General features: G+C 59.8%; 13 protein-coding genes across 37 annotated transcripts; 9 read left to right on the top strand and 4 right to left on the bottom strand.

Moving 5' to 3' along the window:
• The first annotated feature begins 11,588 nt into the window (after positions 1 to 11,588).
• CCDC166 (coiled-coil domain containing 166) lies at positions 11,589 to 13,032 on the top strand. The gene is made up of 2 exons (XM_055432297.2): positions 11,589 to 12,029; positions 12,121 to 13,032. The coding sequence occupies exons 1-2, from the start codon at positions 11,589 to 11,591 to the stop codon at positions 13,030 to 13,032; spliced, it is 1,353 nt and encodes a 450-aa protein (XP_055288272.2).
• A 9,977-nt stretch (positions 13,033 to 23,009) lies between these two features.
• Positions 23,010 to 33,839, bottom strand: ZNF623 (zinc finger protein 623). The gene is made up of 2 exons (XM_055432280.2): positions 33,545 to 33,839; positions 23,010 to 26,795 (listed from the first exon to the last, which is right to left on the bottom strand). The coding sequence occupies exon 2, from the start codon at positions 26,705 to 26,707 to the stop codon at positions 25,223 to 25,225; it is 1,485 nt and encodes a 494-aa protein (XP_055288255.1). The 5' UTR covers positions 26,708 to 26,795; positions 33,545 to 33,839; the 3' UTR covers positions 23,010 to 25,222.
• A 7,263-nt stretch (positions 33,840 to 41,102) lies between these two features.
• On the top strand, positions 41,103 to 48,710 carry LOC148775302 (zinc finger protein 688-like). Of its 2 annotated transcripts, none has more exons than XM_088844558.1 (4): positions 41,103 to 41,444; positions 41,815 to 41,941; positions 42,334 to 42,447; positions 44,102 to 48,710. In XM_088844558.1, the coding sequence occupies exons 1-4, from the start codon at positions 41,412 to 41,414 to the stop codon at positions 44,839 to 44,841; spliced, it is 1,014 nt and encodes a 337-aa protein (XP_088700684.1). In that variant the 5' UTR covers positions 41,103 to 41,411; the 3' UTR covers positions 44,842 to 48,710. The 2 variants fall into 2 exon arrangements, with proteins under 2 accessions (XP_088700684.1, XP_088700683.1); XM_088844557.1 differs by having other exon boundaries at positions 41,593 to 41,941.
• Positions 48,711 to 48,791: 81 nt separating this feature from the next.
• On the top strand, positions 48,792 to 53,860 carry GFUS (GDP-L-fucose synthase). 4 transcript variants are annotated; one of them, XM_055432304.2, is made up of 12 exons: positions 48,830 to 48,948; positions 49,400 to 49,550; positions 50,006 to 50,162; positions 50,499 to 50,613; positions 51,645 to 51,773; positions 51,852 to 51,925; positions 52,112 to 52,245; positions 52,348 to 52,412; positions 52,715 to 52,781; positions 52,922 to 53,001; positions 53,211 to 53,310; positions 53,534 to 53,860. In XM_055432304.2, exons 3-12 carry the CDS (start codon positions 50,017 to 50,019, stop codon positions 53,587 to 53,589), a joined length of 966 nt encoding a protein of 321 aa, XP_055288279.1. In that variant the 5' UTR covers positions 48,830 to 48,948; positions 49,400 to 49,550; positions 50,006 to 50,016; the 3' UTR covers positions 53,590 to 53,860. The 4 variants fall into 4 exon arrangements, with proteins under 4 accessions (XP_055288282.1, XP_055288278.1, XP_055288283.1 ...); XM_055432303.2 differs by lacking the exon at positions 49,400 to 49,550 and having other exon boundaries at positions 48,793 to 48,948; XM_055432307.2 differs by lacking the exons at positions 49,400 to 49,550; positions 52,715 to 52,781 and having other exon boundaries at positions 48,792 to 48,948.
• A 2,615-nt stretch (positions 53,861 to 56,475) lies between these two features.
• Positions 56,476 to 62,181, top strand: PYCR3 (pyrroline-5-carboxylate reductase 3). Its single transcript, XM_055432317.2, has 6 exons — positions 56,476 to 56,621; positions 59,869 to 59,933; positions 60,321 to 60,500; positions 60,706 to 60,918; positions 61,209 to 61,301; positions 61,464 to 62,181. The coding sequence occupies exons 1-6, from the start codon at positions 56,522 to 56,524 to the stop codon at positions 61,644 to 61,646; spliced, it is 834 nt and encodes a 277-aa protein (XP_055288292.1). The 5' UTR covers positions 56,476 to 56,521; the 3' UTR covers positions 61,647 to 62,181.
• Positions 62,182 to 62,334: 153 nt separating this feature from the next.
• TIGD5 (tigger transposable element derived 5) lies at positions 62,335 to 66,912 on the bottom strand. Its single transcript, XM_055432214.2, has one exon. The coding sequence runs from the start codon at positions 66,802 to 66,804 to the stop codon at positions 64,876 to 64,878; it is 1,929 nt and encodes a 642-aa protein (XP_055288189.2). The 5' UTR covers positions 66,805 to 66,912; the 3' UTR covers positions 62,335 to 64,875.
• Positions 66,913 to 67,126: 214 nt separating this feature from the next.
• EEF1D (eukaryotic translation elongation factor 1 delta) lies at positions 67,127 to 79,779 on the top strand. Its single transcript, XM_088844501.1, has 8 exons — positions 67,127 to 67,316; positions 75,440 to 75,560; positions 75,666 to 75,737; positions 78,608 to 78,707; positions 78,787 to 78,887; positions 79,041 to 79,259; positions 79,380 to 79,574; positions 79,690 to 79,779. The coding sequence occupies exons 2-8, from the start codon at positions 75,444 to 75,446 to the stop codon at positions 79,726 to 79,728; spliced, it is 843 nt and encodes a 280-aa protein (XP_088700627.1). The 5' UTR covers positions 67,127 to 67,316; positions 75,440 to 75,443; the 3' UTR covers positions 79,729 to 79,779.
• Positions 79,780 to 80,796: 1,017 nt separating this feature from the next.
• Positions 80,797 to 84,043, top strand: NAPRT (nicotinate phosphoribosyltransferase). 6 transcript variants are annotated; one of them, XM_055432233.2, is made up of 13 exons: positions 80,814 to 81,143; positions 81,218 to 81,345; positions 81,425 to 81,507; positions 81,710 to 81,840; positions 81,932 to 82,146; positions 82,291 to 82,487; positions 82,570 to 82,710; positions 82,967 to 83,051; positions 83,144 to 83,224; positions 83,307 to 83,409; positions 83,513 to 83,652; positions 83,744 to 83,851; positions 83,933 to 84,043. In XM_055432233.2, the coding sequence occupies exons 1-13, from the start codon at positions 80,918 to 80,920 to the stop codon at positions 83,993 to 83,995; spliced, it is 1,701 nt and encodes a 566-aa protein (XP_055288208.1). In that variant the 5' UTR covers positions 80,814 to 80,917; the 3' UTR covers positions 83,996 to 84,043. The 6 variants fall into 6 exon arrangements, 5 of the variants coding, with proteins under 5 accessions (XP_055288208.1, XP_055288211.1, XP_055288209.1 ...); XM_055432236.2 differs by having other exon boundaries at positions 80,817 to 81,143; positions 81,932 to 82,047; XM_055432234.2 differs by having other exon boundaries at positions 80,818 to 81,143; positions 83,009 to 83,051; positions 83,498 to 83,652.
• A 134-nt stretch (positions 84,044 to 84,177) lies between these two features.
• MROH6 (maestro heat like repeat family member 6) lies at positions 84,178 to 91,449 on the top strand. Of its 6 annotated transcripts, XM_055432201.2 has the most exons (14): positions 84,178 to 85,983; positions 86,128 to 86,280; positions 86,408 to 86,562; positions 87,083 to 87,200; positions 87,395 to 87,579; positions 87,665 to 87,802; positions 87,893 to 88,007; positions 88,116 to 88,259; positions 88,329 to 88,502; positions 88,656 to 88,823; positions 89,032 to 89,151; positions 89,353 to 89,455; positions 89,568 to 89,633; positions 89,791 to 90,291. In XM_055432201.2, the coding sequence occupies exons 1-14, from the start codon at positions 85,735 to 85,737 to the stop codon at positions 90,036 to 90,038; spliced, it is 2,136 nt and encodes a 711-aa protein (XP_055288176.2). In that variant the 5' UTR covers positions 84,178 to 85,734; the 3' UTR covers positions 90,039 to 90,291. The 6 variants fall into 6 exon arrangements, with proteins under 6 accessions (XP_055288176.2, XP_055288174.2, XP_055288173.2 ...); XM_055432199.2 differs by having other exon boundaries at positions 88,116 to 88,502; XM_055432198.2 differs by lacking the exon at positions 89,791 to 90,291 and adding an exon at positions 91,312 to 91,449 and having other exon boundaries at positions 88,116 to 88,502; positions 89,032 to 89,455.
• Positions 91,450 to 94,077: 2,628 nt separating this feature from the next.
• Positions 94,078 to 102,010, bottom strand: GSDMD (gasdermin D). Of its 6 annotated transcripts, XM_088844497.1 has the most exons (12): positions 101,554 to 102,010; positions 100,508 to 100,655; positions 99,909 to 100,028; positions 97,916 to 98,133; positions 97,551 to 97,743; positions 96,810 to 96,978; positions 96,565 to 96,667; positions 96,263 to 96,316; positions 95,719 to 95,814; positions 95,420 to 95,595; positions 94,733 to 94,874; positions 94,078 to 94,640 (listed from the first exon to the last, which is right to left on the bottom strand). In XM_088844497.1, exons 4-12 carry the CDS (start codon positions 98,127 to 98,129, stop codon positions 94,207 to 94,209), a joined length of 1,581 nt encoding a protein of 526 aa, XP_088700623.1. In that variant the 5' UTR covers positions 98,130 to 98,133; positions 99,909 to 100,028; positions 100,508 to 100,655; positions 101,554 to 102,010; the 3' UTR covers positions 94,078 to 94,206. The 6 variants fall into 6 exon arrangements, with proteins under 6 accessions (XP_088700623.1, XP_055288261.1, XP_055288257.1 ...); XM_055432286.2 differs by lacking the exons at positions 99,909 to 100,028; positions 100,508 to 100,655; positions 101,554 to 102,010 and adding an exon at positions 99,136 to 99,286 and having other exon boundaries at positions 94,078 to 94,446; positions 94,567 to 94,640; positions 94,733 to 94,847; XM_055432282.2 differs by lacking the exons at positions 99,909 to 100,028; positions 100,508 to 100,655; positions 101,554 to 102,010 and adding an exon at positions 99,136 to 99,285 and having other exon boundaries at positions 94,078 to 94,446; positions 94,567 to 94,640.
• Positions 102,011 to 107,455: 5,445 nt separating this feature from the next.
• ZC3H3 (zinc finger CCCH-type containing 3) lies at positions 107,456 to 170,282 on the top strand. Of its 2 annotated transcripts, XM_088844555.1 has the most exons (13): positions 107,456 to 107,583; positions 109,271 to 110,606; positions 111,230 to 111,364; positions 111,651 to 111,844; positions 132,476 to 132,629; positions 153,599 to 153,783; positions 157,917 to 157,959; positions 158,034 to 158,195; positions 158,284 to 158,353; positions 160,031 to 160,162; positions 167,669 to 167,853; positions 168,361 to 168,710; positions 170,117 to 170,282. In XM_088844555.1, exons 1-13 carry the CDS (start codon positions 107,496 to 107,498, stop codon positions 170,146 to 170,148), a joined length of 3,066 nt encoding a protein of 1,021 aa, XP_088700681.1. In that variant the 5' UTR covers positions 107,456 to 107,495; the 3' UTR covers positions 170,149 to 170,282. The 2 variants fall into 2 exon arrangements, with proteins under 2 accessions (XP_088700681.1, XP_055288160.2); XM_055432185.2 differs by lacking the exon at positions 111,230 to 111,364.
• An 8,406-nt stretch (positions 170,283 to 178,688) lies between these two features.
• On the top strand, positions 178,689 to 181,338 carry MAFA (MAF bZIP transcription factor A). The gene has a single exon (XM_055432309.2). It carries the CDS (start codon positions 179,054 to 179,056, stop codon positions 180,110 to 180,112), a length of 1,059 nt encoding a protein of 352 aa, XP_055288284.1. The 5' UTR covers positions 178,689 to 179,053; the 3' UTR covers positions 180,113 to 181,338.
• Positions 181,339 to 213,936: 32,598 nt separating this feature from the next.
• On the bottom strand, positions 213,937 to 223,124 carry RHPN1 (rhophilin Rho GTPase binding protein 1). Of its 5 annotated transcripts, none has more exons than XM_055432206.2 (15): positions 222,925 to 223,124; positions 219,963 to 220,078; positions 218,827 to 218,955; positions 218,393 to 218,525; positions 217,826 to 217,903; positions 217,416 to 217,540; positions 217,158 to 217,324; positions 216,764 to 216,957; positions 216,261 to 216,417; positions 216,077 to 216,181; positions 215,655 to 215,849; positions 215,259 to 215,335; positions 214,907 to 215,053; positions 214,661 to 214,819; positions 213,937 to 214,322 (listed from the first exon to the last, which is right to left on the bottom strand). In XM_055432206.2, the coding sequence occupies exons 1-15, from the start codon at positions 223,003 to 223,005 to the stop codon at positions 214,152 to 214,154; spliced, it is 2,034 nt and encodes a 677-aa protein (XP_055288181.2). In that variant the 5' UTR covers positions 223,006 to 223,124; the 3' UTR covers positions 213,937 to 214,151. The 5 variants fall into 5 exon arrangements, with proteins under 5 accessions (XP_055288181.2, XP_055288180.2, XP_055288182.2 ...); XM_055432205.2 differs by having other exon boundaries at positions 213,938 to 214,322; positions 214,661 to 214,822; XM_055432207.2 differs by having other exon boundaries at positions 213,938 to 214,322; positions 214,661 to 214,822; positions 218,450 to 218,525.
• Positions 223,125 to 225,599: the final 2,475 nt, after the last annotated feature.

The following is a 225,599-nucleotide window of genomic DNA, read 5'->3' as shown; positions in this document are numbered from 1 at the left end:
GGAGGGAGAGATGCATTGCAAGTGGTACAAGAACACTTTAGGAGGTGATAGAAATGCTCAAGCCTGGTGATGATTTCAGACGTTTAACACATGTGTCAAAACAGTTGAAACTGTACACTTCAAATATGCGCAGTTTATTATACTTCAGTTGTATCTCAATATAAAGTTGGAGGGGGGAGGGGATAAACATGAGGAAAAGAAACGAAAAAGAGATGAGAGACTTTTATTCTGGCGTGAGGAAGTGACTGGACTGTCCATGCCCTTCATCGACGAAGAGCTAGGAAACTGGGCAACAAGGATGTGAACCAAGTGCCTGCAAACAGCTGGACAGCCAGCGCTGCAGGACTGTGCGCTCAGCAGAGCAGACCAGATGAGGCCTCTTAGTTCTCTTGCTGAGTGCCACATCAGGGCAAAGATGGAGGAATTCCAAGAGTCCAAGCACAGAACAAGAGGGGTGGGGGTGGGGGGGTAAGCTGAACAGTCCAGATTTCATATAGACAGAGGACATCCTTAATGCTGAGCAGCCAGGGAGGACATCAGGACATTCAGGAGAAATCTCAGGCGGGTCATGGCCTCAGTGAAGCGACTGAGCTAGCTCTCAACTAAAGGCTATTCCACACCCATCATGAGTGTGGAAAGCAAGCCTCAAAGGGAACAAGATGACACAGGCTGTTTAGTTTAACACTCTTTAAAGGGAAACAGGAACAAAACGATACTCAGTAGCATAAAATTCACAATATCCAGCACCCAATAAATAGTTATTAGACTTACCCAATTAAAATTATGGACAGGGCCTTCCCTGATGGCTCAGTGGTAAAGAATCTGCTTGCAAATGTGATAGACATGGGTTTGATCCCTGGTCTGGGAAGATCCCACATGCCTTGGAGCAACCAAGTCTGAGTGCTACAACCAGTGAGCCTGAGCTCAGGGAGCCCAGGAACTGCCAACTACTGAAGTGCTCCACAGCAAAAGAAGTAACCTCAGCGAGAAGCCAGTACACTGCAGCTAGAGAGCAGCTTCCGCCCTCTGCAACTAGAGAAAGCCCTCATGCAGCAATGAAGACCCAGCACAGTCAAAGACAGATAAATAAAATGTAAACAAACCAAACCAGAAAACCATGGACAAAGACTTGAATAGACCCATTTCAAAGAAAATGTACCAATGGCCAGCACCACAGGGAAAGACGCTCAACATCATTAACTATCAGGGAAACGCAGTCATGACACGTGGGGTCACACTTGCCCACTAGGATGACTGCAAAATGAAACAAAAGAAGTCTTGGCAAGGATGGAGAAAAATCAGAACTCTCATAAGGTGCTGGTGGGATGTAAAACAGTGCAGCTATTGTGGAAAACTGTTTGGCAATTCCTCAATAAGTTAAAGATAGAATTCCCATATGATCCAGCAGTTCCAGTTCTGGGTATAAGTGTGTGCGTGCATGCTCAGTTGCTCAGTCGTGTCCAATTCTTAGCCTGCCAGGCTCCTCTATCATGGAATTTTCCAGGCAAGAATACTAGAGTGGGTTGCCATTTCCTACTGCAGGGGGTCTTCCTGACCCAGGGATCGAACCCACGTCTCTTGCATCTCCTGCACTGGCAGGCAGATTCTTTACCATTGCACCAGCTGAGAAACCTGAGTATATATTCCAAAATTATTGAAAACAGATATTCAAACAAATACTTGTACATGAGTTTTTGCAGCAGCCTAGTCACAAAAGCCAAAAGGTAGAAACAACCCAAATATCCATCAACTGATGAATGGATAAAGAAAATGATATCTATACAGACAATGGAATATAATTCATCCATAAAAAGGATTTAAGTAATGGTATATGCTACGATGTGGAAACACAGTGCTAAGTGAAATAAGTCAGATACAAAAGGTCACATATTTAATGATTTCCACTTAAAGGAAATACTCAGAATACCTAACTCGATAAACACAGAAGGGCTTCCCTGGTGGCTCAGTTGGTAAAGAATCTGCCTGTAATGCAGGAGATCTGGGTTCGATCCCTGGGTTGGGAAGATCCCCTGGAAAAAGGAATGGCAACCCACTCCAGTATTCTTGCTTGGAGAATTTCATGGACAGAGGAGTCTGTCAGGCTACAGTCCATGGGGTCAGAAAAGAGTTGGACATGACTGAGTATGGATGCACTTTAAAAAAGCTGTTATAAATATGCTCCTAGATATATAGAAAACATGAATATAGTAGGAAAAAAGTGATCAATGAATTCAAAGACACAGCAATAAAAGCTACCCAAACTGAAACCAGAGGGGAAAATATAAGAGTAATGACTTGTGGGATAGTGTCAACCAAAAGGGGCATGCAATAAGTATGTTTGAGAAACTAATGGCTGAAATTTTTGCAAATTGAAAGAAAAAGTGATATGTTCACAGATTCAGGAAATTAAATGAAGCCCAACTAGGAAGAACACAAAGAACTTATAACTAAGTTGCTGAAAAGCAGTGATAAAGAAACAATTTTTAAAATAACCAAAGAAATTTACATGCAGAGGAACAAAAAAAATAAGCATGACTGCAGTTTTTATCAGAAAAAAAATTCAAGCCGGAAGAAAAGGCAAGGACATCATTAATGTACTCAAAGGGGAAAGAAGCCAATCTAGAATTCTGGAACCAATCCCTAAAATTGCAGCGTATAGAAAGCATGGGTTTCCCTGGAGGCTCAAATGGTAAAGAATCTGCCTGCAGTCCAGGAGACTCAGGTTCGATTCCTGGGTCAGGAAGATCCCCTGGAGAAGAAAATGGCAACCCACTCCAGTATTCTTGCCTGGAAAGAATTCTTCCCATGGACAGAGGAGAAGAGCCTGGCGGGCTACAGTCTATTGGGTCACAAAGAGTTGGACACTGATTGAATAACACACATAGAAAGCATATAGAACAGGTTACAAATGAGACACTGGCTGGGGTTAAAGCGGAACTCAGTGTAAAAATTAGAAGAGCAAGTTCAGGGCTGCCAAACAGCCATGATGACTCTTCAGGCCGGAAATGAACTGAATCTGGTGAGAAACGTGGTCTCAGGAAACCACAGGGGCCTTTAGTGGAAAAGCCCCCTGCCAATGGAAATGGCTGACATAAATCACTAAATGATTGGGCATTGATGGGAAATGGATGCAATTAAATATTCTGTTATATTAAAAATGGCTTCATATTATTGATATCTTATAATCAAGAAAATTGATACAGACCATAGAAAATAAAGATGCAATTCAAGAACTAAAAGAGGAACTATAGCATCAGGAGTGAAAGACTGTATTCCTGACAAATCATTCAAGCACTGACCAACAGCTGCGCGTTTATTGTCAACAACCTCCCATCAAGATGCTTGACAACTCAGATGAAATGGAAAATTCACTGAATGAGTGGGAATATTCCCCAGATACAACCAATAATAAAGTGAAAGCTCTATGCCTAAAAGGACAGAGACGAGCAGGAAAAGAAGGACTGACAACCACTTGGACTGGCTGAAAGGGGTGAGGGCTGGACTCACTGCGGAGGGTCTGAGGTGGGGCGCGGGGCAGGAGGCATAGCTCGGCACTCCCCAGTGGTGGGCAACAGCAACAGTAAGTGGCCAGCAGGAGCCTAGTGAACTCACCTACAAGGCAGGACCAGGGGTGGGGCGTGGAGCAGTCCCACACGGCTGCGGAGGGCAGTTGGCACCGCTGGGCCCTGGTCGGCAGGCCAGCCCCTCTTCTCCCTGCCTCCTCCCCAGAACCCGCACCAAAGGCAGTCTCAGCCCTGCCGTTCTCCCACCACGAACATGGTCATTAAGCAGAAGTAGCCCCAAATCAGTGAATTTCAGCAAAAAAGAATTCTGCAGCGTGAACTTCATTACATCCACCTAATTATTCAATCAGGTTTTCAATGGTCATTTGATTCATCCACTTGCTCTTTTTCAATCTGCTATTATGTATTTTCTCTTGGGGCCATTATTTCCACCCAGTCCATTTTCCCCTTGTTTAAATATCCTTGCAGATATAAATTTTGTCAAGAAGTTTTTATTTTCTCATCAAGTGTCAGTTGACAGTTTTACTGCATGCAGTTGTAGCTTCAGGTTTGTTCTGAGTGCATTATTGATTTAGGGTATTTATTATGCATTCAAGAAAAAGTGGACCACGCAATGAACTTTTAGCTGACCCATGGGGAAATCACATGCAGTTTGGAGGGCCTCATCCAGGACACCCACAGTTGTGGGGAGTGAGCACGTGGCAAGTCAAACCCCAGGTTGAGATGATTTGGCCTGAAGTTCCTGCTTCACGGTCACCAGCCTCCTTAACACCCTGAAGACCAGACTCACGGGGAGCCCGCCTCCCGGATGGCAGAGTGTCACAGTCCGTGTGGGCCCTGCCCCCGTGTCCCCATGAGTCACAGTCCATGTGTGGGCCCCGCCCCACCCTGTGTGCCACAGTCCACGAGTGGGCCCCACCCTTCCTGCCCCTCAGTGTCCAAGTCTGAGTAGATATCAGCTGCGACCCATCTACATTACAGTGGAGCCCACCGCCCATCCTGTTCCTGGAGCATCCCTGAGCCTGCAGCAGGAGGACCTGCTGTGCTCCCCAGCACCTGGGGCTCCAACCTGGGCTCTCCTCTCCTGCTCCCAGCGAGGGCTATGGACCCAGGTACCCCAGGTCACCCCAGGCAGTTGCCTGGGCCTCTCCTAGGTGGGCACCTTTGGGTTGTAGATGGACTTGTCTCTAGATCATGTGTCCAGACTCAAACAGGGGACGCCCCTCCTGACTGTCTCTCAGGGGTGTCTCTGAACCAGCCTGTGAAGGTGGGTGCTAGCACTGCCATCGGGGCCTGTGTGGGGCTCTGGACTCTGGGCACCCTTCTGTTTGTCATCCTCTTCCTCACAAACAGAGGTAGGTGAGCACCCATGGCGGGGCACGCAGACCAGCCAGGATCATACCCCAATCCCCAGCCACCCTGGCCCGGCCCTTCAGGGGGGACCAAGGACCAAGCCACAGGCCCTGGGCTCCAACAAGGCCTCTCCCCAAAGCTGTGACCCACTAACCCTGAGCAGGTCAGGGCCCTGGGTCACCACGGCAGCATCGCCCGCCACAGGGCCCTGACCCACCCTAGGACGCTCCATGTGCACACGTGAGCACACGTGCACACCCAGGGCTCCCGCCGGCTCCTGCCCGTGTGGTTCCTGGGAATCAGGTGATGTGCAGCTTTGTCCCTCACAGCGCTGTGTGTCCCTCATGGATCCGTATGTCTGGGGAGGGCACTTCCTTCAGGGGTGGCTGCAGCTGTGGGAGTTGACCCACGTTGTGGCCTGGATCTGGTCCTTCCAGCTGGGGCTGACCATGAGCCTGGTGTGGGTCTGGCACCGGTTCCAGGGTACTTGTCGGTCGGGGGAGGCCGCCTGAGGAAGGGTCCTGAGTGCCCAGCCCAGGGCCAACTCAGGTTGGGGGTAGGGCAGGGCAGCAGGCAGCCCCAAACGGGGATCTAGGGAAGGGGACAGACTTGGGGGCCTGCCCAGGGAGAGAGAACATCCAGGTCCGGGGTCTCCAGGGCTTGACCTCAGCCAGAGGACGCACTGGATAGACAGGCTCTCCTGGACCTCTCTCACGGTCCTGCCCATCCTCCCCTTCACCATGGTGATTGCTGTCAGTGCTGTGCTTCTGATCAAGGGACAAGGTACTGGGGTGGGGCTGGAGCATCCCTCCTGCCAGGCCCCCTTCGTCTGACCTCTGCCAGAGAGGCAGTACACACAGTGGGAAGAGCCCACTAAGGCCCAAGTCACAGACCTAGTGCTTTCAGGAGTCCTTGCACAACTCACTCTGTGCCTCAGTTTTTCCATCTGTGAAATGGGAGCAGGAAGTGCTCACCCGCGGGTCAGACACACAGCCCAAGACCAGTGGTACTCCAGAGAAGGAGCGCTAACCCCAGGTCTCCAGAGCTCAGCAGGGAGGGCTCCAAGGCAGAAGGAACAGCAAGCTGGGGCAGGAAGGTGTGCCCTCTGGTGGCTTGGCCAGGTAGGGGTGAGGCAGGGGCTCAGCAAAGAGAGCGGTATCCTAGGAACAAGCCGGGTGGGTCACTGTGCTGCGGCCGTCAGGGCCCAGGACAGGACTCTGGGAGGGCCCGTCAGGACGGGGGTGGGGGTGGCCTTGGCAGAAGTTGAGCAGACTGCCAGCGCGTCTTCCGTCCAGTGTCTCTCCAGCTTACGGTCCCGGTTAAGAGGTGGGTGACCCCAGACGCTCCCCAACCTGAGTCTTGGCCCCTGGAAGGACAGAGACCCCACATCATCACGAAGGGAGTGGGGAAGACACCAAGGGTGGGGAGATGGATCAGGAGTAACACTCGGCTTTGAATCTGGGCCCTTGGAGGTAAGTCCCGTCTCCAGTGGGCGGCGGGGGATACTGGACACTAGACACCCCATTCTCAGCACAGTGAGGGAAAGCCCCCCGAGGTCTGCAGTGGGGGCGTCTCAGCCCGCCTCCAGGCCCAGCACGCCCCTCTTCCCCAGGAGAAGGGCCGCTCCCGGGGACACCCATCGGCCCCGTGGCCTCCGGCGCCGAGCGAGCCGGAGGAAGCTAAGGAGACAATTCTAACCCTAATTGCCCCGGGGCGGAGGCGAGGTCAGCCCGGGAGGCCTGCTCAGCTGCGAGCGCCGAGGTGGACGCTTCCGGCTGGGAGGCGGCGGACCCGGCGGGTGGGGCGGGGCAGGGAGGGAGCCGAGCCCGGATTGGGCGGGCTTTGCCGGTGATGGCCGCAGGGCCCGGACAGCGGCCGCGGGGGTGGGGGTGGGGCTTCCCTGGGGCTCCGCCTCCGAGGCCCTCGGGATACCGTCATCGGGAATTGCAGCGCCTGGGAGAAGCGAGTTTCCAGGAGCCCAGAGAACCAGCAAGAGGAAACGCTAGCCACCCTTCTTCGGGAAAGAGGCGTTTATGAGCAAGGACAAATCGCCGAGAAACCTGCGAGGCCCGGACGACTTTAAAAACCTCTGCTCATCGGGTGCCTCACTTCGAAACAGAAATTAAAAGGCCAAGTAAACTGTGGAAAAGAGATGGGAATACCAGAGCACCTGACCTGCCTCTTGAGAAACCAATATGCAGGTCAGAAAGCAACAGTTAGAACTGGACATGGAACAACAGACTGGTTCCAAATAGGAAAAGCAGTACGTCAAGGTTGTATATTGTCACCTTGCTTATTTAACTTATATGCAGAGTACATCATGAGGAACGCTGGGCTGGAAGAAGCACAAGCTGGAATCAAGATTGCCGGGAGAACTATCAATAACCTCAGATATGCAGATGACACCACCCTTATGGCAGAAAGTGAAGAGGAACTAAAAAGCCTCTTGAGGAAAGTGAAAGAGGAGAATGAAAAAGTTGGCTTGAAGCTGAACATTCAGAAAACTAAGATCATGGCATCTGGTCCCATTACTTCATGGGAAATAGATGGGGAAACAGTGGAAACAGTGTCAGACTTTATTTTTTGGGGCTCCAAAATCACTGCGGATGCTGACTGCAGCCATGAAATTAAAAGACGCTTACTCTTTGGAAGGAAAGTTATGACCAACCTAGATAGTATATTAAAAAGCAGAGACGTTACTTTGCCAACCAACGTCCATCTAGTCAAGGCTATGGTTTTTCCCGTGGTCATGTATGGATGTGAGAGTTGGACTGTGAAGAAAGCTGATCGCCAAAGAATCGATGCTTTTGAACTGTGGTGTTGGAGAAGACTCTTGAGAGTCCCTTGGACTGCAAGGAGAAACAACCAGTCCATTCTAAAGGAGATCGGTCCTGGGTGTTCATTGGAAGCACTGATGCTGAAGCTGAAACTCCAATACTTTGGCCACCTCATGTGAAGAGTTGACTCACTGGAAAAGACTCTGATGCTGGGAGGGATTGGGGGCAGGAGGAGAAGGGGACGACAGAGGATGAGATGGCTGGATGGCATCACCGACTCTGTGGACATGAGTTTGAGTGAACTCCGGGAGTTGGTGATGGACAGGGAGGCCTGGCGTGCTGTGATTCATGGGGTCACAAAGAGTCGGACACGACTGAGCAACTGAACTGAACTGAAGGTCTACTTAGACACTCCCGCGCAGATGTGTGCAGGGCAGGAGCCCGGGAGGGGGATGGTGCGGCGTAGCCTGGGAGGGCAAGGGGTCCAAGACCGCAGAGGACCGGCCCAGCCCAGTCTTCAGAGCAGGTCCCCACCTCACAGTCTGTTTCAGTTCAGTTCAGTTCAGTCAATCAGTCGTGTCCGACTCTTTGTGGCCCCATGGACTGCAGCACGCCAGGCTTCCTTGTCCATTACCAACTCCCAGAGCTTACTCAAACTCATGTCCATCCAGTTTGTGATGCCATCCAACCATCTCATCCTCTGTTGTCCCCTTCTCCTCCTGCCTTTAATCTTTCCCAGCATCAGGGTCTTTTCCAATGAGTCTGTTCTTCGCATCAGATGGCCAGGGTACTGGAGTTTCAGCTTCAACATCAGTCCTTCCAATGAATTTTCAGGACTGATTTCCTTTAGGATGGACTGGTTGGATCTCCTTGCAGTCCAAGGGACCCGCAAGAGTCTTCTTCAACACCACAATTCAAAAGCACCAATTCTTTGCATTCAGCTTTCTTTATAGTCCAACTCTCACATCCATACATGACTGGAAAAACCATACCTTTGACTATACAGGCCTTTGTTGGCAAAGTGGTATCTCTGCTTTTTAATATGCTGTCTACGTTGGTCATAGCTTTTCTCCCAAGGAGTAAGCGTCTTTTAATTTCATGGCTGCAGTCAGCATCCGCAGTGATTTGGGAGCCCAAAAAAATAAAGTCTGACACTGTTTCCACTCTTTCCCCATCTATTTGCCATGAAGTGATGGGACCAGATGCCAAGATCTTAGTTTTCTGAATGTTGAGTTTTAAGCCAGCTTTTTCACTCTCATCAAGAGGTTTTTTAGTTCTTCCTCACTTTCTGCCATAAGGGTGGTGTCATCTGCATATCTGAGGTTATTGATATTTCTACCACCAATCTTGATTCCAGCTTGTGCTTCATCCAGCCCAGAATTTTGCATGATGCACTCTGCATAGAAGTTAAATAAGCAGGGTGACAGTATACAGCCCTGACGTACTCCTTCCCTTATTTGGAACCAGTCCGTTGTTCCATGTTCAGTTTTAACTGCTGCTTCTTGACCTGCATACAGATTTCTCAGGAGGCAGGTAAGGTGGTCTGGTATTCCCATCTCTTGAAGAATTTCCCACAGTTTGTTGTGATCCACACAGTCAAAGGCTTTGGCTTAGTCAATAAAGCAGAAGTAGATGTTTTTCTGGAACCCTCTTGCTTTTTCGATGATCCAGTGGACGTTGGCAATTTGATCTGTTTCCTCTGCCTTTTCTAAATCCAGCTTGAACATGTGGAAGGTCTCTTTTCACGTACTGTTGAAGTCTGGCTTGGAGAATTTTGAGCATTACTTTGCTAGCATGTGAGATGACTGCAATTGTGTGGTAGTTTGAAAATTATTTGGCATTGCCTTTCTTTGTGATTGGAATGAAAACTGACCTTTTCCAGTCCTGTGGCCACTGCTGAGTTTTCCAAATTTGCTGGCATATTAAGCACAGCACTTTCACAGCATCATCTTTGCGTATTTGAAATAGCTCAACTGGCATTCCATCACCTTCACTAGCTTTGTTCAGAGCGATGCTTCCTAAGGCCCACTTGACTTTACTTCCATCACCAGTCACATCCACAACTGGGTATTGTTTTCTTTTTGGCTCCGTCTCTTCTTTCTGGAGTTATTTCTCCACTCTTCTCCAGTAGCATACCTACCAACCTGGGGAGTTCATCGTTTAGTGTTTTATCATTTTGCCTTTTCATTACTGTTCATGGGGTTCTCAAGGCAAGAATGCTGAAGTGGTTTGCCATTCCCTTCTCCAATGGACCATATTTTGTCAGAACTTTCCACCATGACCTATCCGTCTTGGGTGGCCCTCCACAGCGTGGCTCATAGTTTCATTGAGTTTGACAAGGCTTGGTCCATGTGATCAGCAGTCTGTTTTGCCATCAGTCAAATGGTGACAGTGGCCCCAGGCAGGCCCCTGGGTGATGTGGTGGAGAGCGTTGGTGGCTGCCTCTGGAGGCAGAGAGACCCTGGTCAGGAATGCCAGGCTTAGAAGAGAAGAGTACCAAATGGGCCTGGTGAAGACCCCACTGCAGGGTCATGGCTAATTCTTGCCCTGGTCTACTTAGGCTTTCCCCAGTTTTCTGTAAGAAGCCCAGATCATTTAAGGCCGACACTCAGATGCTGTTTTAGGAGTTTATAAGTCAGTATTTCTTTAAAAATTTTAACGTGAAGATAATGAAAATTCTGCATTTTAAAAGTTTGTCACTTTATTTTAATTTATAAAATACATTTTTATAAGGAGGAAAATGCTTCAAATGTGTTCCTAATTTTAAGAAGCTCTGCCCCACCTTTGGTGCAGGTGTAACTAACTAGAGCAAGTCCAGCCATTGGAGCGAAGCACTGGGCTCTGAAGTCAATCTCCTAAGGCTTGTTGGAGGCAATCCTTCCTACATATGTGGTTTCCTAAGCTGTGCTTGTCACATTACAAGTCATCAGTTCTTGAACCTATGCCTATGGCAGCCTATGTGGACACACCGGGACAGAAACCCAACTATGTGAAAGCAGGGCAGAAATGGGTAGAAATTTAAGTTACTTGTCAAAAGCATCAGACAGGATGGGAGCCCTGTCCAGCCACTCTGGCCGGCTGGGAAGACCAAGCGCAGGTTGGTGGGCTGAACTGAACAGATGCCTCACGGGCCTGCTGAGGAGAGGAAATTCCAGAGAAAAGCGCTCCTGACCAGGGGATGGCATCTGTATGGGGTTGGCCTTCCCGGCAGTCTTAACTCCTAGAGGGCTCCAGAGAGGAGGAAGGAATCACGAAGTGATTCGAGGAAAACTGGGTCTCAGAGTGATGAAAAGTTGTGAGGAAGCGTTCTGTACTGACAAGATATACGGAGATTTCGTGTGTGGCGGGGTGCGGTGGGGGAGGCCAAGAACTTGGTGAAGCCTCTCCCCATACGGCGGCCACTGGCGCAGGGGCTGCAAAGGAGCCGTATGGACGTGGAGAGTGGGGTCTACTCCGGCTGCTGCCGGGTCTGCTAGATTCAGAAGTAAGCCCAGCGTGGTCCTCCGGGGAAAGCCGACGTCCTGCCCGTATGGACTCCGATTTCTGCAGGGCAAGCACACGGGCCATCATGCACCGACTTCGAATGAGGGAGTTGGGGGTAATGGAAAAAGCGGGGCGGTGGCGGGGACTGGGGGGCGCTGCGCAAGCAGCAGCACTGGAGTTGGGGAGGGCGACTAAGTTCTGTTTCCATGGAGACCGTTCCGGCTGACCGACAACACTACTAAAGGTGGACGAACCCCGACTGACAGCCAAGGTGAGGAAGGAGCCCACAAGTAAAGGTTGGCGACAATACCCTGACCCCTGATCGACCCCAAACTCCTGATTCTGCCTCCCACAGCTTCGTGACGCTGAGATGCGTCCAACCTCATCAGAACATTCGGGCTTGGGGTAGGGGCAGGGCTGAGTTAGAGGAGCGGGCTGGGGGCCCCGACCCATGGCGCCCAAGAAGAAGCGCGGGACGGGCGCCGGGCGCCGGCGGGGCGCTGCGGGAGAGGGCGCCGATCCCCCGCTGTCGGAGCGTGCTCAGTACCTGCAGTGCGAGCACAAGCTGCTCTCCGAGGAACTGGACGCCTGTAAGCAGCGCGTCGACCAAGTGCTGCAGGAGAAAGACTTCCTGGACAGCGAGGCGCTGCGCCTGCGCGAGGAGAACCGGCTCTACGCAAGCTATGTGAGCACGCGCGTGCAGCGCTGCGCAAACGCCATCGTTAAGCTGGAAGAGCAGAACCGCGTGAACCTGTCGCAGATCCTCTGGCAGCACGCAGAGCTGGCGTCGATCTACCGCGGGCGTGAGGAAGAGATGCGCGCGCAGCTGCTGGAGATGGAGGCGCGCGCGGCGCAGATGGCGCAGCAGGTGCAGGAGTTGCAGCCCTACAAGGTCAGTACGCGCGCCCGCGGTAGGGCCGGGCGGGGGCCGGGCGAGGTGGGTGAGCGCCGCGGATCGGCGCTGACCAGCGCCCCGGCCGCAGGAGCTGCAGCTGGAGCAGCTGGCCCGGATCCGGGCGCTGGAGCGCGAGCTGCTGCATATGCGTGTGGAGCACACGCAGATGCTCCACCGCGTGAAGCGGCGCTTCCTGGAGGACAAGGCAGCGTTTGAGCGCGAGGCGCGCCAGCGCGTGCAGTCGCTGGCGCGGCGCGCGGAGCGGGAGGCGGCGCGCGCGCTCTTGGAGCACACCCAGGCCATCAGAGTGGAGAATGGTCGCCTGCGGCAGGAGCTGCTGCAGCTGCTCCGCCGGGCCCAGGTGCTGAAGGACACGCGGCGCCAGTTGCTGGAGCAGCGCGAGCAGCTGCGGCGCGAGCATGAGGACACGCGGGACCTGGCGCGCGTGCACGGCTGGCTGCGCCGAGGCCCCGAGGGCCCGCCGCTTTGGGAACCATCGCCGGCTGCTTCTGACTCCGAGTCTTTTCCCTCCAAGACCCCGTCGCGCGCGACCTTCCGGGTCCCATCAGTCCCAGCCTCCCAGAACCGCGCAGATTCTTGGACCCCGTCCCTTCCCTCGAAGGTCTCAGTTTCCAGGGTCCCGTCACTGGTCCCGTCGCATATTGGCTCCAGGGTCCTGTCTCTGGCCCCTTCGAAGGCCAGTTTACGAGTCCCAGCCCACGACCCATCGCACGCGGGCTCCAGGGTCCAGTCCTTGTCCGTGTCGCGCCCAGGCTCCCGAGTCCCATCCCTGACCCCGTCCGGCCTGGGCTCCGGGGTCGCGTCCTTGACACCATCCCGACCGGCCTCTCGATTCTCTTCGCGGTCCTCACTGCGTGCCTCCTCACAAAACACCATCCTCTCTGGGAAGCTCGTCCCTAGGTCGGGCTCTGATCCTCTCCCAGTCGAAGGAGACGGCGACCGTGATGCTGCAGATGAAGCCGCCTCCGGGAGAGCCTGAACCTACCTCGAGGAAGGCTAGTGAGGCCAGAAGGTGGAGGGGAAAGGGGCTGTCCAGGAGGTGGGTTTGGTGAGTGGATTATGAATAAAGGCTTGACTCGCTCCACCACTCTGCGCTCTGGCACCGCCTGCTTCGCTGTCCAGCGTTTCCGGTCAGCGCAGGGGCCACTCATTATGAATTCCAGTTTCTAACCTGCAAGGCTGGTCATTCTCTGCCTTGTGTGTCGGCCGGGACTCCACAGCTGGTTGCACTGGCAGGGGCAGAGGGAAACGACCACGTCACTGTCCTGCCCACAGGGCTGATAGTCTGGTGGCAGACATGGACATCAGGGGCGTGGACAGGTAGTATGCAAGCAGGGAGGGAGTCTCGCAGGCTGGGGAGGTGCTGGTGGAGGGTCTCAGGCCCTCAGGAGCCATTGGAGGGGCTGGGCTTTGTTTCGGCGCCAAAGGGAGCCACGGGAGTTTTTATGTTTAACCTACTGGGTTTTTTGTTTCTTGCCCTGCTGGGTGGCTTTTGGAATCTCAGTTCTCCAACCAGGGATTGAACACTGAACCTGGGCCCCGGCAGCACCGAGTCCTAACCACTAGGGAATTCCGGGGATAATTTTTCATTTTGATTTCGCTGTCAGACCCAGTGCATGGAGGCCGGTTAGTACTGTGTCCATCACGTGTGGTTTGCATTCCTCGAGGCTGTATCAGGGAGGTAAGCGTGGGGGAGACCAGGCCCCACACACCCTCAGCGCCGGCCGAAGGGGTAGGGATTTTATGCCAAGCGCAGAGCGAGGTTTCACAGGGCCGGAACAACTGACAGGCGAGGTGGCCACAGCGAAAGCGGCCAGAGCGCTCCTGGGCGTGGAGACCCCAAGGGGCTCCCGGGTCTCCACAGGTAGACGCGCCACAATGTCTAGCAGACCTGAGCCCTTTGGAGAAAGGAGTTCAGACCACAGCTTTCAAACTGGGCCCCACCCCCGCACCCTGACGCCATTGGAAATTTAGTTAAATATTCTTCTGGTTCTAGGTTGAAAATCCTCAGAGGCGCCTGGCAGCAGCAAACACAAATTCTCTGGGAAAAGTTTGAAATCCAGGACAGTCAAGTTCTCAGAACTGATTTCAATTTTAAAGGGGCTCTGATTCATGGGGTCGCAGAGTCAGACACAACTGAGCCACTGAACTGAACTGAAGTGAACTTAGAGATTTGGAAAAGGAAGTAAAACAAATTGAGTCCGTGGCAACTGATACCAGATACAAAGTTGTTCCCAGAGAGAGACCTGTCAGAAGGTGAGAGTAGCAAAGTGAAGGGTTCTGATTGGCCAAAAATGCAACAATTTCAGCATCAAAAAGGATGTACTGAATACTAACACATCAAAACATAAAATACATGAACTCAAAATGCAATAATCTAGAATTCTAAATGGAGAAGGAAATGGCAACCCACTCCAGTGTTCTTGCCTGGAGAATCCGGGGGGCGGGGGAGCCTGGTGGGCTGCCATCTGTGGGGTCGCACAGAGTTGGACATGACTGAAGTGACTTAGCAGCAGCAGCAGCATTCTAAAAATTGCTAAATTGCGAATTCCCTGATGGTCCAGTGGTTAGGACTCTGTGCTATCACTGCAGGGAACCTGGGTTCAATCCCTGGACTGGGGACTAGGATCCCACAAGCTGTGTGGAGGGGCTGAGTGAATAAATAATAAAATTTGGTAAACAAAGAATCACACATCCAGTCTGCCTTTCCCATATGACCTGAATGTCAGGATGAACAAATTGTTGGTGAAGGAAAATTACATACAGAACTCCACCCAATATAGGTGTAGAAAAAACACTCAATCATGATGGTTGCTAAAGTCTATGGGTGGAATTTGATGAGGATAATAAATGGGTCTAGCTGATCCCTGAATCTATGAGTGACCCCGACTTTACTAAGAGTGAGATACAAAGTGCCTTCTGGTGTGAAACAGTAGCATCTACACCAAGCAACCTATACAGCATTAGAAACAAATTCATATAATCCAGTTTCTAGTTGTAACTACCAGGATACAAACTACAGGGGACAGAGGAATGTGTTAAAAGGCAGAGTAGGGATGCAGTCATCCAAATCCTCTATAGGACAAATGACTCCTTTTTTGCCAAAAATGAATAGCAAAGAATTTTTTAAAAGTATAGAGGGAAAATTGTTAACAAGTAACAGAGACTCAGGTCTTCTCAGGGCTCAGTGGTAAAGAACCTGCTTGCCAATGCAAGAGATGAAGGAGACACAGGTTCGATTCCTGGGTTGAGAAGATCCCCTGAAGAAGGAAATGCAACGCACTCCAGTATTCTTGCCTGGGAAATCCCATGAACAGAGGAGCCTGGCGGGTTACAGTCCATAGCATAGCAAGAGTCGGGCACAACTTTGTAACTAAACAACAGAGACTTAATACACATTTCCATTAAATGGGACTTGTGGGCCTTGCTCAAGCCTTTGCTTTAATTTGTGGTGTTAGATCAATAGAGTGTTTTGGTAACCAGGAAGCTAACAGACAGCAGCATAGTCCACAATCCTCTTCCCGGCACTGATACTTCACTACCCTCCTGCCTGGACACTGCGGGTCCTCAGGACCTCTAGCCTGCTAGTTTCAATGAAGCAGCTCCCTGAGAGACAGCTCTGAGTAGGCACTTGTCCATTTCTTTGCAGTTCTGTCTTTGTTATTTTATGTGTGTTGGAGCGATTATGAGTTGCACACGCGTGTGGAACTACTGGGTATTCCCTGTGCATTGACTGTGTCATCAGTCTGCAGTGTTCACTGCTGCCCACAGCCTGACAGCAATATGGCAGCTCCAGCTTTGGGGGGGTTGTCTTGCACCCCCTTTTCTACCAGTGTCAGTTTTATATTTTAGATGTGTCCCTAGAATCAGTATATATGGTTCTTGTATCTTATTATTTTTAATATTTACTTATTTATCTGTTTCTGACTGCATCAGGCCTTAGTTGTGGTGCATAGGCTCAGTTGCCCCTCGGCATGTGGGATCTCAACTTCCCAACCAGGGATTAAACCCACATCCCTCTCATTCTTGTATTTTTAAAATACAGTCTGACAGTCTCAGTCTTTTAAGTTCAGAGCACATTTTACATTGGTTTACTTGCAGTGTTAATAGAAGTATTCTTTTTTATCAGTTAAGTTTATACTTTCTGTATTTCTCCCTTTGTGTTTCAGCTGAACCCTCCTCCCTCTGATTTCGCTTGCTTCTCTGCTTGTGTGACAGTCACACTCTTCTCATTTAGTGGTCACCTGAGAAGCGTTCAGGAGATCCAACCAGTCCATTCTAAAGGAGATCAATCCTGGGTGTTCATTGGAAGGACTGATGCTAAAGCTGAAACTGCAATACTTTGGCCACCTCATGCGAAGAGTTGACTCACTGGAAAAGACTCTGAGGCTGGGAAAGGTTGGGGGTGGGAGGAGACGGGGACGACAGAGAATGAGATGGCTGGATGGCATCACCGACTCGATGGACATGAGTTTGAGTGAACTCCGGGAGTTGGTGATGGATAGGGAGGCCTGGCGTGCTGTGATTCATGGGGTCGCAGAGAGTAGGACATGACTGAGCGACTGAACTGAGAAGCGTTAATGCTCATTGGAATTCATAATTCATGGAGATATCTTGACTGTCCTCCCAACCCTTGGAATATTTTAGATTTCTGTCACACCTTCCTGACTTAGAACCTGATAATAACAGGATTTTAGTTCTCCCTCCCCAGTGACTCATGCCTGCTCCACATGGAAGGGAAATTTAGGAATGGGGTGGGTGCCAGCATCATTAAGGAAACCACTGGGTGTCCTGTGTCCCCCCTGCCATACAAAAGACTCTGATGTTCCAGAGAGCAAGCCACAGGCTACCACCAAATGGTGGCCAAGACCATCCATTTATGGCTGAAAGCCAATAGCTAACCCAGATACCTGACTGGATGATTGGGGATCAGACCCCATCCTGATGCCTCCCCAGGAGATGGGACCAGGACAGATAGCCCACACTCACAGCACTGCACACATGGATATTCTTGGGTATTTCCCCCAAAATCATATTCTTCCATCAGGGCTTCATTATCCTTCACCAAGTTTTGAGAATAAGCCACAAGCTACCCCAAAACCATGCAGACCTGGTCTGCTCAGATCCAACTTCTGCCCCCAGATCTGTTCAGAATCACCCTCCTCCAGATCCCAAAGTCTCTAGCCACAGTGAGTCCTTGTGTCTTTCCCAGGTGAAGCAGGGAGCCCTGCTTCAGACATCCATTGAGCTACTCCTGATGATGCAGGAGAGGGCAGTTTCCAAGACACCTTTAAAAAAAGGCCAGCAGGAGGAAGAATGAGGTCACACTACAGATCCTACAGACATGAAGAGTAGTGTTACTTCTGCTCTGACCAACTCTGTGCCAACAAGTTCAGCAACTAAGATGAAATGGACAAATTCCCTTATAAACATAATTTTATGAAACCGACAAAAGAAGAAACCTTGTCACGGAAAAAACACCAGACTGAGCTGATTCACTGATGAACTCTGCCAAACCCTCAAGGAAGAATATACCAGTCTTAGAAGCCTGTAGGAGAACAAGGGAAAGCAAACCCTTTCCAGCTTGTGTTATGAAGCCAGCAAAGCCTTGACCTGATAAAGACATCACAAGAAACATCCAAAATACTTTCTCATAAGCAGACACAGAAGTCCTTAACAAAACCTTAGGAAGCCCAGTACAGCCATTTACTAAAAGAACTCTGTATCACGTCCAAGTGGAGTTTATGCCAAGAACACAAGGTTAGTTTTATCTCCAGTCCCTGGAGTGAGGGACTCCAGTGCTGGAAGGGTTCAATAAATTCCAGGTTGGTGAACACATGGTGATTCAGGAGAGTAGAGTGTTTGGAGAGACCATGGAAGTTCTGGGCCATTTCTCCGTACTTTCCCTATGTGTCTTCCATCAGGCTATTCTGATCCTTTTCCTTTGATCATAAACCATGATCCAGTGAGTTAAATGTTTCTCTGAGTTCTGTGAACCACTCTAGCAAACTGATCAAAGCCACAGCCTCTGCTGTGGTAACCTCCAGATCTATAGCCAGTCAGAAGCACAAGTGAAAACCTGGACTTAAGTTTGGCATCTCAAGTGTGGGGAGAGAGGCAGCCTTCTGGGACTGAGCCCTTAACTTGTGGTATCTGACATTATCTCCAGACAGAGTGTGTCACAATTCAGTTAGTCGCTTGGTGGTGTGGGAAAAAAACACACATTCATCATAGGAATATATTTAACAAATCATTTACTCCCAAAACTACAAAACAATGCTAAGCAAACTTTAAGATGGAAACAAATGGAGCGATATCACCTGCTTATGGGTATTATCAACTCTCCCTAAACTGATCTAGAAATTCAACACCACTCCAAGTAAAACCACAGCAGGGTTCTGTTTTTTTTTTTTTTTTTGGTTTGGTTTTGTAGAAATCAACAGGATGATAATAAAATTTACATGGAAAAGCAAACGACCTCAAATAACCCATCTTGAAGAACAAAGCTGGAAGACTTGCACTCGCCTTGATTCTAAGACCAACTACAGTGATTAAGACAGTGTAGCACCGGCACAGACAGAAGTGTATAGATCAGTGAAACAGCAGCGCAGAAACAGACTCACCAGACAGCTGGGTGGGCTTGTTTGTTTTTGGCAGTGCCAGGCAGCTTGCGGGATCTTAGTGCTCTGACCAAGGAATGAACCCGGACCTTCGGCAGTGAAACAGTGGAAGCTTAACCACCTGACTGCCAAGGAATCCCCCAGTTAAGTGTGTTTTATGACAAGGGCATCAGTGTAACTCATACCATACTCCAAAATAATTCAAGATCGATGTTGGACCAAAATGTGAAAGATGAAACTATACTGCTTCTAGAAGAAAAAAAAAACACAACTGAAGAATCTTTTCCTAACCTTCAGAAAGATCCCATGGTTTTACAGGAAAGGCAGGGCCTTTTGTGATGGCTACACTTCAGACCCTTACTCCTTGGAAGGAAAGTTATTACCAACCTTGATAGCATATTAAAAAGCAGAGACAGTACTTTGCCAACCAAGGTCCGTCTAGTCAAGGCTATGGTTTTTCCCGTGGTCACGTATGGATATGAGAGCTGGACTGTGAAGAAAGCTGATAGCCGAGGAATTGATGCTTTTGAACTGTGGTGCTGGAGAAGACTCTTGAGAGTCCCTTGGACTGCAAGGAGATCCAACGAGTCCATTCTAGAGGAGATCAGTCCTGGGTGTTCAATGGAAGGACTGATGCTAAAGCTGAAACTCCAATACTCTGGCCACCTCATGCGAAGAGTTCATTCACTGGAAAAGACTCTGATGCTGGGAGGGATTGGGGGCAGGAGGAGAAGTGGTCGACAGAGAATGAGATGGCTGGATGGCATCACCGACTCGATGGACGTGAGTTTGGGTGAACTCCGGGAGTTGGTGATGGACAGGGAGGCCTGGCATGCTGCGATTCATGGGGTCGCAGAGAGTCGGACACGACTGAGCGACTGAACTGACTGAACTGACACTTCAGAAAGATTCTCCCTGCGGTGAGCCTATCGTACAGCAGCAGGGCAGGACGGCATAAGGGAAGACAGGGAGACGACCACTGGCCACTGAGATGGTCGAGTGGAGGGATGAATGGGGGCCCGGGCGGAGAGGTGGAGGGTGGAAACGGAGAGGGCAAAACTCGAGGCGATTCCTGAGTTAGAGCGCCAGTCATCTCGGCCGTTGGGCTAGGCAAGAGCACGCGGCTCCCACCTGCGAAGGAGTCCTGAGAGAGGGTATTTTTTGGTACTAAGCAGGCAGCGGGGCACAGCAGCTCCCACCGGAGCGGTCCAGGTTGAATTAACAGAAGTGGAGGCTGCCCAAACCACGGACGCAGCCGCCAAGACAGCGCGCAGCCGGAAGCGGAAACAGGCTCGGGCCTGATGAGGGTGAGGACCAGCGCCCGGAGGGGCGTCAGGCCGGCGGCCGCACCTTGACCGGCCGGCGAGTACCCGCAGGTACTGGGAACTCCACAAGCTAGGCCAGACGGGAGCGGCCATGACGCACACGCCCCAGCGGAAGTGCTGCGGGGCGCTTCCGCCCCTCTAGGAGTTTGTCTTGGTGGCGGTGTTGTCCGGGGCCCGCCGGATCCTTCCCACCCTCCAGGGCTGCGGGAATAATGGAAACATGGCACGTCAAAAATAGTGGAATGCAGCTAGAGCGATGTTTAGAGGGATGTTCCTGGATTTAAATATTTACATCAGAAAAGAAGAAAGGTCTAAAATTCCACTTTTTTTTTTTTTTTTTGGATGTTTGTTTTTGGTTGTGCTGAGTCTTCCTTGCTGGGAGAATTTCTATAGTTGAGGAGAGTGGGGGGCTACCCTCTAGCTGTGAGCGGGCTTGTCATTGCCATGGCTTCTCCTGTTGCAAAGCACAGGCTCTAGGATACAGCCAGCTTCAGTAGTTGCGGGCTCCAGAGCCGGACTCAGCTGCCGCATAGCATGTGGGCTCTTCTTAGACCAAGGATTGACTCCATGTCCCCTGCATTGGCAGATTAATTCTCCACCACTGGGCCACCAGAAAAGCCTCCAAAATCCTTCACTTCAGTTTCTCGGTCGTGTCTGACTGCGACCCCATGGACGCCAGTCTTCCCTGTCCATTACCAACTCCCGGAGCTTGCTCAAACTCATGTCCATCAAGTAAGTGATGCCATCCAACCACCTCATCCTTTGTCGTCCCCTTCTCCTGCCTCCATCTTTCCCAGTATCACGGTCTTTTCTAATGGTTAGTTCCTCGCATCGGGTGCCCACCGTATTGGAGCTTCAGCATCAGTCCTTCCAATGAATATTCAGGACTGATTTCCTTTACCATTGACTGGTTGGATCTCTTTGCTGTCCAAGAGTCTTCTCCAACACCACAATTCAGAAGCATCAATTCTTTGTGCTCAGCTTTTTTTATGATCCAACTCTCACATCCATACATGACTACTGGAAAAACCATAGCTTTGACTAGATCAACCTTTGTTGGCAAAGTAATGTCTATTTTTTAATATGCTGTCGGGTTGGTCACAGCTTTTCTTCCAAGGAGCAAGCGTTTTTCAATTTCATGGCTGCAATCACCATCTGCAGTGATTTTTGGAGCCCCCCCCCCAATAAACTGTCACTGTTTCCATTGTTTCCCCATCTATTTGCCATGAAGTGATGGGACCAGATGCCATGATCTTAGTTTCCTGAATGTTGAGTTTTAAGCCAACTTTTTCACTCTCCTCTTTCACTTTCATCAAGAGGCTTTTCAGTTCCTCTTCGCTTTCTACCACAAGGGTGGTGTTATCTGCATATCTGAGGTTATTGATAGTTCTCATGGCAATCTTGATTCCAACTTGTGCTTCATCCAGCCCAGCATTTTGGATGATGTACTCTGCATAGAAGTTAAATAAGCAGGGTGACAAGATACAGCCTGGATGTACTCCTTCCCCAATTTGGAACCAGTCCATTGTTCCATTTCCGGTTCTCACTGCTGCTTCTTGACCTGCATACAGATTTCTCAGGAGGCAGGTCAGGTGGTCTGGTATGCCCATCTCTTGAAGAATTTTCCAGACTTTGTTGTGATCTACACAGTCAAAGGCTTTGGTTTAGACCATAAAGCAGAAGTAAATGTTTTTCTGGAACTCTTGCTTATTCGATGATCCAACAATGATGGCAATTTGATCAGTTTCCTCTGCCTTTTCTAAATCCAGTTTGAATATGTGGAAGATCTCTTTTCACGTACTGTTGAAATCTGGCTTTGAGCATTACTTTGCTAGTGTGTGAGATGAGTGCAGTTGTGCAGTAGTTTGAACATTCTTTGACACTGCCTTTCTTTGGGATTGGAATGAAAACTGACCTTTTCCAGTCCTGTGGCCACTGCTGAGTCTTCCAAATTTGCTGGCATATTCAGCATAGCATTTACACAGCATCATCTTTTAGGATATGAAATAGTTCAGCTGGAATTCCATCACCTCCACTAGCTTTTTTCATAGTGATACTTCCTAAGGCCCACTTGACTTTGCATTCTATGATGTCTGGCTCTAGGTGAGTGATCACACCATCATGGTTATCTGGGTCATTAAGGTCTTTTTTGTATAGTTCTTCTGTGTATTCTTGCCACCTCTTCTGCTTCTGTTAGGTCCATACCAGTTATCCTGTATTGTGTCCATCTTTGCATGAAGCGTTCCCTTGGAATCTAATTTTCCTGAAGAGATCTCTAGTTTCTCCCAGTCTATTGTTTTCCTCTATTTGTTTGCATTGGTCACATAGGAAGACTTATATCGTCTTGCTCTTCTTTGGAACTCTGCATTCAGATGGGTATATCTTTCCTTTTCTCCTTTGCCTTTCACTTCTCTTCCTTTCTGCCTTCTCAACCATTTTGCTTTTTTTTTTTTTTTTTTTGCCAAAATCCTTATATGTAGATAAGACAAACCACCCAATTTTAAAATGGGCAAAAGATGACATTGATTCTCTATATCATCATTCAGTGTGCATGTGCGTGCTGTCGTTAGACTCTTTGCAATCCCATGGACTGTAGCCTGCTTGACTCTTCTGTCCATGGGATTCTCCCAGCAAGAGTAATGGAGTGGGTTCCCATTTCCTCCTCCAGGGATTGAACCCAGGGATGTCTCCAGCGGCTCCTGCCCCAAACGGGCAGATTCACTACTGCTGAGTCACCAGGGGAGTCCCATCATTCAGTAGGCAAGTACAAATTAGAAGCATAAACACACTCATATATGCCACTGGAGTGGATTAGATTTTAGAAGTGTCACCATACTACGTGTTGATAAGGATGTGGACCAGTTGAACCCTGACAGTGGCAGGAAAGGCCATAACCACGATGAAGAACTTTTTGACAATTTCTTATGAAATTAAAACTCATGCATCTTATAATCCAGCAGTTAATTTCCTAGACACTTACCCAAGTGAAATAAAGAGGCAAGTCCAAATACTTTTACACAAATGCTGATAACTGTTTTATTCATAACAGCCAAAACTGGAAACCCAAATTTCTACCAACAGATCAATGAATAATAAATGATGTTAACCTTCACCTATACAATGGAACACTACTCACAAACAGCTCTGGAAACACAGAGCTACTTTGTTTAGTCTTTAAAACATGGCAAAGTTGAAGAAGTCAGACACACAGGATTACATGCCATATGAATCTATTTATGTGAAGTCCTACAACAGGCAGAATGAATACATACTAACAAAGTGTTTACTTGAGCCTGGAGTGGGACCTGGGAAAGGGCAAAAGGGAACATTCTTTGGGTGATAGAAGTGTTATTTTTCTTGATTGTGATGATGGTTACACAGGTATATGGATTTGCTAAAATTCTGTACACTAAAATGGGTGTGTTACTCTATGGCAACTGGACCTCAACCAAAGTTGGTTAAAATGGTCTGGTAATATGTTTCTATACCATTTGAAACATCTGTTATGGGTGAGTCTTCCAAGGATGGAGTACTATATGCTCTTTACCCACTTAAGGCTTCTAGAGTTGCTGGAATTTAAGAACTCAAGATATGCCCTGTACATTCTGATAGCATTTCAAAACTGGTTCATGTTCAGATAAAAGAAATTCAGATGCAATAACTAACAGTTCTGCTAGATAGTTATCCACTGTGTGATATAACTCACCTGCTTTAGATCAGAGAGGAATCTTCCAGGTCTCCTGTTTCTCCAGAGTCGCTCCCAGACAACCCTCTTCTGTAGGTGACAAGTGTGTACTTGTCCAGTGCACTGTCACCTCCTCCATGAAGCCGCCTCACATCTCCACACCAAACTAGCTGCCTCCTGATCTACACCCCTGCACAACTGGAAACATACTTCAACTCCAACACTGAACTCAGCCTGCCATGACCTTTCTGCCTGCCCCATCAGACTATGGACTTCAAGACAGATGATGTCTTATTCACCTTGGTTTCCAAGTATTTAGCACTGGTCCTTTTGATCAATACCTTTTCAAATCAGTGACAAAGTGAGCTGGAGAAGAGGGAGGGGGGAAGAAGGTGGGCTCAATCATGGAATTATTAAGACAGAAGAAAGTCATGAAGTGTATCAGGATTGTGTGCTCTCTGAGTGAATTAGAGATACACAGAACACTAAGCGAAGATGAGTGCCCCCCCGCAGCCCCCCAAGCGAGTGGACAGTCATTCACAGACAAACTCTGAAGGCAAAACATACAAGAGGCCAGTCTCAGTCTCACTCTGGCTACTGCCTGCAAGTGTCAGATGCATTACGAACAGAGACATCAGCAGGGCCCAGAGGAGGTATTTCCAGTAGACCAACAGACTACACTGTCACAAAACAAAAGGGCAATGACAAAAAAAAAATTTTTTTTTAATGTTTTAAATAACAGTGTAGAGAGGATAAAGCAAGAGAAATTCCAGGTACACACAGACTGGGCTGTGCTTTTTATTGCCCTGCTCCAGATACCAGGGACACACAAATCAGTGAGATAGACTCCCGGTCTTTAACAATGAGACAGCACACACAACAATCAGAGCAAGCACAGTAACAAGAGGTGAATGGTCACCGAGGACCGGAAGCAGCAGAGGGGTAGTGGGCTGAGCCCAACACACAGCTTGGGATGGGTCTTGACTCGTGATGGGTCACGTCCAGCAGTTGGTGTTACCTCTGCGACCAGGAGTGAACAGGGGGCAGATGAGGCTCCAGGAAACATTTGATTGCAGGGTGGGGAGTTCGGAATTTCTCCTAAGGACCACAGGGAACCAAGCTGTGGTTTTAGGTAAGAAAGTATCTTTCTCTAGCTTGCCTTTCTGACACATCAAAAATGGCTGAGGAACACTTTCAAAGTTATAAAATTAGATACATAAGTCTGCTTTAAAAGGGATTTAACTCAAGGGTGAATTGTTATTGTGCATTGGAATAGAATCTTCTTCTTCTGAGGCCAAGCTCCTCCCTCCCACACCCACAGCTCTCCCATAACTGGGCCAGCTCCACGTCAGCCGTCCAGTCATGTGGCTCTCCTGTGAGCATGTGCTCCCAACGGAGGACAGCAGGCCCCACTGTGGCCAAGTGAGAGGTGGCAGCTCCGCCCATCCATGGCCCTGGAAAATGCTGACTCCTCCAAAGACTCATGAGTCAGGGCCCCTGCCACTTGTTTCCAGCATCACTAAGTGAGCCAGAGGATAATTAGAAGTCTGTGTGCCCCTGCTGGCCTCCACAGGTCTCCCCCAAGTGTACGGCTGTCTGACTCAAGGGAAGGCCCTCCTGGGGAGCTTCCTGACTGCTTTTAAAGTCTGGGGGTGCAGTGAACTCTTTCCCATACTGGCTATACTCGTAGAGTTTCTCCTCAGTGTGGATCTTCTGGTGCTGAAGGAAATTTGACCTCTGAATGAAGCCTTTCCCACAATAACTGCACACGTAGGGTTTCTCTCCAGTGTGAATAATCTGGTGCAGGAGGAGCTTGGAGCTCTGAATGAAGGCTTTCCCGCAGTCCTTGCACTCAAAGGGCCTGTCCCCAGAGTGGATCTTCTGGTGCTCGGTGAGGTGTGCTTTCTGGAGGAAGGCTTTCCCACACTCCTTGCACTCATACACCCTCTCCCCGGTGTGGATCTTCTGGTGGCGAATAAGGTAGGAACTCAGGAAGAAGGCCTTCCCACACTCGCTGCACTCATACAGCTTCTCCCCACTGTGGATCCGCTGGTGCTGCGTGAAGTTGGACGTCTGGCTAAAGCGCTTCCCACACTCGTTGCAGACGTAGGGCCGCTCCCCAGTGTGGATGCGCTGGTGCTGGATGAGCTTCGAGCTCCGGATGAAGGCCTTGCCACACTCGTTGCACTCGAAGGGCCGTTCCCCGGTGTGGATCCTCTGGTGCTCCATGAGGTCTGAGCGGTGACGGAAGGCCTTGCCACAGTCCTGGCACTCGTACTGCCTCACCTCCGTGTGGACCTGAAAGTGCCGGATGAGGCTGGAGCTCCGGATGAAGGCCTTGCCGCACTCGTTGCACTCGTACGGCCGCTCCCCGGTGTGGATCCTCTGGTGCCGGATGAGCAGTGAGCTCTGGCTGAAGCCCTTCCCACACTCCTTGCACTCAAAGGGCCTCTCGCGGGTGTGGACCCGCTGGTGGCGGATCAGGTCTGAGCTGTGACAGAATGCCTTCCCACACTGAGTGCACTTGAAGGGCCTTTCTCCCATGTGTACTTTCTGATGCTCCATGAGATCAGTGTAGAGAACGAAGTCCTTGCCACACGCGTTACACACGTACAGCCTCTCCCCACCATGAGCGTGTCGATGCTCTGCCAGGTGGGAGCTCTGGCTGAAGCCCTTCCCGCACTCGTCACACCTGTGAGCTTTCTCACCAGCACAAGAAGCCTGATGCCTGGCCAGGCCCGGGTTGAATGGGAAGCTGCCGCAGGCCTCGTGCTGGGGGGCCTCCCCCTCGATCAACTCTCTCTGAAGCAGGAGGAGGTCTGGGCTCAGGAGAGGGCTCCCCTCACACTTACTCCCCGCCTGTGCTGCCTCTGCCGTTTGGATCTTCCAGTGGGTGACTGTCACCTGCTGGAAACCCCCTTCCTGCGAGGTGCAGCTCCGCAGGCTCTGTGCATCCAGGTTTCCTAAAAGCCTCCCGAGTCTGGGATCAGGGCCCCTCCCAGACGTGGGGGCTGTGAGCTCCATCACTGGGAGGGCTTCAGACACTGCCTTCTGCAGATTCCCACGCCCAGAAACCCAGACTCCGAGTCCCCTTCTGGTCACCAGTCAGCATCTGAAATAAAGCAGAGTAAGATCATCTTTCCCCTTCATTATGAGATGGGAATCTGCTGGAGCAGATGGGGTGAACTGTGCACCTGGAGCAGCAGAGAGACATGCCCCCTGCCCACAATCCTGCTCAGCACAGCGCTCGGCTCAGCCCGCTGGCCCCTCCACTGGTGTAGGGGGCTCCACCACCAACACCAGTTTCAGGGGACAGATGGGCTGATGTGCAGGGATGGTCTGGACTCCACTCAAAGTCAAGACATGTTTCCTAAGAAACACAGGAAGACCGCTCCGACCCCCACCTGCCCAGCTGAGACGCTGGATGGGTGAGACTCTCAGGAGCTCTGGCCTGTTAACTCCATTCCCCTGTCCTCTTCTTCCTCCACCACGGGTGCCCTCTAGCCCTCCCCTCGGGGCAAAGCTCAGCCTGCTTCCTGATGGGTGTCTGTTCCTGCCTCCGGAGCTCTCACATTTATAACCACCTGCCCAACAGGCCCTGGGGGCTGCCAGAAGCTCCCACACCTGGCTAACTCTCCTATGAGACCATCTCCTGGCTTCTCCTCTCAAGAGTCCAACAGCACTCCCCACCCCAGGGAGTGATGGCCTTGTGGCTTCTTCCAACGAGCAAACAGAAGCAGTGAGATGAGGACACCCATTTTCTCCCACATTTACCATGCTACCAGCGTTGGCACCCATGCCCCACCCCGCCTCTGTACTGGGTTAAATGTCCTCCCTGGAATCCGAGGTAAATGCGTCCACCTGTGCACCCTGTGCCCGCCCAGCAGCAGAGTCTGTGGTGGGAATGGTCACTGCGGCACCATGCAGTCACCAGAACATCATCAGCAGAAGAGAGGGCCAACTGAGGTGTCCTCTAGCAAAGAGGGCAGCCCTGCACCAGAGCACAGGTGGACCTCCTGGGGTGACCGCGAGCCCAAGAGCTCAGTGTGTGACCCTACTTCCAGAGTTTAGACCCAAACAAAGCTGGCCATTGTGGGAAATTCGAGTCACGGATGGTCTTTAGGAAGATGGTGCTTGCGAGTGCAGAGAGGCCACACTGCACAGGTGTGTCTGCCATGGAAAAGTCTGTGCTTAGGGAACCTCGCACCATTTCTGTGACATGCTTTCAGCTCTGGAATTCTTTCCCCAGCAGAAAATTTCTCCTTCAGCAGGAATTTGCCGAGGGGATGCCCTCTCTACTGCCAGCCCTCCACTGCTACAACCCATTTGCCATCTCACAGGGTGGCAGGTCAGAGACCAGCCTGGCCTGAGTGGGCCCCTGCAAAGGGTTGCACGCAGTGTCAGCCAGGCTCAGGAAAAGATCTGGAAGCTCAGGAAAACTTTGTTTCCACCTCACTCAGGTTGTTGGCAGAACGTGGTTCCCTGTGGTCATGGAATGGCCCCTTGGGAGCACAGGCACCTTCCAGGCAGGAGCAGCTCACACGCCCTCTCCTTCTCTTCCACAACCAGCTGCACAAACCCTGCTTTCCAAGGGTTCCTGATGAGCCCTGCCTTTTGTTAAATGACCGAAAGAGCCCTCCCTCACGTCAGGAGGAGTGCAGAACCCTGCCTGCCACACCCCAGCAGGGGCCTGGCCCATGACAGAGCCCAGAGTGCCCCAGTCTCCATGTGGGGCAACTCTGAAGGATCGTCCAGCCCCAGAGCTCCACCAGCCTCAGTTTCCCCCCGCTGCCCCATTCCACCTTGCTCACAGGTGCTTCCCCAAGTGCTCCCTCCCCAGCTGAGCTCAGTTCCCGGAAGCTCTGCCCAAGATGACCCCATAGGACCACTTCTCTCCCCAAATCTGTACCAGTGGGAAGCAGTCCAACTGCCGTGCAGCCCCACAGAGATGTCCCCAAATCCCCGAGGGCAAGGATGTGCCCCTGCGAACAGAGCCAGGTGGTAGGGAGCCGCTGGGGGCAGGGCTCCCCAGGTTCCTCCCAACAGGCTGCTTTCCTTCTTGAGCGACAGTTCGCATCTAATGCACAGTCTCCCTGGACTCCTCTGCTTGCCTTTCTAACCATACCATTCCCATCACCCAGAGGCCCCCCTCTAAGGGGAACTGTCTCTTATTATAATTCTGCAGTTTTCAATTTCACTTCAATGGAATCTTATGGTTGCTTTGTGTCTGCTTTTTATTTCAACAGGCACCCAATTTTTATAGAGGTAGAATTCATACATAATAAAACCCACCATTTTAAAGCACACAATTCAGTGCTTCTTAGCATATTTCTAAGGTTGTAAAACCTTCCACACTAATTTGAGCATCAAGATCACCACCCCCCGCAGGTGTCTGCTGACACTGAGCACCATGCCAGGGAGGCCGCCTGTGTTGCACGGACCTCAGCGTAGGCAGCCTTCACAGCATGAACACAACACAGTGTCCTTTCCACGATTCTGCCCTCCACACCAAGGGGCTGGCAGCTCAGGGCTGGGCACGGTCCTGTGCTTATCTTCTGGCGGACAGAGGTCCTCGTTCCCGCTGAGCCCTGGGACTCCTTCGTTTCAGTGGCTACAGCTCAGGCCACCCTTGAAGACTCCCGGGAACTGCTGATGCTGTGGACCAGTGACAGCCTGTGCTCGGGGCTCCTCCCCTTCCTGAGTGAACGCATTCATGTGGTCATCTGCTCTTGCTGGGGGAGGAGGCAGCATCTGGGAAGGCCAGAACCTGTCAAGTTTAGACTGTGGCCGTGTGGACAAGCACTGGTGCTGAGAGAAGGCCACAGGCCAGAGATCCTGGCTCCGGCTGGAGGCAGCAACTGAGCATGGCCTAGCACGGGGGCTAGAGGGTCAGCTGGTCAGCTACGGCAGACATGAAGCTGCCCAGTGTCCCTGCTTCGAGTGACAGAAATCCCTCCAGAAATTTCAGTGGACACAGAGTCAGCAGTGAACCACCACATTTCCTGATGTCAGGGGTGACCTGTGACTGATTCCAGCACGCCACCCTCTCACCCAGCCAGTGGGACGTGCACGAGGCCACACCGCAGGCTCCTGGGGGGCAGGGCCCTCCCCCTGCCTCTGAGATGGGATCCCAGAAACCAAGTTTCCTGTTGGGAACACTAGTTTTGAATCTCTATTACAGCAAGAGGAACCCACGCTTAAATAATGCTGTTAGACAACCTGATAATTCAGATGCAACACTCCCTGTGATGATGAAGACACTGAACCAACAGCTGAGTAAGAGTGAGAAGCTGCAAGTCTACACAAGGGGTTTCTCTCCTTGTGAGGTTTGCAACACAGCTTCCTGGAGCAATGGCCCTCTTGGGCACCCTGTGACACAGCATTTCTGACCACTGCCCAGTGACATCCACTGACACTGTTCTTCTGAGTTAAAGGCCCACTAACTTGATTTAAATCTTTCTCCTGCTTACAGAAATTACTTTAGTTATTTTTTCAAGGCATAAGGGTAAACTATGCTAGTTGAGAAACTTTAGGACTAAAAATAAAATTATTCTTAATCCCAGTACTCAGATTACACACTGACGTTTTCCTCTAATGTTTTTTTCTGCACAATGTATTTTGAAATGGGGACCACACTCCTCAGTCTCATATCCTATTTTACTCCACTTTTACACTGTCCATTCTGAGCAATTACAGACATAAGACTCACACTGTCAGAACACTTCAAGTGGTAAACAAAAACAAGGATAATCCCCAGCAATCCCAGAGACCACTGTAAGCTGTTCAGTTTATACACATTCATCCAGACTTCTGCTTGAACAAAAACGACAGTTACTTCCATGCACGCCGTCTGCAGGTGTAAACTTGGGGTCACATACACCTGTCCATCTGTACATCCTCCCCCCACTTCTAACACATCCCCACATCCTTCAAGTTCATTCACACGGGGCCCTGGCACTCTGAGGCCCCACTATGCTTCAGATGCCGGAAGTGCCCCTGGTGTCATGAGGACACCATTCCCTGAAGTACTCAGCCCACCTCCCTTCCCCAGACTGGGGGAAGGAGTTAGCCAAATGAAAGGTCTTGGAGAATAACTAGGCACGTAGCACCCAGCCTCGTCCACTAGGGTGCAGGTCCTGCTGCTCTGGGCCAGGAATGCAGCACTGCCGAGAGGCTGTGGTGATCCAGCACCTCCTGTGGGCAGGCAGGACAGGGTCTAATCGGCACTCGGCCTAGAGGTCCAGCATCACTCCAGCCAAGGCTTAGACTAGTAGCGAGCTGAACTTTGGCTCTTCATGGGCCTCACTGGTGCAGATTTGGGGCAGGAAGAGTGCTATTGGTGAGCATCCCTCAACCCCAGCCAGGCACTGCTGAACTGGCCTGCACAGTCTCAGGCACAGCCCCAAACCATGTGAGGCAGCCACGACCTCGATTATTTACTCCATTTTACAGAGGCTGAGAAATTCAATTACCCAAGGCTGCTAAGCCAGTCAGTGGCAGAGCTTAGGTTCAGAGTCAGGCCTGTCTTCCTCCAGAGTCCATTCTCAAAGATGTTTTCCCCTCCCCAAGTGTGATGTTGCTGTTACAGGGTATTTTGCTTAGAGCAGCTGGGATTGGTATTCTAAAAGTAAGCTTATATTTTAAATCGTTTTATTTTTTTAATCAAAAAAAAAAAAAGGAGAGTATATTCGGGTTTTGTTTTGGAGGTGATATTTCCTGATTTTTTTTTGTTGTTTAAAAGGACTGTTATACCACCCGAAAACAGGCTTGCCTCTATTTATAAGAATATAGCTTTAAAATGTGTGTCTTTTCATGATTTTCATAACTTTAACTTTTCAGGAAGTTTTTAAAATTAAATATACCTTGCTTTGAATAAACATTTATCTGAATATCAAAATCTTTCAGTTTCTCCTTAACGCGTTTTCCCCCTGTGAATTCAAATAAAGTTAAATTGATACTTTTTCATTTAAAGAAACCTGAATGAAATAAGCAAACGAAGTAAAAATATATCAGACTGCTGGTTCCATAATGTCTGGGGCTAACATGGCCCTCCCTTCTGTTAGAACTTGCTGGACAAAATACAACAACATTGTTGATGTTGAGATGGGGCGAGCTTCAGAGCTAGGAGTGAAGCCTATGAGCCACCAGAGTGGCTCTGAGAAGGGAGGGGGCAGTGCCCACTGCAGGGGCAGGAAGCTGTTTGCGCTTGCGCACGCGCACTAGTAAAGGGGTGTTATAAGCCTTGGGCTTGCAAGTGACCAGCGTGGCTGTCTGCCGCTTACAGTCTAAAAAAAGGAAGCAGGTAGGTGTGCAGAGCTCCACCCTTGGGAGCAGCAGGAAAAGGAGAGTAAAAGGGCACCCAAGGAAGACACGGACTACTGTTGCAGGAGAATCTGCACCCCCGCGCGGCCCCACAGCCACCAGTGTCACCAACCTGCACTCCTGCCACCACAGCCAAGGCAGGGACCGAGTGCCCGGCACGTGCTTTTCTCATTTCCTGTGTTCGCCACACAATCATCCGTGAGGTTCGGGGAGGTGACTAGCTTACAGCTGAGCCAGCTGCTAGCTGCGGTCTCCTCCCCCACCACCCCACAGCCATCTGATTTTTGCTCCCAGGGCTCTCGCCAGATGTCAAAGGTCTTCTCCTTTCCTGAGCAGTTCAGTGTCCTTTCACCGGTCATATTCAACAACCCGAGGCAGCACTGGACGTGCCTGACAGCTCCCTGAACTGCTTCAAGGCCCTGCCCTATTCTGGGTCAGCTGATTCTCTGAGCACCCCTTCCATTACCAGCGTGTGAACGCGGTCTCGGCTTTCTCAGCTCCGCCGTGCAAGTCTTACCAACCCTAAGGCCTTTGCAGGAGAAATCCATCGCCATCTCTCCAGGAGACACTGGAGCTAAGAAGTTAGGCTTGTGAAAAGACATAGCAACCTCGCCCCACCCCGCCCCATTTCTCTGGTATCTTCCACATGAGTGATGATGTAGCTATTGCCATTATTAAGATACTGCTATTGTTACATCTAACTTAAGTCCCACCTCCGTGGACAGGACCAAGTCCTGTCATTCACTGGGACTGGAGCTCACGGGAAAGATGTGCTCCAGAGAGGGCACTGCGGCCTGACTAAGAGCATGAGCTCTACAGACAAACTGCCCGAGTTCAAACGGGCCTCCAGCTAACACTCCCGGGAACACAGAGAGGCATGCTACTCAGGCCCTGAGGCTCCCATGACTACGATGCAGACACTGCATGAGGGGTAGGACGTGCCTGACACGTCTTACCACCAGCAGAGACGGCCTCCAGGACTGATATGACTCGAGAAAAGGACAGCGCCGCCCATCATCTGGAGGGGATTCTCTTCTTCACCTCTACCCTGCCAGGGCATTGGTGCCGGCTCTGCACCTCCTCCAGCACAGGCAGGCTCGAGGCGCCGGTCACTCTCCCAGCATCATCTGGAAAGCTCCCTCTGGCTCCAGGGAGAGGCCGGCCGGCTTGGAACAAAACAGCAGCAGTACCCGCACCGTGCCCCTCACCTACACCCGAGCCGGCAGTGGGCTTGAGAGCCGCGATACTGACGCTGAAGCTGGGGGCTCTACGCCTGGGGTGTGTGGCCCCTGGAGCCAGGGAAAGGAACCAAGAGAGTGGAATCGGGCATTTACCCACACGACGTGCCCTGGGGAGAGAAGCTGCGAGACCCGGGCCGGACTGCAGTCCGGCGGAGGCGGCCGTGACGGCTGCTGGGAGCCGGGCTCACTGAGCCCGAGGCTCCGGGACCCCCGTGCGGGGCCGGCCGCGCTCAGCCCGCCCGTCCACCCGACTGGAAGACCCTGCCGACCCACTCGGAGCCCGGAACGCGCCACTCACCCGGCGCCCAGCGGCGAGAGGACGCCGGCGCCCCGCACGCGGACTGCCAGCAGCCCGCCCCGCAGACCTGCCGACAAAGCCTGCACCGGAGCCCGCACGCCGCGGCCGGAAATCGGCCCGAGGGCCCGCCCGGAGAGCTTCCGGTGCCGCTCTAGGCGCTCCGGGGCCGGCCGGCCTCTCGGTGGTGCGCACTTCCGGCCGGGTGCAGGTGGCGGGGACCCGAGTTGAGCGAGGGTTGGGCGAGACTTCACCTCGCGCGTCCCCGCAGCCCTGAGCGCCGCCTGTTCCCCAAGAGTGAATTGGATTCCAGTTAGCTGTAAATGCTGACGTTAAAAACGTCGGCAGGCGGAGCTCCCTGCGCCCACCGCCCCGGGGCCCTAGAGCGTGCGCCCGCCCTCCGCCTTCGGGCTTGATCGGAGGGCCGCTCCTCTGAGAGGCGAAGTCTGTCGTGGTGCAGCCGCCGAGGGCTCTCTCCTGCTTCCCGCAGCGGGCAGCGATTCCCGAGACTTCCCGCGTCTTCCCTTCCCTCTTCAGCCGCGAGGAGTGCCCTCTGACTTAGTCCTTTTACAGTCCAGGGACTGAAGCTGGAGAAGCCAGGTCACTTGAGGTCACAGAGGTAGTGAGTGGCCAAGCCGATCGCCTCTAGGGCCACGCTCCTGCCCCGGCTATGCTGCTGGTCCTGTGGGCGCAAGGGGGGCCGCTGGGGACAGTCGTGGGAAATGCCATCTATCCCACCCCCTACCCCCACTTCCCGGGTGGAACAGCTGGCATCCAATTAACCATCAACTGCAGTTGGGGAACAGCAGCATTCACAAGCACCAGCTCCGTCAGGGGGTTAGATGCCAGGAGCAAACAAGGGAGTCATTACAGCAATAAGCCATGCCAAAGAGGGGCACTGGGCCCTGAGGAACTGCTCCTGACCAGTCCCCCCCAACACACACACAACCCCTCTGCACAACAGGGAAAGCTTCTTGGAGGAGGGGGGTCTTTTATGGAGGCCTGAGTAGATTGTCTCTTAAAACAAGATCTGTATGCTGCAAATTAAAAGATGTTGGTGAAAGAGATCAAAGAAGAGTTAAATAAATAAATATGTTCATGGATTGGAAGACTCAACATAGTAGAAATGTTAATTTTCCATAAATTAATCTAAAGGTCTAATGCAATTCCTATCAAAATTCCAGAAAGATTTTTAGTAGACATAGATAAGCTTACTCTAAAATAGATATGTTCAGGCTATGCCCTAGAATAGCTTAAAACATTCTTGAAGAATAAAATGGGAGGACTACCACCTAATATTAAGATCTATAATACTGCTTCTGTAATCATGGCAGTGTGGCATTGGTGGGGGGACCGACACCTAGGTCTCTGGAGCAGAATAAAGAACTAGGCACAGATCCACACCAATATATCCAGCAGACTTTTAACAAAAGTGCAAAAGCAATTCAATGGAGATTTCAGTTCTTAACAATGTATGAGTGTTGGCTCTGCTACTGCTGCTGCTAAGTCACTTCAGTCGTGTCTGACTCTGTGCGACCCCACAGACGGAAGCCCACCAGGCTGCCCCGTCCCTGGGATTCTCCAGGCAAGAACACTGGAGTGGGTTGCCATTTCCTCTCCAATGTGTGAAAGTGAAAAGCGAAAGTGAAGTCACTCAGTCGTGTCCGACCCTTAGCGACCCCACGGACTGCAGCCTACCAGGCTCCTCCATCCATGGGATTTTCTAGGCAAGAGTACTGGAGGGGCTTGCCATTGCCTTCTCCGAGTGTTGGCTCATCAATTGTTAAATGTAAAACAGTTAACCTTGGAATTTTTTTCGTTAAACTTTTGTCAATAAACAACAGTCCCTCTCAAATACCTGTGAGTGGTGCAAAGTTCAGACAGATTTCATTTTCTCCTTAGGACCAAGATTTGCTCTCTATTTGAGACTCATGCTCTGTTTTGCTTAAATCTTCTGATTCTTCTAGAATCTAACCTAATCTACTTTCTTTAAGGTGCTTAGCATCCCCATCACAAGTCCAAGGGCAGCTACAAGGTCAAATGTGATAAGTTTTCCCAAGATGTTTCATCTTTGGGTAGATCCAGAAAGTCTTGCATATGATCTTTTAATTGTTCCAGAGAATGTCTTTGTGATCACAATTGAGGTCAGGTCTCCCAGTAACATGATACAGAACACAAAAAATGCTTCTAAATTTTTGGCCCAAATTCTGGCTTCTACACACCTTTAACTTCTCTAATCATGTCAGCACCAGTAGTATTTACTTGCCCTTGGTGATTTTTAAAATCAATGCCTAAAATGGTAAGTTTCTTTTTTTTCCAGTCATTAAGTCAAATGAATGTTTCATCTAGACTTACATACATACAAATTCAAGAGAAGTATGAATCAATACTACAAAATGTTCCTCAACTACTATTGCAAGCACTGCACTGGTTCCTGAGCACTCCTGGAGTTACAGATTGGAACAGGAAGAAACTCAAGAAAGATCTGACCCATTAGTTATTTTACCTTTTTTCATATCTGAGTGCCTCCACTGCTTAATTTGCCCTGCAACCCACAGATCTTGTGGTCTACAAAAAATTCTGTTAAAGGGATGAAATGACAACCTGCAGACTGGGAGAAAATATTTGCAAATCACATATCTGACGAAGAATTTGTATCTGGAATATATGAGGAATTCACTAAACAGTAAGAAAATGAAAAATTCAATTAGAACATGGATAAAAGATTTGAACAGAAATGTCATCAAAAAACAATATACAGATAACAAAAATGCACATGAAAAGATATTAAACATCTTTAGTGATAAGGGAAAATGCAAATTAAATTCATAATGGGATATCTATCAGAATGCATCTCTCAGAATGGCTACAATTAAATATAAATAGGGACAACACTAAATTCGGTTGAAGGAGTGCATCACTCCTGCCGTGCTGGTGGAAATATTAAAAAGAAATCTGGAAAATAGGTAGATTCTTGCAAAGTTAAACATAAACTTGTCACATGACTCAGCAATTGCATTTACTGAGTGTATATCCTGCAAAAATAAAAACGTATGTTCACAGTAAGGTCTGCATCTAAATATTTATAGCAACTTTATTCACAGCTGCCAAATGTCCTTCAGTAGTTGAATGAACAAACAAACCCAGGTCCAACCTCATGGGGGGGAGAAAAGTCTGCAACCAAAAGGAACACAATTCTAATGCCACATGGGCAAATTACAGGGCATTATCCTGAATGGTAAAGCCAATCTTAAAACATGATGACACCATAGTGATAGAGACCCAGGGTGATCTCCAAGAGTCACAGTCCTCGGGTGACGTGACTATACAGAAGTGGCACAAAGGCATTTCTCTGTCTCTATGAAGCAATGCTGTGTCCTGAGTGTGGTGGTGGGTACAAGATTCCACAGGTGTGACAATTTAAAAAAATACACCCCTACTCCCAAGATTGCCAGGAGAAATATCAATAACCTCAGATACACAAATGACACCACCCTTATGGCAGAAACCAAAAAAGAACTAAAGAGCCTCTTGATGAAAGTGAAAGAAGAGAGTGAGAAAGTTGGCTTAAAATCCAATGTTCAGAAAACTAAGATCATGGCATCTGGTCCCAACACTTCATGGGAAATAGATGGGGAAACAGTGGAAACAGTGATAGACTTTATTTTGGGGGGCTCCAAAATCACTGCAGATGGTGACTGCAACCATGAAATTAAAAGACACTTACTCCTTGAAAGAAAAGTTATGACCAACCTAGACAGCACATTGAAAAGCAGAGACATTACTTTGCCAACAAACGTCTGTCTAGTCAAGACTATGGTTTTTCCAGTAGTCATGTATGGATGTGAGAGTTGGACTATAAAGCTGGGCGCCAAAGAATTGATGCTTTTGAACCCTGGTGTTGGAGAAGACTCTTGAGAGTCCCTTGGACTGCAAGGAGATCCAACCAGTCCATCCTAAAGGAAATCAGTCCTGAATATTCTTTGGAAGGACTGATGCTGAAGCTGAAACTGCAATACTTTGGCCACTTGATGTGAAGAACTGACTCATTTGAAAAGACCCTGATGCTGGTAAAGATTGAAGGTGGGAGGAGAACGGGACGACAGAGGATGAGATAGTTGGATGGCATCACCGACTCAATGGACATGAGTTTGAGTAAGCTCCCACAGTTGGTGATGCACAGGGAGGCCTGCTATGCTGCAGTCCATGGGGTCGCAAAGAGTGGGACATGACTGAGCGACTGAACTGAACTGAACTCCCAAAATAAAGAGTGCATGCAAGACTGAGGAAATCAGGTAAGGTCTGTACATGAATTAATACCATCATCCATTTCCTGATAATGTAAGATGTTTTACTGGGAAACACTGAGTGAAGAGAACATGGGACTTCTCTGTAGTATTTTGCAACTTCCTGTGAGTTTAAAGTTATTTCAAAATAAAAAGCTGAAGTTAAAAAACCAAAACATAAGTTATAGTTAATGAGTATAAAGTTGTAAAACAAAACTTGATAAATGAAAAATGCCAATATGACGACTATTTTTTAAAATACATTTGAAAAAAATCGTACAGTGAGCCTTTATATACACAGTATTTAGTTTCTACTATTACTGTTTTGCTATATTTCTTTATCATGCGTTTATTCCCTGAATATTCATTGGAAGAACTGATGTTGAAGATGAAGCTCCAACATATTGGCCACCTGATGCTAAGAGTTGAGTCATTGGAAAACACCCTGATGCTGGGAAAGATTGAAGGCAGGAAGAGAAGGGGGTGACAGAGGATGAGATGGTTGGATGGCATCACCAACTCAGTGGACATGAGTTCGAGCAAACTCCGGGAGATTGTGAAGGATAGGAAAGCCTGGCATGCTGCAGTCCATGGGGTCAAGAGTCAGATGTGACTTAGCGACTGAACAGCAACAACAAATTACTGTTTTGCTGTCTTTCTTTATCATGTATTTATTCAGCTGCCTATCTATTCTGTCTACTCGTTCATCTTATTTTTTTGGTGCATTTCAAAGTAAGTTGCAGATATTAGTACAGTCCACTCCCCAACCAGTCCATTCTAAAGGAGATCAATCCTGGGTGTTCATTGGAAGCACTGATGCTGAAGCTGAAACTCCAATACTTTGGCCACCTCATGTGAAGAGTTGACTCACTGGAAAAGACTCTGATGCTGGGAGGGATTGGGGGCAGGAGGAGAAGGGGACGACAGAGAATGAGATGGCTGGATGGCATCACCGACTCGATGGACATGAGTTTGTGTGAACTCTGGGAGTTGGTGATGGACAGGGAGGCCTGGCGTGCTGTGATTCATGGGGTCGCAAAGAGTCGGACACGACTGAGCGACTGAACTGAACTGAACTGAACTCCTAATTCAGCATGCAAATCACCAACTAGACTTTAATATGTTTAGAGACATATTTTAGGTAAAACATAGACAGTGAAATGCACATCTTACATGTACCCTTGTATGAACTTTGACTTTGACATATGCAGACACTTGTGTTACTCAAACCTGTATATAGATAAGGAGTGTCACCATCATCCCAGAAAAATTTCAAGGCTCTGCATAGCCAGTGCCTCCACCCTGCCCCCGGACCCTTAGAGACACAACACCTCTCTCAGTATTTTCTCTGCTCTTGAATTTTAAAGCTGAAATGATGAAATTTAACTTTTTGAAAATACAATTGTCATTAAGTATGCTTATAAAAATAAAATATTTGCAGTTTGAGGTTCAATGTTCATCTAATTGCCATGATAAAAAATCAGTACAGGCATCAGTACATGTCTAGATCGACAAATATACATGGTTGAAAGGAACATGAATCACTTGACAGTGCAAAATGTGCAAACACTGTGAATGCTATGGGGTGTGTGAGGAGCTCTGAAGACACAGCCTGCAGCAGGAAGATGTGACAGTCTGCATTCCTTTCAGTGCTGCGTTTTTTAAGCCTCACCTCTCCCTCTTCCCTTTGCCCCACATCTGGACAAGTGGATGAGAAGGCCTGGGTGCTCTCTCCAAGTCCCAGCCTGCAGGTGGGAATACCCTGGCTTACCCTCTGCTGCTGCTGCTGCTAAGTCACTTCAGTCGTGTCCGACTCTGTGTGACCCCATAGATGGCAGCCCACCAGGCTCCCCCGTCCCTGGGATTCTCCAGGCAAGAATACTGGAGTGGGTTGCCATTTCCTTCTCCAATGTGTGAAAGTGAAAAGCGAAAGTGAAGTAGCTCAGTCATGTCCGACTCCTAGCGACCCCATGGACTTCAGCCTACCAGGCTCCTCCGTCCATGGGATTTTCTAGGCAAGAGTACTGGAGTGGCTTGTCATTGCCTTCTCCAGGCTTACCCTCTAACCACCATCAAACCCCAATCCAGTCTCCCTTGCCTGCTTTTTCAAGCCATTTTCAGCGGGCTGCCTTGCTGCCCCCAGAAAAGCCTCCTCATGTAAGTAGTAAATGTTTTGCTACCTTCTTGGTGTGTGTGTGGCACCATAAGTCCACATCGCAATCAAATCTGGGGTGGGGTCTATCCAGTCCTGCAGCGTGATTGCCATAGAAGAATCAAGAGTAACGATCGTTCTCGCTACTCCCAGCTGCACTTCCTTCAGTTCATTTCAGTTCAGTCGCTCAGTCGTGTCCGACTCTTTGTGACTCCATGAATCACAGCACGCCAGGCCTCCCTGTCCATCACCAAGTCCTGGAGTTCACTCAAACTCATGTCCATTGAGTCGGTGATGCCATCCAGCCATCTCATTCTCTGTCGTCCCCGTCTCCTCCCGCCCCCAATCCTTCCTAGCATCAGACTCTTTTCCAGTGAGTCAACTCCTCGCATGAGGCGGCCAAAGTATTGGAGTTTCAGCTTCAGCATCAGTCCTTCCAATGAACACCAAGGATTGATCTTTAGAATGGACTGGTTGGATCTCCTTGCAGTCCAAGGGACTCTCAAGAGTCTTCTCCAACACCACAGTTCAAAAGCAGCTGGACCAACTGCCTGCGAAGGGTCTAGTCAGTCATCTGTCTCCTCGCGCCGGAGCAGCACCTCTGCTGCTCCAAACATCCTTGTACCTGTAAGCAGGACTTTTCCAACACCGGCTGGTCACAACCACAAACCTTCCTGGTATCTGGACCAGGTGCCTCTTTCTTTTACTTTTTCTTTCTTTTCTTTTCCTCCCTCCCTCCCTTCTTTCCTGACGGTGTTGTGCCAGAGCCAAACCCAGATCCTGGGAGGCACACGTGCGCGTGTGTGACTAGTAGGCCCTCCGGCACAGGCCAGGCAGTGGAGAAGGTGCGGACCGTCCTAGGAACGAGAGGGTGCTAAAGTCTGCCCTCCATAGAGTTTCCAGGAGAGCTTACTCAGGTTGACTCCGAAGTACATTCAGACCCACGGAACCAGAACTTCAGCGGCAATGGCCCGTGATCTCTGCGTTCAGCAAACGTCGCAGGTGTCCCAGGGCCAGCGCAAAGGAGGCGGGGCGTGGGGCGGGGCGGAGGGCCACGGGGGGCGGGGCCTGTGGCGACAAAGCGGGGCGGGGCCGAGCGGGGAGCTTCGGGGAGCCGAGCGGATCTGGAGCTACAGCCTCGCCGCAGGCGGGCGGGACAGGGCGTGAGCCGGCTTCTCCCGTCTGCCCGCGCGACGCCCACCCAGCTACCCTGCTCTATTATGGTTGACCAGCGCGCCCGGTTGCTCACCTTAACGCAGAGCCCCTGCGTCCTCGCGAGGTCCCTGTCCCGGCCGGCCTGCGAGCTGGAGCCGCTGCAGGGCTGGGGCTGGGTCCGGAGCCCCAGGCCCGCCGCCGTCCCCTGTCTTCTCTCCTGTCTGCAGGCCGCCCTGCCGCCGCCGCTGCCCTTGCCGCGGAGGGACGGGGAGCCGGCATGGCGGGCAGCCCCCCGGCCGCGTGGCCCCAGGTGAGCGCGCCTGCCCCCGGGACCTGGGTTCCTTGCCTCCCAGAAGTTCTTTCCTCGGAGCCCGCTTCACTTGGGACCCTGAGTCCCAGGTCCTCTCCAGGACGGGGCCTCACAGGGGCTTCCCTTGCCCCTCCACGTTGTTCCCCAGGGCCTTCCGGAGGCTGCGGAGGGACACTCACCAGGAAAGGCGGTACTGAGCAGGTTGGGGTATGGATGGGTTGCGTTGACGGTTGTCATTAGGTGTTCCCTGGCAAGCAGGGTACCTTGAGATGGAGTCCAGGGGTCCCACATGCCTGCTGGTGAGCCATCTGCCTCCTCCACCTTGAATCCTGATGTGTTGACCCCATGGGCAGAATCAGTGTTGTTTCAGGGCCTCCTGACTTTTGGGGACGTGGCTGTGCACTTCACCCAGGAAGAAGCGGTGCGTCTGGACGCTGCGCAGAGGACCCTGTATAGAGACGTGATGCTGGAGACTTACAGGAACCTGGTCTCTCTGGGTGAGGTGATTCAGCAGCAGCCCTTCCCTCCTCCCCACCCCCAGCCGCCCTCAGAGCTGAGGTGTGATCCCGGAGGGGCCAGACTGACTGTGACTCTGGGACCAGAGGTGGGACATTCTGCTCCCAGGTGACAGGTGGGGTCTCTGGCCCCGTCCCCGGGGCCTTTGCTGCCTGGAGACTAGAGGTGTCCACATCTCTCACAGAGGTGGGCCTCTGTTGAGTCCTCATCCCTGCCCTGCTCCCCACCCACCTCAACCTCCTGGGGAGACTCCATGTTGCAGAGCCTGCATCATGGGGCCAGCTAACCCCCCAGTCCCAAACTGCTTCTGGAGCGGGAAGCCAAGCATGCCCTAGCACTTCAGTTCATCCATTTCCTCTCTCCTCTCGGGCAGGAGTTCCAGGATCCAAACCAGATCTGATCTCCCAACTGGAGCAAGGAAGGGAGCCCTGGGGCTCAGACCTGCTGGGGACCCAGGAAGCAGAGACTGCAGGAGATGCCAGCATGGGTGAGTGAGGGGAGCCACAGGCCTCCAGTTGTTCAGTATTTGCACTCAGCATGCACAGCCAGTGTTGTGAACAGCCGGACAGAAGGACAGTCACACAGTCATTAAGTGCACTTTTGTTGGCTTGTCCCTTGGTGTCCTTACACAGGCACATGGACACCCATCAGTTGAAAACAGGCAGGCAGTTAGCGGTGAAGGGGTAAAGGCAGTGATTGTTGCCCTTCCCCTTCATTGCAGATTGAGGACAGTTTTCTGGGAGTCCAGCACCATGCCAGATGCTTAACAAGTTGTGCCTCACTTTCTCCCCGAACAGCCCCGTGGGATGAGCTATCAGTTAGAACCCTCAGTTACAAGGAACTGAAAACCCAACCAAACCAACCCAGAGCTGGGGGGAGGCTCTTGGCTCAAGTTGTGAAAATTGGGGCTGGTTCTCAGCATCGTGGGTCTCAGGAGGCTCCAAATAGTGCCCTTGGCATAAGTTTGAGATCCAGAACACTTAACATCAGTCAAGCCAGACATCCCGCCTCCCAGAACTGCTGCTGGCCATGGGTAGCAGTGGCCCCTGGTGACCTTGGCACGCTCTGGATGCGTCTCCCCACCTGCCCTTAAATGGGAACTTCTGTTCTCCTCACAGCATCACTTCTGACGCCAAATATAGGGAATTCCTCATACCAGCCAGTTCCTCACCTCTCTGCACACCCGCTGGGCGTCCTGCAGTCCAGCTTTGACACCTCATCCCTGCACTGACGCCTGTGAACATCTGAGCAGCGAGGGCACCATCCCAGAAACCCTTCCTGAGGGCCAGTTCCAGTCCTTTGGGTTTCCTGAGTGTAGAGCCTTAGAGTTTCAGGTATAGATGTGTATTTGGAAGGCAGTAATTTTTGGAAGCTTCCCTGATGGCTCAGAGGTTAAAGCGTCTGCCTCCAATGCGGGAGACCTGGGTTCGATCCCTGGGTCGGGAAGATCCCCTGGAGAAGGAAACGTATTCTTGCCTGGAGAATCCCATAGACGGAGAAGCCTGGTAGGCTACAGTCCACGGGGTCGCATAGAGTCGGACACGACTGAGCGACGGAACGGAATGGAATTCTTGGAAGCAGGCAAGAGAAAGCAGGAAGAGAGAGAGGAGAGAAAAGTCAGTACAGAGCTGCCACTGCCAGTGTGTGGAGCACCACAGCTCCAGGACCATGACCACTGAGAGGCTGCAGGAGGTGTCTGGGATTGTCCATCAGAGCGAGGGAGGGGGACACTTGTCCTTGGTCCCTGCCCCCGGCATGGTACCTGTCTGCAGCCTGGGCTGGAAGTGCAGACCTTGGCTAAAACAGAGACAAGCGTGCCCCGGAGGATGCTGGCAGGCGGAGCTCTCAGAGCTGTCTGCTGCAGCAGGGCTGGAATCCCAGGGAGGCGGGGGCTTGGTGTAAGGTGCTTGCAGCGTCAACTACAGACTTCAACTAGAAAAAGGTGGAGAGAAAAAGTTGGGACATATGAGGGGAAGGTCCATGAAGGAGGTGTGCACATGCACACAGCCAGTGAGCCTGGACTCACCGGTGAGACACCTCGTGGAGAGGGCCAGCAGGAGGTTGATACTTGCAGGCACAGAGTGGGGGCCCAGGTGTACCTTCTCAAACAGGGTAACACGTGGGCCCTTTCTCTGTTTCAGATTCCACCCAGGGGTCTTTGTGTAAACATGTGACTACAAGGGTGAAAATGACTCCAGCTGCGGAGCCTCCAGGAGGAGCATCTGGAAGCTTCTCCGGGGGTGAGCCTCCAAAACCGGTCTGCAAAGAAGCCCCTGGGCAGGAGGGCAGGATCGGGAGCCTGGAGAACTTCCTTATCCAGGAGAGACCATCACATGGAACCTTCTGGGCCATCTCCAAAGGAGAAGGAACCCAGAAAGGCGGTAAATGGGGACCCGACCTTTTCTGTCGCCGCGAGACAAATGCTAAAGGGCAGACAGCCCACACGTGCGAAACGTGCGCCAAGACCTTCCGATACCTCTCACGCCTGGTAAGACACCGGGCCACGCACGGCGGCGAGAAGCCGCACGCCTGCGGGGAGTGCGGCCGCGCGTTCAGCCAGCGCGCGCACCTGGCACAGCACCGCAGCGCGCACACCGGCCAGAAGCCGCACGCCTGCGGGCAGTGTGGCCGCGCCTTCACGCGGCTCTCCACGCTGCACCGCCACCAGCGCGTCCACAGCGGCGAGAAGCCTTTCGGGTGCCAGTGGTGCGGGAAGCCCTTCAGCTACAGCACTCTCCTCGCTCAGCACCAGCGGATCCACACCCAAGAGAGGCCGTTCCAGTGCTCAAAGTGCGGGAAGAGCTTCATCTGGAAGTCCAGCTTTCGGACTCATCAGAAATCGCACCTGTGCAGCCAGGCGGCGTGGATCTCTGTAAGCTAAGTAGCCCCTGGCAGGGGGAGCTTAGGGCTGCCTGCTGCTGCAAGGAGGGCACCGGAAGGATGTCCTCAGCACGTGGCGCTGCGCAGAGCGAGACCAGCAGGAGGGACTGGATTGTTTCTCCACCGGAGATCAACGTGTGCATTTCAGGTCCTTCCCATAACAGGGGGTAGCCCAGGCCTGCCTTCCCCAGCCAGCAGGACCTGGTAGCCTGCTGGATTCAGTGTAGCTGTGAGACGTCTGTGGACAAAGTGATTCTTTGAAAGTTATTATTTTCAGGTGCATCCAGATTTTGTTTCTGAAATTTAAAATGTAGGTCTTCGTTTTATTTGCATCATAGGTGGGTTCTAAATGCCTTTGAAATCCAGATGGGCTTTTGGATTATCAATCTTCCATCACACAGCAGCCCTGAGCACCAGGAGAAGGTCACATAACTCTGGTCATCGTTTGGTCCTGGGTAGTTGTTTTCAGATGCTGATTTGTTGAGCAGGATGTGAGTGTTCCATCTTGGGCAGCTCAGTCCTTGCTGTTGGCCCTGTGGCTTTGCTTGCTCAGCTTCACCTTCCTGTATGCCAACTCTGCTTGAGTCAGGCCATATGAAACATTAAGAGTGTGCATGTCATTTGGACTATTTTTTTTTCCAGCCAGTTCTTCTATAGCGAATATGTTTGCATAGTATGAATGTTTTCTATACAATAATAACATTAAAAATTTAAAACACATGGTGGAAATAGAGAAAACAGATATAAAAGCCAGTGGTCACAAAACACAGGATATCTATAGGAAGGTTAGTTGGCTAGCACTGCCTAAGCATCAGGGGGCGGGCAGGGGAGGCTGTGCCTTTGTGACCATCCACTGAACTCTTGGCATTGCTTTCACTGCTTAAATGCTGAGTGTCACAAGTCTAGTGAAACTAAACATGTTCGGCCATTTTCCTGCAGGCAGATTAAATAATTACAGAAGCAATACATGATCATTTGAGGAACTGTACAGATATATCAACATAAATTAAATATGGGACTTCCCTGACAGTCCAGGGGTTAAGACTCCAGGCTTCCATTGCGGGGGGTATGGGTTTGATCCCTGGTCAGGGAACTAAGATCCCACATTATGTGCAGTGCAGCCAAAATAAAAGAGAGAAAAATATAACTGGAAGTTTTATTTTGACTCAAAGGAATCTGGTAAACTGACAATGAAAGGGGGATTTGGGTGTTGCCCACAGTGCTTCACCCAGATTATCTAGATTCAAAGCCGCAGCAGGAGAAAACCTTCCTGGACTAAAGGAGTGCCTGGTCTTGACACTGAAAGACCTGATTGTGAGCAAAAGAGAAAACAGAGAACATGAAGTTTCATGAAATGACTGGACCACAAACACCCAGGAAAAAGAAGTAGATCACTAACGGGAAAAAATAAGCTTGCCCCAGACTTTAATTAACAAAGACTGCAGCTCGTTCCATATTTATTTCCTTAATGTGTCACCTTATTTTATTTATTTATTTTGACTGTGCCTTGGGGAGTGTAGGATCTTATTTCCCTGAGCCCCCTGTAGTGGAAGTCCAGAGTCTTAACCACTGGGCTGCCAGGGAAGTCCTAGAGTCAAATTTTAAAGCTTATTTCCTTTCTTTTCCCTTTACCTCTTTCTTCCTAAGGTGTGATAGCAATAGTTAAATTCAAATTAAGTTCATTAGATGCAAAAAATATGATGGAGTCTTGTCAGAAATAAAGAAGACATGGCTCAGAAACACTGGATGAAACAGGATGAAATTAATGAAGAGACGCTGGATGATGTTCCTTTGGGGTGGAGGAGGGAGCAGCTTCAGAGCTGTGTAATGTGTAAAATGTTGGAATGGATGGACGGAAACTTTGAAACTGCTTTTTGAGAAAATGTACTGATGTGGATATTGGGTCATCAAGGGGTGGATGTTAATGAACATATCTTGTTTCAGCCCATCCTGAATCCATCCTCCTTTCTTTTTGTAGAATTACCTCCCTTCGGTTTGCAGCACTTCCCAGGATACGCTATAGAAGTCACAGTGGTGCTGTCAGTCTGGGTGCCTTGTTTTTCTTTTTCTTGCCCAGTCGCTCTGGCCAGAACTTCCAGTACAATTTTGAGCAGAAGTGGCAAAAGTGAACATTTTTGTTTAATTTCTTACCTTAAGGGGAAAGCTTTTAATCTTTCATTCATTGAGTGTGACGTTGTTCAGTCATTCAGTCGTGTCCAACACTTTGCAACCCCATGGACTGCAGCACATCAGTCTTCCCTGTCCTTCACCATCTCCCAGGGCCTGCTCAAACTCACGTCCATCAAGTCAGTGATGCCATCCAACCATCTCATCCTCTGTCGTCCCCTTCTCCTGACTTCAGTCTTTCCCAGCATCAGGGTCTTTTCCAATGAGTCGGTTCTTCGCATCAGGAGGCCAAAGTATTGGAATTTCAGCTTCAGCATCAGTTCTTCCAATGAATATTCAGGACTAATTTCCTTTGGGATGTTAAAGGAGTGTGATGTTAGCTGTGAGTTTTTCATAAATGCCCTTGATTAAGTTGAGGAAGTTCTCTTCTGTTCCTGGTTTGTTGAGTGTTCTTATCATGAAAGGGTGTTAGACTTTATCAAATGCTTTATCTGCCTCAGCTTAGATCATTTTTTTTCTTTGTTCTATGAATGTGGTGTATTTTATTCTTTTTTTTAAAAATTGAACCATCCTTTGCATTGCAGAAATAAATCCCACTTAGTCATGTGTATAATCCTTTTACTATGCTGCTGGATTCAGTTTACAGTTGCTTTTATTCCAGCTCTTTACTTCCCTTGGTGAAAAACCCATTCACCATACTTGCAGTGCCCTAGACAGAAACCCAAACTATTTATATAACAAATACATGTATGTGTATTTCGAAGGACTGACTTACATGATTGTGGGGCTGGCAAGTCTGAAGTCTGTAGGACAGACTGGCAGGCTAGAACTCTCGGGCAGGAGCTAATGCTCCAGTCTTGAAGTAGAATGTCTTCTCCTTCAGTGAAACTTCAATTTTGCTCTTAAGGCTTCTCAACTGAATGGATGTGCTCACTCAGTCATGTCCGGCTCTTTGTGACCCCCCGGACTGTAGCCCACCAGGCTCCTCTGTCCATGGGATTTCCTATGCAAGAATACTGGAGTGGGTTGCCATTTCCTAATCTAGGGGATCTTCCTGACTCAGGAATCAAAATTGTGCCTCCTAAATAGGCAGGTGGATTCTTTACCACTGTGCCACCTGGGAAGCCTCCTGAATGAATGAGACCCACATTATCAAGGAAAGGCTAGTTTTCTTAAAGTCACCTGATCTAAGATGCTACTGTCTATGAAGTATCTTCACTGGCAGCACCAAGATTTCTGTGTGAATCACTGGATGCTACAGCCTCGCCAAGTTGACACATAACCAACCATCACACCAGGCCTTGTACCTAACTTCCTCCCTTAGCTTGCCTAGTCAATGACGCAGGAATCATCTTAATTCTTCCAAGTAAAACTTCTGAGTAAACTTAGAAGTTTTCTTCCAGTAAACTTCTGAGTCCTTATTACCTGAACTACAGTAGTGGCCCCCAAGCGATCTCCTGCTATTAATAATCTCGTGAAATGTGTTTGTCTTTTTAATGTATTTATTAAAGTATATTTTATATACTGCCCCCCACCCAGTGTCCCGAATATAGTAACTGTTGCAGTTACTTCTCACTAATGCAGTTTTTACCCTAGGAAAGCACCGAGCAGCTGCAGCTCCTCCGTTTTCAGACTATTCTTTGGCCCTGCCGCTACTCCTCCGTCCAGAGCCTGCGGGCTTTCAGAGATGCGCAGCCTCGCATCCTCTCCCACCGCCCCAACGCCGGCACCGTCGAGGTTAGAGGCTAGCAGTGATCGGCCTAGGGGAGGCGGAGCCGACGGAAACTACATTTCCCAGGCTACTGCGCGGCCCTGGACTTCATGTCCCAGCAGCTCCCGGGGCGGCCCTCGAGGACTCCACTTCCCAGAGTGCCGCGGGAGGGCTCGACCTGGTCCTGCCCCCTCCACCTGGCCCCGGCGCGTGCCTGGGAGCTCAGCCGGCGCCGGAAGCGGCTCTGCGGGCAGGTGGGATAAGGCTCAGGTAAGAAGGCGAGGGGCGCTGAGGGGACCTCGGGAGGGGGGTCGTGGGCATGGCATGGCGAACCGGGGCCTGGACCTTGGTTGCCCCGTGACAGTCAGAAATGCCTGAAGGGTGCAGGGAACTGGGGGCGTGGGAGGGACCACGAAGCACAGAAGGGGGCCCAACTGCACTGTGCGAGTGGGCTCAGAGGTGGAGGGTTTAGGAAGCGCCTGGGGAAACGTGGGAGGGGCCCGGCCGCGGTAGCGTCTACCCCACGGACTGCTGCTACACTGCTCGTGCCATCAGGAGCAGCAGAATGTCCGGGAAGGGACCCCTCTGGTCTGGGCTGCCCGTGGGGCTCTGCATCGGGGAGTTCAAAGTCCTCCGGTAGCTGCCCGAACAGATTTCCAGCCCCCAGGATAGGGTCCTCCGAGGTGGTGGCGCCCTGAGGATTGTCCATTTCTCCACGTAGCCAGAAGCTCTACCTGCCCAGAAGGAACCAAGCTTTCCAAGGCTAGTTGGAGTGGGCTGCTGCTGCTGCTAAGTCACTTCAGTCGTGTCCGACTCTGTGTGACCCCATAGACGGAAGCCCACCAGGCTCCCCCGTCCCTGGGATTCTCCAGGCAAGAACACTGGAGTGGGTTGCCAAGTGGGCACTGGGCTGCAAACACGGGCGCCGCCCCTTCCCGCAGTCAGTAGCATATGGACTTTGACCAGAAAGCCCCAGACCCAAGGTTGGCTGCCTCCCCTGTTGTGCGTCAGAGAGGAGCCAAATGTTCTCTTTCTTGGCCCACTAGGGGTCAGGGTTGGGCCCGCAGGGCAGAGCCTCGTTCTCCGGGCTGAGTGGTAGCCCCAGGCCCCCTGTGCAGCTCTAGGCACAGGGCTCCCTGGGAAACAGGGCTGAGAGGAGTGGATGGCTCAGGCTAGCTGGGTCTGCCTGGTCCCCAGCAGGCAGTCCCCCTGGCCTGGTGACTTCATGCTGTGCCCGACGGCAGTGGCCCTGAGCTGGACGGCTCTGGGGAGGTGGTCTCTGGGCTGGGAGCAGATGGCCTTGGCCTCACACCATTTGACCCTACAGGCATAGCCACCATGGGTGATCCTCGGGGGACCAGGCGGATCCTAGTGACTGGGGGCTCAGGGCTGGTGGGAAGAGCCATCCAGAAGGTGGTAGAAGATGGGGCCAGACTGCCTGGAGAGGACTGGGTGTTTGTCTCCTCCAAGGATGCTGATCTCACGTGAGTCTGCCCATCCCTGGAGCACCCCCACTGGGCCCTCTCCAGACTGAGAGCTCCGGGCTAGCCCTGTCCCTGGTGGGGCCTCACATCCGGGCCCTCCCTGCCAGGTGGCTGGCCTTGCCGGGGTGTGCACAGCTTGCTCCTGGGCAAACTTCCTCCTTTCTCTTCCTGGAAGCCCACACTCTCCTACCAGCCAGGGCCTGGCCTGGCCACGTTCCCTTTTGGCAGCCCCCTCCCGCCTTTGGCCCTGCCTGGCTCCTGCCCCCAGTGCCTTGAGCCAGGGCGCTCATTCCCTCGGGCCTCCAAGCAGCCCCTGATGGCCTGGCTTCCCCACAGGGATGCTGCACAGACCCGAGCGCTGTTTGAACAGGTCCAGCCCACCCACGTCATCCATCTTGCTGCAATGGTGGGGGGCCTGTTCCGGAATATCAAATACAATTTGGACTTCTGGGTAAGGGAGAGCCCCAGTGAGCACTGGGAGCCAGGATCCCGGATTCTGGGGACTTTCTGGCCATCTTCCCAAGCTCTTGTTCTGGCCCCACGAAGCTCCTGAGGGTCAGGGCTTGGCCCAGCAGGTGGGGCAGCCCCGAGGGCCCCCAATGCCCTACACTTGGGCTGTAGGCAGAGGGGCACACAGGTAGGCTGGGGGACATTTGGCCCAATAGGGAAAGCCCAAGAGGTAAATGGGGTTTGAGTGAGTTGAGAGAAGCCAGCATTTGCTGCGTGACTCTGCCCCAACTGCTTCCTGCCTCCTGGGCCTCCAGACGCCCCTGCTCCCAGGAGGTCCAGCTGCATTGAGCCTGGGGTGCACCCTGGGCTGCAGAGGTGTGAGCTGGGCTCTCCCAGGACCCTGCCTCTGCCAGGCTTTGCCCCTGGGAGCTGTCCCTGTCTCTGTCACTGGCCTTAGTGTGGTTCAGCCCTGCTTTGGGCCTGGAACGGTGGAAGATTAGACCGGATTCTGCACGGGGGCCTATCCTCGTCTCAGTGACACCCTTCCCAGGCAGCTGCCTGACTACCACCTCTCCCCTCTCCCCAGACCACCCAAATGCCCTGGCCAGCTCACGTCCTCTGAGAGGGAAATGAGGCCCGAGGAGGGGTGTGGCTGGTCAAGGCTTCACTGCTACTGAGCAGTAGAGCCAGGGGTGAACTCCTGGGGTTGGGGGTGTGGAAGGGCCCCCATGTTCCCTCCCTGCCTCAGGGCCAGATTGGGCCCCCTGGGCTCCTGCACCACCTCAGCAGCCCCTGAGGGTGGGGCTTAGCCCTGAGCTTGGGATGTAGCCCTCTCCTCCAAGGTCCTTCCACAGCCTCAGGGGAGGCAGGCCTAGACCCTCCTGCAGTCCTTGGGGTGGGCCCTGGGAATAGTTGGAACTCAGGCTCAGATGCAGCCTCCAGGGTACGTCCACACTTCAGTCCCTGGAGGAGCAGGTAAGGCCTTAGACCCTGCTTGGAGGGGCCTGAGCCCTGCTTCCCACTCCCCCGCAGAGGAAAAACATACACATCAATGATAATGTGCTACACTCAGCCTTCGAGGTGGGCGTGCTCAAGGTGGTCTCCTGCCTGTCCACCTGCATCTTCCCAGACAAGACTACCTACCCTATCGATGAGACCATGGTGAGGGGAGGGGCCTGGGCAGGGTGGGGCCTGGCCTGGGGGCGGGGCTGAGAAGCAGCGGGTCCTCTGCTCCCCCAGATTCACAACGGGCCACCGCACAGCAGCAATTTTGGCTACTCTTACGCCAAGAGGATGATCGACGTGCAGAACAGGTCCTCCTCCTGCGCCCCCTGGGCAGAGGCCAGTCAGGGCTGGGGAAGGGGGCCCGGGGGCCCCGCGGTGGGTGGGCCCAGGGTGTGGCCCGGCAGGGATCCCAGACTTCGACTGGGGTGGGACTCGGGGTGGGACGGGCCAGTGGCCCCAGGGTAAGGTCCAGAGGGGACACTGTGCCGCCGCAGGGCCTACTTCCAGCAGCACGGCTGCACCTTCACCGCTGTCATCCCCACAAACGTCTTCGGGCCCCACGACAACTTCAGTATCGAAGACGGCCACGTGCTGCCTGGCCTCATCCACAAGGTGCACCTGGCCAAGAGTGAGTACCTGCCGCCCACGGGGGCCCCTGGGGCGCATCCCGGGGAGGGGGGACGGCTGATGCTGCCACAGCCCCTCTGACACCCGCCCTACCGACCCACAGGCAGTGGCTCAGCCTTGACGGTGTGGGGCACGGGGAGGCCCCGAAGGCAGTTCATCTACTCACTGGTTGGTGCCGCAGGAGGGCACGGCTGTCCTTCAGAACGTCTCCTGGGGCCGCGTGCTGGCTGTGCACAGGCGGGAGGGAGCCTGGGAAGGGGTGGGGGTCCAGGCTAACCCCCGTCCTCGCTGGGGCCCTATAGGTTCCTGTCCCTGAGAGAGTCGCTGGGGTAGCTCTGAGCTCATCTGGAGGAGGGACTTGGGGCACAGGTGGCTGGCCACTGCCCAAAGGGAGGGACCCGGGCTGGAGAGGGGACGCGCGCCTGTGGGCTGTCACTGGTGGCCTCTGACCCCGGATGTCTGACTGGCAGGACCTGGCCCGGCTCTTTATCTGGGCCCTGCGGGAGTACGATGAGGTGGAGCCCATCATCCTGTCAGGTGGGCGCCCAGCAGCCCCACCCCCACCCCCACCAGCGGGTGGGACTCTGTCTGTCCCTGGAGCCGCCGAGCAGGGAGGGGACTTCTGGGGGCCAGGCAGCGGGGGCCTGACCCAGCCGTTGGCCCCTGGCTCCCCACAGTGGGCGAGGAGGACGAGGTGTCTGTCCAGGAGGCAGCTGAGGCCGTGGTGGAGGCCATGGACTTCCACGGGGAGGTCACTGTATCCTTTGATCAGAGGCTGGGGTGCCCCGGGCCTCCCTGCAGGAGACTGTGCCCTGATGCCCCCATGGCACTCACCCTGGTGGCCGGGGGGTGGGGCACTGCTGCTCTGCCCTGTAGGTTACTCCTGGGAAAGCTGGGCCAAGCTCAAGGGCAGGCGGGGGGGCGGCGGGGCTTCCGCTCGTGCTGAGGCCTTGACCAGGTGCCCAGTTTGATACAACCAAGTCAGATGGGCAGTTTAAGAAGACGGCCAGTAATGCCAAGCTGCGGGCCTACCTGCCTGACTTCCGGTTCACGCCCTTCAAGCAGGGTGAGCCTCCCACCCTGTTCCTCAGAGCCTTCTGGCTTCTCCCGGGGACCACCACTGCCCCTGCCCAGGTCTCAGCTTCCCCACTGCCAGTTGAGGGGGACGCTCCAGGGGTTTGGCCTCCGTGCCCTTACCGCAGAGGCAGGACTCCCTGGGTCCCCATCCTCCCCATCCTCCTTCTGGCGAGGTCAGGACCGCCCTGGCCCTCACCTGCCCGCCTCTGCAGCCGTGAAGGAGACCTGTGCCTGGTTCACCGACAACTATGAGCAGGCCCGGAAGTGAAGCCTTCGGCCAAAGCCTGTCCGCCTCCTCCCCAGGGCCTGGCCAGCCACACCCAGCAGCAGCCACTCTCAGAACCTGCTAGGAGCTGCGGGCACCGCCTGCCCTCGTGATGGTGGCCTCTGCTCCACTCCGTCTGCCGAGGCAGGCCTCAGTGACTGTCTGGTGGGGCCTCCGTCCACATCAGGGAAGCCAAGCCCAGCACCCTGCTCCCCAACTCCATCCCTGAGTGTCCGCTTCCAATCCCTGGGAGCCAATAAAGAGCATTTTCACAGGCCTGTGTGCCAGCCACCCCCGTCCCCACCCCAGCACTGCCTCCTGAGCCTGGCCAGCCCCCAAGAGCTGCTGGGCCATGGTGACCAACTGTCCCTGTGGCAGAAGGGTGGCAGTGGGCAGAGACACAGAGAAGTGGTGAGTGGGCAGGTGGCAGAAGAGGGTGGGCTGTCAGCTGGTGGGGACAAAGGGCAGGGCACCTGCAGTGGTCCCAGTGCAGCGGCCAGAGCCAGCCTCTCCCCACACGGCCACATGCAGGCCTGGGTAACTGCACTTGCCAGGGCTCCCCCGCTTCCTCCAAGGACTTCGGGAAAAGAGGCCATGTCTGGGTTTGGATAGGCCAGGCGGGCACAGAGGGATCTGAGGAGAGTGTCGGTCTGCTGGTTCAGGCTCCCCTGGGGCCCCAGCAGAGAGGAGCCTGACCTGGTCCTTCATCTCCCTAGCCCTCATGTGGCAGCTTGGGTGGACAGTGACAGGTGTCACGCAGGAGTGGGCCTGGTAGGCAGGGAGGTGAGTGGCACCTTCCTTAACAGGAAGAACTAGACAGGTTGATCCACTGGCGCCCTGGCCGTTTAGGCAGTGCTGCGGGTGCCCAGCCTCCAGGCCTGAGGGAACTGCCTCCCTCAGGACCCAGGCGCCTTCCCTGGCTCTGGGATGCTCCTCTTCTCAGGTCCCCTCTTCATGAGTGTGGACCAGTGACTGGTGTGCCCACACGGTCATGACATCTTGCGTTTATCTGGGCAGTGTCAGCTGTCCCCCCTTGCGCTCGGCACACAGTCCCGACCTCTGCGCCCTGTCCAGCTGACCACACACTGCGTCTGTCACCACCCCATTACCCTCCCCAATAGTATCAGTGCCTCCCTGGCTCCTCCGTCTCTGTCCAGACGGCTATTCCTCTCTGAGGCCCACCCCACCGGCCTGCTTCTCCAGAAACTCCTCCCCTCCCCCACCCCCAGGGCTCGGAGCTCCAGGACCAGGTCTGCCTTCATGGTGTATCCCCCGGGCGCCAACCAGTTGTGAATGAAGGGTCTGCTGGTTAAGGGAGATGGGCAGGGGTGGCACCTGAGATGGAGCTTGGATCAGCCCAGTGAGAAAGGGGGCAGGAGCAGAAAGGCCCAGACGTGCCTGGGAGGACACTAATAGTGGTTGCCCGTCCTGAGCTGTCCCTTGCAGGATGTGTGTATCATAGAGGGGCAGGTCTGCAGGGTAGGGCTTTGGCTGTCCATTCTGCTGCTGTGAGGCCTTCATTCCCAGTCCCAGAGCAGGGGCTTCTCACTGAATGGACAGTGTTGAGTGAATGAGGGACTGTCATTGTTGAAGAACTTTCTAGTTGCTAAGTCGTGTCTCACTCTTTTTGTGACCCCATGGAGCCCACAAGGCTCCTCTTTCCATGGATTTCGCAGGCAAGAATACTGGAGTGCATTGCCATTTCCTCCTCCAGGGTATCTTGCCAATCCTGGGATTGAATCTGCACCTCCTGTGTTGCAAGAAGATTCTTTCCATTGAGCCACCTGGGAAGCCCATTGAAGAATTTAGAACGTGCTAAAGCAGAGTTTAAAGAAAATAACAAAGTTTTTAAAATGCAGTCTTAAAAACTGCAGTCTTGGCTTATTTTTCCTAGGTCAGTCAAAACTTACAAGCACGCCCCACACCCACCCTCCCCCTCAGCCTCTAAGGTGCTTCCTGTCCCTAGCACACACACTCTTGCTTAGGACCAACTAGAGAGGCCAGGTCTCTCCTGGGGACCTACACCTCAGGAAGGTCACCCCTGCCTCCCTACGTAGCTCCCCGAAACACTCTCAGAAACCAAAACCCAGGCTGGCCTGAGGAGCTTCTTTTAACAGCAGAGCCGCAGACCGCTGCTCCCACGTTTCACTGGCTGCGTCAATCTTATGCTGTCACTCGGACCCACTACAACTTGGGGGAAAGCTGACCACAAGCCCGGACCAGGCAGCCCTGTCCTCCACACCCGACTGCTCACAGGCTCCAAACAGAACCAGCGCGCGCTGTTCCCACCCAGAAACCGGCTCGAGGCCGGCAGAGTCCCACTCGCTAGCTCCTGATCTGTGCTAGTGATAAGGGGGAGTCCGGATTCTGGCTGCCAGGATTTTCATCAGAATCTGCTCAGCCGCCCCTTCCTGGAAGCTCAGCTGGCCGGTGTCCATCAGTGCTTTCCCGTTGGCCCCGCGAGGGACCCCATCCCACAGCAGCCTCCACCCTTTCCGACCCTTCGCTTGTAAATGGACCCTCTCAAGTTGTTCCTTGCGAAATTCACACGCCAGTGGAGCACCCAGGTACGCAGCCTGCCTGTGTACCCGGCGCCCCTCGCGGCGCCCCGCCCCGCCCCTCGCGGCGCCCCGCCCCGCCCCTCGCGGCGCCCCGCCCCGCCCCTCGAGGCGCCCCGCCCCGCCCCTCGAGGCGCCCCGCCCCGCCCCTCGAGGCGCCCCGCCCCGCCCCTCGAGGCGCCCCGCCCCGCCCCTCGAGGCGCCCCGCCCCGCCCCTCGAGGCGCCCCGCCCCGCCCCTCGAGGCGCCCCGCCCCCCGCACGGAACCGGCAGAGGGCGGAGCGTGAGGTCTCCGCAGCCAGTGGACGAGCGCAGGTGAGGCCTGCGCAGCCCATTGGCGCAGCTGAGGGCGGGGGTGGGGCGCGGCGCGGCGGCGTGATGATGGCGGCGGCGGTGGAGGAGTCCGGCGGGAGACGAGTGGGCTTCGTGGGCGCGGGCCGTATGGCGGAGGCCATCGCGCAGGGCCTCATCCAAGCAGGTGGGGCGCCACAGGCGTAGGGCGCGTGGGGACCCCGGGCTCGGGACCAGCGGGCGTCCGAGACCGGCCAGAGGTGGGAGGGGCGGGCTTACCTGTCCCGTGCCCACCTGCCCCGGGGATCCCAGAGCAGCGTGGCGCCCTAGGCACAGGGGCCCCAGGGTGGAGCTCGCCGGCGGGCGTGGGCCAGGACGGCTCGCGGACTCTGCCTCTCCAGACTCTTTCCTCTGGGAGCGCGGCTGGAGGGGATGTGGTGGAGAGGCTCAGAGCCAGCGGTTCGCACGGTAACCGCGAGGCGGTCGGAATTGGGATGCGCTGTGAGTGCGTCAGTTCAGTCGCGTCCGACTCTTTGCGACCCCATGGACCGCAGCACGCCAGGCTTCCCTGTTCATCACCAACTCCCGGAGCTTGCTCAAACTCATGTCCATCGAGTCGGTGATGCCATCCAACCATCTCACCCTCTGTCATTCCCTTCAGTCCCACCTTCAATCTTTCCCAGCGTCAGGGTCTTTTCCAATGAGTCAGTTCTTCGCATCAGGTGGCCAAAATATTGGAGTTTCAGCTTCAGCATCAGTCCTTCCAATGAATATTCTGATTTCCTTTAGGGTGGACTGGTTTGATCTCCTTGCAGTTCAGGGGACTCTCAAGAGTCTTCTCCAACACCACAGTTCGAAAGCATCAATTTTTGGGCGCTCAGCCATCTTTGTAGTCCAACTCTCACATCCATACATGACTACTGGAAAGACCGTAGCTTTGACTAGATCGACCTTTGTTGGCAAAATAATGTCTCTGCTTTTTATTATGCTGTCTAGGTTGGTCATAGCTTTTCTTTTAAGGAGCAAGTGTCTTTTTAATTTTATGGCTGGTCACATCTGCAGTGATTTTGGAGCCCAAGAAAATAAAGTCTGTCACTGTTCCATTGTTTCCCCATCTATTTGCCATGATGTGATGGGACCAGATGCCATGATCTTAGTTTTCTGAATGTTGAGTTTTAAGCCAACTTTTTCACTCTCCTCTTTCACTTTCATCAAGAGGCTTTTTAGTTCTTCTTTGCTTTTTGCCCTGAAGGTGGTGTCATCTGCATATCGGAGGTTATTAATATTCCTACCAGCAATCTTGATTCCAGCTTGTGCTTTATGCAGCCTGGCATTTCGCATGATGTACTCTACATATAAGTTAAATAAGCAGGGTGACAGTATACAGCCTTGACGTACTCCTTTCCCGATTTGGAACCTGTCTGTTGTTCCATGTCCAGTTCTAACTGTTGCTTCTTCACCTGCATACAGATTTCTCAGGAGGCAGGTCAGGTGCTCTGGTATTCCACTGTGAGTGCATAAAATAACATATATGCCGAGTTTGGAAGATTCAGCACACAAACAAAAAGTAATGTATCTTAGTAATTTTTAATATTGATTACCTGTTGGAAGGATAACATTTTGGCTACCTTAGGTTAAATAAAATGTATTATAATTAAACTTGTTTTTTCCTGATTGTTTAATATGACTACTAGAAGTTGTAAAGTGACATGTATGAGTTGAGCGATATTTCTCTTGGACAGTCCTAGCTTAGAGTGAGATCTCGTGCCTCGGTTGAGTTGCCTGACCGCTTTGAGCCTATGACTCTTCTCTTGATTTGTTTGCCAGCAGCACTCCTAGTATCCGGCACTGCACATTTGGAGCCAGATCATCCTCCATCCTTCACATTGTAGGGTGTTTAGCTCCCTTCCGTGGCTTCTCCCCACAACAGATCAGTAACATCCCCAGTTGTGAGAGCCAAAAATGTCTCCAAACCCTGCCAGTGTTGGGGGCAGGCAAAATCATTGGTTGAGAAGATCATGGCATCCAGTCCCATCAGTTCATGGCAAAAAATGGGGAAACAATGGAAACAGTGACAGACTTCATTTTTTGGGCTCCAAAATCATGGCAGATGGTGACTGCAGCCATGAAATTAAAAGACGCCTGCTCCTTGGAAGAAAAGCTATGACCAAGCTGACAGCATATTAAAAAGCAGACATTACTTTGCCAACTAAGGTTGATCTAGTCAAAGCTATGGTTTTTCCAGTAGTCATGTATGGATGTGAGAGTTGGACTATAAAGAAAGTTGAGCACTGAAGAATGGATCCTTTTGAACTGTGATGTTGGAGAAGACTCTTGAGAGTCCCTTGGACTGCAAGGTGATCCAGCTAGTCATTCCTAAAGGAAATCAATCCTGAGTATTCATTGGAAGAACTGATGCTGAAGCTGAAACTCCAATAATTTGGCCACCTGATGCGAAGAACTTCCTTGGAAAAGACCCTGATGCTGGGAAAGATTGAAGGCAGGAGGAGATGGGGATGACAGAAGATGAAATGGTTGGATGGCATCACCGACTTGATAGACATGAATTTGAGCAAGCTCTGGGAGTTGGTGATCGACAGGGAAGCCTGGCGTGCTGCAGTCCTTGGGGTTGCAGAGTCGGACATGGCTGAGCGACTGAACTGAACTACCGCAGGAATGGTGGTGCTGTCCTGATCGTGTTCCACAGTATTTAGGATCTTTGTGTGGTGATTATGGACTAGCTTTGTGCCTTTAGCTGTATGTCAAGGTCTAGAGAGATGAAAATCATCAGGAAGCAGTTTATCTCAAGTCTCAGGTGTTTACTTGTAAAACTTGGAGTGTTACCTGCTACCCCCATCTCCACAGAGTTCGTGTTGACATGTGCAGGCAGCACACGGTGGCTGCCACCATCTGTCCAGGTTGTGGGGTGCATTTCTGCCTTCTTGTTAGACCTTGTAGAAATCTGACCTGTAGAGGATTCTACCAAACAAGCATTCTCTGCTTGGATGTCCCAGCACAGACACACCCATAGACACACCCTCTTCCCAGGGTTCACCCTCACCCCGCACCCTCCTTTCCTGGGCCTCCTTACCCACCATGCCCCCTCCCCAGTCTTCCCATTCCCAGAGGCAGCAGTCCCTGGGATCCGTGTCCTCACAAGGCAAGGCAAACTGCTGGTCCCTGTGTCCAGCATGGCGTCTGGACTTGGCAGCAGCAGCAGGTGGGCGGTGACGACCGCCAGGTAGAATCAAGTGTAGCTGGTGGTCTGGTCTGGTTTGGGCCAAGTGGAGCTGCCCTGCTGAGCTCCTGGCTTCCTGGAGAGGCTCAGGATGGCCCAGGTATGGCTGAGCCTCAGACTTGCAGACCCGGCAGGCTCTCTTCACCGCCCCGCCTTCCTCACTGACACCCCTGCTCTTCTTTGCCTTTCCCTCCAGGAAAAGTGGAAGCTGAGCAGGTGCTGGCCAGTGCGCCCTCCGACAGGAACCTCTGCCGTTTCCAGGTGAGCTGGGCAGCTCCCAGGTGGCTCTTGGCTCCTGTCCCTCAGACGCTCCTTGGGGCCAGGGAAGTGCTGCTTACTTGGCTAAAGTTTTGAGATGGCCTGGGCTGGGGAAGGGGAGGTCAAAGGCCAGAAGGAACGTCAAGGTTGTGGAGGGCCAGGGTGGGGTAAAGGGGTGTGCGTGCTGGGTGGGCAGGAGCGTCATGGGCACTCACGGGCTCAGAGGGCTTGAGGCCATGCTGCCATCAGGGCCCACCTGAGGTCGGGTCCTGAGCAGGGACAGGTGGTCTGGCCATTGGGAGTAGAGCCGTCTGTGGTGGGGGCCGGCAGGGGGCGCTGCGGTCTGGAGGATGCCTACTGACAGGCCTGGCCCCGGCGTCCCTGCTGCAGGCCATGGGCTGCCAGACCACCCACTCCAACCTGGAGGTGCTGCACAGCTGCTCCCTCGTCTTCTTCGCCACGAAGCCCCACATCCTGCCAGCCGTGCTGGTGGAGGTGGCTCCTGCCATCACTACTGAGCACATCTTGGTGTCCGTGGCTGCCGGGGTGTCCCTGAGCACCCTGGAGGAGGTGAGCGGCCCTTGAGGGTGCAGTGGGGCCGAGATGCTGATCCCAGGCTGGGCTCTGCTGACCAGACTTGACTTCCCACCCCAGCCATCCCAGACCGGCTGCAGCCGGGGCCCGGCCCTTTTGGAAGCCAGCATGGGTGGGTTGGAGAGCAGAGTCTTTCCACTGGCCGGCACAGGCCTCACTGACCACAGCCTCTCTCTGGCAGCTGCTGCCCCCGACGGCTCGGGTGCTCAGGGTCTCACCCAACCTGCCCTGCATCGTCCAGGAGGGTACCATGGTGATGGCGCGGGGCCGCCACGCTGGGAGCTACGAGGCCCGGCTCCTGCAGTCCCTGCTGGAGGCCTGCGGGCAGTGCGAGGAGGTGCCCGAGGCCCAGGTGGACATCCACACTGGCCTCAGCGGTAGCGGCGTAGCCTTTGTGAGTGTGGTGGGGAGCCCTCCGTCTGCAAAGTGGGGCCTTCCCAAGCCCCCGCAACAGCTCCTGCCCCCAGGGATCCGTGCTTGGTCCTCAGCTGCCCGTGTGCCCACCCCACGTCAGTGCCTTCCTAGGTCTTTGAGGCCGGCCCCTTGGCAGACCTCTGGGCTCTGGGCTTGGCTCTGGTGGCTGGCGCCCTGGGCCTTGTTCTGAAGGTTCCCAGCCTTCTGCAGGCTGGGTGCCAAGTCCCAGGGAGGGCTAGCTTTGACTCCCGCCCATTCCCACCGCTACAGGTGTGCGCCTTCTCCGAGGCCTTGGCCGAAGGTGCCGTCAAAATGGGCATGCCCAGTGGCCTGGCCCACCGCATTGCTGCCCAGACCCTGCTGGTGAGACCCTGCTGCACGGCCCAGGGAGTGTGTGGAAGGGGAGGGTCAGCACAGGGAGGCGGCCAGCTGGCCTGAGCTGAGACGAGGTGCTGGGGGGCTGAGCTGCAGGCCTGCTGCCAGCACCGCCAACCCCCCCACCTTAACCCCAATGCCTCTCCCCAGGGGACGGCCAAGGTGCTTCTGCAGAAGGGGCAGCACCCGGCTCAGCTGCGGACTGACGTGTGCACACCAGGCGGCACCACCATCTATGGGCTCCATGTGCTGGAGCAGGGCGGGCTGCGGGCCACGGCCATGAGCGCTGTGGAGGCGGCCACCTGCCGGGCCAGGGAGCTCAGCAGGAAGTAGGTGCGGGCCACGCCCCTCCCCCATGGTGGCTCCGTTCCCCTGTGTCCTGCAAGCCCTGCAGGGAGGAGGGGCCCTGGCCCGCAGGGAACACGGAAGGGTGTAGCCCCTCCCTGGATCCTAAGCTCCTGACAAGGACAGGGAAAGCTGGCCCTGATGACCCTTCCCTGGGTCAGGAGCCCCAGAGGGTCCTGTGGCCTGGCCTCTGACTTCAGGATTTGGTTCTCAACATGTTTATGAAGGGACCAACAGGCCAGGAAAGCCAGAAACGTGGGGTGTTTGTTGGGGGACCGCCCAACCCCACGCAAGCCTAAGCGCTGGAGCCCCTTCCTGCCAGCTGCAGGGCATCTGTGAACAGGGCTGACGCACCACTCTGCCACCTGGCCTCGAGCCCCTCCCTGAGTTCCAGCCATCAGTGTCCCGTTGGCCCTCAGCCAGACACTGCTTGTCTGACCCCTTCTACTAGTTAGAAGGGTCAGCCACAGTCCATTTCTTTTTTTTTTAACCTTTAAAATGGAAATAAAGATGCCGTCCTGTAGCACAGAGTGATCAGTGTTTCACTAGAGGTGGATATACCAAATCCCGGTGCCTGGAGGCCCATCAGCAAGGCCCTGGGCTCAGACTTGAGCAGGTGGTGCAGACAGGGCTCCCCCTCCATCTCCCATCACCCCCCTCAGCAATGCGTCTGCCAACAAAGTCCCTGGGCCCAGGCTGGAGCCCTGCCCTGAGGCGGCCAGTCTGCATGAAGCGTCTGTGGGCCCACTGCTGTTCCTTCCTGCTCCTCAGATGGTGTTCTGGAGCCACGCGCTGGATGCAGTTACAAAAATAAGACCGGGACAGAGCTTGTGTGAAGTGGGCATGTTCAGCCTTTATTATAAAGTGAGGCTGGCTGTGAAAGGGCCCCTTGACAGAGCAAGCACCCCGCAGCCCACTCCAGCCCCGCTGCCCCTGAGATTCTGACCGGCTCTCGGGCCCACAGGCTTAGGGCCAACGCCACACTGGCAAAGCCCCTTCCTCACTGCAGGCTCCAGGGCTCCATCCGAGGTTCAGCTGTCACCTGTGGGCTTGTTACCTGGTGTGCAGCCCCTCAGGCAAGGCTGACCTCACATGGGTGGGTTCACTTTCCTGACACCCCTGGTGGGCTGGTATCAGCAGAAACCACGGGTGGCGCTTTCTGCCCGCCACCGAGCCTGCCAGGCCAGCCCTGAAGTCCTGCCTGGGGGCTGCTGGCTTGGAATTCGTGACTCTCACAGGGGTTCAGCAGATGATGGTGAACAGGAGCAGAGAGCCTGGCAGCTGAGATGCCTCAGGCCCAGCAGTAACCACAGCAAGGCACTTCGGCCGTTCTCCCCACGGTTCAGAGCTGAGCCCTGGGAGCTGGGCCTGCACTCTAGGGAGGAGAACTTCAGAGGCCCTCATATGAAGTGTCCCCAGCCCCACCCTCAACAGGGCCCTGGCTCTTCAAGGCTCAGACTAGCCTGCACTGTGCCTCGTTCCCGCACTGCCACCTGGGGCCAGGCGCTGGCCAGAGCTGCCTTCTGGGGTAGGGGACGAGGCAGGAGGCTCGGTCCTGACACCCAGTTCTCAACATCAACTGCTGCCCCCCTGCCCAGACCCCGGGGTCAGAGGATCAAAGGTGAGACCAGGAACCTGGCGAGGGGTGGCACCGAGGACACCATGAGACCACCCTGGCCTGGCGCCCACCCAGGCTCTGAGTCTGCCCCCTTGCAGGGCCCTGCAGGACAGAGGCCCGGCAGGCAGGCCATGGTGAACAGGCGCTCTCACCTGGGCCTCTGACAGTGTGACATGCAAGACATCCTGAGGCCAGAGGCGCGGGCTGGATGCAGGCCTGCCGCAGCTGCTAGCAAAATGAGGGCAGCAGGTGAGATGGAGACTTTAGCCAGGGCTGGCAGCCACGCCTCCCTTCTCGCCTGGAATCCTCCAAACCATCCATCAGCTTTCAGGTCTGACACATACACATACATGTGTGGGTGTTTTGACTAGAGGTGGTTCCAAGGAAGAGCTGACATCCTTGCTCCGGGGGCACCCCCGTGGCCCTGCCACCATGCATGGCCCTTCCCTCCCACAAATACATCACCTGGGTATGGCCTCCACAGCCCAGGACCACCAGGAGTCGGGGGCAGGTGAACAGGAGCGCAGAGCACCGAGGCAGACAGCAGCGCCTCAAATCCAGCCCTCCCCAGGGCTCTGGGTGTCTCTGCCGGGCAGCCCCTGGGAGACCTCGGTGTCTCAGTCTCAGGCCCCCAGCAGGGTCCTGAATCTAGAGCTGAGTGGAGCAGCAGAACAGTGTGGCAGCTGGAGGATCACATGGGGCCCTCGCCACCTCCTTTCAAGCGTGCCACCCGGAAGCCTAATTCACAGCCTGTGGGAAGCGGCTCCTCAGTTACGCCCTGCAGTGCTGGGAGCGGGGCAGTCTCGGAGGGGAGCTAAGGCACTGAGGGTTGTCCTATGGCTGGCGGTGCTGCAGGGCTGCTCCAAGAAGACGGCACGGCTCCGGGCCCTGAGGCTGGTGGGGTGCGGGGCAGGGGCCGAGGTCTAGTGCTTGTCAACCCCACGGAATACGAGAGCTGTTTAGAATAGCATTTCCTTAAGGAAGATAAAAAACACAAGTGGACAGAAACCTACATCCCTGGCTGCACCCAGAACCTCAAAGCCCCGTCCTTCTTTCCCAGGCTCCTGAGCATCTGCCCTGGGTGCCTGAAGAGTACCTGGAAAAAACAGAGTTAATACGCCAAACCAAAGACGAGTGGTGTGCTTCTCGCTGGGACAACCACAGGGCTGTGGTCCATGCGGAATGGACACTGGGCCCTTGTCCAGGGCAAGTGCTGGGCCACGGGGTCTGGGGGGACAGGAACGTGGCTGGGAGCAGCCCCATGGGGGCCAGAGAGAGAACACAGCTACCTACTCTCTGCTAAGTGCTGTGGTGTGTGCCAGGTCTGGGTGGGACGGCGCCTGGCCGAGCCATGTGTGGGCCTGCCCTGGGAGGAGGGGCGGCCGTGTCCTCTCTTCCAGCTACCCCCCACACCAGACAGGGTGTCATGAGGGGCAGCCCTTCACCAACAGGGCTCCCTCGGAGCAGGCCGGGATCCCTGTCAACCTCTGAGCCTTGGAGGTGGGCCACCCCATGGAAGGCGAGGCAAGACGGTATCTCTGTCCCCCACTCCACGTGCCTCAGGAGGAAGGCCACTGGGGGCTGCTGGGGCGGGCTTGGTCACAGGCCGTCGTTGGGAACCGTGGGCGAAGGCCCGATGCCCCCCAGCCTCCGGGCCATGTTGATGAGTGAGCGCAGCTGCACCAGCTTCAGCGGCCCCACCTCCCGGGGGTCCTGGGTCTCCAGCCACCGCAGTGCCGTCTCCAGACCCCGAATGGCCTCTCCAGCGGTGGGGACCGCCTCCTCCTCCTCTGCTCCTCCTGCCACCGCTGAGGGTAGGCTGGCGGGGAGCAGGGGGCCCCCGGGGACCAGCATGGGAGGCCGGCTGGGGCCCCAGTCCTCTCTGCCACCGTCTGGCAGCCCTCCATCATCGTCCAAGTGCAGCCACTCGGCCACCTCCTCAGGAGCCAGGCGTTTGTAGGCGAGTGTTGCCAGGTGCGTGAGGTCGCTGAGCACCCTGCTGTGCTCCGCAGCCTCCTCGGCCTGGCCAGCAGGCTGCCCGGCGTGCTCTTCCACTGGTGGCCGGGGCTCGAAGGCGGCCCGCAAGCCCAGCAGCCAGCAGCGCTCAATGCTGCCCGCCTGCACCAGGTCCCAGGAGAGGCCGGCCAGGTAGAGCATGTCCTTGAGCATGAAGCTGCGCATGAAGTCCAGCGGGGACCCCCCGGCGCAGGACACAGCCAGCCGCAGCAGCTCCCGCTTGTACAGTTGCTTAAATGCGGCCACCACTCCCTGCTCCAGGGGGGCAGGTATGTGCGCACGGCCGCTGCTCCTGCACAGGAACAGCACCCGCACGGCCCCATCGGGGGTCTGAAGCTCCTCCGGGGGACCGATGGGCTCGGGCCGGCACCTCCTGCGGGTCTCCTCGCTCTCCTCCAGGGCGGGCATCCTGGCCCCAGAGGTGGGGCAGGGCGGGTGGGCCACCAGCAGCACGGCCTTCTGCTGCAGGCAGCTGCGACGCAGGTAGCGCCTGACACCCGGGACGAACTCCTCGAAGAACCAGCCGCGCAGCAGCGGGCGGCTGAGCCAGGCGTCGGGGCTGTAGCGGTAGGAGGCGGGGAACTTGTCCTGGTTGTGGTGGCGCAGGCTTGGTGGGTCTGGCAGCTGCCCGATGACCAGCGGCTTCAGCTTGTGGCTGCCAGTCAGGTTAGCGGCCAGCAGGACCGTCACCCGGTCACCCCGCCAGCGGCGGCCGCAGCCCCCCGCACCGACGGGCGCGGCCTGCTCCGGGAGCAGCTTCCAGTAAAGGCCCGTGACGTTGGCGTTGTAGATCTGCTCGTCGCCGTAGCCGCCCTCGGCGGGGGCCGGGGTACCCGCGGAGCGGTCGGGCAGGGGCCTGGCGCGGGTGGGCTGCGCGGGCTCCTGCTTGACGGGGGGGCCAGGAGCGGGGCCGGCGGCCGCGGGCTCGGCCTCGCCGTAGATGCGCTGGCTGGAGATGCCGTGGCGCTTCTGCCAGCGCCAGAACCATCCGTGGCTGGCCTTGAAGGTGCATTCGGGCCCGTAGATCTGGCGCGCGAAGGCCTCGGCCTGCGCCTGGATAAGCGGCCCCGAGAGCGGTACGCCGTGCTGGCGCAGCGCCAGGAACCACGAGTAGACGGCGCGGTCGATCTCCTCCTCGTTGGCCAGCCGCATCTTCTTGCGCTGCGTGCCCACCTCGCCGCCCAGCTGCTCCAGGAACCAGCGCAACTTGGGCTCGTCCTTGAGCCAGCCGCGCAGCGTGCCGCCGGGCACGCCGAAGTCGCGGCACACGCTGGCCTGCCGCTCGCCGCCCTTGACGCGCTCGATGGCCTGCAGCTTATCCTTGATGGAGTAGGCCTTGCGGAAGGCCATCTTCACGGCGACGCGGGGCCGCGGCCCGGGAGCGGGGGGCGGCGGCCGCGCGGCGGGGGCCGGCGCGGGCGCGGGGGGCCGCGGCGGTTGCATGGGGCGTCCGGGCGGGGGTCGGCGACCGCGGCGAGGGGCCGGGACGGCTGGGGGTCCCGCAGAGTACATGGCTGCTGCGGCGACCGCGACAGCAGCGGGGGCGTGGGAGCCGGAGCCATACGCCCGCCCGGCGGGCCGCGCTGGGCGGGCGCCGGGGGTGGGGCCGGCCGGGCCCTCCCTTTTGTCTCGCCCGCGGGGCGCGCGCAGGCGCGCTGGGCCCCCGTCCCCGCCCCGCGCCGCGCGTCACTGGCCCCCGCACGCCGAGTCCACCAGAGCTGCGGCGGAGGGGGCCGGGCGGGCGTGGCCGGCGCCGTGCCCAGTGGTTTGCTCCAGCTCCTCCCGGAAAGGGCGAGCTCCGCTGGGGTCTCCCATTGGCTTCCGCCCTCGCTCCCGCGGGGAGCGTCGCGCGGAGGGCCCGGGCCGCGCGGCAGGGCGTGCGCGCGGGCCGCGTCCCCCGCGCTCCGGAGTGTGGTAGAGCCCGCCGCTTCACTTCCCGTGCGCTGACCGCGTGGCCCTCCCTTTCCTCTGCCGTCGCGCGCCGCCGACCCCTCCTCGTTGGTCGCCGCGTCCTTGGCTGGCGTGTGAGTACCGCGGCTCGCGCCGCCAGGTCCCCGGGCCCAGGGGAGGGGCGGCCCGCGCTGCGCAGGCGGGGCCGGGCCGCAGTGCCGCGGAGTCCGCGGCGCGGGGCCTGCTGCGGGCTAGTGGCCGCGCGGAGGGGCGGGGCGCGCGGGCCACGTGCCCGCCGGACCTCTGCGGCTGCCCAGGCGGGAGGGCGGCGGCGGGGATGCCGGGGCCGCTCTGACCCCGCCTCGGTGGGTGACATGGATGTTTGCCCAGCCGTGGTCCGGACCTGTAGCTTCCCGTTTGTCCGCGTTTGTTGAGCAGCTGACTACTGCACGCTGGCTCTGGGCCTGGGGGGCCAGGCGCGGGCCCAGGCTCTGTCAAGCTGCCTCAGAACCTGGACACTTCACGGACGCGGGGAAGAGGAAAGACGTGATTGCTGGGTGACTGAAACACCCTGTTCCCTGAGAGTGGTGGAGGAACTGGGTTTGAATAAGGTGGTCCGGGCAGTGGGCAGTGTCGCTGAAACGAAGAAGGGAGAGGCTTGTGCTGGAGCCAAGTAGGATGGGGACCCGTTTGAGGCGTCCTCAGGTTTGCAGAGCAAAGTGCCGCCTAGAGCAAGAAAGCCGTTTGTGTGGGTGGTCCTTGTTGGTCAGGAGGGCACGTTGACCCTGGCGAGTGAAGGAGTGGGCGGGGCCTGGAGCCGGGGAGGCCCCGGGTCTTCTTTTAGAAGCAGCTCTGACACTCCTAGCTCCTCTGAGAAGCCTCAGCCGGTAAGTGGGCTGAGTTCACGGTGACTGCATCCTTCCCCAGACCACTCTCCCTAGCTCCAGACGCAGGTGTCCGCCGAGAAGTGGGGGCATACAGACTCCGAGGAGCAGGTGCCATGGGCCAGCTCTGTGGAGCCGTCAGTCGTGGGCCAGCGCTGGGGGTGCCGTCCAGCTCCTCACCTTGCAGTGCGGCCGCTGTGGGCTTCACGGGAGCCTGGGTGGGCGGCACGGCCCCCTGGCAGAGCCCCTTGCAGGGTCTGGTCTCTGTCCTGCGGAGCTGGGTGAGGCCGCAGGGCTCAGCACAGCTCATCTCCAGTGTTTGTGCCCTGGTGTCAGGTTTCCAGGGGCTGCAGGCAAGAAGTGTGCTCTGGCCCTGTGCCCATGGTTTTCAGATGACATGTGTGATTTCAAGGTGGACAGCAGTGTGACATTTGTGTGAAGGACTGCTGTCAAAGTGAGAGGTGGAGTCCCAGGCCCTCACCTGCTGGCCCGGAGTGAGTTTCCTCCACTCCAGCTCCCCAGCTGTGTGAGGGGTCACCGGTGCCAGGTGCACGCTGCTGGAGCCGCCCCGGTGCAGGGGCGCAGGACCCAGCGGCCAGGATGGATTGACGGGGCACCAGAGATGGGGCAGAAATAGTAACATGGCCATGGCATTGCAGTGTGGACAGGGCGCTGGCCAGCATGAGGTGCCGTGGGCTGCCACAGCGTGGCGCCTGAGTCTTGGGGTGCAGGCGCCCCCCTTCCTGCCAGCGAGGCAGGTTGGCATTTCTGAGTGGGGCTGGATTGTCCAGGAGTCGGGGGACATCTGAGGAGGGACTTGGGGCTGTGGCAGTCACTCCTAGGGAAGGGCAGGGGGCATCATGGCCCTGCAGGTGCCCCGGGGCATAGCTGCCCTCACCTGCCCTCCTGGACCCTGTACGCATGGGGTCCTCTGTCTGGCAGCTCTTGGTCAGGCCATGCCGGCCAAGGGCCATGTCTTTACACACCTCACCCTGATTCCTACTTCCTGCGGAAGGTGGGCAAAGTGCTTTGACCCCTGGGTGGATGACCTGGGAGCTCTGGGAGCCCCAGGGCTGTGTGAGCCCTGGGTTACCTGGAACCCTCCTTTCACCCAGGGACTTGTGGGCCCCCCACCGTGATGTCCTTACCATCCGGACACTGCAGCCAGAGTGTTCTGGGCGGGTCCGCTGCCAGGTCCCTCTGGCACTGCAGGAACGCCTTCCCAGCTGGGCGGAGCCCCAGCCTGACCCTGCTTTGGAGACGGTCCACTGAGCAGAGCCAGGACACTCGCTCCCTGGGCCTGGGCCAGAGGGCAGAAGTGAGCTGCTTCATTGCCTTCACCCCAGGGCCTGGCAGCCCTTGCAGCCCCTCTCATGCAAGAGGTCTCGACCTGCCTCAGTGGCCAGCAGCCTGCCCCTGGCCCTGCAGGCGAGCCAGCGGTCCGGCTGTCCTGAGATACCCTGGCGCCCCGCGGTCCAGTGTCCCTGTCCCAACACCGGCTTCACCAGCTGGCCCACATCATATGGTTGGCCTTGCTGGGGCGTCCTACGCGGTCCTCCTCCTCCCAGAGCCTTGCTGCACAGCCCCTGAGGTTCCTGGTGTACCCCATGTGCCACTGACCTGACACTGGCACTTTCGTGCTGGCTGCAGCGTGGCATAAACTGGGGGGAATGGCAGGGGTCTGGGGGGCAGGGCTGGCCGGGTCCTTGGTTCCTGGACTGCTGCCTCTTGCCAGCTCAGCGCCGGGTGCCCCGTCTGTCCTCTGTCCCCAAGAGGCCTGTGGGGACAGTGGCACCCTGCCCACCTGGGCTTTTGCCCCTGCCCCAACAGTGGTCCCGAAGGAGAGGCTCTGTCCCCCACTGGGCCTGGGTGCCCATGTGGGGTCCTTGTTGCCTTGCGCTTGATCCAGAGGCCTGGACCCTGTGGAGTGGGGAATCCCCACCCCACTCCCTGTGGACAGTGGGGTGCTGGAGGTGCCGGCTCAAGCCCAGGTGGGTTCAGGGCAGAGCCCAGCTGGGGCCTCGGTGCTGCGCGGGCTCCGGCCCCAGGAACCCCAGGACCGGCCCATTTTGAGTGATGATGGAGTGGCGCTGCTCTGAGCGTAGACTTGGCCACCCCCTGAGATTTGGGCAGGTTGGAGGCGGGAGGAGAAGGGGACGACAGAGGATGAGATGGCTGGATGGCATCACCAACTCAATGGACATGGATTTGGGTAGACTCTGGGAGTTGGTGATGGACAGGGAGGCCTGGTGCGTTGCGGTCCATGAGGTCGCAAGGAGTCAGACACGACTGAGCGACTGAACTGAACTGAACGGGGATTTGGGGGTGAGCTCTGGCTGTCTTTCTCCTCCACCAAACTTGCCTCCATGCCACCTCACCAAGCAGCTTCAGCAAAGGCCCCCAGCCTGCTCGGGCCACCCTGTCAGACCACCTCTAACCTTGCTGCTTTCTCTTCATGCTGTCCTAGGAGACCAAAGGGAAAGTAAGTACCCTCCTGCCCCAGACTCCTGGGCACCACAGCCCAGCCCCTGTGACTGCTGCATCCTGACACCTCCGGGGCGCCTGACCTCATCTGGAGTGGAGGCTGGGCCTGGGGGGTAGCCTTTGCTTTGTCCCAGGCTGAGCCAAGCCCCAGCCCCGGCAGTGGGGGGGTACCCCTGAGCAGGGATCAGCCTGCGTTCCTCCACCTGTGGGAGGGCAGGGCGCCATCACCACCCTGGCCAGCCCCGCTCTCAGGCACGTTCAGAAATGGCCCCCTTGCTTGGAGCAGTGACTCAGACGGCTCCGAGCGGAGCCTGGCCTGGTGTGAGGAGCCACATGTCTAGGCCGCTAGGTTCAGGCAGAGCGCTTCAGCCTGTGTGAGGGTCTGTGGGGGGCGGGCAGAGGGCAGACAGGCCCAGCCTGCTAGGCCCACAGCCCCTGGGGACAGTGGGTGATGTCACAATGCCCCACACCCTGGGCACCCAGCCCTGCCCTCCAGCACTGCCTCTGCCATCAGCCTGGCCTCGGTAAGTGCTGCTGCCGCCCAGAGGGAGGCTCGAGGGGGCGGCCAGGGACCCCTCTAAGCCTGGGGCCCCTGCCCTTCAGAGTACAGGGGTCTCCTTGAAGTCCTGGGCAGGTCGGGACTTAGCCTGTGCGTTGCAGGGTAATTGGAATTGGGTTTTGGTTGAGGGGGTGGTGTTAGGAAAGGGTTGTAGACCCAGGAGCAGCAGGGAGGGTGTGCCATCAGAGCGACAGTCTGCCTCCCTCTGGGGCCTTATCCTGGGTGAGGGCTCCACAGACCTCACGGTGGCGGCAGGGGACATGGGACGCCCTGGGGGGGACATGGGATGCCCTGGGGGGGCTGCCCAGCCCCTGGGCCAATTGGCTTGGTGCCTCTGCTTCCAGCACAGGGTTCAGAGTAGGATCTGAGGGGCATGGAGACCTTGACCAGTCCAGCCCCACTCTAGAACTGGCCGGTCTGGTGTGGGCTTGGGGCCCCTGGTGCATCCCAAGAGCAGGCTGGCTTCCTGGGCAGGGCTGCTTCTGGCGGTGGGGAGGTGCTTTAGCATTCTGGGCTGCCTGGGAGGGATCCAGTCTTTGTGGAACCTGTTGCCCCAGAGCGTAACGGGGGACCCCACGCCAGCAGCAGGATCGGGCTGCAGCAGAAGCTTGTGTGGGGGCCATGGTGGGAGGTGCAGAGCCCCGTATCCACCTCCCAGTGTTCTGGTGATGGAGCCCATTAACCAAAAGGTTTTGAAGTGCAGGGACAGGACTCAGGTTCCCGTGCAGCCCCTCGAGGTATACCCATGGTGGGGGCTGATTGTTTCCTGCTCTGGAGACAGGGTGACCAGGTTTTGCCTCGGCCATTGGGTACCTTCTCTTTTAGGTAGTGATTCCCTGCTGTGTCCCCAGATTTAGCCTCCACGGGGGTGAGCTCTCACCCTCTGCTCCTGGCTGCCCCTTGTCCCCGACCCTCCAGTTCCCCCTTGGAACAGGCCCTGCTCAGGATGGCAGTGTGGCCTTGTGGGTGGGGGACTCAGGTCAGGTGGGGTGTGCCATGAGGGGCCATCCTCCGAGAGCACCAAGTCATTTCCCTAGAACAGAATCCCTGGTGCCTCAGGGGTGTTGGTCAGGCCTAGTGAAAGCACAGGACGTCCAGTTAAAATTTCAGATGAACAGCAACTCACTTTTCAGTGGGAGTCTCAACTGTTTCATGGGACAGATTTATTCTCAAGATCATTTGCTGTCGATGTCAAAGTCAGATTAGCTGAGTGTGTCCTGTGTTTTACCTGGTGGCCATTCTTGGCGTTCACAGGAAAGGTTTCCATAATCAAAGAGGTTTGGAAAGTGTTCTCTGGACCTCTTGGAGAGAGCCTGAGTACTTGTTGGATGAGACAAGTTTTGCAGTTAGGACGACACACACGCACACGTGCACCCCTGCCTACGGCCCTGCACACGCATGTTGACTGCCTTCCGAGCTCCTTGTGCATGCTGCCCCAGGGCACCCGATTCGGGAGGCCGAGCGGGGAGGGCCGAGCGGGAGGGGCCGTGTTGCAACTGCCCTCTTGTGCTTGCTTTTTAACGCTGCACGCAAGATGAGGAGCGGGAAGGCCTCCTGCGCCCTGGAGACCGTCTGGGAGGACAAGCAGAATTATGGGGAAGCCGAGCGGAGGTTCTACGAGCACGAGGCCGCGAGAACCGCCGCCCAGCAGCTCCTGGCCGATACGCTGGCCGTGAACGGGCCAGATCAGGAGGATGAGGCGGATAGCGGCGGCAGTATTGAGCCCGGGAAGAACCTCGATGGGAAGAAGCCGCTGCAGAAAAAGAGGAAGCGCTCCCCAAAGGGTTGGCTCGGCCAGGTGGACCTGGCCCTTGTGGGCCTCTCGGCTGACCACGTCTGGCTGGACAAGCCGCTTTTTGACCAGGCAGAGAGCTCGTACCGCCAGAGGCTGGCCGACACAGCCGCCCAGGCAGCCCAGCATCCCACCCTGGGGCCTGGGGGCCCCTGCACCCACGGGAGCCAGGTGGCCTGCCACCACGTGACCTGGGGCATCTGGGTCAACAAGTCGTCCTTCGACCAGGCTGAGCGGGCATTTGTGGAGTGGTCTCAGGCCCTGCTGCTGGCTACAGAGGGGAGTGGTGCACAGGGGGCTCCTGACACGGGCCAGCAGGTGGCCGCCCTCGACCTGCGCCTTGTCCGCCAGCCTGGTTCACCGGCCAATGGCCAGCCACCGCTGGGCAGCCTGCAGGCACTGGTGTGGGAGGTGTGGCTGGAGAAACCACGCTACGACGCAGCCGAGAGGGGCTTCTACGAGGCCCTGTTTGACGGCCATCCCCCCGGGAAGGTGCGCCTGCAGGAGCGAGCCGGCCAGGCAGAGGGTGCCCGGCGGGGCCGCAGAGACCGGCGGGGCCGCAATGCTGTGGGAAGCAAGCGGCTCGGGCCGCGGCGGGCCGACGGGGAGGCCCCCTGTGCCCTGCCCTATTGGTACTTCCTGCACAAGGATGCCGAGGCCCCTTGGCTCAGCAAGCCCACCTACGACAGCGCGGAGTGCCGTCACCACGCGGCTGAGGCCCTGCGCATGGCCTGGCGCCTCGAAGCTGCGTCCCTGGCTCACCGACCCGGTGCCCGGCCAGGCCCATCCGTGTCCAGCCTGAGATCCAAGTAGGAGAAGCGTGCTGGCAGGGTGCTTGGGCTTTCCAGGCCAGCGTGTACCCCTCCCTACTCGCACCCTGGCAGGGCTCCTCCTGAGACTGCTGGCCTGGCCAATCAGGCTACCCAAGCAGCTCTCCAGAGATAGGGCTCTGCCCTGGGCACTGGGCCGCCTCTGGGCTCCGCCTGGAGGGCACTGCATCCTGGTCACCCCCAAAGGGTCGGGGTGAGCCCAAATGTGGTCTGCGCGGGGTTTCCCCTCTGGCTGGGCAGCTTGCAGAATCCCCCCTGACAGTCACGGGTGGGTGTGATGGCGGGTCCTGGTCTCTGAGCCCCACTGGGCCCGGCCCCCCACCCCTTCTGCCGTCTCCTCGCCTCCCTCATCTGAAGCCGCCTGAGATGAGGTGGGCGTCTCCGGTGCTCCACCTGAGTCTGAAAGACACCCATTGGACAAGGCCAGCTTGCCTCCTGCCTGTGGATCCAGAGGTCTGGCCCCAGAGTGATTTTGTGCAGTGCCAGCTGATCTCTGGGGGCCAGGGCCTGGCCGAGGAAGGGGTCTGCTAGCCTGCGGGGCTTAGGCAGGTGGGCAGGGACCACCAGGTGTACCACAGGCATCCTGGAGGCGTAGCAGTAGGGAGAGGGCCTGGGGTGCAGAGAGGGCCAGCGGGTGTGTGGAGAGAGCTCCCTGGACCCCAGACTCTGGCAGGAGTCTCTCTGCCCCTCAGAGGGCATGGACATGCTGGTTTGATAGGGTCTTGGCCTTGGTGTGGGGTCTGTTGTGGTCAGACGTTCCCCAGAAAGCCAAAGGCGAGGTGTGGGACTAAAACAGTCTTCACGGTGCCTCTCGGGGGAGGGTTAGGGGGTCTCAGAGTCCCGCCCCTCCCGTCACTGAGGTCTGGTGGTGGCCAGGGATCTGCAGCAAAGAGTGTTGGCGAGATCGGGTCCTGTTCTGTTGTACTGGCTGAGGGATGGGCAGCCCTGAGCAGCAGACTTTGCTTGTGGAGTCTGAGCTGTGGCCTAGGTCTGGCGGCTCCCCTCCCCTGCCAAGTGGTGGAGAAGCTGCTGGCTGCAACCTTGAACACAGCTGGATCTGGCTCACAGGCCCACCTGGAGCAGCCAGACTCACACTTAGCAGTCTTGGGGTGTTAGTGTTTTCTCTCTCGGTTTCCCACTGTAGCAGTTAAATGCATTACTTATTAGTTGAAAGATAAAAACCTTGTTACATGTTACTGACACTTACGTGAGGAACAGTTTTTCTTTAACAAATATTCAGTGAAGTGGGGTGGCCTTATTTTGTATTTTTGCAAATCTTGTGTCGGCTTAATAGGAGACAACTGGATTCCTAAACCTGCTGTGCATTCAGTGTGTGGGTGTGTATTGTCTGACCAATCCAGCCTTGAACAGATACCTGGTGGGGAAAGGGAGGACCTCGGTGACCCCCAGAGATCCCTGGCTGTGCTTTGAGAGTCGCTGGTCTTGGGGACTGGCTTGGAGACCACCAGCCTTAGCCCTGAAAAGAGTCCATACAGCAGACTTGGGGTTAGGGGGGGTCCCAGGCTCATTGTGGCCCACGCTGAGAACCTTGGTGCCCTGTTCTGGGACCTGGAGCCCTTGCCGCCCAGGACTGGACAGCTTGCCCCACTCCCTTGGGGTCCGGGCCGTCGGAAGGGCATGCGTGCGTAGGAAGGGGCGCGGGCAGCCTCTTCTGCCAGCGAGTCTTAGTCTCTCTTCTCTTCAACAGAAAAATGGCCACAAACTTCCTCGTGCATGAGAAGATCTGGTTTGACAAGTTCAAATATGATGATGCAGAAAGGAAGTTCTACGAGCAGATGAACGGGCCCGTGCCTGGCTCCTCACGCCAGGTAGGGGCTGCTGCACTTGGGCCTTGGGGTAGCTGAGGTTTGCTTATTTGTAGAAAAAAATTTTAATTGAAAAAAACAGACAGATTCTCTCTGCACCGTCTGCAGGAGAATGGTGCCAGTGTGATCCTCCGTGACATCGCGAGAGCCAGAGAAAACATCCAGAAGTCTCTGGCTGGAGTGAGTACTGCCCTCACGCCAGGCGGCCTGTCTGGTATTTCCCACAGCATGGCCTTCGGGGCATCTTGGGGTGAGGCGTGCAGGGCTGCCCACTGCACCACCGGAGAGGGTGCCCTCCCTCCCACAGCCTCCCCCAGCTGGTGGTCACCCGGCACTGCCCGTCTTGTAGCAGCTGCTCCTACTGTCCCAGGCCTGTGGCTGCCTGCGTGCTGGCGCCTGCCCTGCTTCCTCCTCCCCGTCAGCTGTGGCTGTCTGCGGAGGGGTGGGTCATGGTATCGTCATGGTCGTTCAGGCACTCAGTTGTGTCCAGCTCTTTGCGACCCTGTGGACTGCAGCACGCCAGGCCTCCCTGTCCTTCACCATCTCCCGGAGCTTGCTCGAGCTCATGTCCATTGAGTCGGTGATGCTATCCAACCATCTCATCCTCTGTCGTCCCCTTCTCCTCCCACCTTCAATTTTTCCCAGCGTGAAGCTTTCACAGGGTGTGAAGCTACCATCTTGATTGGAGGCCCAGAGAGGGGCCTGCAGCCCAGCGTGGCGTCCTGCCCACCTGAGGTCAGGAGGGGAGCATGGCCCCGTCCAGCTCTGTCCCTGGCCTAGCTGGGGCACGTCCCTCAGGGATGGCAACCCTGCTCCTCGCCCACCCAGGGCTGCAGGGTAGTGTCCAGCCTCGGCCTCAGTTTCCACAGAGCTGTGCTGCTCCTGGAGAGTCCAGGAGAGAACCCACCTTCCTGCTTTTTCCAACTTTGAGAAGCTGCCCCCTTGCCTTGGCCTGTGGTTTCCAGCCAGCGGTGTCGGGACTCTGACACCCATTTCCATCTCGTTTCTTTCTCTCTCCTGCCTCTCCCTGATGGGGCCCTTTGTGACAACACTGGGCCAACCGGGATAATCTAGGGTAGCCTGCCCATCCAGCTCCTCATATCCTCTGCCCTGGGGTCACTTCTCCACAGGGTCAGGGGACTTCGAACTGACTCTGTAATGACAAAACATCACACACCAAGTGACCAAAACAACACAGACTTGTTTTGACGACCTGGAGGGTCAGAGTCGGAGCGGAAGGTGTGGATGGGGTGGGTTCCTTCTGAGGCTCTCAGGAGAGGCCTCGGTGTGTTGGTGGCTGTCTTCTTCCTGTGTCTTTGCATCTTCTTTCTGTGAACAAATCTCTGCTGCAAGGACACCAGTCACTGGGTTGGGACCCCTCTCATGACCCCGTTGCAGCTAATCACCCCTGTGAGGACCCCACTGTTGACAGTGTCCCCCACCCTGAGTCCCTGTGGCGGGGCCTCCAGCCACCCAGAAAGGGTGCCGGCCCAGCACTGGGCTTGGGTTGGGGCAGACAGGCTCAGCACACACCGGGGCTCCAGAGGTTCCTGAGGGCTGCTGGTGCCAGCCAGGCTGCAGGCAGGGATGCAAACTTCCGGGCACAGAACCTCGGGTGGCACTGCCTGCGCCCCGCTGTCATGGGACGGCCGCCTCGCTGAGCCCGCGGCTTCCTCCTCGGTCGGGGAGAGGCTGGGCCCGGGGCCTGGAAGCCATGGGGTGACCTGCTACCTGGTCTACGCTGAGCGGTGGTGTCCTTGTGGCCCTGGGGACTCTGCAGTGTTGTCTCCAGGGCTGTGTCGGGAGGTTCCCGGGGCAGGCACAGCAGGGCAGAGGTTTGAGGCTGCAGCTGCCTCGAGGCTCCGGGACCTGTTTGATCTGCTTTGTGGGTGCGGATCCTCCAGGAGGGAGGGCCTGGCCTGGTCATGGGGGAGCCTGAGACTGGTGGAGCCCTGGAGGGGGTGGGCTTCTGAGCAGCAGGTGGTTTTGGATCGCGTCCCCAAGCCAGGGGGCCCATGGACCCTCCTCATGGGAATGGCAGCGCGAGCCAGAGGTGGATACGTGGCGAGAGTGGTCAGCCATGGGGGTGGTGGCCAGCCACTGACCAGAGGGGGAAGGTGGGGGTGGTTGGGGTGGATTCCTGGGCTGACGGGAGGGGGCGTCCGGGGGCTGGTCGCTGCCCCTTCCGGTCACCACGCGTCACTGACTGGCTCTGCTGGGTGCTCCGTGTGGTAAGAGTGAGGGCCCGTGTGACACGGCATCAGCCCAGCACCGTCCGCTGGTCCTGGGACAGGGAGCCATTGTCTGTCAGCCTCTGGAGACCTTCACCTCGGTAGCGGTCTGGGGTTCTGAATGGTGCTTGGCGGGTGGGTCCAAGACCCCAGGTCTCTCTCATGACTGGATGCTGGAGGCGGGCAGCAGCCATCTGAAAAGGGCCAGGCGCCTGTCCTGGGAGCCATTCCATTGGGGTACAGGGTGCACGTGACCGCATGCCGGCTCCTGGCGTGTAGCTTGGCCTCGAGCCAAGGCGCCTTGTGGGTAAGCTCCCTGGGCAGTGCCGCGTGGGACAGACGACAGGGGCTCCCCTTCAGGGAGGAGCAGGCTGGCAGCTGGGCTGGGTCGCTGTGTCACCGGAGCTTTCCAAGGTGGGCAGCCGTGTGGCCCAGGGAGACAGGGCCGGGCTGCTGCTCCTGCACCGTGTGCTCATCCTCCTGCCCCTAGTGGGCTCTCCCCTGCTGTCCCCAGCTCAAGGCTGTGCTGCCCGGTCCGCCTGATCTGGGTCTGGTCACCCCTGGAACTGTGAGTCTTTGGCCTTGTCCCCCCACCCCCACAGGCAGCAGCAGCTGAGGCTCTGCACTGCCTCTGTCAGGGCTGCCCAAGCCCCTGGCTTCCTGGGCTGAGTTCCCGCTTGGCTGTGGTGTTGCCTCAGCCTGGCGCTCGCAGGGCTTCCCCCCAGGCTGAGCTTGGGTCTCTGTTTCAGCACGACTCTGAACGGGGGACCCCGAGGGGCAGGCGAGGCTCTGATCCCCGCCTCTCCTCCTGCCTTGCAGAGCGCAGGCCCCGGGGCCTCCAGTGGGCCCAGTGGAGACCACAGTGAGCTGGTCACCCGGATTGCCAGCCTGGAAGTGGAGAATCAGAGCCTGCGAGGGGGTGAGCCCTGGGCTGATGGGGGTGGGGAGGGTTCCACCCTGGGCCCTACTGTCCGACCAGCATCCCTGTACCCCTACAGTGGTGCAGGATCTGCAGCAGGCTGTCTCCAAGCTGGAGGCGCGGCTGAGTGCCCTAGAGAAGAGCTCACCTGCGCACCGGGCCACCGCTCCACAGACCCAGGTGAGGGCCCACCCCGACCAGGGATCCCCCCGGCCTGGCACTGAGGAGCTGGGGGTCCTCTGCGGGCCGGCCCAGGCAGCAGTGAGGGGCAGGGGCCTGGGGTCCTGCCTGCATGGGTCTCAGCCTCCGCACCTGCTCCCCCCTCCATGGCAGCACGTGTCTCCCATGCGCCAAGTGGAGCCGCCCAGCAGGAAGGCGGCCACTGCCACAGAGGACGACGAGGATGACGACATCGACCTGTTCGGTAGCGATGAGGAGGAGGACAAGGAGGCTGCCCGGCTGCGGGAGGAGAGGCTGCGGCAGTATGCAGAGAAGAAGGCCAAGAAGCCTGCCCTGGTGGCCAAGTCCTCCATCCTCCTGGATGTGAAGCCTGTGAGTGGCTCACCTCCGATCCTCCCCTCCCCTCCACTCCCCGTGCCTGGGGTCCTGGAGGGGTCAGCGAGGGGCAGAGCAGGTGTAAACTCGGCCTGTGCCCCTTCCCTCTTGCCTCAGTGGGACGACGAGACGGACATGGCCCAGCTGGAGGCCTGCGTGCGCTCTGTCCAGCTGGACGGGTTGGTCTGGGGGAGCTCCAAGCTGGTGCCCGTGGGCTACGGCATCCGCAAGCTGCAGATCCAGTGTGTGGTGGAGGACGACAAGGTGGGGACAGACCAGCTGGAAGAGGAGATCACCAAGTTCGAGGAGCACGTGAGTGAGGGGGGCGTGCTCGGGGGTGCAGGGGTGTCCCCTGTGAACCCCTGGCCAGGTGCGTGGGACTTTGGGAAACAAGGCCCCGTGTGACCACCAGCCTCCCTCCCTACAGGTGCAGAGTGTCGACATTGCCGCTTTCAACAAGATCTGAGCCCTGGCCTGAGCCTTTGCAGCCTTGCAGACAATAAAGACTGAGATTCCAGCCCTCTGGCTCCTGTCTGTCCTGGTCTGGGCCCTGTGGGTGGCACATTCAGAGAGCACCCTGTCCTGGCCTGTGTCCCAGGGTGTGGCCGTGTGGGCCCACCCCTCTGCCTGCCCCTCCCATCCCTTTCTCACTTAGCTCTCAGTTGCAAGTACCATGCCCAGGTCAAGCCCTAACAGCATGCATTGTCTCCTCCACTGGGGCGGGGGGGGGGGGGCACCTGGTCCCCCACCATCTCTACTCTGCCTCCTTTTTTTGAGTTATCCCCATGGGTACGAAAGTGCCAGCCTGGAACCATGCAGGAAAGAGGTCCCAGTGGCTGTCCTGGTCCTGTTCTTGTGACTATAGTCAGTCACCTGTGGGAAAGCCTGCATGCATCTGTCCATGTCTAGGAAGGAGGTGGGGTTTTTTTCCCCCACCTTAGCCCTGCCTCTCTCCCTCCCACCACCCTACCTGCCACACACATACCCATTGGAGAGAGACCTGGGCCCCTGAGAGACCCCAGGACATACTACCCCATGGAGCTGTGCCCCTGGCCCACCTGTGCCCCCCTCACCCTCTGGTCTGGGCAAGACTGGGTCACTAGTGGTTCCTCCCTGGATCTGGTGTGACTGGTGAGGAAGAGTGAGTTTTGGGGGCCTGCAAGGCTTAAGAGTGCAGGACCGGAGAGCCTTCTGTGCCAGCTGGTGGCGGACAAGCAGTCCCCTTACTTGGGTTGGCACCACGTTCCTCCCAGGACAGTGTGGGCTTGCCACGGTGGGGCGGTGTCGCCGAGCTGCCCTGCCCACGCCCGCAGTGGCTCTGGGCGGGAGGGGATGTGGAGTTCGCATTGCCCTCTTTTACCGTCCATACGCTGCACGGAGCCGCAGGCGGCAGGGGACAAGACAGACCCTGCCCCACGGGGCAGACCAGGGGGAGCAGACGCCCCAGCTCGAGCCGGGTCCAGCTGCGGAAACGGCTCCCCGGCGTCTGGAGGCCGGCGGCCCGCCCCGTGGGTCCTGGTTGCCAGGAATGGCGGTCGCGCCCGGGTGTCCCAACCTCCGGGTGTCCCAACCTCCCAGCTCCAACCCGCTGGCTGGGCGGGCCCTGGCGAGCTCAGACGTCAAGCGGGCAGGCGGGGCGGCCAGAGTCCGGGGCGATGGCGGCGGAGCAGGACCCCGAGGGGCGCGCGGCGGCACGGCCGCTGCTCACCGACCTGTATCAGGCCACCATGGCGCTGGGCTACTGGCGCGCCGGCCGCGCGCAGGACCAGGCCGAGTTCGAGCTCTTCTTCCGCCAGTGCCCGTTCGGCGGAGCCTTCGCCTTGGCCGCGGGGCTGCGCGACTGCGTGCGTTTCCTGCGTGCCTTCCGCCTGCGGGACGCAGGTAGGCCCCGGCTAGGCGAGCCCCCGCCCGCGCGCCCCCGAGCCCCCGCCCGCCACGGCCTCTGTCGCCCCCAGACGTGCAGTTCCTGGCTTCGGCGCTGCCCCCAGACACAGACCCCGCGTTCTTTGAGCACCTTCGTGCCCTCGACTGCTCTGGTGTGACTGTGCGGGCCCTGCCCGAGGGCTCCCTCGCCTTCCCCGGCGTGAGTGCGGGGGGCAGGACGCGGTGGCGGGGGGCGGCGAGCGGGGCAGGGAGGCACCGAGTGACAGCCCGCCCCGCAGGTGCCGCTACTGCAGGTGTCCGGGCCGCTCCTGGTGGTGCAGCTGCTGGAGACGCCGCTCCTCTGCCTGGTCAGCTACGCCAGGTGGGGCCCGGGGTGGCGCCCGGGGTGGGAAGGCCGGGTCCTGCGAGTGGGAGGGGCCTTCCCGGCCGGCCTGTGGGGCGTGGCCCCGTGCGGGCGGGGTGGGGTGGAGCGCGGGCCCGCTCCCGCTGCGCAGTCTCAAGACAGGCCGCGCCGAGTAGCTTCTTGGACGTCACTCCGGTCCCCTACTCCCCTGCTCCCACAGCCTCATCGCCACAAATGCCGCGCGCCTTCGCCTGATCGCAGGGCCCGACAAGCGACTGCTGGAGATGGGGCTTCGGCGTGCTCAGGGCCCCGACGGGGGTCTTACTGCTTCTACCTACAGCTACCTGGGCGGTGAGGGCCAGGAGACGGAAAGGAAGAGGCGTCTAGCCCCGAGACCTCCCCCTTTCAATGTCTGAAGTCCCCAAACTTTACCCTGATCCAGGCTTCGATGCCAGCAGCAACGTGCTTGCAGGACAGCTGCGGGGCGTGCCGGTGGCCGGGACCCTGGCGCACTCCTTTGTCACTTCCTTTTCAGGCAGCGAGGTGCCGCCTGACCCGGTCAGTACCCTTGTCCCCCTTGCTGCATTCCAGAGGGCAGACCCCCAGGGCGATCCCTTCCCCCGAAGGAGGAGCCGCCAGTCCCTGCTCAGCCCTCAGGCAGGTACCAGGCCTGGCCCATCCAAGCCACCCTGGGCCGATGTCTCAGTGTGGCGCTGGCAGATGGGTTCTCAGACTGTCTACTGGTGCGAGCCAGCCCCCCCACCACGCTCTGGGTCTTCCGTCCTTCACCCCTCTCCATAGATGTTGGCTCCGGCGGCTGGTCAGGGCTCCCAGGTGAATCTGGCTGCCAGCGTGGAGACGTGGCTGGAGCGTGTATGTGGCCACCTGGGGCTGGGTGTGCAAGAGCCGCACCGCGGGGAGCGGGCAGCCTTTGTGGCCTACGCCTTGGCCTTTCCCCGGGCCTTCCAGGGCCTGCTGGACACCTATAGTGTGCGGAGGTGAGGCCCGGCCATCCCCCGGTGTGGTCTCAGCAGAGAAGCTGCAGATCCCCCATGCTGACCCTCCTGTCCCCGTCCCCAGGAGTGGGCTCCCCAACTTCCTGGCTGTAGCCCTGGCCCTGCAGGAACTGGGCTACCAGGCAGTGGGCGTGAGGCTGGACAGTGGCGACCTGCTTCAGCAGGCTCGGGAGATCCGCGGGGTCTTCCGGACAGCTGCAGCCCAGTGAGTCCCTGGGAGGGGTTTTGTCTGCTGAGAGACCCCCTCCAGCTCAGGGGTTTTGGGAGGGGAAACGGGAGAGAGGCTCTCTGATGCTACCTGAGTCGCGATGCTGCAGCGGGTGAGGAGGCTGTGCTGAGCTCACTCAGGGGCCTGTAGGCACACGAAGGCTTGAGCCAGACCAGCAGGTGGTAGAGGGCAGCTGGACGGGTCGGGGTGGGCCACGGGAGTCGGGAGCATCCGAGGGGCTGCCCTGCCACAGGTTCGGGGTGCCCTGGCTGCAATCGGTCCCCATCACTGTCAGCAACAACATTGACGAGGAGGAGTTGGCCCGGCTGGCCCAGAAGGTGGGCGGGGCAGGAGCAGGCCAGAGGGTGGCGTGGGGGCCCTGGGCCTGCATGTGCTGGCTAAGCTCAGTGCCCACCCACTCACCTTCCAGGGCAGTGAGGTAAACGTCATTGGCATCGGCACTAGTGTGGTCACCTGCCCTCGCCAGCCTTCCCTGGGCTGTGTCTACAAGGTGGGGCGCAGTGCAAGTGGGCTGGGAGTGGAGGAGGGGTCTGGGAAGAAGATCCAGCTAGCCCAGCACCATGTCCCTGCAGCTGGTGTCCGTGGGAGGCCAGCCGCGGATGAAACTGACCGAGGACCCCGAGAAGCAAACATTGCCTGGGAGCAAGGCTGCCTTCCGGCTCCTGGGCTCTGATGGTGAGGCCCCTCCACCCTCCTCGGTTCAGTTCCGAGCCCCAGGCCCCTCACGTTATTCTTGGCGCCCCTCACGTGCACACACACACAGGGTCTCTGCTGTTAGATGTGCTGCAGTTGGCAGAGGAGCCACCTCCCCGGGCGGGCCAGGAGCTGAGAGTTTGGCCTCGAGGGGCCCGGGAGTCCCGTACTGTGAGGCCGGCCCACGTGGAGCCGCTGCTGCGACTCTGTGTCCAGCAGGGACAGGTGACCACCCCTACCTACCCCCCGAGTCTGCATCTTCAACCCAGACCAAGCTCTGACATCTGACCTTGAGCCCCTTCCTGCCTCCCAACAGCTGTGTAAGCCGCTGCCGTCTCTGGCTGAATCCAGAGCTTTCGCCCAGCAGTCCCTGCACCGTCTGAGCCCCGCCCACAGGCGGCTGGAGCAGCCGGCACTGTACCAGGTGCGCGCAGGGCCAGGTCCTCAGCCCGGCCTGTGCTCTCTGCCCCCATGGCTCCATCACCCCCGCGTCTCCCTGCTGCAGGTCGCGCTGTCTGAGAAGCTCCAGGCCCTGGTGGACAGACTGAGTGCCAGAGGAGCCCTCTGACAACCTGTGCTGGGAGCCGCCTGAAATTAACATGAGTCATTCACTGTCCCCACTTGTCATGTGTCATTTCTTCATCAAGCCTGCCACTCGCTGGACCCTCAGGGCTTCCTGGGGTGGACTGGAGTCAGGAATTAGTGAGAGGGTTTATGCTCCCAGGGGAGACCCCATGCTGGCCAGGGTTCGGGAGGCAGCCCTGTGCTGAGGGCTGAGGTCAGCTAAGGCTTGTGGGAGGATGTCCAAAGCTTGAGGAGCTGGACTCTAGGGGCAGATTGGGGGCAGGGCAGGGCTGTAGGGAAAGAGGGGCGGTCTTTGTGCCCAGCTAAGAGCTGGGGGAGTGTCTGGGAGACCTCTCCATGAGGCTGCAGGCGGGAGCCACAGGGTGGGGTTGAAGTGCCAGCTGGAGGGGCTCTGGGATTCCCCCTGGGAAGGCTCGCTGGGATACCTCCACCTCCCCAAGAGGAGGCTCCGCCCATCCGGCTCCCTCTTGGTTCCGGTGTGTCACAGTGTGGACCAGGCCTTGGTTGTGGGGACCCAGCTGCTGCCCCCGAAGTGCCAGGAAAGGCGTGGAGCGGTGGGGCCTGCCTGACTAGAGTCAGGGAGGAAGTTAGGGAGCAGGGGCCCGCCCTGGGCAGCCGGCCAGATCCTGGCTGCCCCACCTCTGTGCAGCAGGCTTGTCAGGTCTCCACCCGCTTCCGCTCCAAGAGAGAGGGTCGAGGCTCTGCGCGACATGGGGGCCAAGGCCTTGGCCTCTTGTCCAGGCGGTGGGCAGCTTGAGGAGCTGGCAAGGGTGTGGGGGAATGCTAACTGTCCAGGGGACGGCCCGGGGCTCTCCCGCCTGCCCAGGTATTTGGCAGTTCCAGCTCTTCTGGCTCCCCCAGCCCGGGCTGGGCAGTGGCCACTGTATTGCTGGGTGAGGTGACAGTGGGGATTTGGAGCAGAGGCTTGGTCAGGCCTCCTGGAGAGAGGGGGGCTTGGAGAGAGATACGCACACCCCTGCCAGCACGCACACAACACAACACACCCAGGCCCAAGGCCCCCTCAGGCCACCACTTCTGAGCTTTGCATTCTGGTGCCGAGACCCAGACCCTCCCCAGTGACCCATCCAGTGGTGTCAGTCACCTGCGAGGGCACCAGAGGCACCGGGCAGCTCCTCTTCCTCTGGCCCACCCCTAGGGCTGCTCTGAGTTCAGAGGGGGCAGCAGCTCTCAGAACGTCCCCTTCCCGGAGGTCCGGTCGGGTGGGAACATGGAGGGGACAGCCCAGCCCTGGCCCCAGGCCCAGAGTGGACTCGACTGCCTTTCAGGGCTGAGTCAGGCATGGTCTCGGCTCAGGGCTGGGCCAGACCCTCAGAGCTGTGCACACTTGCCGGGATTCCCTGCCCAGTGGGGTTGGAGGTCAAGTCAAGGGCTCTCCTCCCTGCCACCACCCCCTTGTACCCCCTACCCCGCCCAGCAGATCCTCTGTCCCCCAGGAACCTTGCTTGGCCCTTTCCTAGGGCCCGGTGGGCAGAACCGGACCCCAGACACTCAGGCGAGGGCCCTCCCAAAGCCCCTGGAGGGTACCACACCTGAAGACAACTCTGTATCTCCACCTCCACCCCCCCACACACACACACACACATGCGCCACCACCCCTGTCCCTGGTCCCGCCTGCCTGGGGCCTGCTTCTAGGTCAGGCCTGGGCATGACTTCCTGGAAGGACCAGCAACAGGTACTACAAGCTCGGCGTGTGCCACAGCCATGGCTGGGGGCATATGGGGCCCGGCCCGCGGGGCCTCCGTGGGGGCCCTGACCCTGACAGCCCTGGCCGAAGGGATCCGGGCCAGCCGGGGGCAGCCCTCGGGACCCCCTGACCCAGGCCCTCAGCCCCAGCCTAAGCCTGAACCTGCAGCAGCGGAGCCCGGGCGGGCAGTCACCGACCCCACCGCCGGCAGTGAGCCCCTCTCCCTGCCTGCTCCCCAGGAGCCAGCCCCCGAGGGGCCCCAGCAGGTAAGCAGGAGGGCTGCCTGGAGGGCAGGGGAGGTAACGAGGGAGGGGGCTGGGAGGGGGCTGGGAGAGCAGAAAGGCTCTGTGGAGGGAGGAAGAGCGTGAGAGAAGCAAGGGGGCTCCACATGCCTCCCCTCCAACCCCCAGATTCCTCGGAGCTCCTGGGAGGAAGGGGCCCTCGCAGACCTGGCTGTGTACACCGCCGCCTGCCTGGAAGAGGCTGGCTTTGTGGGAACCCAGGCGACAGCGTTCACCCTGTCCTCAGCCCTGGAGGCACGGGGGCACAGGCTGGAGGACCAGGTGCGCCCCCAGCCCCTCCCACGGGCACCTCCCCAACCCTCCAAGACTGGGGGGCAGTGAACTGTGCCCACTTGGTGGGGGCAGGGCTCACAGAGACCTGACTGCCACCCGCCGCCCCTCATGCCAGGTGCATGAGCTCGTGCGGGGGCTGCTGGCACAGGTGCCCCACCTGGCAGAGGGGCGGCCCCGGCGGGCGGCCCTGCGGGTGCTGAGTGCGCTGGCCCTGGAGCACTCCCGGGATGTGGTGTCCGCACTGCTGCGCTGCTCACCAGCCCCGGACCGGTAACCTGTCCCGCCCCACCAGGCCCGTCGGGCCCCAAGCGGCTTCCTTCCCCCTTCCGGCTTGGTCGTGGAGTCTGGCCCAGGGCGGGCGGAGGAGGGAGCCGTCCCCCTCCCCTCCTCCCTCTCGCCCTCCCGCCGCCCCTCCCACCTCGGGTCCTCTGCTGGTTCCTGGCTGTGGCCTGGCCTTCTCTCTCCCTGTCTGGGGGTGCCCGCCTGAGCAAGCCAGGTGGCTTCTGCACCCCCAACGCCCCTGGCTCAAGTTAGTCTGCCCCCAGGGGATGTTATCTTTGGTTTTATTCCCCACAGTGACTGTTCATGATGCCAGGTTTGTTGCTGGCCCCTCGGAGTCCTGTGTGGTTTGCACAGATGCCAGTCATCTTGTTCCTCAGGGATTGCCAGGGTGGGGTGGGGGGCAGTTAACCCTCCCTCCTCCTGCTTGAGTCCTAGTGGCTGCCTCCCCGACATGGGGGCTCACCTCACCCCAGCCCCAGACCCTGCCTCACACGCCCCGTGCCCCCAGGGCGGCCGCTGAGCTCTGGCGCAGCCTGAGCCGGAACCAGCGTGTGAACGGACAGGTGCTGGTGCAGTTGCTGTGGGCGCTAAAGGGCTCAGCCGGATCCCAGCTGGAGGCCCTGGCGGTAGGTGGCTCTGTCCAGCTTGCCAGGGGGACACCCCAGCCCTGGCCTAAGAGGCCAGAAGAGTCTGCTTACAGGGGTTCGGGGGCAGCAGGCGCCCACCCTAGTCACACCCGTCCATAGCGTCCTTTGAGCGTGGAGGCCTGTCCTCTCCCTGTCGGCCGCGTCTGAGCCTGAATGAGCCCCTGGTCCCGCAGGCCACTCGCGCCCTTGGGGAGATGCTGGCTGTGTCCGGCTGCGTGGGTGCCGCCCGAGGCTTCTACCCGCACCTTCTCCTAGTCCTGGTCACTCAGCTCCACGAGCTGGCCCGGGACACACACACCCCTGACACAGCCAAGGTTTGGGCCACATCTCACCGAGGGCCCCCGCACAGTCATGCCAGGTGAGGGGGTGCACACCCGGGCGTGGGGTCTGGCCCAGCGCCCGCCTGGCCCTCACTGCCCACTCGCTGCTGGCCCCGCCTCCAGCTGCACCGTGGAGGCCTTGAAGGCCCTGCTCACCGGGGACGGAGGCCGCATGGTGGTCACGTGCATGGAGCAGGCTGGAGGCTGGAGGAGACTGGTGGGAGCCCGCACCCACCTGGAGGGTGTCCTGCTGCTGGCCAGGTGCGGGGCGGGGGTGTGGGAGAAGCAGGGGCATGGGGGTGGTCAGGGGGTGGCTTCTTGACGGAGAGCTTCCGTTTGGCCCCGTTCCAGCGCCCTGGTGGCCCACGCCGACCACCACCTGCGAGGCCTCTTTGCTGACTTGCTGCCGCGGCTGCGCAGCACAAACAATGCACAGCGCCTGACGGCCATGGCCTTCTTCACCGGGGTGAGCCCACTTCCACGACAGGTGGGGAGGGGTGGCAGTGCGCTTGGCCCCTAAGCGGCCCTGGCCTGAGCGGAAAGCCAGCGCGCTGACCCTGTGTCCCCCGCCCAGCTGTTGCAGAGCCGGCCCACCGCGCGGCTCCTGCGGGAGGAGGTGATCCTGGAGCGGCTCCGCGCCTGGCAGGGCGACCCTGAGCCCACCGTGCGCTGGCTGGGCCTGCTGGGCCTTGGCCACCTGGCACTGAACCGCGGGAAGGTGAGGGAGGGGCGGGCCGGGCTCGGCCGGGCCAGGCGAGGGGCCTCCCACGAGTCCCTGTCCCCGCAGGTGCGCCACGCGACCATGCTGCTGCCCGCGCTCCTGGGCGCGCTGGGCGAGAGTGACCCGCGGCTCGTGGACGCCGCGCTGGGGGCACTGCGGAGGGTCCTGCTGCGGCCGCGGGCACCGGTGCGGCTCCTGAGCACGGAGCTGCGGCCTCGCCTCCCACCGCTCCTGGACGACGTGAGCCTCGCCCGCCCCCTCCGCTGTCTTTCCCACGGCCCTGCCCCCCGGTTTGCCCACCAGGCCCCGCTGGGGCCCCCAGGGCACTCCCGCAGACTGCAGCCCTCCGGACGCCCTCTCCCTGCCGGCTCCTGATCGCGCCCTCCTGTACAGGCCCGGGACTCGGTCCGCGCCTCCGCAGTCGGGCTGCTTGGGACGCTGGTGAGGCGCGGCCGGGGCGGGCTCCGAGTGGGGCTCCGCCGCCCCCTGCGGAAGCTGGTGCTGCAGAGTCTCGTTCCGCTGCTGTTGCGCCTGCACGACCCCAGCCGGGACACCGCTGAGGTCAGCCCCCGACACTATCCTGACCACCCCACCCTTCCCCACCACAGTCGCCTCTCCAGAGAGCGCAGGTCAGGGACTTCTCCGAAGACCGCAGGAGGCTTGGACAAGCAGGACTCCTCCGTCCCTCACCCTGGCCACCTCCTGCCTCCCAGGTCCTTTCTTGCCACTTTCCTTTCAGATCTCTAACCTCGCTCCCTACCCATTCCAGAGCTCAGAATGGACCCTGGCCCGCTGTGACCAGGCCCTGCACTGGGGCCTGCTGGAGGAGATGGTCACGGTGGCCCACTACGACAGCCCTGAGGCCCTAAGCCGCATCTGCCACCGCCTGGTCAGTTGGGGGGATGGTGTGAATGACGGGGTGCAGTCAGCTGCCCGGTTGGTCCAGTATACACCAGGGCCACTCCCCCCAACACTGAGACTCCTCACCCTTCCAGTCAAGGTGGTGGCACGTCGAGACCTGGCCTCACCTCTGAGGCCTCCACTCCACGCAGAGCTGGCCCTCCTGCCCCACGAACCCTTCTGTCCTCAGGTCCAGTGGTACCCGAGTCACGTGCCCAGCTTCCTGAGCCAGACCCAGGGCTACCTGCAGAGCCCTCAGGGCCCCCTGCGCCGGGCGGCCGCCCTGCTCACAGGTGAGGCAGGCCTGGCGTCACACTGCTCCCTGCACCCAGGGCTCTGGGCACTGGGCCAGCCCCTCGCTGCTGCGGGCACGGGGCCAGCACTCAGGGCTTCGCTTTGGTCCAGGCTTCCTGGTCCATCACTCCAGCCTCAGCCATGTCAACCAGGACCTGCTGGACTCTCTGTTCCAGGGTGAGAGCCCAACTCCTCCCCGTGGGGTTCTGCAGGGTTCCAGAGAGGCGGTGGCTGCCAGGGCAAAGTAAATGGGAGTGGATGGGTGTGGGACTGGGATGGATAGGGGACAGCCCGAGAGCCCCCCTCCGCCGCATGAACCGCCCTGTCCCCGCAGACTTGGGTAGGCTGCGGAGCGACCCTGAGCCCGCTGTGGCGGCGGCAGCACGCGTGTCCAGCCAGCAGGTGGCGCTGCTGGCCCGCGCGCAGCCCCAGCCCTGCGGCTGGAGCCTCCCAAGCCTCCGGCACCTCCCCCGCCCCGGCCGGCCCCGCCCCCGGCCGGCCCGGCCGCCGCCCGTGTACGCCGACAGCCCGTTCCAGCACCGCAGCCTCCCCAGCCGCTGGGGCTGCTCAGGTCCAGGCTGAGCTGACCGGCTGGCCCTCCAGTGGGGGCCACGGTGCTGACTCGGGCTCCCTGCTCTGTGGCCTGTCTTGACCGGAGGGCGGGGGGCAGATTTGCAGAAGAGGTCCGCCTTGAGGGGCACCCTGGGCGTGGTGCTGGGCACCAGTCCCCGTCCCCGACCCCGGTGGGGCTCTGCACGGTCTGCTGCACACAAAGACCCCCCACCCCGACAGCCCTGACTAGATGGACCACGAGTTTCTGACGCAGCACCTTAACCCTCAGCTTCTCGCCTCTTCCACTTCTCCGTCCGTCTGTCCCCAGTAGGCCTGTGCCTCTCCCAACCCCCTGGCATGTGCCCTGCCTGGATGGTGCCTGGCCTTCTGGGCCTAGGCCAGGTAGGGACACGGAAGTAGGTGCCACGCTGGGAGCCATCCCCGTGAAAGGCAGCCTCTGTCTGGCCCTCCCATTCTCCCGTCACCACCCTTGATGTGCTCCACTCCTTGCCGGCCACGTGCCGGCCGGGAGGTTCTGAGGTTTCCGGCCACACCCTCCCTGCTCACGAAGCATCCATCTTTCCGCCTGTCCACACCCACTGCCCAGCAGCCTGGCCCTGTTCCTGCCCCTCCTGTCTAGCTCACCGGCTCAGACCCCTGGGGTCTTCTCTGGAGGCTGCCCCCGACCTCCCACTGGACACCACAGGTCTGAGATGATACCTGCAGGCTCAGGTGTGGGGTGCCAGCATCTGCCCCTCACCAGGCTGAGCTGTCGCACCCGCATCCCAGCCCTTGCTCAGGGCCGAGTGAGGGAAGAGGTCCCTCAGGACTGCTCCGAAGCAGTGACCCAGGCTCTCCAGATCCAGGACAAGTGGCTTCTGCCATCTGCAATGCCCACCTTGAGGTGTCCTCTTACCCTTTCAGGGCCCCCAAAGCTGCCTCCTCAGAGAAGGAGGCCTCCACTCACACAGCCTCTTGGAGGCTGGGGTACTGCCCATCCCAATGGAAAGCATTTAAAATAAAGACACAGCCGGACATCCCTGGTGGTCCAACAGTTAAACCTCTGCACTCCCAATGCAGGGAGCACAGGTTCGATCACTGGTTAGGGGAACTAAGATCCCACATGCTGCATGGTGCAGCCAAAATAAAAACACAGATCCTAGGGGTTCGGTGTCTGTCTGGGCCAAGGCTGCGCTCTGATGAGTTGCGCCTGGTCCAAGATTGCGTTTGGGCTAAGATTACAGGGAAGGCAGCATGTGGCTGCCAACAAAAGTCTGTCTAATCAAGGCCATGTTTTCTCCAGTGGTCATGTATGGATGTGAGAGTTGGACTGTGAAGAAACTGAGCACCAAAGAATTGATGCTTTTGAACTCTGGTGTTGGAGAAGACTCTTGAGAGTCCCTTGGGTTGCAAGGAAGTCCAACCAGTCCATCCTAAAGGAAATCAGTCCTGAATATTCATTGGAAGAATTGATGTTGAAGCTGAAACTAATACTTTGGCCACTTGATGCAAAAAGACCCTGATGCTGGGAAAGATTGAAGGTGGGAGGAGAGGGGGATGACAGAGGATGAGATGGTTGGATGGCATCGCCGACTCAATGGACACGAGTTTGAGTAAACTCCAGGAGTTGGTGATGAACAGGGAGGCCTGGCGTGCTGCAGTCCACGGAGTTGCAAAGTGTCAGACAGGACTGAGGGACTGAACTGAACTGAGCGTGTGCCTGGGGGTTGAACCAGCCCCGGGCAGAGTCAGGCGGGCTTTGCCCTGACTGAGAAGCTGTGCTACCCACACAGGCCCTGAGCAGAGTCAGAGCTCAGTAGGGAGGGGCCAGGTTCTCCTCGTTCGTCACTCTGAGGGCAGGGGAGGCCCCGGCCAAGGGAACTTGTCTGTGAGAAGCCAGGGGCATGGTTTGGTGTATTAGTTCACGATTCTTCAAGGGGAATGCCAAAATTAGATTAAACTACGAGAAACATCTGGGGACGCACTGGGGAGGCCAGGAGGCCATCAGAGCCCGGGAGGCAGAAGGAAGGGAGGCTGGTGAGAATGTCCTCGGGTGGTCTCCAGCCCTACCCCTTCAGGGAGGCGCCAGGTCCCAGCCCTGCGGCCCCTCCACTGCTGCTGGCAGGGTGGAGGGAGGAACCCCCCAGCCGCCTGATGGTCGGGTCCCTCAGGGGCTTGCAGCCTGGAGCCAGAAGCTGGGGGAGCATCTGAGGCCCGCTGCCCCCACCAGGCACGAGCCTGTCCAACCACAGGGCATGACTGCACAGGTGAGGGGCAAAGCCCCCAGCGAGGCCCGCTGGGAAGTGGGGCCCAGCCTCATGGGGGGCTCGGCAGGCAGCGCCTCACTTCTTCCATGCCTCCCCACGGGGCCTGGGCCTCTCTGGCCTGGGAGCCCACTCCCTTCCACTCCACAGGCCATCTGGAGTGAACCTGCCCCCCACATGAGGGCGCCCCTTGCCCTGTAGCCGGGGCCCTGTCAGACACCCTGCTTGCCGCTTTGTCCTGGGAGAGGGACGCTTCTCAGGGATTTCTCTGCTGCGGTCCCCAGGGAGGCTCCAGTTGGGGCGGCGACACCGTAGCCCTGCTCCCGGGTGAGCCCCGCTCCTGGGTGAGCGCTGTGGGTCAGTGGGCGTCAAGGTGACCAGGCCCAGCAAACCTGCCCATGGAGCGCTCACCTCCCCCCAGAGTCTAGGGTCGGGGTGAGCTGCTTTGCACAGAGGCCCCCCCCGCTACGCCTTGATCTTGATGCTTAGATGCTCTCAAATGAGCTGTCACTGGAGACCTCCAGGCACTGGCGACCCTGGAGCCTGAGGGCCAACAGTGAGACCCTCCAAAGGGCACCTGGGTGGGGCTCAGCAGACCCAGTTCACCACCTGATCTTGCAGGGAGAGTCTCGGGGCCCCAGAAGCAGCGCTGGTGGCCCCGCTCACTTGCTGCTTTCTAAGATCCGCGCTGCTCCTGTCCTGTTTGCCTTGGTCATGCCTTTCAGTGCCCTAGCACAGTTCCCAAAGGAGAAGCTTGGGCTCCGGGGAACACAAACAGGCCTGGGAGGTGTCCAACTTCTCCCTTGCCCTGGGTGAGGGGACAATTGCTAGGCATTTCTGTGCTGGGATCTGGGATGTTTAGGGAGCACTCTGTTTTAATATTAATTTTACTGTCAACCTCGATCCTGAGTTTTCTCAGGGGTTAATGTCCCAACCACAGCTGAACCGACCACCTCTTCTTTTTATTTTTACGTTTTTTGGCCACGTTGCTTGTGGGATCTTTGTTCCCCAACCAGGAATCGATCTGGGGCCCCAGCGGTGGAAGTGCCAAGTCCTTAACCACCGGACCACCAGGGATTCTCCATTCCTTCTGTTTAGCCAATCCTGGGGCTGCAGGGCAGCGGTGAGCCGGACAGCAAGGGAACATGGCTTCCCTTGCCTTCCACCAAGTGGAGGACCGCAGACCGGCTCCCGTAGGGAGAGGCAAGTTTCTCCTGGCTGTGACAGCTCCAGGCTGTGAGAGCAACTGCCTGGCTGAGTCTGTCACCACCTCTCTGTGCCTGGTGAGGCCCAGGGACCACGGCTCAAGGCCGGGAGGTCTCCTCTCCTCTCGACACACTCTTACCTTTGAGTGAATGAATTTGGATGAGACACACCCCAAAGGCCAGTTTCTCTGGTTTGGGTCATTTCCCCCAGGTCCCCATGCAGCCCCAGGAGTGCAGGGCTGTCTGTCTGTTAGTGCCCTGTTCTTGCCCCGCTGCAGCTCTGCAGAGGGAGGGCGGCCCACTGCCTGCATCAGAACATCAGAATGCTCTCAGGCTCCCTGAGGTGGACAGAGAACAGTCCCGGGGGTTGGCATCACCCTGCCCTGTTCTTTCCAGGCCAGCCTGCTGTGGGGGGGCAGGGGCAGGTAGGAGCCTGGCCACGTGGCCGGTCGCTCTGGAGTGGCCGGGTCCAGCACAGGGTAGGCCCCCGGTGCCTGCTCCTGGCCCCCAGGTCCCTCCCTGTCCTGTGCGGGCACATCCCACTGGGCCCCTGGCCCCTGATAGAGGGCTCCTCCAAAGCTCAGTGCGTCATTTTCCCTGTATGTGTCATTTGTCACATTTATTGGCTGTCCCCACCCCCCAGGTCTTGTGGAGAGCGGCCCACATGGCTGGGTGTGGCTCCTGGCAGCCAGTGGACACGAGCTGTGCCCGTGGCGGGCGGGCCACAGACTAGCAGAGCTGGCTCAGCCGGAGCAGCAGCGCCAGGCAGGTGTAAAGCGCGCACACGCAGCCGCGGGCCCCTGGCTCCCAGCACACCTGGGGGGCGCCCACCTGGGGCTCCAAGCCACATGCCTCCAGTAGCGCCCAGGCGGGCGCCTCTGAGCCCCAGCTGTCGCCCAAGCGCTCAGGCGGCAGGGACACAGCCTGGTGCTCCTGCCACGGGCTGCTCTGCTCCACAAGGCTCTCCACCTGGCAGACAGGGTGGGAGCGGTCAGAGGGCCCAGCATCGGGCACCCACCCACGCCACCCCATCGCAGGGCACTGGGCCCCACACTGGCCCGCCCTTCCCCTACACCCAGGCCTTCTCACCAGCCGAAAGGTCCCCGACAGGGCCCCTGTCTCCAGCACCTCAGCTAGCAGCACGTGCTGGGCTTCACTCAGCGCTGCGGAGAGGCCTCGGGTGAGAGGGCTTCCAGGGGCCAGCCAGAGGGGCTCGCGTCCCTGCCTCTTCCCTGCCCCGCCCCGAGCATCTTACCTGCTAGCGCTTGCAGCAGGTAGAAGACGGGGCCTGCGAGCTCTGCTTCCAGCCGTCCAGAGGGCAACACCAGAGACTCGAGAATGGCGCCGACCAGGCCGTCCTGAGGCTCCACCTGCCTGCCACACAGGCCCTGCTCCAGCTGGAGGCACCCCAGGGGAGTGGGGGTGAGCAGGGTGGGTAGGCACCTGCTCCAGCTGGGGGCGCCCTGGGGAGCGGGGGTGAACAGGGCGGGACTGGCCCTGCCCCAGCTGGGGGGACCCGGGGGAGTGGGGGTGAGCAGGGCAGGACAGGTCCTGCTCCAGGTGGGGCGCCCGGGGGAGCGGGGGTGAGCAGGGCGGGACTGGCCCTGCCCCAGCTGGGGGCGCCCGGGGGAGTGGGGGTGAGCAGGGCGGGACAGGCCCTGCCCCAGCTCGGGGCACCTAGGGGAGTGGGGCTGAGCAGGGCGGGACAGGCCCTGCCCCAGCTGGGGGCGCCTAGGGGAGCGGGGGTGAGCAGGGTGGGCAGGCACCTGTTCCAGCTGGGGGCGCCCGGGGGAGTGGGGTTGAGCAGGGCGGGCTGGCACCTGCTCCAGCTGGGGGTGCCCGGGGGAGTGGGGGTGAGCAGGGCGGGCAGGCACCTGCTCCAGTGCCCCACCCAGCTCTCGGGCTACCACACCCCCTAACACCCGCAGCCCAGCTCACTCACCGACTCCTCCAGGGCTTGCAGAGCTGGCTCATCCCGTAACACCTGCCCCAGGCCACCCAGCAGCCGCCCACACAGCCCCTTGGACAAGCCCTGCAGGCCCACGGCCCAGGCCTCTGCCTCTGCCTGCAGGCCCTGGAAGTCGTCAGTGGTCGCCAGCTGGTGCTCCGTGGACCCATCTGTGGGGACAGGTCTGCAATTGCCCAGGTGCCCACGTGGCCCCAGGGAGCCCTGGTAAGGGAGGGAAGATGCTGGGGGCAAAAGGGGAGCAGGGGCCCCAGGGTGGCCCAGAAGGTACTGACCCGACCGGAACTGGAAATAGTCAGAGAGGGCCTTTATGGAGGCAAAGCTGAAGCACGAACGTGGATGGCCGTCTGCACTGCTGGAGGGCCTGCGGCCTGGGCAAGGCAGGGCTGGTCAGTGCTCGGGGCTGCGGCCCCAGCCAGAGAGGGCTGAGGCCTCCCCTGGGCCCTCACAGCTTGTCATCCCAGTCCTGGCAGCCTGGGGCAAGGAGCAAGGTCCAACCTGCCTGGTGCCATCCTGTCGCCATATTACCTGTGTGTGTGCGCGTTTGCACGAGCGCGTGCATGTGTTGCTCATGTGTCTGTGCGTGAGTGTGCGTGTGTGCGCGTGTATTGCATGTGTGTGCACACTTGTACACACAGTGTGCATGTTGCACGTGTGTATATGTGTGAGTGTGCATGTGTGTTTGCATGGGGGTGTGTGTGCGTTTGCACTAGTGTGCATGTGCGCGTGCACATGTGTGTGTGTGTGTGTGTCTCCCAGATGTGTTGTGCTGGGCTCTCCTTATCAGCCTGTCCCACTTCCCAGGTGCATGGGCCTTACCTGCCTGCAGTGACGGGAAGGTCCTTTGCTTCTTGTCTGGGAAGAGGAGGACGTCTGGAAGCCGGGAGGGGCAGAGATGGGGGAGGCAGGTTGGCAGAACACCTGGCCTCTCCCTGCTCCCTGTGCAGCCCCGCTTTGTGCCCTGACCTCCCACCTGCCTGAACAAGGGGCCCTCGGCCACCCCGGCCCAGAGTCATGTCACCATATGTCCCCAGCACTCCCAGGCAGCCAGTGATTCTTCCAGGCCTCCCTGCCTCTGTGATGGAGCCTGGGCCCCAGAAGTCACCCAGACCCCGGCTCACCCCAGTCAGAGCCAATAACCAGCTGGGCCGCCCGAAATGCGAGGGTGCTGCCCGAGGGGATGGTGACCATCTTCTTCCGGCTCAGGTGGCCCTCGCCTTTGCCCTGAGGGACGGATGTGGGCTCAGGACTGGGCTCTGGGTGGTGAGGCCAGGGGCAGTCAGGTGCTGGTGGCAGGGGTCTGCGTGGGGACACTGCCCTGCTGCCCCCCCCCGCTGTGCCCACTTGCAGGGCCCTTGCCGCTCACCTGCAAGCAGAGGGCTCCCGGAAGTGCGAACTGGCCGGAGCCCTCCTGCCTCTGCGTCCGGGTGACCTCCACCTCCTTCTGTGTCCGCACTGCCTCGGTCACTACAAACACATCGTCCCCCCGGCTCCGCAGCTGCTGCAGGGCTTTGGGTTCAGGCTGCCGCAGGCGCCTGTGGTGAGTGGACCAGTGGGAAGCTTGCAGGGTGAGCCTTGCCCTCCCCTCCCCCTGCCCCGGGATGCCCTTCCCTTCCCCGGACCTCAGTGTCTGCGGCCATGGATGGGGTGATGTGGATGCCCCGGCACGGGACCCCTTTTGCCCCATTCCCTGGGTGCTCCAGTGCCTATGGGCAGATGGGGGGCAGGAAGAAGGGACAGGGATGCCTGCGGGCCTCTGGAGGGGCCCACCCTGCGGCTGGCTGCTGACCTGTCTGCTGTCTCCCTCCACTCCCTGGGGTTCAGATCTCATGTCTGTGTGCTGAGCTAATGGTCCTCACCAGGGTCCCTGTGTGTGTTCCACCCCAGCCTCTTTGCAGCAGGGCTCAGTCTGACTCCTGGCCCCCCGACCTGCAGGACGCAGGCCCCCAGGACCTCGGCAGCCTCCTTCCCAGCCGCTGGTCCCCGCACGGCCCCTGACTCTGGGATGTCCCTCGCCCTGCACAGACACCCTGTGACTGATGTGGCCCCGAGGGCCTGACCAGGGTCAGCTGCTCAGGGTCAGGGGGTCTGCAGTCCTAGGGCTCACCTCTCGCGGTGCATGGCTTCCCAGGTGTTGGGGGCCACTCTCAGAGTGCACAGGTCCATCAAGGTGCTGGAGCTGCTGGACACCGCGGCCCCACCTGAGAGCCTGCCCTGTCCTGGGGCTGCCAGCTTCACGCTGCCCTGCAGCTGCCCATCCATCGCATCGTGGAGCTGGAAGGTGCCACCACACTCCAGGGCTGGAGCGAGAGTGCAGCTGAGGCCCCGCCTGCCAGCCGCTGCCTGTCCCACCTGGTGGAGGGGCCTCTGGAAAGCGCCTGCCCTCTGGAGACAGAGCCCAGGGGCCCGAGCTGGAGCCGGCTGGCCCACCCCCTGCCCACCCACAACTCGGACTCAGTGCTGGTTGGGTACCTGGCTCCGGTGCGTCAGGCTCCAGGATGTCCCTGATGGACAAGTTGACACACATGTAGCGCGGTCTCCAGAACCGTGAGCTCAAGGGTTTCCTGCTCAAAAGGCTGTAGGGCTGGAAGCTGGCGGAGCTCCACAGGCTGTCCACGGGGGTGAGCTCCTTGTGGTCCAGCTCCCGCACCACGCTCCTGACCACCTTCTCAAAGGCTGATGCCATGCTCCTGAGGAGGTCAGCTGGTCAGGCCTTCCACCCTCAGGGGTGGAAGAGGGCAGGGGAGGGGAAGATCGGAGAGGTAGCCGGTCGGGTGTCTCCTAGGTAGTCCTGCCTGGCCAGGCCTGGGATGCTTGCCTCCAAGTGCACCCTGTCACCCACTGTCCATCTCTGCAAGGGGCTCCGAGCTCCTCCAGGTTGGATGTCACTCGCAGCCCTCCGTGGGACTCGGGCTAGCCATGCACACCATCTGTCCTGTGACCAGAGTGCCCACAGGAAGCCCAAGAAAGCCCTGGGACTCAGCGCTTGTTGGGGAGGGGGCAGCCCTGGCCACCCACCAAGCCCTCCATCACTTTGCTACTTCAACAAGGCTTCAGGCTGCTCATGAAAAGCAGCCACTGAGGAAGGGCAGGGCAAGGCTAGGGCTCTGTTTGCCTTAGTAGCTGCCTTCCTGGCCAAGGTGTTCAGAGAGCAGGAATGAAGCAGAAGCCATTGCCTCCTGGGCAGTTGGTACGAAGGCCCAGGCAAGGCCCAGCCCAAGCATCCCCAGCCCCTAGGCCTGTCCTCTAGGGCTTCCTCAGTGCCCAGAGCTCCATGAGTAACTCGTCTGTCTTCAGGGGTCAGGAGCCATTGTGGGCCTGACTCAGGACCCAGGATGTCTGGGCTGCAGGAAGCCTCTAAGCCTTGGCGCTGGCCTGAGATCCCAGAGTGGGCCCAGGGGCACTTGGAGGTGCCTGCCTGGAACTAAGCCCAAATCAGTCAGACTTCTGAGGGAGCCCCCTTCCCTGAGGCCTGGGGTTTCCTCAGCTGATCTGGGATGCGGGGAGTCCTTGGGGGCTTGAGGAAGCCCAAGGAAGGTGACAGGACCTGGTCTCCACCCGGAGGCCCTGGCCTTCCCCACCCCCCAACCCCCAACCCACCTCCCAGGAGAAGCAAGGGCCCCACCCAGGAGCCAGGGCAGGCAGCCCCCTGTGGGGCGCAGGGGCCCAGGGAATGGGCGGGGGCAGCTCACCAGTGACCGTGACTGTCGCCTGTGCCCACAAAGCTGAAGCCAGGCTGCCCTGCAGGCCAGGATTGGAAGCCTCTGCCCTGGAGTTACCCAGCGCACACACAGCCTGAAGGTTCCCAGACCCAAAAGTGAAACCTCCGCGAGGCAGCTGGCGGCGCTGAGAGGAGCCGGAAATGCCCCTGGTGAGCCCGCCCCGCGGCCTGGCTAGGAGTGGGGGTGCAGGGGGCGGGGGTGGGGGGCGACTCTTGCCCCACCCCCCACAGCCTTCAAACGCACGGAGCTTCTTTGATCCTTCTCTCCTAAAACCCCGGGCCAGGACAAAGGGTCCGAAAAAACATTTCTTCAGGGAAAGTGTACAAATGGCCAGTGAACTCAGAAGAGGCTCAGGTCATTAGCATCAGGGAAATGCAAATCAAAGCAAGGTTAGGGGCTGCCTCACACCCACAGGTTAACTGTAATATAAAAGGGGGAGTAACAAGTGTGGGAGCAGAGCTGGAGGAGTCGGGCAGCACACAGCGCTGGGCTTGCAAAAGCGTGCAGGCGCCCGGGGAAAAGAGCCTGGCAGTTCCTCAAAAAGCTAAACAGAGAACTACCATAGGCTCGTCCATTCCATGGCTAGGTGTGCCTTCAAGAGAAGTGAAAACACGTTCATGCAGAAACCTGCACTTGAATGCTCTCACAACGTTATTCTTGACAGCCAAAATGCATTGCAAATGTCCACCCATGGAAAACGCCCACCCATGGAAGCACGAACAAACAAAACGTGGTCAACACACACAGTGGAGCGGTCGGTGTTCAGCCGCGCAGAGGACGTTCTGACACACGGCACAGCGTCGATGGACCTCACAGCGTTATGCCAGGAAGAAATCAGGCACGCAGGACAACAGTCTCAGGATCTGGGTGTATGAAATGAGAACAGGCAGATCTGCAGCGACAGAAAGCAGAGTTCTAGCTGCCAGGGGCGGGGGGTGTGACACTGTCTTTGGGGTGACGGGAATGCTCTCAGATCAGCTGTGCTGGTGTTGCCCGAGTCTGGATATGCTAAACCCCCAGAGTTTTACACTTTTAACGGGTGAACTGTATGGTTTGTGAATTATATCTCACATACCACAGCAACATTCAAAGCTGTTACTGTGAAAACCTGAAGCCAAGTGACGACATCCAGGCCCAGCACAGGCTCTCGATGTCCTTCCTTCCTGGGCTGTGTGTGGACCGTGTCTGGGGCAAGGCGCCCAGGAGCCCCACACCCCGCTTCTCCACTGCTCCACCGCCACATCCTGCCTCTAGGTCTCCTGACCCTCTGGAGCTCACGCCAGGGCCCCTGCCAGCTGGCTGGCCCGAGACTCAGACCACAGGCTCCACCGTGCACACTCACTTGCAGGGTGGCTGCGTGTCAGCACCCGGCACCGCGTGCTCCTGCAGATGAGGGTTCTGAAGTGGACTGGACAAGGGGCCCGCCAGGTAGACCTGCTGGCATCAGCCCCGATGCCAGTGCAGGGGTTGTGTGTTTTGGAACGTTGCAGCTGCAAATAAGTGGAAATGCTGATTCAAACAGAAAGGAAGCAATCTTGTGAAAGCAGAAGTTTGGAGCCACTGTGAACAGGCAGGCACCATCCATTGGAGGGGGTGGGGTGGGGAGCAGGGTGGCTTCAGTGCCTAATTGGGGTCTCTGAGGCCATTTCTCTCTCCACATCAGGGGACTAGAGTGCAGGCCAGCGAAGTCTGCTGGCTGAGGGCCTCTGGGGCAGTGGGTCCCCACCCAGCTCAGTGTGGGGCTCCCACATCCGACCCAGTTGCTGGAGCCCATTTGCCAATACAAGCAGGGCATCCTGCTGGTGGTGGCAGGATGCTCCAGGAGGCTGAGTGCGTGTCTGTGTTCCCGTGTGTAAGTAATGTAAGCATGGACGCACGTGTCCACAAGTATGGGTGTACGCGCGTGATGCAGGTCTGAGCACGAATGCGTGTGTGTTTGTACGGCTGTTTTGCATGTTTTGTGCTTGTACCTGGGTCTGTGTGTGTGCTCCTATGTGCAGTCCTGTATTCTGCATGGTGTGTGCTGGGCCCACCGGGCATTCTCCTGCTTCTCCCTGTTCCCACAGCAAAGCTTCTGGAAAGCTGTGCAGCCTCCTAGTGGCCCCTAACTTCCACCTCTCCAGCTGGTCGGGTTCCAGGCCAAGGGTGGGGGTAGTTTATTTTTCTAGAAGGCCATGGTAATGGGTGGGTGGTGTCACGGTGGCCATGGTAACGGGTGTGTGTGTGTGTCACGGTGGCCATGGTAACGGGGTGTGTGTGTCATGGTGGCCATGGTAACAGGGGTGTTGTGCTACACCGTGCCCCCCGCCTCAGGCAGTGACCTGGGGCTGAATGAACCATGGAAGGGTGTTGTTGCTGCATGTTCACGGGGAATCTTAGTTCCCTGACCTGATTAGGGACCATGGAACCAGTGCCCCTGCAGTGGAAGTGAGGAATCTTAACTGCTGGAGGGCCAGGGAAGTCCAGGGTTCAGTTCTTTAGCGACAGCCTACACAAGAGGCACTGGGCTGGTGAGTGATGGTGTCACTAGGCTCCGGAGGTCAGAGGTCAGCCTGAAAGGGCAGAAAGTGAATCCACTGGAGAAGAAGGAAGGTGGGAGGGGTTGGTCCTGTACCCTCCTCCCCCATCTCGGGCCTAGGGAGCCCCAGGAAGTCTGGAGCAGCATCAGGTGATATGGGGGTGCAGAGGCCTCCCTGGGCAAGCTCTGGGGTCCAGAGCCAGGGAGGACACCGTGCCTGATGGAGTACTGTGACCAGGGCCGGGAGGGGCTCTGGGCTGTATGCAGGGAGGCTGTGGCACCTCCGAGAGAGCTGGAAGGAAGCAGCTCACTGCAGCCGCAGGCCCCTGCCACTCAGGGTGGGGCGGGCACCCGGCCAGACCCTGCAGGGAGCTGGGCAGTGGGGGCCGGTCTCTGTCCTGGAAATGCCCAGCCCCTGGGAGGCACAGAGCAGGTCCTAAGATGGGGAGATAACCAGGACCGGCCGTCGGGAGGCATTGGCTGGGGCCCCCTCAGAGGAGATGGGGGGCGGGCTGAGGGAGGGTGGTATCCGGGCGGCGACAGCAGAGGCCGAACGGAGAGAGACAGGGAGACAGGCGGGTGACGGCGTGGGGTGAGGGGAGGGGCAGTGGTCCCGAGGAACCCACCCTTGGTCCCGCCCCACCGGGCCCACCCAGCCCCGGACCGTCCGGCTTCAGGGCGCGCCGGGTCAGGGTTGCGGGGCCTCAGCGCGGGACCGGTAGGGGCGTGGGGGGCGGCAGGCAGCGGCTCCACCCTGGGCCCTCCACCCTGTGACACGGGGCTTCCCGGGGCGCCGCGATGTCGGCCGCTGCCCCGCGCCTCCGGCTCTGGAACCCGCGCGGGCAGGCGGCGGCCCAGAGCGCCCTGTGCGCCTGCAAGCCGCTCAGCCCGGCGGGAACGAGCGCGGCGCAGCGGGGCCGAGGGGCTGCGGAGCGCACCTAAGTCCAGGGGTCCTTTCCTCCGGGTTGAGTCCCCGCGGGGCCTCCTCCCGCTCGCCGCCCCCGCCCCCCTTGCTGGCCTGGGCCCTCGGCGGTGGCTCGGACTGTCCAGCAGGCCTGCGGTCCACGCTCAGCCGATCGCTGTGCGACGGGGCGGCCTCGGGCCCAGGGGAGCTCCGGAGTCCGGAGGGGCGGAGGCCGCAGGAAGGCCAGGCAGAATCGGGAAAGGGTGCGGCGGGGTCAGCGGAGGCTCACAGCCGGTCTCCGGGCCGAGGTGGGTGACGCGCGGTTCCCGTCGCCCTGCCCGGCTCCGGCACTGCCCTCCCGGCCATAATGCCTGCCTGGCTCCCTGGATTTTCTGCCGGGAGGGGCTGGGGAAGCGGCACAGAGGCCCGCCCACCCCAAGTGACCCTGCAGGGGAAGGTGCTCTACTGCTCTGAGCCTCACTTCACTTTGCCCTAGCAGTCGTCGTCTCTGACCGCCGGCCTCCAGGCATCGCTTGGCTGGGACGGGGTGTCTTTTCCACCTGGCAGGGTCCCTGTCCGGGCTTGCCCAGGACTAGGGCATGTGGCACACTGTGGTGATGTCCAACCAACCATCCACCGTCTGTGGCCCGAGAGCCTCGTGGAAATGCTGCCATCTAGGAAACAAAAACCAGTCAACTTTTCTTCCCAAAGGATCTGGTTCTGAGGGTCATGCTTTGCAGCGAGGGTGTGGAGGGTGGAGTGGGGGTTAGTGGCTGGGATGGGGGGACCCAAAGAGACCTCAATGGTTAATCTCTTCTACAGTTACTTCCCGATCCTCCCCACTGGGACAGAAGGCAAGGGGACATCCATGGGATAGTGGTCCCAGCCAGTCAACACCTGTTCCTATGAGGGCCTGTGGTTAGTCCCTCAGTTGTGTCCGACACTGTGATTCCATGGACTGTAACCTGCCAGACTCCTCTGCCCATGGTTCTCCAGGCAAGGATACTGAAGTGGGTTGCCATTTCCTTCTCCAGGGGATCTTCCTGACCCAGAGACTGAACCCAGGTCTCCTGCATTGCAGGTGGATTCTTTACCACCTGAGTCGCCAGAGAAGCCTTATAATGGGCTATAAACACACTCAGTATTTTTGTCCCATGTAAGGAGCTCAGCACTTAATTTTTAAACTTTTTAAGTATAGTTGATTTACAATGTTATGTTAGTTTCTGGTGTACAGCAAAGTGATTCCTATATATATACATTTCATATTATTTTCCATTATGGTTTATTATAAGAAATTGAATACAGTTTCTTATTGAATATAAGAAATTGAATATACAAAATAATCTATACTAGTTTGTATCTGCTAATCTCAAACTCCTAATTTATCCCTCCTCCAGCACCTGATATTTTTGTTCAGAAGGCCTTGTGTTTCCTTATTTCCTTTGGGAGGACTCCGAAAACTGAAATTCCTCAAGAGGTGTTCAGAGTCTTGGCACATATTTTAAACTGCCCTTCAGAAAGGCTATGCGAACATCCTAAGAAACTGAACGGTGAAGCCTCTTCCCTTTCACCCCCAGACACTGAGAGCAGATTATTTTTTCAAGACTATTTAAATCTTTGCCAGCTTGATGGGCATCAAGTGTTTTAAGTGTAACTGTCAAGATCAGTTTTAGCCAGATAATTGTGACAGCATTTACATCCTAGTTTCACAACTCCAGGAGACAAATCCACAAACCTCACCTCCTCTTGGCAAGGGGCTGCGTTCTCCCCTCTGCCACTCTTGGACTGAAGTCCAGGGGCAGAGAGCATGTTGCGCACAGTAGACAATAGGATCAATGCCAGACCAATGAATCCATCACTTTGTACTAATACATCACCCCAAAACTTAGTGAGGTAAACATCCACTGGTTTGGTTAAAATTATGTGAAAGTTGCTGTTGTGTCTGAGTCTTTGCCACCCCATGGACTATATACAGTCCATGGAATTCTCTAGGCCAGAATACTGGAGTAGGTAGCCTTTCCCTTCTCCAAGGGATCTTCCCAACCCAGGGGTCGAACCCAGGTCTCCTGCATTGCAGGCAGATTCCTTTCACCAGCTGAGCTACCAGGGAAGCCCAAAATTATGAGGTGCCCTAAATTATGACATTTAGGCTTATCTCTGCTCCACATGGCATCACCTGGGTTTATCAAGTTTGTGGCTAGCTAGTAACTGATGGCAGACAGCAGGCTGTCATGTGAGTCAGTGGTATTAAGTGGGCACGTGCTGCCCGTCCTCCTGCAGGCCAGTCCTGGCACATTCAGGAGGTGATGGCTGCAGGATTCTCAAAAGCCAAGACAGCACAAGCCCAAAGAAGTGCTTTTCACAATCCCTGGTGGGAAATTCCATTTCATTCTCTGGGAACTCCCATACCCTGCTCTCAGTTTTGCCAAGGCCTAAGGGTCTCACACAGTGTTCAGCATGACCCATGGCTTACCCTGTCTCACAGCCTGAGTGCAGGGGCCATTCTTTTGCCTGGTACTCCCAGCCTGGAGGGTGCTCACTGCTGCGTGTTAAGTAGAGTAACACTAACACCTTGGGTGCGGGCTCAGGCGCTGACCTAGGAGGCAGGCTGGGGGCTGCATCCTCACCTGCAGGAGACACAGTGCATGTGACCCCTTGCATCACTGTTAGCATGTTTTACCTCTACCTACATTACAAACCCACCACACGTTTTTATTATTTTTGCTGTAACTATCTTTTGGATAAAATAAAAAAATTTTTAAAAAGTTATTAATACTGTTTCCTGTTCTTTCTACATAAAGATCTGCTTCCACATTGTATCATTCCCCTTCAGTTAGAATTTCCTTTAACGTTTCCTATCGTTCAGGTCTGCTGCAGACACACTGTGTCCGCTTTTTATTATTATGGTAAAATGTATACTAACAGCAGCAGCAATTGATGCTTTTGAATTGTGGTGTTGAAGACTCTTCAGAGTTCCTTGCACTGCAAGCTTATCAAATCAGTCAACCCTAAAGGAAATCAACCTTGAATATTCACTGAAAGGACTTATGCTGAAGCTGTAATACTTTAGCCACCTGATGGCGGCGAAGAGTTGACTCACTGGAAAAGATTCTGATGCTGGGAAAGATTGAAGGCAGGAGGAGAAGGGGATGACAGATGAGATGGTTGGATGACATCACCAACTCAACAGACATGAATTTGAGCACACTCTGGGAGATACTGCAGGATGGGAAGCCTGGCATGCTGCAACCCATGGGGTCCTAGTTTCGACACAACTTAGTGATTGAACAACAAAATAGATACGGTATATAAGTTGTCATGCAATTATTTTTAAAATTTATTTTTATTTATTTGGCTGCGCCAGGTCTTGGTTGTAGCATGTGGGATCTTTAGTTGTGGCACACAGGATCTAGTTCCCTGATCGGAGACTGCAGCCGGGCACTGTGTGTCGGAAGCTTGGAGTCTCAGGCACTGGCCCATCAGGGGAGTCTTCATATACTCATTTTGAAGTGTCCAATTTGGTAGATTAAGTAGATTCATAACGTTGCGCAACCATCACCCCTATATGTTTCCAAAACTTTCTCATCACTGCAGACATAAACTCTCTAGTCAAAAAGCATTAATTTCCTGTCTCTCCTCCCCTCAACCCTCCCTAACCTCTGATGCACTTTGTTTCTACAAATGTGCCTATTCAAGATGTCATGCAAGTGAGATCTTGCCATATTTGTCCTTCTGTGGCTGGCTTTTTTCATTTAATGTTTTTGAGATTCATGTACGCTGTATCACGGACCAGTCCTACATTCCTTTCATGACTAAACCCTATTCCATCGTACAGATACACACAGCTTATCCATTCACCCTCATGGGCACTTGGGCTATTTCTACATTTTGTTATGGCAAATAGTGCTTCGGGAGATCAGTCCTGGGTGTTCACTGGAAGGACTGATGCTAAAGCTGAAACTCCAATACTGTGGTCACCTCATGCGAAGAGCTGACTCACTGGAAAAGCCTCTGATGCTGGGAGGGATTAGGGGCACGAGGAGGAGGGGACGACAGAGAATGAGATGGCTGGATGGCATCTCCGGCTCTGTGAACATGAGTTTGAGTGAACTCCGGGAGTTGGTGATGGACAGGGAGGCCTGGCGTGCTGTGATTCATGGGGTCGCAAAGAGTCGGACACGACTGAGCGACTGAACTGAACTGAACGTTGGCGCACGAGTATGTTCGAGTTCCTGTTCTTCTTCAGGGTATATACCCCGAAGTATTTGACTGCTGGGTCAAAGCGTCTATTTTTAACTTTCTGAGGAAACATTAGTTTTCCATGTCATTTTACACCCCCCAGCTGTATACAGGGATGTACACACCTGTTTTCATATTTGTTTCTACCGGAACGGCACAGTCTTTCCCGCTTTCAGAGGTTTAACGCGTCCCTGTAGTGCCTCTCCGATCCCGGACGTCCCTTCCCCTGTCCCGGGCCGCCCAGCAACAGAGCCGCACGGGTCCTCGCTGCGCCGGCTCACTCCCGCAGAGCCCCCAGAGCCTAGCTCGAAGCGGAAGGACCTGCGCCGTGGATAGCGTGGAGTCCCCGGCTCTGCCCCTCACCCCGGGCCCACAGGCAACGAACGCTCTCGGCGAAGAACCCGGGCAGAACTCCTCAGGGCGCGGACCCCCGCCGCAGCGTCCCTTCCGCAGGAGCCGAGAGGGGACTTCCCGGCGCTCCATAGTGACGTAACCTCCGCCCCCAGCATTGCGCGTACGTGACCCCGCCCCTCCAGGCGCAGCCAGGGCGTGGGCGCACGTCTCCCGAGGCCCCACTTCCGGCCGGCCGTCGCCCGGGACGGGCCGCAGTGCGCAGTCGCGGTGCCTCCCAGCGCTCCGCCCCGCCCGCGGTAAAACGGTCGCCCGGCGATGACGTCGCGGGGGCCTGGCCGGGCGTCGCGGACTCCGGAGATGGAGGAAAAGGAGCAATTACGGCGGCAGATCCGCCTCCTACAGGGTGGGTCGCGCTGGGCCCGGGTCGCGCGTCCCCTTCCTCTCCCTCGCTTCACAGCGGGCCCCTGCCCGTCTCCCCGAAGGGGGCCGCTCCCGCCCGCGGGCCGGAGGCCGGGTCCGGTCTGTGGGGAGGTGGGTGGGGTCGGGCCGGGTCCTGGGGACCAGGAGGGGGCGTTCCCGGCCGGCCCAGCTCAGGCCCGCTCGGGTTTCCGCGGCGGGTGCGGGCGTTACCGGCTCTGCGGCCGCTGGCGGCGGGGCTGCCGGTTAGTAACCGGCGGGAAGCGACCCTCCCCGCCGCCGCGGGCATGCGCGGCCTCGGCGCCCCCGGCGCGCTCCCTCGCTCGGGGCTAGGGGTGTGTATTTCTTCCCCGGACGCCCGGTTCTGACGCCTTTGTTCCTCCTTACAGCCACATTCTCCTTGATATTCCTGGCCCAGAATCCCCGGCCTTCAGGTTTTTCCAGACTTTTCCATTTTTAGACCTAAGACGGCATGTTATTATTGTTCAGTCGTTAAGTTTTGTCTGACCCTTTTGCGACCTCAGTGACCAGAGCCCGGGGCTGCCCCATACATACCTCATGCGGTGAAGAACCCGCCTGCGGTGCAGGAGGCACAGGAGACGCTGGTTCGATCCCTGGGTGGGGAAGATCCCCTGGAGGAGGGCATGGCAACCCACTCCTGTATTCTTGCCTGGAGAAACCCATGGACAGAGGAGCCTGGCGGGCTGTGGTCAATGAGTCGGACACTACTGAAGCGACTGTGCACATGTGGACTGTAGTCTGCCAGGGCTTTGAGGGAAATGGGCTGCCGTTTCCTTCTCCAGGGGATCTTCCCAACCCAGGAATTGAATCTCTCTCTCTTGTGTCTCTTGCATTGGCAGATGGATTCTTTACCAGTGAGTTATGAGAGATGGCTTGCTGTATTTTTTTAAAAGCCACTTCCTGGCCCTGCATCATACCTTCCCTGAGGTGTCACCAGCTCTGGATGTGACTCTCTTTGGGCCTGGGGGTGGGACATATGGTGGGGGAGTGCTGTAACTAGAGGGCTTGTTGGCTGAGTTGTGACAGCTTGGGTGGTTCCAGCTGAGGCCTGTGTCTGCCTACACAGCTGTGCTATCCAGGGGCTTCTTTGGAAAGGCACCTGGTGGTCCCCTGCACTGGAACTCCAAATGTTAGGCCTCTTCTCTTGTGGGAGAATGATGTGACATTCTTGTCACATGTGGAGTACCCAGGGTGTCAGTTATCTTATTCTCGCTGTTGTGTGTACCAGGCAGGGAGGTCATGAAGATGCAGCCCTGCCCCCTTTGTATTTGTGGGCAAGCCAGAGGACTTCCATGTCTCTCTTGAGGTGCTGCAGCATGGACCTTGCTGGTCTCTTCTTGCTGGGTGACACTTCACCTCAGAGGATTGTGAACCCAGCATAACATCCCTGGTGAATAGGGAATATTATGCCACAGGGGTGCATTTTAAGGATAAGCAGCCAGAATAAGATTGAAGTAGAACTCATGGGAAAGATTGGCCTAGGGGATTTAGGCTGACTGTCAGTGGTTCTCAGGCCTTGGGGCTGCCCCTCCTGTACTGGGACTGGTCCAGTGGGGTCTACAGGGTGTCTAGTCAGCTGATGCCCCTCCAGGGGATTCTCCCTGATTTTCCTCACCCTCTGGTTGACAGAGTCTATGCTTCTGCCTCCTCAGGTCTGATTGATGACTACAAAAGCCTCCATGGCAGTGCCTCTGCCCCGGGTACCTCCGCCACCCTGGGCACCTCCACCACTTCCCAGTGGCAGCCGCCCACTTACAACAGCAGCAGGACCTTCAGTGCTCGCTACCCTCGTCCAAGCCGGAGGGGCTTCTCTCCGAACCATGGGCCTGCGTGGCGCAAGAAATACTCCCTCGTGAATCGGCCTGTGGGCTCCTCAGACCCACCCGGTGATGGTGCTGCGCAGCCGCCACTCAGGACCGGGGGTAGCCAGGGTCCTGAACCGCAGCAGTACGTCCTGGAGAGGCAGGTGCAGCTCAGTGCGGACCAGAACATGGTCGTCAAGATCAAACCACCGTCCAAGCCAGGCTCTGCCAGCACTGCGGGGGTCCTGCGGACCTCCTTGGAAGAATACGAGGACCCCCCCTGGAATGACCACAAGCCTCAGAAAGGTGAGGGTGAGTCCTCTAGTGGGCAGCGGCAGCCCTTGAGGCAAGGAAGAGCCAAGGGGAGCTGCAGCGCGGAGGACCCCCTTCTGGTCTGCCAGAAGGAGCCTGGCAAGCCCCGGGTGGTGACGTCAGCGAGCAGCGTGAACGAGAGCCCCTTGGAGCCCCGGCGGACGGTCAGTGAGAGCGCAGTTGCAGTCAAGGCTCGCCTCCTGCCCCCCAGCCTGCCCCAGCGAGGCGGCACGGCCCTAGGCCGGAAGGCGGGCTCGCACTCTGCGGCCAGCTGTGTTACACAGCTCTGTGGGGACGGGAGCGTGAACACCAGCCTTTCAGGTCCATCTGCCGCCTCTGGCCTGGCTGTAGGCCCAGCTAGACCTGCTGTTGGACCCAGGCAGACCAGGGAGCCCTCGATGCTGGTGTCCTGTCGAACCAACAAGTTCAGGAAAAACAACTACAAGTGGGTGGCTGCCTCGGCGAAGAGTCCTCGGGCTTCTCGACGGGCCCTCAGTCCCAGGGCAGCGGCAGAGAATGTGTGCAAGGTCCCCTTTGCTGCAACGGAACGAACAGAGAAGCTGCAGCTCAGAGCCGACCCAGACACCAAGCCCAGGAGGTCTGCCGTGTCCTCCGTGCCTGGGGCCTCCCCCAGCAAGTACAAGTGGAAGGCCTCTAGCCCCTCGGCCTCCTCGGCCTCCTCCTTCCGTTGGCAGTCAGAGGTTGGCAGCAAGGACCGTGCCTCCCAGCTCTCCCCCGTCCCATCTAGGTCCCCCCCAGCGGACAGACGGGCAGTGGAACCCAGCAGCTTGCAGCCTGTCTTCAGTGAGACCCCTCTCTCGGCTTACAAAGTGAAGAGCCGCACCAAAATCATCCGGAGGCGGGGCAGTGCCAGGTGCGGGTCCCTGCCCACCCCAGGTCTTGTCTGGGCAGGGGGTGGGAGGCAGGGAGGAAGCATGACCCCTGATGGGGCCTGAGGACGCAGCTCTGCCTGTGGTGCATCAGCATGTCCAGCAGGAATGAGGCTGCAGTTACCGCTGTCCTTTTCAGTTAATGGGGAGGGGACAGGCGGAGGTGGCGCCAGCAAGCCCTCCCTTTCCCTTGTTGGCGAGAGGCCAGAGGCTGCTGGGGTGGCTTCCGTTCTGGGCCCGTGGGATGGTGGATGGACAGCTTTGTTCCCAGGCCAGGAGCAGGGTCTCTGCAGGAGAAAGGTAACCGGGTGATAGTGACTCACTCCCTCACTGAAGGCACGTCAGCTTACCCGCCCTCTACCCACTTGGGTCCAGAGGAGGCTGGAAGATGGCACGGTGGCCCAGGGCTACTGGGTTAGGGACTTAATTGTGGAGGCTGCCAGATGCCTCTGCCATCAGGCGTGGTGACACATGCCATCTGCCAGGGAGTCCCACCCCAGAGGTCCTTCCCACTGCTGACTTTGATCTCGGGCCCTGCTCTTCTGGATAGGCGCCATCGTGGACCACTTGGCCTCTGCCCTCTCCTCTCCTCGCCTTATCTCTCTAGTGGCCTCTGTGTCAGCGAGTGTGGAGAGGGGAGCCATGAGGCTGGTGGCAGCTCCTCCTTGGGACAACGCCTGCCTCTGCTTCTTCCCCAGTTCCACGTGGGGGCTCATCTCATCTGGCCGGGGAGGTGGAGGAGGTGATTGTGGAAACACCTGGTGGGGGTCAAGGGCTGTGCTCCTTCGTCCTCCACCTGCCCTGGCTCTGGGGTCCTCCAGGGCTGCGGCTGGGAGCCGGATGGGGTGGGGTGGTGGTGGGGATGGACGGGCAGGGAGCTGCTAAGGTTAATAAGGTGGGAAAGCGAAGTTGGGGGACCAGACCCCGCTGGGGCTTGGCTGTCTGCCAGGGCTGATCCCTTGGTTCTGGGGTCTGGGTGGGCGAGGCAGGGAGGGTGCCTGCTTGAGCTACCTGCTCTGTCTCTGCAGCCTTCCTGGGGACAAGAAGAGCAGCCCCCCACCTGCTGCCATGGCTAAGAGTCAGTTCAGCCTGCGGCGGAAGCAGGCCCTCTGTGGAAAGAGCAGCCCCGTTACAAAGAAGATGCCCAAGGGGCTGATGCCGGTCACCAAGACCCGGCTGTGCTGCCTGCCTCCCGGCCACGCCTACCTCCCCTCCAAGGAAGGTATGCTGGGAAGAGGGGCTCCCTGGGCCTGCACTGGCTCTGCTCCCGTCTGGGACCCACGGTCCTATCCACCTTGTGCTGTCAGGCCCTGGCCCAAGAGCTGCTCGGCCTGGTGGGCAGTGGGCGGCCCGGGCTGTGGTGCTGTGCACTGCACTCGGGGCCGGGGAGAGGCTGCCAGGCGGGCACGTGAGGCTTCTTCAGCACATCCCTCCATGCCTGCATGGCACCGTCGTCTTGGCAGAGGTGGGAAGGGGATGAGAGGGCAACAAGCAGGCAGCCCTGAAGGGGGTGGCGGCTTGGCTGGTGCCGCCCAGGGCCCCTCCGTCCTGTCCTCGCTGCCCTCCCTGCGGGCTGCTGCCTCCTCTTCTCAAGGCCTGAGTGGGCCTGGGAGGGGTCGCTCTGCCCTCTCAGTGAGTCCCTGGCACCTCCCCCCCGCCGCTGTGGTGATGGCATTGCTGTGGGGGGCTGGTCCTGGGTGTCTCCTTGGAGCAGCTGGGGGTTCCCCACAGACGCACCAGGGATCTGGTCCTGGGCACTGCCGCCGGGGCTTGTGCTCCAGGGACTGTGCCGCCTTGGTGCTCAGGGCCCAGCTGGGGTCTGGGACCGTGTGCAGCACCTGCACAGAGCCGGCCAGAGAGCATGGGCCCTGGGGGCCGCGCGGGGCGGAGAGGGCACCAGCCTCCCTCCCACCCAGTCTCCTTTGGCTGCACGTCCATGGGTCCCGGCAAACGTGGATTTCACCCTTGTGGCAGCAGAGGGAGCCTGTCAGTGGCCCTTGGGCTGCGAGGCGGCTGGGTTGGGGGTTGGACCTTGGCTCGGGACTGACTGGAGAGAATGAGTGGAGGACCCTAGTGTTTCATGAGGCTGACAGGGCTTGGGGAGCCTGCAGGGAGCCTGAGGCCAGCTGGGGCCTCTTGGGGCAGCCAGGAGAGGAGCCGGGTGCTATCTGGAGGCTGGGCGTCTGCGGCGCCGCGGGGCCCCTGTCCAGGCATTCTTGGTCTCGGTGCTGTCTCTGTCGGCAGAGAACCTGCAGGCGGAGCTGTCCCCACAGGTGTGGCGCCGCGAGGCGATGGTGCTCAGGGCCGGGAGTGGGAGGCGGGCCGCCCCGGAGCTGGGTGTCCCGGAGCCCTGAGGCGGGGGTGTTCCCTCCTGCCCTTCAGGGGCCTGCATGCAAGCCGGCCAGGTGCTGAGGCGTTTCCATAGTAACTGGCTTCGAACAGGGGGTGGGCATGTCCAGGAGGGATCCTGCATGGAGGTGGTAGGAGGGGGCCGGGGGAGGGTGTCCCAGCAGGGCCGTGTGCTCCTGACAGCAGAGCCCTTGGGGGAGCGGGTGGGGTCTGCCAGGCGCTGGGCTCCTGTGGAAGCCAGTGTGTGTGTGGAGCAGCTGCTGGGCAGGCGTTGAGGGCAGCACGATCGCGGCAGACAGGGCCCTGGGCCTCATGGCAGCCTTCCTGCTGCCCGGGGTGCTGAGTCCTGATGCAAGGACTGACGCTGGCCTCAACTGTGTCCCTGCCAGCCCTCTGCTGCCCCTGCCCCACAGAGCCTGGGCCATGGGCCGACGGGTCCGAGGCAAACGGTTGCCATCCCATGTCCGGGGCCCCTGTGGAAGGAGCACTATGCAGTTGAAGAGGTCATCCCGTGTCTTGGGCTGGGAGCACTCTCCAGGTGGGGGGAGAGGTTAGCACTGCGGACTGTCCGCACAGTCGTGGGGGCCCTCCCTGCTTCAGGTTGGAGGGCTCTGGTGGCTTGGGGGTTGGGGTGAGGGCTGCCCCAGGCCCGGGAACAGCCTGGCTGCGGCCATGCTGTAGGCGCCACGGGCCGAGGTGCTGCTGGGGAGCTAGAGAGCGGGACAGGCCCGTGGGCGGCGTCCCAGGGCTATGGGCTGGAGATGCTCTAGGATGCTCAGCTGGTTGTAGGGTGGACAGGGTGAGGGGCTGCCAGGCCACGATGGGGAGGCGCCTGTGTCTTCTCTGGAGCTGAACCTGCACTTGGGAACCGCGTGGTCTGTTTTAGGCCTCAGGCAGAGTGGGGTGCAGGCTGTGGACGGTGAAGGCTGTTCCTGTTGGCAGGGTGCTCTGCTGCTCGGAGGGAGGGGGAGCAAGGCCGTGGGCACCACAGGGTGTGGGGTGCGGACCGCGGCGCCTTGTGCTCTCTCCACTCGGAGGGGGACAGATCAGCTTGCGCCCTGCAGGGGAGATGGAGGGGAGCTGGGAAGAGGCTCCTCTTGGGGGGCTTGGAGAAGGCTTCCACTCGCTCGGCCACCCTTCCCTGCCACGTGTCCTCCATCCCTCAACCTTCCACGCGCCGCACCTCTGTGCTGGGCTGTGCGCTGGCTCCCGTGGTCCGTGTGTGTCGGTGGACGGTGGACGCATAAAGCTCCTCGGCTGCTTGTAAATAGGTCGAAAAACTGCTTTCAGGCGGCAGAAGCACTCTGCGGAAAAGGAAACTGGTAGTGGTGTTTCAGGAGCTAAGGGGGGTGGGGGGCAGCTTTAGCCACGCAGGCAGTCTGGGGCATCTCTGAGAAGCCCCCTCTGAGCCCTGAAACCACCTATGGGAGGAGAGGCGAGAGCGAGGGTACGCACCTGTGCAGGCGAGGTCACGGCGGGGCTGAGCTCCGCTCGTCTGGGAGTGGAGACCCGTCCTACGCGGCGTCCCGGAGGGCGGGAGAGGCTCAGGCCAGAGGCAAGTGGGCCTGGAGGGTGGGAAGGGGTTCTGGACCGCAGTAAGGAAAAGGGGCCCTGTTGGGAAGCCGCTGATGGATGGTGGAGGCGCAGGGGTCTTATGGAAGCATGCTTGGGGACGCGAAGCGGCTGTGACTGGGCCTGAGGAGTGACCGGGGCTGGAGGCGCAGGGTGGGCCTGCGGGTGAAGCTTGACCTTCAGGCCCAGGGCTGGGGTCTTTACCCCCAGACTTGGTGGCAGGGAGCTTGTGGGAGAGGCTTGTGTGGAGACCGGGCAGGGGTGAGGACTCGGTTGGGGCAGGGGTGAGGACTGGGGGGGGGCAGGGGTGGGGGCAGGGGTGAGGACTGGGTATGAAGGCAGGGGTGAGGACTGAGTTGAGGGCAGGGGTTTGGACTAGGGTGGGGGGCAGCATTTCCCCGGCTCCTGCAGCCCCATCCTGCAAGGCCTGCCCGGCTCCCAGCCCCTCCTGGCTCCCTCTCTTTCAGCTCTGTGCTGGACTGGGGCTTTTATCTAATGTGGGTGCTTGGAGTGAGCAGGTGCGCCCCTCCTGGCCCCCTTGGTGGGCCTGAACAGCTGTGTGTGTGTCCGAGTGTACACATCGCTGCAGGGGCAGCCCTTTCATCTGCTTGTTTGAGGCTTCTCTGCTGTTTCACCACCAGACCTTAGTGCCAGGTGCAGCCCTCCTCTCTGAGCCGGTCACCCTGCCGGCTGCGGGCTCCTGCACTGCCCAGGCCCGGAGGGCTGAGGAACAGGAGGGAGAGCCCTGGGGGCCCCTCCAGGCCTGCTGTGCATCCCGGCGGCCAGAAGAGGGCGCGCTTGCCCCTCTTATTCCTTCTCCACCTTTTTCTGGTAATTGATTGCCTAATTTCCTCTTTATGTGAAAGAAAGCAGATATCAAGTAATTTGCAGCAATAACCTGCTAATGCTGGGCCAGTATCGAAACTCCCCTGTTCATTTCAAGTGGCAGATAAAACACTAATACATAATTATCCTTGCAAATTGGATTGTTTTAAATAACCAAAAGGCTGCGGCCAGGAGAAAGCGATCCCATCTCCCTTGAGTTACTACTGCAGTGTAATTGCCGCGTTCAATCAATTTCCCTGGCATTAGAAATTCCATCACAATCAACATTAAGCTTTATTCATTGTGATGGCTAAGAGCCGGGCCATTTCTCCTCTTTTTCTTAACTGGCAAAATTAATCAGGGAAAAGATTTTAAACATTTACCCGTGCGAAAGAGGTCAGCTCTGCCACTATATTGCTCAGCAGATAAGGGGGCTAATAAAAAGAAAATTGAATTACTAATGATCACCAGGAACAGAGTATATAAAACCTGGCAATCGCCGGCTCAGGAAAAGGGAGAATCAATTTTCTTGGGACAAGGTGCGCTCATTTTTTATTTTGGTGCGTATTATCAGCAATTTAATTTGAGAGCGCATAAACAGGAGGAAACAGTTAGGGAATAATGAGCCCGGAGGTGTAAAGTGCCGCAGGATATATGCTGTACACAATTTATTTGGCACAACAGATAATCGCTTTAATTGAATTCAAAACTGCATTGTTCAGCAGGCGCGTGGACACTGCGCCTGGGGACTGAGCTGGAGGTTCAGCCTGACTCTGCCTCTTTCTTTCCCTTCCCTGCCTCTTCCCTGCTTTTCTGGCTGCGGTCTGACCCTCCCCCTCCCCCTGACCCTCCCCATAGTCCCTGGGCCTAGAGTCTGACTCTGGCTGGGGGAGGGGCAGGTGGTCCCTGGGGGTCACCATGTGACAGCCCCCCATGCTCCCTGGGGAGTACCTGCACATTGGTTGCCAGAGACCTCAGTTGATCTACCTCCGAGCAGACAGACGCCAGAGAAGGCTGCAGAGAAGAGAGCCTTTAGTAGAGAGCTTCTAGGGAGAGTGCTGAGGGTGGGTGCTCTCCAGTGCCTGGGGCCTCAGGGCCCGCTCTGGGGTTCCCCTCCCCACCACCCTGGGCCCAGCACTGTGACTCAGGTGCCCTGAGGCGACAGGCTCCATGTGTACTGCAGACCATGACTCCCTGTGTGCAGAGAGGGTGCAGCGGGCGCCACAGGAACCCCGTACTGCGCTTGCCACTTGGCTCCAGGCTGGCTTCCTGCCCCCGTCCTGCAAGGGGGCTTCCTGGGAGCAGCGAGTGTTTGCTTCTTGGGCCAAGGAAAAAACTGCAGGCGACTGCATGGGCAGTGGCGTCCTCATCTCCCGGGGCTTGCTGGGGCCGGGGCCTCCTCCGCCTCACTTGCCCAGGACAGTGGGCCTACGGCCACAGCCCCCACCACTCGCCCACCTGTCCGGAGCCCCGGATGCGCAGATGGCGACGGGGCTGTGCGCGCGGGCTGTGTTTGACAGGAAGGGCCCAGTTTCCTGGGGGAGCCAGGTGTGGGTCTGAGGGCCGCTGGGGCCTTCCCTCAGGCCTACCGGCCTCATGCAGCACCTGCCTCTGGCCGAGAACTTGCCAAGCACGTGGCGGGTGCTCCCCACACGCCCTCAGTCTGCCGTGCCAGACATATGGTCTGGAAGGTCTGCCGTCACCTGTTTGTGGGTGCAGTGGGGCGGCCACACAGGCCGACAGGGCCCCGCCCCACCCCCACCTCTGACCAGGTGTGCCAGCGGGCAGGGGCAGGCAGAGGGCCAGGTAGTGACCCTGCAGCATGGCTCTCGGAGGCAACCCAGAACCCACTGCTTGGCACTGGGCAGCCCCGTGCCTGGCCTCACTGGCCTCTGGGCCACGGTCAGTGGTCAGAGGGAACAGAGTGAAGCCTACCCTGGGCCTCCACGTTCATCAGTAGCCTTTTCATCACTCGTGCCCTGGGGGCGCTTTGGGAGGGCCAGGAGGCAGGCTTGCCGTGGCGCAGAGGGGACACAGGCCTGGGGGACTCCCGAGGTGTCCTCCTGCTGGCCTGTGCTCCGGTCCTGGGGCATCCCCGAGGTGCGGAAAGCCCTGGCTGTGAGCCTCCAGGCTGGCGCTGACCGTGCCTTCCTCTGTGCCGGCGTCCTGGGGGTTTCTGTGCTGGGTGAGGGGATGGGGCAGTCAGGTGCTTAGAGCAGGTTTGGTGGACACTATACTGGCTGGCTTGGATTTTCCCACCTTGGAGAGATCTGTGATCCAGCCTCTCCCGCTGGGGTGCAGACGGGTTGTCAGTTTTACTGCTGCAGACATAGCAAAGGGCATGAGAACAGTTCTATCCGGAGCCTTGCTTTCCTAAGGGAAAAGGAAAACGCTGAAGCAGGCCCTGCGGAAGGCAGTTGCAGCGATCCTGAGCCTTGCATAAATTATCAGGCCTGTCGGAGGCTTCCTGGTTTGCGTCTGTCATGGCGGTGCTAATTAATTATTCCACAGAGCTGGCGCGGGGGTGTGTGCATGCGCAGGCAGTGTTGTGTGGTGCTCGGCAGGCATGGGCCTCCGGGGGTGCTGTGAGCTCCAGGAGCCAGGGCACCGCCATGACACCAGCCGAAGCCCTGGGACCCTGTCCTGCCTGGAAAGGAGGGGCGGTGTTCCCACTGCGGCTGCGGCCCTGGCGGCTTGTGGGCAGGGTCCCCAGGCGTCTTGACAATGTGGATGGTGTGCTGGGGCAGCCAGGCCTGATTGTGGCTCGGGGACCCAGTCGGGATTGGTGCTGGGAGCTGCCTGGGAGGCAGGGCCGAGTCAGCCTGAGCCCTCTGGGTGGATTTCTTTCCTGCTGGGGCCAGCCGTAAGGGGGAAGGAGACCCCCTAGACCATGGTGGGGGTATCCGCAGGGTGGACCTTGTGGAGCCAGCCTCGGGAGAGGGATAGTTGCTGAGCGTGGAGTGGTCCTGCCCTGAGGTTCCAATTTTAGTGGGAGGAGCAGGCGAGACCTCCATGGCTCCCAGTCCAGGAGCCCGCCCTGCACTCCTCCACACAACACCCCTGACCCCTCTGCTCACCCTGGCTGGGCCCTGTGCAGGGTGGGCAGTGATGCAATGGACCCTCCCTCTGAGACTCAGAGCCAGGCTCTGGGCCAGAGCTGCTCTCCTGTCTCTCTTGGTGTGGAGCTGGGGGCACCGGGGTACGGAGCTGAGCTTGGGCCCAGATGGCGTCTCAGATAGACCTCGGCAAATGCTCTCCCAGGGAGCACTCTGTTCCTGGCTTTCGTGACCCTGTGTGTTTTCACGGGGAAGGATGCCAGGAGGGATGGGGGCCTGGCTGAATCTGGCTCAGGCTGCCGCCTCCATGCTGTGCTGCGAAGGCAGGGAGCAGGTGCCGGGCCACAGGGCCACGCTGCCTCTCTTGCTGCCCTGATGGTGAGCCTGGCTGGAGGTGTCCCTGGCCGGCTCTGATAGTGCCCTGAGGCCAGCAGTGGAGGCAGAGGCCCGGGCAGGGGCTGCTGTCAGAGCTGCCTGGATGGGCCAGTGCACCGAGCTTGGACACAGCACACCAGGGCCAGATGGCTGGACGTTTGCCCTCAGCCTCTCTTTTCTGAAATATGCAGATGTAAGGTTATAAACTCCCCCCGAGCATAGCCTTAGGTGTCTTCTGCAAGTTAATTATTTTTGTCTTCCTCTAAAACTTTGTCTAATTTTTGTTGTAATTTTTTCTTTGATCCAGGGTTATTCAGAAGGGACTGCTTTATCTCTAAATCTCTGAGGCTTTTGAGGGTCTTTGTAAAATGACCACTCCCCACCTTCACTGGGGGGGTGTTTAGGGTCCACTTTGGTAAAGCTCTTGTGTGTGCTTAGAAAGAATGATCTCACTTGGTGAGTTTGGGCTGGAAGGAGGGTTGTATTCGTTGTGTTGTTCAAATCTGTGGTAAACTCCCTGATTTTGAGGGGCAGAGAAGACTTGTGTCTTTTCCAGTCCCCAAGAGAGCATGGAGACGGAGACTTTCCGCTGTGGCTGTGAATGTGTTCATGTCTCTGGTTGTCACTTTTGCATTAGTATTTATTTTAAGGTTATTTTACTGAGTGTAAAGCATTTAGAATTGTTACATCTCTCTGCTGGAATGAATCTTTACTGTTATGAAATTTTTTTTTTTTTAATCTCCAGCTTTTTGCCTTCAAGTCTATTTTCTCTAAAGTAGGTATATGTAGGCTGATTTTCTTTTAATGTTTCTAAATGTGTACATATGCACTTGTGTACGTACATACATGGAGAAGGAAATGGCACCCGACTCCAGTACTCTTGCCTGGAAAATTCCTTGGATGGCTGGAGTCCGTGGGGTCTCAAAGAGTTGGACACGACTGAGCAACTTCACTTTCTTTCTTTCTATAGTTCCTTTTGGAGAAGGAAATGGCAACCCACTCCTTTGTTCTTGCCTGGAGAATCCCGTGGATGGAAGGGCCTGGTGGGCTACAGTCTATGGGGTTGCAGAGAGTCAGACACGACTAAACAACTAACACACACACACACACACACACACATACATACATACTCTGCAAATATTGGTGCATGATGTATTGAAACATGTTTACTTTTATAAGTAAAGCACACAAAGTATTATAAACAATCTCAAAAAAAGTTGTTTTCTATTATGGTTAGATTTTTTTTTTTGTACGCAGCAAGTAGTTACTTTTAAAAAAGTGCAACCTGAAATTGCCCTTTAAGCGGAGATTTCCTCTGTTCACAGTAAACCACAGTGCGGGTGTGTTTTGTGTATTTGGGTTTAAACCCAGTCTCTTACTGTGTGCTTTTTCTTTGTTGTACCTATTCTGTATTTTCTTTCCTTTTTTTTTCCCTCTTTTGGATGTATATGTTTAAATTCCGTTTTTTCCTCCATTAGCTTATTATTTCTCCTTTTATTTTTCTTTTGGTTGTATTGTACGTTTTTGAGTCTGTTATCGGGTCTTGGAAATTGCCGTCTGACCCCTCCCTGGGCAGCATAAGACGCTTAGAGCACCTTCCCCCTTTTTTCTTCTCTTCCATCAGATATGCTGGGACTACCGTGATTTTCATTCTCCGTGTGTTTTAGACCCTCGAAAACGTTGTATATGGTCAGCCTTGACCCAGACTCACCTATGTATTTATTCTCCCATTTCTTTTCACTCCTTCCTTGCCTTCCACTGAGAAACACCTCTTGAGATTTCCTGTGATGGTGCAGCTGTGCTGGGGGCTGTTGCTCTGCGTGGACGGTTATCTGAAGACTTCCTCTCTGGAGAGCGATTTTGCATGGGAGGCTGTGGGGCTCCAGGGGGAGACCTGGCCATTGCCCACTGGCCCTGCTCTCCTGCGGGGTCTGCTGGCCTCCTCTGGCTGCAGAGCTTTCTCCGTCTCTAGTTTTCAGCAGGTGTATGACAGTGTGCTTCCCACACGTTTTATTTCTCCTGCTTAGCGCGGCTTGCTGGTTTTCATCAGTTTTGGTCTGGCTGAGAGCTGAGCCTGTCAGCGCACACTCCTCTGGGCCACCCGAGTGTGGCGAGGCCTCTGCTGGCACTCACCCAGGGAGGGCAGGGGTCTCTGCTCCACAGGGCGTGGGGACTGGGCCGGTGGGGCTCAGGCTTCTGGGCAGCTCGCTCCTGCAGCTCACATGAGGAGGAGCAGGACCTGCTGCCACGCGGCCCCCAGCTCCGTGCACCTGAGGCCCCGTATCTCCCTGTGGGGTGGCGGAAGGGGTCCTGGGCAGGAGGCACTGCCGCTCTAGAACCGGTGGGCGGTGGGTGCTGGTGCGCCTGTCACCCACCCCAGCCCTGTGTTCTTGTGGGGCTGTATTAGCATGAATGGAGCCCTCTCAGGACAGGCCCCAAGCGTGGGCCTCCCCTGGGTCTGAGCCGAGACCCTGTGCTTCCCATGCTCTGGCGTCCCACGGGTTACTCTGCCAAGGGAGGGACGTGGGCTGAGGGCTCAGCTGTCCTGGGAAGGCAGGGCCCGCTATCCCTCTGCAGGGGGACTGCCCCTTTTCAGTTGTCGGAGCGTCTGGGCAGACCGCGTGACGCTGGACGGGCACTGGTGTCCTCGGGGCCCTCTGCTCTTGTCTCCTCTGGTGTCTGTGGAAGGTGAGCCTGGGCTCCCCAGATGAGCCATTGCCATGCAGATCCCAGGCGGAGAAGGCCCACCGGGGCCTCTGGTGCTACTTGAGCATCAGCTGTGTGGCCCGGGACCCTTAGTGCTCCCAGGGATCCTTCTGGTTCGCAGGTTTGGTCCTGTTGCATAGAAATAATGGGATTTGCAAAGAAGGTCTATAATTGCACACAACGTCTACAAATCCATCAGCTTCTGACCGTGAGACGTGCAGGTGCTTGTTGCTTTGCCTCCGTGTCTTCTCCTAGGCCCGGCCCCCTGGCATCTCGCGCCCGGCATCTGCAGTCCCGCCGCTGGTGGTCCAGACAGTGTCAGGAGAGGGTCCCGCTCAGGGCGGTGGCAGGTCCCTCCTTTGCATGCGTGGGAGCGAGCCGCTGTACTCCCCAGCCCCTGTGCCCCTGGCAGCTGACCCTCAGGTACTGTGCTCGGACAGGCCCAGGGGTTCTGGGCCAGTGTCTCTGGGGCCTATTCTCACCTGCTGCAGCTGTGCGGGGCCCCCAGGTGCACTGAGGGAGCCAGCGTGCTCCCGGGCGTCCGTGGTGTGGGGCTGGGCCGGGGTCTGGTTCATGGTGTGCTCACTGCCTCCCGTTGCGTTGGTTTTGGGTGGTGGAGGCCTGGGGGCGTGGTGCTCCTGCCCGCCCGGCTGGGGAGAGTCTGAGTGTCTGGGGACCCAGTGCCTGGGCCATCAGCCTGGCGTGGGCGGGCCCTGGCCCCGACTTCTCCGCCCTGGAGAGTGCACGTCCGGCAGGGCCTCTGAGGCTCCAGAAAGGGCCTCTGGGTGCCACGGGCCTGGTGCAGGGCCCAGCACCCCTGCACTTGCGGGCTCTTTGCTGTCCTCCTTCCGAGCGCGGCGCTTTCTGAGTCAGTTTGGAGCTGTTCTCACGGTGTGCCCCAGGCCGTGCAGACCCCTGGACTCTGGCCGCTGTCCTCCTGACCACCCTTGTGCATCAGTGGCGGCCTGTGAGGAGCACGCTCTCCTTGGCGCTGGGTGTGACAGTGGCCGCTGCTCCAAGCGCTGGGCACGGGCGGGCCCCGGCGGCTGGCAGCAAACGGCCTCGCCACCCAGCAGGGGGCGTCCTGTGAGGCAGCACTTGATCGGTGCGGGCGCGGCGTGAGCCTGTCTGTCCCGGGCGGTCCCGCGGTGCAGGGTGGCTCGTGTAGGGTGCCTTCAGAACCGCTTGCATCCCACACACCGGCCGTGCAGCGGCTCAGCCACCTGGTCCTGAGTCGTTGTGGGCAGCGGAGGTATGTGGGGTGAGCAGTGGGGCCCGGGGTGTCCGGGGAGAGACAGCATACCTCATTGCATGCAGGAGATGGAAGGCAGGCCCTTGCCTTTCGAGCAAACCCGAGCTCCCCAGCCTCGGTGCCACCATGGAGTCTGAGGAGGACAGCGGGTGGGTGGGGAGGAGCAGGCCGGAGCCCGCGGCTCCCAGCGTGTCTGGGGTGGGCCTTGCTGACTCCCGTTGTGCAGCGAGTCTCCAGCACCTCGTGTTCCCATCTCTGCTCGGCTGCACCCATGTGGAGGCTGCAAGGTTGGAACTGCGGGTGGGCTAGACCTGCCCTCCTGAACTCGGGCACCCCGAGTACCCCGGCAGACTGCAGTGCTGCCAGGCGCTGTGATCTGGGCGTCAGCAGTGAGGGGCAGCCTTCCCTCCCTCTGGGCACCTTTGCCTCCCTCTGTTCATCTGCTGAGTTTCTCGGCTCCAGATGGCAGGGCTGAGCCTCACGTCAGGCGGCGCCTTCTTCTGGAGCGTCCACCAGCCTCGGGCAGACCGGCTTGGGGCGCCCGCCACCCTGAGGTTGGGAGGCCTCCGGCCCCCTCCTACCCCTCCTCCCCTCTTGCCAGCCACAGAGGCCCGAGGCCCTGTCTTCAGAGGTTTGTGGGGCTACAGCTGCCCCCAGCCTTACCCTGGCCCCAACAGCGCGCTTTCTGAGGTTGGAGCTTGGGAGCTGTCCCTGAACAGGGCCGCTGGGCCGGAGGACCCTGCAGGGGCCCAGGCCCAGGCTCCTCCCTGATGGCGTGGAGCTGAGGGTGGGGAGCCCTGGTTCCCTTCTCCACGGTTGGCAGGGCAGCACACGGCAGCGGGCCTCCTCTGGCCCATGAGCCCCAGCGGCTCTGCTGCCCTCCTGCCTCTGCCGTGGCGTCCTGTCTCCGGCCCGTCTCTGGCCGGGCAGGCTGGCTCCAGGGCTGAGTGAGGCCAGATCTGCCTTGTACTCTGGTGCCCTCAGGCTTGCTCGCTGCCCCTGGGCTGCAGCTCTGCCCCTCCGGCCACCGGATAGGACGTCTGAGTGGCCAAGAGAATCCGGGTAGCCTGGCACTTGTGAGGGCACACGTGGTTTTCTCTCCGTGGTCAGTGCTTTTTATAGCGGGGTTATTTCCAGGCTCTCTCAGAAGCGTCTGTCTCTGGCCCCGACTCTGAGAAAGCTGGGCCAGGCGCCCGAGGGGCCAGGCTGTGGTCAGGAGGAGCGCTGTCCTCGCGCGGGCCACCAGCTCTGGGCCATGTAGTGGGACTGGGGTTCCCGGGGACGACTGCAGCCCGGTGTCTGTCACACGCCTGGGGGCACACCCGTGTCTGCTGGGGGCCCCCTCCGTGGGTGAGGCTGGGGTCCCTGAGGGTGAGGAGGGTGGAGGCGGGCATGTTGGTTGGCACCTGTCCCGTGGCACTGCGATTAGTGTCTGGGCCAGCCCCGTGGGGAGGGCAGGCGTGTTCTGCACCGCGTCCCCCGTCGCTTACGCTTGGAACGTGGGCCCTCTGTCCACCTGGGACTGGTGGGCACTTTCCTGCTACCAGAAACCTCAGCAGAAACTTCCAGGGTGGGGTGGGCCTTCACCTTGCAGGACCGGCTTTGTCCCCTCTGCTGACCTGGCTTGTTGGGGGCCCTGGTGCTGTCAGTGGGCTGCGGACAAGGCCCCTCTGCTCCCTTGTGGACCTGGGAGCCCCTGTTGCTCCCTAGGGCTCTGGCCTTCTGGGGGGTCTCAGCCTGGTGGGGGGTGGATACCCCCCAGGCCACCCCGCTGTCCTCCTGGCTTGCCTGGGCCGGGCTCCCAGATAGACGGACACAGGCGTGAGAAAGGATTGCCGTCCTGTGAGGACAGAGACCCTGCGCCACAGACCCCAGGCGGGGCTAGGTGTTGGCCGGCCCCTGGTCCCCTGGGACCTCTGCACGCGGGCGCGTCAGCCCAGCACAGCCTGGTTCAGCCTGGGCAGGGGCCGCCTGGTCTCCTGTGGGGGAGCCCAGCCATGTCTGGACACTGCTGTCCGCCTGTTCGGGCCTGGCCCTGTTTCTGGGGGAGTGAGGGCAGGATGGGCTGTCTGCCTGGCCCGGATCCTGCCTTCCCTGCCTTTGCTTGGGGTGCCTGACCTTGGGGCGTGACCGTCTCTTGCACCTTTGGGCCCTGCTCCCTGAGTTTGTCCCTGCCCCGGATCCCCAGCCACACACCGTGCTGTCCCCTCTGCCTTCTGGGGCGCGCCTCCCTGGGATGTGCTGGGGCTCCCTGCCCTCTGTGCCCAGGGCCTGCAGGTGGGGTAGGGGCTGGGAGGTGCTCCCTTCCCCTCCTCCATCCTTTAGAGGGACGCCTAAAGGGGTGGGAAGACCACCCCCCATAATGTACAGTGACTGTCAGGGAGCAAACTACCCCCATTTCACACAGACGGGGTGGTGTCGTCGTCGATCGATGGCTCACGCACGATAATTACAAGAACTGGTGGCTTGTGTTGCCTGAGTGAGTTTGAGAAGAGTAGGGTTTTAGTCTTCCCTCTAATAGGGCCTTGACAGCCCCGGCGCTGTGCGTCTCTGGCTGACAGCGTCGTCATTAAACACCAGGTAGCGTGGGCTGGCGGCGACAGGGCTGTCTGTCACCTCCCCGCTGCCCATGCTCCTCTGGTGCCGTTGGTCACCAGGTGATGTGCGGCCCGCTCGGGCTGCTGCTATGACTTGGTGATGGTAGATGTTCGCTAAGGCTGGTCCCCGGAGCAGGAGATAGAAAGCCTTGCAGGGCGAGACCCAGGCCTGCCTCTCCCCTCTCAGGGACAGGCGTCCCTGCCCCTTGCTGACGTGCGCCCACGGCCTGCGTTTGAGTGAGCGCATGTATGTGAGCAAGCGCGTGTGTGAGCGAGCATGTGTCCATGTGTCCACCCCTCTCCCCAGGGGCTCCTGTGCCTGCGTGTGAGCGAGCATGTGTCCACACGTCCACCCCTCTCCCCAGGGCCTCCTGTGCCTGCGTGTGAGCCAGTGTGTGTATGAGCGAGCATGTGTGTGAACGAGCACGTGTCCACGTGTCCACCCCTCTCCCCAGGGCCCCCTGTGCAGACTCTGTCCTGGAAGGCGGGGTGGGTCCTCTGTGTGTTGGAGTCCAGCAGAGCCTCCGCGGGCTGCCCGAGCCGTTCCTGGGGGCCTGCAGGAAGGCTGTCCCCGGGGCAGAGCTGGGTGCTGTGGGAGTGGGAGGGGCCTCGGCAGCCCCGCGACCCCCCCCCCCCCCCCGGCTGTGTGGCCACCTGCGGGGACGCAGTGGAGCCGCTAACCGCGGCAGGGCTTGTCCACCGTTTGAAGTGCCGGCAGCCATCAGACACAGGAAAAGTGGAGTGATTTATTAGACTCATAAAAATTCATACTTTGCAATCGCCGTCATCCCCCATTTGAAGCTTGTTAGAGCGCGGGGGGGCTACGGTCCATGGCGACTCCCACTGAGCCAGTGCAGGGGCGGGGCGTCTGCTCCTCCAGGAGAAGGCCCTCACCAGCGCGGTTTGTCCTGAGGCTTTGCCTGTGCTTCTGTGGTGGGAGCGGGAGGGCCAGGCCCGGTCACCATGCGTGCCCCGCACCTGCAGGCCCTGGGCTGGGACCGGCTGCGGCCGCTGGCTGCCAGGCACTGAATGCAGTGGCCTCAGGGTGGTGCCCAGTGAGCGTTGCGCCGGTGAGCGGGGAGATACAGGTCTGGGGGTCAGGGAGCCTGCAGGGGCGGGTCGAGATCTGGGGTGCCGGGGGTGGTGTGGGTGCAGGGGGAGGTTGCAGTGTGTCTCTGGCTGTCTTTATGGGTTGGAGCTGTGTGTCTTCTAGGCTGATGTCAGAGAGTTGAGCCCGTTTTGTCCTTCCTGAGAGACTCCTACGCAGAGGTCCCCAGGTCTGGTGCCCGCCTTGCCCAGCCTGGGTCCCGTCCTGTGGGGCAAGGTGGGCAGGTCGTTTTCCTTCTGTCGTCCTTAGGGCTGGTGTGCCTGGTGGCTCTGCTGCATGGTGGGCACTTTGGATCCTCTGTGGAGGGGGTGGAGGGCAGAGGGTCCCCACTTCTCTTGACAAGGGGGCACCCCCTGAGCTGGCCAGAGCCAGCCCTCCCTGGGTCTTCCCCTGCGAACTGTGGTCTGGGCAGGGTGAGGGGCCCAGCCTCTTGCCATGACGCCTGCTTCCATCCACCTCTTTGCAGGCAGCATCTCACCGGCTTTGCTTTAGGTCCTGGCCTTTCCGCAAGGCACATGGGGCCAGTGTGGGAGCTGCTCTGCCCCTGGCGTCTGCTGGGAGCACCCCTTTGGGAGCCCCTCTGGCCGCGCAGCGGTCCCCCTGCTTCCTGCAGGGGTGGGGCTTCTCCTGGCGGCCCTTGGGGTCTGCGTGCCCCTGCTCAGTCCTCCTCATGCTGCTCTGGTCTCACCGTCTCCAGGACCATAGGCGTCACCGAAGGAACAGCTCAGACAGGCTGATGTTCAGAAAAGGTGGTGTCCAGAGATGGCAGGCCCGTGGTTGGCGGTCTGGCGGGCTCTTTTCTGCTGGCCAGGTGTGAGCCTTCCACCAGCCTCGAGGCAGCATAGGGCGGGCCCAGACTCTCCGCCTGCCTGCAGCCCTCCCTGCTTCCACTGTCCTGGGGTCCGTGGCCATGCCATCCCCTCTGTCTAGACCCACCTGGCCAGCGGTGTCATTGTGGGTGTGCTCCTTTAGCTCCCTGCCTTGTGATTCCCTAAGCAGGCAGTTAGCTGGAGGGGCCTGTTCTCGTGTAGTCTGGGGGTGGTCTGGGGGGCGCCCTAGGAAGAGGTGTCATGGGGGACCCCTCTTGGGAATTGTGGGCATGAAAGCTCTTTTAGACCTTGGAACCCAGGAGGAGTGGGTTTGGGTTCTTGTAAGCTGCTTCGGTTGTTGGTGCTCACGGCCCCAGTCAGGTGGAGGCCTCCCCCAATAGGACCTTGAGCAGCCTTGGGGAGCAGGATGCAGTGCGGGCTGCTGGTGAGGTGACGGGCCAATGAGACCCGCGTTACTGGGAGGGAAGGGCGGCTCCCAGGGCTCCTAAAAGCCTGAGCCATGATGTGGCCTCTCGGCTGTCTTACCCCAGAGTCGGGGGTGTGAGGAAGTGTCAGGGCAGCTGCTGAGGAAGAGCTGGTTTGGTGACAGGGGCTTTGAGTCACAGGACTGGGCACGGGACACCCAGGCTGGCAGGAGGCTCACCCTATAGCCTGCCCGCCCACTTCCCGGCGGCTGCGCTGCAAGACCCTGGGAGGCAAGGTGCTCGACTGACCCCGTGCACTCTGTTTGCTGGTGGGGCCTGGGGCCCCCTTCAGGAGCAGAGCTTGGTTTCTGGGGTGCCTGACAGGTGGGTGGGGTTCTCGGTCCTCAGGCTGTGCCTGGCCCAGGTGCCTTGTGCGTTTGGTTCTGGCGAACCCCCTGCCTGAACGCCAGGCCCTGGATGTAGCCCAGCTGTCCTGTCCCGTACCCCGCCGGGCAGGAGGGCTGGAGGCGGCCGTGCTCTCCGGCTTGGCCTTCCCCTGCGGTCCTGAGCTGTCTCCTCGCTCTACTGGCCGTCAGATGCCGGGACGGCACCCTTGGACCGCGTGGGGAGCCCAGCCGTGACCATCTGCTGCCTCAGGTCTCCTCCATGGCCTGTGCTCAGTCTGCCCATTCCAGAGGCCCCAGTGCCCGTGTGGACCTGGAAGCTGGTGCACGATGGGCTGCGGGGCCCAGGGCCTGGTCAGGGCGAGTCTGGGGAGAGGCCTCTGGTCCACACTCCTCAAGGTCCCAGATCAGCCTTGCCGCCCCCACCCCGCCTTACCTGACGGCGCCCACCCTGCCTCTATCGGGATGTCCGGAGCTGACTGGACAGCTGGGTGGCATGGGGGCTGCTGGCCAGCGGGCTGTCGGGGGCTCGTCCCGCCATCTCGCGCTCCTGTCAGCAGCCCCAGGCTACCTCTGCTCAGAGGAGCTCCAGTTCCAGCTCCTCTTCACTCGTTAAATAGTTGTGAAATCAGCTCGTTTCCTCCTAGTTGTCCCCCTTTGAAGTTCCATAAAAACCTGACTGCCTCTCAACCCCAGTCCGCAGTGATGGAGTGAGGGCCTGCCCTCCATCCAGTGGCTCTGCCGTCTGTGGTGCTCGTTGAGGTGGGGTGGGGGCCGGGGTCAGCCGGAGGCCGGGCTGCTGCGGACGGTGCTGCCGGACGGCCACTCCGACGGCGGGGGCCCCTGAGGGCTGGTGCGCCCCCGTTCCCAGACGGCTGGGCCCCTCCACCCCAGCTGCATACTCGGCGCGGGGCCAGGGCCCGGCTGATGGATGGGCTCATACCCATTCAAATATGATGCTAGCAGTTTTTTTGTAGTTTGTCTTCCACTGCGGTAGTAAAGTTTTTAATTAGGGAAGCTAATGAGATCGATTAGTCATTAGAAGTGACCTCTGTGCAGCGGGGCAGAGAGGGCTGTGTGTGTGGGCCTGATAACGCGGCACCCGGGCGTCGTTGGCAATAAAGGCGCGAAGGGTTTGATTTGAGTGAAATGTGCCACGGGGAATACATCACGCAGAGAAAAAAATTACAGCCCTGGGAGTCTGTAATGAAGGGAATTAAACCAACATCCTATCTAAATAACATGATTATCTACACAGACCTCAGCCAGCCAGGAGGAAGGGAAGAGCCTGCTGCCTGGCGGGGCTGTGCTGTGCTGGGCTCAGGCGGCCCTGCCCGTGCGAGGAGTGTGCTGCCTCCTGGAGGTCACACCGGCCGCCCCGCCTGCGCACAGGCTTTGGAGCTGCCGGGCCTCCCACCCTAGCTTTCTGCTCTCCGTGTGCCATGTGCGGTCTTAGGAGCCCCCAGTCCTACAACCCCTACAACGAGGGTGGCATGCCACCCGTCTGTCCGCCTTGCTGAGCTCGTGCCCTGCACAGAGGCGCCCTGGATGGTCCTCTCTGGGGCCGTTGTCAAGCGCAGCCACCCCTAACCCATGCTGCTCATGGAAGACCAGGAGGATCTGCAGGGCCAGGCTGGGGGTCACAGCACACTGTGGGGGCGGGGCATGGGCACTGTGCCCTCTGCCTCTTGGATCTAGAGGTCAGGGGTATGACAGGGGAGATGTATCAGTTCAGTTCAGTTCAGTCGCTCAGTCGTGTCCGACTCTCTGCAACCCCATGAATCACAGCATGCCAGGCCTCCCTGTCCATCACCAACTCCTGAAGTTCACTCAAACTCATGTCCACAGAGTCGGTGATGCCATCCAGCCATCTCATTCTCTGTCGTCCCCATCTCCTCCCGCCCCCAACCTTTCCCAGCATCAGATGAGTCAGCTCGTTGCATGAGGTGACCAAAGTAATGCAGTTTCAGCTTTAGCATCAGTCCTTCCAGTGAACACCCAGGATTGATCTCCTCTAGAATGGACTGGTTGGATCTCCTTGCAGTATGGAGAGTGACAATTAGCCTTTTAAGAGGGAGGGTCTACTTTATTAGTTTGTTTATTTTTGGAAGTGGTAACGGGGCACCAGTAAGGAAAATGCAGTAAGTTGATGATGAAGTTGCTCTGGTAGTGGGGTTGCATTGCAAAGAGATGTAAATACCAGTGCTCTTCACTGGCAGGAGTGAGGGCCAGGCCCAGAGGCTGTGTCCCCAGAGGCACTTTGCAGAATGCGGAGGCCAGCCCCTTGGGTGACGGGGACTGGGGGCTTCCTGAAGGAGGCGGTGCCTGGTGGAGCAGGGAGGGGCCGGGGCAGAGCGTGGGGTGGGGGCAGCCAGGCTGGGGCAGGGGCCTGCTCACGGCCCACTGCCCCTTCCCACCCCACACAGTCACGCCCCAGGCCACAGAGCAGGGCACCCCTGGGCTCTGCGGTGCGTGTCACAGCCCTGGCTGGTGGGTGGTGGCCGCTGTGGGGGGTCAGAGTGGGGTGCTGGAGGGGACAAGCAGCGGTCTGTCCAGGTGCAGAGTCTCTGTGAGCAGGGAGCTGGGGTGGGTTTGGAGGCCATGAGGTCAGCATGGGGCTTGGTGATAACTTAGAGGAATTCTCATGTTCCTGAGCTCATAGTTGGAACAAGCTATTATTGATTTTCGTTGGTCTCTTCTTGCTTGTAAGACCTTGAAAATTCAATTCAACAAATATTTATTTATTGATGCCAGGGTATGCTGGGCTGTGTGTGGTATGGGGCTGCCTGAGGCTGGAGACCTCCCGCTTGGTCACTTAGCAGGACTGGGCCCCCAGGTGAGCCTGTGCTTTTGCTGAGCTCCCCTCGTTCTCCGTGATCCCTCCTGAGCTTCCGCCCTTGCGAGGAGACAGACAGATGGAAACCGGTGGGGCAGGGTGCTGACCCGGCCTTGCCCAGACTTCTATGGGCCCCCTTGGTGGGCAGTGGCTGTGGGTCCCTGCCATCAGTCCCGGGGAGCAGAGGCGTCTCCTGCTCTCAGCATTCCCTGGGCCTTGCAGCCCACACCTAACCTGACCCGGCTGGGTGCATGGAACCTGCGCATGTTCCTCTGTGGTGGGGGCTCCTCGGAGGGCCCGGAGTCCGTGCCGTGTCCTGGCCGTCTCATGTGGGAAGGCGGGGCCCTTCCAGTATCTGGACAGGAAGGCACAGTGCCCGTTCCGTGTGGCTGTGCAGGTGTGGTTGCTTCGCTGGGTGGGCTGGTCCTGGCTGCCCCCGGGCAGGCCCCCACCTCACCGCCCGGCGGCTGGGTGGGCCTGGAGAAGAGTGCTGGTTGCTGACAGGGGAGGGCCTGGCCGTGACTTGGCGGGCTGTTGCATTCCCGGCTCTGGGAGAGGCTTTTTAGTTAGTGTTACTGTCCCCGTTCACAGAGCAGTACCTGCTTCCTGTGGAGTTTGCAGGTGTGGGAAGATGTGTCCTGGGCCCAGGGGAGCAGGTTCGGGTCAGGACGCACTGGTTTGTGCCGCTGGACAGTGGGATAACTGGGCACCATCGGGACTGGCGTAAAGCAGTGAGGCACGTGGGGCCCTGTGGGGCCACGCCCTCCTGGGCCATGCCGGGCCCGGCTGGCATTCAGTTGAAGGTTAGCTGATCCTTGCCCTTCCTTGTGCCGGAATTCTGGTGGTGAGACCAGTGCATTTTCCTGGCCCCCCTGTCTGTCCATCCCCCCCAGCTGTGCTGCCCAGAAGCCGCCCGCTGCAGGGGTGGTGGTTGTGGCCCCCTTCCAGGCAGAGCCCTGGGCTGCGTGCCGGCACGTGAAAGTGGGTCCCCGGAGAGGTGCCCTTGGGAACCTGGGTCTGAGCAGCCTGGCATGAGGGCCTGGGTGTTGGTTGGGCCATGAGGAGTGGCAGCTCTGTGTTAGGTTTAATTATTTGGGCAGTTAGAGCCATGCGTTACAGAAGGCAGGCAATTAGATGCATTCCTCGAAGCCATGGAGGAATTGCTGGCTAACAAGTTGAGGGAACTGGGGCAAAACAGATCCCTGTTAATTGCATGAAAACATTCAACAAGGAGGAAAGCTGTGATGTATATCACTCTGCAAAATGTTATGGAAACGGAAATGATTAAAGACATAAATCTGTGTGAGTGCACGGGGCGGGTGAGGCTGGCCAGAGAGGGAGGTGAGCACCTCAGCCTCCGCGGCCCACCCGCGGCCCCTGCTCGCTGCCCACAGGAGCTGGGCCTGGGCCTGCCCTGCCGCCAACTCTGGCTGCAGGAGCTGCTGGGCTCCCCAGAGTGGGGTGGGTGTGGGCAGGGCGGATCGAGCGGTGGGCAGCTCCTCTGCCTCCCCTGACTGCTGTGTCTGGGTCTCCCTGCAGCCTCCAGCCTGCATGGCCAGCGGCCCCCTCCCACCAGCAGAGTGATCAAGACGCGCTACCGCATCGTCAAGAAGACCCCGACCTCCCCTCTCAGCACTGCCCCCGGCCCTCCAGCCCCACCCTCCTGGCGGGTGCGGCGGCTGTCCCTGTCCAGGTAAGAGGCCTGCACCTGGTGGGCCCCAGAGGGCGGGCCAGGCCGGAGGCCCTCAGGGACTGAGCGCACCGCCTCAAGTGCTTGGTCTCTAGTTGTTGGCAGGGGAATGCGCTTCTTTTTTCACCCAACAATTTCTGCACAACCCATGTGGCCAACCCATATGTGCCACACACTCGTGCAGACTCACGCTCCCTGTCCTGTTATCAGCAAGCCACTGGAGCTGGTCTGGGAGCGGCCACGGCCCGGACCGTTGAGGCCACACCACACTGGGTGTCCCTCAGGGAGAAGCTTCTGGTGAGAGAGGCTGGGCCAGCTCTCTGTCCTTACGGCGATCGTCAGGGGCAGGAGGTGAGGCTGCAGCCTGCTCCACCTGCCAACACCAGGGACCTCCTGCTCGCGAGGGCTGTGGCCTTGCTCTGGGTGGCTTCCGGCTGAGGGCATGTGCAGGCTGGGCAGCCCCACGATCTCTCCTGGTGCTGGGGGCCCAGAAGCAGGAGGGCTGCAGGAGGGTGGGGTGTGGTCCCTTCCTTCAGTGAGGCGGGCGGGGGGTGGGGTGACAGCTTGAATGCGTGGGAATCCTCCCCTCTGCCCCCTGAGGGTGTGGGCGTCCAGCCGGGTGCACTGGGGCTGACCACGGAGCAGAGCAGCTGTCGCCCTGGGCAGGGACCCTCCTGCCATCCCCCTCAGGACCCCCACCCTCTGGACAGTGGCCGCCCAGCCCTGCGGCCGTGGGAGAGGAGCTGGAGACCTGCTGGCCCGCGGTAGGTGTGGCAGGAGGTCAGCCTGCCCAGGCGGTCAGCAGTGCCCACCACCCTCCTCCCTCCCGCTAGGCCACATGAAACTTGGCCCTGCTTCTGACTTTTCTGGAGGCGATAGCTGGAAGTATATTTTAAATTAATTTTACTGCACTTTTTGTAATATTTTTGTTTTAAATAGATTTATAAGCATCTTGGGGGCTATTTCTACAAATTTATGAAGATAATTTTCACTCTCTCGATAAGGTTAAATTTACACCTGCTATTTCCATATTAATTCACAGTGCTAAGTGGGTCTAATTTTCTTCCGTTCTCCTATCTGGTGAGCATGGCCTTTCCTAATGCAATTTCCCCCTCACTAAATCACTGTGATCAGGAGTCATGATCGAGCTAAATTAACTTAAATTAATTTACTTAATAAGAGCCCCAGATCATCGTGAATGAGGTTCAGATTTATTGATTCCTGCTCCCGCCTCCCCGTCCTGCAGTCGGCGTCCGGCCATCTCGGCAGCCTGGGCCTGGCCCCACCTCTGCTGGGGCCACGTGACCTTTGTCAGGAGGCGCCAACAGGCCTGTCCTTCTCCTGGGGCCACGGGAGCCCAGGTGTGGGTCCAGCGGGGCCAATGTTGAGTGCTGAGTGTGCCAGGCTGTGATGGGGTCACTGACCAGAAATGAGCGCCAGGCTTAAGGGGCAGGGCTCCTGAGGGGCAAGGTGGCTGGGCGTGCCCCGAGGCAGCCGCCACAGTGGTTTCAGCCCCTCAGGCGGAGGATGGCCCGCTCAGCAGCAGGGCCTGGGCTGTGCCTCCCCTTCAGCTCTGGGGACTGGAGGGGCTGCCGCGTGGGCAGGTGGTGGGGTCCACACTTGGGTTGGGTGTACAGCACGGGCCACTGGGACAGGCCCACCCAGCCTGGCTGCCAGCCCCTCTTGGCCGCTGCCTGCCTCAAGCTCCGCGTCCCTGTGAAGGCGGTCCGGGCCCGTTGGGGAGGATGGGTCTCCGCCCAGGAGCCATGCCTGGGGTGCCGGCCCTGCAGCCCTGGCCGTGCTTGGTGGCTGCAGCTGCTCTAGCTCTCAGCAGCCCCATACAGAGGTGCAGTCAAGCCACGTGTTAGCTGAGGGAGGGTATGGGGCCTGCTCGGGGGCTGCCTCCCTGAAGGCCTGTCTGACCCTCGCCAGGCACCTCGGAGGCCCCCAAACGTGGTCTGAGGGTGGGGGAGCCGAGCAGCCGGGAGGCCCGGGAAGTGTGGCTGCCAGTGGATGGGTTCCTGTGCCCGCCGTCAGCTGCTTGTGTCCGGCTCAGCTTGTCAAGGCAGCGGGATGGGCCTGTCCCTGGGGTTGGCAGCCACCTTGATGCCTGCCCATGCTGCTCCTTCAGTCCCTCAGAGTTGGGGCTGCCTGTGTGTGGCTGGCAAGTGGTGGAGAGGCCCCGGGGTCCACTGGCCTTGGCCCTGACCTCTGTCCCACAGCGGCAGCTTCCCCTGCTCTTCCTGGCAGAAGGAGGAGTTGGGCTGGCGACTGGGCCAAGGCCAGGATGGGCTCCTGGCTGCTGAGTGACCACAAAGCAGGGCTGTCCGGGCTCTTCTCGGGCTCCTGACTGGTGCCCCAGGGAGCGAGGACACCTGTGGCGGGCTTGCTGGCAGGCCCTGCCGTCGTGAGGGCTCCAGAGGGCGCGTGGACGCTGAACGCTGAAGTCTGATCTCACCCCACCTGCTCATCCTCAGGGGACAGTAGCCCCTCTGCGCGCCCCCTGCCCTGAGGGAGCCAGTGTGGTGGGTGTCCCCAGGCCTGGCTCCTGGTGTCCGGGAAGAGACAGAGATGGCAGCATCCTTGGCTTCTGACCCCCGGAGGCCTGTGAGCCTCACTATGGCCTGAGCCATGTGCTGGCGTGGCCACCACTGTTAGCGCTGTCCCGGGCACCAGGGTGCACGTCTTCCTCACGAGGTGGCTTTGCGTTTTGCTCCCTGATTTAGACAGAAACCTACCTACTCTGAGCCCCTGGTCAGTTTTGGCCTCACTGTGGGGGGCTGAGGCCCACTTGGTAGCCCACATTCGCAGCAGGAGGCTGGGGTCCCCACCCACCCCCACTGTCTGCTCAGGAGGTTCTGGTGCTGATGTGCTGAGGCTCTGACTCCAGAAACACCTGAGAGGAGAGTCCGCTGGAAGTAGGGCCGTTAGCCCATCAGGTCCGTCTCCCAGTCAGCCCTCATCCCACTGGGGCAGGTGGAAGGTGGGAAGCCCCTGAACAGCAGCTCCTGGACGCATGCCCCCCTGACCCAGACATTGCCCACTAGGCTCACTAGACACGTGTCTGTCGTCCCATCAAAAGCCCCTGGCTGCCCTGGCCAGGAGAGTGTGCGGAGGCCCGAGCAGGCGGGACACAGTGGTGTCTGCCCCTCCTGGCAGCGATGCTGGCCCGAGTTGGGTGGAGTCCTCGGCACTGTTCCGTGCTGCTGTCCAGGCCGGCAGACGCCCCACTTGGGGCCCCCCCACCGTGGGGGCTGCGGCGACTGGCCCTGCGGGCCCAGGCTGGTGCTCGCTCAAGAGAGGCTCACGGAGTGCGCCCTGGAGCTGAGGCTCACGCCGAGAGAGGGCTTAATTTTTTTATTCTAAGATTTGTGGATTTGCCAAGCCCTCGCTGGCTTCCAGCAAGTTCATGGATCTGAACTGAAGCTGAGATGTGACTTACGTCCCTGAACGGCCTGTCACTTGTTTTCTCTCCGAACTCATCTGATGGGAAAGTGCGGAATAAACAGAAGCTGCTGTACTTGAGCAGCCGCGCTGCAGGCCGCGCTGTCCCGACTACAAATGGTGCTGTCGCTGGGCCTGCTGCTCGCCGTGCTGCCCTCTTTTGTTTTGTTTCTTGTGTCTGTGCAGTAAATCTGAAGTAATCTCAGGCGGTTTGACAAGGTGTGGGCTGTGACTTTGGAGGCTCTTAAAGTGCTTCTCCAAAGTGACACTCATCGTTGCGAGGATGGGCAGCGTCCCTGCGGGGACCACGGCTCCGCACTGTCCCCTTACCCGCCCTTTTGGGGGTCAGGCGGCCCCCTCACCCCACCCAGCCTCCCCCCACCTGCCTTACCGGGGTGCTGGGCGGCCCGGGCTGCTGCGAGCAGACGCCGCACGCAGGACGGCTCGCACAGACGTTTACTGCTCCGTCTGGAGCTGGACGTCTGAGGTCAGGGAGCCGGCCAGGGCCACCCCTCCTCCCGTGGCACACGGCCACCTGCCCGCTGTGTCCTCGCCTGTGAGGGAGACAGAAGCTCAGGTCTCACGAGGACACTGCTCCCATCACGGGCCTGCCTGATGGCCTCGCCTCACCCTTGTGCCTGCATGTGTGCTGGGTCGCCTCATTCACGGCCAACTGCGACCCCATGGCTGTAGCCCACCAGGCTCCTCTGTCCTCGAGATACTCCAGGCAAGAACACTGGAGTGGGTTGCCACGCCCTCCTTCAGGGGATCTTCCCGACCCAGGGATCGACCCAGGTCTCCCGCATCACAGGCTTTACTAAGTCTGAGCCGCCAGGAAAGCCCCATCTCACCCTCATCACTCCCCAAACGCCCCATCTCCAAACATTGTCACCCCGGGGCTAGGGCTTCAACATGGGAGTTTGCGGGGACACAGCCTTGAGTCAGAGCAGGGGTGTTCTCTGAGGGCAGTGGGACTAGGATCCCCACAGCCCCCCACCCTGCCCTGAAGGGCGTGTGGCACTTAGAGGAACTCAGGGGGCACCCCTGGGGAGCAGCGCCCTGCCCTGGGGCCTCGCCCCGACTCCAGGGGGCCAACCTGGGGGCACACAGAGGCCCTCCCAGCTCAGCCCAGGTGGGGCTTGCAGGGTGCCCCGGGCTGGGCAGCAGGGACCCCCCCCCCCCGAGGGTACCCATGGGCAGCCGTCCTGTGCTGGGTAGGTCCTCTGGTCAGAAGTCATCAGAGAGTGAAGCGGATGCTGCTGCGGGGCGAGTACCAAGAAGCACTGAGACTCGTCTAGGCTGATGGAGGCTGTGGGCCCAGAAAAGGCTTCTCTGGGCAGGGGCTGTGGAGTCGGTGAGGGCCACATGGCGGGGGCTTCCCGGGGTGGAGATGTAGCCCTGGGTGTCTGCTCAGAGGGCAGTGGCCGCAGGAGGCGGTGGGGGTGGGATCGGCCTGCTGCTGCACCAGCAGGGGCCAGGTGTGCCGGATGGAGGCCGCTGCCTTCCTCTAGGCGGCCCCTCCCCAGGAGACTGCTGTGTGAAGCCCTGGGTCACACACGGGGTTCCTTGTGCTTGTGGTCCTAGGGGGCCCGGGCGCCTGACCTGGGGCAGAGCCTAGCTCCACTCAGCTGTGCCTCTGGCTGCCCTGCCGCCGGTGAGCAGCCTGTTGGACAGCGGAGGGGGGCCCCGGGCCAGCGCTGCTCAGGCAGCTCTGGAGGGGCTGTGAAGGGGCTGTGTGAGTGGAGTGCAGTTTTGAACTGGTCCTGCCACAAGGGCATGTGTGCATTTCAAGCGGGGAGAGTGACGGGGACGGGGCGGGGGTGGTGGCTCCGCGGGCACGGGCCATCGAGGCAATCCTGGCTCCCTGTCAGGGGTGGGCCTTGCCCCCACCCGGCGTGTGAGGCACCGGGTGAGGGCACTTCCTTGGGGCGTTTGAGCGGGGCGGGGGGCCACACTCTGCAGGGCCTGCCCCGGCCCCCACGGGCTGCTCCCTCTGCAGACACACCTTCCACTCGGGCCAGAGGTCACAGGGCTTTGCACGTGACTCTTGGCTGAGCGTTTTCTCTCCTGGGTTTTCAGTGCCACAGCTCAGGCCTGGCCAAGCAGAGCTGGCACAGGATCCGATCCCCAGGCGGGTGGCTCTGGTGACACCTCGCTGCCCCTGGGCCTCTGGAAGAGGAGCCAGTCCATGCCTTGCTCTCGTCCGCTCAGTCCCCAGGTGCTCGTGGAGGGCCTGCCCTGTGTCAGGCGCCTGCTTGTCTGGAAGCTGTGGCCCAGGGGTGGACAGACTGTGCTGGGCCCTACCCAGGCATGACTGCCGCCCGAGGCTTGCGCCAGGTCTGGCTGTCTTGAGTGGAGGGGGCAGGCACAGCTCTGTTCAGACGGTCACTGCCGGGCTGCAACCCTGCAGTCAGTGGCTTGTGCCCTGAGTGGCCACTTTATGTTAGCATGTTGGGGACAGAGCCCTGTTGTGACTGACCCCCCGTCCACCCCAGGGTAGCTGTGAGCCAGGGGCTTTTGGGGAGAGGGGTGCGTCAGGAAGCAGGGCTGGGCCGGGCCAGTGGGCACGGCGGGGAGGCAGGCAGTCGCCCTGGGCTCCTAGGCTCACTCTTGGTCCCTTTCCTGGTTAGTTTCTAGCATGCAGTGTTCTGGGTAACTTTATTCTCACCTACACAGAAGCACAGAAGAGTTGCAATAATGGTACGTGGAACCAGTGTGTTCTTTGCCTGGGCACCCCGATTCTGTGCACCCCACTCAATCTGCCGCGCTGTCCCCTCTGCTCCATGCCCTCTGTGGGGACGCAAGACTGGGCGCCCTTGACCAGGGCTCCAGAGACAACCCCCTGCATGAGGAGACACAGCTCGCCCTTCGGCAGGAGCCCTGTAGGTCCCTCAGGGTATCTGTCATGCCCTGCCGTGTGAGCGGCCTGTCCCTGCTGGGCCTCACTGTTCCTGCAGCCCCCACATCTCCTGCCCTGGTGGTGTAGTGTCCTGCAGGGAGCTGCCGCTCCTCCTACCCATGGACCTGTATGTCCTTCTCGCGTGCACTTGAGGTCCTTACTTGACAGGCTGTGAGCTGTTAACCGTTTGCTCTGTTCTAACCGTCCATTTGCCGTCGCACTGGCCTGTGGAGGCCCCTCTGGGCTGCCCCGTGTCCCTCCTGGTGGCACTGCCCCTCACCGAGCCTCCTGCGCCCGCACAGCAGAAGCTTCCAGGTTCACCTGGGACTTCCTCTCTGCAGTCCCGGCTCCTGGGAGCCCGGTGGCTCCCGGCGGTTCTCAGCCCCAGTGGCGGGGATCTCCCGACAGTGCTGACGGGTGATGGGAGCGTGTCGAGGGGTCTGGGCAGGGGTATGCTTCCTCCTTGCAGGCCTTCCCTGGTCAGAGTCCCGTGCATTCCCGTCACGGATGTGCTCTCAACGTGTGTGGCTCTCTGGTGCTTTAATCTGCAGTTTCCTGATCACCGGGATGTTGGACACTTAGGCACAGACACTCGAGGCTCTTCCTGTCTCCTGTGTCTTTTTGTGCTCACGGCCCGTGTCCGTTTGTCTCCTGCTCCTGAGCCACGGGACCAATCCACTTGTGTAGGGCTCTGTGTCCAGCTTTTCCCCCCTTGGAGCCTGGGGTGCGTCCACCAGGGCTCTTGGCCCACTGGGGGCTTGTGCCACCAGCCTTGGCCCCCATTCATCGTGGGGTTGCGGACCCCTGCCCGGGGGCTCTCGCCTGGCCTGGCCATGCTCTGGCATCGCCTGCCTCTCACAGCGCCTTTGTGCTGGAGCCCACCTCCGCCCTCGCCACCGACGCCTGTGTGCTTGGAGAACAGCCTCTTCTACACCCGCGGGAGCCGCTGAGAGCACGTCGGGTGGGATGGGAAGAGAGAGGAGAGAGATCAGAGCAGGAAGCCCAGCCTGCGGGCGACGGCAGGCGCGGGGGGTGGGGTGCGAGACCGGTGCTCTCAGTGCTGAGCTTCCGAGGGGTTGAGGCACCTCCTCTGGGCCTTTTCGGGGACTCGGACTGGCAGGGGTCAGGGCGGGCCCTGGGGCGACCCCATCCCTTCCTCTCCTGCCTCCCATCCGCCTGCCTCCCTGCGTGATGCTGAAGCAGGTCTCCTCTGGCAGGTTTTTTAGGATTTTGTTTTATGAGAACAGGCGGTTACGGCTCCCCGAGTGCTGTAAAAGTTAATGTGATGGCCTCCCTGTGCCTGTGCTCATTTTTATAATTTTTTATTTTATGAAACAGGACAGAGAGCTTAGTGACTTATTACTATTCATTTCGTTTCAATGCAGTAAATATTGATTCAGTGGGGGGTTTTCAATTTAAACCGCTTGGCGATTATATAAAATATTACTGGCCTCTGAAATTATGCTTACCGATCCCTTCGGCTGCTCATTAAGGAAGGAGTGCGGTTGTGGGTCCCTTTGCCTCCATCATTCTAATAGATGGGCTGAGGTGCGTTTCTGCATGGGAGATGCCACGGAAACTGCTGGTGGGGGCCTGACAGCGAGGATGCAACTCTTAATTTGGAAGTCGCTGCAGAGCGCGCCTAGGTGGTTTATTCATTTCTCTGAGACTAGCTGGCCTTTCGGCTGTCGGCAGCCCTGAGGCCTGAAGCTTGCCTGCCTACTCGGTGGGGTTTGGGAGGGCCTGGGGCCTTGGCTGCTTGCCCCCTTGGTGGTTTCGGGGAGGTGAGGGAGGCCAGCCTTGCCAGGCCACAGCTGCCCCTGTGGGTACAGGGGCTGGGGTGCCGTAGGGTGCCAGGTCTCCTTCCAGGACCTGGTCCAGAGGGACCTTGCTTGGCCTCGTTAGAGCCCAGTCCCTGGCTGTCAGGCCAGCCTGGGACGCAGGACCCTGAGGGGCCCGGGATGAGACTGGCCGCCGTCCTTCCTCTTCTGTCTGTGCTCTGTCAGCGCGCCACCCTGGGGGGGCTGGCACATGGAGCCCCTGCCCAGGGCTGCCCTGGCTTCAAACCAGCCAGGTCTGGGCCCGGTCTGTCCCCATCCTCCACAGCGCGGGCAGCTCCAGGGTGGGCCATGTGAGGTTGGAGGCAGGGGCCAGCTCTGCGGGGGCCCAGCACCAACACGAGGGGATGTCTCAGCGGGGCCACTGGTGCCACGTGGCCCCCGGGCAGGGGCGAAGCTGGGCCATCCTCCTTGGCCGGTTCTGGGCAGACACTGACGGGTGTGGAGGCGCCTGTGTGGGGCTCAGTCCGAGCCTCTGGTCCACCCTCCTCGGCATCCACACAGCGCTGATGGTGGCCCCCAAGGCAGCTCCATGCCCCGCTTCCTCCTAGGCTGTGGGGCTGCTGGTGTGGGCCCGGGTCACGGGCATTGTCACCAGTGTTTGTGGCTAGACCACATGACAGGTGGCACGTGGATTCCGTTTGTGGACGGTGTGGGAAGTGGCACACAATGGACTCCCCTTTTCTGCATCTCAGACTAGAGCTGCCGGCACATGGCACTGGGCCCTTACCTCTCCGGGCCCTTCCCTCTCCAGGCCCATGGTGAGCTGGCCCAGAGCCCGTGGGCCAGGGTGTCTCCCTGGGCTGGTGTCCCTGAGGCCATGCCAGTTAGCAGGAGCTACCGTGGAGGGCTGGGGCCGGGGCTGGTCAGGCACGGCGGCCCCTGGGGTGGCCCGCGTTCTGCCCCCGACCCAGACTCTGCCACGGGCCCCTCTGGGACGGTCTATGTCAATCTGTAGCCCCCCGGTTGCCCGCCTGCCCTGCTGGTCTCTCGTCTGTGTGACTCGCAGGCCCTCTAGCCTTTGGCCTTCTTTCTTCAGTCTCTCTGTCCTGCTTTTCTGTCGCTGCCTCCTCACGTCGGTGGCTTTCTTGCTTTCTGTCCCTTTTCTACACACACGGACATGTGTACCCCTCCCTCTGTCCTGCCCCTGGCGCCTCGGCTACGTGCGGGTGCCCGGAGCAGGGAGGTGAGAAGGCCACCCACGTCTCTGGCCCCTCTGGTGGTGAGCCTCAAGCCTCCCTTGCGTGGCCTGGTGGGGCAGCGCTGCCCCAGGCCACCCTCACCCTTGCCGCATGGACCCCCGCCTGGCCCCCCCATGTGGACCCAGGCCATCCGCAGTGCACCACATCTCGGTCGTGGCCCCCCTGCGCGGACCCACCATCTGCAGCGTCTCGGTCCTGAACGCCCTGCAGGGCCCCATGTGACTGGCCACTGCGTGGCCACCCCATGTGTTTGGCAAAACGCCTCATGGAGACATGGGTGGATAGGCCAGAGTGCTTCAGAGTAAACCTAGAGGGAACCCCTCCATTCGCCCGAGGGAAGCTTTGCTCTGCAGGCGGCAGGACTGTCGGAAGGACGCTGGGAGAGTCCCTCAAGGCCCCTCCCCGTGGAGCCCCATGGGGCTTCCCTCAGTCATGCCTGGGCCCCAGCCACACCTTGCACCAGGCACTCATGCGGTTGTGTCGGTGCCCCAGGGGGTCCCTGGAGAGGAGGAGCAGGGAAGCTGAAAATACTGTTCCTGACAGGAAGAAATAAAATGTCCTTGTCACCCAGCAGTTCCTGGGCGCCTTACACAATCCAACATCGTTTTAAACACCACTTTTATCTTGGGTTTAGACGAGGTAGTAAAGCACCGTTCAGATAATCAATACCACATTTAACTCTGCATATATCAACCTCCAGCCTGGTCGCACCCCAAAACACAGTTCCCCTTCTCAGGGCCAGGCCAGGGCCTCTGGAGATGGGTGACGGAAGGTGCTGTTCTCGGGGTTTCCCTGGACAGGAAAACAGGCTCCCTGCTTTGGCTGTGGGGTGTGGAGGCTCACTGTGCTGTGGACCATGCCCTAAAGGCTCTGCTGGACCTCAGTCTGCCTGGCTGCCGCCTGTCCACAGGGCCCCACGTGTGGCTCTCAGGAGCTCTGGGCAGGCAGCTCCCAGTGGGCACGGACACCCTCAGGTGGACTGGGCATGTGCTCCCCTGCCAGAGCTCTAGATAACTTCCCTCTCCTCTCCTGTGCTTGCCCCAACCCCCACCACCGTGTGCCCTGCGGGTCCTCAGAGGGAGCCTTCAGTAACCCCTCAGCCACCCCTTGCCATTTAGGGCTCCACCCAGCATCTGCTGAGCCAGACGCCCATCAGCGTTTGCTCCAGGTGGGAGGGGCTGCAGGTGCAGAGTCTCTGTGTGTTGGGGCAGGTCCAGAGACTGCTGCCCTCCCCCGGCCACCCGCGCTCCCAGCCGGGTGGGACCCTGACCCTGGCTGCTTTGAGCCTGACCGGCAGCCTGCCATCTCCTGGAGTCAGGGCAGCCAGCGATCGAGCCCGGTTTATTTTTCTCTGACTTTCCTCGAAGTCAGCAAGGTTTCTGTGGCTGCCCCACCCACTCCCCAGAGTAAGGAGCCCCGGTTTAATTTGTGGTTAGATGTCTGTTAAGATTGCGTCCACTTCCCAAGTCAGCACTTAATTGGCAAGGCGCTTGATTTAACAGCGTGGGAGCCTCCACCGGAAAAATGGCTTGAATAAATCACCGCCTGACGCCAGAAAATAGATATAATCTCAGCATTAACTACATTAATAGTAGCAGGAGCCGAATTAAGAAAGCCATAAAGCATAGGAGGGGGAGCATAAATTATGGCCCGGGCTCTGTCCCTCGGCGGGGCTCCTCTGGGGGCGGGGCGGGAAGGGGTGCTGCGCCCGGCCCCCACCCGCCTGCCCGGTGGGGGCCCGATGGGCGTGCCCGGGGCGGGGTTTGCTTTCGGGCGCGGCCTTCCGGCCGCAGCGCCCCACTCTGCAGGGCTCGGGTCCTGGAAGGGGGGGTTCGCCCCGCTACCCTCCAGGGCTCCCCCGACCGCCCCTTGCCCTTGTGGGGGTCGTGGGGGCCGAGTGCTTTGCACCTGGACGGTCGTCCGCCTGTAGGTGCCCAGGTGCTTTGCAGGACTCTGCTGTGTGAGACCCTGTGCAGACTGCACTGTCGCCACCTCCTGCTCCCGCAGAAGTCTTCGCCCAGGGTTCTGCCTCCCCGGGAAGCCTTCTGGAGGCCTCCGCGGGCGGTGGATGCTGGACGGTAGCTGCGAGGCTGGTCTCCCCGGCGGCTGCCCTAGTTTGCACTTGTGCTACAGCAAGGGGCTGCTCTGCTCGGTGGCGGCCTTGTGTTCGCCACGCTGAGGTTGGTCCATCCAGCTCGGGCCTCAGCCCCTGGGCTGTAAGGAGAGTCAGGTGCGCACCTTCTACAGCGCTGGTGTGCGTCTTCTGTCCTTCCAGGTGTTAGCTGTCCCTGCCAGAAACTTTTTGCCTATCCCCTGATCCGGTGTTGGTTCAGACTTTGGTGGTTTTCGTTGCTGACACGCCACATGGCCTGTGGGATCGCAGCTCCCCCAGCAGGGATTGAGCACCCGCCATGGTGGTGAGAGAGCCAGACCACCAGGGGACTCCTCTGACGCCAGTTGCATTCATGCTCTTTGTTAAGTTCAGCATTTGTTTTGTGCACTGTTCATTTGCCTCAAGAATCTAAATATTGGGGGGGCCATTTTTGGGCAATTCACACATTTTTCTTCAATTTCTGTTTTGCCTTTCGTCTTGTCTGTGAGGATTTTGAACGGAACCTTTGCGTTTTCTGTGTTCTTAGGTCTGTCGGTCTCTTAAGCCTCAGTGTAACACGCCGGTTTGCTCGGAGCCACTCTCCCTGTCCTGTGGCCACATGAGCTCAGGATTCTCTTCTAGTGCTGCACGTTCTAGTTTTACATTTGAAACTGTAATCTACCTGGAATTTATTAGGAGACTTGGTGTGAGATTAAAGGTCAAATTTAATTTTGTTTAACGCTTATCTGGTTGTCTTCGGAACATTTATTAAACATTCAGACTTTTTCCCATTATTTAAAAGCGTCACCTTTATTGTGTAAAATACTGTTCCTGAACTTGGCCAGGAGAAGAACTTCAGAAGAACAGACCTTCAGTTTCTGTAGGCAAAACATGTGGTTTGTTTGTATTTTCAGTGGTCAGTTCTGTGGATTTTTATCTTGTGTACCTACCACAGGATGTGCCCATTACCTACCCCCAGACATTACCTACCCCCTGCAGGGTGCTCCCCCCATACGTCCCCACCTACCCTGTGGTCCCTCTCCTATGTCTGGAAAAGCTCTGTCTCAGAACTCTTGAACTTCATAGAAGTAGTACAATAGGTGCTGTTTTCTGTAACTCCTTTTGCTTACAATTTGTTATCCAAACAGACCCATAGACTGAAGCCTGAATCTCAGTGTGGCTTTTTGGAGATGAGAGGTGATTAAGGCTAAATGAGGTCATTAGGGTGGGGCCCTGATCTGATAGAATTGGTGTCTTTATATGAGGAGGAAGAGATGACAGGGCTTGCTCTCCAGTCACCCTGGGGAGAGGCCCTGTGAGCGCTTGGAGGCCCTCTGCAGGTCAGGAAGAGAGGCCGTGCTGGCAACTAACCCGGCTGGCACCCTGATCCGGGCTGCCGGCCTCCAGGACTGGGGAACCTGGGTGCTTTGCAGCAGCTTGAGCCTGCTTGTCCTATTCCTCACCAGGTGTGCCCCTGTGGCTCTCATTGTGCTCTCGGTGGATGTCTGGGGTGACCTGTCTCTGCTGCTCTGTTCTGTGGGGCCTGTTGCTGAGTGACGAGGAGCGCCCCACCCCCACCCCCGCCCCATGGACCTGCAGCATCAGTGGGCAGATGGATGCTGGGCAGCGGGCAGATGGGGAGGACAGCTACCCCAGGCCACCCTAGGCTGTACACGTGAGGTAGCGTGCAGTGCCCTGTGCAGTCTTTCACCCACGTTTGTATTAGTTGGTCTTTTTATTGATTTGCTAGTATTCTTTATATATTATGGCTACATTCCTGTGTCAGAGATCTTACAGTGTGGGGCTTGCCTTCAGTGCTGTTTTTTTATGAGTGTCCTGTTTGAGAAATATTTGCCAAGGTCACAATTTTTTCTAGAAGCTTGGCTATTTCAATGTTTATATTAAGTCTGCGATCACTTATGAGTTAACTTTTACTTGTGGTCTGAGGTGGGGGATCAAGGTTCCTTGGTCTCCTGACAGCAAAACACTTACTGAGCCGAACCCCCCCCCCCGCCTCCCCCCCAGCCCCTGGAAGTGCAGAGCCAGAGACTGTGCTCTTGCTGGGCTGTGCGTCCTTACCACCCCCTGCCTGTCTGGCGTCCGTATTCCTTAGGTGAGCCATAGGAACACCGGCTCAGTCTCGGCCTTCCCCAGTGGCCACCTGCCACAGCATCACCTGCGTTGCTTTTTTGGCTTTTGCTGGTGGTCCAGCTGGTCCCACTGGTGGCCTGGTGGCTTCGATGGGCGTGCTTCACTTGTAGTTGGCTCCCTGCTCACACTCTGACCCGCAGGAGCTTTTACCCGCAGAGCTCAGGGGCCTGTCCCTGGGGTCTGTGCGGCCACCACGGCTTCTCCCAGGAGCTGTGCTGTGCTCACGCAATTCTGAGAGGAGCCCTCCTGCTGGGGCCTGTGGGGTGAGTCGCCTGCCTCCCCCATCTCCCCTCTTCCTGAGTATCTTTAGGTAGCCGTGACACGACGGTCCCTGATGGCCGAGGCTTGTGGTATCTGGGGGTCTTGTAATGTTTCCACTATGTCATGCGTCCCTGGCTTGGGTCGTCCTCCAGTGTCTCTCAGCTCAGCTATGTCCAGGTACCGGGGCCCCTTCATGACATACATGCGAATGTGAGTGTCCTAGGGCTCCGTAGAAGGGCACGGGCAACTGGTGTGAGATCCAGAGGTGAAGAGGGGCTGCAGCTGCAGGAACAGGGAGGCTCAAGCAAGGTGGACAGTGGCCCTAGGTCCTGGGGCCAGTGATGGGCCTGTGTGGTGGCAGGGGGAGCTGGAGAGACAGTGTGGGGTCCAGGTGGCCAGCGCCCTCCCACTCTGAGCAGTAGGCCCTGCGCGGGGCTCAGCAAGGGACGGGCTGTGAACGGTGTCCTGGGAAGGGCCGGCTCTAGCGTGCAGAGAGCCGATTGCCGACCAGCAGTGCTCCCAAGGAGGGTGAGGGCAGAGACCCCAAGTGAGATCACCAGGCAGGATGTGATGGGAGGCCTTGCAAAGGTATGCAGCCCTGTGCTGCCAGAGGCCAGGCAGCCAGGATTTTGATCGGGGCCTTGGCGAGACCTGTCCTGTGGAGAGGACAGCGGCCAGTGGCAGCCGCCGGGCTCTTGGGGGTGTGGGGGTGGGGTGCACTCTGGGCTGGCCCCCACGCCCCTGCTGCTGGGGTGTGAGCCACAGGCACCAGGGTGGCGAGGGGGCTGTGTGGGCGGCAGGGCTGGCGGGCAGGCCCAGAACGGAGGAAGGCGCCCCTGGGGCGTGCTCCGGGAGCCAGTGAGCCAGGTGGGACCTCGACGTGCTGAGTTCCTCCCAGAGGACTCGGGGTGTGGGCTCTGCTACCCCAGCTTCCTTTCTTCCCCTCTTGCCCGCGTAGGGAGAGGACAGGGATGGGCGGACGGGACTTCCCGTGCACAGCGGGCTGGGGCTGGGGTGTTGGTGGGCCAGAGAGAGGGGAGGAGGACACCCAGAGCAAGGGGCACGGGGGGGGCGGCTGCAGCGGGGCCAGGCCCTCCCCGCCCTCCTCAGTGTCAGCCCGGGCCTGAGCCACAGCCCGGCCTGCAGGACGACCCCGGGGAGCAGGGATCGGGGCGGCTGAGCCGGCCGACCCTGGGCCCCTGGCCTGTGCCCGGCACGCTGAGCTCTGCACTCGGAGGGGGGCCACTGAGGCCCAGTGATACCTGCTTTTTGCAGCTAACACACAGAACACCGATAGCTTCAGCTAAAATGGATTTTTGAAAGTGTCATTTTATGGAGAATTTTACTTTCTATCTTGTTTATTAGGCTCTTAAAGGGAAAGCTTGTAATGCATCCATTGATCGAAATACCGATTGAATAGATGCGAAGACATAAAAGAGACCCGGCTCCTTAGAGCAGCCGCCGCGCTCACACTGGGGGGGCAGCTGGTGCCCCCACCTGCCAGTGCTGCTGGCCAGGGTGCCCCCGAGTCATTTCTGCTCCTGGCTGGGGAGAGACGGGGCAGCATCTCCTGGGGAAGGAGCAGGGCCCTCAGGTGGGTCCCGCACCCTCACCCCCACTTCCCCCCCCCAAGTGCTCAGCCTGTGCCCTGGCCCGCCAGCCCTCTCGGGGGCCGTCCTGTTCTTGCTGTGACCCACCATGGTCCTCAGGCCTCAGCTCCCACCCAGGCCGCAGCCCCCAGCCACTGTGAGCAGATGCATTCTGGGAAGCCCAGCCATCACCTCGGCCCTGCGGCAAGGTGGCCAGAGCTCAGCAGGCAGGTGGGCATGCTCGGGAGGAGGGTCCTAGGAGGCCAGCTGGCCCTAGTCACCCCTAGACTCGTGCTGTCTGTCCGTCCATCCGTCCATCCGCTGAGTTCCTGGCCCTCCTGCCCCGCCACCCCGCCTGGGCCCTTGTCCCCAGTGTGTTCCGTCGTCAGCACCTGTGGGACCAGCTGCCTGTGGGGCGCCGGGCGTCAGCGTTTCCGTGGAAAGCCCGCTTAAGCAGTTTGCAGCCGTCACGGTGGCGGCGCCGAGCCTGACCTACTTGGGATTCGCTGCGCGGCTGCCCGGCACCCTTCTGCTGACGGCGCACTCCTCGCTTGCTCAAGCTGCGCGGAACCCACTCCACGTCCTGAAAACTGCTTCCCCGCTTGTTTTCTCTGCTCCCGGCAGGCTGCCCACCTCCTGGCCTGCCACGCTGAGCCAACGGCCTGTCCTGGTGTGGGTGCCCACATGTCCCAGCTCCCGCCCACCGAGGCCTCACCTCGTTTCTCTTACTGGTCCCCTGGCAGACCCCAGAGTGGGAGACTCGGGTGGTCCCCAAGCCTCCCTCCTGGTGTGCGCTCATCCCTCATGAGTCCCTGGAGCCCCCACTCGCCGGCATGGCCCCTGTCCCAGGTGCTTGCTCCCAGGTGTGACTGGGCCCTGTATAGGGTCAGGGGAGGCTTCCCAAGGCCCCGACGTCTGAACTTGGGCTCAGGGCAGCACTCAGGTGATGGCAGAGGCCCAGCACATGCAAAGGCCCTGCGCAAGGATGGATAGCAGGCGGTGGGAGCAGTGGTGAGGGCCCTGCAGCAGAGCAGGGAGCACTGCTGGGGGGGTGGGGGGGGCGTGGAGTGATGGGGACTGGGTCAGACATGTTTTCAGATGAACTGATGGGACAGGGTGTGGCGGGGAGCCTGCCGGGGAGCGTCAGTGAAGGCAGGGCCCCAGACTGCCTCTGGGGCGAGAGAGGAGGCTGGCTCAGGGAGGCAGGGTCCTCGGTGACTGGGGTCTGGGCCTGTGGTCCCCAGAGAGATGAGGGTCTCCAGGAGGAGGCAGGGGATGCAGACTGTGGGGACTGGGAAGAACGTGCCAGCAAGATGCCTCTGTGCTGAGAGGCCTTCCTGTGGGAAAGCAGCCCTTAGTTCCACCAGCAGCTCCTTGTCCAGGTGTGGGCCCCTTGGCCTGGCCCTGTCCCCGTCCCCACAGGCTCCCCACCCTCTCTGGGTACACAGGACCGCCCTTGCCAGGCCGCCTTAGGCCTGGGCGCTGAGAGGCTGTGGCGCCCTCAGCACGGGGTTTTCTGGGGCTGGGCCCCTTCAGCTCCCTTGTGCTCCTGCAGTTCTGGCCCGGCAGCGGCAGCTTGGGCAGTGTCTGTGTTAAGGCCAGAGGTGGGCACAGCTTCAGGGTGGAGCTTGTCCTGCCCCGGGCATCCTGGAGGCTGGGGCCGTTTCTGGAGTCTCCAGGGCCAGGCCGGCTTTCTGCCCCTCGCCTCCCTGCACGCTCAGGGGGAGCCACTTTGCGGCCTTCAGGCGATACAACCCCACAGGCTGCCTGTCCCCGGCCTGGGGCCTGGGGTGCACTCACTGTGCATCAGGTCCTGTCAGTGGGAGGGTGAGCTACGTGTGCTCAGTGTGCATGCGTGTGTGGGAGCCCATCTGCAGTTCTTCGGGTGCACACCTGTGCCCCAGGCTGCCAGGCTGCTGGCGAGGATGCCTGGGTGGGCCCATCTCAGCCGTGCAGCTCGAGAAGCAGACCGTGGCAGGCGCCCTGCACACAGTATTGGGCCTGCACCAGCCTGCTTGAGCAGTGGCCAGGGAGCATGCAGGGCGCGCAGGGGGACTCTGGCAGGGTGGGCTCGGTGCTGCTGGGGGCAGCCCCCTGCAGGGTGGGCTTGGCGCTGCTTGAGGGGTGGGGGTGCCCTGCAGGGTGGGCTTAGCACTGCTGGGGGGGCAGGGACTGCAGACCCAGCAGAGGATGTGCCACAGTCGTCCTGGCTCTTGGGAGAGCCTTCCTGTCCTGCCCAGACTGATGCCCTAGTTCTCAGGGTCCTGCTTCCCTGGGACCGTCCTCTTGCTTCCTGGGCACAGCACCTGAGGGGACCTTGGAGGGCAGAGCCCCTCGGAGCTCCTGGACGGCCTCGGGCCTGGAGCGTTTCAGCTGCTCCTGGGCAGTGGACATGTGGGTCGCTTTTCTTTTTAAACCTACTTTTGCGGTGTGTGTTTCTTTCTCCCCATTACCAGCTTTTTTCATTTAAAATGTTATCTCTCCCCTGCCCCGTCCTTCGTGGCCCCCCATGGGGGGAGGCCCAGGAGAAGCCCAGCCCTCACCCCAGTGTAGTCAAGGTTATGGTGATAAATCCTGGGGCATTGTCACTTCTATTCGGAGTAAATTGGCTGGCCGCTTTCGGGCTGAAGGAAAGATAATTTGCTGTAGTATTTCAAATGGATTAGAAATGGATTTGAAGGGAAAGTTCATGCCTCCCATTACAAAGGCGAGAAAGAGGACTATCTTAAGGCACGGTTCCCTCCCTGGCCTTCATTATCCACGCTTAATACCTTTCCTATTTTCCAGCGTTAATGAAATTTCCTGGCGGCGTGGGCCTGCCGGACGGATGGGAGAAGGCTTTAGGTCTGAGGCTCCTGTTGTAGAAAAGGAATTACAGGCCCTTGCCGCGAGGGCAGGAGCGCTCCCCGGGTCCTTGGCCCTGCTATTATCTCATTAATTTTATCCCTTCTTCTCAATACAGCTCGTTTCCAAAGGCTGTCGTCTCCATTAGGGTAACAATTTACTGGAGTGCCGTGACACCCACAGCAGTGAAAGGCTACGAGGCGTTTGGGGCAAGCACCCCCAGCCCAGTGTTCCAGACCCCGCCTGCCCTGGCGTCTGCTGGCTGCAAGCCCAGAGTCAGTGGGCCCAGTGGGTGAGGCAGGCAGAGGGGGCTGCCGGCTGGGCTGGGGCCCGTGGGCACAGGGCTGTCCCCGAGTTCTTGGGGACACCCAGCCCCCCCAGTGGCCCCAGGGCGCCATCTGGGGACGTGGCTCCTCCCAGCCTGGCTCCCAGGCTCCTGCCCTGCCGCAGCCCTGCTCCTGGGCACATGGGTCGAGCAGAGGCCTGCTGCGCCCCTGCCCAGCCCCGAGGCCCGCGGTGGAGCCCAGGAGCATGGTCTTCTCTCTAGAAAAAGGGGCCGAGTTGGTTGGTCATGCTCATCCCTAAGAATAGTCATTCTCAGGCCCTCCAGCCTCCACCCGCTGGGCCTGCCAGGGCTGGGTCGCCACGTGCTGCTGGGATCCATAGCTTCGCCTGCGTGGCTGCCTCTGCGGGTGGCAGAGGCACCCTGTCCTGTCCAGCCTTAGCCTGGAGCGCGTACCCAAGTAAGGCGCTTCCTTACCCCCTGGAGGGCTGTCTCAGGGCATCTGTGGCCCTGCTTCCTCCCCGCACTGTCTCAGGAGCATTGTGCAGCTTGTGTCTCACGTTTCATGGGGGCCAGCACCATGGACGGAGGGAAGGCGGTAGAGGGGGTGCCCCACCGAGGCGAGGATGGCTGAGAGGGCCGTGTTTCAGCAAGTGCGTCCTGGCATCTGGGAGCACAGCCTGTAGAGGGGCGCTGGGGATAGTGCCCTGATGGTGACCCCCCCATGCTGCCCCCTGCCCAGCGTACATTGACGGAAGGGCCGCTGCCTTGTGGGCAGGAGGCCCCTGAGATCTCTGGGCAGTGCAGGGCTGGGGCTGTGGGTACCTTTTGGCCTCAAGCTTGGGGCTGTGGTGACCACTGGCTGGGCTCCACTCACCGTGGGGGTCGGGGCTGAGGCCAGGCTGTGCCTTTGGGCGGTGTCCAGGACGCCTGCAGGGGCTCCAGAGCTCCCAAGGCCGACAGGCTTCTTCAGTGAGGGCAGGACCCCCCAGTCCTGCCCCTCCTCAGCCCCGCCCCGCCTGGGAGGAGCCCAGGAGCCACGGCAGGTGCCCGCTGGGCATGCAGATGCCCCGAGCCTGAGGCGCAAGACCTGGGTCCTGGGGTCTGGGGAGGGAGGGCCTGGGGTCTGATTGCCTCCCCAGCGCTCAGCCGGGCCAGGGAGCGGGCAGCAAGAGCCCCTCTGGCGCAGCCAGGGTGGGCAGGGCTGCCAAGGACCCTTGGTGGGGGTCGCTCCCTACAAGATTGGTGTTTGTGAACTTGAGTTTTAATTAAGGGAAACTGGGTTAAGTGCTTTCTGGAGGCCTGCTTGGCGCTTCCCGCCTGACGCTGCAGCTTCAGGTCCCGGCTCGTCCGGCTGCTAAGAGCAGCCTGCAGGTGGGGAGTCAGGCCAGCGGTGGGCCACCTGTGGGGCCTGCTCTGCCCTCCAGACCCAGGTCAGGGCCTCCCCGCCATGTGGCCCCAGGGTTGCCAGAAGAGCGTGTTCTGCCACCCCAGTGGAGCTGGGGTTCGTAGGCTCCCAGGGAAGGGGCTTCAGGGCATGGGAAACTCAGCAGGAGGTGCTGGGGAGCCCAGGGCCCCCGGACAGCCCAGGCCACAGCTGGTGGCCCTGCCTGCCACAGGTTGCCCTCCTTGTGCCCCGCCCCGCTGCGGCAGAGGCAGCGCTTTCAGACAGGCGCTCCCCTGCAGCTCTGCCAGACATGCCCTGAGCTAAGAAAGAACTGAGCTCAATTTGCATAAGCAGGTTTCTGCTAAGACACATGGAAGGTCAAGGCCAAGTCGCTCTGGAGTCCCGAGCCCCTCCCATGGCAGCTCAGGGAGCAGCCCACCAGGGCAGTTGCAGGCCCACTTCTGTGGGACCTGAGTCAGAGAGTGTGGCCCCTGCCTGCTGTGGCCAGGGGGTCGGTGGGGGACTTCAGACCTGTCTGCCCTTGGGTTGGCCTGGGACTGCACTCAGTTGATCCCACAGACAGCCCAGGCCTTTACTAGCCCTTGACCTTGAGGGGACTCCAGTCTTGCCTCCAGATAGTTTCCCTGGGTTGAGGGTCCGTGAGGCTGTCCCTTCCCGGTCGCGATGCCAGGCGCTTTGTGCAGAGGACAGAGGAGCAGAGGGTGGGCAGAGTCCCTTGCTGACCGCACCACACGGCCGTCCCAGAGCCAGGGTGCGCCGCGGAGTGGTGTCCAGGAGGTGTCCCGGACACCGGTGACCCTCAGCCCGCCTTAGTGCTGGCACTGAGGGCTTTCCCCTCACAAAGGCGCCCCAGCCTCAGAGGTGGGGTTGAGGGTGTCACCTCCTGGGCCCGCAGACAGTGGGGGACAGAGGTCTTCTGACTGGCCCAGGGCTGAGCTGACGGGCCTTCCTGTCTCTGCAGGTCCCTGGCGCTGAACACCCTGCGTCCTGCCGCGGGTGGGAGAGCCCAGACCAGCTCCCCTCGGTGGCGGAGCAAAGGCTACCGCTGCATCGGAGGCGTCCTCTACAAGGTGTCAGCCAACAAGCTCTCCAAGACCAACAGCCGGCCCAGCGGGGATGGGGGTAGCAGGCCCCTGCTGCGCACAGGTGAGGCCCCCGGGGGGTTAGCAGCGGCAGCAGGGAGGCCCCCAGGGCACGCCGGCTGCAGGCACCTCGCGCTTGGCTGAGCCGCCTCTGATTTTCCATGTTTTGCTCCGGGACAGAGGAGTTGAGCCAGGCGTGGTAAACACGGCCCAGCACGTGAGCACCTGGGGCCACGGGGCCTGATCGCATTGGTGATGCCTCCCAACTGTGCCTAGAGGCGCAGGCACCCCCGCGGCCCAGGGAGACAGGCCGCGGAGAAGGAAATGCTTCGGATTCGCTTATCGTACAGATTAACTAGAAAAGTATTTTGGTTTCAGTCCAGTTTTCCTCCTTTCCTTTTCTGTAAAATCCGAGGTGGTATTTGCAGGGGCTGTGGGGACTGTACAGACCCAGCTACCCCCAGTCCTTCGCCTGACCCCCCCAGAAGGGGAAGAACCCAGCTCAGGAGGTAGGTGAGGTGCAGGGCCGGCTGGCACAGGGGACAGCGGAGGGCCCCCCAGAACCTCCTCTCTGCCAGGCTGGGTGCACCGGGCCCCCTAGGACAGGCACAGGGGGCTGGGGGCCCAGGGCTCTGCTTCCCCGCGCACCCTGCCCCCGCCCTCTGCTGGGTGGAGCTGCAGGTGCAGGCCCGTCTCTGACGCCTTTGCCGGGCACATGTGGTCTGTGGGCCCCACATACAGCTCTGGATGTCTCAGAGGGCAGGGGTCTCAGACACCCACCGCCGTCTTCCGCGAACCTGGGGCCTACACAGGGCTGCCCCAGCCAGGTGATGTGCCCGGGGCCCTTCCGCATGAGCTCACGAGGGCTGTGGAGCAACCAGGCCTCTCTGTGGGCCCTGCTCTCTGCCCCCTCGGGCTGGGCGCTGGGGGCTGTCCTGACTTTGATGGAATCCCAGGCTGCATGCGAGGCCAATCCTGAATGGACTGGTGGGCTGTGGAGGGCACCCGTGACCTGGGCTGCTCCGCCCCCCAGGGCACCTGCAAGTGGAAGACGCAGGTTTGCCCCTTCACAGTCCAGCAGCCCTGTCAGGGCCATTCGCCGGGTGCGGGGCCTGAGTCTGAGACCACTGCCACCTTGAGGTGTGGTCAGGGCAGGTGGGGGGCCGCCTTTGGGTGGTGGGGGCACGTCTCCGCTCCCCTGGGGGCCCCTCAGCCTGGGCTGGCAGCAGCCGGAGGAGCGGCCACATTTCTCTTTGGGGGGTCGCCACGCTGAGTGCTGAGCTTCACAGAACCTGCCTCCCCTGCTGAGTTGGGGGGGGTCCTGGCCTTCCCCACCCTTCTTCCCCACCCCACCAGCTGCTGGGTCTGTGGTGAGGACAGAGGCCACCTCCCTGCCCACCTGCTCCTGCAGGCCGCTGCTGCCCACGCCCTGCTGACCAGTCAGCTGGGGCAGCCCCCTACCTCCGCTCAGGGGCAGGGAGGTGGGGTTTGGGGCACAGACCACAGGGCAGCCTGTCCTGGGGACACAAGGCTGGCCAGCACAGCACCAGCCGCCTGGACCCCTGTCCGGTGGCCAGCTCCTGGCTGTAAGGAGAGTGGATTGCTCCCAGCTGTGGGAATGCCCACAGACTAGCAGCTCACTTAGGTGAGTAATAATTAAAGAGATAAATTTTCTTCTCTGGTGTTAACAGAACTGTAACTTCAGCAAGAAAGTGCAGCCCTCCTTGAGGGGCGCGGGGACTCCAGCCCACACCCCCCCACACACCCTCCCCCCCCCCCCCCGCTCCGGCTGTAGGCCTTGGTACTCACCATCCCAGCCAGGCCTTGTGGGGAAGAGCCGCGCCCTGCCTGCAGCTCCAGGGGCAGGGCCGTGTCCCCAGAAGCCCGGGGCCAGGCGCTTCCTGTGGTCTAGGTCTGCCTGCCCGCAGGACCCAGCCCGGGCCCCTCCCCACAGGCTTCGGCCCGGATGGGTCAGCCGGAAGAGCCTGACCCCGAGTCTGCCTGCTGCAGCCCCTTTGCTCAGGCTGCACTGCAGGGCTGGCTCCCGGGCTTGTTCTGGGCCCCAGGCCCCAGGCGTAGGCTGTGGGGGCCAGTCTCTCTGCCGCCAGCCTGCCGCCGTGGGCCGTGGGCAGGCGGGGGGTCTGCACCTCACCTGTGACCTGTGGCCTGTTGCCCCCTCCCTGGGTGCTGCACAGTCATGCAGAGCTGCATATGAGAGAGGTCCCCCCGGTCGGTCAGTCTGCCCACCCCTGCACATCCAAGGCCCTGCCCCATGGCCTCTGCCGCTCCTGGATGCCTCTTCCCCAGGGTGGCATGTTCCAGGGCATCGTGGGCAGGCGGGGGCTGTGGGAGCTGATGGTGCTTGTACCTTTGTGCTCTCGGACCCCAGGGCCCTCAACTGGAGGGGTGAGCCCCTGCCTGGGTGGGACGGGGGTGGGGTGGCCTTGCTGCTCTATTTCAGGAAGACCCCTAGGAAGTGCGAGTTCTCCAGAAGGCTCAGCCCTCCTGCTCCAAGGTTGCCAGGGTTTTCAGCTGAACTTTTTAGCATCTCTCAAGCCAGTTACTTTATGTGCATTTTTTAACACTGCAAAGCATTTGAAAAGGTGCCTTCTCCTGTTCCTGTGAAAATTCCTACTGAGGCCTACATTGGCATTTGTTTAAGAGCCACTGTGGAAAGAGGACTAAGCGTAAGCATCCCCCAGAGGCCAGGCCTGGGGCCGGTCTGACGGCGGACTCTGACGATGGCGTCCTTGGGGGGCAGGTGCTGCCCCAGCGTCACTGGCAGCCTGGGTGTCGGCCGGGAAGCCATGCTCACTGACCGCTATCAGATTGCACTGTCACCCTCGGGCTAGCAGGTGGGGCCACCACGTGCCATCTGCACTGACCTCCGCTGCCACCGGGTGATGGGCGTCCCCTGCCTGGAAACCAGAGTCCATACGGCCTGGAGCCACCCCAAGACCCTGCCCCACCAGCCCCCCAGCTCTGGGTACCCCCTCTCCTTTCCATGTCATGTCCCCCATTCAACCCTGTAACTCAGCCCCCTGGGACTAGACCCCCGTAGGAGTAGCCTCTGTCCCAGGGGTTCTGCTGCACAGCCCCGGAGCTGCCTTCTAACTGGAGGAGACTGGGGCTCGGAGGAGCATCCCAGCGGGGCAGTGTGGGCACTGCCCAGAGGGCTCGGCCAGCGCGTGCCTGGGGTGGCACTGGGCGCCCTGTGGCAAGCCAGGGGGAGGGCCCTCCATGTGGCGAGGGGGTTGCCTGCCCCAGGGCCGCCTCCAGGCCAGGCAGCTTGGGGACATCCCTTTTTAAACCAGGAATGCTTTGTCATCGCCTCAGGTCCCTAGAATTTCTGAGTGACGTCACTTGTGCCTCCTGCCGTGACTCCATTTCAGCAGCCGCCTGTGGGAAACCCGATCTGGTCTGGGGAGGGTCATGTGTGTGTTGAGGAACTGTGGCTGTCCTGAGCGGCTCTCACCCTGCCTGCCCGCCTCGGTCCCAGGGACTGCCCGGGTATGTAAATGGCAGGCGGGAGCTGCATGTTAGGCTGGACGCCCCCTCTGCAGGCGAGCCTGGCTGCGTGTCCACCTGCCTTCCTGTCACCACGGACCATGCCGTCAACGACTCCCCTTCGGGCCACAGTCAGTGACCTCAGAGAGGCCCTGCTTGGTCTGTGCACTTGGGGTTTTGAGGAGTGTCTTACGGGGTGCCTCCACAGTTTTAGGACCTGGGTGCCTGCCAGGGCCTCGGAGCCATGTGAGGCAGGCCAGCCCGCAGCCTGCTCCTCAGACCATCCTGGAGTCTGGTTTCCAGGCAGGGGACACCCATCTTCCGGTGGGTTTCAGCTTTTGTGGAGGATTTCAGCATTTGTGGCCATACACTTCTTAGCTTCTATTTTACAGTGCTTTAAACAAGCCGTTCTTAGCTGCTGCAAGGAGTGGCATTTCCAGACCCTACTCAGGTCCCATGTCCCTGGGCTCTGCTCCAAACAGAGGGAAGTGGCAGGGAGGACCTGCCACCCCCTGTTCCTGTGACCATGCGCTTTGAGGCAGGACCACTGGCCAGACATCAGGGTCGCCTCTGCCGGCTCCCCTTGGCTTCCCCCATGCCCTGGATGGGGTGGCCTGGCCGGTGAGCAGGGGGAGGGCAGAGCCCCGGGCAGGTGGTGGGCCTGGCGTGACCCGGCCCCTCCTCCCATAGGCCGCTTGGACCCTGCCGGCAGCTGCAGCCGCTCCCTGGCCAGGTATGTACCTCGGGGTTGGGGGGCTCCCCGGCCTCCCTGCCTTCCGGGGCTCACGGCTCTCTCCCTGTCCCCAGCCGGGCCGTGCAGCGCAGCCTGGCCATTGTGCGGCAGGCGCGGCAGCGGCGGCGGCAGCGGAAGGAGGAGTACTGCATGTACTACAACCGCTTCGGCCGGTGCAACCGCGGAGAGCACTGCCCCTATGTCCACGACCCCGAGAAGGTGGCCGTGTGCACCAGGTGCGCCCCCACTCCCAGGCGGGCGCGGGGTGGCATGGGGCCAGGGTCGCCCTGGGTTCCCGCCCTCAGACCCGCCCTGTGTGTGCAGGTTCGTCCGGGGCACCTGCAAGAAGACGGATGGGACCTGCCCCTTCTCCCATCATGTCTCCAAGGAGAAGGTGAGGGTCCACCGCGCCTGAGGGCTGGTGCGGCCCCAAGGCTCCGCCCCTCCACCCTGCTAGGCCCACCTGGGCCCCTCTCCCATCCCCCACATGCCCAGTGCCCCCGCCAGGTGCGCCAGTAGGGGGCCGGCGGTGGGAGAGGGAGGCGCACAGCTGGGCCAGCCCCCCAGTGCGGGCAGCTGAGGTCAGGGGTCCGTGCTGGCTGCGGGTGTCCTGCCGGCCCCGAGGGGGGGTCGCGGCGGGCCCGAAGAGGCGCTGCTGCTGCTACAGCTTTTCCCCTTGAGGAACTTGGGAAGAATCAGCATTTTTCTCCCTAATAGAGCTTCGAAACTCTGTTGTGAGCAATTTGGAAATTCACGTCGAGTTTCGGGTTCATTAGCTCCGGCTTTGGAGCCGGCACAGGCTCTGAGCTGTCTGAGGCGGACGCCCCGCACCAGCGCCCTGAATTAATGTTATTGTTATTTGTGTGGACGTGCTGGGTGCAAACAAGGTTAATTGAAATGAGGATGCAGTTTCCTCTTGATAGCGGCGCTGACAGCTAGGAGGAGTTCCGTTTGGTGCAAGAGTTGTCTTTATTATCCCTTTTTATTAGCGCTAATTTGGGCCCTGTATCAAAACGCACATTAAGGGAATTGTCTGCAGCCGCAGCTCCGGCAGCCCCAGGCCGGCCGCTCCCCTCTGCGCTGCAGTTAAAAGACAATTAAAAATAAGCCTCCTCTCGAAATCACCCTTTGTTCCTCTGCTTCCTCCCTCCTCCGCTACAGTCATACCCCCCACCCCCAACCCCCCACCTCCTCCCAAAAAGTGAACCCCTGCTTGTCCTCTGGGGGCAGGAGAGTGCCCGGTGGGTGCAATGGGCACCACGTGGACAGGGCAGGCAGGTCTGACAGCGCAAGGAGGGCCCAGAAGAGGCAGGCAGCGTGAGACCCGCCAGGCCACAGCTGTGTGAGCTCCTGGCACAGGAGGCTGGCCTGCAGGGGGCAGGGCTCACCCCAAGGGCCCCAACTGCAGAGGTTGGTGTGGGCGAGAGAGACACACACCCTTCCCTCTCCGCCTCCACTGACCCTCAGGCCTTGTTTCCCCCCGCAGGGGGGTGTGGGCTGCCCACCTGTGTCCCCCACCAGGTCTCCCGTGGGCCGGCCTGCCCTCTGCCAGGCCCCTACGATGCCCACCCACAATCAGTGCCAGCAGAGCCCCTGCAAAGGCTGCTCCAAGTCAGGTCTCCAGCTCACGGACGCTGCCGGGTGCCCATGCGTCAGGCAGCTGGAAAGCCTGCTAGATGTCAGGACCTGTAGGCCATCACCCCGCTGCAGTGCCCACACGCTGCCTCCCTCCTCACTGCCCTGCTCTTCTGGGTGCCAGCCACCTCTAGGCCCGCCTGCCCCGCAGCCCAGAGCAGGCTCGGGGCAGGTGGCAGACTTGGGACAGCATACCTGAGCCTGAGCTGTCCCACTGGCAGGGTCCCCATCTCTGTCCTCACGTGACCACAGGCCCGGGCAGCCTTGCCCCCGGGGAGGCTGGGGGGTCTCACTTTGGGGTGGGCCAGTCTGTGGCTCACGCCTAGTGGTGAAGCCCTGGGTGGGCCCCTGGGGTCCTGGTGCCCCTGCCTATGAGTTGGGGCGAGGAGGGCGGCTGGGGGAGCTGCCCTGGGCCTCACTGCCTCCCGCTCCACAGATGCCTGTCTGCTCCTACTTCCTGAAGGGCATCTGCAGCAACAGCAGCTGCCCCTACAGCCACGTGTATGTGTCCCGCAAGGCGGAGGTCTGCACCGACTTCCTGAAAGGCTACTGCCCTCTGGGCGCCAAGGTAAGGGGCATGGGGTGGAGGGGCACTGGGGGTGAGGAGCTGGGCTGGGGGCCAGGCCCACCCTGCCTCGCGGGCCTGTCCTCCCCACCTGCCCATCGCCAGCTGACAGCTAAGAAGCACAGCCCGCTTCACCCCGGCTCCTCCGGGGAAGGCCCCACCCACCCTGTGGGCCTGGGTGGGGCCCCTGGGCAGCGGGTCCCGGTGTCCGAGAGGGAGCCTCCTCACCAGCCTAGGGGCCCCAGCACGGCCTGCTACCTCCTTGTCTGCAGATGCTGGTGAGTGACCACCCTGCCTCAGGGCCTGTGGGCTGCCCTGGGGGAGCAGGCTGGGCCCTGAGCCTGGGGAGCGCGTGTCTCTGCAGGCCAGCTCCCTGTTCCAGCTGGGCTTCAACCTGTGGGGGGCACGATGGGAGCAGAGCTGCTCCCCTGCTGGCCTGTGCACAGCCCTCGGGGCCCCTGGCAGAGGCCCCTCCTGCAGAGGTGGGGCCAGGCTGGTGGCTCCAGAGCAGAGAACAGGTTGGGTGGGGCAGGGGTGCAGGACCCCCACGGAGGCTGTGGGTGATTATTGTAAAAGGTTCCAATGTAAATGAAAATATCAAGGCGATATTTAAGTTCTGCTTCTATTAGTGGAAGTGCTTACTGCGTGCGTTTCGGCGTGTGGGCGCTGCGTGGCTGCCACATGATGGATAGCGGCTTGTAATTATAGATGGGAAAAGCGCTGAGCAGGCCGGATCCAGCGGGGGCGGAGGCAGCAGCCTGGGCCGGCGAGGGTTAATTTTATTCTCTAAATAATATAAAAAGTGCTGAGTCGTCACCTTGCTCCTGAAGTGGAAGTCCTCAGATGGGCCCCAGAGAGTTTATAATATTCCACTGAATCAAGTGGAATTGTTAACCTTGCTTCATAAAGCGCTGGCTTGTTAAAGACACACGTCCCCTTTTCTTGTGAATAACTTAAGCTGGAGTAGGTCCTGTCCTTCACCTTTTCAGGGCCACATGCTGCTCCTGGGTCTGGGGCTCACTGGTCAGCCTCTCTCGTCTCCCCAGTTTGTCCTTCTGGATTCTCAGGACACGTGGGGACACGGCCAGCCTCCTGTGAGCTGCCGGATGTCACAGCAACCGCCTCACACTTGCTCTGCCACTCCTGGCACTGGTGGTGGGCTCCCCTGATAGCTTGCTATCAAATCTGCGCATGTGGGGGAGACACCGAGGGCGGGTGTTACGGCACTGCTGCTTGGTCTTCCGGACGAGTGCTGAGCGCCAAGCACCGGCCCCTGCGTCACCAGCGCTACCCTCCGCCCCGGCCAGCCTGCTCAGGTGTCTGTGGCACTGTGGGCCCTGACTCCCACCAGACCCGTGCTGCTCACACAGTCCCCAGAGTGCTTTCTGGCCGGAGGTCCACCCCTGCCTTGGCCTGGAGCATCGTGCCTCCAGGCCCCCTGGCTTCATCCTTGATTTGCAACTTGCAGTCTGGGTGCGCGCTGCAGCTGGGGGTCGCCTCTCCAGCCCCTCCTGGCACAGAGCAGACCCAAGCGTGGCTATCATCCGCAGCCACCTCTGTAGCGACAGTGACTCCCCCGCCCTCGTGGTCCTTGGCCCGCTCTCCACGACTTCCTTATCTCTCTGTCCCCCATGTGTATCAGCGGCCCACCCCTGCTGCCTCCTGTCCTGCAGAAGCTCCTTGTCCTCTGGACGTCTTTCTTTGAAATCACAGACAGTGTCTCCGTGTCAGGTCAGTTCAGTAGCTGAATCGTGTCTGACTCTTTGCGACCCCATGAATCACAGCACGCCAGGCCTCCCTGTCCATCACCAACTCCCAGAGTTCACTCAAACTCATGTCCATCGAGTCAGTGATGCCATCCAGCCATCTCATTTTCTGTCGTCCCCTTCTCCTCCTGCCCTCAGTCTTTCCCAGCATCAGGGTCTTTTCTACCCTTCACAGCTTTTATGAGATAGAATTCACTTCCCATACAAATCACCCGTCTAAGTGCACAGTACTGTGGGTTTTGTTGCATTACATGTTTATCTGTTTAATTTTACCTGAATTTGCCATTTTTAAGTGTACAGTTCAGTGGTATTAATTATATTGACAATATTATACAACCACCACTATCTGTTTCCAAAACTTTTCCATCACCCTAAACAGAATCTCTAAACAGTTGGCAATGCCTCCCTGTTGCCCCCTCTCTCCACTTCCTGGCAGCCACAAATCAACATTTTGTCTCCATGACTATGCCTGTTCTAGGTATTTTATATAGTATTTGCCCAAATCTTTTTTGTATCAGTTGAGATGATCATGTGGGTTTTTTCCCTTCACTCTATTAAGCTGATCAATCAGACATACTGACCACATCGATCGATCACAAGTATATTGATTGATTTTTGGATGTTGAACCATCTTTGCATTCAGAGGATAAATCTCACTGGATCATAGTGTATAATCTTTTTAATATGCCACTAGTCCAGTTTTGTCGGAGAAGGCAATGGCAAGCCACTCCAGTACTCTTGCCTAGAAAATCCCATGGATGGAGGAGCCTGGTAGGCTGCAGTCCGTGGGGTCGCAAAGGGTCGGACACGACTGAGCGACTTCACTTTCACTTTTCACTTTCACATATTGGAGAAGGACATGGCAACACACTCCAGTGTTCTTGCCTGGAGAATCCCAGGGACGGGGGAGCCTGGTGGGCTTCCGTCTGTGGGGCAGCAGCAGCAGCAGTCCAGTTTTGTAGTATTTCGTTGAGGATTTTGACATCTGTATTCATAATAATATTGATCTGTAATTTTCTCTTCTTGTAGTATCTCTGTATGCTTTTGGAACCAAGGTAAGGCTAGCCTTATAGATTGTTTTGGCTGTTGTGTGTTAGGAAGTATTTTCTCATCTTCTGTGTTTTTGGAGGAATTTGAGAAGAATAGGTGTTAATTCTTTACATGTTCAGTAGGATTCACCCGTTGAAACCATCTAGTCTTGGGCTTTTCTTGATTGGGAGGTTTTATGATTACCTGATTCAATCTCTGCACTATACAGCTGACCCTTGAGTACCACCCCACCCCCAGCGCCGTCACAAATCTGCCTGTAACTTTACAGCCAGCCCACCACAGACACTGTCCCCACGCCAGTGGCTCTCGGTCTGCGGGCGGCCCCTACTGGAGCCTGGGCTCCTGGCTGTTGCACTGGTCCGTGTCCTACCCAAACAGTTCCAGGTTGTTGCTCAGTTGTTCAGTCGCTCCGTCGTGTCTCACTCTGCGACCCCATGGACTACAGCACACCAGGCTTCCCTGTCCATCACCATCTCCTGGAGCTTGTTCAGACTGATGTGCATTGAGTCCGTGATGCCATCCAACCAACTCATCCTCTGTCACCTCCTCCTCCTCCTGCCTTCAGTCTTTCCCAGCATCAGGGCCTTTTCCAATGAGTCGGCTCTTGGCATCAGGTGGCCTTAAGTACTGGAGCTTCAGCTTTAATGTGAGTCCTTCCAATGAATATTCAGGGTTGATTTCCTTTAGTATTGATTGGTTTGATCGCCCTGCAGTCTAAGGGACTCTCAAGAGTCTTTTCCAGCACCACAGTTCAAAAGCATCAGTTCTTCAGTGCTCAGCCTTGTGGTCCAACTCTCGCATCCACTCATGACTCCTGGAAAAACCTCAGCTTTGACTACAGGGACCTTTGTCGGTTATTTGCGCTTTGGGATAAGTCATAACAAGGAAGCAGGTTCCTTCACTTTTTTCTTCCTTGTGGCTATTTTAGCTGTTCTTGTCCCTTTATCCTTCCAGAAATGTATTTTACACTCCATGTAAGGTTTTTAGAGTTGGAATTTGGACTCAGGTTGTCTTGAATCTGTGCCTTAGTTTGGTGAGAGCTGGTCTCAGCGGTCTCTGCAGTGAGTCTCCTATGTGTGATCAAGGCACCGTCTCTAGTGACAGACTCTCCTGCGACGTCTTTGGATAAAATTCCTGTCTTATGTCTGTTAGGTTTATTTCTCTCACATTTATTATTGTTATAAAGAGCTTGTTTTTAAATGTCATTTTCTTACTGTTCATTGGTTACGGACATACAAGTTTTAATGTTGATTTTGTTTCCAGCAATCTTGCTAAATTATATTAGTAATGGTAGTAATTCATCCATGGGACTTAGTCTTTTGGGTTTTTCTACATAAACAATCATATCTTTTGCAAATAATGACCATATTTTCTTCCTTTGAGTTTAAATGCCTTTTCTTTTTCTGCCCTGCCTATAAGCCCAGTGAGATAGTAACTCATGGCTGTGGGCTTCCAGCTGCACCCCTTGGTGAGTGATGATGATGGTTTCTCGAAGGTTCTATATTAAGCTAAGGAAGCTCCCTTCTATCGCTGATCTGCTAAACTTGAGTTGATACTGAATTCTATGAAGCTCTTCTTTCTTGCCTCTCAAGGTGATCACATGGTTCCTTTCTCTTAGGTTGCTAACGTGCTGATTTCTGTTCCCTGATTTTCTAATGTTAAACTAACCTTGCTTTCCTGAGATAAACTCAGCTTGGTCCTAACATGGTCTTTTTACACATTTCACGACTCAGTTTATTTGTGATTTGTGTAGAACTTGTGAATCGTTGTTCATGCAGTTGACCTAAAGGTTGTTTGATCATCTCTCTGCGGTCAGGTTCCAGTTTTAAGGCCCCTTTGGCCAAGTGGACTGAGCTGAGTGTTTTCTGCTGTCTTCTTCTGTGGGCTGGTTCATGGGAGGTTGGGTAGTGCATTCTCAAATATCTGGTAGAACCACTGTGAAACCCTGGGCTGGCACTTGCCTTATTTTTTTAACTACTGATTCAAATTCCTTTATGGTCATAGGAATATTCATTCAGATTTAATGTCAGTTTTTGGCAGTTTTTCTAGAATTTGTAGATTCTGTCTGTGTTTTCAAATTTATTGGCATAAAATTTGTTCATTGACTGATGCTAAAGCTGAAACTGCAATACTTTGGCCACCTCAGGCGACGAGCTGACTCACTGGAAAAGACTCTGATGCTGGGAAAGGTTGGGGGCGGGAGGAGAAGGGGACGACGGAGAATGAGATGGCTGGATGGCATCACCGACTCTGTGGACATGAGTTTGAGTGAACTCCGGGAGTTGGTGATGGACAGGGAGGCCTGGCGTGCTGTGATTCACGGGGTCGCGGAGAGTCGGACACGACTGAGCGACTGAACTGAACTGAACTGAACTGATCACCTTCTGTAGCACCAGCAGTTAACGGCACTTTTGTCATTGCTAATATTGTTTATATGTTTCTTTTCTCTTTATGTCCTTCTCTCTGCTTTCTTTCATTTATTTTTCTGTTTTCCTCTGACTTTGAGGTGTTTGCTCTTTGCTAATGTAAGACTCTGAGGCTGAGGGCTTTGCTCCAAGCACTCCTTTAGCTCCAGTCCATCAACTTTGATGGGTTGTTTTAATGTTGTCATTTGGTTTTAACTATCACCTAATTTCTGTTGCTTCTTGACTGACGACGCATTATTTAGCAGTGACTTTCTTTATTTCCGGACTTCTCTGATAGCTCAGACGGTAAAGCATCTGCCTGCAATGCAGGAGACCTGAGTTCGATCCCTGGGTCGGGAAGATCCCCTGGAGAAGGAAATGGCAATCCACTCCAGTATTCTTGCGTGGGGAATTCCATGAACAGGAAAGCCTGGCAGTCTATAATCCCAGGAATTTTCCTTATTTCCAGCTCTGCAGGGCGCGTGGGGCAGGGGCAGGGGTGTTGGGTCTGCTTTTTCCTTGGCAGTCTTGCTCTAAGGATGGCATTGGGCCCCTGAGATCTGAGACCAGCCCTGCACCCACCACATCTCTGTGTAGATTTTCCTCCATCATTTCACCTGCTCAGTAGTTCTTGGATGATTTCAGAAAGTTCTTCACGTTTGAGCCTAGATTTGGGTTGTTCTGGGAGAACGGTCAGTTCAGACCAGCCATCTCTAGTCCCACAGTCAACCAGATGTGAACCGCATGTGGGATTCCGCGGTTTCTAGTGCCACCATAAGAAAGTGAGACAGAAATAGCTGGAATGAGTTTACGTGACCCAGTAGCTCACAGATGTCACTGTGCAGTCAGGGAGGAAACCGAGGTGCTGCCTTTTACTGGGTCCCTCTGTGCTGGGTCCCGCCTCCCGTGTGATGTTCCTGGGCTCAGGGCAGCGGCGGGGCTTATGGCCACCGTGGGATGGCACAGAGACAGCACCCCCCGGCCACCTCTCTGCACCCAGCCCAGGGTGGTCTCTCCACCCAGAGGGCCTGCCCATCCCTCTGCCTGCCCAGGGGACCCCGCTGAAGCATGTGCCACCAAGGGGACCACTGGGATTCAGGGCAGAGGGCCCTTTACTCTGGGGCTGGGGGAGCAGGCGTTGGGGGGCAGGGCTGGGTCTGCCCAGCACAGGGAGGAGTAGCCGTCTGGGTGCAGGGGTGCCACCTGCCTGTCTTCACACCAGCCTCAGGCACCAGTGTGAAGTGCCTCTAGTTCCTGGGTGGCAGCCAAGGGCCAGGTGTGGGGACAAGAATGGGGTCAGTGCCCAGATCCTGCTCACAGAATGGGCACAGGCTCCGTGGGGTCCTTGGCCGGCCTTGTCCTGGGTGCTGGGAGCCAGCAGGCCAACATCTGGGGCTCTGAGGACACATGTCCAGTGGGGCTGACGGGTCCAGAAGGAAGTGGTCTCAAGACTGTTGCCGTGATACTTCTAGTGGCTGTGCCAGGGGGCACCCTCGAGCTGCTCAGACACCAGGGCTGGTTTTCAACTTGGTGTTCTTGCCTGGAGATCCCATGGACAGAGGAGTCTGGTGGACTACAGTCCATGGTGTCACACAGAATCAGACACGATGGAGCTGACTGAGTGCACACGGGTTGGTTTTGGGTGGTTTTTGGGCTCTGCTTGCAGGGGTTTCCATCTGGGTCTCTTTCCAGCACATCACCTGTCACCTGGTCAGCATGAGGGTGGTTTCCTCCTCCTGGGCGGTGCCCACTGAGCCAGCTCTTTGGGGTGGGAGAACAGGACCCCTCCTCTAGGGGGACCAGGCAAGAAACAGGCACACGGCAGGGCTGTAGTTCCTGCCCTGGGGGCAGGGGGGCCATGGAGAGGCAGGCCTTGGGTCCAGGCTCTGTGCTCCCTGTGGGCCTGGTGGGCAGAGCTGAGGCCACCTGTTGCCCCGACCTGCCTGATGGTGCACCCCTGTGGGGTGCCCCCACCCTGGTCCTCTGCCAGGACAGGTGGGCTACAGTCAGGAGGAGGAGGTAGTGCCCTGGGAATCCCTACCCCAGCCTCAGTCCAGGCCCAGGGCCAGGCTGAGTGGTGCTGGTACAACCAAGGAAGTGCCTTTGACCCTCAGACTGACCCTACCCAGATGGGTAGGGGTGAGCGCCCTGGGCCTCTCTGGCTTGAGGACCTCAGCCCCCCCAACAGGAACCCTTCCGCATGAGCCCCACTGGGTGGAGTAGGCGGGGTTCCCCACGTGGTGCCGAGGTCTCCACCGGCTCGCCCAGCCATGCCCCCTCTCCCGCAGTGCAAGAAGAAGCACACACTTCTATGCCCCGACTTCTCCCGCAGGGGCGTGTGCCCCCGCGGCACCCAGTGCCAGCTGCTCCACCGCAACCCGAAGCGCCTGGGCCGGCGAGCAGCCACCCCCACGGCCCCGGAGCCCAGCAGCACGCCCCCCAGGAGCAGGGCTTCCACCAGCCATGGGCCCAGGTGACGGGGACTGTGGGTGTGGCATGTGTAAGCTCGGGGTGGGGGCAGGAGGGAGCCCTGCACCCCTGCCTATCTCTGAAAGAAACCTCTGTCCAAAGTTGGTGAAGTGACCTCCAGAGGTGCCCCACCCTGGTCCTCAGGCTGGATGAGCCGAGAGCATCCCTGACCCACCCCACTACCCAGGGGCGGGGGAGGTCCTCCTGGGCGATGCTCGTGGCTGGGCCCCATGGTGTGCTCCCCTGCCTGAGCGTGTGGGAGCCCGTGTGGATGGGGAAGGCTCCAGGAGGTGAGGATGGTGTCAGCTTGCAGCTGTTGGAGGCCCAGAAGTGTCACCAGCCTATCCTTGGGCCCAGAGGCCCACCTTGAACCTGCGTCAGTGCCTGATAGCTGCTGGGCAGGGATGGGTGTGGGGGGACAGGTGGTGTACAGGTGGTGGGCCAGCACCCTCTGGACCCCACCTGCCCCACACCACCCGCCTCACACCCCGCTCCCCTCCCATTCCTGCAGGAAGCCCTCAGCCGCCCTGCGCCCCACCAGACGGATGTCCAGCTCCCCCAGCTCCATGGCTGCTGGCTCGACCTCGCCCCCCTCCTCCCCGCGGGTGTTAGCTGCGGCCTCCCCCTCCTCCTCCTCCCCCTCCTCCTCCTCTTCCCCCTCCCCCTCCTCTTCCTGCCCCCCCTCCGCCTCCCTGTCCTTGGAGCCAGAGGAGCTGTGTCTGCAGGCGGCTGCGGCCTCCACAGGAGCAGGCTCCAGTGGCCTCTCCAAGCTGCCCTCCTTCATCGCCCTGCAGTCCTCTCCCAGCCCTGGAGGCCAGCCCAGGGCCCGGGCCCTCAGGAGCGCCTCCTCCAAGGACTCAGGTAGGCAGCTCGGCTCTGGCTGTGCGTACCTCAGGTCCATGGGTCAGCCTGGGGGGCCCGCTGGTCCCAGGGAGCTGGCAGCACGGTCTCTGGCATGGCAGGTGCGCGCCTGCAGGCCCACAGGGCGGGCGCGAGGTGCGGGCGCAGAGCGCCGCTCACAGACCGCCCAGCCGAAGGCTGATTTAATTAGAAAGCACCCATTTCTGTTAATTTGTTCTGGAAGATCACCGCACACTCCTGGAGAGAACAGATGTTTCCTCTCCCCCGATGAACATTTGGGGCTTGGTAAATGGCTCCACTCAGCCTTGTTTAGGAGAGAAAAGAGGATTTTATGGCTGCAAACGACCCTTTCTGTAAACATTTTACAGCTCTCTGCGCGTTTGAGTGACGATAAACCCCACGCAGCTCGGCGGGCTGCAAATTTGCGACCATACGGCTATCATTTTATTGTCATATTTCACGGTCATAACGTTAATGGGAGATGCTTGCTGCAGCCTCCTCTCCCAGCTCTGCTGAGCGAGCTCTCACGCCGCCTGCTCAGCCCCCGAGCCAGGGGCGCCAAGCTGCGGCCAGGCCCTCCGTGGGCAGGACGCCCTGAGGGCGGGAGGTAGGAGCAGATAGCCCCAAGCCACCAGCGTTTTAATTTTCATTTTTTAATTATGATGAGAAACCCTGTAACCAGCCCTAGAATCAGAGGAAGCAAGGGCGAGGGGGGAGGTGACTGTCTGCCTCATGGCCAGAGCCCAGCAACCGTCCTTCCCTGCTCAGGCCTTGCTGGCTTCCTGGGGGCCTGAGGGGCAGGCTGAGGGGCCCAGGGCTCTGGCAAGTGACTGGGCTCCTCGACCCTGCAGTGGGGTCCTCGACCCTGCAGTGGGGTCCCAGGAGGAGTCGCGAGCTTGCAGGGGACACATGGACAGTGCCGGCCTGTGGGCAGCTGGTTTGCCGGCCTATGTGGCCACCAGGAGTGTCCTCGGTGGGGAGAGGCGCCGGGGTGCCCAATGGGTGTGGGGCCCAGGGCGGCAGCCTGCTCGGCCCTGGGAAGCTTCTCCCACCCCAGCCCTGCAGCCCCGGCTGGTCCCCCGGGCTTTGGGGCCCCCAACAGCTGCTCACACACACCCTGGCTTTCTGTGTGTAAGGCGCCGTCTGGCAGCTCCAGACACCCGTCCCGGTGTGAGCCCGAGCTGTGTGTGCAGGCCGCCGGCACCCAGTGCTCAGGGCTCAGCTGCAGGCTGAGGGGCTCCCGCGGGCCTGCCCGCTGCCCAGGGCCAGACCTGGACCTGCTCCATGTGGGACCCTGGGCTGGGCAGTGGGTGGTGTCCCAGCCCCCCTCCCAGTTTCGAGTGACCCCTGACCCAGAGGCCTTGAAGGGGGCCTCCTGTGCCTGACATTTGGCTTTCTTGGAACAGGGAAGTCGCTGCGCATCAAGCCACGTCTGTGAGGGCCCAGGGGGCCAGCCCGTGCCTACCTCAGCCCTGTCCCGAGAGGAAGGAGGCTCCGCCTGCCACGGAGGGCCCCCATGGGCGGCAGGGCTGTCCCCCTGCCCGCCTGGCTCTCAGCCCTGTGTGACCAGTGCCCACGCCTGGCCCCCCTCAGGCTGGGCCCCACCACTTCCCCACCCCTGGGCCTTCAGCCTTGCCCCAAGGGGTGCCCGGCAGGGCTCCCCAATGCGATGCCTGCCCTGTCCCCCCGCAAGCCTCCTGCTGCAGGAGAGACTGCCGGGCGGGCCTCCCTGGCGGGTACTTTGTGTTCAGCAATAAAGACTCTGTCCTGTGTCTGCTTGGCTGTCCCGACTGTCGCCGCTGCTGCCTGGCCTGCTGAGCACAGCGCGGGTGGATGTGTGGGGCCCAGGGTCCCAGAGCCCCCCCAGGTGCGACTTCAGGGGGACCTGGAGGCCTGAGGTTGAGGGGAAGATGGGGGTATGCCCCAGAGCCCCCTGCAGGGCCCCCCCACCTGCTCAACTGGGCAGGGACTTGGGCCCCTTCCCTGCCGCCCCAGGGTGGCTCAGGGCTGAGGCTGCCTGTCCTCCATGCCCAGGCCAGTGTGCTTTGTGGTTGGGAGAGGCCCAGGCAGGCCCTGGGGACTGGAGGCAACAAGCTGGGGCCAGAGGGCCTCCCCCAAGCAGAACTCTCCTCCAGAGCCCCTGCCCCGGGCCTCTCGGGAGAGCAGCTGGACCAGAGTAGGGCCAGGGGACAGGCCAGGGCCGCCAGACAGAGGGGACAGCTCATCGCCCCCTGAGCTGTCTCCAGTCCCAGGGCACCTGGGCAAGCTGGCTGAGAGTGATGGCCTCAGCCTGGGACCCTGACAGGATGCAGCCCCGGCTGGTAGCCCCCCACTGCCAAAGACTGGAGTGGAGCCGGGCCACTCGGGGTATCTGCCCCTCACCCCCAGGCAAGTGAGGTGTGCTCCCCTCGAGCACCTGCCTGCAGCCTCACTCCTGGGGTGCCCCTGCCTCCGCCTGTCTTCATCCCCACCAGTCAGTCGTTTGCCAGGATCTGCACCATAAACCACCCTGTAGGCGGGGCACCCTCGGGCTCCCCTGCCCGCAGCCCCTGCAGTTGAAGGCAGGGGAGTCGGCTGCATGGCTTCTCCTTGTCCCGCTGCTTCTTTGGCCCCGGTGGGAAGAGCGCTGTCCAGCACTGGCTGACAGGGGCAGCCCGGGCCTCTGCACACACTGCCTCCTTGGGGGTCCCGCTGACTGAAGAAGGCCGCTTGGCCCTCCCTGGCTCGGGGGGACGGGCACTGCCCCCCCAGGCCAAGGTGAGGTCCCACAGATGACGAGCCAGGCGGGGCTGTGGAGAGGGGCCCGCCCAGCCTCAGCATGCAGTGGCTCACTGTCCAGCAGAGCAGGGCTCCCGTTGTCCTGTGCCGATCGCTGGCACCACCGACCGGGGCCCTGAGCCCTGTCTCTGGGGCCTGACCTGTGCTAGTTCAGCAGGCTGCCGGAGACCGGACTCAGACCTGACTGCAAAGAATGGGCCCGCAGCCTGGCAGGGAGCTGAGGGGACCCTGCTGTGGGCCTGCTTGCTTTCTTCAGCTGGCCCCTTGGGACTCGGTGCTGGCCTCAGCCACGCCTTGGAGAAGCCGCGTGGGTTGGTGCGGGGGAGGCTGAGGCCCCTGGGCTGAGTGCTGACAGTGAGGAGCCTGCAGAGCTGGGGCAGCAGCCTGCCTGGCCAGGTGCCCTGGGCCATGACTGAGCCCCCTGCCTGGCTCCTCTTCCTGGCCAAGGCTGGCAGGAGGAGCAGGCACTGGGGCGCAGCCTGGGGGCCACAGAGGCCTCCCCCATCTCCTCCCTAGGCTGCCCTTGACTCCCACGGTCGGCTCCACCACAGAGGAACCTCTGACAATGGAAGGACCGAGGTTCAATTCTCCCTCCCCCGCCTGGACAGATGGGAGATGGAGGGAGACTCAGGTGTTTGTCCCTCCCATCCTATTGACTTCCCTGTGCTTCTCTCCATAGTAAAGGAGGTGACCCCAGACTGCGAGGCAGACACCAGCTGGACAGTAGGTGGGCAGGTGTATCCATTGCGTGGGGCACTCCCGACAGACCAGTGGGTACTGGGCCCCTCCTGTCGGCCGCCCACCACCCGGCCGGGGCCAGTGCTATGCTCCAGGGACTCCCCGGCCGCTCTGCCTCCTCAGGTGTACTTCCTGTACCCGGGCCCACTGCACACCGCATAGCCCACCACCCTGAGGCAGCCGGCCTGATAGCTGCGGGCCCACGTGGGAGGCTCAGGAAGGGCTGGGTGCCCCAGGGCACGGGGGCAGCCCTGCCAACATCTGCCCTGTGCTCCTTGGCCCCTGCCCTGCGGGCCTGCACCCCACAACCCCCTGAGGACCGGTCAGCCTCGGGCTCGGCCTGGTCAGACTCCCTGCTCCCAGCAGGGGAGGGAGTCGCCGTCACTCTGGGCTCCCTGTGCTAAGGGCAGATCCGCTGGGCCCCCGGGAGGAAGGGCCCGTCATACCCACCAGCCCCAACTGCATGGGGGCCGTGGATTCCAGGCAGGCCCTGCACCTTTGTTCCCTTCACAGGGGCCCGCTGCCACCCCAGGCCTGCACCCCCGTGGACTGCCCTTCGCCTTGGTGCAGCCTCTCAGGTGATGGCCCCAAGGACAGGGAGCCTCCTGTGAGGGCTGGGGGTGGGCATAGTGACGGTGAAGCACCTCTCCCATGGGCAGGGCGGGCCCTCAGGTGAGCCCCGAGGTCGTGTGGCCAGCAGGGCCTCGGGATCTGGGCTGCTGGGCTCGGCGGGGAGGCATCTGAGGTGGGGACCCGAAAGTGCCCCCGTGTGGGGTCTGGGGGAGGGGGTCTGCCTCTCCTGGCTCCTCTGCAGCCTGAGCCCTCCCCTGGGTGCTCTGCCCACTCCTGACCATGGTGGGTGGGGAAGGCACCCACCCCTCACTGTCTGAGCCCAGGAAGGAGCCCCGCCTGGAGAGCAGGGGGCCTCCGTTCCCAATGGGGACTCCTGTGGCCTCGCCTTGTGACTCCCATGAGGCTGGGCAGCTGGGTGACTGCTGGGCCCAGGCAGACCCTGCAGCGCAGCGCTGAGTGATGGCACGTGCACCCTGCGGCTGGACTTGCCGAGAACCTAGGACACTGAGCTGGGACCTTGGCACCACGCTGCCCGAGGGTGGTCCCAGGGTCCCCAGAGGGGCCGCACCCCCAGGCTCTGATCCCCTCCATCAGGTCAGGCCCCTCGGCCTTTCCCGTCTCCCATTCTGTAGGGGCCCCTCCACCTGCCTGGATTCTCTAGGGCAGTCATCAGGTGTGGGGAGCCAGGGTGGCCTCCAACCCTCTGAGCCCGGGGTCTTGGCTCCTCAGATGCCAAGAAATGGTCCCCACAACCTGAGAGAGCTTGGGAGCATCTTCCCCAGAGGAGCCTCCAGACAACAGCAACCCCCCATGACCTTGAGACTGTAGCCCCACAGGACTCTGGACGTAAGCACTGCTTGCAGGCCCTGGACTTGTGCTGACTTCCTGCACAGCAGCGGGAAACCGACATGCTATGTAGTTCACTTTTTATTTTATGGTTTGTTTCCTGCTCTCTCACCCCCTCTCTGGTAGATTGTATTTTCCAGAGATGCTGTGACTGTGTAGTTTTTCCTATAGACTCCATGGGGGATGGATATGAGCACTGCCACCCCTCACAAAAATGCCAGGCATGTTCGCCTGGCTCCCTTGGACGCTCACTCTGAGAACCAGCTGCCACGCTGCGAGGAAGCCCAACCAGTTAGCTGCCGTGTGCGGATGCTGGTCCGGCTATGGCCCTATAGTCTGCCTGCCACCAGTCCCTCAGCCTTCAAGTCCTCCCAGCCACCACGGTCCAGCTGAACCCAGTATGACCCGTCCACTGCAGAGCACACGAGCACCTGTTTCCCACCAAGGGCCCCTGAGCCACCTCCCTGGTGGAAGGTGCTGGAAACTGCCCCCGGACAGACCGCCTGGCACACAGAACTGCTCAGTAAAGACGCGTGAGTGTATTTACTGAGGAGCCTCCACGTGGTCCCTGTGGCTCCCTGGGTCCAAGCGCTGGTTGTTTGCTGGGGTAGGGGTGGAGGCCCCCAGAGGGCGAGGAAGAAAGGGAACCTTTTCTGGGCCACGTGCATCCTCTGCTGGCTCCACTGCTGGCCGAGGGAGCCGAGAGGGGGTCACGGCTGGGCCTACAGTGCTCATGAGTGCCATCTCTGGGGCCTGTGAGCGTTCGTTGCAGAGAGGAGGTGGCCCTGGGCTCTTGTGGCCTCTGCCTCTGAGACCCAGCTGAGAGCCCCTCCTTGAACTTGCCGGGTCCCAGGCCAGCAAGTGGCGAAGAGGAGGTTTCTGAAGAGAAAGCAGCGAGCCTGAAGCCAAGTCAGGAAGGGGCAGACTTTTTCTGGGCTGGGAGAGCCCGTCTTGCCCGCAGTGTGGGGCGCCGGAGGGTCGGGGCCTGTGTACGGGGGCGTTCAGCCCCTTTCCCAGCCCCCTGGCAGTGACTCAGGACAGAGGGCTCAGCCGCCACCACGAGAAGCCAGGGAGCAGACTCAGGGCCCCTCCACCCTCCAGGGCTCCTGCTTCCGAGAGCTAAGGCCAGGCCTGCAGGCCCAGAGATGACCTGGGAAGCCAGTCTGACCCGAGGCCAAACCCAGGACCGGAGAACTTACCAAGGGCCCGAGGCAGTCAGGTACATGGGTGCCTTGCTTGGTCCCAGGCTGCCCGAAGGCCTCTGTGCCTATTCCCAGTTCTGAGCGCAGTCTCTGCAGCCGGCCCTGCACTGGGTCCCTCTCCCCTGGGGACAGACAATAAGAGGCCTGTGAGTGTGACTGGGCAAGGGGCTGGCTGGCTCTGGCCCAGCACCCTTGAGCACCGCATTTTGGGGCCAGATGTGGGGCAGCTGTCCCTGACTTAGTGTGGCTGAGCGTGGGCCTCGAGGTTTGGGGTGGGGCGGGGCTGTTCTGCAAGGCCTCCCAGGCTTTAGCAGCTTTACTGCACCTCTCAGGACAATGTGTGGCGACTAGTGGGACTGGGGGTGCCGCAGAGCTTGGGAACGGCTGCGGTCAGTGGCCCTTGGCCTGGGGCCAGGAGCTGTGAGGAGGACCCCCACCTGCACCAGCCTGGCTCCACCCAGCACCCTCCCGAGAGCTTGGGACCACACTCCCGCCTGGCCCAGTGGCCTGGCTGAAGCCACACCATGAGGAGCAGAGGCCAGGTGGCCAGTGCAAGGGCTCGCTCCATCTCAGACAGGCAGATGGACCACCAGCTTGCCATGCGGTGTCTCCCCTCTGAGCTGTGGCTTCCCTCTGAATGCCAAGGGCTTTAAGTTCAGTTCAGTTGCTCAGTCATGTCCGACTCTTTGCAACCCCGTGAACCACAGCACACCAGGCCTCCCTGGCCATCACCAACTCCCGGAGTCCACCCAAACCCATGTCCACTGAGTTGGTGATGCCGTCCAACCATCTCATTATCTGTCATCCCCTTCTCCTGCTCTCAATCTTTCCCAGCATCAGGGTCTTTTCAAATGCGTCAGCTCTTCGCATCAGATGGCCAAACTGTTGGAGTTTCAGCTTCAACATCAGTCCTTCCAATGAACATCCAGGACTGATCTCCTTTAGGATGGACTGGTTGGATCTTCTTGCAGTCCAAGGGACTCTCAACAGTCTTCAGCATCACAGTTCAAAAGCATCAATGCTTCGGCGCTCAGCTTTCTTTAATCCAACTCTCACATCCAACGCATGATACAGATGCTCGGAGCTGGTGCACTGGGATGAACCAGAGGGATGGAATGGGGACGGAGTTGGGAGAGGGGATCAAGATGGTAAACACATGTACACCCGGGGCAGATTCATGTCAATGTATGGCAAAACCAACCAATACAATATTGTAAAGTAATTAGCATCCAATAAAAAAAGCAAAAAAAAACCCAAGAAATTAGAGGACACCAATAAGTATGTCAATAGAAATATATACTGTTAATATTTTTTCTTTGTTGTTCTACCTAAATGTTTGTAAAATATATATTATATGTGTTATATAACGGTTCAGTTCAGTTCAGTCGCTCAGTCGTGTCCGACTCTTTGCGACCCCATGAATCACAGCATGCCAGGCCTCCCTGTCCATCACCAACTCCCAGAGTTCACTCAAACTCATGTCCATCAAATCGGTGATGCCATCCAGCCGTCTCATTCTCTGTCGTCCCCGTCTCCTCCCACCCCCAATCCCTCCCAGCATCAGAGTCTTTTCCAGTGAGTCAACTCGTCGCATGAGGTGGCCAAAGTATTGGAGTTTCAGCTTTAGCATCAGTCCTGCCAGTTAACACCCAGGATCGATCTCCTTTAGAATGGACTGGTTGGATCTCCTTGCATTCCAAGGGACTCTCAACAGTCTTCTCAAGAACCACAGTTTAAAAGCATCAATTCTTCGGCGATCAGCTTTCTTCATAGTCCAACTCGCACATCCGTACATGACCACTGGAAAAACCTTAGTCTTGACTAGATGGACCTTTGTTGACAAAGTAATGTCTCTGTTTTTTAATATGCTGTCTAGGTTGGTCATAACTTTCCTTCCAAGGAGCAAGCGTCTTTTAATTTTATGGCTGCAATCACCATCCACAGTGATTTTGGAGCCCAGAAAAATAAAGTCAGCCACTGTTTCCACTGTTTCCCCATCTATTTGCCATGATGTGATGGGACCGGATGCCATGATCTTAGTTTTCTGAATGTTGAGCTTTAAGCCAACTTTTCACTCTCCTCTTTCACTTTTCATCAAGAGGCTGTTTAGTTCCTCTTCACTTTCTGCCATAAGGGTGGTGTCATCTGCATATCTGAGGTTATTGCTGTTTCTCCCAGAAATCTTGATTCCAGCTTGTGCTTCCTCCAGCCCAGCGTTCCTCATGATGTACTCTGCATATAAGTTAAATAAGCAGGGTGACAATATACAGCCTTGACATACTCCTTTTCCTGTTTGGAACCAGTCTGTTGTTCCATGTCCAGTTCTAAGTGTTGTTTCCTGACCTGCATACAGGTTTCTCAAGAGGCAGATCAGGTGGTCTGGGATTCCCAACTCTCAAAAGGGCTTTAAATCCCAAACCTGGCAACACATGTGCCTGAGCACCCAGGCCGGCCATCCCTGTGGGAGGGGAGAGGAGAGGAGCCAGATCACCCCTATGGTACATTTAAAAGTGAGGTTTCACTCGCCATTGTGACAGTTTTCTTTATATAAAATACTAGACACTTGTGAGGAACAGGGTAGAAGCCCTGATAGATAAATGCCCCCAGCACATGGCTAGGCTGCCCCTGGTGACGTCCTGCCGGTAGTCCCTCCAGACTTTTCCTTCTGTGCATAGATGGTTGCATTTAAGAATGAATTAAACTGTAGAAGTCATATAATAGTATAGAGAATGGGGGGAGGGCTGTCTGGGTCATGGCCCCATCTCAGTTGATCCTAGAGGGCCCCTGCTCTGGGCACACCGGTGGCTCCACAGATCACCACCCAGTCACCAAGCCCCGGGGAACCGGCCACCTCTGCTCCCCGAGTACGGCTCTCAGTCTGGCTCTCAAGGCTTCTCCTCGCGCTGGGGGCCCATCCCCGCACCCACCCAGCTCCGGGCCTCATTCTCCGCCAGGAGGCCAGATCTGGGAGGATGGGCAGCTGGGGGCCGATTCCTAACGTGATGTCGGCCTGGCAGCCCTCCGGCCCTGGGCCAGCCCGCGCGCCCCGCCCGTGCTGGGTCGGTCCAGCCCCGGAGCCCCAGGTCCCACCAGCGGCCCAGGCTCCGGCCCCCACGCTCGGGTCCCTGGCCCCACCTTCGCTGCTCCGCGCTGCTGCGCGCGACTCCCTCTCCACCTGCACCGCACAGCGGGGGCACCGGCGCCCGGCGGTGAATCCCGCCGCACCGAGGTGCCAGCAACTTTGTTGACTAAATTCCTGAACCCGCCTGAACCGCGAAGCTAAAAATAACCAGCGCTCCCGCGCAGCGCCCGGCCAGGCCGCGCAGCGTCACCCGTGTCGAGAGGCCGGAATGTCCCGGCGCCACTGTGATAACAGGCTGGACGCGGGCTCCCCGATGGACCGAAGAAAAAAAATCTTGGGAAGGGGCTGCGGGGTCACGGCCAGCCGGCGGCGGGGGGACGAGGTCACCGAGGAGCACACCCCGCTCCTCGAGGCTCTGGCCACTCCGTGGAGGACGCGAGGCCTCGGAGGCCGCAGGCCTGGCCCCGCGCCCCCCGCGCGCCCCCGGCGCCCCAGGCCCTGCCCGTGCAGCCCCCCGAGGCGGCCACCAGAGGGCCTTGCCCCTCCTCTCCCGGCCGGCGGGTCACCACCCCTTCCCACAGCTGTTCCCCGCAGGAGATTGACAGCTGGGCTCCGGGTTGCCATGGGGATATGCAAATGAAGCGGCGGGTATGGGGCTCTTATTGGCCCGGAGGCGCGTACTCCTCCCAGAGAGGCGGGCCCAGGAGCCCGGCCCTATAAAGGGGAGCGCGCGGCGCGGAGCTCGGCGGTAGAGGCGGGGCCGGCCGTGCGCGGGAGGAGCGAGGGGAACCCCAGCAACCCTAGGCGGTGGCTGCACCGCCGCCCGCCGGGCCACCGCCGGAACGCTGGCGGGGGGGACAGGGGACCGCGGCCGGCCTGCATTCGCCGGGGAGCGACCCTGGGTTGCGCTAGAGGCCCTACCGGCGGCGTCCCCATTGGCCACCCCAGAGTTGGCCGAGTGAAACTTTTCCCCTCGCGCTTCGGCTCGGAGCCCGCGCCTCTTGCCGCCCAGACCCACCACCCGTGGGAAGCGAGAGGGGGGGGAGAGGCCCGCGGCTCGCCCCCCCCCCCGCCCCGCCTCCCGTCGGGGCTCAGCCGGGCAAGGCGGCGGGGCCCCCCAGGCGATGGCCGCGGAGCTGGCGATGGGCGCCGAGCTGCCCAGCAGCCCGCTGGCCATCGAGTACGTGAACGATTTCGACCTGATGAAGTTCGAGGTGAAGAAGGAGCCGCCCGAGGCCGAGCGCTTTTGCCACCGACTGCCGCCCGGCTCGCTGTCCTCGACGCCGCTCAGCACGCCGTGTTCCTCTGTGCCCTCTTCGCCCAGCTTCTGCGCGCCCAGCCCCGGCACCAGCGGCGGCGCGGGGGGCGGCGGCGGCGGCGCGGCGCAGGCCGGGGCCACCCCGGGGCAGGCGAGTGGGGGCCCCGGCGCCGTCGGGGGCTCCTCGGGGAAGCCGGCGCTGGAGGATCTGTACTGGATGAGTGGCTACCAGCACCACCTTAACCCCGAGGCGCTCAACCTGACGCCCGAGGACGCGGTGGAAGCGCTTATCGGAAGCGGCCACCACGCTGGGCACCACGGCGCGCACCACCCAGCGGCCGCTGCGGCCTACGAGGCCTTCCGGGGCCAGGGCTTCGCGGGCGGCGGCGGCACGGACGACATGGGCGCCGGCCACCACCACGGCACCCACCACGCCGCCCACCACCACCACCACGCCGCCCACCACCATCACCACCACCACCACGGCGGCGCGGGCCACGGCGGCGGCGGCACGACCCACCACGTGCGCTTGGAGGAGCGCTTCTCCGACGACCAGCTGGTGTCCATGTCCGTGCGCGAGCTGAACAGGCAGCTCCGCGGCTTCAGCAAGGAGGAGGTCATCCGGCTGAAGCAGAAGCGGCGCACGCTCAAGAACCGCGGCTACGCGCAGTCGTGCCGCTTCAAGCGGGTGCAGCAGCGGCACATTCTGGAGAGCGAGAAGTGCCAGCTCCAGAGCCAGGTGGAGCAGCTGAAGCTGGAGGTGGGGCGCCTGGCCAAGGAGCGGGACCTGTACAAGGAGAAATACGAGAAGCTGGCCGGCCGGGGCGGCCCTGGGGGCGCGGGCGGAGCCGGCTTCCCGCGGGAGTCCTCGCCGCTGCAGGCTGGGCCTGGTGGGGCCAAGGGCGCGCCCGACTTCTTCCTGTGAGCGCGGGGCCTGGAGCCCGCGCCACCGCCGAGTAGAGGCTCGCGCGGGCGACCGGGGGCCTGGACTTGGACTCCGCAGCTCAGGGCCAGGACGCACAGCCGCGCCGAGCCTCCTCAGCGCGCCGGCCCCCGCGTGAGTGCCACCCGGGCCGGCCCCGCGCGCCTTGTCTGCAGGCGCCGGACAGAGGCCCGTCCCGCGGCGCGGCCTCCTCGCTCCCGGCCTGCGCACCTTCCCAGGTCGCCATCCCGACGCTGCTCCAACTCCTCTGCTCGGAGCATGGCGACTCCCAGGAAGCTGGACCGGGTCGAAGTCCTTCCTGGCCTCCGCTTGTACATACGTGGAGCGCGGTTGTGCGCCCGACCTCACCCGAACCGCCGCGGGCAGCCCGCGTCGCCCTGCACCCTTGGTCTCATTTCTTTCGGCCTCCCTACCCAGGCCTTTTGTACTCCTTTTTGAAGCGGTCTTATTTTCGAAGTATTTATATTTATTTTGCTCGGTGATCAGAAAAAGAAACCCCAGAGAAAGCTCCCTTCTTCCCGTCGGGGTTGCCCTCAGATGTCTGCGTGCCCCAGCATGTGTCCCTCGCTCGGAGGGTCCCGGCCCCTGCTTGCCCGCCTGCCCCCCACCCTGCCACTGGCATCCCCTAGAGATTGACGCGGAGGCGCATTATCTATGCTGTGTTCAGTCCTGCTGCCCTACTGTACTCCACTGGGGGGAGGGGGGTGGGAGCTGGTCGGGACTCCTGTGCTGCTATTTCTCTATGCACCAGATCGTATTTATGATTCCTGGGGAAATATATCTTATTTTAACCCTCAGGAGAAGTAGGGGGGGGGAAAGTAATGCACAGTATTTCTAGCGGAAAATAAAGTTTTTTTGAGAGGAGGTTTCGCCTGAATCTCCTGGCATGGGGTCTGGTGGAGAAAGTGTTTTTATTTTAATTTAAAATGTGTTTCGTTTTGTTTGTGGATTCTTTTTTAAACAACCTGATCACTTTTGGAGTGGCTGGAAGAGAGGGAGGGGAGGCTGAGCTCCAGCCCCTGGAAGCCCCCAGCCCCGGACTGCACCCCTGCACCCCAGCCTGGGCTCCTTCCACGAGGGGGCCCGGGAGACACCAACCCCTTGCAAGTTTTGTTGTGTTGTGGGGTTTTGTTGGGTTCTTTTTTCATTTGCTACGAAACTGAGGAAAGAAAAAAAAAAAACCACAAAATAAATTCATTTAGATTCAAAAGTCACTGGAGCCTGGCTGGTTTTTCTGTGGTTTTCGTTTCTGCCATATTTCTTCCTGAATAGAAAGAAAAGGAGTTTCCTGCCTTAGCTCCAGGTGACCAACCCCGACTGAAGGGGGTAGTGGCTAGAGTTGTTTAAAAAGGCTGCTGCCAGGGCCCGACGTAGGAACCTGCCCCCTGATCTGCCCCGTGAGGAGGAGGCCACAGAGCGAGGCCCCGACCCCCGCGACAGCTGAATGCAACTCCGTGCTCAAGCCCACCCTTGGTAGCACGACGTGTCCTGGGCAGGGCAAGCGCTGTCCTCAGCTCTTCTGAGCCTGTGGTCTCCCACCTGCAGGACCAAGGCCTGGACTGTGGGAGCAGTGGTCAGGGCGGCACCCTGGAAATTTCGCCCCGGGGGGCTGGAGTCAGCGCAGGGGCCTGCGGTCAGCACAGGATTCTTGACCAGTACCTCGGTTCACACTGGGATCGGGGCAGGGTCCGGTGAACCCTGTGGTTTGCACGTTTGGAGCCCGCCGGCCTCAGCAGAGCACCCCGCTTTTCTGTCTGGGGGCACCAGCTCCTCCCCTGGGCTGGGAGAGCTACGGTTCCCAAGAGGACATCGCCCAAGTTAGTCTCAGAGTCTCAATCCCAGAGGCAGAGCAAAACCGAGGACCGCTCCCTCCCTCTGCTTTAGAATGAAACTTTGAACCGGGAGGCTGGGTCTCCGGGAGGAACTGAGCAAAATCCCCAAACACGGGCTGAGCACCCTAACTGCCCAGGAGGGAGCAGGCTTCTCTCGGTGGGCAAAACTGCTGCTGCAGAGAGACGCGGAAATGCAGGGATAGCTGGGGAGGCTGCAGCATGGCCAGGGGGCACCAGGAGGGCCCCTGCCGGCCTGACCAAGGCAGGGCCCAGAGTCTGTGTGCTTGGGAGGGCCGGGCCGCTGGCAGGTGTGGGTGAGGGCACCTTAGTTTTCACTGCCATCGCCTAAGGAACTGCAGTGGAGTCCTCCTGGCAGAGAAAGCAGGTTGAGGGCTGAGGGCTGCGGGCCTGACAGTATTCTTTAGGGAGAGGGGGCCAGGCTCCCTCCAGCACCCCAGGCTTCCCAGAGCCCAGTTCTCAGGGCCTGGATCCAGTGTGGCGGCTGGGGAGGCCTGGGAAGAGGGGTCACCCGCACCTGCAAAGCGAGCCGCAGCTAGGGTTTCTGCTTGGGCTCCTCTGCAGGGCAGGCCGGAGCACGGGCTGTGTGCCGGTTTGGTCTCACTTTCCTCTTCTGTTTTCTTTTTCCTCCCTCCTTCCCTCTTTCCTTCCTCCCCCCGCCCCTTCTTTCCTCCAGTTTTCCCTCTAAGATAAAATGGAGAAGACAAATGGACGTACAAGACGTGGAAATTATTCGTGGAGACAGGAGGAGCGCTCATGTGTGAGTTTAGAAACAAATCTTTTCCAGAAAGCTTTTGAGGGGATGCAGACCTCCTGCAGGAAAGCAGGCAGCCTGTGGAAAGCAGAGCAGAGGCCCCCGCATGCCCCCCTCAGGGCGCCCCCTTCTAGTGGGGTGCTGCCCCCATAGATGCTGGGGGCTGAACCTCTGCCCTCCCCAGAAGGATCGCTTCAGCCAGTGGGGGTCCAGGAGGGAAGTGCCTGGTGGAGGGCCGCCACCTCACCACACCTGGGGACCTTGGGCGTGCTCAGTGCCCCGGCGTGTCTGTACCCACGTGTGTGCCTGTGATGTGACTCACATGTAGGTGTGAGGGGCAGTGACTACACTGAGACCCCGGAGCCACCTGGACCGGGCTGAGAAGGACCTGGCGGCGCAGCGAGGGCCCCCGCCTGGGGTGGAGGGTGCTGCCCGTCCAGGCTGCAGGACACGCCCCCACTCAACGCCCAGGTACCTGGACTGTCGTGCCCACTGGATTTTCAGGGGCCGTGGTGGCCCCTCACCTCCCAGCTCAGCCTAACCCAGCGCCTAGGGTGGGGCAGGGATGCCAGCTCACACCACCACCCTCTGCGCTCTGGGAGGAGGCTCCCTGAACCATCCTGCAGACAGAAGCTGCACCTCGAGCAGCCTTGGGTCCACCCCGACCCCCCACCATGCCCCCGCCTCTGGGGGATTCGTTTTTCACTCCTTTGTGACTTCATTCAGTGTGAGTCCCAACTCTGCCTCGTCCACTGGGGACCAGAGGCCGGACCAAGATGACAGCCCTGCCTGGAATGGGAAGAGACGGCTGAGCGCCTGGAGGAAAGGAGGGGCGGCAATTCGGGGGCAGGGGGGCCTGGGACGTCAGAGCAGATCTGGGGCAGCTTGGAGGGTGGCATGCAGGCAGTGTTCCCGGGGGCCAGAGTCGCCCTCCCGAGGCCTGGGGGCCAAGAGTGCAGCCCTGGAGAGGACAGGGAGGCGCACGCACACAAACACGCTGGACATGACACGTGTCGACTCATTGCACACGTGACACATACGGTCCACACGTAGACGGCTGCACACCTGTGGCCTGCACACTCTCCCCTAGGCTGCCCCACCGCAAGGAGTCCCTCCCTGCCTGCTGGATTCCTCAGGGCTACCTGCCCCGACAGCCCCAGCTCCCAGCCCAGGTAGGCTTCCTGAGCTGAGAACCAGTAACCTGCACCCCACCCCAGCCCTCCCACCGCACAGGGCCTGCCCCGGCCTCTGGGGGCGGCAGCATTTCAGGCCCCGCCCCACATTCAGAGCACCTGGCTGGGCCTCCCCCTCCACTGGTGCAGGGGTCCCTACACCCCAAACACACATTCACACATGGCACAGCTGCCCACCCTCTGTAGCTGGTTAAGGGCTCCAGCAAAAACCCTGAGCTGGGATTCCAAGAGACCAAGAGAGGCTCTGGCCCCCTTCCCCAGCTGCTGGCCCTACAGAGGGGGCTGTATACTGGGGGAACCCCACTTCCATTTGTAGCCCCCCACCCCTCTCCATTTCCATAGCAGCCCTGCCCTCTGGAGGGGACTGTCTGCAGGCCCCTCCCTGGCCTCCTATTTATAGCTTCTTGGGGTGGGGCCAGCCAAGGCCAAGGTATCCTCCCCCCTGGCCTCCCCCTCCCCAGGATGGGCGCACACTCAGCCACACGGGCCTGGGTCTCCTTACCTCTAGCTGCTCCAGGGAGTAGACAAGTGGGAGGTTTGAGCCGGCCACAGTGATGACAGGCTGCATCGTCCCCAGCACTTGGAGGGGACAGTTGAGGGGCAGGGAAGGGCCACCAGTCAGTCCTGCAGGAGTCCAAAGCTGTCCCCCTGCTGAGCACCTCGCCCTGCCTTCGGCTCTGGGCACAGGACCAGCCCGCTCACCTCCCTGGGCCCTCCCTGGGTCAGCAGTTCCCCAGGCCAGAGTTACTCCCATCCGCTCCCTGGGGAGGGCCTGTTAGGGTGCTGGGAACTCCGCCTCGGCCCTGCCTGCCTGCCCAGATACAAGCCCAGCCCACCTCGCCACCAGGTGACACTCGCCTGGGTGGAGAAGGTCCAGCCTGGAAAAGAAGGCCTCCTTTTTCAAGGGGAGGGGGCTTATTCATTCACTCAGAACTTTCCACTAGTCACTACTGCCCACCAGGCCTATTCTTGGAGGTGAGGTCAGACCTGGGAGCAGGGAGCCCATCTCCTGGTCCTATTCTGGTGGGAGGCCGCCCTCCAGCCTGGGGCGCAGACCAGCTATAGGGGCTGGCTGGGGTTGGCGGGGGTGGGGGGGGGGAGGCAGGGAACCAGCAGAGACCCACCGCTGACACCTGAGGCCCCAAGACCTGGGATAGAACTTTCCTGTCAGAGGGATCTGGGAGAGAAGGTAGCCGGGAGGGGTGGGGTGAGGCGTGCAGGCGAGAGGAGCTCTTTGAGGGTGGGGTTGCCTGCGAGGACCTCCGGGAGGGGCGCTGCATTGGGAGCGGAGGGTGATGGCCCCTCGGGGTGGTGGGGAGCCGGGCCGGGCTGCAGCGTCCCCAGGCTGCAGAATTTAGAGCTGGAGACCCCACCCCCAGAGGTCCCGGAGGACACTTCTCTGGAGGCCAGCTGGGGAGGGCCGGGGAGCCAGGGTCTGAACTGGGCAAGTGCGGGGCGGAGGAGCGGGGAGGCCGCCGGCACTGGCTCCTGGTTGCCGGCAGAGGAGCGCCGGCACGGGAGGCGGAGGCGCGCTCCCATCCCTGCGGGCCAAGTTCCGAAGGAGCATATCAGCAGAGGTGGGCGAGGACCGGCGGTGGGTCCAGGCTGGGGCGGGCGCCGGCAAGGCTGGGGCTGCCGTGCTGGGAGGGGTGCGCTGCGGGGACGGCCGGGAACGCGGGGCCGCGGGGCGCGTCCCCCCACACCCTCACTCGGACCGAGCCCACGGCACACGTGCCCCGGGCTGTTCACGAGGCTGTCGCCGCCGGCGCCGCAGCGACGAGTAATTTGCGGTTGGCGGGCTCAGCGCCTGCTAATGCACGGTGACACCGCTCAGCTGCGGAGGGCTCGAGCTGTCACAGCCGATTACCCGCGACCCGGCAGGAAAGGAGGCTGGCGGTGGGGGCGGGGGCCAGGATGGGGCGGCGACCGCGGGCGCGGGGCCAGCCAGAGGCCGGCCCAGGGCACCGGGCGGGGGCGGGGCCTCCCCGGCTCCTCTTCGTCCCCCGCCCCCTCCTTCAGGAAGCTTCCAGGTGGACCCTGCATCCTAGCCAAGGGAGGAGAACCGGGTTGGAACATTCTCACGACTAGGCTAGAACCCTGCTAAAATGCAGGTGCCTGACTTGCATTTCTAGGGTGCTCAGACTGAAGTCACAGGGCAGGGGGCAGAGACTAGATTTACTTTGGGGCCCGAGTCGGTCGCAGGAGGAGGCAAGTGTGGGGGGTAGAGAGGCCCGCAGGGAGACCCCCCAAAAGTCAGGGGGTGGTGCTGAAAGAAGCAGGCGGCGGGTGTGGGACATCAGCTCAGTGCTGGCAGGAGCCAAGGGGGAGGGGGGCTCCAGCTGCCTGCGGCAGCAGCCTTCCGCCTGTCTCTCCGGGCCCTGCACTACCGAGAGCCTCACCACGTCCTCCATGCTGGCCTCCCTGACTCTGGAGTCCTTGCTGGCTGACACCCCAGGGAGGGGGCTGAGGCCAGCTGGGATCAGCCATGCCAGGCTCAAAAGCCCCCGCCTTCCCAGACCACTGCCCTCAGCCCCATCCCATCCCCCCCATCTCCTTTCCTCTCACCCCGCCCCTTGGGCCTCCACCTGGACACTATATCGCCCTAGTCTGGTCCCAGCCCCCCAGGGGACCGGCCCTCCTCTGATGGCCCTCTGTCCCACCTTGTCCTCAGGGAGGGCCCAGGAATGTCGTGGAGTGTCCAACATGCACCAGACTCCAGATCTCCTGATGGCCTCCTGGGAATGGTCCTGGGGTGGCAATGGCCCTTTCGGCAGATGAGGGGCTGGGCATGGGGGCTGGGCGTGGGGGAGGAGGGACTGTCCTCAAGGAGGCTTAGCGGGGCTCAGTGGGGCCCCAGAGGCCAGCTGATGATGCCCAGGTGCCCAGTTGCTCTGCTAAGGATGGTCCCGCTGCCCTTTCTTCCTCAGTGACAGACCCGGGGGAGCGGCAGGGACCCCTCACGGCTTCCTCTCTGCAGGGCACAGGTGCCCCAGGAAGCGCTGAGGACACAGCGGGAGCATGATGCCCCCTGCTCCCCTGAGACAGAAGGGGTTTTAAACAACCAGCGAGGTTAGGGCCCACCCAGAGCCTGACTCCAGTTTCTGCCTCCTGCTTCTGGTCTCTCCTCTTCAGCTCCAGGCAGGAGCTGCCTGTGGATCCCCGGTGCCCTCACCCCCAGCTCCTGAGGGTCTGACCACAGCCCTGGGGCCTTAGGGCTCTCTGATTCCTCTCCCAGGAAGCTCTTCCTTCTTGTTGCCTCAGCTGACTCCGACCCTTTCCTAGTATCCCCTTTGCTGACCCTTACGGTCCCCTGCTCATCCACCCCAGACACAGGCGATAGACGGAGGGCTTTTCGCCCCTCCATGAGCAGTGAAGACCCCCACCATGTGGCCAGCAGATCAACCCAGTTCCACTGCCCCTACCTGGGGCCACAACACAGCTGACCCCTCCCCATTCCAGGGCATCCCCAGAGTGTGGAGCTGGGGAAGGAGCCAAAGGGGCCCTGGTGGGTGGTGGGGGATGCTCCCTGACCTGCACCCCCGGGCAGGAGGAGGCTTTCCGCCAGCGCTGACGGCGGCGGAGGTGAGGAGGGCCGCGTTCCTTCCCAGGCTGGGACACGTGACTGCGGGTGTGAGTGGCACAGGGTGTCGAGGTGGCACTTCCAGATGTGTGTCTCAGTGTGTGAGACGTTCTGGCTGGGTCGCCGCGGAACACGCGTGGAAGCACCGCGCCGGGACCTGTTACTCCGGGGCGGTCGGGTGTGAGCGCAGCTCTGGAACGGCGGGGGCCGCGCTAGTGCGCTGGAGGGGCTGCGCTGCGGGGCAGGGGCGGGCTCTGCTCGATTAGGAAGAAGCCCGTCAGCAAGTTAAGCAAATGATACAGTAAGTCAGAGTGAGGTGAGCACTGCGGACAGTAAAATAGGCGGGGGAGCGACAGGGAGAAGGGGCGAGGGAGCCGCGGGAGGGTGTCGGGGAGGCGCGGGGCGGGGCGGGGGAGGGTGTGGAGAGGAGAGGCGCAGAGCCACCAGGGGCAAGGGTGCCCAGCCAGGCCTGAGGCGGAGGTGGGGACCACCCCGTGGGACTGTAGTGGAGGAGGGGCTGCGGTGAGGGTAACTCTGGCCCCGGAGCCTCCACCCCCACAGCGGTCAGAGCCGGTTCCTCCATCCCACCAGGCCCCCAGGAGAGCCAGGGTCGGAGTCTGGTCTGGGTGCCCCCGAAGGGCAGCCCTTCAGGCACTTTGTGGGTGCTGGCAGACATGCCACCAGCACCCTGACACCCCATGAGTCCAAGAAGCACAGGGTGGTGTGGAGGGTTCCGCCTGGAGCCAGGTAAGGCCCCTTCCCTGGAGCAGAGTGGGGCTGCCCATGCCTGGGCACTGGGTCATGGGAGTCCAGATGGGCAGAGACCAGGCCTAGGGGCCAGGTTGGATTGGGGAGACATCTCCCCTGGCTCCCCAGGCTCCCCCACCCCAATCACCACCCCACCCACACCAAAGCCAGATTCAGACCTGATTCTGTTCCCAGTCTGCTCCTCACCAGCTGGAAGTAGGAGGCGTGACTTCTTTGGGCTCAATTGCCTCATTGGTGAAAAAGACCCTGAGCTCAACTTGTCCACACCTGTGTCCACCAGGGTCTTTGTGAGGGTAAAGAAGAAAAGGAAAGTCCTCTGTCAGTCTGGGAAGGTTTCCTGGAAGAGGAGGCTCTATACAGATGGGAGCAGGACATGCCTGTCCGGGTCGACTGGAGCAGGGTTTGCAAAAGGGGTTGCAAACCATGACCACATTTATGGAAGCCACCACCTGCAGGCGCTGCTTCTGGCCCCAGTGGGAGGCGGGCAGGAAAGGAAGAAGTGCAGGAGGGGCACACAGCTGCCCAGCCCCCCACTCCTCAGAGTTCCTCCACCTCCAGTCTGGGGCTCTGCCTGCACTGCCTTTGCCCAGACCTGTGCACCAGGGGTTATTCTTGGGGGCTAGTCCCATTTCAATCACTCAGCAAATACTACTGAGTTTGGGGAGCTGAATTAAGCTGAATTCAGAAATTCTGAGGCGTGGACAGGGCATTTAGGGTCATGTCGAGATTATGATCCAGGAAAGCATGACTTACAGCCCCAGGCAACTGGCCCCCAATCCAGGGGCCAGATCCAGACCCCAAGACTCCTACTCCCACAGTCCAGACCACTGATGGGGTAGCAGCTGCAACCTGGGTCAGGACTGGCCATGTGGAGTGAAAAGACACTTGATACATATGAGCTGGCTGGCTAACTGGATGGATGGATGGACAAACAGAAAGCTGGATGGATGACTAGGAAGATGGAGGGCTAGGACAGGTGGGAAGACAGGAGGATGGTGGCTGGATAGAAGGATGTATGGATGGTTGATGGATGGATGGGGGTAGATGGATGGGTGGGTGGATGATGGATGGATGGGTGGGTGGGTAAGTGGGTGGGTGGACAGGTAAGTGGAGGCTGCAGAAAGCTATGGGGCAACTCCAAAACTATTATTCTCCTATCAGAACCTGCTCACTTCTGTCCCCTTCTCCCCTCTTCAGAGACCTCCTCTATCTTGCTCTTGCAGATTCAAGAAGCCTGTGTCACCACTGGGGGCCCCACTGCTCCCCTCTCCTCAGCCAGCCTTGCTTCTCTCTCGCCTATCATCACTTCTAGTACACCTTACTTCTTCACTCACTCCGTCTCCGCTCACCACACGATGTCAGCTCCAGGAGGGCAGCCTCTGTGTGATTTCCCTGTTGGTTTCCTAGAGCTTATGACGGTGCCTGGCACAGACTATGTGCTTAAAAAATAGTTGTTGAAAGGGGAAAACACGAAAAGGGGTGGAGAGATGGACTGACCCTGTGAGGGCTCCCCTCCGCTGTCTCATCCCTTCCTAGAGCGCCCACCTTTCCCGTGCACGGTTGCCCCCCAGCCGGTCTCTGGCTTCCGCTCCACTCCAGCTTGCCTGGGTTGCTTAAGAAGTACTGAGGCCATCGTCTCCATTCGCACCCTCAGCTGAGCAGGGAGGGCTTCCTGAGACCCCCACCCGTGGCGCTACCTCCTCAAGGCTGAAGTTTGGGCTCCACCTGCTACCACCAGAGACAGTCCAGATGGGGGCCTGGCATGTAGGTGGGGCAGGGGGCACAGGACAGGGTCAGGCAACCCCCCGGCTCTCTGCTCTGTCCTACTTCGGGTCCTTCATCCTACAAGTACCTTCTGGGTACAGGTAGCCTCCTGGCCATCAGTCTCCGAGTGCTCTGGGCACAGAGAGCCACTCTCGCCACGTGCCCCCCTTCCCGATCCCGCGCGCGGCCAGTTTCCCCCGAGGCAGACCTCCACCACCCTGTGGCTGGGACAGGCTCTGCCAGCAGACCCTCCGCCTGCCCGCAGGGTCCTCCAGCGCCCTCCGGCCGGCGTCCTTTCTCCGACTGTTGGTCCCACCCACCATCTCTCTCTCTGCTTCTCTGTCACACTAGCCGTTATTTTGGAGACTCCAGGAAGTGACACCCATACCCCCGCTGCCATGTCTAACAGAAGTCTGGGCTCCCTGGACTTGAGGGATGTTCCCACGCTGAGCCAGGAGGGGCAGAGCTCAGACCCCTCCTATCGCCGGGCTTTTCCAAAGAGCCCGGGGTGGGAGGCCCCAGCCAGACGGCGGGGTGGCCAGTGGAGGCCAGGCTGAGCCAGCCGGGGGGCCCCCAGAGCTGGGTTTGCGAGGGGCAGGGTGGAGGGCTGCCCCAGTCCCGGCTGTGGCCCCTGGGCCTGCAGGTCCTTCAGGGATGCAAGCAGTGAGGGGGGGGTCAGGTCAGCGAGCGGGTTGGCACTGCCTCTCCAGCCCGTGTCCCCATTAAGGGGACAATGGGAGAATAAGCACTTTTCTTTCTTCATTTCCCCGCTGTCTGCTAATATCATATTGATGGTAATTTCTCTTTAATGGGCTATTTGCGGTAATTATGATGCACGGAGTGAGTAATTGTATCTGACTCCCAGCGCCCACCAGTGCCGCGGGGGTGGGGGGTACCAGTCCTTGGCCCTGTCAGCTGGGTCAGCTCCACCCTCTCCGCGGGACCGATCTCCAGTCTGTGGCCCCTGGCACAGGGGTCCTCTTTGGCCTTGCCTTCCGGGGAAGGCTAGGCTCTCAGCTTCCCAGAGCTGATGGGAGTCCGTCCCAGGCCAGTGCAAGGACCCAGGGCACCTCCACCAGAGCCAGGTCGGGGCCACGTGCTTCTCTCCCTCCCTAGGAAGCTTCAGGCTCCCTCTGGGTCTGGCCTGGACTCCTTGCTCCTGCCATCTCTCTGCTGAGACACCACTTCCGGCAAGGACTGCCTGGGGGCGCAGGCACAGAGTGGGGGAGTCTCGGTCACTGCAGGTCTCGCTGGGAAGACCCCTGGGGGCTCCGGCCCAGCCTCCCATGTTAGGGAGCTGCCTCCAGCCCCTCAGCCCCACCTCAGAGGCCCTGGGCCCCACCCCACCCCAGTCTCTCTTCTCCGCGTGCTTGTCCCTCTGGGTCCCCATCACCTCCGAGGCCCAGCTGGGCAGAGGGCACTGGGGTCCTCAACAGTGTGGCCTTACTGTGTACCTGGCACAGGCCATCTGGGACAGAGGTTAAAGGTAAGGCGGAGGTCTACTTTGGGTTTCCCCACATGGATGGTGAGGTCAGGAGCCAGAAGCAGCCCAGAGCCCACCAAACATCCGCCTAGGTCCCTGGGGCTCACACCCTGTGCTGCTTTTCCTAGACAAGGGCACCTACCTTCAGCCTTGCCAGGCTGTGTTCAAGACACGTGTCACTCAAGCCTGTAAGAAGCATCCCAAGGCAGGGCCCCTCACCTCACCATCACCTGAAGCGTGACCATCACCACCATCACCACTGCATCATGTACCATCAGTGTCTGCTGTGGACCTTGCTAGATTCACGATCATCTAGTTGGGAGATAAGACACCACCTCTTGTCATTTCTGAGAAAAACTAATGCCAAATTGACTGTTGTTGCCCACGGAACAGTAGTCTCTAGGCTGGGCTTGTCTGGGAGGGCCATGAGCCTTGCCACTGTGGTTGGTGGTCCATCATAAATTGAACAGCCTGGCAGACAGATTGGGGGTGAGCATGCCAGGTGACCTGGCTGGCATGGACACACACCTGCTCCAGGCCCCAAGAGAAGAGGGCTGGGCATGGGTGTGGCCTCCACTCTGGGGACTCCAGGCCACACATCCGCCCTGCCTGAGATGTCTTCAGGTAGAAACTCAGGGACTAGAGGTGTGGAAAGGGTCACCCAGGGACCTGGGTGGGAACCGGGCTAAGGACATGGGGCTGCCCACCCCCCACAGGGCTGAGGGGCTCCTGCCTGCCTCCCCTACCCCTCCACTCACCTGGCAACCCCCTGCTGCCAGGGTCTCCTCATATGTCTTTTCTGGTCAATAAACCCTGGCTCCTGGGGGGCCCAGGCTGATAACACTGCCCCACCCCCGCCAGGCACTCTGTCATAATTAAGCACGCACAGCCTAATTAATTGAGTGGTCAGGATGCTAATTAGCAGCTTGATTGAGCCTGGAGGAGGGTGAAGGGCAACCTTGGCAGTGGGCGCTCCTCCCCGCTGGGCCGCTCTCTGGCTCTCCCAGGCTGGCCCCACCCTCAGGTCAGCCCTGGTCCTCAGGTCCTGTCCTTAGCACTTTGCTCCCTGTGTCTCCCGGGTCTGGCCCTGGCCCTGGCCCTGGGCCTCTCTCGTCCCTCTCCAACCACTGCGGACAGATCGGCCCCCTGCCACCCTCCACCTCAGCACCCCTGCCCAAAGGACTTGAGCTCGCCCTGTGGTGGGGAGTCCTTCTTTCTGGAGACGGCTCTCCCAGGGAACACATGTCCCCGGGCTCCTGGCCGCAGCCCTGACCATAGCTCTTGGCTGAGGGCAGCATGCCCACACCGCGTGGCAGGGCCCTTGCCCTCTCTAAGGTCCTGACCGATCTGTGACCCCTGGGCTCCTCTGCCCTCCAGCTCTCCCTTCCCTCACTCCAAGCAGCCACAAACCCACAGGGACTGGGACCCAGTGGCCTGACAGGCAGGTGACTTTGGCCAGACCCCCACACCTTTGCAGACAATCTCCTCTGAGTGGCCACTTCCCCGCAAGGTCATCGGGTTGAGTGGACCCAGGGTGGGGAGTGGGAAGACCGATGAAATCAGAAGAGGGACTTCCCAGTGGTCTAGTAAGACTCTGAGCTCCCAATGGAGGGACTCTAGATTTGATCCCTGATTGGGCAACTGGAGCCCACATGCTGCAACTAAGAGTTCACACGCTGCAGTGACGATCAAAGACCCTGCAGCCGGCAACAAAGGCCTGGCACAACCAAATAAGATAAAAAAGAAAAAAGTAAAAATAAAACGGGCAGGGGGAGGGGAGAGGAAAGGCTGGAGGTGGGGGGGAGCCCAGGGATCGGGTCTCTCTGAGCCATCTTCTGTGGCCCTCCTCCAGCCCACAGTGCCTGCCCTGCACTGTCAGGCCTGGGGGATTCCCGACCCAAGGCCGGAGGACCATACCAGTCCCTGAAGGAGCCAATGGGCAGGTGCAGAGGGTGGGACGGCCAGAGGATGGCCACGCCCCCTCGAAGCTTCTGCTGCCTCATCTGTAAATACAGTGGCGGGTGATGGATGGGCAGCCTCCCTCTAGGGACTGGCCCCCCTCGTGACTTTTTGCTGCTCAGCCCGGTTCCGAGGCGAGGAGAGGCGGCATGGCCCTGGAGGCCAGGGGGACCGCGCTAGCGGTCCTGAGTAGGGGCCACTCAGAGTGAACCAGCGGCAAAGTCCCCCCAGGCTCCTCGCGGCTCCCGGGCTGCGGAGTGGGTCGGAGGTCGCTTACTAGAGGTGAAGGGCACTCAGGGTCCAACCCGAGGAGCCTGGAGGGGGCGCTTGGAGAGCTGGAGCCGGCAGCACCCGGGCTTAGGGGCCGTGGGGGCAGGACCCGGGGCACACTGAGGGCCGCAGCAGGCAGGCGTTCTTGAACCCGAGGAGGCCCCAGAGCGGAGTCTTGGGAAGGAGGGTCCCAGGGGCTCCTCTTTCGGCTCTGCAGAGGTTCGGGCACCGCAGCTCCGACACCGTCCCTGCCCTGCTTCGCCCCAGCCGCAGGGGCGTCACCAGGGACAAGCCGGCGGGGGGGGGCAGGGACGGCTGGCCGTGGGGAGCGGCTGGGACGCCCTCCCGGCCCTGGCCCCTGGCCTAGCGCGGCTCCACCGCAGACAGATGGCGGCGCGCAGGGTGGGGCGGATGGATGGAGGGGGCGTCAGATGGTGCTGCTCCGGGCGGACCCCCTGGGCCCCGCGCATCTGGAGGGGCCGCGTGCCCGCTGCGCCGCGCGGGTGGCAAGAGAGGTGACACGCCGAGCTGCCACCGCCGGTGCCCGCGGCTGTCCCGATGCGCCCGGGCGCGGCGAGGTGGGAACGCGCGGGAGGGCGCAGCTGTCGAGTCGCAGCTGCGCAGCACCCGGCTGGGCCTCCAGTGCGCACGCGCGGCCGGGGCTACCAGGGCGATCTGGGACCAGCCCGCGGGACCCCTCCGTCGCGCCCTCCCTGTCCCTCGCCTTCTCCAGCAGGCTCTTCTGCTCCTCGCATCCCCCCACGGGCTCTGCCTGCCACTCCGCCATGACACCTGCCCCGGGCTGCCCCTGCGGCCCAGGTGAGCTGTTCGCTCCGCACCCCTGCTCTGGGTGGCAGGGCGTGGGCCCGGATGATGATTTGAGGTGATGTACACTACGTCGGAGAAGGCAATGGCAAGCCACTCCAGTACTATTGCCTAGAAAATCCCATGGACAGAGGAGCCTGGTAGGCTGCAGTCCATGGGGTCGCTACAAGTCAGACATGACTGAGCGACTTCACTTTCACTTTTCACTTTCACACATTGGAGAAGGAAATGGCAACCCGCTCCGGTGTTCTTGCCTGGAGAATCCCAGGGACGGGGGAGCCTGGTGGGCTGCCGTCTATGGGGTCACACAGAGTCGGACACGACTGAAGTGACTTAGCAGCAGCAGCAGCAGCAACACTACGTCTACGGTGGCTCAGACGGTAAAGAATCTGCCCGCAATCCGGGAGAGCTGGGTTCGATCCCTGGGTCGGAAAGACCCCCTGGAGGAGGAAAAGGCAACCCACTCCAGTGTTCTTGCTGGAGAATCCCATGGACAGAGGAGCCTGGTGGGCCACAGTCCATAGGGTCGCCTGGAGTCGGACAGGACCGAAAAGACTGAGCACGCACACACACAGGACATCCAAAGACTAGGTAGAAAACAGGTTTAAAGACAGAAAAAGAGGTACAGCAACAGAGTTCTCCGAGGCCCAGCTGAACTCTCACCCCCGGCACCCTTGTCTCCTTGTCAGAAGGTGAAAAACACCCCTGTTTTCCTGGGGGCTGTCCCATGGGGACCCCTACACCAAGGATCCAGCTAAAAGGGCACCCACCCTTAGGGCATGGATGGTGGGCCATCTTAGTTGCTTCGCCTCCAGATGAGGATGGGGGTATGGGGCGGCGGGGGTGGGCACACAGCCTCAAAACACAGGACAGGGTAGGGGTCCCAGGGCACTGGCCTTGCCCCTATGCGCTGTCTCTAAGGGTCCAGGGGAGGCAGGTCCCCTGACTCTTGCGGCCAGCTGAGCACTTGACTTGAGCACAGTCTGAGCACAGACTTGTAGTCTGTGAGCCCCTGTGAGTCCCCTAGTTGGGTTGCGAGGGGGGCACTGGAGACCAAAGAGGAGGTCGTGGCTCCTGGGGGCAAGCAGCAGGCAGGGCACAGCAAAGGCTGGAGTCCTGGAGCCTAGGTCTGCTCTGAGCAGCCGCCTCGCCTCCTGCCCTCTCCCCTGGGGATGAGGCCTCCTGCCCTCTCCCCTGGGCTGGGAAGGCTTTCTGGAAGGAGGTGGCAGTCCCAGGAACTGACTGGCTTGTGGATAATTGAAGCCGCCCTGGGGTGGAGGCAGGAGGTGTGTGAGGGGCCGTTGGGAGAGGGGCACCATTTCTGTCCAGGCCAGCCGACTGGGTCCCCGTTCCGAAGGGGGCTCCCTGTCTTCCTGGCTGCCCTGGGTGGGCTCAGTGCTGAGTGTGGTGGACCAGGCTCTGGGGAGGGGAGGGGTGGCCACACGCCAGGGGTGGGGCGGTGGGAGGAGATCCACAGAGGGACAGGTGCTCCGGGCACTGGAGGAGACCGAATTGTGGTCCTGGGGAGAATGGTGCAGGCAGGGTGGAGACTGAAGGACCGGCGTGGGTGTGCTGCAGCCCGGAGACCGCTGTGCGCAGTGGGTGAGGTCCCTGGGCTCAGACTGCGGAAGGGTCTGGAGGGTTTGAGAGTGGCCGGGGCTGGGATGCTTGCCCTGGAAGCAGATGGCTGTTGTGAAGACCTGGGAGGGGCTGTAGGATGTGGCCTTCTTTTAAAAACCACCAGGCCTGATGCACTTTTATTAAAATAAATAGAATTTCTTTCCGACCTGCAATTGCTTTATTTTCTCAAAGCAGTGAAATTCAGCTCAGTGTTTTCCTAATCAGATCTATTTGACTAAAGTGCAGTATATAATATTTATCACAACGTGTTGGTGGGAGGGAGGCGCTGAAAGGCTGAGAAGGACCGCAGGCTCCTGTCCCCCAGACGCTTTGTTCTGTAGGAACCCCAGACCCCATGTGATTAAGGGGGGCCCCCGCCACAGTGCTCACCCAGCACCAGGAGTCTTGGGGACCCCAAGGGGCCAAGGACCTGCCCAGAATTTGCCTTCAGGGTTTGGGGCTGAACTCACAGGGGCCAGGTTCAAACGGCTGGATCACAGGGGCTGTGGACGGTGGAGGGACCGTGTCGGAGAGGGCTTCCTGGGGAGGTGACATGGAGGTGACCTCACAGGTGACCTGTGGCCAGGACAGAGAGGCCAGGGAATGGGGAGGAGGACAGGGCCTGGGGGCATTCTTGCTGCAACACCCACACCCACCCCTGCCCTCGCCCTTGCTCTGGCCAGTGATGGCGCCCCTCAGTGGGCCAGTCCTCCCGGCCCTCCTGTCAGGCCCTGGGCTCTGCAGAGGAACTGGAGCCGTGGGCTTGGGTTTCAGGTCACTCCGCCGCGACATGAATAATGCAGCTGGCTGAGATTGGAAGGTGACCTCAGCTGGGGGGCGGGGGCACCTCCGCAGCCTCCAGCCTGCCCTAGCCTCCCCCTTGCCAAGCAGGACATCGGGTTCCCAGCCCCCGCCCTGCCTGGGCATCCAGTTGGCTGCCCACCTATTCCTCGGCCTCCCTTGGCTCCCACTGGGAAGCGAGGCAGTGGGGGCAGGAAGGGGGCACGGCTGCATGCGGAGGGGGCACCATCTTCTGTCCTGAGAGGTGGGATCCTCGCAGGGGGTCCCATGCTGCCCGTCAGGGCCTGTGGGCAATGAGACCTCTCACTCCTGGACCATGACCTCTGGTGGAATGAGGCCAAACATCGGTCTGAAACTTCCCAACCCTAGGACAAAGAAAGTATCCTAAAAGACGGGGGCCGGGGTGGCCCGGGTCACAGGCAACGAAGGAGATCAGAACGGGGGAGCCAGAAGACAGCAGAGCATCCCCCAGAGCTGGCTTCCAGCCAGAGTGTGGGCTGGCCGCGCCACACAGTGGGGTGTAGAATCAGGACAATTTAAGGTGTGCCAATTCCCTGGAGTTTGCCTTCCAGGGCACTTCCTGGGGAAGTGAGCAGACAGCAGCTGTGGGAGAAAACCAGCGAGGAGGAAGACAGGGGTCCCCGGAGAAGGGGATCCGGCCCAGGAGAGAGGCCCGGGGGCGGCCACAGGGGCAGCAAGGCCATCCCGGGACGAGGGGAGCCCTGCAGACAGAAGGGCCAGGGTTGGCCTGCGGGAGGCTACGGGAATGTCATGCGGCTGAGAGTCGCCACGGGCAAGGAGCCCTGGTGGGGGGAACTGGCTCCAGGAAGCTGGGGGACTCACAGTGTCACCTGTGGACAGGTCCACACCGCCTATGTAAGGACCTGCCAGAGAGTGCCGTGACCACAGCTGGCACTGTTGAGGCTGTGGGCAGAGCAGGGTAAGGGCCTGGAGACCCCCCTGTTCTGAGGAGGAAGGCTGACCGGGGGCACGAACGCTGGAAAACCAAGAGAGCCGCGTTCACGGATTATTTGGAAATAAAGAGGAAACGCTGACCAAGGTGCCCGTATGGAGCAACGGCGCCCCCATCCGTTGGTGGGGGCGATGCAAAGTGGGGCAACTGCTTTCCAAGGAGCTTCGCGGTGCCGCACAAAATCAACATGCCCTTACCACAGCACCCAGGGGGCCTGCTCCTTGGTATTTACCCAAAATGAGCTGGAAACCTACATCTGCACAAAACCTGCACCTTCATAACTGCCAAAACTTGCAAGTAATCAAGAGGTCCTCTAGTAGGTGAGTAGGGAAGCTGTGGTCCATTCAGGCAATGGAGTATTAATGGAAAAAGAAATGAGCTCTCAGTAGGGATAAATTAGGAGGTTGAGATTAACATACATGTACCGCTTTATATAAAATAGATAACCAACAAGGACCTACAGAAGAGCACAGGGGACTGTGCTCAGTATTTTGTGCTTCATTTCTTATAAGGGAAATGAATCTGAAAAAGTATATATACATAAAACAGAATCACTTTGCTTACACATACTTCAATTTAAAAAAGGGAGAGAGATTTCTTCAAGGCTACAAAAAAGGAAGAAAGAAAAGAACTGCTGGCCATGAAAAGACATGGAGGGACCCTAAACGCGTGTCCTTGATGAGAGAGCTGATCTAATCGCATACTGTGTGATTCAGTCTCTATGACTGTTTGGAAAAGGCGAAACTACGGAGCCAGTGAAAGAACCCGTGTTCGCCTGGGGTGTGGTGGGGTGGGAGGAGGGGCACACGGAGATTCTACTTCCTGCTCATGTTCCCATAAACATAAAAATGCTCAAAGCGACTTCCCTGGTGCTCCAGTGGTTAAGAATCTGCCTTGTGTGCAGAGGGCGCAGGCTCGATCCCTGGTGGAGGAACTAGGGTCCTACATGCTGTGTGGTGCAGCCAAAAAAAAAAAAGCTCAAAAGCATTCTATTAATTCTATGTGTGCAAGAGCTTAGTTTCCCATCCAGGGTTGAATCCAGACCACAGCAGGGAAAGCACCAACTCCTAACCACTGAATTCCCTCCAGAGCCTATTAATTTTATTTCTATATTTACACCTGTCTAGTGAGCTAGCTATCAGAGGAGACAGCAAAATGACGTGGGTCCTGGCGTGAAGGGATGGAGGGCCGGGGCCCACCTGCCCCAAGGGACCCACACATCCTCCCAGCCCCTGTCTCTCCCCACCTCTGGGCCCTGCTCTCCGGACGAGCTGATCAGCCCTGTGTCCCTGAAAGGCTCTAACTCAGGGAGGCATTTTGGTCGGCACCACGCTGTTCTGGACCCACCGACCACCTGCCGCCCACAAGTGAGCCCTTGGCATCACAGTTCAGGGGCGGGGAGGGGGGACCTGGGAGGGGCTCAGGGCAGGGTGGGCCTCCAGCAGAAGCAGCTCCCCAGCAACTCCGCTCCCCACCAGCCACCAGACCCCTTCTCTCTCACGTCTTCCTTCAGAAGACACCAGAACCACCTGCCACCCCCACCACCCCTGCTGACCTTGACCTGGGCAGCCTCCCCCACTGGCCCCTGGCCCCGGCCTGTTGCCCACTCCTGCTCAGGATCCTGGCTTTGGCAGTTTCCCCAACTGGAAGACTCTTGTCTGTAAGCCCCACAGGACCCTACAGACAGGAGGACAAGTGCCCACTTTGACCCCTGGGACCAGGACAAGCCTGGAATGTGGGGAAGCTCAGGGCCCCTGGGGGCCCGGTCTCCCCTTCAGCTGGCAGTGGGCATGGCCTGCACACACCCCAGTCTGCACAGGACCTCCATGCTGACGCAGGGGTCCTCACCAGGCATCTCCACAATCCAGCCGTCTACATGACCCTGTAACTCGGGTGTCAGGGCGGGGCCAGTTCTCAGGCACCCCTGGCGCCTCTGCTCCCTCCCTGCCCTGGCCGCCCGCCCCACAGCCGCACAGGCTCCGGCCTCTAGCCGCCATGTGTGGCTGTGCACTGAGGCCATCAGCTGTCTCCTGCCTGCCTCCTCATCACCCAGCGGGTGCCCGGTGGGCTTGTCCCCCATCTCCTTGAGCCTCTGACCTCCCCCTGCCTGGGTCCCAGCCATGGCCTTTTGGCAGTTCCACCACTGCTCAAGAGGGAAGGTTTGACTGCTGAAGGGGCCACAAAGACGGTGGGGTCTAAGGGTGCTCTCCTCTGGTTCCTGCAGCTTCTCCCGGGAGACCCTAAGCCCCCAGCAGAGACAGGCAGGCCCAAGGTCAGCCGTCTGCATATCAACAGCGTCTGTCCACGCAGGGCTGGGGGAGGGGCGTACATGGCTCAATAAGGCCCATCTTGCGAGACAATAAATTTGGCTATTGACCTAGCAAGCAGACGTCAATAAATGAACGGTTAATATAAACATTATCCTTCCCAAATTAATCCAGGCATGGTGTGGGGGGCGGGCACAGGGCAAGTGGGAGGCTGAAATGTGAGGAGGAGGCGGGCAGGGCAGGGCAGTTCTGGCCTGTCAGCCCTGGGGCCCTTCTGCGGTCCTTCTGCAGGGTGGGGCTGCTTCTCCCCTCAGGGTGTCTGGGCAGCTGCTGTCCATTGTTTGGAGGGCAGCCAGATTCAGCAAATAAAATCCCAGAGGCCTGGCCACAGTCAGATTTCATATCAACAACTTCATTTGAGTATATGTCCCTTCCTGATTTGGGAAATACTTATACCAAAGAATATTCATAGCCTGTGTAAAGTGCGTATGCTGGTGGGGTCCTGTGCTTTACCAGAAGACCCTGGAGGGAAGGGGAGCCCCTGGAGAGGCAGGAGGGAAGCCTTGTGACCGCAGGGCCTGGTAGGGTCTAGGCCGCCCCACCCCCAGGCCCACTCATCTCCACCAGCCTCCTGCAGTCATGACCAGGAGGGTGCCCAGCAGCTGCCAGCAGTCAGAAACGTGGCGCTGGAGGGCTGCTGTCATCGTCGTGGCCCAACACCCCTCGGAGACCTTCCCCCTGTGGCCCCTGCTTCCCCACCCACTTGAGGACCGCTTCCCGGTGGGGGATGGACATCAGCCAGCTTTGCGGTGGGCCCTCTGCAGCCAGGCCTTGAGGAACTTGGGGCTCAGGGCCTTGTAGCCGCCGGGAACTCCCAATCCACGGCTGGGCACTGCCCAGGGGGAGCCCTATAAATAAATAAACCTCATCATATAAATAAACCACAGCCTGCCGGGCAGGCCCGAACTGGAGGCAGCTGCTGGGCCGGCCAGGCCATCACCTGCACCCAGGCCCGCACCCAGCCTTCGCAGGAGTGAGCGGCCAGATGTTTCCAGTGGCTCCTTGCTCTCTGGGCCGGTGTCCACGGCTGGAGTGGCTCAGCCCAACAGGACCCGCGGCTGCACCCTCCTGGGCTCTGACTGGCTCCCATACAGCCTCTAGCCCGGGAGACCCAGCAGGGCCAGCCTCAGGCCCCCTCCGGAGGATGGGCCATGAGGGGCCGGTTGAGGCTAGCCTGACCCTGGCTCCCCAAGGGCAGGGCATGTGCTCTGCCCACCGGCCAGCATGGGGCTGAGGGCCAGGGATGGCCTTTGATGCTGCCCCTCCTGGCTTGGGAGCTGCCTCCTCTGCACAAGCTGCCCTGTCCTTCCCGGATGAACAGTCCTACTGACGGCCCTCGGCCCAGGCCAAGGCAGTGAGGGCTGCAGACCCCAGGGTCAGTGATTGATGGGGGTTTGGGGACTGCAGCCCCTCTCCCAGACCGGCAGCCAGGGAAGCGGCTGTCAGCAGCTAATGGGCCCTTTGACAAATACAATTGAGGAGGCTGGGGGAGCTTCCGATCTGGCCCTGCCCACAGCAGGGCCCCCAAGGGCTGGGCAGTTCCGGCCTGGCAGGCAGGGCTGGAAATCCGTGTCTGAAGACACACAGGACAGGCGTCGCCTTCTCTCCAACAGCTCTTCCGGAGGCTCTGGTGGGGAGGAGAGGGTGGGAGCTGAGTGCTGAGGCCCCTCCCAGCCTCACACGGGGATGCTGAACTCAGTGCTGTGGCAGATGGTAAAAACCCTCTGGCCCGCCCGCCGCCTGGAAACCCCAGTTTGCTGCTGGACTGTAGTTACCGCGCTGCCTCCCCTCCCCTGCACCACCTCCACTGAACCCTCCACCCAAGGGGTCCCCCTGGCTTTCCCCACCCTCCCAGGGTGAGGCCTGCCCCTCACTGGGTGGCATTCCGGCCCTGCCTGGCCTTTTAGGCGGGGAGAGTCTCGGTTTGGGAAGGTGAGAAAGTTCTGGAGCCGGAAAGTGGTACAGATTGTACAACACGGTAGATGTGCTTAATGCCACTGAACTGTGCTCGTAAAAATGGCTCAGATGGAGAAATCTATGTGAAATGTATTTTAATGTGATTTGAAACGATCTAAATGCACTGTGTCCATGCCCTCAACACCCACACCCAGCACCTGGCTGTGGAGCCCGTACTGAGGGGTCTGCATGCCTCACCTCTTCCTTCCATTCCTGGGCCCTCCCTCCTCTGAGCACGTCTTGGATGGGGTGGCAGTGGCTGAGGGAGCCTGGGGAATGCAAGTGGGGTTGGGGGTGGACGGGTGGTGTTCCTGGCCAGGCTGGGAGTGCAGCTCCCCCAGGACAGGCCCGGGCTCAGGAGACTACCCACTGTCCCCGTGGCCGAGGCTGAGACCCCCGCTGGGGCTGTAGGAAGCGGGGTTGGGGGTGGGGGCAGAGGAAGCTCTGCTGGGGGACAGGCATTTTCTTGTTGACACTGGTTACCGCAGTCATAATAAAAAGCAGGCCAACTTTTAGATAGTTGCTGGTGATGGACTGGCGTGCTGCAGTCCATGGGGTCGCAAAGTGTCCTACATGACCGAGCAACCGAACTGAACTGGAGTTTTTCAACTCTGCAGTTAACCCACCCCCTTCTGGGCAGGGCAGGTGGGCAGCTCCCCCAGGCATGAGACCACCTGGCCTGGCGGGGACAGGGCAGGCCCGACCCCGAAGGTGCTCCCCACTGGATCCCCGTGTTGCCTGCAGGCTTGTGTCCACAGGGCAGGTGGGGGGTCCTCAGGCCAGGGGAGGGGGGCACTTGCGACTGGCCATCTCAGGGGTCACGACTGTTGCCCTGATGAGCAGTGGGAGGCGGGGGCTGCTGAGCTGGCAGTGCGGGGGTCCCACGGGGAGGGGGCCAGCTGCCCACGAGGCCACCAGCCCAGAAAGGATTCAGATGGCGCTCACTCAGTGATCGATCCACCCCAGCGTCTCTTTCGAGGTGTAGAAAACTGCATGTTCTCCCAGTTAGAGAAATGGCCAAGTAACTGATGGACCTTCTGCTTCAGGAATATTCATAAACTCCAGTTCCAAGAACAGGTAAACCCCACTCCCCATGCCAAGGCAGCCACGGGGGGCCATTGGGTGCGGCCCCCACACAACCTCCCTCCAGGGCAGACAGCGAAGGGGCCAGGGGCCTCACCTGCCTCCTCCCGCCTCCACTCTGCACCGAGGTGGGGGTTGCCCGCTGCAGGGGGTGTGGTGGCAGACAGAGGGTGGGCCAGTCAGACCCTAACCAGCAGCCTGAACAGGCCCAGAGGTGAGTGTCTAGGTCCACTGACTGCCCAAATGCTGTGTGACACTGGACAGGTCTCGGAACCTCTCCGGGCACTAAAACAGAAGCTCAGGCTCAGACCCACGAACCTGAACACCTGTGTCAGGGTCCAGGGCTTGGAGGGCCAGCACTGCAGTGAAAAGGTCACTAGGCCACCAGGGGCGCTGTGGGTCGAAGGGCTGAAAGCAGCGGTCCTGCTGGTTGCGGGGTCCTGGGCTGCTGTCTGAGGTTTCCCACCCTACACAGCCTCTGACCGACCACCCCACGGCCCCAGCCGCAACCCAGCCCTCACCGGCCAGCAGCCCCTTGGTGGTTCAGGCTTACCCTCAGGCTGGCTCATGTCCTCCTGGAGCCCCTGTTCTAAGGGCAGGAAGCTGCGCCCGATGGGCGAGCTGCTCACAGAAGTGCAGGACGGGGTGTGCGAGCCCCGTGCAGAGCTCAGGCCCGTCCTCAGGGACAGAGGAGGTGGCCGTCTGAGCAGGCTGGGCCCCAGCTGTCTGCCGGGGGCCGCTCACTGGCCTTGCCGTGAACAGCTCGGTGACAGGAACTCGTCCTTCCACAGTCCCCACCCCTGAGACAGCTGTGTCTTATAGGAGTTCCTCCAGGACTTCCCTGGTGGTCCAGTGGTTGAGACGCCACCCTTCCAATGCAGGGGGCATGAGTTGGATCTTCAGTCCCACATGTCACATGCTCTGGCCAAAAATAAGAAAGCTCTTTAAACTGAGTGGTCTGGCCCAGGAATTCCTCCCAGTGCCCTGGTGGGAGTTTAAGTTCTTGCCAGGCTCTTCTCCCTACAATGCAATGCCTCAGAGGTGGGAGGTCAGCCCTGCAGGAGGCCTGGGGGCAAGGCCTGGCAGAGACCCCCAGGTGGCTTGGGGGGGCCACCCTGTTGGGCCCTGGAGGCCACCAGGGAGACAGGTGGGGTGGAGAGGCCCAGGAGCCTGCAGCTGACTGCCCACCCGCCCACCTGGCTCCCAGGGCCTGCCCGCTGTGGCTGTAGGCCTGGCTGGTGTCCTGCTGAGGGTCCCTGAGGGCCGAGGGTCCCTGGGGGACTGAGAGCAGCATACCACGGGATGTTCCGCTATCGACTGATTGGACAGGACGGGGCCAGCCGGCCTGGATCAGCAGATCCAGCCCCCACTCCGGATGTCAGGTCCTGCCTGGCCATTGATCAGAGGATGCTGGCCAGGATGGGCCCTGGGGAGGTGTGGCTGGGTGCAGGGTTATGGGGGGGGTGGAGGTGCAGATTCACCGCCTGACTCGTGCCCACCACCCTCTGCTGGGTCCACCCTGAGACGAGGGCATCCTTGAGGCTGCCTTGGCATCATCCCAATGGGCAGAGCTGAGACATGGCCAGTGGGCTGGCCCTGGTGGGGGTACCAGACACTCCTGATACCAGGAAAAGTGGAAACTCGGCTGTGACCTCTGAACCCTAGCAGGCACACTGCCAGCCTGTTCTGTGGGGCCCTGTGACCTGGGGGGCCTGGCCCCCTCCTGCCTTGACTGGTTCTGGACCCTCAGACCTGCCCAGGTATGAGAAGGCACAGGCCCGAGAACTGATGGTGCCCCCCTGGCGAGGGAGGGGTGCAATCGCAAGAACCAGAGCAGGAGGTGGCACCCGAGGGACCGGAGGTGGGGGAGGGGGCAAAAAAGGGAGCAGAGTCCCCCCCACACCAGGGTGCCCCGAGACAGAGAGGGAGCCGTAGGACAGAGCACCCGGACCTCGCCACCCCACGCACACTGCAGAGGCCAGGCCAGGCTTGAGTCACCTTGGGCTGCCCACGGTCTGAGGGATTCATGTTGGCAAGCACCACCCCTGATTGATTATTGGGAGCAGTCTCCCTTGATGGGCTCTGGGAGCCTCTGGAGCCAGGCGGCCAGGCCACCCGGAAAACCACAGATGCGGTCTCGGCCCCCTGCCCACACCGGCCCTCCCGCCCGGACCTGCACCGCTAATGAATTGGGATTTGATCCATGAGACCACAGCCCTCCACTGCCCGTCTGACCGTCTGGCTCCAGCCAGTGGGTGAGGGGCTGGGGTGCTGCGGGGCTGGGGGACTGGTGCTGCCCGCTGCCCCTCTGCTCAGGGCCCGGGGTGGTCACCCCCCTGGGCTGGGGCTCTCCACGGTGGGAGGACCCCTGAGTGTGACCCGCTCCAGCAGCGAGCCCCAGGGTCGGGAGGATAGGTGAAGGGCCCGAGGGGTTTCTCCAGTTGCCCCCACCCCGGGCTCCCCCAGCCCAGCTGACCACGTGCCGTTCTCCTCCATACACGCTGCAAGGGCCCGGCCAGCACCACATCTGCCTCCAGACCCTCCTGGTGGCCAGACTCCTCTGTCCCCACCAGCCTGGCCTCCTGCCCCACCCTGTGGGCCCTCTGCTCACCTGCCTGGCCTCCCCACTCACCCCTCGGGGTCAGGACCAGGCCTGAGCTGCATCTGGGCAGCGGGGACTGGCAGGGCGAGCCCCCAGGATGGTCAAGAGCATGTGGAGGACGCAGGAGGGTGACAGCTCAGAGCCAAGACTTACAGCAAAGACTGTAAGACATGATCTGGGTGGGCCGGGGGCAGAGTCGGGGCGCACAGGTCAGGGGGTGTGGCCGTCACTAGAGCAGCTTGGGTAGGGCCCCTGAGGAAAAGGACCAGGAGAGGGGGTTGCCCTCTGGGCCCTGGGCTTTCCTGGGGGTCCTGCCCAACTGAGGTCAGGCCTGAGGGTGCCCCTCCAGGGACACGGTGAAAGGAGGGTGCTGACTGTGCCTCCTGGGAGGGTCAGAGGGAGCCGGGCTGCTGACGGATGCGGCTGTCAGACCAGCGATGTTTCAAGGCAGGGTTCCAGGAGAGAGGGGAGAAATCGAGAGAGATTTGCCAATTTAATGGAAAGTCAATCAATCTGGCTTCCTGGCCCAACGCAGGCCCCTGGCGGGCACGGCGGACCTCCTGCCACTGGCCACCTTCTCTTGCTGGGGAAGGAGGCCCCTTGGTCACACCTGGGTCTGGGGTCAGCCAGAAGCCTCCCGCTACCCCCAAGCCCTGGGCCCTGTGGCCTCCGCACAGTGACAGAGCCCACTGGGGAAGGAGGTCCAGGCAAGCCACCTGCTTCCGTAGGAGCCAGCTCCCAGGAGTGGGCCTACCCCGTCCTCCTGGGCCCAGCACGCCCACCCCGGGGCTCAGCAGTTAGCGCAGCGCCTGGGCCGGCGGGGCCTCACCTGCACAGCACCTGCCCGTCTCAGCAGCCAGCAACACTGTTGCGGGTGACGCGGACCCTTAGGACCACACACGCTGAGCCCTGGCCCACCACAGCCTGCCTTCCGCCCATGCGGCCAGTTGCATGGACACTGACGTCACCCACACCCCCAGCCAGCCTCCCCCATCCCGTCTGCCCCAGGGCGCGGGCCTCCGAGGGGCTCTGGGTGGGAGCAGTGGGCTGGCCGGGGCTGGACGCCGCGGGGCGGGGCGGCAGGTGTCATTCTCAGGGGCGGTGAGCGGGGGAGGGGCTGCAGTATTTAACAGCCGCTATCGGATTGTGCGGCTCCGCCTGTAACCGGCGCATTATGAAGGCTAATGGATTTTTGAGGCCAGATTGATTTTTCATTAATTTGGTAAAAATCTTTTTCCTCTCCCCTATAATTCTGTCTTAAAACGCTCCCACTGACAGCTCGATAAGTCACTCTTGTCTTAATGCACGTCTGGCTCTCCCGTCCAGGGGCCGAGGGGCAGGGGAGCGCTGAGCCTGGGGGCGGTAAATACTGCATGAGGCCTGGGCCCAGGGAGGCACCAATGGGGCCCCCTCCCCGGTGGGCGTCGGCCTCAGGCACCGCCCCCCCCACCCGCAGGCCCCAGGCTGCGGAGGAGAGAGCAGAGGACGTGTGTGAGAGACAGCAGGCAGCAAGGCAGGAGGCCCGCTCCCAGGAGGGAGGCCCGCGGAGGCCTTCCTGCTGGTCAAGGCACAGCGAGACCTCTGACCCCCCAGGGGCTGACCTCGAGTGCGGCCTCCCTGGGCCTCTGCCCATCCTCTTCCTACCCCGGCCCGGGGAGGGCTGACCCCAGCCTGGTCTGTGCCGCTGACCAGCAGGGGCCCCTGCCCCTCCTGGACTCATCCCAGTTCCAACCTCCAGAGACCTCAGGGTCCACAGGGCCTGCAGCTGCAGCAACCCAGCCTGAGCAGGGCTGGCCTAGGGGCAGGGAGGAGCTGATCCCCTCTCTTCCTCCCCAGCTCGGCTGCTCCTCTCTGCTCCCCGACAGTGTTCCGGGCTCCACTCCCTCCTCCCCCTTGAGATTCTCCCCCTCACCTCTTCTTGTGGGGTCTCCAAGCTGTCCTGCACCCCTCCAGCCCAACCGCCCTCTGCCAGGCTGCAGGTAGCCCTCCCCTCCAGCCCCAGACCACGCCCAGCCTCCCGGGACCCGCCCTTCATTCCCCGACAGCCCAAGCCCAGTGGGTCTCCTTGAGTCGACCCACCCTGACCTGCTTGGCTCCTGGAGTCCCACCCCACCACACCCAGCTCAGATGGCCTCACAGATGTCCTCCCAGAACTGCGAATCCTAGTCCTCAAGGTCTGGGCCTCCAGGGGCCTTCCGGGAGCAGGGTGCAGCCCCGAGGTCGTGCCCTCCCCCAGTGGGGGCCCGGCTGGTGGGATGAGTCCCGGTCCCCCGCTGCCCCCCACTCCAGGCCCCCTGGCCCCCCTGGCTCCATGCTGCCTCCCACCCCCTCTAGATTCTCCTCAGCCCCCATCCCCGGAGGGACCAACCTGAAACTAGGCAGGGGGTCAAGGCCCCTTGTGCTCCCAGAGCTCCCTGTGCTCTTTCCGCTACTGCCCTGAGATGCCTGCCTCAGCCTCCCAGGTGGTCAGAGCACCAGACTGAGGCCCAGCTTGACCTCTTAGTGCCCAGAGCCCAACTTAGCAAGGCCAGCTGCGCAGGGCCCTGGTGGCTGCCTCTGGTCCCCATCGCCATCACCCCAACATCAGCCGGTCCCAGCCCGGGGTCCCCTGTCCAGAAGAAGGGATGGTGGTGAAGGGGGGCCTGGACAGGGGCTTCTAGAGCTGGAGGGTCCTGGCCGTTGAGGGGATTGAGACCGAATCGGTGGTGACACTCATGAGGCCATGGAGGTGATGGTGCTGCTGGTCGGGGTTGCTGATGGAGGCAGTGTGGGGGGATGCTGACGTGGACGCTGGTGACAGTGGGGGTGACGGTGCTGCTGGCCCTGGGACGGGTGGGGAGGAGGCGCTGCGCTGGCCAGCGGCGCCCTCGGTGTGGGTGAGACAGAGGTGGAACCGCTGCTGGTCTGAGCGCTGGCTGCAGCTGCGGGGCAAGCAGGGCAGGTGGCGGTGGCGAAGGCGAGTCCTGGCAGGAGGGGAGGGGAGCAGGGGCAGGTGGCAGAGGCCTCTGAGCTCACAGGTAGGGAAGCAGAGGCCCAGTGACACTCTGCAGGTGGGGGTGCGCTGCCCGGGGAGGCCCTCACCCTGGGGCTGGGAGACAGAGGCTTCTGGGGGTGGGTGGGGGAGTGTCCCTGCGAGAGCCACATGGACCCTGGCCTGGGTCTGCACTCCGCCTCCTTGGACGTCTCCAGTGAGGACTCCCATGTTCACCTGGGTTGACTGCACCTGGGTGCACCATCCCCACAGGAGCTCGGTGAGGTGGACCTGCCCACAGGACTCCTGAGCAGGGCAGAGCTTGCTAGGCTGCCTGGCCAGGGTGGGTGTATAGGGTGGGGCTGCTGGCCGAGCCTGGGAGCCCCCTAGGCCTCAGCCCCCCAGCACACACAGCCAGGGGCTCAGCTGCTGCTCCACGCAGGCTCTGAGCCACCCCATGGTCCTGGGGACTCAACTCGCTGTCCACAGTTAGAACAGCCTCCTCTCCGCGTGGGGCTGAGCCCACAGCCCATCTGAGAGATAGTGAGACACCTCGAAGGCACACAGCCCCTGGGGGCCAGCACAGAAGGCTCTGCACCCCCAGGACGCCAAGGCCGGGGGAGAGGGGCAGGGTCAGGGGTGTCTACAGCTGCCTCATCGAGTTGGTCAGTCTCCAGCTGAAAGTCTGGAAATGCACGTGTTCAGGCCATTGTGGCTGAGCGCCCCAGCCACATGCTTTGGAATCTGGGGGTGAGGTGGGTTTTCCCCAACGGGGGGTGGTGTTTCTCATGAATGATGGGGCTGAGCCCACCACTGTAAACCAGCGCCTGAGCCCTGTCGGGTCACGTCTGCTACGGAAGGATAAACTGAGGTCCTGAAACCTGGGGACTTGAGGAAGGCTGGCTTATTGTATTTCCATGAACTTGGAGGCTTAAAGTGCTAGAAACTTGTTCTCTCCCACGTCTGGAGGCCAAAAGTCTGAGACTGAAGGGTTGGCAGAGCAGCAGGGCCGTGCTTGCTCAGAGGCCAGAGAGGACCATTCCTGGTCTCTTCCACCTCCTGGTGTCTCCAGGTGTCCTTGGCTGGTGGCCTCACCACTCCAGTCTCTGACCTGACCTCACATGACCTCACCCCTCTGTCTCTCACTGTGAAACGTGTGGGTGGATTTAGGGCCCATCCCAGTAATCGGGATGGTCTTATCCCAAGACTGTTAAGTGGTCACACCAGCAAATGTCCTTTTCCTAAACTGGGGCCAGTTCACAGTTCTTGGTGGCTGCATGTCTGGGGTCATCACTGAGCCCCCTGCAGCCGGGCAGCAAGTTCAGCCTCTCCAGCTAAGGCTCCGGCTTGGGGTACCAGCAACAGAATGTGCCCCAAGCGTCCTGGGCTCAGGATGCCCCAGCGCTCCAGCCCTACCTCCCGGCCTCCACGACCAGCAGACCTGTAACCCCCAGCCTCCTCCGCAGGGCCTTGGGGGCTGAGCCCCACCAGGAGCTCAGGGTCGGAAGTCCTGCTTCTCCCACTTTGCGCCTCCTACACCCCACTTCCAGATCCCCGGGACCCTGTCCTGTCTTGCCCGCCCCCCACCAGTGACTGTGTTTGTGAGCTTGGGTGACACTCAGCACCTCTCGGACTGGCCCTGGATCCCTGAGTGCTGCCTCCTGTGGGCTCAGCCCAGGGGCCAGTGTCCAGCAGGGTGAGGGGTGCGAACCCCCAGGTGGCCACGGTTAGAGGGTTCTGGCTGGTGTGTGGCACTGACCTGGGCCCTGTTTTGGAGGCTCCCGGGTCAACCCTGCCTCTAGGGGGATCAGGGGCAGGAAACTGAGGGCGGAGCCCAGGGACAGTGAACCTGGTGGGGGGAGGGAAGCCAAGAAGGGCCTCAAGCTGGCGCCTGGCCCCACCTCTGATCCCTGCCTCTCCCCCTCCCTCCCTGCTGCCTCCGCCTTGGGGCTCCCTTCCTCCTGCCTCTCCGCACATTAATCTGTGCTGGCTCACTGCTGACCCAAGCGAAACGGAGTTTGCCTTTTCCCCTCTCGGCAGATTTCTGTTGGCAAAGCAAGATGATCGCAGCGCACGCTCACCTCAACCTCCCTGCACAGGGGAGGACCGCCCTGGAAAGTGAGATGTCCCTGCCGGGCCGGGCCGAGCGGGGTGCCCAGTCGCGGGCACAGCACACGCGAGGACGTCCGTGTGCTCACTGCCCAGCCCCTCCCCTAGCCCCCGGCTCTCCGTGTCCTCCGTGGGCCCTCTCTGTGCTGGGCACGGGGACAGGGCAGTGTCCTGCTGCCGCTGGCATGGAGGAGTGGGCGTGGTGCCCATCCATGGCCATGGCCCATCTGGGGCACAGTGGCAACCGTGACGTGGCTGGACCAGAGAGTGGGGGGCTAATGCCGGGCCCTGAGATGTGGCCACATCTGAGGAAGGCTGAGTGTGTCCCAGCCCAGAATCGAGAAGGCAGAGAGCACAGGCCAAGCGCAGAGTGAGGCTGGTGGGGGCAGGCGGATGGGAAGAGACAGCACCCCTGGACAAGTCAGAGCAGAGTGGACAGTCAGGCAGGCACACGCCTCCTCACACGCACACCTGCTCGTGTATGGACCCCACCAGCCAGCCCATCAGGGTAGAGGACCCAGGGGCTCTCGGGGCACAGCCTGGACAGCCCCCAGCACACTCAGAGAAGTCCCTTGGCCACGGGCGTCTCTCCTGGGCCAGGCCAAGCATTGACATGACCCCAGGCTGCTGTCCGAGGGACAGGCATGTGGTGATGCTCGCCCTTGGGTGCCAGGCTAGCCTTTTGTTCTGAGTCCTGGCCCCAAGGGGGTGCAGTATTGCCCTCTGGGTTGGGGTCGACACACAGCTGACCACTGGGGGTTTTGCCAGGCCCAGAGTCGTGTCCATGACTTCATCCCCGAGGCCTCCTGGAGCCAGTCCAGGACTCCACCAGCTGCTGGTTCAGCCGTCTGGGGACACCAGGGAGGTGCCAGGGAGACCAGATGGGCCGGGTCACCCTGGGGTGCTGAGGTGAGGGTGGACACAGGGTGCTGGGAGGGTGTGGGCGGAGCCCCCACCTTCCTTGGGGACATTATCTGGTTTGTGCCCCTCGCTCAACACCTACTTTCCCATCTGGAAAGAGACTTCCTTGCTTCCTGGAGAGGTTGACGCCCAGCTACCCCTGATCCAGGGGAGCAAAGGCCCTGGCTTGCCTGAGGGCCTGGAGCCAGGCTGCCTGGGAAGCCTGGGAGGGTGTGGGCCTTGGGACGGGCCCTCCCCCCGAGCCTGGGGGAGAAGCAAGTGGCGGCTCTCTCCCGGCCCCAGACCCTCCTGGATCCAGGTCGGCTGCTGGAAATGGGGATGCTGCTGAGTTCTGGACAGGACCTGCCAGTCCTGTCATCCCTGATTAGCGTGTAATGGCTTCCTTGATGCACAGTTTTATTAATCAAATTAATACGAGTTGAGGTGACCTTGGCTGGTTCTGCTGAGAAGGGCATTCTCCCAGGTGGGGCAGGTGGTTGAGGAGGGACGCACCTGGATGTCCTGTCCCCCGGCTCGGGCGGTTTGGGGGAGCCCTGCCCTCCCACTCCAAACACTGCGCACCCGCATCACTCCCACTCAACCACCCTCACACACTCACCCCCGCCAACGCCCCCCACTCACCCCCCAGCCCCAGTAACGCTGATGAAGGTGGGAGACAGCAGGGGCCAGGTCCCTAAGGGCAGATACTGCTTGGGGACCCCACGGAGGAGAGAGGCCTGACATGCTGAGAGGGGCTGGACCTTGGTCTGCAGGGTAGCTTCCTTCTCTCCAGGGTCTGCTGCCCGCCTCTCCCTAACCCTGCATGGCCCAGAGACCCCGCCTCCTGCAGCCTTGTGAGCAGGCCGTGGCTGCCCCCTGGTGGCCATGGGACCCCCACCCTAACCCAGCGAGAACTGCAGACGGCAGCCTCTCCCACCTTCCATCCCTTCCTCTGGGGCCAGGCCCTGAGCCACACCACTGCGGGGCCTGGGGCAGCGTGGCCGTCGTGGTCTCTGGGGCTTTTCCCAGTATGCGTGGCTGGGGGGGTGGTCCCTGAAGGCTCATGGTCCGAGAAGCCCAATTTGGTGCTGAAGGGGCTGGGGAGAAGTCCAAGGGAGCTAGGGTGGGCTGGGGGTACCCCTCTGTGCTGGGCCTGGAAGCAAGAAGGCTGAGATGGCCCCATAGAAAGCCCTCGAGCCAGAGCAGTGGCCTCAGACGCCCACGCTCGACTGCAGGGCAGGGGCAGGGGGAGCGGAGCCTGCAGGGACGGGGCGGAGACAAGGCAGGGCGGGGGCGGAGCTTGGCCGGAGGGGACGTTGGGGGCCTGGCCTGCAACGAGGCAGGCAGCTCCAGAAAGGACTGGACTGCAGGAGCCAGGCTGGGGTCAGAGGCCCTCAATGCACAAGGGATCGGGAAAGGGGACAGGAGGTATGGAAGCAGGGAGGGAGTCCCGCGCTTTGCACAGAGGGACAGCAGAAGGCATGCAGTAGTTGGCCTCTGTTGGGACACCACTCGGGTAGGAGGCCGTGCTGTGGACACCTGGGCTGCTTGTGGAGGGAGGAGCAGGGCAGAAGGGGAGCCGGTCCTTCTCCAGCCTGTAGGGCGCCAGGTGGACCAGTGCAGGGGGTGCCCGGCAGGGGTCACTGTGGGCCAAAGAGAAGCTGGGCTTGGGGCCGCGGTCCTGAGGGAGGGTGTGGACAGGGGGTGGCACGCTGGGAGGAAGGGGACGAGAGAGCTCAGCCAGGGGCCTCAGGAGCCCAGCACAGGGGCAGCGAGCATCTGAGCTGCAGGGGCCGCTGCCACGCATCCCCCTAGCCTGCCCCCTTCTTCCGTGACAGCTCCTTCTGGCCTGAGAGGAGTCTATGGACACCTCCACCGGGGTAGTTGCCCTCAAGTGGGCAGTTGGGACACAGGAGGACAGGGCAGCTCAGAGCCAGGCTCCTGGCACGTGGGATGCAGTGCCCAGAGTGACTGTGACACTTCTTGCGCGCGTGCTGCGCCTGGTCCCCGGCACTGGGCTCAGACACATCTCATCAGACATCGGCTTTAATGGGCAGTTCTGGGCACTGGGTGGGGCAGCAGACTGGCTGAAGCTCCTGGGTCTTGGATCAGGAACGCCTGCATGGGGTCCTCGCCCCCCGCCAGCTGGAGCCTGCGCTGGGGCCCATGTGTGGGGGGAGCCAGCCCTCCACCGCCACCCTGGGCAACCCAGAGGGTAAGGGCGGTGAGCAGCTCAGGGCTGTGGGTCTGGGGACAGCCTCCTTCCAGTCCTGCCCCTGTTGGCCTTGCGGTTCCAGATGAGGAGGGGCCTGGGCCTCGGGCTGGCCCGTGAGGGCACTGATGTCTCCTGGCCACACTCCTTCTGGCTCCTCAGAATCCCCCCAAGGGCTGGCCGGTGGTCCCCCTGTATTCAGCATGGAAACAGACGTGTGTCAGCTCCCCTGGCCTGGCCTGCTTGTGGCCAGCTGGTGAGTGCCAGGGGATGAAATGGTGGGGATCCAGGAGGTGGGGCGTCCATGTGAGGATGGCCATGGAGCGGGGCCCCCATGGGTTTGCCCTGCTGGGGCGGGGTTTGCGCTCCAGAGGCGGCCTCTGCCCGGAGCAGCTGAGGGGCAGTCTGGGCCTCGTGGAGGACTGTCCCAGCACCCTCGGAGAATCCATGGGTATTTGGGGCCTGGCCAAAGGCCAAGGCCGGGGCGGGACAAGGAGTTAGGGACACCCTCCCAGGACCCTGGGGCTCACCAAGGCGGGCAGCTCGGCAGCAGGCAGCAGCGTGACCACCTGCAGACTCACGCCCTCATCGCCCACGCCCTTCAGCTGGGCCACCACCTCTGCATGCTTCCACCACCTGCACGGCTGCCCGTTCACCGACACGATGTAGTCGCCCTCCTTCAGGCCGGCCTTCTGCAGCAGACGGGGAGAGTCCCGGAGCACCCCTCCACCCCTGGGTGGTCCCACCTTCCCTGCCCTCCAGCGAGGGGGCCTTACCGCAGCCCGGCCCCCCGGAACGACGGCAGCAATGAGAACAGGCGCGTCTCCCCGCAGCGTGAAGCCGAAGCCTTCCTCTCCTCGAGACAGGTGGACAGGCCCCACCAGCCGCCAGTGGTTCTTGGCTGAGAACACGGACAGGGGCCCCTGGGGGGTCAGAGGTCAGAGGCCGGGCTGGGCTGCTGCACTTGGAGGAGCCCCAGGCCTGGAGCACCCTTGCCCCCATCTCTCCATTTGGTGACAGAGACCGGTGGCGTCGGCAGGGGGGCTGGGCAGGGTGGGGCCCCCCCTCGAGGACCTGCCTGAGTGCCAGGAGAGAGCTGAGGAGGGGAAGGCCTGGGAGGGTGCTCACCAGCCGGTGGAAGATATCAGCCACCTTCACCTGGGAGAAGCTGGGTGTCCTGCTCTCTGGCCTCTGCTGCGTCTTAGCTGAAAGGATGAAGGTGAAGGGAGGCGGGGCTGAGTCCAAGGCTCAGGGTCCCAGGGTGGTGGCCCGAGGTGCAGCCGTGCACTCTGGCCCCTCTGGGCACCACCAGGCAGGGAGGAGCCACCTCTGAGGAGCCCTGGTGGTTCTGGTGTCTGACGTCCCTGGAGGGACGGGGCAGGCACGGAGCAGCGGGGAGCTGCCATCGCGGCCCGGCTCCTCCTACGAGGGCTCTCCGTGTGGTACACGGAACTTGATCGCAGGGGCCTCTGCCTGCCGCCGCGCTGGGGCCAAGACACACCCACCCCGGGGCCCGCTGCTCACGCTGGACGTCAGGGGCCTCGGTGGCCTCGTGGAAGTCGTCCTCCAGGTCCAGCTCCGAGTACTTGGCCAGAGAGCGCCGCAGTGCCCGGGCCAGCACAGCCTGCAGCAGGTCCTCCTGGCGCAGGGCCCGGCACACGGCGTGAAGCTGCAGCGCCGCCTCCTGCCCCAGGAGGGCCCGCCTCAGGTGGGCCTTGCCTGCGGGGACCGAGCTGTCTCATGCTGCTGGGGCCCCTCCAGGCCCCCACCCCACATGCAGCTGGAAGAGGGCAGGTCAGGGCTTCCGGGTTCATCCTGGGTCCCCGGGGAAGAGCTGCCTCCCACGGGTGCCTGCCCTGTCCAGGAAGCTGCCCGCACTGCTGGGGCCCCAAGGGGAGTGACGGCTGGAGTGGGGCGCTCATGCCAGCAGGGGCCCAGGGCCTCACCCAGCTTGCTGCGTTCCTCGTGCTCCTGGGGGAGCGCTGGGCCCCGGGCCTCAGCCGAGACCAGGAACACCTGCTGGAGGACTGGGAGCTCCGACTCGGCCACCGCTGGAGGTCAGAGAGGGTGGTAAGCACCGTACGGGCCCCTGGCGGCACGGCACGCAGGCACGCGGGGCGGGGCACTCACGGGCACTGTCACATAGGCCCAGGGCCGCGTGGTAGTGGGCTAGGGCGTGGAAGTGCTCAGCCTTCACGTGCACCAGGGTGGTCCAGGGGAAGGGCACGTAGTCCCGGACGGGTGGCTGGGCCATGGTCCGATGCACCAGCCGGTACTCGGCCGCCACCTGCTGGCGCACAGGGGTACGGAGGGGCCTGCCGCGAGCCCGGTGGCCTGGGCCCCGGCCTCTGCCCACCCTGGGGCCCCGCCTCCACCAAACTCCCAGCAGCCCTGCCCCACGTCGAGCCGAGCTCAGGGGTCGGGGGCCCCAGTCCCTGCCCTGATTGGCATTGCCCCAGACGTGGGGACTCAGGGCCCTGGGACCCTGAACAACCCCCCTGAGCCCACGAGAACAGCTGGCTTCTAGAGACGCGGCAGCTGCCCCTCCCAGCCCCACCCCAGCCCTCAGCTCAGCGGGCACCCGAGAGCCACAGCCTGGCCCGTCCCCCGGGACAGTGGCCCCCCTCCCTCACCTGGGCCGCCTCCTGAGCGAGGCGCAGCTGGGCCAGGCAGTCGTGGGTGGCCCCGGGGGCCTGCAGCAAGAGGCCCTCGAAGACACACTCCTGGGCCTGGGCGCTCATGAGCTGCTCCAGCATGGAGAGCGAGGCGGGGCTCATGTCTGGGCTGGGCGCGTGGGAGAAGTTCTCCCTCAGGAGGCTGAAGGCCCCTGCGGGGGAGAGGGGGCTCAGGGGGCTCAGCAGGGCTGCCCGGCCCTCACCCCAAGCCCCCCACAGAGGGCCTCTGTGTGCCGAGCCCCTCAGGCTAGGGGGCCACCATGCCTATCCCCCCTACCCCGACTCTGGCCCTCGAGCCTGGAAGTAAGGACAGCTCAGGCACAGCTGTGGGGCCAGGATCTGGAGGCCTCACCAGCAGCCCTCTGAAAGGCCTCCACAGCGCGGCCGATGCCCTCGGGGCAGGAGCGGTTCTGGCGAGCCCCGATCTGGGTGTGCAGGGCACCGATGTTGAACAGCACACTGCCCTTCTCGAAGGCCAGGGCCCGCTGCTGGGCTGGAAGCCCCGTCAGCGAGTCATACCTGCAGGGTTGGGTCAGGATGGGAAGAGTTCCCACAAGAAGCTGGGGGTCTCAGGAGTGGCCCTGGGGCCCCTGCCCACCCCAGCCCCTACCAGTGGAAGAGCAGCCCGAGGCTCCGGGCAGGGGTGACAAAGCGTGCCTCCAGGAAGCAGAGTTGGTTGTAGTAGGCCGTGAGCAGCTCAAGGCCGGCCTTGCTCCGGCTGGGGGTCCGCGTGGCCTGCCAGATGGAAGTCAGCTGGGTCCTACCGCCCCCACTCACCCCAGGGCACACATGGCAGCCTCCAAGATGTCACAGCTCCAGGGGGCACCCCAGGGTCTAGGGTTGAACATAGTCACATGTGCCCTCCCGGGGTTTGCTGGGGACTACACGTGCCACTCCAGGGGACTGCAGGGCGCTGGGGCGGGAGGCTGGGCAGGGTCCCTGGGGCAGGCACGGGCACAAAGCAGCCATTCCCAAAGGCCAGCAGTTGTCTCACCTGGGGGCTGGGGGGCTGGCACCCACCTGCCGCAGATCCTCCAGCTCCCTGATCTCAGCCTCGTAGGAAGCTCCATCCTCCCCAAAGTGCCTGCAGATCAGCTCCTGAGGTGGGGCAGGGGTGGGGGGCGGATGTGGGACTTACTTGGAGCCTCCCAGCCCGACATGGCTAAAGCCCCATAGTGAGGGGACCCCCACCACAGATGTGGGGCCCAGGGACTCGGGGGTGTCTCTACTGGAACACCTTACCCTTATTAACTCCCACAAGCCAAGTGCCACCTGCCACCTGCCAGTGGACACCCGAGGCCGAGGCTCCATCCTGCTGGCCTGGTCGCAGGGGCTCAGGAGCCCCCACAAGGTCCCCCTGGAGCCCGCGGGTTTTCTCAGCACAGGTTGTGACTAGAGGGGGCAGCCCCCAGCCAGTGGAACCCTCAGAGCAGGAGTCAGGGACCTGGCAGCCGTCCTGGGAGCTCCAGTTTTGCCGACATTCATCCCAGGGTGCGTTCTTCTGCAAAGCCCACCCGATCAAAGTCCCCTCTGGCTGTGGAGGCCAGGTGGCTCCGGATCAGACCCTTCTTCCCTCAAAGTCCTCACCTCTGTGAGACCGCTGATCAGGAAGCCCCTGAGAGCCGAGCCCAGGCCGGCACTCACCTTCAGGGGTGGGGCCCAGTCCAGGGGCTTGGTCTCCTTCAGCCCCAGGGGGATCATGGGGGCAGTGATGCCTTCGCTAGAACCAGAAGCAACGAGTCCAGACTCGAGGGCTGGACTCCGCTGTCCTCGGTGGCCCTGGAGTCACCCACTACCACTCCTGCATCACAGGATGCACCTCCCCTGATTCTGGAACACCACACCGGGTCCCTCAGGCCCTGCCCGGATGCCGGCCCTGCACACACAGGCGTGGTGGTGATGTTCCCCTTCACACTCACATGCACACGCGCCTCCGGGGCCAGTCCGTGTCCCCGCACACACTCGCATGCACACGCGCCTGTGGGGCCAGTCCACGTCCTTGCACACGCTCACACACACACCTCTCGGTCTGGCCCGAGTCCCCGCTGCTGTCGAGCCCCGCCAGCTCCTCCTTCAGCAGCTGCAGGCTGGAGTTGACGTCGCTCAGTTCCAGGGCCACAGTCTCCCTGACACGGGCGTTGCTGGTGGCTCTAGAGGAGGGAGGCTGAGGTGAAGCCCTAGCGCTGCCAGGGGACCCACGCCCCAGGACTTCATCGCAGCCCAAGCTCTGGAGCCCATTCCACAGTGATGTGCCAAGGGGCCCAGCCACCCTGGGGGGCAGTGGTGGGGTCCAGGGCCCACCAGATGACCCCCTCCTCTCAGAGGCTCCCTGTGGGTCATGCAGTTTCCTGTCCATACACGTGTCATGACTCTGGCCCAAGTACATGTGCTCGGACCCAGAACTTCCAGGGCATAAGTCCCCCCACCACCTCTCACTCCCCCAGGATATGGCTCACACCCATTCTCTGGAGACTGGGAGGCAACTTCCCTGGAGAGAGGGGTTGGGCTCCCTCTGTGCCTGCCAGAGGGACCGGCGGGTGCCCAGGAGGGCACGAGGTGGACAGGGAGGCAGGGCTGCTAAGGAAAAGGAGGGCCTGGCAGAGCCCTGGCCTGCAGCTGGCTTTGTGCTCACTGGTGGAGGCTCGGGCAGGCAGGGCCCCCTCCCCCATCCTCAGATCAGCACCTGGAGAACAGGTGGGTGTGAAGGTCTGAGCACACAGGCTCCAAGGTGGAGATGAACTCCTGTCTCAAGGACTCATTCTCAGGTCCTCAGCTTCGGGACACCTGTCACTTGCCACAGCTCAGCCTAAAAAGTGCAGCTGCTATGCCCATCCCGGTGGGGACATCCTCTCCAGCCTAGCATGGAACCTGGCTGCCCCTGAGCTGACCCTTCCAGTGAGGGCCACCAAGGTAGGGGCCTGAGTCATCTGTGAGCATCCCAGCTGGGCACCATGGCTGCCCCAGACCCTGGTGCGAAGTCCAGCCCTGCCTCTTGGGAGCCTGAACAGGAGGCCTGGTCATGGACTCACACGTGGACCAAAAGACCAGGCACCTGCCCTGCCCCAGGTGAGCCTGCCTCACGGGGGCCTCCGGGAACATGACTCTGCTTTCCTGGGGGTCCAGCTGTGGGCGGGTGTCCCAGGCAGCCAGCGCCCACCTGTACAGGTTCTCGGCGCCGGTCCGAATCCTTAGCTCCCTGTCGATCTGCTGGTGGATCCGGGCCCTGCGGCTCTGCAGGCGGCCATGCGGCGAATCTGCCGGGAGGTCACAACCCTGCGGAGAGGCCACAGGTCACCAGGGCCAGGCCAGCAAGGACATGGCAGGTGGGGACAGGGCTGGACTGCCCTGGGAAGATGCTGGGCCCGTCGGGTGCTGCTCTAGGGCTCAGCAGCCCAACTGGAGCCCCGCCAGGAGATGGCCAATTGCTTCCCGCATCCTCCTGCACTTCTGAATTCCTTCTGTAACCCCCACGACCTGTCCTGCCCACACAAACGCCAGACTGCGCACGTTTAGGTGTAAGGGATGCCCAGCCAGCTCCTGCCAGGGCACTGATGGAGAGCAGCCTGCCTGCAGGGTGCTCCTCTGGGCCACACTCACTGTGGCCGGGCTCCGTCCCAGTCGGCTGCTTACTTGCAGCAAATGCCCAAACCACAGGCCTCAAGGGTCACTCCGCTCACAGGCAGTGGGCCAGGCCTTCTGACAGCCCCATCTGAGGTGCCTCAGTGCGGGTTCTGCCCTGCACACAGGCAATCCCTCCAGCCTACCTGCGTCCCGGGCCCCAGGTAGGGAGCCCTGCGGTAGGTTCAGAGGGTGAGAGGCTTCCTTTGTGAGGGGAGGGGCTTTCAGGGTCCCAGTGGGACTGGTGCAGCTGTGCCCATTTAGGGACCTCCCGGCCTGGTCAGTCACCAGCCTGAGAGTTGGGAAGGACTTCTTAGAATGTTCTTCCTTGGACCATGTCCTCAGGCTCAGGTGGTCTCCTGGCCCCAGAACAGAACAGGGAAGAGGACACAGTGCCTCCCAGGACCCCACCCTGAAGGCACAGACGTGCAGGGCTAATGCAGCCTCTCTGCAGTGGCCACTGTCTTGCACAAATCTAAGGAAGTATGTCCCCACTGTCACACACAGAGCAGTCCCTGCCTTCTGGGGGCTCTAGCTTATCCCAGCCCCACGCAGTAAGGCCTAAAGAAGGCCTTACTCTCTTGCACAGACAAGACTCATGGCACATGGCCACCTTGGATTATAGCCCAACATTTCCTCCACATTCCAGTGTTCTCAGGAGAGATCAATCAGGGAAGACTTCCTGTAGGAGGAAACATTCTTCTGGGATTTCCAAGTGGTCCTGCGGTAACTGGGGAGAAGGGACTTGTCCCCAATGAACAATGGGAGAGAGAGAGCAACCACCTTGGATGACTGCCTGCTGGGGGATTCTGGGCAGGTCCTCGTCTGCAGACAGAAAGGGGGCTGGTGTCAAGACGGTACCAGGCAGGAAGACAAAACACGGCTCTCCTCTCTCCCCTGTGCTGGTTGAGTGTCTGTCTTTCCACTGGCCTTCACCTCTTCCCCATGGTACCTCCCATACCCACTTGGTACAGAAGGGAATGAGAAGAGGATACGGGCAGTCTCCCTTCCAGGAGGCCTGAGGATCCGGAGCAGGGGGCAAGCCACAGCCGAAGCTCTACTCCTCTCCCTCTGAAGGTCCAACTGCACAGCTCCAGCCTAAGGTTCTGAGTGAGCAGAAAGGCTGTCTGCCTGGGGATGGGCACTCTATGTACTGGGGAGAGGCTGTCAACCCCGCGGGGCTGTCCTGTCAACACAGCTCATCGGGTGTCTGATGTCAAGTGCTCCCGGAAAGATGTGCTTGAAGGCAGGAGACCATAGTCCCCTCTGAGGCCTGCTGCCAGCCCCCCTCATGGCCTCGTGACCCCAGCGTGCCCTCCAGGACGCAGGCTGGCTGCATGACTTGGTGGGAAGTGTGACTGCAGCCCAATATGCAGTGCTGAGTGGTGCTCACCCCCATTTCCACATCGGGTGGTGAAGGGGTCTGCCAGCTCATGCATGTGTGGAAGAATCCCCACCTGATGGAGAAGAGCAGCGAGCCTCTCCCACGCCCTACCTGCTGCAGCCCTGGGACTTCCAGGAGGAAATGGCAGGGGCAGTGGCCAGAACTGGCTAAGTGTGCAGGCAGCTAGGCCAGCACAGGTCAGGTCTGCTAACAGACTGCAAGATGGTTGGCGGGGCCAGGCTTCACACCCTCCCCGGTGCAGGTGCAGCTATGCTTGGTGGTGCCGGACTGAAAACTCTTGTGTATACGGATGCCCAAGGCCTGGCATAAACACTGAGAAGCCTCTCAGTGACTCCCAGGGAACGACCAGGCTCCCAGGCTGCAAGATGAGGCAGCCAGAGCACGCCTCCCCCCCAGACACAGACTCAAATGTCTCCACACTCCTCCCTTCTACAGCTTCCTCAGTCCTCTTGGAAATGGTCCACAGTCCACAGCCCCCACGGGATCAGGGATTTCAGGAAGGGGCAGAGGTGTGGGGAAGTGAGGCGGGACAAAACACCCTTCTGGGAAATCCTCCAGTCATTTCCTGTACCCAGGTGCATCAGCCACCTGTTGCTAAAAGTTCCATCAAACACAGAGCTGGGTGGCCAGGGCACAGCTGAACAGTCCTAGGAAAGAGAGGGAACAGCTAGGAAAGGAGGAATGACAAATGCCAGGAACAAACACGAGGGCCACGGACTGTCACTGACCAGAGCCCAGCACCTGCCAGAGAAGGGTGTTCTGGAGGGCTGGAGAAAACCACGAGCTGGACTTGCGCTCCGACCTGTTCCGGTCGACGCAGGAGGGGTCCCCCAAACGCACTAGACAGGAGCCCAGCGGCCGGGCTCTGGCTCCGCACGGGTCCCCAGTTCCCCAGCGTTAAGCCCACCTTGCCTCTGAGGGGCGTGCGATACGCGACGTTTCGCCCCGGAGTCCAGCGCGCGCTCGGACGGGAGAAACCAGCGCCGATCCCGATCCCGATCCCGTAGCCCAGCGCTCGCCGGCGGCAGCGGGCAACAGGAGCGGTCGGGTCTGGGAACCCACCTCCTGGCGCCCCCCGCCCGCCGGGCACTCCCACCTTGCGGACGGTGCCGGCCGCTTGTAGCCGGGCGCTCTCCTCGCCGGCTCCCGGACCGTCCGATCTGTCCTCGGGGACCATCGCCACCCGCTGCTCGGGCCGCGCCCGCCTGGAGGCCGTCGCCGGCGCAGGGACCCGGGTTGCGCGGGACCCCGCACTGCCCTCTCCTGGGGGTGGCGGCCCCTCCAGCAGGAGGGGCGGGGCGTAGGTCGCAGAGCGTGCGAAACTTCCCGCTGCCCAATCGGCGGCTGCGGCGACTCCGACGGACAGCAGCGCTGGCCAACCAGAGCGTGAGGGAGGTGGTTCCCGAAGCCAGGCCCTGCCCACTCGCGCCCGCGGAGCCCCGGGGGAATGCGGTCGCCCCTGGCAACCGCCGGCCGGCTGAAAAGGGAAAAACAAGGCGCCGCGCAGGGCCCAGGAGCAGCTGGGGTTCCACCTGCCGGGCGGGGGGCCTCCGCGCGGCTAGTCCGAAAACACCCGCGATGGCTTGTTAACGGTTTTCCTGGCACGAGCGCCCGTGCGGCCCTTAAGTTCCGCTTTCCGGTCTCCGCTCGGGGACCCAGGCTCTGGCCTGGTGGCCCCAGTGCGGTGCCATCCATTGTCACACTTCCAGAACCTGCTTCCAGAACTTTCCTCGGGAACGTGCCTCTGGAGCCCACACTCCAGAACCCCCCTCGGCAACCTACTTCCAGAATCATCTTACTTTCACCACCTACATCTAGAACTGACTTACCTCCCGGGACCGGCCTGCCTCCAGAACCGAACTCTCCCTAACCTGCAGGGTTACCCCAGGCCCTTCATAATTTCTCTAGTTATGGCAACTCTGGAACGCACTGAGATTTCATGTGGGGCTCACCTCACCGAAGAGCAGGGGCAGGAACACCAGAGCGTAAGCAGTAGCCATAGGAAATCTTCATCAGGTTCTGATAAAGTTCCAGCCTTGTTCATCATAACCGTCTCCCCATGGTCCCTGCCATACCTCGGTGCACAGCCCTGGGCCCCTCCCCAAATGGTCACGCCAGATCCTGTCGTTCCCCAGAGCTAAATCCTGTAAGCTAAGCTCCTTGACCCACCCTGGCCATATGAAACAATAGTAACAACAAAATAAGGTAATTGTTAACTCCGAGGAAAATAAAATGTAACACAGAATATGACCTGACTTAGCTGTATATTTCAGGTTGTCCTGGCAGATTGACCATAGGACTGCCATAAGGAGTTTCTGTTAGGAGGAGGGGAGAGGGAAAGGGTGAAGAAGTGGGTGAGAGAAGCTAAAGCTTCATCCTGCTGAGGGGAAGTCAGTAGATAAGGCCTCAGTTAGAAAGCAGAATTCCAGATGCAGAAGCATGTGGTCCAGGATTTCCCTGGTGGCGCAGTGGGTAGGAATCCGTCTCCCTGCATGGAGGACAGAGGTTTGAGCCCTGGTCCAGGAAGATTCCACATACCATGGAGCAACAAAGCACCACAACTACTGAAGCCCGCGTGCTCCAGAGCCTGTGTTCCATTACAAGAAAAGTCACTTCAAGGAGAAGCACGTGTCCGGCAAGGAAGAATGACCCCCACTAGCCACAACTAGGAGAAGGCAATGGCAAGCCACTCCAGTACTCTTGCCTGGAAAATCCCATTGATGGAGGAGCCTGGTAGGCTGCAGTCCATGGGGGTCGCTAAGAGTCGGACACGACTGAGCAACTTCACTTTCCCTTTTCCCTTTCATGCATTGGAGAAGGAAATGGCAACCCACTCCAGTGTTCTTGCCTGGAGAATCCCAGGGACGGGGGAGCCTGGTGGGCTGCTGTCTATGGGATCGCACAGAGTCGGACATGACTGAAGTGACTTAGCAGCAGCAGCAGCAGCCACAACTAGGAGAAGGCAATGGCAAGCCACTCCAGCACTCTTGCCTGGAAAATTCCATGGACAGAGGAGCCTAAGTCAGACACAACTGAGCGACCTCACTTTCACTTTTCACTTTCACGCACTGGAGAAGGAAATGGCAACCCACTCCAGTGTTCTTGCCTGGAGAATCCTAGGGATGGGGGAGCCTGGTGGGCTGCCATCTATGGGGTCACAGAGAGTGAAGCAACTTAGCAGCAGCAGCAGAAGCGGCAGCCACAACTAAAGAAAGCCTGCACAAAGCAATGGAGACCCAGTGCAGCCGAAAATAAATAAACAGATAAATAAATAAAAACCTCCAGTTGCAGATGCATGTTCTTTGGAACTGTGGGATTCAACACCAAATCTGCCGCTTAGTTACAAGCGGTCACCCTTGGGGAGGCAGTGGGGCACCGGAGGAGGTTCCTTCTTGGTTCAGCAGGTCTTGGAGACCTGAGGCTGGTAAAGCTCCAAACCTTCTATAACAAAGTAACCCCAAAACTTGTGTTTTGAAGAATGGATGTCTAGTAATTGACAACAAAAAGCATCCAAAATAAAATGAAACCATTGGAAATGAAGAGATACTTCTAAATAAGGTGTGAATTAGAAGAAAGAACACAAACTGCGTGTAACCTAAAAAATAACTAGAAAGTAAATAACATTATATAAAATTTATAGAACAAAAGGAAATTCGGTAACTTTACGTGACTTTATTACTATATAGATATCATATATATGTGAAATAAATTAGCCAAATTAAAAAAAAGAAGGAGGAAATAACAAAACATTTAAAGCTGACATCAGTTACA

This window comes from Moschus berezovskii, chromosome 16 (genome assembly GCF_049115385.1).
Source record: "Moschus berezovskii isolate FMDL1 chromosome 16, NW_MosBer_1.0, whole genome shotgun sequence".
Taxonomy (NCBI): domain Eukaryota; kingdom Metazoa; phylum Chordata; class Mammalia; order Artiodactyla; family Moschidae; genus Moschus; species Moschus berezovskii.
This window is presented reverse-complemented; position numbering and strand designations above follow the sequence as displayed.

Bases quoted from the DNA above. Each gene is read 5' to 3' on its own strand.
- NAPRT (XM_055432232.2), top strand. From the start codon at position 80,918: ATGGCGGCGGAGCAGGACCCCGAGGGGCGCGCGGCGGCACGGCCGCTG. The intron at 81,508-81,709 runs GTGGGGCCCGGG...CTGCTCCCACAG, and splicing joins TGCCTGGTCAGCTACGCCAG to CCTCATCGCCACAAATGCCG. The intron at 83,852-83,932 runs GTGCGCGCAGGG...TCCCTGCTGCAG, and splicing joins AGCAGCCGGCACTGTACCAG to GTCGCGCTGTCTGAGAAGCT.
- PYCR3 (XM_055432317.2), top strand. From the start codon at position 56,522: ATGATGGCGGCGGCGGTGGAGGAGTCCGGCGGGAGACGAGTGGGCTTC. The intron at 60,501-60,705 runs GTGAGCGGCCCT...TCTCTCTGGCAG, and splicing joins CCCTGAGCACCCTGGAGGAG to CTGCTGCCCCCGACGGCTCG. The intron at 61,302-61,463 runs GTGAGACCCTGC...GCCTCTCCCCAG, and splicing joins TTGCTGCCCAGACCCTGCTG to GGGACGGCCAAGGTGCTTCT.
- MROH6 (XM_055432196.2), top strand. From the start codon at position 85,735: ATGGCTGGGGGCATATGGGGCCCGGCCCGCGGGGCCTCCGTGGGGGCC. The intron at 85,984-86,127 runs GTAAGCAGGAGG...TCCAACCCCCAG, and splicing joins CCCCCGAGGGGCCCCAGCAG to ATTCCTCGGAGCTCCTGGGA. The intron at 86,563-87,082 runs GTAACCTGTCCC...CCGTGCCCCCAG, and splicing joins TGCTCACCAGCCCCGGACCG to GGCGGCCGCTGAGCTCTGGC.
- GSDMD (XM_088844497.1), bottom strand. From the start codon at position 98,129: ATGGCATCAGCCTTTGAGAAGGTGGTCAGGAGCGTGGTGCGGGAGCTG. The intron at 96,979-97,550 runs GTGAGCCCTAGG...CACTCACCACAG, and splicing joins GAAGCCATGCACCGCGAGAG to GCGCCTGCGGCAGCCTGAAC. The intron at 96,317-96,564 runs GTGAGCCGGGGT...CCCGGCTTCCAG, and splicing joins GGTTATTGGCTCTGACTGGG to ACGTCCTCCTCTTCCCAGAC.
- GFUS (XM_055432303.2), top strand. From the start codon at position 50,017: ATGGGTGATCCTCGGGGGACCAGGCGGATCCTAGTGACTGGGGGCTCA. The intron at 53,002-53,210 runs GTATCCTTTGAT...CCAGGTGCCCAG, and splicing joins ACTTCCACGGGGAGGTCACT to TTTGATACAACCAAGTCAGA. The intron at 53,311-53,533 runs GTGAGCCTCCCA...CCGCCTCTGCAG, and splicing joins GTTCACGCCCTTCAAGCAGG to CCGTGAAGGAGACCTGTGCC.
- ZC3H3 (XM_088844555.1), top strand. From the start codon at position 107,496: ATGACGTCGCGGGGGCCTGGCCGGGCGTCGCGGACTCCGGAGATGGAG. The intron at 132,630-153,598 runs GTAAGAGGCCTG...CTGTCTCTGCAG, and splicing joins CGGCGGCTGTCCCTGTCCAG to GTCCCTGGCGCTGAACACCC. The intron at 168,711-170,116 runs GTAGGCAGCTCG...TTCTTGGAACAG, and splicing joins CGCCTCCTCCAAGGACTCAG to GGAAGTCGCTGCGCATCAAG.
- LOC148775302 (XM_088844557.1), top strand. From the start codon at position 41,734: ATGCCTGCTGGTGAGCCATCTGCCTCCTCCACCTTGAATCCTGATGTG. The intron at 41,942-42,333 runs GTGAGGTGATTC...CCTCTCGGGCAG, and splicing joins CAGGAACCTGGTCTCTCTGG to GAGTTCCAGGATCCAAACCA. The intron at 42,448-44,101 runs GTGAGTGAGGGG...TCTCTGTTTCAG, and splicing joins TGCAGGAGATGCCAGCATGG to ATTCCACCCAGGGGTCTTTG.
- MAFA (XM_055432309.2), top strand. From the start codon at position 179,054: ATGGCCGCGGAGCTGGCGATGGGCGCCGAGCTGCCCAGCAGCCCGCTG.
- RHPN1 (XM_055432205.2), bottom strand. From the start codon at position 223,005: ATGGTCCCCGAGGACAGATCGGACGGTCCGGGAGCCGGCGAGGAGAGC. The intron at 220,079-222,924 runs GTGGGAGTGCCC...GCCTCTCCGCAG, and splicing joins CGGCCGGCACCGTCCGCAAG to GGTTGTGACCTCCCGGCAGA. The intron at 218,956-219,962 runs GTGGGCGCTGGC...TCCCTCCTCTAG, and splicing joins GGCGCCGAGAACCTGTACAG to AGCCACCAGCAACGCCCGTG.
- EEF1D (XM_088844501.1), top strand. From the start codon at position 75,444: ATGGCCACAAACTTCCTCGTGCATGAGAAGATCTGGTTTGACAAGTTC. The intron at 78,708-78,786 runs GTGAGCCCTGGG...GTACCCCTACAG, and splicing joins GAATCAGAGCCTGCGAGGGG to TGGTGCAGGATCTGCAGCAG. The intron at 79,575-79,689 runs GTGAGTGAGGGG...CCCTCCCTACAG, and splicing joins TCACCAAGTTCGAGGAGCAC to GTGCAGAGTGTCGACATTGC.
- ZNF623 (XM_055432280.2), bottom strand. From the start codon at position 26,707: ATGGAGCTCACAGCCCCCACGTCTGGGAGGGGCCCTGATCCCAGACTC.
- TIGD5 (XM_055432214.2), bottom strand. From the start codon at position 66,804: ATGTACTCTGCGGGACCCCCAGCCGTCCCGGCCCCTCGCCGCGGTCGC.
- CCDC166 (XM_055432297.2), top strand. From the start codon at position 11,589: ATGGCGCCCAAGAAGAAGCGCGGGACGGGCGCCGGGCGCCGGCGGGGC. The intron at 12,030-12,120 runs GTCAGTACGCGC...CCCCGGCCGCAG, and splicing joins AGGAGTTGCAGCCCTACAAG to GAGCTGCAGCTGGAGCAGCT.